Genomic DNA, 288,358 nt, shown 5'->3' with positions numbered 1-288,358 from the left:
GCATATAGCAGAGTATGATAAGATATGAGCTATGCACATTGCCCCATCATTCAAATAATGAAATGTCCTCCTATTCAATGCCAGGTAAGACATACGCCAACTGACTACACATACTGTTGTATTTAAGTCCCTGGGCACTGTAAGCTCACTCTCTATTGCAAGGATGGCCATCATACTGGCTCTACAAATCTGTCATGTCATGCCATCAACTTCAAGGATCAGATGCCTCATATAATAATGGTTTGTAATGAATACATGGTATTTGGTGTACGAGGTTGATACGTTTTACAGTAGGCAGGCAACATACGTTTCTTGGAGAGGTAAGCTGTTATGCTCTATGGCCTTGATATTTCTCAAAGGCTGTTCATGTCATTTTTTATGTCCATAGTGGAGAATGTTGCATTGTAAATCGCAACCCTGGGGGCCATGTTCTCTGCCTATGTTCTGACATACCTGTGAGCACATCAATCAATCTTTATAAAGCCTGATTATAGAGCTGGCATTGCACAAAGGAAGTACCACTTTACACAGTGGATTCGAATTTCCCCAGAGCTGTCTGAATCCATGGCAATGTGGTGTCTACTTAAAACGTATATAATACTGCTACATTTTAAATATAATTCGTATAGGTCAACATCTTGCCATTTTATGAGTACCTTAATCACATATACAGATACATGAAAAAACTAGATATTAACTAAATTAAAAATGAATTCCAACCTCTTGCACTCCAGTATCATGTAATTATTTTTAACAACTTTCCGGATTCATTTCAGCAGTAGCGTGAAACACGCCCACAATACTGTTTCAACGTCACTATTGGCCAAAGAGGAAGCTAATTTCTGTTTTATTGGTCGATATCGTATGGGTCCTATATACTAACCAATGACATTTGTGTATGGAAGACACGATTTTTACTGCGTTAGAGGGAGGGGTACACTTGTTGTTGTACGATTGAAAGTTGGGGGTGAAAGTGGCGCTATCGGGGTGCAAAGACGTCGGATCTCTCATTCAAAATAGGTATTCGAAGAAATCACCGGTAAGTGTAAGTGACCGGTCAACTTTTAAAAACCGTTTTGTGGCTAATAAAGAAACGATAGTGGCTGAAAATGGTAGCCAACGTTAGCGACGCAGAATCATTCACCGTGAAGCGAGTTCACATGGATTGAATAAGCCGCAGGTAGTGATATTGCTAATTTAGCTAGCCTACTCGTGTTAGCCCAAATCTGATTTCATGCATGGTGTTAGCTAGTTAGCTACCTTAGTCCATTATCTAACACTTGCCAAACTACAATTTCAATGTATCAAATAATAATAATGATACAACTTCCAAATACGGAGTTATTTTCTGCAATGAAATGGTTCTGGTCATGAGCCTGACATGAGTGCCGCTAACTCATTCATCGACAACTGAACCTGCTGTATCTGCGTTACGTATTAACGCCCCGAAAGCTCTGCAAGCTTTATAATGTCAAAATACTTTCGTTGATCACCAAATATGGAGTTTCGCTGTGCAACTAACTTAATTTACTCCCGTTATGGCCGGTATATACTTCCAAAAAAGGTCTATATACAAATGTACAACCAACCAACACCGGGGGTTACTAAGCTAACGTACGGAATTGTTTTACGTTGGTCGTACCATGGCTCATTTAGATATTTGATTTTGAATTTTAGGACCCCTTTTAGGTATCCCCCCCCAAAAAAATTGAATTTGAATAATTTGAATTTGGCCCTTACTACTATAACCCATAGAGAAGCATCGAAAAACAAATGCATTGATGGCAAATAATAAATCACAAGGAATAAGATATTGAAGTGTCCAATATCTAGGAGATGTAAGAAAGCTCAGGAAATATACCCATTTAACCTCATATTGTTGTTGGCACAACTTCCGCTATACTTCAATTCATTTGTGTGTGTTACCTTCAGACGAGTCCCGTGACACTTGGGGGGTCTCACGAACCCGGTCGTGTTCGTTAGTCTCCCATTTTCATAGAGTGGTTCATACGTTTGTAGGCCAAAACGTTCATACGCTACAGACATTTTGAAGGAAAAGTACTGGAGTATTGGTACAGCCAACTAAGCGCATAAATAGTATTGTGATATATTTTGAGTCCTCTACTAATGGCCTGTTGTTCAAACTAGGCTTAGGTGATGATATACTGTACACCGGGGTAGTTATGTCCAGCTCAGGGCTCAAGCTTTTAATTTGGTTTGTGAACTTTCTAGCTAAGTGGCTAGATGACAAGATCAAGCTTCTTGTCTCTGCTGTAACCAATCAATCCCTGCCTGGATCAAGATGCTGCCTAAATTGTTTTGTGCATAAAGAAATGTATAAAATAAATAATAGTGCCTCTTGTGTGTACTTCCAGGAATACTGTATATGGTATGGTACAGAAACGTTATGAAAATCTGGATACTGCCCAACCCTAGTTCACATGTATCTGCCCTCATTGGCTACCTGTTCTCGCCTCCTCCTGCTTGCCTTTCATTTTTGAAGACATTTATTTCCATTGTTAGAGGGGTCACTTGACTATCTTGTCAATTTTATAGACACTCCTTGCCGTGGGTGAAGCTAACCACTGAGAAAGGTTTTCGAAAGCTAAAGTGCTACTAGTGAGTGAGCCAGACAACTAGCTAGCTATTGTACTAACTAGTAGTTAGCGAGATAATTTGCTAATTGATATAGGTGCTAGCTAATGTTATTTAGCTGCCTGCTTAATCCGACCGTTGCATGTTCATAAACTCAGCAAAAAAATAAACGTCCTCACTGTCAACTGCGTTTTATTTTCAGCAAACTTAACATTTGTAAATGTTTGTATGAACAAAAGATTCAACAACTGAGACATAAACTGAACAAGTTCCACAGACATGTGACTAACAGAAATTGAATGTGTCCCTGAACAAAGGGGTGGGAGGGGGTCAAAATCAAAAATAACAGTCAGTATCTGGTGTGGCCACCAGCTGCATTAAGTGCATTCATCTTCTCCTCATGGACTACAACATGTTTGCCAGTTCTTGCTGTGAGCTATTACCCCACTCTTCCACCAAGGCACCTTCCCGGTCATTTCTGGGGGGAATGGCCCTAGCCCTCACCCTCCGATCCAACAGGTCCCAGACGTGCTACGTGGGATTGCGATCCGGGCTCTTCGCTGGCCATGGCAGAACACTGACATTCCTGTCTAGCAAGAAATCACTCACAGAACGAGCAGTATGGCTCATGGCATTGTCATGTCAGGATGAGCCTGCAGGAAGGTTACTATATGAGGGAGGAGGATGTCTTCCCTGTAACGCACAGCGTTGAGATTGCAGGCAATGACAACAAGCTCAGTCCGATGATGCTGTGACAGACCATGACGGACCCTCCAGCTCCAAATCGATCCCACTCCAAAGTACAGGCTTCGGTGTAACTCTCAATCCTTTGACGATAAACGCAAATCTGACCCCTGGTGAGACAAGACTGCGACTCGTCAGTGACGAGCACTTTTTGCCAGTCTTGTCTGGTCCATTGATGATGAGTTTGTGCCCATAGGCGATGTTGTTGCCGGTGATGTCTGGTGATGACCTGCCTTACAACAGGCCTACAAGCCCTCAATCCAGGCTCTCTCAGCCTATTGCGGACAGTCTGAGCACTGATGGAGGGATTGTGTATTCCTGGTGTAACTCGGGCAGTTGTTGTTGCCATCCTGTAACTGTCCCCCAGGTGTGATATTCAGATGTACCGATCCTGTGCAGGTGTTGTTACACGTAGTCTGCCACTGCAAGAACGATCAGCTGGGTCAGCCATAGTACAGTATCCCTGGTGCAAATTGGGATTAAATGCCTTTCTCATGGGCACATCGACAGATTTGTCAGCTCGAGTATTCAAACCAGCAACCTTTCGGTTACTGGCCCAACGCTCTAACCTCTGGGATACCTGCCACCCTATACATTACATTTACGGATAGCCAGGGGCACACTCCAACACTCAGACATCTTTACAAAAAGCATGTGTTTAGTGAGTCCACCAAATCAGAAGTAGTAGGGATGACCAGGGATAATCCCCTGATAAGTATGTGAATTGGACCATTTTACCGTCCTGCTAAGCATTCAAAATGTAACGAGTACTTTTGGGTGTCGGAGAAAATGTATGAAGTAAAATGTACATTATTTTCTTGAGGAATTTAGTGGAGTAAAAGTTGTCAGAAATATAAATAGTGAAGTACAAATGGGAACATAACTAGCTGACTGGACCACCTTTGATTTTTGTGTTGTGCCCAGACCAGACTGAGACATTCCTTCATCACCTGATCCATTACTCTCCCTGATCCATTACTCTCCCTGATCCATTACTGTCCCATCCATTGTGAAACGATGCCTGTTAGACATACGTGGACAGCTGAGCTGGGAGCGGGGCATTTTGATGTCTGCCTGTGTGCTTTGTTTCAGTTTGAACGCAAGGCATCTTGTTGCAGCATTTCTTCAGTCAGTGCTGTCACTGTTATGGCAGATGGGTTTTGGGAATATGGACCATTTGTACCTGGAAATGACTGAACCGAGTAGGCTAAACTTCCTCTTGACCCTTGTTTGGCCTCAGGCAGTTTGAAAAGCTGTAGAATCATACCTACAATTCTGTAGCCTAATTGGAGCAATGCATGATATTGTTTCCTGTAGAGGGGTTGCTGAACCATGACTAATCAATTACTGTTAGAACTTTGTTAAACATTCCATAGAAGCCATATATTATGCTGAGTAATGTTTGACCTTATTAACATGTAGCTTTAGGCTTTATGGACAGAGTGCAAAAGACAATTTGAAGTAAACTATTGTCTCATCACAAACAATATCGGCATAGTTTTCCCGCCCAAAATTCTCCCCTTGCCGCTCCTGCTGGCAGAGAAGGGACTGGGGTGGGGTGTGTAAAGTCTTAGCTAATCCACAAACGTCCTCCGCTCAGTTTTGTACTACATCTGACTAGGACTGGGCGATATATCAATAATTATCGAGGTAATTACTTCCCTCAATATTGATATGTTTAGATTAATTTTCGATAATGTCGATATAGAATAATTAGGTACAGCAGTCCATTTCACCTCTGTGACGCAGCAGGAACGTGCGGAGAAGTGACAATATGCACGTGTAGAGGTATACGCTCACTAAAAAACACTTAGCACCTCGAGTGATGGAGTAGCTATTATTAACCATGAAAAAATGAGTGATGTAGGTGAAAGCAGTGGTAGTGATAGACATGGAGAAGGAGCAGCTTCCAGCGAAGAAATTATTGATAAAAAGGGTTAAACTGTTTCAGTCATTTGGAAGCGGTTTGGCATTTTGAAGTCCGACAAAGAGCGGAGCAATGTTCGGTGCAAATTGTGCCGTAAACGGGTGGCCACGAAGTCTGGTAATTCTACAAACCTTTTTCAACATCTGAAGCAAAATCACTCTTTGGAACATGCAGGAAGTTTGAGATTGGCTGGTGCTTGAGGGGAGTTTATCAATACCAATCTAGGGATGTTTGCCTGAAGCAGTCAACACTGACAGCGTTTATGCCCTACAAGCAAACATTGAAAAGACAAAGACTTCACAAATGCTATTATGCATTGCTAAGGACATGCTACCAATTAGCATAGTCGAAAAGGAAGGTTTCAAGAGCCTTATCAATTTAATTGACCGCAGGTACGTGCTCCCTGGCCACAAACATGGAACAATTTTCCTTCAAGTATAATTTTAAAAAGTTACCTTTATTTAACTAGGCAAGTCAATTAACTTCTTATTTACAATGACGGCCTATTGGGGAACAGTGGGTTAACTGCCTTGTTCAGGGGTAGAACGACAAATCTTTTACCTTCGATCTAGCAGCCTTTCGGTTCCTGGCCCAACTCTCTAACCACGGTTTGATTCATATCGTGATAATTATCGTTATTGAATGAAAAAATATTGATATCGTGATAATTGATTTGCCATATCGCCCAGCCCTACATCTGACTGTGTCTGAAAAACAGGATGTGTTTGCTTGCCACTTCCATAACCAGTGAGAGGGTTGCTGTTTGTGTTATTGAGCCTCTGCTATAGGGTGAATTAACAATCAGCAGTAGCAAAAGTATACCTTACACATGGTCTGATTTTGATATTTTAGCACAGTGCTTTATGCTTTTTAGCTGCCCCAAAGCTTTGCCAGAATTATTGTATGATTTGTTGGTTCTTTTAGTCTTTATCATGTTGCGTTTTATTAAAACCCATTCTTTATAAAAAAGCTTTTTTTAAAGAGAGAGCCTACATTTGGCTTTGGTAGTCATTCGTTCAAGCCTAAATCGAGCTTTGCGTCACACGCTTCTTTGGGTCATAAAATTCATTATTCCACAGGATTTCCTCCGATAGCCTAAATAATATTTTATTTTGGTAATAGGCCTAACTAACAAAGTAGCCTAATTCCTCTGAGCTTTATTCAAGACATATGCCTAAGGGTTACAATCACAGTTGTGCTGTTCAGATGATCAGATCTTTCAACGCATAGAGAAGTGTTTAACATAACCATCTCAGTAACACATTAACACACCATTCAAGAAAGCGTACAGTATTATATAGAGCCATTATTGCATGGAACTCTGTTCCATCTCGTATTGCTCAAATAAACAGCAAACCTGGTTTAAAAAAAACAGATAAAGAAACACCTCGCGGCACAACGCCTCCCCCTATTTGACAAAGATAGTTTGTGGGTATGTATTGATATGTAGGCTACGTGTGCCTTTTTAAAAAACATATGTACTTCTGTCCTTGAGCTGTTCTTGTCTATTTAATGTTCTGTATTATGTCATGTTTTGTGTGGACCCCAGGAAGAGTAGCTGCTGCTTTTTTTTTTGTTTTTTTTGTTTTGATTCTCATGAAATACCAAATAAGGCCCTACCCTATGATATATTGGCCTAGCAAACGTATCATATAGCCTAGCAACTGTGGTCTGCTTTAGCCTAAAGCGTGACTTCCATAAGGACGGGCTAGCAACATCACCACGTTTTAAACCCCTTCAGATGTCCTCTACAGATGATCAGGCAGTTGCCATGGTGCAGCAACATGCTGAATCAGCCAAAGGGCCACCTGGAATCGCTTCAGACAGCAGCAGTACAGACCAGAGACTCATTGTTCAGACTGGGATGAGCAGCTTGGGTTGCCCTCTGGATAGGCCTAGATAGGTTGACTGAACACTTTAATCTGTGAAGCAGCCTTTAGGCTACCTCAGAACAACAGTATATAGATCTGTATAGCTCTATGGCTACCTTGTTCATAGACAACTAAACCCCATATCCACCATTCACGATGGAGTTGAGTGGTGACAATTTTTTTAATTCTATTTCAGCACCCAAAGAATAGCCTACAATTACACAGACCAATGCTGAAGTCAGTAGACCAATGTTGTGTGTGTAATTACGGACTGTTTATTTGGATGCTGAAATCAGTTGTTTTTGATAACTTAATTTTGTTACGTCGGCGCTCCTGTCCGCCCACTCGAGTCGCCGTTCAACTCCATCGGAAGTTGTGGAGTTGAATTTAATCAGCCACATTGTTCATTGTCAAACTGTTACATTACATGATGCATGTTGGTAACACTGGAAGTGTCCCTAAAGCATGTCAAACTGTGACATGAGGTGATGGATCCTGGGAAGTGTCCCTAAAGCATGTCAAACTGTGACATGAGGTGATGGATCCTGGGAAGTGTCCCTAAAGCATGTCAAACACTGACATGAGGTGATGGATCCTGGGAAGTGTCCCTAAAGCATGTCAAACTGTGACATGAGGTGATGGATCCTGGGAAGTGTCCCTAAAGCATGTCAAACTGTGACATGAGGTGAGGGATCCTGGGAAGTGTCCCTGAATCCTGGAAAGTGTCCCTAAAGCATGTCAAACTGGGACATTAGGTGATGAATCCTGGGAAGTGTCCCTAAAGCAGTCAACTAACCTTAGCCTACATGCTATAGTAGCCATTTTTCAGATTTTTATTTGTTTTCAAAATTGGCATTCCAAGATTTTATTTTTCCACTTAACTCATTTCCTGTCTGGGAGAAAAATGTTTGTTTATGACCTGTACTGCTGCTATGTAAATCATCATCTGGCAGTTCCTGTTGCACCCAACCTTTCTGTCTGGGAAACAAGTGTTTTGAACTGAACTGCCCCGGTTCTACGGCTGCTCTCTGTTAGCACACACACTTCCTGCTCCGGTTTTATTTTTCTTATTGATATCCGGAGAGTAGAAGACTGTAAGGCTTTGTGTTGAAATCTAAGAGGGAGGTTCCAGTGTGTTGTGTGGAAGGAAGGGGTCCTAGAAATGTGGAGAAATGGACAAACATTCAGCCTACTACTCACAATAGTAGCCTATTTTAAAATAAAATGACACATTCTGCAATGAAGTTGAAGCCAGAGCTGAGGCATGAATCATGTTGGGGAAAAGTAGGCCTATACTGAACTCATATCAATTTGTACATCTCTGTGGTTGAAAACGCCTCAAAACAGTCTTTGTCATAAGTATATTTATAGAGCCTATTTCTCTGTATGCCAGTTTCCTTATCCTAGGCTTGACTTCCAACCCATCTCACCTGCCGTATACTCAGGAACTGTTCAGTCGTTAGTCCCTAGTGTTTTAATTATGACATGTCAATGATGACCCAAAACCCTGGTTTATTCAGGCATTTCAGTTAGCCCTGCACTCTGCCAAATAATGTCAAACAGTTCACTCGTTAGCATCTGTATGATTTGAATAGACGGGTCTGTGATATAGCCTAGACATAATCCTGTTTTCCTCTGGCTGCCTGCATGGCTGCCTGCATGGCTGCCTGTCTGAGCTCCACAGCGTGCTCATTGATTTCAGCAGCTGCTGGAAAAGGAGGGAGATTTCTGCTGTTGTGGTCCATAAGAACAGTCTGGAATAGGAGGGAGATTTATGCTGTTTTGGTCCATGGGAACAGTCTGGAATAGGAGGGAGAGTTCTGCTGTTGTGGTCGATAAGAACAGTCTGGAATAGGAGGGAGAGTTCTGCTGTTGTGGTCCATAAGAACAGTCTGGAATAGGAGGGAGAGTTCTGCTGTTTTGGTCCATGGGAACAGTCTGTGAAAGCATTGGGGATATTATTTGGGCAGGGGTATAAAAGCTTTAGTAACAGAGTGGAGACAAAAAAGACAAGGGATCAGGAGCAGCATTCAGGAATTGATCTAGTGAGCGAGCGCGCTTTGACAGTAGTGTGAAAGAGGTCCTGAAACTAACTACAGCGTTAAGAAGAAATCAGAACATGACCACAGAGATCCTAATTCTAGGAACATGACACTCATTAAGTGTTATTGTTTGACTCTCTTCCTCTTTTGCAGATATCTTATGTTTTGATTTGACTCCTCCCTTATACTTTTTCTATGACTTCTATTATAAACTGGGTGATTCGAAGCCCTGAGTGTTGCTTGGCTGACAGCCGTGGTATATCAGACCGTATACCATGGGTATGATAAAACATGTATTTTTACTCTAATTATGTTGGTAACCAGTTTAGCAATAAGGCACCACAGGGATTTGTAATGTATGGCCAATATATCACGGCTGAAGGCTGTGTCCTAGCACTCCACGTTGTGCAGTGGTATATCAGACCATATACCCACATCTGTAAACACTATTTTGATGCAAAATGGTGCCGACAGAGATGGTCGCTTCCAGTCCTTAGGAAACAGTGTAGTATTTAGATGTATGTATGTATTATTTCTAACACTGTTACCCCAGGAAATCTTAAGTCTTATTACATACAGCCTGGAAGAACTATTGGCATAGTCAACTTACTAGAAGAAAATAAACGCACACCTATTTAGGCGAGGTGCTGGCTAGCGGAGTAAATTTGAAAATAAAAGAGAGCCGCACACTCTATAGTTAACTTACCAACATTACGACGAAAGAGCGATGTCAACTTACCAACATTATGACCAGGAATACGACTTTCCCGAAGCAGATCCTCTGTTTGTACCACCACCCAGAACATGGATCTATTCCCAGAAGCCGATCCTAAACAACGGCTCTGCAGACGGAGCGGCCTCCTGTTCAGGCTCTGTAGACGTGCACATCGCCCACCGCTCCCGAGTATACTTCTCGCTAATGTCCAGTCTCTTGACAACAAGGTAGATGAAATTTGAGCAAGGGTTGCCTTCCAGAGAGACATCAGAGATTGTAACATTCTCTGTTTCATGGAAACATGGCTCTGTCAGGATATGTTGTCGGAATCGGTTCAGCCACCGGGCTTCTCTATGCATCGCGTCGACAGAGATGAACACCTCTCTGGGAAGAGAAAGGGCGGGGGTGTATGCGTCATGATTAACGACTCATTGTGTAATCATAACAACATACAGGAACTCAAGTCCTTCTGCTCACCCGACCTAGAATTCTTTACAACCAAATGCCGGTCATATTACCTCCCAAGAGAATTCTCGCCAGTTATCGTCACCGCTGTGTACATTGCCCCACAATCAGACGCCACAACGGCCCTCGAGGAACTAAACTGGACTTGATGTAAACTGAAAACCATATATTCTGAGGCTGCATTTATTGTATCTGTGGATTTAAAAAAAGCAAATTTGAGAACAAGGCTACCTAAATTCTATCAGCATATTGACTGCAGTACTCGCGAGGGTAATACACTTGATCACTGCTACTCTAACTTTGACTATGCATACAAAGCCCTCCCCCGCCCTCACTTCAGCCAATCCGACCACGGCACATTCTTGCTCCTACCGTCTCAGGCAGAAACTCAAACAGGATGTACCATTAAATTGAACCATTCAACGCTGGTCTGACCAATCAGAAATCACGCATCAAGATTTTTATCACACGGACTGGGATATGTTCCGGTCAGCCTCAGAACAATATTGATCTATACGCTGACTCGGTGAGTGAGTTTATAAGGAAGTGTATTGGAGATGTGACTGTGACTTAAAACCTACCCTAACCAGAAACTGTGGATGGATGGCGGCATTCGCGCAAAACTGAAAGCGAGATCCACCGCATTTAACCATGGAAAGAGGTCTGGGAATATTGCTGAATATAAACAGTGTAGTTATTTCCTCCGCAAGGCAATCAAACAAGTGAAATGCCGGTACAGGGACAAAGTGGAGCCACAATTCAACAACCCAGACACGAGACGTATGTGGCAGGGTCTACAGGAAATCATGGACTACAAAAAGAAATCCAGCCCCCCTCCTGCCTTCTCTGTGGCTGACGTGAGTAAAACATTTACACGTGTTAACCCTCGCAAGGCTGCTGGCTCAGACGGCATTCCTAGCCGCGTCCTCAGAGCATGTGCTGACCAGCTGGCTGGTGTGTTTACTGACATATTGAATTGCTCCCTATCCCGGTCTGTTGTCCCCACATGCTTCAAGATGGGCACCATTGTTCCTGTAGTCAAGAAGGCAAAGATAACTGAACTAAATGACTACTTCCCGTAGCACTCACTTCTGTCATAATGAAGTGCTTTGAAAGACTAGTCAAGGATCATATCACCTCCACCTTACCGGCCACCCTAGACCCACTTCAGTGTGCATAGTGCCCAAACAGGCCCACAGACGATGCAATCACAAACCTTGACAGATGCACAATCGAGAGCATCCTGTAGAGCTGTATCATAGCCTGGTACTGCAACTGCACCGCCCTCAACCGCATGGCTCTCCAGAGGTGTCTTGCAGACTGCACCACCATCACCCGATGTCACAGGAAGGCCAAAAAGTTCATCAAGGACAACAACCACCGATCCACTGCCAGTTCACCCCGCTATCATCCAGAAGGCGAGGTCAGTACAGGTGCATCAAAGCTAGACTGAAAAACAGCTTCTCGGTCCCATCTCAAGGCCATCAGACTGTTAATTAAACAGCCAAACACTCAAATCTCTTGCCACTTTAATAAATGGATCACTAGTCACTTTAAACAATGCCACTTTAAATATTGCCACTTTAATAATGTTTACATATCTTAAGGGTTTTCAATTAGCCTTTTAAAATGATAAACTTGGATTAGCTAACTCAACGTGCCATTGGAACACAGGAGTGATGGTCGCTGATAATGGGCCTCTGTACGCCTATGTAAATATTTCATTAAAAAATCTGCCGTTTCCAGCTACAATAGTCATTTACAACATTAACAATGTCTACACTGTATTTCTAATCAATTTGATATTTTAATGGACCAACAAAAATGGCTTTTTCAGAAACGAGGACATTTCTAAGTGACCCCAAACCTTTGAACGGTAGGGTATATAACTGGCCAACAGGTTGCTGAGGACAACCTGCTGGCCAGCAGCCGCAGTGCAAAAACCAGGAATTCTGACCATTTTGAGGAGGAAGTAATGAGGTGAGGAGGCATAGATATGTTTGACAGCCTGATATGGACCACAGCCAAACGGCAGGTCCGTTACTTCTCCTCCATAACCATGTGTCTCTGAACCATAAGTAGACGGGCAGGAGTCGGGACCTGTGACATCAGACCTAGGCTATATCTCATTTAGACAACACCCTGTGTTGTCTAAATGTACTGGTAATATACAGTGATGCGAAGTAGTTTCAGTCGCTGTTGCTTACATTTTAGTAATTTAGCAGACGCTCTTATCCAGAGCGACTTACAGTAGTGAGTGCATACTGTTTCGTACTGCTAAAACCAGATTAGGTACAGTACTTTATTCATCCCTGATGGGAAATGTCATCACAAATCAGATTGGTCTGATTATTACATGGGCCACACATTATCTACTGGGAGTAGATCATGTTAAATCACCATGTTATGTCTAGGCCTCCTCACCTCATTACTTCCTTCATGTTATGTCTAGGCCTTCTCACCTCATTACTTCCTTCATGTTATGGCTTCACATCTAATCGAAAAGCTTACAATAAATAGGCCTAACATTTCTGTGCTTATGTTGGGCCTAGCTAGCATAGCCATAGTAGCCCCCACACAAGAAGATGCCTAATAGTGTAGATGCCCCCCCCCCCCCCCCTCACACACATACTGAGACATGGCTCCTTTGTATCGCAGTGTGTTTGACATTCAAACACCACCAGAACAGAGGTGCTATTGAGGTCGATGTTGGAGGAATTCTACGCCTGGAGTCCCACGCGGTAATAAACTGGTAGTAAGGGTGGATACGTCTGGGCAGGGCAGTGCACTCCTCTCTGTCCTATCTGGCTCTGAATACCACAGCAACCCTCAGTCTCTCTCACTGGCTGGGCTGACTGAGGAACTCTACTTCTTGTCCCTCCCCACACATGGCGTGCTTTCATTTTAAGGCTGGCACCATTTTGGTAAACAAAGTTCTTCAAAAAAATAGTGGGCCGATGTCTAAAATTAAAGGATTTGTTTCAAACTAATGGGCGATTCACAATATACACTGAGTATACTAATATTGAGTTGCACCCCCCTCCCCTTTTGCCCTCAGAGCAGCCACAATTTGTTGGGGTGTGGGCTCTACAAGGTGTCAAGGGATGCTTGCCCATGTTGACGCCAATGCTTCAAGTTGTCATGTTGGCTGCATATCCTTTGGGTGGTGGACCTTTCTTGATACACACGGAAACTGTTGAACGTGGAAAAACCCAGCAGCATTGCATTTCTTGACCCAAACTGGTGTGCCTAGCACCTACTACCATACCCCATTGAAAGGCACTTAAATATTTTGTCTTGCCCATTCACCCTTTGAATGGCACACATTCACAGTCCATGTCTCAAGGCTTACAAATCCTTCTTTCAACTGTCTCCTCCACTTCATCTACACTGGTTGAAGTGGATTTAACAGGATACATTTAAGGGATCATAGCTTTCACCTGGATTCATCTGGTCACTCTGTCATGGAAAGAGCAGTTCTTCTTAATGTTTTGTACTGTGTTCTCTCAATTACAATTAAAGGTCAAATACAGTGCATTTCAAACAGTCAGCAGTCGCACAAGCCCACGTGCCAATGAATAGCCAACTAATCTTTATATTTATCCACCTTGGATCTTTTTGCTAGACAACAAGGTAGAACAGTTGAGTTAGGAACACACCCTTCTGTCTGTCTCCCAGCTGTTTGAACAGCATGCTGGACAAAACCGCATGCTGGACAAAACCGCAACTCGTCAGTGAAGAGCACTTTTTTGCCAGTCCTGCCTGGTCCAGCGACGGTGGGTTTGTGCCCATAGGCAACGTCGTTGCCGGTGATGTCTGGTTGAGGACCTGCCATACAACGGGCCTACAAGCCCTCAGTCCAGTCTCTCAGCCTATTGCGGCCAGTCTGAGCACTGATGGAGGGATTGTGCATTTTTGGTGTAACTCGGGCAGTTATTGTTGCCATCCTGTACTTGCCCCGCAGGTGTGATGTTCGGATGTACCGATCCTGTGCAGGTGTTGTTACACGTGGTCTGCCACTGCAAGGATGATCAGCTGTCCGTCCTGTAGCGCTGTCTTAAGCGTCTCACAGTACGGACATTGCAATTTTTTCCCCTGGCCACATCTGCAGTCCTCATGCATCCTTGCAGCATGCCTAAGGCACTTTCACGCAGATGAGCAGGGACTCTGGGCATCTTTCTTTTGGTGTTTATCAGACCTGGTAGAAAGGCCTCTTTAGTGTCCTAAGTTTTCATAACTGTGACCTTAATTGCCTACCGTCTATAAGCCGTTAGTGTCTTAACAACCATTCCACAGGTGAATGTTCGTGAATTGTTTATGGTTAATTGTACAAGCATTGGAAACCGTGTTTAAACCCTTTACAATGAAGATCTGTGAAGTCTTTAAAATATATATATAAGTCTTTGGCAACAAAAAAATGCTGGTAGCGCAATGCCCCTTGTGACAACTTGAGCTTTGATTTTCAAGAGATTTCTAAAAACATGTTTTCACTTTGTCATTATGGGGTTGTGTGTGTGTGTGTGTGTGTGTTGGTGGGTGAAGAAAAATATATATGTATTTCATCCATTTTGAATTCAGGCTGTAACACAACAATGTCTATGAATACTTTCTGAAGGTGCTGTATATGTTCTACTAATAAGGAAGGCTTATGACTTATGTCCAGTAAAAGGTGATGAGACCACTGTTTTTAAAGGAAACCGTAATAGAGGATGAGTAGAATAGGCATTGTCGCACAGACCCCGAAACTCACTTGCCTTGCTACAGAATCAGATCCACAGTCTACAGCACTCCACTACTGTTGTGCTACAGTGAGTAGTATTTGTTGCTGTCCTCACGTAACATTCACCTCTGAGGTTAGACATGTAAACCAAGGCCAGATGTTAGGCCTACGTAGTTGCTATAAAAAGTCAGATTCAGAAGGACTGTTATGGTTCTTCTGTCATTATGAAGCTAAAACTCCATGAAATTTGACCCTGATTGGGTGTTTTGGCTTGAGGGTGGTTTACGTTTTGAGTTCTTAGAATGGGCCAAATGTGGAATTTAACTTACTGGGGATTCGGGTCATGAATTCCCCTCCAACATAGATCTACTCACTGTACGTGATGGTTGTCCAAAGACAAGATGTTTGAAAATGATCTGTAGTTGTTGCTCTTGTCAGTCCTTCTACGAAACTCTTCCTAACAGAAGTTAATTTTTAACTCGTGTTGATTTTATGTGCTCTTCCTTGGCCTTTATAACAGGTTTTGTAGCCTTGGTTTGAAAAACTGAAAAATACTTGATATTGTTGTTTATGTGTGTCTTGCTAGATGCTACTTCCATTTCTTCAGTAGTGGGGGAATATACAGTGTTTCATAACAGCAATTGAATACAGCCAAGGGACATTACACTGACCAAGTTATGTCATCTGAATACTGCTCTCCTGACCGCCACTTCCTCTTTCATCCATTTAAGACTGTCCATACTGAAATGCAAAATATCTTCTGTCTTTCTGTGTAGGGTGTTCATCCATAACATGATTCATTCAATAGAGAAATGCACGAGAAAAACAATTAGCCCAAGCCCTTTGTCTCTACCATTACATAGTTTAAAAGTTAGACGATTTACTCAGAATTGAGCATGATTAGAGTGAATAGAATGTCATTACAGCCATAGTCAAAGTGTTTGCTGCCTAATAGAGCGGTCTCTGCTCCGTCGGCAAACCGCCGATAACTCTGAACATCAACTGACAGTTAGCTAGTGGCTGCAGGTTTGTGTGATTAACAGGGTTTTTTCTAAATTCAATCTGCTGAATACAAATCGAAATGGTGTGTATGTAGATCTCGCTCTCTCAAAGCTAACGGACTAAAATGTATTGTTGAATACCTGATTCCCTAATAACGCACGGTTTATCCGCATGGTAGAATTCAATGGCAATAGTCTATTCTTACATGTTGTATGTTTTTGAGGTGCTTTTGAAAGAAAGTTGAATTGAAAACATTACTGACATTGTTGAATTAGTTTTTCATAATAGCAACCTTGGACTAATGGTTTGGTTAGCTAAACTAGCAAGTCTGTTTGGTTACCAAGGCAACTACTGTTACTATCTAGTAAATTTGCCAGCTACTTCAGTGGATGTTGAACACATTTCTACTGGCAAATGTGTTAAATTATAGCCATGGTATTAAAGGGAGAATCAGCTCGGGGCTCCATGCTTTCTCTGGAAAGTAATGCATCTCTGTGGAAGGTCATTTCCACCTCGCTAGCTCATCGTGGAACACACCTTCCACGTCATTCATTCTTTTCACAAATCTTCTATAGGATTGAGGTCAGGGATTTGTGATGGCCACTCCAATACCTTGACTTTGTTGTCTCTGAGCCATTTTGTCACAACTTTGGAAGTATGCTTGGGGTCATTGTCCATTTGGAAGACCCATCTGCAATCCAGCTTTAACATCTTGACTGATGTCTTGAGATGTTGCTTCAATATATCCACATAATCTTCCGTTCTCATGATGCCATCTATTTTGTGAAGTGCACCAGTCCCTCCTGCAGCAAAGCACCCCCACAACAACATGATGCTGCCACCCCGTGCTTCACGGTTGGGATGGTGTTCTTCGGCCTGCAAGCCTCCCCCTTTTCCTCCAAACATAACGATGGTCATTATGGCCAAACAGTTCTATTTTTGTTTCATCAGACCAGAGGACATTTCTCCAAAAAGTACGATCTTTGTCCCCATGTGCAGTTGCAAACTGTGGTTTGGCTTTTGTATAGCGGTTTTGGAGCAGTGGCTTCTTCTTTGCTGAGCGGCCTTTCAGGTTATGTCGATATAGGACTCGTTTTACTGTGGATATAGATACTTTTTTACCTATTTTCTCCAGCATCTTCACAAGGTCCTTTGCTGCTGTTCTGGGATTGATTTGCACTTTTGGCACCAAAGTACGTTTATCTCTAGGAGACAGAACGCGTCACCTTCCTGAGCGGTATGAATGCTGCATGGTCCCATGGTGTTTATACTTGTGTACTATTGTTTGTACAGATGAACGTGGTACCTTCAGACGTTTGAAAATTGCTCCCAAGGATGAACCAGACTTGTGGAGGTCTGCAAAAAATTGTTGAGGTCTTGGCTGATTTCTTTTGATTTTCCCATGATGTCAAGCAAAGAGGCACTGAGTTTGAAGGTAGGCCTTGAAATACATCCACAGGTACTCCTCCAAGACATGACATTTTCTGGAATTTTCCAAGCTGTTTAAAGGCACAGTCAACTTGGTGTATGTTAACTTCTGACCCACTGGAATTGTGATACAGTAAATTATAAGTTAAATAATCTGTCTGTAAACAATTGTTGGAAAAATGACTTGTCATGCACAAAGTAGATGTCCTAACCGACTTGCCAAAACTATAGTTTGTTAACAAGAAATTTGTGGAGTGGTTGAAAAACGAGTTTTAATGACTCCAACCTAAGTGTATGTAAACTTCCGATTTCAACTGTAGCTACCCTCCACAATAAACATCTGTTCCAGTTTTCACTGTGAGTTTCTGAGTCTTCCCCTTTTTTAAGTTGCCATAGAAACTGCCCCTCTCAACATTGATTGACCAGGGCTAGGGGAATAGAAAGCCACAGATCTGGAGATGAAAATAGCGAGAGCAAGTTGATTTTGATTGGTCCAAAGCACAGAAATGCCTCCTAATGTTACCACCTTCCCAACGCTGAAATATGGGAGAGATTCAACCAATCACTGCGCAGTCTAAACTAGCAACCGTCACAACAAACTAACGTTCTTATTTAATCAACACTGTTAAGTACAAGCAGTTTAAGGTTGTAATATTGTAGAGATCAATTGAATGATAAATTGTATGTGATTCAATGACATCGGCTAAATAACTAGGTGTGGACATTCATTTAGTAGCTCCCTCTTGAAATGAATCCTATTTCACTACTGGTCCCTTGTGGCTCAGTTGGTAAAGCATGGCGTTTTCCAACGCCAGGGTTGTGGGTTCAATTCACACGGGGGACCAGTATGAACATGTAAATAATCACTGCTGTAAGTCCTGCTAAATTACTATAATGTCTAATGTAGATTCTAGAGCTGTAAGTGAATGCCCTTCACGGTGTGCTTCAACTTTAAGGCCTGCACTGTTTGGTAAACAAAGGGGGGGGGGGGGGGGGGGGGGGGGCGAAGTCTAAAATTCTAATGTTTCCTTTGATGCCAATGCCATGACCCTTTAACTTCTAGTCAGTTTATCAGATATCTCCCACGGACTACAGAACCACATGTGGGGGCTACAGTCAGTAAAGGTGTATACGTTTAGCACCAGCCTAACATTTAAGTGCTAGTGGAGTGTGAGTAGCTGAGTGGCCTACAGAGGAGGCCTAGGCTATCCAGCCTAACATTTAAGTGCTAGTGGAGTGTGAGTAGCTGAGTGGCCTACAGAGGAGGCCTAGGCTATCCAGCCTAACATTTAAGTGCTAGTGGAGTGTGAGTAGCTGAGTGGCCTACAGAGGAGGCCTAGGCTATGTGGCAGTTGGTCAGTCGGTCAGAAGCAAGGCAACCATGGTGATTGGGTAGGCAGGTTCCCCTCCCCAAATCATGAATAAATACGATATTTTTCTAATCTGGACAACTCAATTGAAATTGAATTGACCCTGAACACCTACTAATCCCCAGCCTGCGAATGGCTCAGAATATGTTCTCTGTCAATGTGTCTGGTAAACCATTGGTCAGATAAAAAATAAATAAGGTTCCTGATGAACAATTGTGTGCTTTCACACTAAATCTAATCTACTGTTTCAGTGGACTGAGGATGAGGCGGGCTAGACTTCCATGCTGTTTCAATGCAGTTTTGAGATTTGCTAGATGGCCTGGCTGAGAGCTGATCACGCGACGCTATGGCAGATGTCGTCTCGCTCTTTCACTACACCACAGGGGAAACACTTTGCCCCCCCCCACACACACACATACATACATCTAGGAATCCTGAGGCAGCGGGGCGGTAGCATCACATGTGGCTTTCCTCCACTCTGAGAATCTCTCTTTCTTCTAATGAATTGGATTCCCAGGTCAAATCAGTTAGATCGTCAACAACAGACTGCCTGGCTGATATGCTATTCATTCAGGTCATTAGTATGGCCAATATTTAATGTGCATTTTCACATTTGTGATGACTATGATAATAAAGTCCTGCCATGTCAAGAAATAGTCTTCTTGACTCTGACAGAGCCTTTTAAGTACTTACTAGACCTAGATGACACAGATGTTTTCTCTCTCTGTCTCACATTCACTCTAGATCCTCACTGAAAGTGACAGAGAAAGATGTTCCTCAATTGTCTCTTCTGCTTCTGGGATGACTGAAATGAAGTTCCCCCTGGTCTGAATTAGAAGCAAGATAAGAGGGCTTCTGTCTGGCTGGCTTAGAACGCCTACAGTAGAATCAGAATTGAGTAGAATATCTGACTGAATGTCCTGCTTCCATTTCAATGAGTAGTGTGATCTTGGGTGTTTTCTTATGTAAATGTTGGATAGGAATCCATTGTTCTGTGAATGTCATCTCTCACAGAAGCGGGTGACTTGTCTTACAGGATGTCACCGACTCTTTGGTCTCTACAGAATTTCACAGCAGTCGTTGAAAATACTGTTAGCAGGAATCCTGGCCATAAGTGACAATTCACTTAACACCAATGAACCTTCCCTTTTTGCTAACAGTCACTGTGGCAGTGAGGAAGCCCTGAGGGGTTCCACTACAGAAGTACCATCTGCATGTGCTTCCCCCACTGTCCAACAACCCGTGGTATCCATGGCAACAGTTTACTGGCCAGACAGCAGGAGGCTGCAGGCGGTTAGCAAGTGGTGTGTTCAGAAGGACTGAGGAGACTAGATGGATCACGTTGTCCCTAATTCCTGACAGGATAGGAGATCTGAAAGTTAGAGGTCAAGGGCAACACCCATTCTTCACCGTGACACTACCACAGCTCCAGACTGACTGATCAATCAGCGTCGCATTATCACCAAACTCCCATACATACACGCTGGAAGTCTTTCTGCACGATGACACTCCATCACATGTATCTAGATAGAAGCCTTAGCCTACACCCTGCACAGCACTAGTCTGTATGTCTACGCAGTAAGCAGGCTTTTCCTGTAGACGCCACTTCATAATGCTATGAGCAACACCACATCACTGGCCATGATTCGGCCTCCATTGAATGACCATAGCCTTTCAGACCCTCTGATGGAGAGAGACACTATCCTATCTCTTCTGACGAGGTGCAACACTGGTGCTTGTGTTATTACTGTATTAGGGTCACTGGGCTGGAAAATTCCACTCTGCTGGAAAAACATGTTTATTTTCTAGAACTCTGCATGTGTCCCAAATGTCTCCCTATTTAGTGCAGTACTTTTTTTTTCTCCAGGGCTCTATGGACCTGGTCAAATGTAGTGCACTAAAAAGGGAATAGGATGCCGCCAATGTCTCTTGCCGATTCCAGTACCTTCTGTGTCTGTCAGCGGAAACGCAGACTGAATCTCTCCATTATCATTCCAGAAAGAGTGAGAGAGAGGAAGAGGCTGTTTGGTCAGGGAAGTGTGTATCACGTGCGGTGAGTAGAGGGGTGTGTAGCTTGGAGAAGACCACTTGTGTTAAACCATGGGGATCCTTGTGTGTATCATGATACCAGGTTTAGTTTTTAAAAAATACCACTCAGCGACGTCACTAGAGATTCATGGATAGGGGGGCTAAGCCTCTTTTAGGGGGGGTTGGACATACTACCCCAGGATATGAAAGCACCCAAAATGTATTTTCATCATGTATTTTTAGTCACAACAGGTGTAAAATCGATCAAAATAAGGTTATTTTTAAAAGTGTACCTGTCTCATAATTTGTTAGGCACTAATCTAATATGACTTACTTAAATTCTATCCAAATAAAGACATTAAAGTCCCCTCTGTCCCCATCCATCCAACAAAATGCACAAAAATGGCTGTACTATCGAGCCAAAATACTTTTAGAGGGAGAGAATTATACCATTCGCTAAAATCTTTATTTAAATTTAACCTTTTTGTTAATTGTTGCTCAAAATTAACCCAATAATTCAGATGCATAGAACATCTTAAACAGTATCATCCACAATGGGGCAAAACTAAATTCAACTAATGAGCTAAATAAAATGTAAAAAACTGAAGAATTAGGAGTCAGATCACAAACAAATTTTACAGAAATGCCCCTCCTGCTTCTCTCTTTTGATGCTTATTTTGTGGGTGGACGCATCAAAGTATACCTCCTATTTTTAATATCAATAATACTATTGTGGCTTAGTGGTCCAAGCACTTCACCCTCAATGGACATGGCTGCAAGACTTGCAAGCCTTTTCTGACCCATTTGTCTTATGCAACTAGGAGTGCGGCCGGCACAGTGCACTAAAGGACCTTTCACAGGAGCACCTGATCACAGGAATTGTGAGGACAACCTGAATGATTTCCTTCAGAGAAGGAATCACATCATCATCCAGGAGGTTATGCACAGCAAGCATATCTTTGGGAGAGACATCCAGCCTCTCTTTTCTGGCCACAAACATCTCTTCTGTTTTAACATGAATACCATAGTGCTTGGCAAACTCAGCTAAGCATGATGTTTCTAGGGAGTTTTTTGAGTTTGGCCTGCATGCCTGTATGCCTTCGAGCAGACCTGCATCTACAGTCGAATCGCTGGTCAAGCTCACAAACCATCCTGCCCAAGCAGGGGAGCAACAACTCTGTTTTCATTGTTTGGGAACATTAAAATTCTGTGCCTAAACCCAAGGAGGTCTCCACCACAATCTCCCATGTTTCCTTTGTTTGCTCTTTCTTGCTGCATCTGCCTCTGGAATATTGTGAACTTCAGTGATTTGGTTCAGTCATAAAGTTCTGTGGCAAATGCATCTGTGCGTTAGCCTATCAGTGTGTCGCATACAGCTTGTTTGCTGAAACAAGCTTCTGACAGGTCTACAGTCTCTTTCTGGAGGAACTTGTCGTCCCTCAGTTACAGAAAGGAGGGACTGAAACATCAGTAGCAAATACATGGTGGAGAACTGATGAAGCTTTGCTCTCAGACCTACAGCCATGGGGGATCCAATGACAGATAGACAATCAACAATAACAGTTAGTGTCCAGGACTGCATTCCTAGATCGCAGCTGGCATGCCCAGCGAGTGTTTGAAAGCTGTACAAGTTCAGTTGATGCTATTCTAAGTTTGGACTGAGCTTCTTTGAACTTGTGGTGGTTAACTTGGGCTGTACTGAAATACAAATGCACATTCTCTAAGAAACTGAAACTCAGCAGCCTCTGGAATAGCCCTGTAAGTATGACACAACACCAAATGAAGCTCATGAGCAAAGCAATGTACATAAATAGCCTCCAGATTCAGCACTCTGAAATGTGCTTGTACACCTCCTTTGGACCCACTCATGACAGTTGCACCATCATAGTGCAACGCACTTTAGGCCTGCTACCCCCATCATGGGTCTGTGCAACGCACTTTAGGCCTGCTACCCCCATCATGGGTCTGTGCAACGCACTTTAGGCCTGCTACCCCCATCATGGGTCTGTGCAACGCACTTTAGGCCTGCTACCTCTCTCATTTGGAGCTGCTGTTGCAACTCATTTGCTATCGATTGGGCATCAAATGACTTAATTTCTGCAAGTACTAGTAAACGCTCCTTGACTGTGCCCTCTGTTACATACCTAACACAAACTGTTCAGACTGCCCATCCCTGACCTCATCTGCCATAATGGAATACATTCCAGATTTTGACATCTGAGACCATGGTGTCCATAATCTCTTGAGCACAGCATTTGATCATGTCATTCTGAGATTCTGGAGAGAGAGATGTCCCATTTGATGGAGTATTGTACCTTTGCAGGAAAGGGTCAAACTCCTTCAAAAGCTCCATACATAAAAGAAAGTTCCCTCTATTTGTGCTTTCACTAGATTCATCATTGACACGTAAAGAGTCCCTGTCTTCCTAACATTGAGGTGACCGCAACAATTCTCCTCAGATACTCCCTTCTCTCTGCAATATCACTAGCATGGGCAGATGTTAAAATCTGAGCAATATTCCCATGACTGCTAGTTGCCGGTTAGCTTTGCCATGCCACAACACTGTCTCTGTGTGTTTATGCCATTTCATGTTAACTGAAGATAAGCAACGCTCCCCCCCCCCCCCCCCCCCCCCCCCATTTTTGCAGCAATTACTGACAAAAAAATCAAATGTAATGTTTTTGCCAAAAACTCCACATGGAAAGCAGAAAGCTGAGTCCTCTACCCAATTTGTATTTCTCAAACCAGCAGTGCTGAAATGCCCTTTTCGGTGTGGGTAGCTATTCAGCTTCACTTGTTTGGGTGCCCAGTGTCTGTCATCTAAATCGCTCTCATTTCTGGAAGGAGTTGCTGCAGCGGCTTGATTAGTTTCTCTCTCTGGATCTGGTTTGGTCTACCTCCCTCTCTGGATCTGGTTTGGTCTACCTCCCTCTCTGGATCTGGTTTGGTCTACCTCCCTCTCTGGATCTGGTTTGGTCTACCTCCCTCTCTGGATCTGGTTTGGTCTACCTCCCTCTCTGGATCTGGTTTGGTCTACCTCCCTCTCTGGATCTGGTTTGGTCTACCTCCCTCTCTGGATCTGGTTTGGTCTACCTCCCTCTCTGGATCTGGTTTGGTCTACCTCCCTCTCTGGATCTGGTTTGGTCTACCTCCCTCTCTGGATCTGGTTTGGTCTACCTCCCTCTCTGGATCTGGTTTGGTCTACCTCCCTCTCTGGATCTGGTTTGGTCTACCTCCCTCTCTGGATCTGGTTTGGTCTACCTCCCTCTCTGGATCTGGTTTGGTCTACCTCCCTCTCTGGATCTGGTTTGGTCTACCTCCCTCTCTGGATCTGGTTTGGTCTACCTCCCTCTCTGGATCTGGTTTGGTCTACCTCCCTCTCTGGATCTGGTTTGGTCTACCTCCCTCTCTGGATCTGGTTTGGTCTACCTCCCTCTCTGGATCTGGTTTGGTCTACCTCCCTCTCTGGATCTGGTTTGGTCTACCTCCCTCTCTGGATCTGGTTTGGTCTACCTCCCTCTCTGGATCTGGTTTGGTCTACCTCCCTCTCTGGATCTGGTTTGGTCTACCTCCCTCTCTGGATCTGGTTTGGTCTACCTCCCTCTCTGGATCTGGTTTGGTCTACCTCCCTCTCTGGATCTGGTTTGGTCTACCTCCCTCTCTGGATCTGGTTTGGTCTACCTCCCTCTCTGGATCTGGTTTGGTCTACCTCCCTCTCTGGATCTGGTTTGGTCTACCTCCCTCTCTGGATCTGGTTTGGTCTACCTCCCTCTCTGGATCTGGTTTGGTCTACCTCCCTCTCTGGATCTGGTTTGGTCTACCTCCCTCTCTGGATCTGGTTTGGTCTACCTCCCTCTCTGGATCTGGTTTGGTCTACCTCCCTCTCTGGATCTGGTTTGGTCTACCTCCCTCTCTGGATCTGGTTTGGTCTACCTCCCTCTCTGGATCTGGTTTGGTCTACCTCCCTCTCTGGATCTGGTTTGGTCTACCTCCTCTGTTCTAACTTACCACAAATTCACATCGTAGCTTATCTGCATGAATCCGTCCTGTCAGAGCATTTTCCTGTCAGTATACTGTTAGCTAGCAGTCTACTGCCACAGCAGAAGCTAACGTTAACCAAAATGTTAGCTACAAGTAGACCTAACTATCACTAGTGCGTGCAGCAGCCTCTGCAGCAGCACCCCCCAGGTCCTAGTGCCTGCCCGGTAAGAAGTTTAAGATGCGATGGAACTGTTGACGGGAATCGTAAGTGACTCGTTTCACTTTGTTTCATCATGTTCTTGATACCATGTCCTGTTTTGACTCATTTCATATCTATGCTAATATTGCAAAATATTTGCTAGCTAGCTAACCAGCATCTGTAACAATGTATTTGAGACAAGTGCTCATTTTGCAAATGCATTTGTTTTCAATAAATATTGAAGACAAATAATTTACATGTTGTCAACAATCTAAGCCAGCCCCATCTGTTTTGCCTCATAGTTGCGCACGGTTCGAGCCCTGAATGCTGATTGGTGGACAGCTGTGGTATATCAGACCGTATACCACAGGTATGACAAAACATTTTTTACTGGTCTAATTACGTTGGTAACCAGTTTATAATAGCAATACGGACCCTCAGGGTTTGGTATACTGTATGGCCAATATACCACAGCTAAGGGCGTTGCGTCGTGCCTAAGAACAACCCGTAGCCGTGGTATATTGGCCGTATACCACCACACCTCGGGCATTATTGCTTAAATAACCTTTGGGAGTGATGTGAGAGAGACCGATTTTTAAAAAAGTGTGTGTGTTTTTAAAGTGAACGAGTAACGTTTTGCTGGCAATTAGCTTTGAAATGGGCTTATTTTCTTTCTGGTTTCATACACGCTATAAGAGACACATCGGCTACGCTAATAGACAGAGTTGATCCGTGAGACATTTGACAGAAGTACCGTAAGGAACAAAAATACTAGTACCAAACTGTTTTTCTGAAGTGTTGGTATACTGTGCAACACTAGTGTTGTGTGTGTGAATAAAAGACCAGTCATGTTGAACCATGGGGATCCTCCTGCGCTCCACTAATGACCATATAAGGAGTGCTGCTCAGCTCCACCACTGCAACAATCCCCATGGGACCAGACCAGCCCTCCCCATCCATCCCTCCATTCATCCTCTCTTCCCTCGCTCCACAGCCAGGCAGGTTTGGTGGAAGGAGTGAGGAATATTTTCTGTGACAGATGGGAATCGACGTAGAAGGAGCAGATATGTCTCTTTCTGTCCACTCCAGAGTGATAAAGGTGTATTGTGACCCACCAGAGCATTGGAGGCTACGGGGCTGTCATTAGGACCAGAGGCCCTAAAGCAGAGCTATAATCTGGGGCCGCCTTAGGACAGGACCTGGTCTAAGGGAAACCCAGTAGACCGAGGTGTGTGTGCGCGTGCGTGCACGCACTTGAGTGAACAATGCAAGTCATCTCAGTGAAACCAGGTCAGCATGTCTCTCCTTGGCTGGGCTGTGTGGACAATCTTCAGGGTTGTCCAGTTGATTTGCACCTCCTCTTTTCTGATGACTTAATTTCCCTGCCTACACATTGGCACACAGTGGTGGGAGAAAATGGTTGCTTGTGTTTGACTGCTTTTGAGGATTTTTGACAAATGTCAGCTACATAACATGTAAATGGCCTTTGTGGGTATTGGGGATTTAAAAACAAAAAAAAAAACATTTTGTACTTCCACATTTAGCTACTCCTGCACATCTGTCTTTTTGTCTAGCCTGATTTCCATAACAATTCCTCAATATTACATTTGTCAGATCTGATGGTGAACAAGACAAACAGTCATGGATTTCAGAATGTTGATCTTTCCTGGCACATTACTGCTGTGTGTTACTAGTCTAGATGCCCAACACGGTCATAACACTAGGCCTGGGACAAGAGGAGTATCACGATGCCCGTTAGTATCGTGGCAAGGAAACAAAAACACAACACACAGCGGCTTTAACGTATTCAGGAAAACAGCCCTGATGTGGAAAGCAAACATCATGTTGTCATCCAGAGTCACGTTGGACTTATTTTCCAATCTATAGCACACTATTTTACATACAGAAGGTTTTTAAAGTACAATAGTGTCTGCTTCGTGTTTTTCCTTTATGCCATGTAAAAAATATTGCGATACTGGTATCATCACTGCCCTACGCAACACAGGACCTTTTGTTTTGAAGTGTCTTTTTACAGTAAGCCTATGCCATGCCTCTTTTTACAGTAAACCATACAGGCCTGCAGTATGTGGGACAAATACAGAGTGACATTGTTGCTCTACACATTTGAGTCATTGCTCTGTGGCAGTCCCTGTAGTCGTGATAGGCCTCATCGTGTGTGTGTGGGCACGTGTGCTCTTGCCCTGCGGTCTGGGTTTTCAGTAGGCTAGGACCAGGAAGATGTCACTGCTGGATATTTAATAGCCCAGTTAACATGGGACAGCCGAGAGATGCGTTGTTAATTATCGTGCCTCCGCCTGCCGCTTTGTTGTTTTAGAATGGCTTGACTTTCACTCCTGAATAATTTAGGTACGTGTTCAACCCAGGAGAAAGTTGATAAACGGAATCCTAGTACTGTTCGTTGTTGGGACACAGACGTACACACACAGTCAGAGGCACAACGAGAACAATATGGTCATACGTACCCTTCACTGTTGATCTAACGCTCATTGACAGTGCTTACTTTTGGATGTTCAGAACTCTGTGCAAGACATTGAGATGGTGACAGAAGTGTTCTGGATTGTTTTTCAGAAACCAAGAAGAAGTGGATGCTCTAGAAGGGAAGCAAAGTCCTCCTCCAGAAACGGTACAGTAACACATTTCTTCATCACGTTGTTTAGACGTGCCTGGATTCATAGTGTCAGAGTAGTAGGTATGCAGATCGAGGATCCGGTTTGCCTTTTAGATCAGAAAGATGTCATGGTATCCTAGATTAGCACTGCTACTCTGAGGCTTGGTGAAACCTGGCCCTAACCACACCACCGCACTTTACTCATTCAGTGATGCGTAACAACCCTGTAACAATGCCACTGTGGTTATCATGATAACATGGTACTTATCGCTAGTCTAAGATTAGCCTCGATTTGTTATTTAAAATACAGGACTTTCTCTTTGAGTCTGTTGCCATGTTGTCACAGCTTTAGGGTAATGAAGACCGAAACATGTTTATGAGGTGGTTGATCAGACCCAGGTGAAGCTTTACTCCTGCAGTAAAATCCACAAACCCAAGTCCATATCATGTTTAAGGCCAGGGTCAGATTCAGTAGAGCAGTTTTGCAACAGTAGAATATAAATGTACCTTCTTATTGCACAAGTTTACTGTTGCACATCCTCAGCTTTATAACAGAACATAGAAGTAGGACTGTTGGTCTGGGCAACCACCCGTCAGGGTTTAGTTAGTAACTTAAGACCGTTATGAAATATGTGCACCAAAATGACTTCCTGGTTTCAACCCAGAGCAGAATATGTTGTGGTTTGTGTTGTTTTCTCTGGACTCACTCTTTTCCCCAACGGAGGTTGTTTCAAATCTTAACGCAGCGAGAAAAGCAGTTTTAGCATGCTGCTCGTTTGGACTTTAATTGCACTGAGCGAGTTTAATTACAAAGCACAATGCGTGACGCATATCTCTCCGTTTCCACAACAGGAAAGTATTGTGGAACGTATTCAGCACCTCTTTACTGAGGAATACAACTCTGTCACAGCAGAGAGATGAAGTAAAACAGCCATTTAGACTTTACATTTAGACAGCAGTATTCATTTGTCTTTCTAAAAGACTTAACTTTAAAATATGGGTTATGATGTTACACAATGGCTCTTTTCATAAAGCTGGTGAAATAAGAGCTCTTTATGGAGGCATTGTGTTTGCAGGTTGACCCAGTCCAAGACAGGAATCCGAGAGAAATTCAATCATTGGTTTTCAGGTTAAAACATGCAGGTAAATAGTTATGAAAGTGGAATCAAGCCGTTCTGAATCCCCCTGCTCTACATATGTACCATTCTGTCAGAGGCTTCTTAGGGTTACGCTGGGAAGGTCTTCTGAAGACTTCCACAGACACATCCCGACCGCCAAGGAGTCGTCATTCATTATTACTGTCAGTTCACTGCAGAGGCAGGTCAAAAGGGGGAGGGAGAGTGTGTGTTTAAACATGTCATATTCCATGATTTTTCAAAGGAATTTTAATAGGAACATGTTTGTTTGTAGTCAGTGTTCCTGACGTTAGGCCTTCTATGCAGACCATTTCAGGTCATATTGAGGCCAATTACCATGGGTATTTATCATACTACCAGACACTTTTTACCCCTGTTTCCATGTACACCTTCCACCTCCACTCCGGTATCCCTGCACATTGGAGTAATGGTACAGCCACTGACCTGAATGTAACTTCATTGGATTCTCATTAGATAAGAATCTATTTTAACACTTTTATTCTGCATTGTTGGGAAAGAGCTTGCAAGTAAGCATTTCACTGTACTGTTTTCCACCTGCTGTATCCGGTTCACGTGACAAACGTTGAAACGTGAAACTAGGCACCCTAAAGGTGATTAATAGTACACTAATAATACAGCTAGTCAGCACATTGTTGTTACTATGGTGATACCCACTCCCCCCTCTCCTTCTCTGAATTTTTAGCTTGTGCTTGTTTAGACTGGCCCTGGGCCTGGACTTGTTGACTCTTCATTTCTCTGTGCGACACATGAGACTGAGACAGGAAACGCTAGTGAATATCCACCATCTAACTGATAACCGGCCAGCCAAGCAAGGCAGAAACCCCATTGTGTTCCACGTCCTCCTCTGCCTCTTTACCAGGCCTCGCTGGGATGACTGCAGGGCTCTCCAACTCTCGTCCCAGAGAGGAAACTGAGGGTACAGGCTTTTGTTCCAGCCTGGCACTAACACGACTGATTCGTCTAATCATGTTCTCAGGAATCTTTACAATTTGAGACCATGATTGGATTAAGGTATGGATGGTGGAGAGAAGCAAACCTAGTGGTATACTCTAGTATAGCCTGCCCTATTCACGGAAGGACTGGATTGTACTGGGAATAAGCACCATGATGCAACACCACCCTCTAGCAGCAAAAGTGGTGCTCTGTTTTTGAATTGTAGTATGATGGCTCTCGTGCAGATAGGTGCATTTAGTTTTTTATTTCCATATTTTCTGTGGATTACATTCCCAGGAATATGTGAGGGACTAAAGATGGCAAATGGAGTATTGACCGGTTGACTTACAGGGCCTTCAGAAAGTATCCAGACCCCTTGACTTATTCCACATTTTGTTGTTACAGCCTGAATGCACCCATCTACACACACTACCCTGTAATGACAAAGTGAAAACAACATGTTTTTAGAAATGTTTGCAAATATATTGAAAAAAATAAATACAGAAAACACTTTATATAAGTAGTCAAACTGCTTTGCTATGACTCCAAATTGAGCTCAGGTGCATCCAATATCCTTTCATCATCCTTTCATCATCCTTTTTTCTTCAATTGTTTGGACATGATTTAGAGAGAAACACACCATAAGGTCCCACAAATGAGTGTATTTCATAGCAGAAACTATAGTCCATAGATCTCCGAGATAGAATTGTGACTAGGGATATATCTGGGGAAGGGGAGGAATCCATTTCCAAAGTGATGAAAGTTTCCAAGAGCACAGTGGGAAATTGAAAAAATATGGAACGACCCAGACTCTGGGCGCCCGACCAAACTGAGCAACCAGGCAAGAAGGACCTTAGTCAGGGAGTTGACCAAGAACCCAATTACCACTCTGACAGAAATACAGAGTTCCTTGGCTGAGATGGGAGAACCTGCCAGAAGGACAAGGTTTTATACAGCACTTCACCAATCTGGGCTTAATGGGCGCGTGGCCAGACGGAAGCCACCCCTGAGAAAAAGTCACACGACAGCACACCCAAGTTTTAAAAAAAGTATGTGAAAGATTCTCTGGTCGGATGAGACAAACTTTGGCCTGAATGCGAAGCACTATTCTGGAGAAAACCAGGCACAGCTCATCATCCATCTAATACCATCCCTACCATGAAGCATGGCGTTGGCAGCATCATGGTATGGGGATGCTTTTCGGAGGTAGAGGCTGGTAAGGATAGAGGGAACAATGAATGAAGCCAAATCCTTGATGAGAACCTGCTTCAGAGTGCAAACAAAGATTTCCGTTCCAACAGGGCAATGACCCCAAGCATACATCCAAATCACTGCTGGAAAAGCTTCAAAACAAGAATGTGTAAGTCTGAGTGGCCAAGCCGAAACCCAGATTTGAATCCCATTGAAAAATCCCCAAATCCAGATGTTCATTAACTGATCCAGTCATACCCAAGATGACTCAAATCTTTAAGGTGCTTCTACAAAGTATTGACTCTCGAGGGTGTGAATACTTATGTAAACAACATATTTCTGTATTTCATTTTCCATACATTTGAAAAAAATTAAGAAACATGTTTTCAGTTTGTCAATATCCAATTTTGAATTTGGGCTGCAACACAACCAAATGTGAAATATGTCAAGGGGAGTGAGTACGTTCAGAAGGCAGTGTAGGGGTGCATTCTGTGTAAGTGTTAGCCTATCACTGTAAAGATCTAACCGTAAGCGATGAGGGAGACGTGTGCTGTGATGATCATATATATAGAAAATTATATATGTTTTACTGACACCCTTAGCTTATGGACCAATCAAAACACCGGCATAAGTAGACACACAGCCAATAGGCCAATTGTGATCATCTCCCTAAATCTGGCACTCATTTACTCTCCCAGTTCTGTTTGGTCCAGCAGGGACTGCATCAGATCACCCGCTCTTAAGGCAGTAATCATGTTCACTAGCCTCTGATGTAGCTAGGCCGCTGTGTAATTATGTGTTATAGTGACCACCCGCTAAGCATTGCTTAAGGTAGCCAATCCTCTGGAAATTACTACCGTCTTGTTGCCTCCAATGAAATGGTTTAAAGAGTAGTTCAACCGGCGTTTAAGACTTAACTAGCCCTTTCTGGGATCTTAAAGGACTTTATCTTCTAAAGACTTGATCAGAATGTTATTCTACCCTCTGTTTCATTTCCTTAGGCCTTTAAGTACACATGCACAGCCACACACACACTGTGAGACATGGAGGAGCCACTGTTGTTCCATTACACAGGCCTTGTACATGCATTCCATGAACACCTAACCACACAATTTAAACTAGCTAAATCACATCACTAGGCCTATATCTTGATGTTGTGTAGAGGACACCCTCGGTTAATACTGGAACGTTGCCACGCACACTGAGAGAACCTAATAGTGGAACGTTGCCACACGCTGGTGATAGCAGGGGTTCCCAAACTCTGTCCTTGGGACCCCAGGGCACGTCACAGCTCATGCAAACTATCAAAGCTTGATGATTAGTTGATTTATTTGAATCAGCTGTGTAGTGCTAGGGCAAAAACCAAAACCTGTCCCAAGTACAAAGTTTGGGCAACCCTGGGTTGGAGAATGCTAGTGGACTGAATGTTTGACAGCGGTCTTTAGAAGAGTGTCTCTGAGGGAACCAATATTACCAGTCCTGCCTCTGAGATGTAGTCACTTTACACAATTATTGTCACTGTGGTTATCCAAGTCCCTATAAAAGGGAGAAACAAGTTGAAATAACCTTTTTGTTGGTGTGCTATGTACTGTGAAATCTATTCAAAGGAGATTACAAATGAATGCATTCTCTTTTTAATCATTGAATGTTATTTCTACTCTTGAATCATTTGACACTTTGCATTTGTGAAATATATTTAAATGTGTCTAAAAGTATTTATTTTTGTTTTTATCATTTTTGATCAGGTTTGCTGGAATGGGTAATCTTCTAAAAGTCCTTACAAGGGAAATAGAGAACTATCCACATTTTTTCCTGGACTTTGAAAGTAAGTCTGAAGGAGGAGTGTGCAGGAGTTTGACTGGAGGTGTAAGCATGAAACGCTTCCCCCAGTCAGTCAGCAAGTGGTTTATATCTATGGGTCCCCTCTGGACATAAAGCTGTGTCTGCCTCTACCTGTACCTATCTCTAACACAACACACCTCTTTCTCTCTCTTTCTTCTCTGGCTTTCCTCTCTTTCAGAAACCAAATGGGGAATCTGTTAAAAGTGCTCACTTGCACTGAACTTGAGCAAGGACCAAACTTTTTCCTTGACTTTGAAAGTGAGCACAGCTATTGCCTGGCCTGTGTTCTTCCTTCTCTAGAGCTTTACTTCTGTAGAGCTCCTTTACTAACCAGGGTTTGGGAACAGTTCCATTTCAATACGCTTCCAATTGCACAACTGAGAAGTAACAGTTATTTTCAATTGGGATTATTTTTTCATTGGCTGAATTGAACTGGAATTAATTCTGACCCTGTTACTAAGCTACCTGCATGTTTTGTAGTCTGCTCCTAGAACAGCCCCTTGCTTGCCTATTGTCTCTCGTCTAATCAAGAGATCTGTTTTAAAGCAGTTTGTTTTTGTTGTTGCATGCACCTCATGTCTAATGGCAGTAAATTATGCATTATCAACAAACAAAAACAAAAACTGATGTTATCCTATTTGACGTTTAATATGTCCTGATGATGTCCTGACCTTTTCAGTGCTCTGCTTTTCCTGATTTAGTTGTCTTGGAGTAGAAAGCAGAACTAGGCCCAGATGTAGTTAGAGCTGACATAGTGATCGTAAACCATAGCTTCATGTTATTGTAAATCGTGTAACATATGGATGTGGCTCGGCTGGATGTCCATTGCCTTGCAACTCTTCCTACACGTGATATAGGCTAGAGACAGCAGCTGAACTGTTAACATAATAAAATATACTCTTGGCTTAAAAAATGACACAGAGATACATGGGGGAAGAACTCACACCAAGCATATTCCTTAGCAGTAGCCTATTCCACTCACACCAAGCATATTCCTTAGTAGTAGCCTATTCCACTCACACCAAGCATATTCCTTAGCAGTAGCCTATTCTACTCACGCCAAGCATATTCCTTAGCAGTAGCCTATTCCTTAGCAGTAGCCTATTCCACTCACGCCAAGCCTATTCCTTAGCAGTAGCCTATTCCACTCACGCCAAGCATATTCCTTAGTAGTAGCCTATTCCACTCACGCCAAGCATATTCCTTAGTAGTAGCCTATTCCACTCACACCAAGCATATTCCTTAGTAGTAGCCTATTCCACTCACGCCAAGCATATTCCTTAGTAGTAGCCTATTCCACTCACGCCAAGCATATTCCTTAGCAGTAGCCTATTCCACTCACACCAAGCATATTCCTTAGTAGTAGCCTATTCCACTCACGCCAAGCATATTCCTTAGTAGTAGCCTATTCCACTCACGCCAAGCATATTCCTTAGTAGTAGCCTATTCCACTCACACCAAGCATATTCCTTAGTAGTAGCCTATTCCACTCACGCCAAGCATATTCCTTAGTAGTAGCCTATTCCTTAGCAGTAGCCTATTCCACTCACACCAAGCATATTCCTTAGTAGTAGCCTATTCCACTCACACCAAGCATATTCCTTAGTAGTAGCCTATTCCACTCACGCCAAGCATATTCCTTAGTAGTAGCCTATTCCACTCACACCAAGCATATTCCTTAGTAGTAGCCTATTCCACTCACGCCAAGCATATTCCTTAGTAGTAGCCTATTCCACTCACGCCAAGCATATTCCTTAGTAGTAGCCTATTCCACTCACACCAAGCATATTCCTTAGTAGTAGCCTATTCCACTCACACCAAGCATATTCCTTAGTAGTAGCCTATTCCACTCACACCAAGCATATTCCTTAGCAGTAGCCTATTCCACTCACGCCAAGCATATTCCTTAGCAGTAGCCTATTCCACTCACACCAAGCATATTCCTTAGCAGTAGCCTATTCCACTCACACCAAGCATATTCCTTAGTAGTAGCCTATTCCACTCACGCCAAGCCTATTCCTTAGTAGTAGCCTATTCCACTCACGCCAAGCATATTCCTTAGCAGTAGCCTATTCCACTCACGCCAAGCATATTCCTTAGCAGTAGCCTATTCCACTCACACCAAGCATATTCCTTAGCAGTAGCCTATTCCACTCACACCAAGCATATTCCTTAGCAGTAGCCTATTCCACTCACACCAAGCATATTCCTTAGCAGTAGCCTATTCCACTCACGCCAAGCATATTCCTTAGTAGTAGCCTATTCCTTAGCAGTAGCCTATTCCACTCACGCCAAGCATATTCCTTAGTAGTAGCCTATTCCACTCACGCCAAGCATATTCCTTAGTAGTAGCCTATTCCTTAGCAGTAGCCTATTCCACTCACGCCAAGCATATTCCTTAGTAGTAGCCTATTCCTTAGCAGTAGCCTATTCTACTCACGCCAAGCATATTCCTTAGTAGTAGCCTATTCCTTAGTAGTAGCCTATTCCACTCACGCCAAGCATATTCCTTAGTAGTAGCCTATTCCACTCACGCCAAGCATATTCCTTAGTAGTAGCCTATTCCACTCACGCCAAGCATATTCCTTAGTAGTAGCCTATTCCTTAGCAGTAGCCTATTCCACTCACACCAAGCATATTCCTTAGTAGTAGCCTATTCCACTCACGCCAAGCATATTCCTTAGTAGTAGCCTATTCCTTAGCAGTAGCCTATTCCACTCACGCCAAGCATATTCCTTAGTAGTAGCCTATTCCTTAGCAGTAGCCTATTCTACTCACGCCAAGCATATTCCTTAGTAGTAGCCTATTCCTTAGTAGTAGCCTATTCCACTCACGCCAAGCATATTCCTTAGTAGTAGCCTATTCCTTAGTAGTAGCCTATTCCTTAGTAGTAGCCTATTCCACTCACACCAAGCATATTCCTTAGTAGTAGCCTATTCCACTCACGCCAAGCATATTCCTTAGCAGTAGCCTATTCCACTCACACCAAGCATATTCCTTAGTAGTAGCCTATTCCACTCACGCCAAGCATATTCCTTAGCAGTAGCCTATTCCACTCACGCCAAGCATATTCCTTAGTAGTAGCCTATTCCTTAGCAGTAGCCTATTCTACTCACACCAAGCATATTCCTTAGTAGTAGCCTATTCCACTCACGCCAAGCATATTCCTTAGTAGTAGCCTATTCCACTCACGCCAAGCATATTCCTTAGTAGTAGCCTATTCCTTAGCAGTAGCCTATTCCACTCACGCCAAGCATATTCCTTAGTAGTAGCCTATTCCACTCACGCCAAGCCTATTCCTTAGCAGTAGCCTATTCCACTCACGCCAAGCATATTCCTTAGTAGTAGCCTATTCCACTCACGCCAAGCATATTCCTTAGTAGTAGCCTATTCCACTCACGCCAAGCATATTCCTTAGTAGTAGCCTATTCCACTCACACCAAGCATATTCCTTAGTAGTAGCCTATTCCACTCACGCCAAGCATATTCCTTAGTAGTAGCCTATTCCTTAGCAGTAGCCTATTCTACTCACACCAAGCATATTCCTTAGTAGTAGCCTATTCCACTCACGCCAAGCATATTCCTTAGTAGTAGCCTATTCCACTCACGCCAAGCATATTCCTTAGTAGTAGCCTATTCCTTAGCAGTAGCCTATTCCACTCACGCCAAGCATATTCCTTAGTAGTAGCCTATTCCACTCACGCCAAGCCTATTCCTTAGCAGTAGCCTATTCCACTCACGCCAAGCATATTCCTTAGTAGTAGCCTATTCCACTCACGCCAAGCATATTCCTTAGTAGTAGCCTATTCCTTAGCAGTAGCCTATTCCACTCACGCCAAGCATATTCCTTAGAAGTAGCCTATTCCACTCACGCCAAGCCTATTCCTTAGCAGTAGCCTATTCCACTCACGCCAAGCATATTCCTTAGTAGTAGCCTATTCCACTCACGCCAAGCATATTCCTTAGTAGTAGCCTATTCCTTAGCAGTAGCCTATTCCACTCACGCCAAGCATATTCCTTAGCAGTAGCCTATTCTACTCACACCAAGCATATTCCTTAGCAGTAGCCTATTCCACTCACGCCAAGCATATTCCTTAGTAGTAGCCTATTCCACTCACACCAAGCATATTCCTTAGTAGTAGCCTATTCTACTCACGCCAAGCATATTCCTTAGCAGTAGCCTATTCTACTCACACCAAGCATATTCCTTAGCAGTAGCCTATTCCTTAGCAGTAGCCTATTCTACTCACACCAAGCATATTCCTTAGCAGTAGCCTATTCTACTCACACCAAGCATATTCCTTAGTAGTAGCCTATTCCTTAGCAGTAGCCTATTCCACTCACGCCAAGCATATTCCTTAGCAGTAGCCTATTCTACTCACACCAAGCATATTCCTTAGCAGTAGCCTATTCCACTCACACCAAGCATATTCCTTAGTAGTAGCCTATTCCTTAGCAGTAGCCTATTCTACTCACGCCAAGCATATTCCTTAGCAGTAGCCTAATTCCTACTCTTGTTGTCATAGCGCCATCTCTTGTTTATCTACCATAGAGAAAGAGAATGTTTTACAATGCATTTACTCTCCACAGTTTAGTCTGTTGGGAAATAATGTAGGTTACTGACTGACTGTATGTGTGTTTGCTGCAGCTTCTAATATGAAAATGCCTTGAGTATGATTAAGAGCTTGCCATCTAAAGGGCAGAGCTATAAGCCGCTGCCTTCTGTAGCCTTGTAGGGAGCAGCAGGTCGTGCTGTTATTGTACTGGCAGATCCCATGCTGCTCTTCTGTTTACCACAGAGTAGCCTTTCCCTGTCTCCTCGTTCTTAGATTATCTTTGAACCAGAGATATTCATGTTTGTCATGCTTGCTGAATGTTTTACAATTCCCTCACTAAAGTATATTGTATCAAATAAAATAACATTTATTTATATAGCCCTTCGTACATCAGCTGATATCTCAAAGTGCTGTACAGAAACTCAGCCTAAAAACCCAAACAGCAAGCAATGCAGGTGTAGAAGCACGTCTTTGTGTCATGCTATTCGTTGCTGAGATTCTATTCTAAGCATTATAAATGGTATTACTGTGTTAGAAAACGCCCTATGCATACATGCATGGTTGGTTTTTGACAATCAAATAAAGGCATACACATAGTTCCCAATTCCTGTTAAAGGACTGTTTGTATCACATAATCATTGAAAACCAAATTGTCAGAATGTGTATGAGTTTAATGTCCACTCCAGTACAGTGTTGTTGTGTTGTCTATATGCTGCCTGCTAGCTAGCCAGGCTAACTGTTGTGTTGTCTATATGCTGCCTGCTAGCTAGCCAGGCTAACTGTTGTGTTGTCTATATGCTGCCTGCTAGCTAGCCAGGCTAACTGTTGTGTTGTCTATATGCTGCCTGCTAGCTAGCCAGGCTAACTGTTGTGTTGTCTATATGCTGCCTGCTAGCTAGCCAGGCTAACTGTTGTTGTGGTGTGTGTCAGATGCACAGCCCACCGACTGTGAGAGAGATGTATGGAACCAGGTGAACGCGGTGCTCCAGGACTCTGAGAGCATCCTCTCTGGCCTACAGGCCTACAAGGGAGCCGGACAGGAGATACGAGAGGTATGCATATCTACTGGATATGCTTACACACATACACAGTCGTAGGCACAGGCAATGCATATTCACACCCACTCAAACAAACCTATAAATGTAAAGCTCAATTGATGATTTCATACCAGACATCTCAGAATGGTTTTCATTACTCAATTTTTTAAAATTCCATATAGATGATGTACATTTAACCATGGCGTCTGTCATTGTTTCCGCCCAGGCCATTCAGAACCCCAATGACATGATCCTACAGGAGAGAGCCTGGAACTCAGTCTGTCCCTTAGTCATACGACTCAAAAAGTTGTACAGCTTCTCGCTGAGACTAGGTAAGTCCAACCTTTATCCTTCCACGAAGAAGCACTTAGCGTGGCGGGGGATGACATTTTAATTGCTATCAAAAGCCAATCATGAAACATGTTTTTATTTTTTTACAACCTTACCATTTTCCTTCTTCAGGTGTTTGAAGAGGGCCCTCCATAGCCTGCTGGAGAGCCTGGCGTGTTTAAAACTTCATGTTTGTAATGTATTAACTGTGTTTCTTCTCCTGTAGAGAGGGCCCTTCAGAGCCTGCTGGAGTCCCTGACATGCCCCCCGTACACCCCCACCCAGCACCTAGAGAAGGAGCAGGCTCTGGCCAAACAGTTTGCTGAGATCCTTCACTTTACCCTGCGCTTTGACGAACTCAAGGTCAGTCACACACACACACACACGTAATTTCAAACGGTAAATTTCTGTTCACAAGTGCAAAGTTAGCACCTATTTTATTCCCTCTTGACAAATAACACTTCCCATGTTGTCTGTTGGAACGAAATGAATGTCCTCTTAACTTTCAGATGAGAATTCCTGCCATCCAGAATGACTTCAGTTATTACAGAAGGACCATCAGCCGAAACAGGATAAACAACATGAATGTGAGTCTGAGAGAACTGTTATGTCGGTCTAGGGTTGCAAAAAATCATGTAACTTTACCAATCTTCCAACAGGGATTTCTGAAAAACCTGGTCATTTTTGGAAAGTTACCCGAATTTTGTGACCGTAGTCATGTCTGTTTTAGTCTGAATGTGACAGAATAGCTTGTCTAAGGCCTGGTTAGCAGTCCTCTGTTGACATCCACTCTCCTCTGCCTTGAAGATGGATCAGATGTTGACCCTCTTCCTGTTTTGTCTTTAGTTGGATATAGAGAGAGAGGTCAACAATGAGATGGCCAACAGAATGTCACTGTTCTACGCCGAGGCAACGCCCATGCTGAAAACCTTAAGCACAGCTACGACAAACTTCGTAACAGAGGTAAGAGACTTCCTTCTTATTGTTAGCTGCTCTGTGAAAAGAGTTGATGGTTAGATTTGTGTTAAGTTAATAGCAGCAGTGTCTATTAGAGTTCAGTTGTGTTACTCCCTGTTCAGTCAGATTTTGAAGCAGGTGGGTGTTGTAAGTTAAGTCTGGTTCCCTCATTTCTTCAGTCTGATGATGGTTTGTGTTGTTACCTTGTTATATCTCCAGAACAAGACATTACCCCTGGAGAACACCACTGACGTTCTCAGTACAATGGCCAGTGTCTGTAAAGTCATGCTGGAGACACCGTGAGTTGACTTGATGTACTTTACCTGTAGACATTTAGCAGAGTGACTATATCCAGAGTGAGTCTGTTTATCAATGCCACGCTATAAACAACTGTTCAACGTGTACTGTGAACTGGTGTGTGTGTGTATCCCTCTCTCCCTCCAGAGACTACACGTGCCGGTTCAACAGTGAGGACACGCTGCTGTTCTGTATGAGAGTAATGGTTGGAGTCATCATCCTGTACGACCACGTCCATCCCAACGGAGCCTTCAACAAGTCCTCCAAGATAGACGTGAGAACCTCTTCTCTCACCTATACTGATAGTACCGGGCTGTTTACAGGGGAAGGTAACCTGGAGGTTACAGAAGGCTCCCAGTGCGGAGGAGTTGGTTAAAGCAGGAAACAAATTCCCATCCCGTATGGAATAATAATTCTTCTATAATACATCTTCTATACATAGAGTGGCTACTGAAAGCCTGACGTTAGCATCATGTGTATCCCACTGTTTTGTCTAAGTCATGCCAATGGAAAATGTGTGTGAATTTCTGTTTGAGTGTTTTACATGTGTATCCAGAGTAAAAGTGTATTTTGTTGTGTTTTTCATCAGATGAAGGGATGCATAAAGGTCCTCAAAGAACAGCCAGCAGATAATGTTGAAGGTCTCCTGAACGCCCTTAAGTAAGCCTCTATCCTCGCTTTAGTTTAGTACTTCTCTGATGTCTCACCTTATTCAGTTGAAATGCCAGATGATTTCTAAATGGTGTTGTGGTAGGAGTGCTCCTTAGCTTCCAATATTACTGAATGGTAGAGGGTACTCTCTGGATTGCTCCCACGGCAATTCAGCAAACAATCCCAAGGCACTTCTGTATATCTTTTAAAAACCTTCATTAAATTGGCTTATTTTGATAAAGGTTAAAAACAACCTAGGTGTTTCAGCCCTATGCCTTCATCCTACTTTGTCTTTCAGGTTCACCACCAAACACCTGCATGACGAGTCCACTCCAAAAAACATCCGCTCCATGCTTCAGTAACGTTTTAATATGAAGAGGATCAATGTACTGACCTCAACGAAAGATGTATATGTTTACATAATTTAAAAGACTGGATGTTAATACTTGTGTATTTACATAGTCATTCCCTGTTACTGAAACGTATAGAACGTGTACCTTTTTCTTCAAAAAATGAATTGCCTTTTACTGTTATTATGTTAACATACCTTTCAGCCTTACAAACTGAGCTTGGCAAGTAGTATTTGGAGAAACAAGCACTCTGGTTGGTTCCTGTGACTGAGCCAAGCACTCTGGTTGGTTCCTGTGAGTGAGCGGGCGAATGAAAGGAGCTTCATCTGTGGTTTGTGTCAACAAAAGATGAATTCCAAGTCAACTCCTAGCCTGGGGTGTATTAATTAGTCAGATTCCGTTTGCAAAGGAAACCGTTTACTGCAGCAACTAAACGGAAACAAACCGAGCAGACGGAACCAAACTTGGAGGGACCTACCTGCACGTGTCCAATAGAAACTCTTGTTTCTGTTGCAAAACGTTTTCCAATTGAAATAAACGTTTTCCGTTGTAAAACTTTTGCAAAGGAATCCGACATAATGAATACACCCCATGTTCCAGATCTGTTTGTCCTGTCTTCCCAACTCCTGTGGATGGCACGGTGAAGATTGTTCAACTCTACTCAATCCTCTCCTATCTACAAGAGTGCCTAGGAGGTAGGGGCTAGCTAGGGGCTGGTTTGGAATTTAGAAAGGGATACATTGAGGGGAAAAAGTGATGGCTTTCATATAACGTTTTTTCAGTAAGTTGGTGGACTTTGTGCCTTGTTGGCAAGAAAATGACAAAGGCAGTACGTGCCATAAGAAATAAACAGATCAACCAAATGTTTATTTTTTACCTGTATGACAGGAGGATTGGGACACAGTGTGATTTTAGGGGATTTTCTTGTCTGTATTTGGGACGCTGTATCTAACAGAAATCTATTGTTCAAAAAAGCAGCTTTTAAATCAAAACTGTCAGGTTATATTTAAGTGACACGGAGTGGCAAAAACAATTCCTTCCACTGCTTTTGTGATCTCTACTCCTGTAGTAGGATGGCGGTGATGATGATGAACCTTCTAGTCATTCTCCTTTATACTGTAAGACCAGTCACTGTTGTCCCATTCTCTACCCCTATAGACCACCACAGTATGAGTCATAATACCCATAAAACCTAGCGGTCAAATAAGGAAATGGTTCCAATTGTTTTTCTACCATTCATTTTTCCTATAGGGGATTTTTAGAAACACTTAAAATAAGGGCTGTCTTTTATATAGGCTAACCCTGGTGTGAGGTTTAGATAAATGTTACATTTCTCTAGGACACAGTGACTTATCAATATATTCGCCTCTATTTAATCCCCCCAAATGTAGTGCTAATCAGTTGCTCATAAAGAACTACAAATGCCATGATGAGCTGGACTAGACTGCCAAATTGAGGCAAAGGTAGTTAATCCAGAGATTCTTATCTGTTAGCTAAATTTATTTAATAAATAAAATTGGCTACATTTCTTTAAATTGACAATTCTGTGAACTCTCTTTTGAACGTTTTAAATTGACCGGTGGTGTACAAATACTTTAAAGTACTACTTAAGTAGTTTTTGGGGTATCTGTACTTTTACTTTTTATATTTTTGACAACTTTTAATTTGACTCCACTGCTTTTCTAAAGAAAATAATGTACTTTTTACTCCATACATTTTCCCTGACACCCAAAAGTACTCATTACACTTTGAATGCTTAGCAGGATAGAACATTTGTCCAATTCACACACTTATCAAGAAAACATCCCAGGTCATCCCTGCTGCCTCTGATCTGGCAGACTCACTAAACACGAATAGTTTGTTTGGAAATGATGTCTACGTTTGGAGAGTGCCCCTGGCTGTCCGTTAAAAACGATATATAGAATTGTGCCGTCTGGTTTACTTAATATAAGGAATTTGAAATGATTTGTACTTTGATACTTAAGTATATTTAAAACCGAATACTTTTAGACTTTTCCTTACGTATTTTACTGGGTGACTCACCTTTTTAATTTTCTATTAAGGTATCTATACTTTTACCCAAGTATGACTATTGGGTACTTTTTCCACAATACCTCTTAGCAAAGGTGTCAGCTAGAGATGACGTGCAGGAGTAGGTAGGGATTTGTGGTCTTGTATGTCGTCTATTTTGATGCTAATTAGCATTTTATAATCTGAGAGTAAATAGAGCTGACTATATTGATAAAAGTCACCTTGTCTGAGAGAGATTTTCACGGTTATCAAAATGCCACACCAGAGTAAGCCTTGACGAAAGACAGCTCTTATTTGAACTGTTTCTAATATCCCCTATGGGAAAAATGAATGGTGGGAAAACGATTGGAACCATTTCCTTGTTTAGCCTCTAGGTTCTATGGATGTTATGACACCTACGCTGTGGGACTCTATACCTGAAGTGTACACTCGTTTCCTCCCCCATTGTTTTGGTGTATTGAGTACAGGGAGTTCTCACACCTGTCCATTCCATGAAGGGGTGTGAATCTTTACACACTTTGAGAAGTAAGGTTGGGAATTGGACTGCGGTGAAAAATAAATCCCTGAAAATGTATCATTTCAGTATACAAAGTGCCATTCTGAAGAATAAAGCCTTGTCTCTATTTTTATTTTTTTACTTTCATCCAAAATACAAAGATATTTGTGTCACCTGATTTTGTTTGGATTGACTCTGATTTAAATCTGGAGTCTTGATTCGACATTAGATGAAATATATATCAGATTGTTGTTAAACCTGTGTAACTTCTGTTTTCTTTTGAGCTGTTCTTTGTGTAGACCATTGTTTCATGCTAATGAACGTTGACCAAAGGGGCATTATAGGACTATTCTCTAAACTCATTCAGCTTGTATACAATGGCGTATGTATGTATATTTGACATGGTTCAGTGGTCAATTGAATTAATATAATATTAACTGGAGAACAAGATTGGAAAGTTGTGTACAAAACGGCAGGATTGTGAGTTGAGTCTGTAATGAAAATACATGGTGTTCTATGAATTGGAGAAACCGTTGTTTGGTGATCTGACTTAACATATAGGTCAGACAATCGCATGTTAGGATTAATGACTTGTAGAAATCCTGTGGTGTGCTGCGGACTCGCTCCTGTCTGTCCAGACGAACGTGGAATTTAAGATGGCCTAGCTTTTTGGGTTACCGTACCACCGACTGCTCTGTCCGGACGACCACTAAAGTACTCCCTCATGTGCATTTACCAGTAAGCCTATGGTGTAATGGGTCTTCTCAAGTACCCCCATGGGTCCTAGTACCCCTGGTTGGGAACCAATAGGCCATTGTCATGTTGAGCAGCATCCAAACAATTAGCCTGCTCCTGCCAATTCCATTTCTGCGTTTACATAGGGAGCCCAATTCTGATCTTTTGCCCAAGTATTGTCAAAGGATCTGATCTGATTGATCAAAGATTCAATTAGTGAAAAAAAGATCAGAATAAGTCTGCCTGTCTGAACGCAGCCAATGAGTGACAGGGAGTTGGCATGATGTGACAAACAGACTGACTACTAGATACTAGCTAAGCTTCTACAAATGTATCCTGTTAACATTTTTCCTTATCAGAGAAAGACAACCCTAGGACCATTTTTAAAATGGGCTTTTTCACTAGACTAAAGTAGCTTGTGCCTTGACTTGTCGCTAAGTCAGCAATATAGACACCAACCTCAGATAATTATGAATTAAATATATTTAATTAGACAGTAAATAGGATTTACAGTGCTAATGTGAAATGAGATTTTGAAATCCATGCCAAATCAAAATACCTAGCTATATATTACGGTATCTATTTTGATACTTCATACACACTCTCCATCTGTGTACTCATCGTAATATAAAATACTAGAAACTAACATTTGTTAAACGACCATAAAATGTCCACAGTGGATTTTAACATTCATGTTAATTGTTTATTTTCTATAGTTTCTGGTAATACATAATACAGTGACAATTTAGACATACTTTTTGTGTGAAGGACAATTTGTATATGCAATGAATGAAAACTGTACATGGACAAGACATTCAGCTAAATGTACAGTATGATATTGATACAATTACTGAGGTTTAATTCCAAAACCAATTTCTGTCAAACCTCTGTCAGTATTGAACTCCAAAATGCCTTTTTCAGCCCAATATATGCTAGTCTGATTACTGTGTGTTGAATGCAGCTGTATTTAATATAAAGAAGGGGGGAAAGTTAACTGACAACTGTTTCATAGTTTGGAACACTGGTTCAATGTTTCTAAATGGCTTTAGCTTTATAATACATATTGAATGGGTGTGTGAACTGAAAATAAAACTGGTACATTTCCTGCACCTGCGTTTGTTCTAATGAATATTGTATTTACATTTTCCAGACGTAGCCATATGTTTATATATTATGTATTTCTGTCCTAATGAAACTTGGTGGAAATGAAGGTAAACATGATTTGATGTAAATCCCATGTCAAGAGGACATGTCCATCGTCCGTCCATCGTCCCAGTACTGTGTTGGTTGAACAGCTTCTTTTCTGACTCTCCCTCCTCCCCATTGCCTCTGTCCCTGCAGTCTGCAGTGCTGTTTGGCGTCTGAGTACTGCAGTACTTAAGTGCTCCACAGGGTGGCGATATGAGGATCCACCACTGGAAGCTGGTAGTTGTGGTGTTGCTAAAACCCCCAAAACATGTACGTGAATGATATGTGATACAGTAGATGCACAATAAGAAAGAAAGCTTTGATTGAGTAAGAATGTAATGTCACATGTTACCTTGGACAGAGAGACTTCAGCACAGAGACAAAGGATTCTTATTTGATGGAGAGCTCCATCATTCTGTTATAGTTCCACCAAGAATGTGCATTGAAGGAGTTGGTCTTACTAGGTGTGATCCTGTGACCTTTGTGATGAAAGGAAGGAGGGAAGGAAGGAGCAAAAGAAGGTGGAAGGGAGGAAGGAAAGATTAATTTTAAACATGCAGGTCATAGTGTTTCGTACTGGTGTGATCCTGTGACCTTTGATGAAAGGAAGGAGGGAAGGAAGGAGCAAAAGAAGGTGGAAGGGAGGAAGGAAAGATTAATTTTAAACATGCAGGTCATAGTGTTTTGTACTGGTGTGATCCTGTGTGTCCTCATTGATGCCCTCAGTCTTTCCTGTCGGAGTCTGGGCACCGCTGACCTCCCAGGACGTATCCCAGTGTTCCATTGGTTAGACCGAGACAAGATACTCCAGGCTCTGTGTGGCCCGCTGGGGGCGGAAACGATTCTGCTGCTCTGTTCCAGAACTTGGACTCAAGTCCAAAGACAGGAACATCTAAGAGGGACAACAGATGCAGACTCTATATTTTTGGTGTACTGTATGGTGTACTGTTCTGTATGGTGTACTGTACTGTATGGTGTACTGGACTGTATGGTGTATGGTGTACTGTAAGGCGTACTGTATGGTGTATGGTGTACTGTATGGCGTACTGTACTGTATGGCGTACTGTATGGTGTACTGTATGGTGTACTGTATGGTGTACTGCAAGCTGTACTGTATGGTGTACTGTTCTGTATGGTGTACTGTATGGTGTACTGGACTGGATGGTGTACTGTATGGTTTACTGCAAGCTGTACTGTATGGTGTACTGTTCTGTATGGTGTACTGTATGGTGTACTGGACTGGATGGTGTACTGTATGGTTTACTGCAAGCTGTACTGTATGGTGTACTGGACTGTATGGTGGACTGTACTGCATGGTGTACTGTATGGTGTACTGTTCTGTTTGGTGTACTGCAAGCTGTACTGTATGGTGTACTGTTCTGTATGGTGGACTGTATGGTGGACTGTATGGTGGACTGTATGGTGGACTGTTCCGTATGGTGGACTGTAAGATGTACTGGACTGTATGGTGTATGGTGTACTGTATGGCGTGGTGTACGGTGTACTGTATGGCGTACTGTACTGTATGGTGTACTGTTCTGTATGGTGTACTGGACTGGATGGTGTACTGTATGGTTTACTGCAAGCTGTACTGTAAGATGTACTGTATGGTGTACTGGACTGTACGGTGTACTGTACTGTATGGTGTATGGCGTACTGTATGGTGTATGGTGTACGGTGTACTGTATGGCGTACTGTACTGTATGGCGTACTGTATGGTGTATGGTGTACTGTATGGCGTATAGTGTACTGTATGGTGTATTGTGGTGTATGGTGTACTGTACGGTGTACTGTATGGTGTATGGTGTACTGTATGGTGTACTGTATGGTGTACGGTGTACTGTATGGTGTACGGTGTACTGTACTGTACTGTATTGTGTACGGTGTACTGTACGGTGTACTGTATGGTGTATTGTGGTGTATGGTGTACTGTACTGTACGGTGTATGGTGTACTGTACTGTACGGTGTATGGTGTACTGTATGGTGTACGGTGTATTGTACTGTATGGTGTATTGTGTGTACTGTATGGTGTATGGTGTACTGTACTGTATTGTGTATGGTGTACTGTACGGTGTACTGTATGGTGTATGGTGTACTGTACGGTGTACTGTATGGTGTACGGTGTACTGTATGGTGTATTGTGGTGTATGGTGTACTGTACTGTACGGTGTATGGTGTACTGTACTGTGTATGGTGTACTGTGTATGGTGTACTGTACTGTACGGTGTATGGTGTACTGTACTGTGTATGGTGTACTGTATGGTGTACGGTGTACTGTATGATGTACGGTGTACTGTACGGTGTACTGTATGGTGTATGGTGTACTGTATTGTGGTGTATTGTACTGTATTGTGGTGTATGGTGTACTGCAAGCTGTACTGTATGGTGTACTGTACCGTATGGTGTACTGTACTGTACGGTGTACTGTATGTCTACATGTTATAGTGTCTGTATTGTCCATGTCCGTGTCTAAGTTGTCAAATGAGAGAATTAGTCAACTACTTATTGTATTGTTTACAATATATTTAGGTGTTTTCTTAGATCTTTTAGTTTGGTATTTTTGTAGATGGAAACACTTAGAATTTTCCTCTGCCCCTCCCCTGAAGCAGCATCAGTGTTTTCGTCCTCACTGACACACACACACACACACACACACACACAGTCCCCTGGGTAGTGTATTAACATACATTTCCATATGAAGTCTGTTCCATATGCATGATGCCTCTTGGTGTATGGGTTGGTTCATCTATCCTTGTGGGGGACCTAAAATAACCTAAACAAGGATAGTAAAACAAGGAAAATTCTCTCTTGTGTGGTCATTTCCCATGCCATCATGAGGACAAAAGATATTTTAAGGTTAGGGTTTAGGGTTACGGTTAGAATCAGGGTTAGTGTTTTAGGGTTATGGGTTAGGGAAAAAAGGATTTTCAATGCAAATTAATTTTAGGTCCCCATGAGGATAGAAGAACAAAACTGTGTCACATTCTATTAAGAGGTGCTTACTAGTGAATGGCTGCAGACAGCTCTTCTTTGTGTTGATTGGCTTGGCCTTGTGTAGTTGATCAATGAGGTCGCTCTTGCTGCTGGTGAGTCTCTGATCCACCTCTACGCAGACGACACCATTCTGTATACTTCCGGCCCTTCTTTGGACACTGTGTTAACAACCCTCCAGGCAAGCTTCAATGCCATACAACTCTCCTTCCGTGGCCTCCAATTGTTCTTAAATACAAGTAAAACTAAATGCATGCTCTTCAACCGATCGCTACCTGCACCTACCCGCCTGTCCAACATCACTACTCTGGACGGCTCTGACTTAGAATACGTGGACAACTACAAATACTTAGGTGTCTGGTTAGACTGTAAACTCTCCTTCCAGACCCATATCAAACATCTCCAATCCAAAGTTAAATCTAGAATTGGCTTCCTATTTCGCAACAAAGCATCCTTCTCTCATGCTGCCAAACATACCCTTGTAAAACTGACCATCCTACCAATCCTCGACTTTGGCGATGTCATTTACAAAATAGCCTCCAATACCATACTCAACAAATTGGATGCAGTCTATCACAGTGCAATCCGTTTTGTCACCAAAGCCCCATATACTACCCACCATTGCGACCTGTACGCTCTCGTTGGCTGGCCCTCGCTTCATACTCGTCGCCAAACCCACTGGCTCCATGTCATCTACAAGACCCTGCTAGGTAAAGTCCCCCCTTATCTCAGCTCGCTGGTCACCATAGCATCTCCCACCTGTAGCACACGCTCCAGCAGGTATATCTCTCTAGTCACCCCCAAAACCAATTCTTTCTTTGGCCGCCTCTCTTTCCAGTTCTCTGCTGCCAATGACTGGAACGAACTACAAAAATCTCTGAAACTGGAAACACTTATCTCCCTCACTAGCTTTAAGCACCAACTGTCAGAGCAGCTCACATATTACTGCACCTGTACATAGCCCACCTATAATTTAGCCCAAACAACTACCTCTTTCCCAACTGTATTTAATTTATTTATTTATTTTGCTCCTTTGCACCCCATTATTTTTATTTCTACTTTGCACATTCTTCCATTGCAAATCTACCATTCCAGTGTTTTACTTGCTATATTGTATTTACCTTGCCACCATGGCCTTTTTTGCCTTTACCTCCCTTCTCACCTCATTTGCTCACATTGTATATAGACTTGTTTATACTGTATTATTGACTGTATGTTTGTTTTACTCCATGTGTAACTCTGTGTCGTTGTATCTGTCGAACTGCTTTGCTTTATCTTGGCCAGGTCGCAATTGTAAATGAGAACTTGTTCTCAACTTGCCTACCTGGTTAAATAAAGGTAAAATAAAGGTAAAATAAATAAAGTAGTTTAGAATTTGATGCAGACAGCTCTTCTTTGTGTTGATTGGCTTGGCCTTGTGTAGTTTAGAATTTGATGCAGACAGCTCTTCTTTGTGTTGATTGGCTTGGCCTTGTGTAGTTTAGAATTTGATGCAGACAGCTCTTCTTTGTGTTGATTGGCTTGGCCTTGTGTAGTTTAGAATTAGATTTCGACAGCTCTTCTTTGTGTTGATTGGCTTGTCCTTGTGTAGTTTAGAATTGGATTTGGACAGCTCTTTATTCGTTGTATTGTCTGGCTTGGCCTGGTTGGTGATGATCACCCCGCTGTTCTTTACTTAGATGATGTCACAGGAACACCAGGTCATGTTACATGGGAATTTTTAACCTAATTCATCCGATGTGCTGATTTGTTCAATTCGATACAACTGTATTTATCCCAGGCCACGGGTGCAGTGCATGATAGGTTGTGCTTTCATTTGGGAATGAATGCAATGGTATGGTAAATGCTTTGTATTTTAAGACTGATGTAAATGTCACTATACACACACACACAAACTACCAGAGGAAGTGTTCTTACGTCATGCTCTATGGGGTCCAGATTCTCCAGATAGTTCAATCTCAGTGTCAGTGGGGTGTATGTCTGTACCCCTCCAAGGGGGCAGCCCCTAAGGCTGGGACCCCCTTGTGGTGCTGCCATCGCCCATCTCTCACTGGACCAGGGGTGCAGAAAGCACCTCTCTGAGGATACTTTCTTATTGGTCTAAGGTCACAGCGGTTATGGACGTCACCTCTGGGATGATGAACTACTGCTTTGAGGGAGTCTGAACACACACACACACACAGGAACTGTGTCTGTTCCTTACAGGTTGTTTTAAACACTGTCCAGGCCCCCAGTCACTCATCTTAGGTTTGCCAATGTGGAGCTCCAGTACTGTCTCTATGTAGTGTCTCTTCCAGACTCCCTGTTCAAACGGTGTGGGGTAAAGTTGATACACCAGCCCAGTCTGAGACACTTGGGCATTCACAGCTGGTCCAACTCAACTATACCCTCCCAGTGCCAACTCACCTGCCAACTGAGGTATACAGTATACATGGGGTATGGCATAATACAGTATATTAAAGTGTGGTTTGGTATGTATTCGTCATAAATCTCCTGTGACGATCTGAAGAATCAGGTTACAGTGGGTCCATTCTACAGTGTGCTTTCTCTTGTAGAGCGGGAGAGCGGGAAGTCGGCTGTTTTATGGTCGGTCGTAAAATACGCTGCCCCTATGATCTGTTGTGTTTGAGATTGGAATGTAAACTGTGGAACACAGAGACACTTGGACATCAATAGTTTGAATAATTGAACAAATGTATATTTTTGAGAATGTGGGAGTGATCCGTGGACACTTAAGGGACAGTCATGTCGAGTGTGTTTCATTTGGTGATCTCATGAAGGTACAGGAAACACACATTACTGTGTTTCTCTGGTTGTGTACACTTCTCAGTTCTGGGGTTTACATCTAAATGTTATGAAACGTATTTAATTACATATGAAATTATTTGTGAAAAGATGAAATGTGATGTTAGCCTTCTAAATGAGAGTATGGATTTTCATATAAAGTTTACCTAGTTAGTGGCCACGCCCCCGTGAGTATGGACATTTACATCGTTGTCATAGAACCACCCCTTCTTCCACAGAGTATAAAACCACTTCCAACTAAGTTTACACCAGATCAGAAAACATGAAGCGGTAGGTGCAGTTGAAGTCGGAAGTTTACATACACAGTTGCAGTCATTAAAACTTGTTTTTCAACCACTCCACATATTTCTTGTTAATAAACTACAGTTTTGGCAAGTCTGTTAGGACATCTACTTCGTGCATGACACAAGTAATTTTTCCAACAATTGTTTACTAAAATAAATTATTCTTTCAATAAGAGGTGTTGATATGTCAATCCGCCTCAAACTGCCAGTAGCAAATTCAATTTTGTGGTGGCACCCAACCCATCCCCCCCAATCAGATGTCAGGGGTGTCCAGTGCCACCCCCTTACCTCGGGTCAGCGGCGCCGTATGGGGGGGAAAGTTAGAATCGTCCTAACGGCCTGTGACTGACAGGGGCCCTAAAAAATGATTTGAACATTAGGTACATTTTTTTTCAATATTAAATTATTAACCTATCATCATTAATAGAACATTTTAATTACAATGTACTAATAAAACTAACAGTTTATTTTTCTTTTCTTGTTTTTGGCAAAAAGTAAACATCCAAAGAACCTTTGTATAAAACATTTAATCAATGCAGGCGAACTTTTAGAAAGCTATTCATACTAAATCAGTTGTCCCTGCCCCTGCTTGGTGCCAGGGCCAACCGATGCAGCTTCAGGCTCAGCAGCCCTGCCTCCCCATCCCCATCCCCCTGAACCAGCCCTGCCTCCCCATCCCCATACCCCTGAACCAGCCCTGTCTCCCCATCCCCCTGAACCAGCCCTGTCTCCCCATCCCCCTGAACCAGCTCTGTCTCCCCATCCCCATATCCCTGAACCAGCCCTGTCTCCCCATTCCCATCCCCCTGAACCAGCCCTGCCTCCCCATCCCCATACCCCTGAACCAGCCCTGTCTCCCCATCCCCATCCCCCTGAACCAGCTCTGTCTCCCCATCCCCCTGAACCAGCTCTGTCTCCCCATCCCCATCCCCCTGAACCAGCCCTGCCTCCCCATCCCCATACCCCTGAACCAGCCCTGTCTCCCCATCCCCATACCCCTGAACCAGCCCTGTCTCCCCATCCCCCTGAACCAGCCCTGTCTCCCCATCCCCCTGAACCAGCTCTGTCTCCCCATCCCCATATCCCTGAACCAGCCCTGTCTCCCCATCCCCATCCCCCTGAACCAGACCTGTCTCCTCATCCCCATCCCGCTGAACCAGACCTGTCTCCTCATCCCCATCCCGCTGAACCAGACCTGTCTCCTCATCCCCATCCCCCTGAACCAGCCCTGCCTCCACATCCCCCTGAACCAGCCCTGCCTCCCCATACCCCTGAACCAGCCCTGTCTCCCCATCCCCCTGAACCAGCCCTGTCTCCCCATCCCCATACCCCTGAACCAGCCCTGTCTCCCCATCCCCATCCCCCTGAACCAGCCCTGTCTCCTCATCCCCATACCCCTGAACCAGCCCTGTCTCCCCATCCCCATATCCCTGAACCAGCCCTGTCTCCCCATTCCCATCCCCCTGAACCAGCCCTGTCTCCCCATCCCCCTGAACCAGCCCTGTCTCCCCATCCCCATCCCCCTGAACCAGCCCTGTCTCCCCATTCCCATCCCCCTGAACCAGCCCTGTCTCCCCATCCCCCTGAACCAGCCCTGTCTCCCCATTCCCATCCCCCTGAACCAGCCCTGTCTCCCCATCCCCATCCCCCTGAACCAGCCCTGCCTCCTCATCCCCATCCCCCTGAACCAGCCCTGTCTCCCCATCCCCCTGAACCAGCCCTGTCTCCCCATCCCCCTGAACCAGCCCTGTCTCCCCATACCCCTGAACCAGCCCTGTCGCCCCATTGCCATACCCCTGAACCAGCCCTGTCTCCCCATCCCCATATCCCTGAACCAGCCCTGTCTCCTCATCCCCATACCCCTGAACCAGCCCTGTCTCCCCATCCCCATACCCTGAACCAGCCCTGCCTCCCCATCCCCATACCCCTGAACCAGCCCTGTCTCCCCATCCCCATACCCCTGAACCAGCCCTGTCTCCTCATCCCCATACCCCTGAACCAGCCCTGTCTCCTCATCCCCATACCCCTGAACCAGCCCTGTCTCCCCATCCCCATACCCTGAACCAGCCCTGCCTCCCCATCCCCATACCCCTGAACCAGCCCTGTCTCCCCATCCCCATACCCCTGAACCAGCCCTGTCTCCCCATCCCCATACCCTGAACCAGCCCTGCCTCCCCATCCCCATACCCCTGAACCAGCCCTGTCTCCCCATCCCCATACCCCTGAACCAGCCCTGTCTCTTCAACCCCATACCTCTGAACCAGCCCTGTCTCCCCATACCCCTGAACCAGCCCTGTCTCCTCATCCCCATACCCCTGAAACAGCCCTGCCTCCCCATACCCCTGAACCAGCCCTGTCTCCCCATCCCCCTGAACCAGCCCTGTCTCCCCATCCCCCTGAACAAGCCCTGTCTCCCCATCCCCCTGAACCAGCCCTGTCTCCCCATCCCCATCCCCCTGAACCAGCCCTGTCTCCCCATCCCCATATCCCTGAACCAGCCCTGTCTCCCCATTCCCATCCCCCTGAACCAGCCCTGTCTCCCCATCCCCCTGAACCAGCCCTGTCTCCCCATTCCCATCCCCCTGAACCAGCCCTGTCTCCCCATCCCCATCCCCCTGAACCAGCCCTGCCTCCTCATCCCCATCCCCCTGAACCAGCCCTGTCTCCCCATCCCCCTGAACCAGCCCTGTCTCCCCATACCCCTGAACCAGCCCTGTCTCCCCATCCCCATACCCCTGAACCAGCCCTGCCTCCTCATCCCCATCCCCCTGAACCAGCCCTGTCTCCCCATCCCCCTGAACCAGCCCTGTCTCCCCATACCCCTGAACCAGCCCTGTCTCCCCATCCCCATACCCCTGAACCAGCCCTGTCTCCCCATCCCCATATCCCTGAACCAGCCCTGTCTCCTCATCCCCATACCCCTGAACCAGCCCTGTCTCCCCATCCCCATACCCTGAACCAGCCCTGCCTCCCCATCCCCATACCCCTGAACCAGCCCTGTCTCCCCATCCCCATACCCCTGAACCAGCCCTGTCTCCTCATCCCCATACCCCTGAACCAGCCCTGTCTCCTCATCCCCATACCCCTGAACCAGCCCTGTCTCCCCATCCCCATACCCTGAACCAGCCCTGCCTCCCCATCCCCATACCCCTGAACCAGCCCTGTCTCCCCATCCCCATACCCCTGAACCAGCCCTGTCTCCCCATCCCCCTGAACCAGCCCTGTCTCCCCATCCCCATACCCCTGAACCAGCCCTGTCTCTTCAACCCCATACTTCTGAACCAGCCCTGTCTCCCCATACCCCTGAACCAGCCCTGTCTCCTCATCCCCATACCCCTGAACCAGCCCTGCCTCCCCATCCCCCTGAACCAGCCCTGTCTCCCCATCCCCATACCCCTGAACCAGCCCTGTCTCCCCATCCCCATACCCCTGAACCAGCCCTGTCTCCCCATCCCCCTGAACCAGCCCTGCCTCCCCATACCCCTGAACCAGCCCTGTCTCCTCATCCCCATACCCCTGAACCAGCCCTGCCTCCCCATCCCCCTGAACCAGCCCTGTCTCCCCATCCCCATACCCCTGAACCAGCCCTGTCTCCTCATCCCCATACCCCTGAACCAGCCTTGTCTCCTCATCCCCATCCCCCTGAACCAGCCCTGTCTCCCCATCCCCCTGAACCAGCCCTGTCTCCCCATCCCCCTGAACCAGCCCTGTCTCCCCATCCCCATACCCCTGAACCAGCCCTGTCTTCCCATCCCCATACCCCTGAACCAGCCCTGTCTCCCCATCCCCATACCCCTGAACCAGCCCTGTCTCTTCAACCCCATACCTCTGAACCAGCCCTGTCTCCCCATACCCCTGAACCAGCCCTGTCTCCTCATCCCCATACCCCTGAACCAGCCCTGCCTCCCCATACCCCTGAACCAGCCCTGTCTCCCCATCCCCCTGAACCAGCCCTGTCTCCCCATCCCCATATCCCTGAACCAGCCCTGTCTCCCCATTCCCATCCCCCTGAACCAGCCCTGTCTCCCCATCCCCCTGAACCAGCCCTGTCTCCCCATCCCCCTGAACCAGCCCTGTCTCCCCATCCCCATATCCCTGAACCAGCCCTGTCTCCCCATTCCCATCCCCCTGAACCAGCCCTGTCTCCCCATCCCCCTGAACCAGCCCTGTCTCCCCATCCCCCTGAACCAGCCCTGTCTCCCCATCCCCATCCCCCTGAACCAGCCCTGTCTCCCCATCCCCCTGAACCAGCCCTGTCTCCCCATCCCCCTGAACCAGCCCTGTCTCCCCATACCCCTGAACCAGCCCTGTCTCCCCATCTCCATACCCCTGAACCAGCCCTGTCTCCCCATCCCCATATCCCTGAACCAGCCCTGTCTCCTCATCCCCATACCCCTGAACCAGCACTGTCTCCCCATCCCCATACCCTGAACCAGCCCTGCCTCCCCATCCCCATACCCCTGAACCAGCCCTGTCTCCCCATCCCCATACCCCTGAACCAGCCCTGTCTCCTCATCCCCATACCCCTGAACCAGCCCTGTCTCCTCATCCCCATACCCCTGAACCAGCCCTGTCTCCCCATCCCCATACCCTGAACCAGCCCTGCCTCCCCATCCCCATACCCCTGAACCAGCCCTGTCTCCCCATCCCCATACCCCTGAACCAGCCCTGTCTCCCCATCCCCCTGAACCAGCCCTGTCTCCCCATCCCCATACCCCTGAACCAGCCCTGTCTCTTCAACCCCATACCTCTGAACCAGCCCTGTCTCCCCATACCCCTGAACCAGCCCTGTCTCCTCATCCCCATACCCCTGAACCAGCCCTGCCTCCCCATCCCCCTGAACCAGCCCTGTCTCCCCATCCCCATACCCCTGAACCAGCCCTGTCTCCCCATCCCCATACCCCTGAACCAGCCCTGTCTCCCCATCCCCCTGAACCAGCCCTGCCTCCCCATACCCCTGAACCAGCCCTGTCTCCTCATCCCCATACCCCTGAACCAGCCCTGCCTCCCCATCCCCCTGAACCAGCCCTGTCTCCCCATCCCCATACCCCTGAACCAGCCCTGTCTCCTCATCCCCATACCCCTGAACCAGCCTTGTCTCCTCATCCCCATCCCCCTGAACCAGCCCTGTCTCCCCATCCCCCTGAACCAGCCCTGTCTCCCCATCCCCCTGAACCAGCCCTGTCTCCCCATCCCCATACCCCTGAACCAGCCCTGCCTCCCCATCCCCCTGAACCAGCCCTGTCTCCCCATCCCCATACCCCTGAACCAGCCCTGTCTCCCCATCCCCATACCCCTGAAACAGCCCTGTCTCCCCATCCCCATACCCATGAACCAGCCCTGTCTCTTCAACCCCATACCTCTGAACCAGCCCTGTCTCCCCATACCCCTGAACCAGCCCTGTCTCCTCATCCCCATACCCCTGAACCAGCCCTGCCTCCCCATACCCCTGAACCAGCCCTGTCTCCCCATCCCCCTGAACCAGCCCTGTCTCCCCATCCCCATATCCCTGAACCAGCCCTGACTCCCCATTCCCATCCCCCTGAACCAGCCCTGTCTCCCCATCCCCCTGAACCAGCCCTGTCTCCCCATCCCCCTGAACCAGCCCTGTCTCCTCATCCCCATACCCCTGAACCAGCCCTGTCTCCCCATCCCCATACCCTGAACCAGCCCTGCCTCCCCATCCCCATACCCCTGAACCAGCCCTGTCTCCCCATCCCCATACCCCTGAACCAGCCCTGTCTCCCCATCCCCCTGAACCAGCCCTGCCTCCCCATACCCCTGAACCAGCCCTGTCTCCTCATCCCCATACCCCTGAACCAGCCCTGCCTCCCCATCCCCCTGAACCAGCCCTGTCTCCCCATCCCCATACCCCTGAACCAGCCCTGTCTCCTCATCCCCATACCCCTGAACCAGCCTTGTCTCCTCATCCCCATCCCCCTGAACCAGCCCTGTCTCCCCATCCCCCTGAACCAGCCCTGTCTCCCCATCCCCCTGAACCAGCCCTGTCTCCCCATCCCCATACCCCTGAACCAGCCCTGCCTCCCCATCCCCCTGAACCAGCCCTGTCTCCCCATCCCCATACCCCTGAACCAGCCCTGTCTCCCCATCCCCATACCCCTGAAACAGCCCTGTCTCCCCATCCCCATACCCATGAACCAGCCCTGTCTCTTCAACCCCATACCTCTGAACCAGCCCTGTCTCCCCATACCCCTGAACCAGCCCTGTCTCCTCATCCCCATACCCCTGAACCAGCCCTGCCTCCCCATACCCCTGAACCAGCCCTGTCTCCCCATCCCCCTGAACCAGCCCTGTCTCCCCATCCCCATATCCCTGAACCAGCCCTGACTCCCCATTCCCATCCCCCTGAACCAGCCCTGTCTCCCCATCCCCCTGAACCAGCCCTGTCTCCCCATCCCCCTGAACCAGCCCTGTCTCCTCATCCCCATACCCCTGAACCAGCCCTGTCTCCCCATCCCCATACCCTGAACCAGCCCTGCCTCCCCATCCCCATACCCCTGAACCAGCCCTGTCTCCCCATCCCCATACCCCTGAACCAGCCCTGTCTCCCCATCCCCCTGAACCAGCCCTGTCTCCCCATCCCCATACCCCTGAACCAGCCCTGTCTCTTCAACCCCATACCTCTGAACCAGCCCTGTCTCCCCATACCCCTGAACCAGCCCTGTCTCCTCATCCCCATACCCCTGAAACAGCCCTGCCTCCCCATACCCCTGAACCAGCCCTGTCTCCCCATCCCCCTGAACCAGCCCTGTCTCCCCATCCCCCTGAACCAGCCCTGTCTCCCCATCCCCCTGAACCAGCCCTGTCTCCCCATCCCCCTGAACCAGCCCTGTCTCCCCATCCCCATCCCCCTGAACCAGCCCTGTCTCCCCATCCCCATATCCCTGAACCAGCCCTGTCTCCCCATTCCCATCCCCCTGAACCAGCCCTGTCTCCCCATCCCCCTGAACCAGCCCTGTCTCCCCATTCCCATCCCCCTGAACCAGCCCTGTCTCCCCATCCCCATCCCCCTGAACCAGCCCTGCCTCCTCATCCCCATCCCCCTGAACCAGCCCTGTCTCCCCATCCCCCTGAACCAGCCCTGTCTCCCCATCCCCCTGAACCAGCCCTGTCTCCCCATACCCCTGAACCAGCCCTGTCTCCCCATCCCCATACCCCTGAACCAGCCCTGTCTCCCCATCCCCATATCCCTGAACCAGCCCTGTCTCCTCATCCCCATACCCCTGAACCAGCCCTGTCTCCCCATCCCCATACCCTGAACCAGCCCTGCCTCCCCATCCCCATACCCCTGAACCAGCCCTGTCTCCCCATCCCCATACCCCTGAACCAGCCCTGTCTCCTCATCCCCATACCCCTGAACCAGCCCTGTCTCCTCATCCCCATACCCCTGAACCAGCCCTGTCTCCCCATCCCCATACCCTGAACCAGCCCTGCCTCCCCATCCCCATACCCCTGAACCAGCCCTGTCTCCCCATCCCCATACCCCTGAACCAGCCCTGTCTCCCCATCCCCCTGAACCAGCCCTGTCTCCCCATCCCCATACCCCTGAACCAGCCCTGTCTCTTCAACCCCATACCTCTGAACCAGCCCTGTCTCCCCATACCCCTGAACCAGCCCTGTCTCCTCATCCCCATACCCCTGAACCAGCCCTGCCTCCCCATCCCCCTGAACCAGCCCTGTCTCCCCATCCCCATACCCCTGAACCAGCCCTGTCTCCCCATCCCCATACCCCTGAACCAGCCCTGTCTCCCCATCCCCCTGAACCAGCCCTGCCTCCCCATACCCCTGAACCAGCCCTGTCTCCTCATCCCCATACCCCTGAACCAGCCCTGCCTCCCCATCCCCCTGAACCAGCCCTGTCTCCCCATCCCCATACCCCTGAACCAGCCCTGTCTCCTCATCCCCATACCCCTGAACCAGCCTTGTCTCCTCATCCCCATCCCCCTGAACCAGCCCTGTCTCCCCATCCCCATACCCCTGAACCAGCCCTGTCTCTTCAACCCCATACCTCTGAACCAGCCCTGTCTCCCCATACCCCTGAACCAGCCCTGTCTCCTCATCCCCATACCCCTGAACCAGCCCTGCCTCCCCATACCCCTGAACCAGCCCTGTCTCCCCATCCCCCTGAACCAGCCCTGTCTCCCCATCCCCATATCCCTGAACCAGCCCTGTCTCCCCATTCCCATCCCCCTGAACCAGCCCTGTCTCCCCATCCCCCTGAACCAGCCCTGTCTCCCCATCCCCCTGAACCAGCCCTGTCTCCCCATCCCCATATCCCTGAACCAGCCCTGTCTCCCCATTCCCATCCCCCTGAACCAGCCCTGTCTCCCCATCCCCCTGAACCAGCCCTGTCTCCCCATCCCCCTGAACCAGCCCTGTCTCCCCATCCCCATCCCCCTGAACCAGCCCTGTCTCCCCATCCCCCTGAACCAGCCCTGTCTCCCCATCCCCCTGAACCAGCCCTGTCTCCCCATACCCCTGAACCAGCCCTGTCTCCCCATCCCCATACCCCTGAACCAGCCCTGTCTCCCCATCCCCATATCCCTGAACCAGCCCTGTCTCCTCATCCCCATACCCCTGAACCAGCACTGTCTCCCCATCCCCATACCCTGAACCAGCCCTGCCTCCCCATCCCCATACCCCTGAACCAGCCCTGTCTCCCCATCCCCATACCCCTGAACCAGCCCTGTCTCCTCATCCCCATACCCCTGAACCAGCCCTGTCTCCTCATCCCCATACCCCTGAACCAGCCCTGTCTCCCCATCCCCATACCCTGAACCAGCCCTGCCTCCCCATCCCCATACCCCTGAACCAGCCCTGTCTCCCCATCCCCATACCCCTGAACCAGCCCTGTCTCCCCATCCCCCTGAACCAGCCCTGCCTCCCCATACCCCTGAACCAGCCCTGTCTCCTCATCACCATACCCCTGAACCAGCCTTGTCTCCTCATCCCCATCCCCCTGAACCAGCCCTGTCTCCCCATCCCCATACCCCTGAACCAGCCCTGTCTCTTCAACCCCATACCTCTGAACCAGCCCTGTCTCCCCATACCCCTGAACCAGCCCTGTCTCCTCATCCCCATACCCCTGAACCAGCCCTGCCTCCCCATCCCCCTGAACCAGCCCTGTCTCCCCATCCCCATACCCCTGAACCAGCCCTGTCTCCCCATCCCCATACCCCTGAACCAGCCCTGTCTCCCCATCCCCCTGAACCAGCCCTGCCTCCCCATACCCCTGAACCAGCCCTGTCTCCTCATCCCCATACCCCTGAACCAGCCTTGTCTCCTCATCCCCATCCCCCTGAACCAGCCCTGTCTCCCCATCCCCCTGAACCAGCCCTGTCTCCCCATCCCCCTGAACCAGCCCTGTCTCCCCATCCCCATACCCCTGAACCAGCCCTGCCTCCCCATCCCCCTGAACCAGCCCTGTCTCCCCATCCCCATACCCCTGAACCAGCCCTGTCTCCCCATCCCCATACCCCTGAACCAGCCCTGTCTCCCCATCCCCATACCCCTGAACCAGCCCTGTCTCTTCAACCCCATACCTCTGAACCAGCCCTGTCTCCCCATACCCCTGAACCAGCCCTGTCTCCTCATCCCCATACCCCTGAACCAGCCCTGCCTCCCCATACCCCTGAACCAGCCCTGTCTCCCCATCCCCCTGAACCAGCCCTGTCTCCCCATCCCCATATCCCTGAACCAGCCCTGTCTCCCCATTCCCATCCCCCTGAACCAGCCCTGTCTCCCCATCCCCCTGAACCAGCCCTGTCTCCCCATCCCCCTGAACCAGCCCTGTCTCCCCATCCCCATCCCCCTGAACCAGCCCTGTCTCCCCATCCCCATATCCCTGAACCAGCCCTGTCTCCCCATTCCCATCCCCCTGAACCAGCCCTGTCTCCCCATCCCCCTGAACCAGCCCTGTCTCCCCATTCCCATCCCCCTGAACCAGCCCTGTCTCCCCATCCCCATCCCCCTGAACCAGCCCTGCCTCCTCATCCCCATCCCCCTGAACCAGCCCTGTCTCCCCATCCCCCTGAACCAGCCCTGTCTCCCCATCCCCCTGAACCAGCCCTGTCTCCCCATACCCCTGAACCAGCCCTGTCTCCCCATCCCCATACCCCTGAACCAGCCCTGTCTCCCCATCCCCATATCCCTGAACCAGCCCTGTCTCCCCATCCCCATACCCCTGAACCAGCCCTGTCTCCCCATCCCCATATCCCTGAACCAGCCCTGTCTCCTCATCCCCATACCCCTGAACCAGCCCTGTCTCCCCATCCCCATACCCTGAACCAGCCCTGCCTCCCCATCCCCATACCCCTGAACCAGCCCTGTCTCCCCATCCCCATACCCCTGAACCAGCCCTGTCTCCTCATCCCCATACCCCTGAACCAGCCCTGTCTCCTCATCCCCATACCCCTGAACCAGCCCTGTCTCCCCATCCCCATACCCTGAACCAGCCCTGCCTCCCCATCCCCATACCCCTGAACCAGCCCTGTCTCCCCATCCCCATACCCCTGAACCAGCCCTGTCTCCCCATCCCCCTGAACCAGCCCTGTCTCCCCATCCCCATACCCCTGAACCAGCCCTGTCTCTTCAACCCCATACCTCTGAACCAGCCCTGTCTCCCCATACCCCTGAACCAGCCCTGTCTCCTCATCCCCATACCCCTGAACCAGCCCTGCCTCCCCATCCCCCTGAACCAGCCCTGTCTTCCCATCCCCATACCCCTGAACCAGCCCTGTCTCCCCATCCCCCTGAACCAGCCCTGCCTCCCCATACCCCTGAACCAGCCCTGTCTCCTCATCCCCATACCCCTGAACCAGCCCTGCCTCCCCATCCCCCTGAACCAGCCCTGTCTCCCCATCCCCATACCCCTGAACCAGCCCTGTCTCCTCATCCCCATACCCCTGAACCAGCCTTGTCTACTCATCCCCATCCCCCTGAACCAGCCCTGTCTCCCCATCCCCCTGAACCAGCCCTGTCTCCCCATCCCCCTGAACCAGCCCTGTCTCCCCATCCCCATACCCCTGAACCAGCCCTGCCTCCCCATCCCCCTGAACCAGCCCTGTCTCCCCATCCCCATACCCCTGAACCAGCCCTGTCTCCCCATCCCCATACCCCTGAACCAGCCCTGTCTCCCCATCCCCATACCCCTGAACCAGCCCTGTCTCCCCATCCCCATACCCCTGAACCAGCCCTGTCTCCCCATCCCCATCCCCCTGAACCAGCCCTGTCTCCCCATCCCCATCCCCCTGAACCAGCCCTGTCTCCCCATCCCCCTGAACCAGCCCTGTCTCCCCATCCCCATACCCCTGAACCAGCCCTGCCTCCCCATCCCCATATCCCTGAACCAGCCCTGTCTCCCCATCCCCCTGAACCAGCCCTGTCTCCCCATCCCCCTGAACCAGCCCTGTCTCCCCATCCCCCTGAACCAGCCCTGTCTTCCCATCCCCATAGCCCTTAACCAGCCCTACTCCCAACTGAAGGAGGAGGTGATCTGAGCAGCATTGTGTTGAATGACATGTCAGTGGCATAATTGCAGGTACTGCAATGCATTGAGGACAGGAATGTGATTCTCCAGTCAGGAAAAATTGCACTTGACACAGAGGCAGCCAACATCAGAGCCTTAAAGGTAGAGTGGTGACCTCTTGACCTTTCCTCTAGCGCCACCATCAGGCCTTTTCATTTTCCATTTCCACTTTTCCAGCTGCTTATTGTCTAGTTGGTATGTATACTTAGTTCACAAATCTGCTGCTGATTTTATTATTTTGTTTGTTATATCATTCTATAGATGATAATGTTCATTTATTTTAATTTAAGAGGTTAATGTATATTTAAGTTATATTTATTTTAAGTTATTCATTAATGTTAAGAGAATTTTCCATTTCAAGAATTTTACCATTAAAATGACATTTAGACTGTAAAAGATGGCTTTTAGCACATGTCTTATAGAGGGTATCAGTCTTGCATCAGATAGTGAATTCCACTGTATGCAGAATGCTGCATGCATGACTGCACAGTGTTATATTATCACAGCTCAGTGTCAGGAAATATCGTACAGTAAATATTGGACTACAAGAGAGTTGCAAGCCTGCAAAGGTAGAGTTATTTAAAGCTTTGAATGGGTCGATTGGGTTCTGGAGGTGTGTGGTTACAGCAATTGCGCAGGGTTGGTGTGGCCTGTGGTGGTGGGGGCCCAATGTGATATCTTTTCATAAGGCCCAAAATCCATGGCGAAGTCCCTGCCTAGGGTTCACCTCCCCTCTCTATAAATCCTCTCACTGTCGCTGCTTTGCGTCGTCAAGAGCAACGACATGAGCGGCACAAACACCGCTTGACACACAAGGGTGGCGCTGTTGCCACCGACCTACAATCCACACACACTCACACACAAGGAGCCGCATGCATGTGCTTCGTGTTGCAATATGAAGTAATATACTATTTACTAATATACTATTTACACGTGTGTGTGCCCCACTAAAGGCCTCTTCCTGGAATAAAATAAAAACGTAAAAAATAGAGAAATATGTTATCCACATAGTTGTTATTGTATTCCAGGTAGGCCTTCAGTGGGTCACACAAATGTGTAAAACGAATACAAAAAGTAAATTTGTAATTTCAAAACTGAAATTGTATTTTGTTGTCAGTAGGCTGAGGTAAATATTAGAACATATTCATAGGGCTACAGACAACTACTGCAAGATAGAAAAGGCTTTGGTTTCAATTGGCGCGTCCGCGTTTAATGCGCGCTCTCGCTCTTCGATAACATTATCACATTCGTAAACCGATAGGAGAGGAGGAGAGGAGTGGGCTATTCACTCATTGTTACCGGCTCCGTGAGTGGCGCAAACCCCTACACGTAGAGAAAAAACTGCCGACAGAAAGGTAAATCTTATTTGATTATGTTTTCTGTCACTCGCCTAAATATTGTATGTTTATTGAAAACACATTATTATTACTTATTGCCGCTGTCGGGATGGCACTAACAATTTACCATCGGAATACGTTTATGTAGACTAGCCTTCATATATTAAACATCAGTTGAGACTAAAAAGCTCAACCGTCATCTTTTTGTTCTGCTACATTTTATTTGTCGGAATGGATAACATTGGTTTGGCCATTACTGGTCGGTGGAGTGGCCAGCTGGATTGGACAAATAATAACTACTACACTTTTATGTCGTTACTGTTGTGTCTACCGGTAGTTTTGTAACATTGTTCTAAGCATGTTATGCACAAAAAGCCAGCCGAAGGCGTGAGTAAATGCTATTACGCACGGTAATTTGACTACACTACCGGTATATACATTTTTTTCATATCACATATTGTGTCAACATTTTGGTCATCTTCCTTACATATTTGAAAGTGCACGCTGTTCTTTAGTAATAATGGCATGGTAGCGGTAGTGAAGAATGCTGTGGAAAAGAGCTTTTGGGAAGAATTATCTTCCTACAGGGTGTGTGCATATTTACAGAGACAAGATATAATGCACATTTCTGTGCTATAACTGTGTTATTAGAAGTGCTGCTGTCTTTTTCGATGTCGGTCCATTAGACAATGTTCACTGAAGTTCACAAATTAAATTATGATAGAGACCTCTGATCATTCACTGTTAACGGTTCATACACATTTTCCATTACTTTTAACCAAATGTTCATGACTATCATTATAGCCTACACGAACACGTAAGCATTATTGACACTGGTAGGCTGCTGTGTATAATCCCATGTAGTTTTGTCTTTTGATCCAACCCTGAAACACCCACGTCTGCTTATCAAGGTCCTCCGCATCCATGTGAGGTCCTGTTGAGCGGTTGATGTTTGGGCTGCACACACATGAGCTATCCTGGAGGATGGTTGACACCCTTGATATACAACATTTCAACATTAGAACCAAATACTTTTGTCTTTATAAAATAATTCCCTCATTCAATGAATCAGGGATCAAATGGATAAGATAGGCTACTTCAAAGCAAGGTATCTAACTAGACATGTTTATATATAAGGCTCAAATATAAGTTTCAGGGGAGATCTATGCACAGCAAGTTATTTGTCAATTCGTGTATTAGAATATTTTGTACTTTTTCGTAATGACATGGCTACTGTTTAATAGAGGTGAATCATGGCTTTCCAATGGTGCAGTTATATTTAGTGCCAGTGGAAAGGCGACAACCACATGAATGCTTAGTTAGCTATGGTTAACTAGCGTGACAACGACTACAAGTTCTGTTTTGAATTGGCTATCTAGTTGTCTGTCATTATTTTATACGTGCTGCTGAAATGTCGCGCTCTCTCTCCTTGGGCAACGGCCCAGTCGCACTGACACACACACACACACACACAATCACTAAAGGGTCATTTCGATAATGGCTGATATGTAGATTTTTAAATGATTGATAATATTAAAATTCTATTCCTTCATGAATTTCATTAACAAAAATATTTTAAACACATTTCCATCATCTTTTCAGGACCTTACAACCCGTCATTTGACAGTTTGGAAAGCGAATCATGCGCATTCAAGTTAGCAAAGAGATTCACAGATTAGCTGCAAATAAACTTGAACAAAGCATAATCAGGAAATTAATGCCCACTCTCCATTGCTCTTTAATGCATATCCCGCCTTCATTCTGCTTTAATAAACCTCAGTCTGTAAATCTGGGCCGTCGATAATCTACTTTGTTTTATAGAGTAGCTGGTACACAATTCCCCAAAACTGTGAAGTGCTGGTATGGCGCTCCGGACAGCTCCTGCCCAAGTAAAGCACTGACTATGATGGTAGCCTACTGTTACTACATAGATATAATTAGTGTACAAATTTTACTAATTAATTTATTCCATATCCACATACCATATTCTAATTGTCATGAAAGGAAAATAATGGATAATTTTTTCTAAAGAGCCCCTTAAAATATTGAGCAAAGATGTCAAATTAATTTTAGTCAGATCGAGTGCAGTTATTGACATTTGCAATCAGGTATTATTCAGGCTACAATGTACTTAATCGTTTCTGCCTATTTTTGCCTCAGATCCCTTGACATCAACACCTATTGCAGGGATCCACTCTCTGACCTAAATCATTGTTTATAACCTGTGTATGTGGTGAGAAGGGGACTCCTGTGGTCAGACAACCCAAAGCCAGGCCTCATGCTCAGGTGATGAAGATCCTATGATTCAAGAGACAATCAGCCTCAGCCATGGCAGCCATCATTTTACACACACAGACTGGTACACTCTGAGACCAGGAACAGGGCCAGTCTCTCCCCTGATCGCCACTTACCTGTATCCCAACCCTTTGCTCTCCATCACAGACCTACTGCTTTGTGAATGAGGCTGATGATTCAGCCTGTCCCTGTCCGCAGCCTGGGTTCTTCCCTAACCCTGTCCCTGTCCGCAGCCTGGGTTCTTCCCTGACCCTGTCCCTGTCCGCAGCCTGGGTTCTTCCCTAACCCTGTCCCTGTCCCTGTCCGCAGCCTGGCTTCTTCCCTGACCCTGTCTCTGTCCGCAGCCTGGGTTCTTCCCTAACCCTGTCCCTGTCCGCAGCCTGGGTTCTTCCCTGAACCTGTCCCTGTCCGCAGCCTGGGTTCTTCCCTGACCCTGTCCCTGTCCGCAGCCTGGGTTCTTCCCTAACCCTGTCCCTGTCCCTGTCCGCAGCCTGGCTTCTTCCCTAACCCTGTCCCTGTCCGCAGCCTGGGTTCTTCCCTGAACCTGTCCCTGTCCGCAGCCTGGCTTCTTCCCTAACCCTGTCCCTGTCCGCAGCCTGGGTTCTTCCCTAACCCTGTCCCTGTCCGCAGCCTGGGTTCTTCCCTGAACCTGTCCCTGTCCGCAGCCTGGCTTCTTCCCTGACCCTGTCCCTGTCCGCAGCCTGGGTTCTTCCCTAACCCTGTCCCTGTCCGCAGCCTGGGTTCTTCCCTGAACCTGTCCCTGTCCGCAGCCTGGCTTCTTCCCTAACCCTGTCCCTGTCCGCAGCCTGGGTTCTTCCCTAACCCTGACCCTGTCCCTGTCCGCAGCCTGGGTTCTTCCCTAACCCTGTCCCTGTCCCTGTCCGCAGCCTGGCTTCTTCCCTGACCCTGTCTCTGTCCGCAGCCTGGGTTCTTCCCTAACCCTGTCCCTGTCCGCAGCCTGGGTTCTTCCCTGAACCTGTCCCTGTCCGCAGCCTGGGTTCTTCCCTGACCCTGTCCCTGTCCGCAGCCTGGGTTCTTCCCTAACCCTGTCCCTGTCCCTGTCCGCAGCCTGGCTTCTTCCCTAACCCTGTCCCTGTCCGCAGCCTGGGTTCTTCCCTGAACCTGTCCCTGTCCGCAGCCTGGCTTCTTCCCTAACCCTGTCCCTGTCCGCAGCCTGGGTTCTTCCCTAACCCTGTCCCTGTCCGCAGCCTGGGTTCTTCCCTGAACCTGTCCCTGTCCGCAGCCTGGCTTCTTCCCTGACCCTGTCCCTGTCCGCAGCCTGGGTTCTTCCCTAACCCTGTCCCTGTCCGCAGCCTGGGTTCTTCCCTGAACCTGTCCCTGTCCGCAGCCTGGCTTCTTCCCTAACCCTGTCCCTGTCCGCAGCCTGGGTTCTTCCCTAACCCTGTCCCTGTCCCTGTCCGCAGCCTGGCTTCTTCCCTAACCCTGACCCTGTCCCTGTCCGCAGCCTGGCTTCTTCCCTAACCCTAACCCTGTCCCTGTCCGCAGCCTGGGTTCTTCCCTAACCCTGTCCCTGTCCGCAGCCTGGGTTCTTCCCTAACCCTGTCCCTGTCCGCAGCCTGGGTTCTTCCCTGAACCTGTCCCTGTCCGCAGCCTGGGTTCTTCCCTAACCCTGTCCCTGTCCGCAGCCTGGGTTCTTCCCTGAACCTGTCCCTGTCCGCAGCCTGGCTTCTTCCCTAACCCTGTCCGCAGCCTGGGTTCTTCCCTGACCCTGTCCCTGTCCGCAGCCTGGCTTCTTCCCTAACCCTGTCCCTGTCCGCAGCCTGGGTTCTTCCCTGAACCTGTCCCTGTCCGTGCACCAGCCTGCGGGGACCATGGAGCTGCTGTGGGTGCTGTGTTTGTCCATGCTGATGCCTCCAGCGGTGGTGGTGGAGGCCATCCCCATGGAGTCTGCAGCCGGGAGCCACAGCATGTTCACCTGTGAACCTATCACCCTGCGTCTGTGTCAGGGGCTGCCCTATAACTCCACCTTCATGCCCAACCACCTCAACCACTACGACCAGCAGACCGCCGCGCTCGCTATGGAGGTAAACACTGACTCGCTGTTTTTCATCTCTCTGTCTCTGTCTCTCTCTCTCTCTCTCTCTCTCTCTCTCTCTCTCTCTCTCTCTCTCTCTCTCTCTCTCTCTCTCTCTCTCTCTCTGTCTCTCTCTCTCTCTCTCTCTCTCTGTCTCTCTCTCTCTCTCTCTCTCTCTCTCTCTCTCTCTCTCTCTCTGTCTCTGTCTCTGTCTCTGTCTCTGTCTCTCTCTCTCTAATTTCAGGCATTTAGTTGGGATAGTAAGATTATTGCTGCTGGGGTTTATCAAGTGCTTGAGGAGTACTGTGTGTCTGGCTGAAGAGACTGTAACTGTACTGTCCTTATCTGTGCCAGACTCAGTGGTCTGTCTGTCTGCCCCATGGACATGGTAACAGTAGCAGACAGTGCTGGCATGGGTAACCATTGTTGATAATGTCAAAGCGGTAGCCTACGTTCAGTCGACTCCTCTAACCCAGGGCACTGAGAACGTATTACCAAAACATTATGGGATGAATTCACTTTTAACATTTCTTTTGAGACCATTTTTAAAACCATCAACTATTAAGTGAGGCTGTGAAGTGAATTGCGTGCTGGTCTAGCAGTCTGCTGCAGATTTAAATGGTTCCTCTTAGCAACCTGCTGTTTCTGTTGTGACAGACAGGCCAACAGCAACCTGCTGTTTCTGTTGTGACAGACAGGCCAACAGCATCCTGCTGTTTCTGTTGTGACAGACAGGCCAACGGCATCCTGCTGTTTCTGTTGTGACAGACAGGCCAACGGCATCCTGCTGTTTCTGTTGTGACAGACAGGCCAACGGCATCCTGCTGTTTCTGTTGTGACAGACAGGCCAACGGCATCCTGCTGTTTCTGTTGTGACAGACAGGCCAACAGCATCCTGCTGTTTCTGTTGTGACAGACAGGCCAACAGCATCCTGCTGTTTCTGTTGTGACAGACAGGCCAACGGCATCCTGCTGTTTCTGTTGTGACAGACAGGCCAACGGCATCCTGCTGTTTCTGTTGTGACAGACAGGCCAACGGCATCCTGCTGTTTCTGTTGTGACAGACAGGCCAACGGCATCCTGCTGTTTCTGTTGTGACAGACAGGCCAACGGCATCCTGCTGTTTCTGTTGTGACAGACAGGCCAACGGCATCCTGCTGTTTCTGTTGTGACAGACAGACCAACAGCATCCTGCTGTTTCTGTTGTGACAGACAGGCCAACAGCATCCTGCTGTTTCTGTTGTGACAGACAGGCCAACAGCATCCTGCTGTTTCTGTTGTGACAGACAGGCCAACAGCAACCTGCTGTTTCTGTTGTGACAGACAGGCCAACGGCATCCTGCTGTTTCTGTTGTGACAGACAGGCCAACAGCAACCTGCTGTTTCTGTTGTGACAGACAGGCCAACAGCATCCTGCTGTTTCTGTTGTGACAGACAGGCCAACGGCATCCTGCTGTTTCTGTTGTGACAGACAGGCCAACAGCAACCTGCTGTTTCTGTTGTGACAGACAGGCCAACAGCAACCTGCTGTTTCTGTTGTGACAGACAGGCCAACAGCAACCTGCTGTTTCTGTTGTGACAGACAGGCCAACAGCATCCTGCTGTTTCTGTTGTGACAGACAGGCCAACAGCATCCTGCTGTTTCTGTTGTGACAGACAGGCCAACAGCATCCTGCTGTTTCTGTTGTGACAGACAGGCCAACAGCATCCTGCTGTTTCTGTTGTGACAGACAGGCCAACAGCATCCTGCTGTTTCTGTTGTGACAGACAGGCCAACAGCATCCTGCTGTTTCTGTTGTGACAGACAGGCCAACAGCATCCTGCTGTTTCTGTTGTGACAGACAGGCCAACAGCATCCTGCTGTTTCTGTTGTGACAGACAGGCCAACAGCATCCTGCTGTTTCTGTTGTGACAGACAGGCCAACGGCATCCTGCTGTTTCTGTTGTGACAGACAGGCCAACAGCATCCTGCTGTTTCTGTTGTGACAGACAGGCCAACAGCATCCTGCTGTTTCTGTTGTGACAGACAGGCCAACGGCATCCTGCTGTTTATGTTGTGACAGACAGGCCAACAGCATCCTGCTGTTTCTGTTGTGACAGACAGGCCAACAGCAACCTGCTGTTTCTGTTGTGACAGACAGGCCAACAGCAACCTGCTGTGTCTGTTGTGACAGACAGGCCAACAGCAACCTGCTGTTTCTGTTGTGACAGACAGGCCAACAGCAACCTGCTGTTTCTGTTGTGACAGACAGGCCAACAGCATCATGCTGTTTCTGTTGTGACAGACAGGCCAACAGCAACTAGAGACGATTTCAAGTCATATATGCTTTAAAGACTATAAACCGGCTTCCTTGCCTTACTATCCCCCCCATCCATCATCCATCCATCCATTCATCTGATCCATCTGATCCATCCATCCATTCCCCATCTAATCCATCCACCCATCTGATCCATCCATACACCCCCCCATCCATCAATCTATCCATCTGATCCATCTATCCACCCATACGTCCATCGATCTGATCCATCCATACATCCCCCCCCCCCCCCCCATCCATCAATCTATCCACCCATACGTCCATCGATCTGATCCATCCATCGGATACATCCACTTGATCCATCCACCCAATTCCCCATGCCCCCCAACCCAACTCTCCACCACTACCCATCTCTCCCTGCCCGCCCGTCTGTTCCTATTCGAGAGAGAGAGAGAGAGAGAGAGAGAGAGAGAGAGAGAGAGAGAGAGAGAGAGAGAGAGAGAGAGAGAGAGAGAGAGAGAGAGAGAGAGAGAGAGAGAGAGAGAGAGAGAGAGAGAGAGAGAGAGAGAGAGAGAGAGAGAGAGAGAGAGAGAGAGAGAGAGAGAGAGAGAGAGAGAGAGAGAGAGAGAGAGAGAGATTATGTAACTACCCTCTGCTCTAAATGTGCCCTAGTCTGGAAAGAAACCCCTCTGAAGTGGTATTTCCTTAAAAACCTTCATGGCTGGGACATTAGTACCATCACTTACTAGCACTTGTCTCTGGAGGAGAACACTCAGCGTCTACAGCCCCCAACCCTCATTTAATAAACCATCCTCAAGTATAGTGTCTTTCATTTTGCCTTTCGGTTTTTGGCTCTTCGGTAGCTGATCATTTTGGACCAAAAGGTATCTCTCAAAATAAACTGTCTGTCTGTCTCTCTGTCTGTCTGTCTGTGTCTGTGTCTGGTAGATAGATCTGACTGTCATGGGTAGAACAGAGAAAGGAGATAGATAACATACTGATGTAAACATGCATTCTAAAAAAATGTTGGGTTAAAAACAACCCAATTTGGGTTATTGGGTAACCCAGCGCTGGGTAAATATTGGCCAGAACACATGCGTAAATAACCCAACATGTTGTTTGGATTACTCAACATAGGTTACTTTAACCATCAGTTGTGTTTTTATTCACTTTCATGTGGGGCTGACCCAGCATCTGGGTCTTTTTAGATGTAATCCACAGGTTATTTCCAGGAGGCATGTTCTATTAGGGGCGAGGCTTTCAGATCACTTATTTTGGCAAAATGTCAGAGTTCATAATGTTATGTTTGTCCACTGCAAATTGACATCTTCCTTGATTATTTGTGCAAGTTACATATTTTAATATAAAATGAATATAATTATTATTTACATATTGTAACAAAGTGGTAACTATCCCAATATTGGGATATATATAGGCTCTTGGGGAAAGGGGGAGACCTAGTCAGTTGTCCTACTGAATGCCTTCAACTGAGATGTGTCTTCCGTATTTAACCCAGCCCCTCTGAATCAGAGAGGTGCAGGGGGTTGCCTTAATCGACATCCACGGTGTCCGGGGAACATTGGGTTAACTGCCTTGTTCAGGGGCAGAATTACAGATTTTTACCTTGTCAGCTCTGGGATTCGATCCAGCAACCTTTTGGTTACTGGCCCACCGCTCTAACCACTAGGCCCCAACTCATACACTTGTGTAAGACTCATTAAAGCTACAAAAGTTTCAGTGTTCAACCTTTACATGTGATATCAATACAACAGAACAGATGAACCGGAATGACATTTACTCTCACAGGTGGCCAAAACAAACTATATGAAAGCCATGCCTCTACTAAGCTGTTTCCAGTCTTCTGAGCTGACCTGCTGGGTCATAAGTCAATAACCCAGCATCAACAACCCAACTAAGTGAGCCAATGCCTGCAACCCAGCTGTTGGTGGTATAACCATCTAGTATGGGGGCCATAGGGATGGATGGTGGCTGATTCTAGTTTTCTGTTTGTCTTGTATTGGCTAGCTTTTACCATTAGATTATTGAATGTTTGGTGGAATATACAGTACAGGTGACTGAATATAATACTCTCTGTATTTATGAAACGGCCATGTAGCAATAATGAACAAAAAATGGTTTAATATAATTATTAATTATTTTCATTCCCATTTAATACCCTTATGCTCTTATTTGACATACATTTGTATCCTCTACAGATAAGGTTTACGGTCGTATATAAGAGGTACTCCACCCATTCGTTGTGAATCCATGGAAAAGGCTGACTGTGGTGTCTGATGACCATCAGACAGACATGCACAGTGTGCACATAGCTAGTAGGGCTTTATTGGCATGGGAAACATAGGTTAACATTAACAAAGCAAGTGAACTAGATAATAAACAAAAGTGAAATAAACAATACAAATGTACAGTAAACATTACAATTCCAAAAGAATAAAGACATTACAAATGTCATATTTGAACGTAGGCTACCGCCAAACAACAACTTGTGTGTGTGTGTTTTTTTAACAGTTATGTGAAGGACATGGCTGGCTATCTGAAGGAGGAGGTTGCCTATCCCTCTCTCTCCTCTTCCATATCTCAGTCTTTTGTCTGTCACTCCCTCCCCTTCCCCCATTTGAGATACACTGCATGGTTGCCTGGGAAACGGGTCCCAATTGTGTTTTTAACAAAGGAGCAGGCTTTCAGGAGGTGGTCCCCGCTCGCTGCCCTCTGACCTCTGCTGAATACACCATGGCCCATCCTTAAACTAGTCCCTCCATCCGTTGGTGCATCAGCCGTTGCCATGGCAGTTAGGGTAGTAATGTAGAGAATTGAGCAGAGACGGGAAAAGGAAGGAAGGAGCAGAGGAGGAGGAAGAGCGAGGGATGGAGAGAGAGGAGATAGGGAGAGAGGAGGAAGAGGGAGGGAAAGAGAAGGAAGAGGGAGGGCGAGAGAGATGAGAGGATGAAGAGGGAGGGAGAGAGAGTCTGTCTGTCTGTCTGTGTGTGTCCTTTATCTGTTCGTCCTGTCTGTCTCTGTATGTCTCTGTCTGTCCTGTCTCTGTATGTCCTGTCTGTCTGTCCTGTCTCTGTATGTCCTGTCTGTCTGCCTCTGTCCTGTCTCTGTTCTGTCTGTCTGTGTCCTGTCTGTCCTGTCTCTGTATGTGTTGTCTGTCCTGTCTGTCCTGTATCTGTCTGTCCTGCCTGTCTCTGTCTAGTCCTGCATCGGTCTGTCCTGCCTGTCTCTGTCTAGTCCTGCATCGGTCTGTCCTGTCTGTCTCTGTCTCTGTCCTGTCTCTGTATGTCTCTGTCAGTCTGTCCTGTCTCTGTCTGTCCTGTATCTGTATGTCCTGTCTGTCTGGTCTGTCTGTCTCTGTCCTGTCTCTGTCCTGTCTGTCTGTCTGTCTGTCTGTCCTGTCTGTCTGTGTGTGTCCTGTGTCTGTCTGTCTGTCTGTCTGTCTGTCTGTCTGTCTGTCTGTCTGTCTGTCTGTGTCTGTCCTGTCTCTGTCTCTTTCTGTCCTGTTTCTGTCCTGACTGTCTGTGTGTGTAACACACCATAACAGGACTGGGTTAATGCATGTCACCGGACTGGAGACTGGTACCCTGTTCTATTCTATACAGAGCAGATAAATGTGGATGATGTTTTTGCCTGCTGGCTTGATCTATAAGGTTTGATTAGGAAGAAGATGCCAGGTGTGTCATGTTGGTTTAATGAAAAGGAATGCTGCCGGGTTGGTGGAACAGACAGATTGGTCACTATAAAGGAACTTATTCCCATAGAGATCCTATAATACGCTCTAATGTTTGGATTCAACCCGTATTGCTGAAGTAACGGACTATAGTGCGATTGAAATTTAAAGGCAATGTTCACGCATTCGCAGAGAATGCATTCAGTACATACAGTACATACTGTATGTCTGCTAAATTGGAAATTACATTTTTTTTTTGCAGATTTTCCACGAAATCTGTTGTTCTTCCCCCTTTACAGTCAGACATGATTGATTTGAAAGGTTGATGGATATGTTGTTGACAGGTGTGTACGTGAACCAGTCTACTGAAAGACACAGAAACAACAGAATAAACCAGACTAGTACAGATACAGCAGAAAGTGATCAAGCCTACACAAAATAATGTCCTTTCCCTGGTGATGAGGGCGTATGGCATTTGATATTCCAATTTAATGCAGTAAAATATTTTTTTCCAGGCGAGTGCGACTTGCTGTGAAGCACACAAAACAACAGCATTTCTACACTCAAAAACTGTATGTGAGGGTTGAATTAATTCATTATTTTGTCCAGCCTCATGTTCCAACAGTCACTAAACCATAATAAAATGACACATCAACGTCACCACCTTTATGTCATGGTGGATAGAAAATCTGAAAGCAGAAATATTGCATTTGATATGTACAAGGCATTTACATAAGCTGTCTGGATGTAAATGTGATGTGGTTGCTTTGTGTGGGAATCGGCAAGCCAAACAGTGATCCTAATCCCTTTAAATAGAGCCAGGCGTCTGGGAGGCAGCCCAGACTGAACAGAAATGAGATCCTGTCTACTGGAGCTACATTTATACATCATGATGAATGTCTGGTGTAATACAGTATGTAGGCTAAGCTATGGTGATGATGAATGACTGGTGGATGTGCTTCCTATCTTAGTCATAGGAAGAGTAGGTTTGTGTGTGTGTGTGCAAGCATGAGTGTGTGCGTGTGTGTCTGTTAATATAGGTTAAGTTAATATAGGTTAAGTTAATATAGGTTACGGTAATATAGGTTATTGTCACGCCCTGACCATAGAGAGCTGTTTAGTTTATATAGGTGAAGTTTATAAAGGTTATGTTATTATAGGTTAAGTTAATTAAGGTTAAGTTAATAAAAATGATAGGTTAAGTTAATATAGGTTATTGTCACGCCCTGACCATAGAGAGCTGTTTAGTTTATATAGGTGAAGTTTATAAAGGTTATGTTATTATAGGTTAAGTTAATTAAGGTTAAGTTAATAAAAATGATAGGTTAAGTTAATATAGGTTATTGTCACGCCCTGACCATAGAGAGCTGTTTAGTTTATATAGGTGAAGTTTATAAAGGTTATGTTATTATAGGTTAAGTTAATTAAGGTTAAGTTAATAAAAATGATAGGTTAAGTTAATATAGGTTATTGTCACGCCCTGACCATAGAGAGCTGTTTAGTTTATATAGGTGAAGTTTATAAAGGTTATGTTATTATAGGTTAAGTTAATTAAGGTTAAGTTAATAAAAATGATAGGTTAAGTTAATATAGGTTATTGTCACGCCCTGACCATAGAGAGCTGTTTAGTTTATATAGGTGAAGTTTATAAAGGTTATGTTATTATAGGTTAAGTTAATTAAGGTTAAGTTAATAAAAATGATAGGTTAAGTTAATATAGGTTATTGGTTAAGTTGAAATAGGTTATGTTAATATAGTTTATGTTACTATAGGTGAAGTTAATATAGGTGAAGTTGAAATGCGTGTAGTTAAAAACTGAGTTTAAATGTATTTGGCTAAGGTGTATGTATACCTCCGACTTCAACTGTAGGTTAATTTAAAAAATGTTATAGGTTATGTTAATATAGGTTATGTTAATATAGGTTATGTTAATATAGGTTATGTTTAGTCACACAACTTCCCGTTGTTTAATAAATCACATTTCTCATGACCCAAAACAATTGTTGTGTCTTTGGCATCATTAAAGTGAAGACTGTTATTTTATTAAATCAATTCTCTGTAAATATAATTACATGATTAAACTAGGAAGTTGGGGCACCAAGGAAAATTACAAAGTTACAATTTTCAGATTACAAAGTTATAATTTTCCTAATATAACTCTTCAGATATTTTAATATCTGATCAATTAGTCTTCTAATTAATGAATTATTCTTTACCTCACATTATTCTCATTCCAAATGTCGTAAATTGTTGGTTATCTGCACGAACCCAGCCTTTACTATGAATCACCTGTACACCAATTGTCTTAATCATTTATTTCCTAACTAACTAAATAATCACAGAAATGCATAACAAACAGCAGTTATGGTTAAAGGAAATGACAGGGGAGGTTCCCTAGTGGGCTAAGCTGATATGATGGCTTGGTGGACAAATGGAAGTGGGTGTGGACTGAAGAGGGCGGGAAAGACAGGAGTCACTACACAGTTGATAATTACATGAATTGAAATGCTAATCCTTTGCACATGAACGCTCACTCTTTCGGGAATTAATTGCAATCAATATATATTTCCGCCCAGTGTGTCATCGTGATCTCTGTTGGAATCGTCTGTCTGTCTGTTGGAGAATTCGTCCGAGCGTCTCTCTCTCTCTGCTTCCCAGAAGATCAAAGTCTTTTGTGGTTAGAATGGGTACTTCAGAGTACCATTCAGAAATGTTCTCATAGATAGATGTTTCGGTGGTTGTCAGTCTTCGCATCCCAGGTTGACATCATTTCTAGCTGCAGACTAGTAATTAGTATCTAAGATTTGCTCTTATTCTGTAGGGATGGATAGTCTCAGAGTTGAACCATTCACAGCACACGCTGTGGGTTTGTTTAGTATGAAGAGGATTTCCTCAGGAGGGGGTTTTATTCGTGACAGTAGAAAAGGTGGTTCCATGACGCCAGATCATGTCTGTGCTCATGGGGGCGGGCCAATGACTTCGTTAAACTTTAAAGGAAATACAATTCTTTCACATTAAAGGTTTAACACCATTTTACACCATTTCACGAATAGTTTAATCTTTACTCATTTTATACAAGAATTAGATTCAAACCCCATAATTGAGAAATGTATATATTCAGAGATATAGTTATGTGTGTTTCCTGTCCTCTCTAAGGTCACCAAATGAAACACACTCGTCATACCCTCCTTTAAAGAGTTCGCCATGTGAAATTCTTTGTTCTCTCTGTGTCTCTTTCTGCATGACCAGGGAGAGAGAGTCTCCTCCAGGAATTCACGTCCTGAGATAACTAAACGTGACGTGACGAGAGAGAGAGAGAGAGAGAGAGAGAGAGAGAGAGAGAGAGAGAGAGAGAGAGAGAGAGAGAGAGAGAGAGAGAGAGAGAGAGAGAGAGAGAGAGAGAGAGAGCGAGAGAGAGAGAGAGAGAGAGAGAGAGAGAGAGAGAGAGAGAGAGAGAGAGAGAGAGAGAGAGAGAGAGAGAGAGAGAGAGAGAGAGAGAGAGAGAGAGAGAGAGAGAGAGAGAGAGAGAGAGAGAGAGAGAGAGAGAGAGAGAGAGAGAGAGATCCATCCATCCATCCATCCATGTCAAACGGTCTGTGGTTGTTGTGCTTAACATTTTAACGTTAGCGGTTGATAGCTAATTAACTATCAAATACAAGATGTGGCAGCCTGATCCTTACCATAATGAGTTGGTCTTTGTTATGGATTAATTAATGACGTCGTTGGAGGATGAAATTGAGAAATGTATGGCGGTCTTAGTCTTTTCCACAATCTATACCCACAGTCTCTTATACACCCGTTGTCCTTATACATTTAAGATATCCACTGAAAACGAAGCCTGTTCTGTTCTATCCTGTTCTGACCTTGCCTGTCCTGTTCTGTTCTGACCTATTCTGGCCTGTTCTTACCTGTTCTAATCTTACCTGTTCTGTTCTATCCTATTCTAATCTTACCTGTTGTGTTCTATCCTATTCTAATCTTACCTGTTCTGTTCTGTTCTATCCTATTCTAATCTTACCTGTTCTGTTCTGTTCTATCCTATTCTAATCTTACCTGTTCTGTTCTATCCTATTCTAATTTTACCTGTTCTGTTCTATCCTATTCTAATCTTACCTGTTCTGTTCTATCCTATTCTAATCTTACCTGTTCTATCCTATTCTAATCTTACCTGTTCTGTTCTATCCTGTTCTAATCTTACCTGTTCTGTTCTATCCTATTCTAATCTTACCTGTTCTGTTCTATCCTATTCTAATTTTACCTGTTCTGTTCTATCCTATTCTAATCTTACCTGTTCTGTTCTATCCTATTCTAATTTTACCTGTTCTGTTCTATCCTATTCTAATTTTACCTGTTCTGTTCTATCCTATTCTAATTTTACCTGTTCTGTTCTATCCTATTCTAATTTTACCTGTTCTGTTCTATCCTATTCTAATTTTACCTGTTCTGTTCTATCCTATTCTAATTTTACCTGTTCTGTTCTATCCTATTCTAATCTTACCTGTTCTGTTCTATCATATTCTAATTTTACCTGTTCTGTTCTATCCTATTCTAATTTTACCTGTTCTGTTCTATCCTATTCTAATCTTACCTGTTCTGTTCTGTTCTATCCTATTCTAATCTTACCTGTTCTGTTCTATCCTATTCTAATTTTACCTGTTCTGTTCTATCCTATCCTATTCTAATCTTACCTGTTCTGTTCTATCCTATTCTAATTTTACCTGTTCTGTTCTATCCTATTGTAATTTTACCTGTTCTGTTCTATCCTATTCTAATTTTACCTGTTCTGTTCTATCCTGTTCTAATCTTACCTGTTCTGTTCTATCCTATTCTAATCTTACCTGTTCTGTTCTATCCTATTCTAATCTTACCTGTTCTGTTCTATCCTATTCTAATTTTACCTGTTCTGTTCTATCCTATTCTGATCTTACCTGTTCTGTTCTATCCTATTCTGATCTTACCTGTTCTGTTCTATCCTATTCTGATCTTACCTGTTCTGTTCTATCCTATTCTAATTTTACCTGTTCTGTTCTATCCTATTGTAATTTTACCTGTTCTGTTCTATCCTATTCTAATTTTACCTGTTCTGTTCTATCCTGTTCTAATCTTACCTGTTCTGTTCTATCCTATTCTAATCTTACCTGTTCTGTTCTATCCTATTCTAATCTTACCTGTTCTGTTCTATCCTATTCTGATCTTACCTGTTCTGTTCTATCCTATTCTGATCCTACCTGTTCTGTTCTATCCTATTCTGATCCTACCTGTTCTGTTCTATCCTGTTCTGGCCTGTTCTGTTCTGGTACTGTATGTTCTGGCCTGTTCTGTTCTGGTATGTTTTGGGCTGTTCTGTTCTGGTATGTTCTGTTCTATCCTATTCTGATCCTACCTGTTCTGTTCTATCCTGTTCTGTTCTATCCTGTTCTGTTCTATCCTGTTCTGTTCTATCCTGTTCTGTTCTATCCTATTCTGATCCTACCTGTTCTGGTATGTTTTGGGCTGTTCTGTTCTGGTATGTTCTGTTCTATCCTATTCTGATCCTACCTGTTCTGTTCTATCCTGTTCTGGCCTCTTCTGTTCTGGTATGTTCTGTTCTATCCTATTCTGATCCTACCTGTTCTGTTCTATCCTGTTCTGTTCTATCCTATTCTGATCTTACCTGTTCTGTTCTATCCTATTCTGATCCTACCTGTTCTGTTCTATCCTATTCTGATCCTACCTGTTCTGTTCTATCCTGTTCTGGTATGTTCTGTTCTATCCTATTCTGATCCTACCTGTTCTGTTCTATCCTGTTCTGTTCTATCCTGTTCTGTTCTATCCTGTTCTGTTCTATCCTATTCTGATCTTACCTGTTCTGTTCTATCCTATTCTGATCCTACCTGTTCTGTTCTATCCTATTCTGATCCTACCTGTTCTGTTCTATCCTGTTCTGTTCTATCCTATTCTGATCTTACCTGTTCTGTTCTATCCTATTCTGATCCTACCTGTTCTGTTCTATCCTATTCTGATCCTACCTGTTCTGGTATGTTTTGGGCTGTTCTGTTCTGGTATGTTCTGTTCTATCCTATTCTGATCCTACCTGTTCTGTTCTATCCTGTTCTGGTATGTTCTGTTCTATCCTATTCTGATCCTACCTGTTCTGTTCTGGTATGTTCTGGCCTCTTCTGTTCTGGTATGTTCTGTTCTATCCTATTCTGATCCTACCTGTTCTGTTCTATCCTGTTCTGGCCTCTTCTGTTCTGGTATGTTCTGTCCTTTTCTGTTCTATCCTGTTCTGGCCTGTTCTGTTCTGGTACTGTATGTTCTGGCCTCTTCTGTTCTGGTATGTTTTGGGCTGTTCTGTTCTGGTATGTTCTGTTCTATCCTATTCTGATCCTACCTGTTCTGTTCTATCCTATTCTGATCCTACCTGTTCTGTTCTATCCTGTTCTGATCTTACCTGTTCTGTTCTATCCTATTCTAATTTTACCTGTTCTGTTCTATCCTATTCTGATCTTACCTGTTCTGTTCTATCCTATTCTGATCTTACCTGTTCTGTTCTATCCTATTCTGATCCTACCTGTTCTGTTCTATCCTATTCTGATCCTACCTGTTCTGTTCTATCCTGTTCTGTTCTATCCTATTCTGATCCTACCTGTTCTGTTCTATCCTGTTCTGTTCTATCCTATTCTGATCCTACCTGTTCTGTTCTATCCTGTTCTGGCCTGTTCTGTTCTGGTACTGTATGTTCTTGCCTGTTCTGTTCTGGTATGTTCTGGCCTGTTCTGTTCTATCATGTTCTGTTCTGTTCCAATACTCACCACTAGTATTCCCTCTGACTCTTTTAGTGAAATTCCATTTAGCGCACCTGTCTTGTCCCCGTCCTCCTCCCCTTCCTTGGGGGCTGGTGGGGGCCCTTTCTTCACTCCCCCTGGGGATTTGCATACTAAAGCCATACCCCACAGCAGCTGCCTAGCTACCGTTCTCTCCCAGAATGCATGGAGGGGGGGGGGGGGGGTTACCAAGCTTGTCCTACTCCTCCCTCTGTCTTATTGCGCCAGGCGTAGGGAGGACGGGGAGAGAAAGGGGGGAGGAGTATCATGAGGATAGGGGGTAGGGTTGTCAAACTATGTCCGACAAGATGTTCCTGTCTGTTTGAGCTCTTTTGGCTGCACATGTATATTACTCTGCTTTAGAAGACTGTTCTGCTGTTCTTCTAGAAGACTGTCTGTGTGTGGCTCTTTAAGGCTGAAAGGTTGTGTGTTTAACATGTTCTGTGGTAGATGCACAGTGTGTTTGACATACACACAGAGAAACTCACACACACTGTATGATTGTACACTGAGTGAACAAACTGCTCTTTCCATGACATAAACTGACCAGGTGAATCCAGGTGAAAGCTATGATGATCCCCTGTTATTGGTATGCTTGTCATTGGCAAGGACTAGGGAGTTTTTTTCAGATTCAAATAAATTGAATAGAGCTAAGAAAAGGCAAACCTGCTTCAGTCTGCTTTCCAACAGACACTAGAAAAGAAATTCATATACACTGGAGTTGCTTACCAAGATGACACTGAATGTTCCTGAGTGGCCAAGTTACAGTTTTGACTTAAATCAGCTTGAAAATCTATGGCAAGACTTGAAAATGGCTGTCTAGCAATGAGCAACAGCCAATTTGAGGATGGATCAAATTGCATCTTGCTTTAGAGGGCAAGAAGGCGAGTTTGATTAATCCATGAGTGCAACTCTGAATGCCCTCTTTTGCTATACTCACTACTTTCAAACTGTGTTCTAAAATATGCAACTTGAAGAATGTCAAATATTGTACAATCCAGTAGACTTCGGCGTTATCCAGATTTTCATACCGTCATACCGGATTTATGGTATTACCGGTATAGCACACACGGGAACGCTTAAAACACATAAAAAGCCCATTGGGCATCTATTAACAGAATGCTATCAAAAATATCACAAATAATAGCCAGATCAGCTAAATGCTAATGAGCGAAAAACCAACATAAGCTAATTGCAAAAACTGGCAAATCCAGCTCAAAGTTATACGAGCATAGCTAGTGGCTACCTACCATATGTCATTCTTGGTGAGTGTGGACATTTACAAGCGAAAGTGAATGAGAGAAATTGTGCAAATGAACAAAGTGCTTTTCTGAAGGAAGAGCAGAGGGGAGAAGAACTCATTACACCTCTTTGTTTATCAAACAGGATATAAGATGTCTGATGGCAAACATTTAGTAGTGAATTACATACAAGTGTAACGTCATCACCTCATGTTCACAGCAGAGATTCACTGATAGATATAGAACATGATGGATTCACCAGCTCCCGCTTTCTCCCATTGTGTTATTTACAAACAAACTGTCTCAACTGTTCTGGGGACTACGGTATGCTTCATAATGTCAAATAATGTGGCAGGTGAAATGATGAACACTGTCTCAACTGTTCTGGGAACTACGGTACACTTCATAATGTCAAATAATGTGGCTTGTGAAATGATGAACACTGTCTCAACTGTTCTGGGAACTACGGTACACTTCATAATGTCAAATAATGTGGCAGGTGAAATGATGAACACTGTCTCAACTGTTCTGGGAACTACGGTACACTTCATAATGTCAAATAATGTGGCAGGTGAAATGATGAACACTGTCTCAACTGTTCTGGGAACTACGGTACGCTTCATAATGTCAAATAGTGTGGCAGGTGAAATGAAAATACATCTCCTAACACACTGCACAAGTTGACTGCAAGTATTAACTTAACAAGTCACTACAAATATTACAATTTATTGAAACACTTCAAATAAATAGTTTTGATGTTACTGAAGGTATTGAAAAACCATCCCATGGCTTTCTCCAAATACCCCGGTATATGGTATATATGTTGTACTGCCTAAGTATTTGTTTGAGTTTGAGATTTACCCAGAAAGACTCACAGTTGTAATCGCTGCCAAAGGGGGTTGAATGCTTATCTAATCAAGATATATTATTTAAAAAATGCATTTTTATTTTTTACAAGTGTTAGAATCTTCCACTTTGACATTACAGAGTATTTTGTGTAAATCAATTTTAATCCCCCCCACACAAAACACTGCATTAATATACACTTCCTGACAGCTGTGTGTTTTCCCGTTCTTAGCCCTTCCACCCCATTGTGAACCTGCAGTGTTCCTCAGAGCTGAGGATGTTCCTGTGTGCCCTATATGCTCCGGTGTGTACTGAGTACGGACGCATGACACTGCCCTGCCGACGGCCTTGCCAGAGAGCCAAGGGAGACTGCTACAAACTCATGGACATGTTCGGAGTCACCTGGCCAGAAGAAATGGACTGTAACAGGTTAGTAGTCTACTGTACTCTAGGGCAGTGGTTCCCAAACTTTTTATAGTCCTGTACCCCTTCAAACATTCAACCTCCAGCTGCGTACCCCCTCTAGCACCAGGGTCAGCGCACTCTCAAATGTTGTTTTTCGCCATCATTGTAAGCCTGCCACACACACACTATACAATACATTTATTAAACATAAGAATGACTGTGAGTTTTTGTCACAACCCGGCTCGTGGGAAGTGACAAAGAGCTCTTATAGAACCAGGGCACAAATAATAGTATAATAATAATCAATAATATTTCTCTTTATTTAGCCATCTTACATATAAAACCTTATTTGTTCATCAAACATTGTGAATAACTCACCACAGGTTAATGAGAAGGGTGTGTTTGAAAGGATGCACATAACTGTGCAATGTTGGGTTGTATTGGAGTCTCAGTCTTAAATCATTTCCCACACACAGTCTGTGCCTGTATTTAGTTTTCGTTCTAGTGAGGGCCGAGGATCACCTCTTGCATAGATACGTGGTTGCAAAGGGCATCAGCAAAGGGCATCAGTGTCTTAACAGCACAATTTGCCAAGGCAAGAAACTGAGCGCAGAAATCTGGCAGTGGCTTCTGATTAACTTACATTTTCACAGAACCACTTGTTGCAACTTCGATGATGCTGTCTTGTTCAGATATCGGTGAGTGGACTGGAGGCAGGGCATGAAAGGGATAATGAATTTAGTTATTTGTGTTATCCGTTTTGGGAAAGTACCTGCGTAATTGCGCACCCAGCTCATCCAGGTGCTTCCATATATCACATTTGACATTGTCCATAAGCTTGACTTCATTTGCACACAAAAAATCATACAATGATGGACAGACCTGTGTGTTGGCCTTGTTATTGCAGACAGGAAAGAGCTTCAACTTCTTAATCATAGCCTCAATTTTGTCCCTCACATTGAGGAGTGTCCCTGTAATCCGAGGTTCATATCATTCAGGCGAGAAAAAACATCACCCAGATAGGCCAGTCCTGTGAGAAACTCATCAAGTGAAAATGATGGTCAGTAAAGAACTTTTAAGCTTGTCTCTCAATTCAAAAAAACGCGTCAATACTTTGCCCCTTGATAACCAGCGCACTTCTGTATGTTGTAAAAGCGTTACATGGTCGCTTCCCATATCATTGCATAATGCATAAAATACACAAGAGTTCAGGGGCCTTGCTTTAACAAAGTTAACCATCTTCACTGTAGTGTCCAAAAAGTATTTCAAGCTGTCAGGCATTCCCTTGGCAGCAAGAGCTTGCACGCGCGTTACCACTCCACTATGTCTCCCTGCCATAGCTTTTGCGCCATCAGTACAGATACCAACACATCTTTACCACCAAAGTCCATTTGATGTTATAAATCTGTCCAGTACTATAAAAATATCCTCTCATGTTGTCCTGGTTTCCAGAAGAGGATGTCTTCCTTAATTGACCCCCCATAAACGTAACAGACATATACCAGGAGCTGTGCCAGTCCCACCACGTCTGTTGACTCATCTAGCTGTAACCCATATAATTCACTGGCTTGTATATGAAGCAGTAATTGTTTCAAAACATCTCCTGCCATGTCACTGATGTGTCGTGAAACAGTGTTGTTTGATGAAGGATTGTCTGTATAGTTTTTGGGCCTTTTCCCCCAGGATTGTCCAAGCCATATCCGCTGCAGCAGGAAGAATGAAGTCCTCTACAATAGTATGGGGCTTGCCTGTCCTAGCCACTCGGTAGCTCACCAAATAATACTCTTCTAGCACCGTCTTATTAATGTTATTGTCACGACTTCCGCCGAAGTCGGCTCCTCTCGTTGTTCGGGCGGCGTTCGGCGGTCGACGTCACCGGTCTTCTAGCCATCGCCGCTCCATTTTTCATTGATCCATTTGTTTTGTCTTGTTCCATTACACACCTGGTTTTCATTTCCCAATCACACTGCATGTATTTATTCCTCTGTTCCCCCTCATGTCTTTGTGTGAAATTGTTTGTGTTACGTGTTAATTGTTGACGCGCCGGACTGGTTTGCTTATACCGTGTTGTTCACGAAGATGTTGATTGTTAAACATAAATTGTTGTGACTGTTTTGCGCGTTTTGCACCTTTGCCTATGGGCTGGAGGTTTTGACGCAGTTGCGTCCGTCTGTTGGTTTCTCCTGCCTCAATAACGTGTACACAACTCTCTGCTCTCCTGCACCTGACTTCGCTACCAGTACGCACACACCTGACAGTTATCTGTTGCTTTTATACGTCTTACTACTCGAAAGTCATCTTTATTCTCGTTTAAAAAGCTCCCTTGGCTTATTTTTAAATTGTCATGTTTCGTTTCTGAATGTCTGAGCAAGAGTGAAGGTTTCGCACGAGAGAGTAACGGTTAATGTGATTGGATGTTAATTATTTGACTAGGCTATCTGTATTTCTCATTGCGTTGTTATTTCGCTGAACACTAGATGGTTGACTTTTATTTTTGGCTACTCAGGATAGAAAAAACCCTCATCCAATTGTATAGCCCCGTTGGAAAATATAAATGTACTGTTTGAAAATGTGAAGCGTACACTTTTACACAGTGTAACTTTACACACCTGAGAGAAATACAATTTTTGTTTCATCCTTTTACCACACATTTTTCAGAAAATACTTGCTAATTTCTGTACCATAACCTCATGACATGGCAAAATGTTAATTGCACAATAGTAACATATAATTTCCTTGAAAATACAAGGTTGAATCTGAGGAAACTGTCCCGTAAAATAAAGGTTTACCTTTGTGTCTTTCTGTAAGGTAAATATAATGTGTCTACATAAGCTGTTTCCTCTCCGTTCACCAGGTTCCCAGACTGTGACGAATCATACCCCCGTCCTGGAGACCTGCTCTCCAGCGCAGACTCCACTGAGTCGCCCATCTCCGTCCAGCACGACTATGGCTTCTGGTGCCCCCGGGAGCTCAAGATCGACCCCAACCTGGGCTACTCCTTCCTGGGTGTGACGGACTGCTCGCCCCCCTGCCCCAACATGTATTTCCAGCGGGACGAGCTGGTGTTTGCCCGCTACTTCATCGGCGTGGTGTCCATTGTCTGTCTCTCGGCAACCCTCTTCACCTTCCTCACCTTCCTCATCGATGTGTCCAGGTTCCGCTACCCAGAGCGCCCAATCATCTTCTACGCCATGTGCTACATGATGGTGTCGCTGGTGTTCTTCCTGGGCTTCCTGCTGGAGGACCGGGTGGCGTGCCACGCGGCGAGCTCCGCCCTTTTCCGGGCGTCCACCGTCACCCAGGGCTCACACAACAAGGTGACCATTCATTGGCTTAGTGATTGATTCATTGATAACCGATTGATTGATTGATCGATTGATTGATTTCTATTTTCTCTTTGACATTCAGGTATATTGTAACAAAAAAACTAAAATTATATTTTTTATGTTCTTGGATTTTCTATTTCTTCAGTCTTCTCTAAACCTCGTTCTCTTCTCCTTCTCTCCTCTGCCTTCTGCCCTCTTCATCCCTTCTCCCCCTCATCCCCTCCCCCCCACTCTCCCTCCCTCCCTCCTCTACCCCCTCCTCCTCCCATCTCCCTCCTCCACTCCCACTCCCCATCCCCTTCATCTCCCCTCCTCCACTCCCTTCTCCCTCCTCTCTCCACACCCCTCCCTCTTCTCCACACCCCTCCCTCTTCTCTTCCTCTCTCCCCTCCTCCACTACCCTCACCCTCCTCTCCCCTCCCCCGCCTCTCCATCTCTCCACTCCCCTCCTCCTCTCCCTCTCTCCCCTCCCTCTCAACCTCCTCTCCCCTCTCAACCTCCTCTCACTCTCTCCCCTCCTCCACTCCCCTCTCCCTCCCCTCCACTCCCCTCTCCCTCCCCTCCTCTTCCTCTCTCCCCTCCTACACTCAACCCCCCCTTCTTCTCTCCTCCCCTCCCCTCCCTTCCCACTCCTCTCTCTCCAGGTGTGCACATTGTTCTTTATGATGCTCTACTTCTTCACTATGGCAGGCAGTGTGTGGTGGGTCATCCTCACCCTCACCTGGTTCCTGGCTGCCGTGCCTAAGTGGGGCAGTGAGGCCATAGAGAAGAAGGCCCTGATCTTCCATGCCTGTGCCTGGGGCCTACCCGGTTGTCTCACCGTCACTTTAACAGCTATGAACAAGATAGAAGGGGATAGTGTCAGCGGGGTGTGTTTCGTGGGGCTGTATGACCGCACAGCGCTGAGATGGTTTCTGCTGGCTCCACTGGGTCTGGATGTTTTGGTGAGTGGGCTGGAATGAGTCACAGAGGAAGTAGGTGTGAGTCACAATTGGCAGACTAGCCCCTATATGTAGGCATTAGGGTGGCATTTGGGACAAAACTTAGGTGATTCATGTTTACACAAAGTTCAGTAAACGTGTTGACACTGTTTGTGCCTGCTCCTTTGATTATACCACAGACATACACATCTCATCATTCATTAAAAAGTGGATCTGAATGGAACTGCTCGTTACTCAACAAATATACCATGTTTACTTCCTGGTCTTTCTTATGACATCTTTTGTCTACTCCTTCAATATCAACTCTGTCTGATTCTAGGTGGGCGTGGCATTACTGTTAGCGGGAATCCTTGCTTTGAACCGCGTGCGTATGGAGATCCCTCTGGAGAAGGAGAACCAGGACAAGCTGGTGAAGTTTATGATCCGTATCGGGGTGTTCTCTGTGCTCTACCTGGTCCCTCTGTTGACGGTCATAACCTGCTACCTTTATGAGAACAGCTATAGGACTGTCTGGGAGACTACCTGGGTACAGGAGCGCTGCAGAGAGTACCACATCCCCTGTCCATACCAGGTGAGATCCACACCACATCCCCTGTCTATACCAGGTGAGATCTATACTGGAACCACTACATCACATCCCCTGTCTATACCAAGTGAGATCCATACCACTACACCACATCCCCTGTCTATACCAGGTGAGATCTATACCACATCCCCTGTCTATACCAGGTGAGATCTATACTGGAACCACTACACCACATCCCCTTAGTGTTTCTCAATGTGCATACTACCTACCGTGCTCTGAGCACACAAATTGGAGCACGCATCAGTCAGAGCATGAGTCCAAATCAAAGTATGTGAAACGGAGGGCACTTCTCGGATGTGTACTCCGCTTGTAAACATTTTGAAGCACGCATTGATGAAAGCTTCAACAGAAATATGACGCAACCACATAAAAACAACACATTATTTATTGAAATCCATTATTTGGGCTGAAGCAAGAGAAAATAAACTCAGACATCAGAATGAAACATTGCCCGACTACAATACGTGAATAAATGCATACTGTATTAATGTTGGCATGTTTACCTGCCTACAATACGCACTGTAGTAGATTGCAACCCCATAGTAAGTCAATAGGACAACTGGCTAGCCAAGAAGTATTAGTAGCTAGCTAGTCACAAAGAATTAACAGCTACTGTAATCATCTACCTTGCAAAACATTTGTTTTCTGTCGTTTTTGCCAGTTAAACTAGCTGGCTAGCTAGATTATTACGATTCACATATAGCTAGCTGATCATTCTGAAGTTAAACTTTGTTTATGTAGTCTTGTGTCATCTGTATTGCCATTAGACTGGCTGGCTCGCAGCAGATTGAGTCTTACAGGCAGTAATGCTTTACAGGGCAAAGTTGTGCTGAGGTGACTGAGGCGTGCACTTCTCCCGAATCCCGCCCTTTTATTTAAAAAAATAAAATCCAGGGATATGTTCTTAGAGGATGTTTATTTATAGCGTAGGTAGTACCGGGCTATATTGGCATGTTTTCCCGGGGTTGACAGAGTACTTGCAGGCTGTGTAGTAGCCCATGTAGCCATGGATCGTGACGAGTGATAGCTAGCTTAGCTAGCCAGCTAACTTGGGCAGCTTGCTAAATAACCATGGATCATGATGAGGGATAACCTATAGCTACTGCACTAGCAAGTTAACCTTACCTTATGCTAGTAGACAAGTAGGGTCATTATCTATGCTGTTTTAGCTATGATAAAGTATGTTGCAAGCTAATGCATATAATGTAAACACGAGCCATCTCTAGCGAATGTTAGCTAGCTAGCTCCTTTGGTAACCAAATTTTTATGTAGCTAAAAGCTACACAACACAGATTAACAAACACAAATGCTTTAGTGATGCAATATGAAACAAAATCTACAAATTTGACATACAGCATTGGTTGTAGGAGGGCAGTGGTGGAAAACGTACCCAATTTTCATACTTGAGTAAAAGTAAAGATACCTTAAAAGAAAATGACACAAGTAAAAGTCACCTAGTAAAATACTACTTGAGTAAAAGTCTAAAAGTATTTGGTTTTCAATGTACTTAAGAATCAAAAGTAAAAGTATAAATCATTTATAATGTCTTATATTAAGCAAACCAGACGGCACAATATTCTTGTTAGGCCAGGGGCACAGTTCAACACTCAGACAAAAAATTTGTGTTTAGTGAGTCTGCCAGATCAGAGGCAGTAGGGATGACCAGGGATGTTCTCTTGATAAGTGCGTGAATTAGACCATTTTCATGTCCTGCTAAGCATTCAAAATAAAGTACTTTTGGGTGTCAGAGAAATTTTAAGGAGTAAAAAGTACATTATTTTCTTTAGGAATGTAGTGGAGTAAAAGTTGTCAAAAATATAAATAGTAAAGTCAAATCAAAATTATTTATATAGCCCTTCTTACATCAGCTGATATCTCAAAGTGCCTAAAACCCCAAACAGCAAGCAATGCAGGTATAGAAGTGTAACGGATGTGAAACGGCTAGCTTAGTTAGCGGTGGTTCCCGCTAAATAGCGTTTCAATCGGTGACGTCACTTGCTCTGAGACCTTGAAGTAGTAGTTCCCCTTGCTCTGCAAAGCCACGGCTTTTGTGGAGCGATGGGTAACGATGCTTCGTGGGTGTCAGTTGTTGATGTGTGCAGAGGGTCCCTGGTTCACACCCGGGAATGGGCGAGGGGACGGTCTAAAGTTATACTGTTACATTGGTGCCCTGACCCGGATCACTGGTTGCTGCGGAAAAGTAGGAGGTCAAAAGGGGGGTGAATGTAACGGATGTGAAACGGCTAGCTTAGTTAGCGGTGGTTCCCACTAAATAGCGTTTCAATCGGTGACGTCACTTACTCTGAGACCTTGAAGTAGTAGTTCCCCTTGCTCTGCAAGGGCCGTGGCTTTTGTGGAGTGATGGGTAACGATGCTTCGTGGGTGACTGTTGTTGATGTGTGCAGAGGGTCCCTGGGTCGCGCCCGGGTATGGGCGAGGGGAAGGTCTAAAGTTATACTGTTACAGAAGCACAATAGCTAGGAAAAACTCCCTCTCACATAAAGTAAATTACAGATACCCCAAAAAACTACTTAAGTAGTTTACACCACTGCAGGAATGTGTTCCTAATGTTTTGTACACTCCCCATACTTTAGCCACTATGAAACATTACACCTACACTGACCACTATACCATATTATATACCTACTGTCATCATTTATAGAAACTACAATCAACTGCACTCAAATATTATTTTAACTCCTACATCAGTAGTTCTTAACCTAGGACCCGAGGGACCTCATTTAGCTTTCATGGGGTCCCGCGAAAAAAACTGGAAATATCTATTTTGAATTTTGGTGCAAAATGTAATACAGGAAAGAAAAACAACAGAGAATACAGTATATATTGGTCTCACACAATAGTTGTATTCCGAACACACCTAGATCCAGTGCTCCAGATCAAACAGACACAGGAGACCTCTCAGATTGGTTGTTTCTAATAGATGAAGCACTTCAGAGAAGCTCCTCTCTGCCTGGAGCTGTGGAACACATCCCCACTCATCTGGTGAATAAGTTAATAATTCAAACACTTCCTCCTTGCTACTGTAGGTTTTTAGTGTGTGTACATTTGTAACAGTGTGTGTTGTTCTCACATGAGTGCACCTGCACTGCTCATAATTTTCTGTCCTCCGTAACAGGGTGTGTGTTAGTAGTTGTAGTTCGGATAGCAGGGTTTGTGTTAGTAGTTATTGTGATGGTTTAGATAACAGGGTTTGTGTTAGTAGTTATTGTTGTAGTTCAGATAACAGGGTTTGTGTTAGTAGTTATTGTTGTAGTTCAGATAACAGGGTTTGTGTTAGTAGTTATTGTTGTAGTTCAGATAACAGGGTTTGTGTTAGTAGTTGTAGTTCAGATAGCAGGGTTTGTGTTAGTAGTTGTGGTTCAGATAACAGGGTTTGTGTTAGTAGTTGTAGTTCAGATAACAGGGTTTGTGTTAGTAGTTATTGTTGTAGTTCAGATAACAGGGTTTGTGTTAGTAGTTGTTGTTGTGGTTCAGATAACAGGGTTTGTGTTAGTAGTTGTGGTTCAGATAACAGGGTTTGTGTTAGTAGTTATTGTTGTAGTTCAGATAACAGGGTTTGTGTTAGTAGTTGTAGTTCAGATAGCAGGGTTTGTGTTAGTAGTTATTGTTGTGGTTCAGATAACAGGGTTTGTGTTAGTAGTTATTGTTGTAGTTCAGATAACAGGGTTTGTGTTAGTAGTTGTAGTTCAGATAACAGGGTTTGTGTTAGTAGTTGTGGTTCAGATAACAGGGTTTGTGTTAGTAGTTGTGGTTCAGATAACAGGGTTTGTGTTAGTAGTTGTGGTTCAGATAACAGGGTTTGTGTTAGTAGTTGTAGTTCAGATAACAGGGTTTGTGTTTGTAGTTATTGTTGTGGTTCAGATAACAGGGTTTGTGTTAGTAGTTGTGGTTCAGATAACAGGGTTTGTGTTAGTAGTTGTAGTTCAGATAACAGGGTTTGTGTCTGTAGTTATTGTTGTAGTTCAGATAACAGGGTTTGTGTTAGTAGTTATTGTGATGGTTTGTGTTAGTAGTTGTGGTTCAGATAACAGGGTTTGTGTTAGTAGTTGTGGTTCAGATAACAGGGTTTGTGTTAGTAGTTATTGTTGTAGTTCAGATAGCAGGGTTTGTGTTAGTAGTTGTAGTTCAGATAACAGGGTTTGTGTTAGTAGTTGTGGTTCAGATAACAGGGTTTGTGTTAGTAGTTGTGGTTCAGATAACAGGGTTTGTGTTAGTACTTGTGGTTCAGATAACAGGGTTTGTGTTAGTAGTTGTAGTTCAGATAGCAGGGTTTGTGTTAGTAGTTGTAGTTCAGATAGCAGGGTTTGTTTTAGTAGTTATTGTTCTGGTTCAGATAACAGGGTTTGTGTTAGTAGTTGTTGTTCTGGTTCAGATAACAGGGTTTGTGTTAGTAGTTGTAGTTCAGTTAACAGGGTTTGTGTTAGTAGTTATTGTTGTGGTTCAGATAACAGGGTTTGTGTTAGTAGTTATTGTTCTGGTTCAGATAACAGGGTTTGTGTTAGTAGTTATTGTTGTGGTTCAGATAACAGGGTTTGTGTTAGTAGTTATTGTTGTGGTTCAGATAACAGGGTTTGTGTTAGTAGTTGTGGTTCAGATAACAGGGTTTGTGTTAGTAGCTGTGGTTCAGATAACAGGGTTTGTGTTAGTAGTTGTAGTTCAGATAACAGAGTTTGTGTTAGTAGTTGTAGTTCAGATAACAGGGTTTGTGTTAGTAGTAGTTGTTGTGGTTCAGATAACAGGGTTTGTGTTAGTAGTTGTAGTTCAGATAACAGGGTTTGTGTTAGTAGTATTAGTTCAGATAACAGGGTTTGTGTTAGTAGTTGTAGTTCAGATAACAGGGTTTGTGTTAGTAGTATTAGTTCAGATAACAGGGTTTGTGTTAGTAGTTGTAGTTCAGATATCAGGGTTTGTGTTAGTAGTTGTAGTTCAGATAACAGGGTTTGTGTTAGTAGTATTAGTTCAGATAACAGGGTTTGTGTTAGTAGTATTAGTTCAGATAACAGGGTTTGTGTTAGTAGTATTAGTTCAGATAACAGGGTTTGTGTTAGTAGTTGTGGTTCAGATAACAGGGTTTGTGTTAGTAGTTGTGGTTCAGATAACAGGGTTTGTGTTAGTAGTTGTGGTTCAGATAACAGGGTTTGTGTTAGTAGTTGTAGTTCAGATAACAGGGTTTGTGTTTGTAGTTATTGTTGTGGTTCAGATAACAGGGTTTGTGTTAGTAGTTGTGGTTCAGATAACAGGGTTTGTGTTAGTAGTTGTAGTTCAGATAACAGGGTTTGTGTCTGTAGTTATTGTTGTAGTTCAGATAGCAGGGTTTGTGTTAGTAGTTATTGTGATGGTTTGTGTTAGTAGTTGTGGTTCAGATAACAGGGTTTGTGTTAGTAGTTGTGGTTCAGATAACAGGGTTTGTGTTAGTAGTTATTGTTGTAGTTCAGATAGCAGGGTTTGTGTTAGTAGTTGTAGTTCAGATAACAGGGTTTGTGTTAGTAGTTGTGGTTCAGATAACAGGGTTTGTGTTAGTAGTTGTAGTTCAGATAGCAGGGTTTGTGTTAGTAGTTCAGATAGCAGGGTTTGTTTTAGTAGTTATTGTTCTGGTTCAGATAACAGGGTTTGTGTTAGTAGTTATTGTTCTGGTTCAGATAACAGGGTTTGTGTTAGTAGTTATTGTTGTAGTTCAGATAACAGGGTTTGTGTTAGTAGTTGTAGTTCAGATAACAGGGTTTGTGTTAGTAGTTGTAGTTCAGATAACAGGGTTTGTGTTAGTAGTTGTAGTTCAGATAACAGGGTTTGTGTTAGTAGTATTAGTTCAGATAACAGGGTTTGTGTTAGTAGTTGTGGTTCAGATAACAGGGTTTGTGTTAGTAGTTGTGGTTCAGATAACAGGGTTTGTGTTAGTAGTTGTAGTTCAGTTAACAGGGTTTGTGTTAGTAGTTGTAGTTCAGATAACAGGGTTTGTGTTAGTAGTTATTGTTGTAGTTCAGATAGCAGGGTTTGTGTTAGTAGTTATTGTTGTAGTTCAGATAACAGGGTTTGTGTTAGTAGTATTAGTTCAGATAACAGGGTTTGTGTTAGTAGTTGTGGTTCAGATAGCAGGGTTTGTGTTAGTAGTTGTTGTGGTTCAGATAACAGGGTTTGTGTTAGTAGTTGTGGTTCAGATAACAGGGTTTGTGTTAGTAGTTATTGTTGTAGTTCAGATAGCAGGGTTTGTGTCTGTAGTTATTGTTGTGGTTCAGATAACAGGGTTTGTGTTAGTAGTAGTAGTTCAGATAGCAGGGTTTGTGTTAGTAGTTGTGGTTCAGATAACAGGGTTTGTGTTAGTAGTTGTGGTTCAGATAACAGGGTTTGTGTTAGTAGTTGTGGTTCAGATAACAGGGTTTGTGTTAGTAGTTGTGGTTCAGATAGCAGGGTTTGTGTTAGTAGTTGTTGTTGTGGTTCAGATAGCAGGGTTTGTGTTAGTAGTTGTTGTTGTGGTTCAGATAACAGGGTTTGTGTTAGTAGTTGTGGTTCAGATAACAGGGTTTGTGTTAGTAGTTGTAGTTCAGATAACAGGGTTTGTGTTAGTAGTTGTGGTTCAGATAACAGGGTTTGTGTTAGTAGTTGTGGTTCAGATAACAGGGTTTGTGTTAGTAGTTGTGGTTCAGATAACAGGGTTTGTGTTAGTAGTTGTAGTTCAGATAACAGGGTTTGTGTTTGTAGTTGTAGTTCAGATAACAGGGTTTGTGTTAGTAGTTGTGGTTCAGATAACAGGGTTTGTGTTAGTAGTTGTGGTTCAGATAACAGGGTTTGTGTTAGTAGTTCAGATAACAGGGTTTGTGTTAGTAGTTGTAGTTCAGATATCAGGGTTTGTGTTAGTAGTTGTAGTTCAGATAACAGGGTTTGTGTTAGTAGTTGTAGTTCAGATAACAGGGTTTGTTATAGTCTGCTGCTCACCTCAGTCACGGGGACTCTGTCTTTCAGTGCTGTCAATTTGTCCTAACAGCTCCTATACCACATTGATTGTGTGTAATCTCTTGCCTTTTAATTAGTGGTAAACTGGAGATTTAGTGCTGAGACCATCCAATGACCTTGGTTTGGTTGGCACAGAGATCTGCCCACAGACTGACCTAGTGGAACAGCTGTGTGGTGTTTGTGTCTAGTTTCAAGTTTTAATGTCACATGCAGTGAAATGCGTTTCTTGCCAGATCTAACCCCAACAAGGCAGTAATAAATAACAATTAAATACTAAACATAACAAGGTAGAACAAAAATCCACAAGATATACAAATAGTAAATAGCATATTTACAATGTGCAGGGATACTGGAGTGATAGAGGTAGATACACTATTTTAGCCACACCCATTGCTGACAGGTGTATAAAATCGAGCACACCGCCATGAAATCTCCATAGACAAACATCGGCAGTACAATGGCCTTACTGACGAGCTCAGTGACTTTAAACGTGGCACCATCAAAGGATGCCACCTTTCCAACATGTCAGTTCGTCAAATTTCTGCTGCCCCGTCAACTGTAAGTGCTGTTATTGTGAAGTGGAAACGTATAGGAGCAACAGGCCACACAACGAAGTGATAGGCCACACAAGCTCACAGAATGGGACCGCTGAGTGCTGAAGCGCGTAGTGAAGGGAAATCTTAATGCTACAGCATACAATGACATTCTAGACGATTATGTGCTCTGAACTTTGTGGCAAAAGTTTGGAGAAGGCCTTTTCCTGTTCCAGGAATGCCCCCGTGCACAAAGTGAGGTGCATACAGAAATGGTTGGTGGAGCTCAGTGTGGAAGAACTTGACTGGCCTGCACATAGCCCTGACCTCAACCCCATCGAACACCTTTGTGATGAATTGGAACGCCGACTGCGAGCAAGGCCTAATCATCCAACATCAGTGCACGGCCTCACTAATGCGCTTGAATGGATGCAAGTCCCCACAAAAATCTTCCAACATCTAATGGAAAGCCTTCCCAGAAGAGTGGAGGCTGTCCCAGAAGAGTGGAGGCTGTATAGCACCAAAAGGGTGACCAACTCCATATTAATGCCCATGATTTTGGAATGAGATATTCGACAAGCAGGTGTCCGCATACTTTTGGTAATGTATGTATAAGGGTAAGGTAACTAGGCATCAGGATATATATGATAAACAGAGCAGAAGCAGCGTATATGATGATTGTATGTGCGTGGGTGTGTGTAGAGTCAGTAGACGTGTATGTGCATATTATGTGTGTGTGTAGTGTGTATGGCCATGTGAGTGTGCATAGAGACAGTCCAATATAAGAATAAAATACAAGGGTCAACTCAGATGGTCCGTTTAGCCATTTTATTGCTTGGAGATAGAAGCTGTTCAGAAGCCTGTTGGTGTCAGACTTGATGCACCGGTACCGCTTGCCGTGCAGAAGCAGAGAAAACAGTCAATGGCTTGGGTGGCTGGAGTCTTTAATGATTTTCCAGGCCTCTCTTTCACATCGTACTGGGCTGTCCCCACCACCCTCTGTAGCGCTGTGCGATCGAGGCTGGTGCCATAGCCATACCATACAGTGATGCAGCCAGTCAAGATGCTCTCAATAGTACAGCTGCATAACTTTTTGAGTATTTGAGGGCCCATGCCAAACCTTTTTAACCTTCTAACCCTCTTCACGACTGCGCGCGTGTTTTAAGTCCTTAGTGGACACCCTAGAAACATGATGATCTTTATACACTCCACTGCAGCCCCGTCGATGGGGGCGTGCTCCCCCCCCCCCCCCCCCGTTTCCTGTAGTCCATGATCTGCTTCTTCGTCTTACTGATGTTGAGGGAGAGGTTGTTGTTCCGGCACCACACTGCCAGGTCATTGACCTCCTCCCTGTAGGCTGTCTCACCGTGGCCTACCACCATCGTGTTGTACAGGAGGGGACTAAGCACAAACCTCTGAGGGGCTCCCGTGTTGAGGGTCAGTGTGGCGGAAGTGTTGTTGCCTACCCTCACCACCTGGGGTCGGCTCGTCAGGAAGTCCAGGATCCAGTTGCAGAGGAAGGTGTCCAGTAAGTCCTAGGGTCCTAAGCTTGGTGTCTAGCTTGGTGGGGACAATGGTGTTGATCGCTGTGCTGTAGTCAATTAACAGAATTTTCACATTGACATTCCTCTTATCTAGGTGGGTGAGGGCAGTGTGGAGTGCAATTGACATTGCGTTGTCTATATATCTGTTGGGGTGATATGCAAATTGGAGTGGGTCTAGGGCGTCTGGGATAATGGAGTTGATGTGTGCCATAACCAGCCTCTCAAAGCACTTCATGATTTCTACAGGGCGGTAGTCATTGTGGCATGAAGCCTTAGAGTTCTTGGGAACAGGAATGATGGTGATCATGTTAAAATGTGTAGAGTACAGACTGGGACAAGGAGAGGTTGAAAATTACAGTGAATATACCTGCCAGCTGTTCTGCATATGCTCTGAAATACCGTTGAGCCCTGTGTGTGTGTGTGTGTCCAACAGAGATGGCTTATGGCGGTATTAGAGGCCTTTTTGATGAGTTACAGCAGGGGGGGACACAGAGGGGGGAGATAGGGCAAACAGTGAGTTAATCTCCCTCTCCCAGAGGTTCTGTTGCTGAGAGAAAATGGGGCAGAGAGAGGGGCTATGCTATCTGTAGCTACAGGGCATTCAGAAAGTTTTCAGACATGAAGTGTATAGTGTTTTTTTTATTCTCGTAAAAGTTCCATCATTCCTTCAATTCTGACCAGTTTCCCAGTCCCTGCCGATGAAAAACATCCCCAGAAAAACATTTTTTGGCCGCTCCGTGGCGTGTACGGCTTATAGTGGTGCTATGGACAGATACTCCAATCTCCGCTGTGGAGCTTTGTTGCCTCTCTGATTAATTCCCTCCTTGCCTGGTCCTTGAGTTTTGGTGGGCTGCCCTCTCTTGGCAGGTTTGTTGTGGTGCCCTAATTTTTCAATTTTTTAATAATGGATTTAATGGTGATTCGGATGTTCAAAGTTTGGAATATTTTTTTATAACCCAACCCTGATCTGTACTTCTCCACAACTTTGTTCCTGACCTGTTTGGAGAGCTCTTTGGTCTTCATAGTATCGCTTGCTTGGTGGTGCCCCTTGCTTAGTGGTGTTGCAAACTCTGGGGCCTTTCAGAACAGGTATACTGGGGTCATGTGACACTTAGATTGCACACAGGTAGACTTTATTTAACTAATTATGTGACTTCTGAAAGTAATTGGTTGCACCAGATCTTATTTAGGGGCTTCATAGAAAAGGGGGTGAATACATAGCATGCACACTTTTACGTTTTTGATTTTTTTCATTACACTTCACCAATTTGGACTATGTCCATTACATGAAATCCAAATAAAAATCTGTTGAAATGCAACAAAATAGGAAAACGCTAAGGGGGTGAATACTTTTGCAAGGCGCTGTATAGGAAGATGAATGCACGACTGACTGTAAGATGCTTTTGGATAAAAGCGTCTGCTAAATGGCAAAGAGAAAGGACTCAGATATGACTAAACAGGGCTACAGTAGGGTTATTCCCAAATAATATAATTACTAGAACTGTACAATGCCAGGGGTCATTTTACTTCCTCCTGAGAGAGCCTTTCTGATTAGAACAATTGGCCAACAATGATGTGCCCATCTAGAGGAGTTTACAAGATAAAACATCTTAACTGAAGGGAGGGATGTATGGCTGCAGTGATTCAGTCTCTCTCCTCTTATCTCAGTCTGTTGTAATGAGTCTCTCTGAACCCCAGGTTGCTCTGCCTGCTCCACTCATAATGCCATCAGGCCTGCGGGGTGTGTTTCTGACCGGGAGAGGGGGAGATGGTGTGTTTCTGACCGGGAGAGGGGGAGATGGTGTGTTTCTGACCGGGAGAGGGGGAGATGGTGTGTTTCTGACCGGGAGAGGGGGAGATGGTGTGTTTCTGACCGGGAGAGGGGGAGATGGTGTGTTTCTGACCGGGAGATGGTGTGTTTCTGACCGGGAGATGGTGTGTTTCTGACCGGGAGATGGTGTGTTTCTGACCGGGAGAGGGGGAGATAGTGTGTGTGTGCTCTTACTAAGACTGTGTTCTGCTGAACTGTCAATTTTTTTGCAGTAGATCACTGTGTGTGGCCTGACTATCTACAGGGGAGCAGGGAAGAGGGAGATTGAGAGAGGGGGATGGAAGGAGGGAAAGAAAAAATGACAGAGGGGAGGTAGAAAGGGAACAAGTGAGGGGATGAAAGCAGGAGGAGGAGAGAAAATGAGACAGGGTGGAGGGAGGGAAAAGGAGAGGGGGAAAAAGAGAAGGGGGAGGAGAGAGGGAAAAAGAGAGGAGAGAGGGGGGAGGAGACATGACATTGTGCTGGCTGTTGATTTGTTTAAGCCTTAAGCTGCTCAGTCTGTTAGAAACGCGCGCACACACACACACACAGTAAGGTCATACTCACTGAGATCTACATTCCCACCCACGGACACATACAGTACCAGTCATAAGTTTGGACACACCTACTCATTCAAGGGTTTTATTTGTTATTTTTCTACATTGTAGAATAATAGTGAAGACATTGAAACTATGAAATAACACATGGAATCATGTAGTAACCAAACAAGTGTTAAACACATCAATATATATAGAGTGCTGCATCAGATGACCTGGCCTCCACAATCACCTGACAACAACCCAATTGAGATGGTTTGGGATAAGTTGGACTGCAAAGTGAAGGAAAAGCAGACAACAAGTGCTCAGCATATGTGGGAACTCCTTCAAGACTGTTGGAAAAGCATTCCAGGTGAAGCTGGTTGAGAGAATGGCAAGAGTGGGCAAAGCGTGGCTACTTTGAAGAATCTAAAATATATTTTGATTTGTTTAACACTTGTTTGGTTACTACATGATTCCATATGTTTTATTTCATAGTTTTGATGTCTCCACCATTATTCTATAATGTAGAAAATAGTTACAATAAAGAAAAAACCTTGAATGAGTAGGTGTCCACATTTTTGACTGGTACTGTACATGTACAATCACTCATACACACACTGCTTCAATCCAGCACTGATTGCTAGTAGAGTACTCCCGTATGGCAGACACTCACACCTCTCCTCTGTGTGTCCTAGATTGAGCAGACCAACAGACCAAACCTGTCTCTGTTCCTCATTAAGTACTTTATGATGTTGGTAGTCGGGATCCCTTCAGTGTTCTGGGTGGGCAGCAAGAAGACCTGCTTCGAATGGGCCAGCTTCTTACACGGACAGACACGCAAAGAGTAAGTTGCTAAAACATGTTCTCTCCCTAACATAAGTAGATTTGCACTATATAACTGTCATGAACATCAATGTTTTTCTAATGACTTGCATGATTACTGGTAGTATTCATTTGGCAAAGATGATTTCAATCAAATAGAGAGATGCTGTATATGGAATGAAGCCACTACACCTTTTCTTTAGTTTAAGACAAGTCAAAGGGCTCTATTCAATTCTGTGATAGAAATGTAAAGGGCCTGAATGTATTATAACTGCTGGCTTTATGTAAAGTGGAGATTTAAAATTCAAATGAACAACTGTGGGTGATGTGTGGTTGATGTTAGTGGTATGGGTGATGTGTAGTAGTGTGGGTGAGGTGTAGTGGTGTGGTTGATGGTAGTGGTGTGGGTGATATGTAGTGATGTGTAGTGGTGTGGGTGATGTGTAGTGGTGTGTAGTGGTATGAGTGATGTGTAGTGGTGCGGGTGATGTGTAGTGGTGCGGGTGATGTGTAGTGGTGCGGGTGATGTGTAGTGGTGTGGGTGATGTGTAGTGGTATGAGTGATGTGTAGTGGTGCGGGTGATATGTAGTGGTGCGGGTGATGTGTAGTGGTGCGGGTGATGTGTAGTGGTGCGGGTGATGTGTAGTGGTGCGGGTGTTGTGTAGTGGTGCGGTTGATGTGTAGTGGTGCGGGTGATATGTATGAGTGTGTAGTGGTATGAGTGATGTGTAGTGGTGCAGTTGATGTGTAGTGGTGCGGGTGATGTGTAGTGGTGCGGGTGATGTGTAGTGGTGCGGGTGATGTGTAGTGGTGCGGGTGTTGTGTAGTGGTGCGGGTGATATGTAGTGGTATGAGTGTGTAGTGGTGCGGGTGATGTGTAGTGGTGCGGGTGACGTGTAGTTGTGCAGTTGATGTGTAGTGGTGCGGGTGATGTGTAGTGGTACGGGTGATGTGTAGTGGTGCGGGTGACGTGTAGTTGTGCAGTTGATGTGTAGTGGTGCGGGTGATGTGTAGTGGTGTTGTGTAGTGGTGCGGGTGATGTGTAGTGGTGCGGGTGACGTGTAGTGGTGCGGGTGACGTGTAGGGGTGCGGGTGACGTGTAGGGGTGCGGGTGATGTGTAGTGTTAAGTTACTAAAACATGTTCTCTCCCTAACATAAGTAGATTTGCACTATATAACTGTCATGAACATCAATGTTTTTCTAATGACTTGCATGATTACTGGTAGTATTCATTTGGCAAAGATGATTTCAATCAAATAGAGAGATGCTGTATATGGAATGAAGCCACTACACCTTTTCTTTAGTTTAAGACAAGTCAAAGGGCTCTATTCAATTCTGTGATAGAAATGTAAAGGGCCTGAATGTATTATAACTGCTGGCTTTATGTAAAGTGGAGATTTAAAATTCAAATTAACAACTGTGGGTGATGTGTGGTTGATGTTAGTGGTATGGGTGATGTGTAGTAGTGTGGGTGAGGTGTAGTGGTGTGGTTGATGGTAGTGGTGTGGGTGATATGTAGTGATGTGTAGTGGTGTGGGTGATGTGTAGTGGTGTGTAGTGGTATGAGTGATGTGTAGTGGTGCGGGTGATGTGTAGTGGTGCGGGTGATGTGTAGTGGTGCGGGTGATGTGTAGTGGTGTGGGTGATGTGTAGTGGTATGAGTGATGTGTAGTGGTGCGGGTGATATGTAGTGGTGCGGGTGATGTGTAGTGGTGCGGGTGATGTGTAGTGGTGCGGGTGATGTGTAGTGGTGCGGGTGATGTGTAGTGGTGCGGGTGTTGTGTAGTGGTGCGGTTGATGTGTAGTGGTGCGGGTGATATGTATGAGTGTGTAGTGGTATGAGTGATGTGTAGTGGTGCAGTTGATGTGTAGTGGTGCGGGTGATGTGTAGTGGTGCGGGTGATGTGTAGTGGTGCGGGTGTTGTGTAGTGGTGCGGGTGATGTGTAGTGGTGCGGGTGACGTGTAGTTGTGCAGTTGATGTGTAGTGGTGCGGGTGATGTGTAGTGGTACGGGTGATGTGTAGTGGTGCGGGTGACGTGTAGTTGTGCAGTTGATGTGTAGTGGTGCGGGTGATGTGTAGTGGTGTTGTGTAGTGGTGCGGGTGATGTGTAGTGGTGCGGGTGACGTGTAGTGGTGCGGGTGACGTGTAGTGGTGCGGGTGACGTGTAGGGGTGCGGGTGACGTGTAGGGGTGCGGGTGATGTGTAGTGGTGTATAGTAGTGGTAGTGATAGGCCCCTTCTCTGCTCTCAACCCCCTCCCCTGTGATCAGAGCATTAACCCCCTCTCCCACCCCGTTCCACACACTCCTCCTTCCTCATCTACTGCACTGCCTTACCTTTCTCTCTCCCCTGCCTCCTCTGCATGGCCTCCCCTCCAACCCTCCCTTCCACTTCCCCCCCCGTCTCGTCCCTCTCTCCCTTCTCCAGTAGTGTGGTGAACGAGAGTAGACAGGTGCTCCAGGAGCCAGATTTTGCCCAGCTGCTCCTGCAGGATCCCAACACCCCCTTGGTGAGGAAGTCCAGAGGGACATCCACACAGGGCACCTCCACCCACGCGTCTTCCACCTACCTGGCCATGCTGGACGAGCCCCCCAGCAAGATGAGCAGCCTTTATAGATCCAGAGACGGCAGGTAGGGACGGACGGGGATAAGGGGAGTAAACACAACATGGGGCATCACTTATGTATAGTCCCAGATACCTGACCAACCGTCTCTCTCCTCTCCTGTCAGGTACACGGCGTGTAGTTTCCGCGGAGTCGAGAATCGCCTCCCCTACGACAGCATGCTCCACCTCAACGACCAATCAGGGTCCAGACACTGCAGCACCAACCGTCAGGACAGCATATCAAGGCACGGCTCCACCCAGCGCCTGGAGAGCAAATCGCAGCACAGCAGCATCAAGGACCTTAGCAACATCACCCAGGCCATTCAGAGCGCCCCCGGCAACGGAATCCAGAGTCCTAAAGGAGAATGGAGCCACTGCCTGAACTACCCCCTGAACTACCCTGTAGCTAAAACCCATGCCATCCTTTAAAATACACAAGTGTCTAGGCCTAGAGGTGGATGTTGATTTGGGACTGGGCATACTAGATCTTTGTGTGACAGTTTGAGAGTAAGGAGACTGTAGAAACAGGACATACTGCATGGTTGTTTGATAATCATACCTAAACATGTAGCCTCACTCAACAGCACTGATAAATGAAGATAGGACAGTGTAACATGGACCTACACCAATAACACGGAAGAAACAATATTCTTCAATACAGAGTAGTCTCTCCAATGCTGTTTGTTCTCTGTTCTGGTGTCAGCTCTAGGTAAAAGACGGAGCGCAGGGATCAGTTTCACGTGGAAGATATTTTTAAGAGCTTCTTATCTATCGGCACGTTCCACTACTCAGGGACAGATGAATCTAAGGATTTTAGAATCTAGATCGCTCCATTATCGGTCGCCAAAGCACTCTTTAAAAACCAAGACTTTATTCTTATAGACCACATTGTTTACCTGTACGAGAACTATTGTAGACTGGTTCTACTTTGACACGTCTATTGTTTTCATTGCACTTCTGTTAGAGGTACTGTAAGTGAGGAGTAGGGCCAGGAGTCTGTCCGGACAATGAATGAGCAGTTGTGAAGTGAGAGGCTGTATTGTATAACAGCGGACTTACAAACTCCAGTCTCATAGGTAGAATATGAGTGTTCTTTTCCCTCAGAATTAGAATCAGTTGTATTGTTCCTCCCCTTCTATGAATTGTATAGATACATGTAAACCAGAACTTCTTCTAGTAATGGCAATGTGAATAGATGTACATTTGTTCTTTTTTTTAATTGGGGAGGGAGGGTCATTTGTGACATTTTTAATAAAGTCTTCTCATGGGAAATCTGTGCCCTAGCCTGGAAGCCAAACAATGGTGAATCAGGCTATATGTCCCTTCCCAAGGAAATCAGGACACCAACATCAGTGAAGCCGTATTTGTAACAGCCCTCCGTTTTATTGAAATACATCGGAGTCAGGTTAATATAATGAGCTCTCTTAATGAGCCAGTTTCCATACATTATTTGTTTGACCTTACACCTTAAATATTTCTGTGCAAAAAGAATCTACATCACCTGTAGTGGGTATCCTCAGTAAAACTCCCAAACCAAAATTAAAAACTAATCCAAAACAAAAAAATGATTACATCTATAACATGCGAAACTGTACAAATTATTACAAAGCTATCCTAGAAAAAAAAGTGTAATGTGATATGAAAGAGCTAAATAATATGGAAGGAACTTAAGACCTCACTGAAATGCAAAGGCGTTTTCTTAAAAACAAATATGGTGGCACCTCAACCTCAAACTACTACCCTCCATCCGGCCTTTCACCCCTCTTCTCATCCTCGATTCAAAACACTTTGCTGAATTGTTCGACCCTTACACCTAGTCACAACTACACTGCGACTAAATTGAGCTCTTATTTCCCAAGTATAGACTGTTCTGTCACACTCATTTTAATTGTTAGGATGAAAATAATCATTGGTCGTGACATTCCTGAGTTTTTTTTTTTAAAGAAGTGGGATGTACAATTTAAAGCCCGGTCTAAAATACTCAGACTAAGATATTTCCTCTTTCTTAGCAAATACATTCTACAGATAAGGTCCAGCAGATATGAATAGGGAGACTTGGTAGCTTAAAAGGAAATATTAAGAGAGGGGAATAAGTTAAGTTGAGACGGTTGAGTAAAACCAGCTTAGCGAGACTGACTCTTCCAGAGAAATTCTTATTTTTCAACGTCAATATAAAATGGTTTTCAAAACCACGTGGCATGAGCAGGCTAGAGATACATGGCTGTGTTTGACAAGGGAACAGAACAGAACTGTGGTTTAGGGTTAAGATTTAGGACTCCAATGGCAGGAATTTGTGTGTCATCTTTTTATACACTTAATAGGATAGCTGAAGATAACCTGCCATGTATACTACTTGGTACACCACAACCCACCCAAACAGAAGGTCCATTTCAGCAGTAAGTAACAATTGTAATTCATTAAATGGTCTGTAACATAGAAACAATTCCTCATTAGAAAATATTTATTTTCCAGAATAAGAGTCCCCTCTCCCTTCCTCTTCAGAGATAAGAGGCAGTTGATCTAAGCCCATGACCAATGCTCAGAAACAATATCAAGTCAATTATTGTTTCCGTTCGACACATAAATACGATCGACACCATTGTGGTGTGCATTAGGATTGGGGTCAATTCCATTTCAATTCAGGTAAGTAAACAGAAATTCCATCTCCGAGAGGCATTGAGGAGAATTAGAATGGAACTTCAGTTGACCGAATTAAAATGTAATGGACCCCAGTTTTGGTCTACATGAAGGTGATTGCATTAGCAGACAGCAATACACAGATTACCAGTTGATAGTAAGAACGTAACAGAAATGACGCGTTGGCCTTGTAAAAGAATTCTACGGTGACATTTTTAAACCTCCATTTTAGCCCAGCGTTGTCTGTTAATTCTTTTTTCCCCTAATCTATTGAAACATTCTGAAAAATAATGAAGACTCAAGATTTAAGTCATTCTTTTTTGGTTATAACAAGCTTTCCAAAATCTCTCTTAGAAGTCAAAGGAACATATTTGAGGTTCACAGGTCAGTACCACAGGGAATCACTATCAGTTTGGAAATATACATCCCCCTCAACTGATCTAACTGTGGATCATAGTGGAAAGAGTGGAGGGGGAAACACCTGTGTGTCTAAGTGTGAATGCATCTGTGACTACTAGCTTAAAATAAATGCACATATTCACTCAACAGCACGGGTCCATGTGACCCATAATAAGTTTCCTCAAACCCAAATCAAAATAACACTCGGCGGTTTGTCTCATACATGAAATAAAAATAAGTTGTAAAAAAAAAATCTAAAAGCAATCATAAAAAGAACTGTGGTTTAAAATGGCTTTCGTGTGAATATAACCCCAAATCATTCTCAAAAAATAAAAAGGAATCCCAGATCTTCTCCCATCACGTATTTCTCTACTGTATTTCCCTTATATATTATTCTCTACTTTTAACTTATGTACATTGTTGTGATGGGAATCAGCTTTTTGTAATTGGTCGGTGGTTGGTCTATTACTGTACTTACGGTACAAGGTCTACACTACACAGATAATGGTCCCAGTTCAGTGGATGAGGTCAATGGCCATGTCATAAGGAAGTGGCAGAAGAAGCTGTGATGTCATCATAGAATGTTTGGTCTGCTTCTAAACGCTGCTGTCCCTAAGAATTCTAGAACATGAAACACGTGAGGTCAGGGGTCAACCTAGAGTTAAAATACCCCTCATCATAGTTGTATTTTTTGCACTGATTTACTGTAGCTTTTCACTGATGGTACAAACAAATGAAGTCACTGCACATATTTCACTTTCATGAGAAAAATAAACATCATTGCTTTTTTTGTGTGAGCCCTGTATTGTCAATGGAATGCCCCCTCTTCTTCTGATATTAACTACCGTTCCGGAAGAAAGCAACTGAAAGGAAGAGGAAACATCCTCTTTTTCTCCTCTGTGAAACATCCTGTTCTGATTAATAAATAAAAGGTGGTCCCCCCAAACCCAAAGGCTGCTATGTACACGTATCAAATGATCTGTTATTGTTCCATATTCATCCTCTTCTTCTTGTCGCTACTTGAGGTTTGTGTCTCTTTACAGGAGTTGTCAATTACATGGGGAGATACTCAACATGGGGCTAGTAGTGCTGTAATCAAAAGTACTTTCAATTAAACTTAGCGCTTCGCTTATTCTAGCTATCAGCTACAAAGCAGATGGAAGGATTTCAATTTTCATTCCTATTAAGTATGCCCCCTTCAAAAAAAACACACAGGCGTCCACACAAACACTACTCATACACGCATTAACATATCTTCTCCTAGTATTTCCTTCTTGGTCAAACACTTCCTTTCCCTGTGTTTGTTTGTAGATCTCAGTTCCAGTCAAAGGTGAAGTAAGTGGGAGGGGCCTGTGGCAGCAGGTGCAGTTCCGTGGGCAGGGGATAGGCGGAGCCAGGGGAGGGGGAGGGGGGGCAGTGAGGGTCAGGGATTGCAAGGGTGTGCTGTCTGTCACTCATGTGTCCCAGCCGGTCATGCGGTCTGTGCTCTCCAGAGAGAGGGACTTGGTCTTGTGGGGTGAGGCCGGGCTGGGGGGACTGCTGAATGTAGAACTGTTGGACGCCGTGGAGTGACGGGGTGAGTCAGAGTCCTGGAGAGAGAAAGGGAATAGGAGAAGAGGGAGAAAGACAGTAAGGGAGGAAGGGAAGAGAGAGAGGCACTTGGATGTCATACTCTTCTCACAGCTAACCACAGAACAGGCTAGGGTCACGTTCAGTAGGCATGCAATGCTGTGAAACACAGGATGGGATACTACCTGAACTTGTCTGAGAAAAAGAAGGCCAATAGTTTATCGTTTAAAAAATGTTTTCTCCCATTCATGCCTACTGAACACAACTGATCCCTCCAATGAGTTCCAGTAGATCGAGGCTGGTCAACAAGTCCTCAGGGACCTGTGTGTGTATGTGTGTGTGTCTGCTGATGTGGACATGGTGACATCACTTCATATCACATGGAGCGCTAGGCAACAAGGACTTAAAGCGCTAGAAACCTTCCACATCAACAGACAATGAGCAGCTGGATTGACCGGAAGTGACTGGTTGGAGCAAAGCGCCTACATGAGGTCCGGTCTGCTGTCTACTACTACAGTACTCAGCAGTCAGTGGCAGGCCCATTATGTTCCAGCCCAGCTCAAAACACACCTGGTTCAAATAATCAACACATACAGTGCCTTCAGAAAGTATTCAGACCCCTTGACTAACTACATTTTGTTACGTTAGTCTTATTCTAAAATGTATTCCATTGTTTTTCCCCTCATCAATCTACACACAATACCCCCAAATGTATTCCATTGTTTTTTCCCCTCATCAATCTACACACAATACCCCCAAATGACAAAGCAAAAACAAGTTTAGAATTTCTTGCTAATTTATAAAAAAAAAAAAACTGAAATATCACATTAACATAAGTATTCAGACCCTTTACTCAGTACTTTGTTGAAGCACCTTTGGCAGCGACTTGCCTAGTTAAATAAACTTTCAATAAAAACATGTTTTTTTGAAAGTTTATTTAACTAGGCAAGTCAGTTAAGAACGAATTCTTATTTTACAATGACGGCCTATCCTGGCCAAACCCTCCCCTAAACCGGATGACGCTGGGCCAATTGTGCGCCGCCCTATGAGACTCCTGATTACGGTCGGTTGGCACACAGCCCGGGATCAAACCAGGGTCTGTAGTGACGCCTCTAGCACTCAGATGCAGTGCCTTAGACCGCTGCGCCACTCGGGCGCCTTACAGCATCGAGTTTTCTTGGGAATGACTCTACAAGCTTGGCACATCTGTATTTGGGGAGTTTCTCTCATTCTTCTCTGCAGATCCTCTCAAGCTCTGTCAGGTTGGATGGGGACCGTTGCTGCACAGCTATTTTCAGGTCTCTCCAGAAATGTTCGATTGAGTTCAAGTCCGGCTCTGGCTGGGCCACTCGAGGACATTGAGACTTGTCCCGAAGCTACTCCTGCATTGTCTTGGCTGTGTGCTTAGCGTCATTGTCCTGTTGAAAGATGAAACTTTGCCCCCAGTCTGAGGTCCTGAGCGCTCTGGAGCAGGTTTTCGTCAAGGATCTTGCTGTACTTTGCTCCATTCATCTTTGCCTCGATCTTGACAGTCCCTGCCTCTGAAAAACATCCCCACAGCATGATGCTGTCACCACCATGCTTCACTGTAGGGATGGTGCCAGGTTTCTTCCAGATGTGACACTCGGCATTCAGGCCAAAAACTTTAATCTTGGTTTCATCAGCCCAGAGAATATTGTTTCTCATGGTCTGAGAGTCTTTAGGTTCCTTTTGGACAACTCCAAGCTGGCTGTCACGTGCCTTTTACTGAGGAGTGGCTTCCGTCTGGCCACTCTACCATAAAGGCCTGATTGGTGGAGTGCTGCAGAGAAGGTTGTCCTTCTCGAAGGCTCTGTCAGAGTGACCATCATGCTCTTGGTCACCTCCCTGACCAAGTCCTTTCTCCCCCGATTGCTCAGTTTGGCCGGGCTGCCAGCTCTAGGAAGAGTCTTGGTGGTTCCAAACTTCTTCCATTTAAGAATGATGGAGGCCAATTTGTTCTTGGGCACCTTCAATGCTGCAAACATTTTTTGGTACCCTTCCCAAGATCTGTGCCTCGACACAATCCTGTCTCGGAGCTCTACGGACAATTCCTTCGACCTCATGGCTTGGTTTTTGCTCTGACATGCACTGTCAACTGTTGGACCTTATGTAGGCAGGTGTGTGCCTTTCCAAATCACACCCATTCAATTTAATTTACCACAGGTGGACTCCAATCAAGTTGTAGAAACATCTCAAGGATGATCAATGGAAACAGGATGCACCTGAGTTCAATTTCGAGTCTCATAGCAAAGCGTCTGAATAGTTATGTAAATAAGGTATTTGTTTTTTAATTTGAATAATTTGCAAACATTTATAAAAAACCTTTGCTTTGTTATTATGGGGTATTGTGTGTAGATTGCTGAATTTTTATTTAATTGAATCCATTTTAGAATAAGGCTGTAATGTAACAAAGTCAAGGGATCTGAATGCTTTCCGAATGCACTGTACCATTGGTCTTGAAGCTATACCACAACTAGTTTATCACGATTGTGTGTGTGTGTGTGTGTTAGTGCTGGGGTGGAACAAAAGCCTGCATACATTGTTGGTCCTCCAAAATGATATGCCATGCCTACTATAGTACAGTGTAATGTCGTGGACAGCATTGAGACACTAGCTAGGGAAACCAGGTTTGAGAGCGTCTCCCTCCTTCACTGAAGGGAGGTAGTAGGGTTTCAATACTCCAGTAACTTTCCAAATCGCCAGGTTTTCCAGAAATGTCCTGCTCATTTCATCCTGATTCCGGGAATCTTCCAACTAGGATATCTGGAAAACCTGGCGATTTTAGGATAGTGAAGGGAATTTTTTCAACACTTTAAGGGAGGTAGAGTGAGGGAGTTGTTTCTCACAGAGAAAACAGTTGTTTCACAAACAGTGTTTCACTTCTATGGCTATTTCTACAGTAGGCTTCGGCTGTGGGCGCAACAACTGTCCACAGGTACCGTAATGGCCTATGAGAGAGGAGAGCCACAGTATCCATAGGATATTCCTGATAATCAGTCAGACACTAATGGTTATGATCAGATACATGGGTTGGGTTTCCACAGGGTTAGTGTAGGGAGTAGGCCACAGGGTTAGTATAGGAGGTAGGCCAAAGGGTTAGTGTAGGGGGTAGGCCACAGGGTTAGTGTAGGGGGTAGGCCACAGGGTTAGTGTAGGGAGTAGGCCACAGGGTTAGTATAGGAGGTAGGCCACAGGGTTAGTATAGGAGGTAGGCCAAAGGGTTAGTGTAGGGGGTAGGCCACAGGGTTAGTGTAGGGGGTAGGCCACAGGGTTAGTATAGGGGGTAGGCCACAGGGTTAGTATAGGGGGTAGGCCACAGGGTTAGTATAGGAGGTAGGCCACAGGGTTAGTGTAAGGGGTAGGCCACAGGGTTAGTATAGGGAGTAGGCCACAGGGTTAGTATAGGAGGTAGGCCACAGGGTTAGTATAGGAGGTAGGCCACAGGGTTAGTATAGGAGGTAGGCCACAGGGTTAGTATAGGGGGTAGGCCACAGGGTTAGTGTAGGGGGTAGGCCACAGGGTTAGTATAGGAGGTAGGCCACAGGGTTAGTGTAGGGGGTAGGCCACAGGGTTAGTGTAGGGGGTAGGCCACAGGGTTAGTGTAGGGGGTAGGCCACAGGGTTAGTATAGGAGGTAGGCCACAGGGTTAGTGTAGGGGGTAGGCCACAGGGTTAGTGTAGGGGGTAGGCCACAGGGTTAGTGTAGGGGGTAGGCCACAGGGTTAGTGTAGGGGGTAGGCCACAGGGTTAGTATAGGGAGTAGGCCACAGGGTTAGTATAGGAGGTAGGCCACAGGGTTAGTGTAGGGGGTAGGCCACAGGGTTAGTGTAGGGGGTAGGCCACAGGGTTAGTGTAGGGGGTAGGCCACAGGGTTAGTATAGGAGGTAGGCCACAGGGTTAGTGTAAGGGGTAGGCCACAGGGTTAGTATAGGAGGTAGGCCACAGGGTTAGTGTAGGGGGTAGGCCACAGGGTTAGTGTAGGGGGTAGGCCACAGGGTTAGTGTAGGGGGTAGGCCACAGGGTTAGTATAGGGGGTAGGCCACAGGGTTAGTATAGGAGGTAGGCCACAGGGTTAGTGTAGGGGGTAGGCCACAGGGTTAGTATAGGGGGTAGGCCACAGGGTTAGTATAGGGAGTAGGCCACAGGGTTAGTGTAGGGGGTAGGCCACAGGGTTAGTATAGGGAGTAGGCCACAGGGTTAGTATAGGGGGTAGGCCACAGGGTTAGTGTAAGGGGTAGGCCACAGGGTTAGTGTAGGGGGTAGGCCACAGGGTTAGTGTAGGGGGTAGGCCACAGGGTTAGTGTAGGGGGTAGGCCACAGGGTTAGTATAGGAGGTAGGCCACAGGGTTAGTGTAAGGGGTAGGCCACAGGGTTAGTATAGGAGGTAGGCCACAGGGTTAGTGTAGGGGGTAGGCCACAGGGTTAGTGTAGGGGGTAGGCCACAGGGTTAGTGTAGGGGGTAGGCCACAGGGTTAGTGTAGGGGGTAGGCCACAGGGTTAGTGTAGGGGGTAGGCCACAGGGTTAGTATAGGAGGTAGGCCACAGGGTTAGTGTAGGGGGTAGGCCACAGGGTTAGTATAGGAGGTAGGCCACAGGGTTAGTTTAGGGGGTAGGCCACAGGGTTAGTATAGGAGGTAGGCCACAGGGTTAGTGTAGGGGGTAGGCCACAGGGTTAGTGTAGGGGGTAGGCCACAGGGTTAGTGTAGGGGGTAGGCCACAGGGTTAGTGTAGGGGGTAGGCCACAGGGTTAGTGTAGGGGGTAGGCCACAGGGTTAGTGTAGGGGGTAGGCCACAGGGTTAGTGTAGGGGGTAGGCCACAGGGTTAGTGTAAGGGGTAGGCCACAGGGTTAGTGTAAGGGGTAGGCCACAGGGTTAGTGTAAGGGGTAGGCCACAGGGTTAGTGTAAGGGGTAGGCCACAGAGTTAGGGTTAGGGGAAGGCCACAGAGTTAGTATAAGGGGTAGGCCACAGGGTTAGTATAAGGGGTAGGCCACAGAGTTAGGGTTAGGGGAAGGCCACAGGGTTAGGGTCAGGGGAAGGCCACAGGGTTAGGGGCAGGCCACAGGGTTAGTATAAGGGGAAGAGTTAGGGTCAGGGGTAGGGGGGGTAGGCCACAGGGTTAGTATAAGGGGAAGGCCACAGGATTAGTATAAGGGGTAGGCCCCAGAGTTAGGGTCAGGGGAAGGCCACAGGGTTAGTGTAAGGGGTAGGCCACAGGGTTAAGGGCAGGCCACAGAGTTAGGGTCAGGGGAAGGCCACAGGGTTAGGGGCAGGCCACAGAGTTAGGGTTAGGGGAAGGCCACAGGGTTAGTATAAGGGGTAGGCCACAGAGTTAGGGGAAGGCCACAGAGTTAGGGTCAGGGGAAGGCCACAGGGTTAGGGGCAGGCCACAGAGTTAGGGTTAGGGGAAGGCCACAGGGTTAGTATAAGGGGTAGGCCACAGAGTTAGGGTCAGGGGAAGGCCACAGGGTTAGGGGCAGGCCACAGGGTTAGTATAATGGGTAGGCCACAGAGTTAGGGTCAGAGGAAGGCCACAGCGTTAGTGTAAGGGGTAGGCCACAGAGTTGGGGTCAGGGGAAGGCCACAGGGTTAGTGTAAGGGGAAGGCCACAGGGTAAGTGTAAGGGGAAGGCCACAGGGTTAGGTGCCAGGGTTAGGGTTAGGTGCCAGGGTTAGGGTTAGGTCCCAGGGTTAGGTCCCAGGGTTAGGGTTAGGTCCCAGGGTTAGGGTTAAGTCCCAGGGTTAGGCCACAGGGGGATAATATGGAAACAGACAAAACATGCAGGGTAGAGGATGGTGACACACTATTCTGAAAACCAATTCAGGAACCTAAGAGCCAGGGGAGAGGGGGACGAGCAACAACCCTCTAGCCAGAGACAAGGGGGGGCAGGGCATCTGTGACATGGCCATCAGATGCTGAAATGGTGCAGTGGACAGGAGGGGGACTGATGGTGGCTTTGGGGCAAAGCTTCACGACTGTGTGGTTGAGGATACAGCGTGTCTGGGTTGGTTGTATGTATGTGTGTGTGTGTGTGTGTGTGTGTGGTTGAGGATACAGTGTGTCTGGGTTGGTTGTATGTATGTGTGTGTGTGTGTGTGTGTGTGGTTGAGGATACAGTGTGTCTGGGTTGGTTGTATGTGTATGGGTGCTGACATTACCTTCATCTTACTAAGCAGGGTCCTTAAAGCCCTTTTCAGATCAGGGGTCTTCTCCGATGGTGAGACCGCCTGCCACTGGAGAGGTAAGAGTTACAGACTCAGCGGCCCAGCCCAGAGAACAACATGCTGGGGCTGGGGGAGCGTAGAGGAGAGGGCTGGGGGGGGAGTGAGATGGGGGCAGGCACAAATAACGATGGAGCCAGCCAGGTATGAGGAACAGTGGGGGTGGTACAGTAGACAGTCAGCCAGGTCTGAGGGTGGGTGGTACGGTAGACAGTCAGCCAGGTCTGAGGGTGGGTGGTATGGTATGGTAGACAGTCAGCCAGGTCTGAGGGTGGGTGGTATGGTAGACAGTCAGCAAGGTCTGAGGGAGGGTGGTACGGTAGACAGTCAGCCAGGTCTGAGGGTGGGTGGTACAGTAGACAGTCAGCCAGGTCTGAGGGAGGGTGATACGGTAGACAGTCAGCCAGGTCTGAGGGTGGGTGGTACAGTAGACAGTCAGCCAGGTCTGAGGGTGGTATGGTATGGTAGACAGTCAGCCAGGTCTGAGGGAGGGTGGTACGGTAGACAGTCAGCCAGGTCTGAGGGTGGGTGGTACAGTAGACAGTCAGCCAGGTCTGAGGGAGGGTGGTACGGTAGACAGTCAGCCAGGTCTGAGGGTGGGTGGTACAGTAGACAGTCAGCCAGGTCTGAGGGTGGTACGGTAGACAGTCAGCCAGGTCTGAGGGTGGGTGGTACAGTAGACAGTCAGCCAGGTCTGAGGGAGGGGGTTGGTATGGTAGACAGCCAGGCCAGAAGAGGGAGCCAAAGGCAGGATGGCTAGCTAAGGCTAGAATCACTGTTGGAGGGGATTGCTAGGGATTGCTAAAAAATACTTTTAATCACAGATCTAGGACCAGATTATTATACGCCAAATCTAACCTGAACCATTAGGGGGATGAAGAACTATCTGACCCTGAATCAGTAGTTAAGGGTGAATTGTAGATACATCTGGCTGGGTGGGTGGTTGAGGCTGCGGGTGGGAGAGGAGAGGCCATGTGCAGATAACCATAAGGGGTGGCTGGGGTCAGGATTGGGTAGGGTAGGGGGCCGATTGAGTTCCCTGTGAGGGACTGTGATGGGGATAGCATGCTGGTGCCAGGAACCAATCGGATTGAGGAAGGGATGGGATGAGGCGAAGGGCGAGAGGCACGAGAACCCAGAGGCTGGGTGGTGGATGTGGTGGTGGCAGAGTTATGGAGAACACTTTGATATGTATATGTTTGATATATTCTATATTATAAGTCTTCCACGTCATTGGTCACCAGCTAGAGTATTTTTACTCTCTGTGTATTGATATGGCACCATTTCTCACCTGAGTGATCTGTGTCATATTTAGAGCAACTGTGTTCAAATGATTCATTAAACGTTGTTTCAGACCCATCCATTTAACTATCACAACCAAAATACAACGAGATATGACTGATCAGAACAAGTTCAAGTCCTAATGGTATATCATATGAGACATTCAGCCGATTCAACACAATTCTACCCAATTGTTAGTAGTTTAGTTTTATTAGCCTTAATCAAGTGCACTTCACCCGGGCACCCTAGGGAGGGAGTACACTAGGCTGGTCACATACCTCTCTGTCGAATTGGGAGAGGGGTGCGTCGCTGCAGCCGTCCATACCCCCTCCGGAGGACAAGGAGCTCTCGGAGGGAGAGGTCATGGTTTGGCGCTTAGAGCTGTAGCTACCTCCAGAGAGCTCTCTCCTCAACGCACTGCCGTTCTGAGAGGACGAACCTGGAGAGAGAGAAAAATAAAAAGGGATGGGGAAGAGAGAGGGACAGAGAAGGGGAGAAGGGGAGGTAGGAATGGAAGATAATCATTTGTATCAGTCAATACAATACAAATGCATTTAAATCTACTTTCCATTTTTCATTAGTAACAAGCACACCATTTCACTACCCAGGCCTAGATTTATAACAATGCTTTTTAAATCCCCTTTTTATTATACAATATTTCTTTATCAAGCCTACTAGGCTAGTGTGTTTGGTAGTGTGGTACTTACGGATGCCCAGTCCACTGCTGGCGCTCATGGACCGTCCCGGCTCGGCTCTGTTCTTAGTGATGGAGGGGATGGACACGGAGCCACTGAAGCCTGCAGCACGACTCTCCTGAACACGCAAGTTCTGCATTAAGACAGGAGAGGACAGAGACCGACGGGGACGGATGAGGACAGAGACCGACGGGGACGGATGAGGACAGAGACCGACGGGGACGGATGAGGACAGAGACCGACGGGGACGGATGAGGACAGATGAGCACAGAGACAGATGAGCACAGAAGATATATAGATTATGGAGATGAAAACACAAAGACAGAAAAATGTGTGAATACACACATTCACAATGATACAAATATGAACACATATGCATACATACAACAATTTATATAAAGATGATGACACACATACTGACATTAAATCACAAACGACAACAAACATACAAACACAGATAAAAGAGGAACAAATACCGAGCAGAAATCTATGGACACACTGTAGTGGTCTGTCTTACCACGGGCAGGTCTTTACAAAGCAGACTGATATGGACTGTAGTGGTCTGTCTTACCACGGGCAGGTCTTTACAAAGCAGACTGATATGGACTGTAGTGGTCTGTCTTACCACGGGCAGGTCTTTACAAAGCAGACTGATATGGACTGTAGTGGTCTGTCTTACCACGGGCATGTCTTTACAAAGCAGACTGATATGGACTGTAGTGGTCTGTCTTACCACGGGCAGACTGATCTGGACTGTAGTGGTCTGTCTTACCACGGACAGGTCTTTACAAAGCAGACTGATATGGACTGTAGTGGTCTGTCTTACCACGGGCAGACTGATCTGGACTGTAGTGGTCTGTCTTACCACAGGCAGGTCTTTACAAAGCAGACTGATATGGACTGTAGTGGTCTGTCTTACCACGGGCATGTCTTTACAAAGCAGACTGATATGGACTGTAGTGGTCTGTCTTACCACAGGCAGGTCTTTACAAAGCAGACTGATATGGACTGTAGTGGTCTGTCTTACCACGGGCATGTCTTTACAAAGCAGACTGATATGGACTGTAGTGGTCTGTCTTACCACGGGCAGACTGATCTGGACTGTAGTGGTCTGTCTTACCACGGGCATGTCTTTACAAAGCAGACTGATATGGACTGTAGTGGTCTGTCTTACCACGGGCAGGTCTTTACAAAGCAGACTGATATGGACTGTAGTGGTCTGTCTTACCATGGGCAGACTGATATGGACTGTAGTGGTCTGTCTTACCACGGGCAGACCGATATGGACTGTAGTGGTCTATCTTACCACGGGCAGGTCTTTACAAAGCAGACTGATATGGACTGTAGTGGTCTGTCTTACCACGGGCAGGTCTTTACAAAGCAGACTGATATGGACTGTAGTGGTCTGTCTTACCATGGGCAGACTGATCTGGACTGTAGTGGTCTGTCTTACCACGGGCAGGTCTTTACAAAGCAGACTGATATGGACTGTAGTGGTCTGTCTTACCACGGGCATGTCTTTACAAAGCAGACTGATATGGACTGTAGTGGTCTGTCTTACCACGGGCAGGTCTTTACAAAGCAGACTGATATGGACTGTAGTGGTCTGTCTTACCATGGGCAGACTGATATGGACTGTAGTGGTCTGTCTTACCACGGGCAGACTGATATGGACTGTAGTGTTCTATCTTACCACGGGCAGGTCTTTACAAAGCAGACTGATATGGACTGTAGTGGTCTGTCTTACCACAGGCAGGTCTTTACAAAGCAGGCTAATATGGACTGTAGTGGTCTGTCTTACCACGGGCAGGTCTTTACTGAGGATCTGGTATAGACTAAAGCAGACTGATATGGACTGTAGTGGTCTGTCTTACCACGGGCAGGTCTTTACAAAGCAGGCTAATATGGACTGTAGTGGTCTGTCTTACCACGGGCAGGTCTTTACTGAGGTCTGGTATAGACTAAAGCAGACTGATATGGACTGTTGGGGTTCTTACCATGGGCAGGTCTTTGAGAATCTGGATGCCGTCTCCAGGTCCCATGTGGGCCACGTGGTTGAAGTTGGTGGGGTTGGAGATCAGCTTGTTCCTCATCTCTGGGTCTCTCAGCATCTCCCTACACAAGGGACACACACACAGATCAGGGTTTAATAGATCATCTGCTGCCGTCTCTCATTCTCTGGGTCTCTGAATAAGAAGCATCTATAGTGTGTACTATGCAGTGTCTACTATGTAGTGTGCAGTGTGTACTATGTAGTGTTTACTATAGTGCATTCAGAAAATATTCAGACCCATTGACTTTTTCCACATTTTGTTACGTTACAGTCTTATTCTAAAATGGATGAAATTGTTTTTCCCCCCTCTCATCAATCTACACACAATACCTCATAATGACAAAACAAAAACAGGTTTTTAGACACAAAAAAAAATTCAGATCCTTTACTCAGAACTTCGTTGAACAACCCTTGGCAGCGATTACAGCCTTGAGTCTTCTTGGGTATGGCTCACACCTGTATTTGGGGAGTTCCTCACATTCCTCTCTGCAGATCCTCTCAAGCTCTGTCATGTTGGATGGGGAGCATTGCTGCACAGCTATTTTCAGATCTCTCCAGAGATATTCGATCGGGTTCAGGCTCTGGCTGGGCCACTCAAGGACATTCCGAGACTTGTCACGAAGCCATTCCTGCATTGCCATGGCTGTGTGCTTAGGGTCGTTGTCCTGTTGGAAGGTGAACCTTCGCCCCAGTCTGAGGTCCCCAGCTCTGGAGCAGGTTTTCATCAAGGATCTCTCTGTACTTTGCTAAGTTCATCTTTCCCTCGATCCTGACTAGTCTCCCAGTCCCTGCCACTGAAAAACCACCCCACAGCATGATGCTGCCATCAACAAGCTTCACTGTAGGTGGCTAAAGTGGCTAGTAATACATCAATTTTTCCATTATTAAAGTGGCTGGAGATGAGTCAGTATGTTGGCAGCAGCCACTCAATGTTAGTGATAGCTGTTAAACAGTCTGATGGCCTTGAGACTGAAAAACATCTGTCTCTCGGTCCCTGCTTTGATGCACCTGTACTGACCTCGCCTTCTGGATGATAGCGGGGTGAACAGGCAGTGGCTCGGGTGGTTGTTGTCCTTGATGATCTTTTTGGCCTTCCTGTGACATCAGGTGGTGTAGGTGTCCTGGGGGGCAGGTAGTTTTCCCCCAGTGATGCGTCGTGCAGACCTCACTACCCTCTGGAGAGCCTTACAGTTATGGGCGGAGCAGGTGCCGTACCAGGCAGTGATACAGCCCGACAGGATGCTCTCGATTGTGCATCTGTAAAAGTTTGTGAGTGTTTTTGGTAACAAGCCAAATTTCTTCAGCCTCCTGAGGTTGAGGACCTATTGGGGCGGTAAGCACATTGCAGTGGGTCTAGGGTGTCAGGTAGGGTGGAGGTGATATGGTCCTTGACTAGTCTCTCAAAGCACTTCATGATGACGGAAGTGAGTGCTACGGGGCGGCAGTCATTTAGCTCAGTTACCTTAGCTTTCTTGGGAACAGGAGCAATGGTGGCCCTCTTGAAGCATGTGGGAACAGCAGACTGGGATAAGGATTGACTGAATATGTCCGTAAACACACCAGCCAGCTGTAGACCCTGTCACATACCTCTCGTGTCTGAGTCGTTGAATTGAGACTCTACTTTGTCTCTATAGTGACGCTTAGCTTGTTTGATTGCCATGCGAAGGGAATAGCTACACTGTTTGTATTCGGTCATGTTTCTGGTCACCTTGTCCTGATTAAAAGCAGTAGTTTGCGCTTTCAGTTTTGAGTGAATTGCTGCTATGAATCCACGGATTCTGGTTTGGGAATGTTTTAATAGACGCTGTGGGTACGAGCTAATAAACCCGCTCACCGAATCAGCGTATTCATCAATGTTGTTGTTCGCCGCAATGCGGAACATATCCCAGTCCTCGTGATTGAAGCAATCTTGAAGCGTGGAATCCGATTGGTGGGACCAGCGTTGAACAGACCTGAGCGCAGGAGCTTTCTGTTTTAGTTTCTGTCTATAGGCAGGAAGCAACAAAATGGAGTCGTGGTCAGCTTTTCCGAAAGGAGGGAGGGCACTATATGCTTCGCAGAAGTAAGAATAACAATGATCTAGGGTTTTGCCAGCCCTGGTTTCGCAATCGATATGCTGATAGAATTTAGGGAGCATTGTTTTCAGATTAGCCTTGATAAAATCCCCAGCTACAATAAATGCAGCCTCAGGATATGTGGTTTCCAGTTTACATCGAGTCAAATTAAGTTTGTTCAGGGCAATCGATGTGTCTGCTTGGGGGGGATATATGCAGCTGTGATTATAATCAAAGAGAATTCTCTAGGTAGGTAATGCGGTCAGCATTTGATTGTGAGGAATTCTAAGTCAGGTGAACAGAAGGACTTGAGTTCCTGTACGTTGTTATGATCACACCACGTCTCGTTAATCATAAGGCATACACCCCAGCCCTTCTTCTTAGCAGAAAGATGCTTGTTTCTGTCAGCGAGATGCGTGAAGAAATCAGCTGGCTGTATAGAGTCCAATAGCGTGTCTCGAGTCAGCCATGTTTCCGTGAAACAAAGAACGTTACAGTCTCTGATGTCTCTCTGGAAGGTTACCCTTGCACGGATTTCGTCTACCTTGTTGTCAAGAGACTGGACATTGGCGAGTAGTATGCTCGGGAGCGGTGCGCGATGTGCCCATCTATGGAGCCTGACCAGAAGACCGCTCCGTCTGCCCCTTCTACAGCGTCGTTGTCTGGGATCGCCGGCTGGGATCCGATCTATTGTCCTGAGTGGTGGGCAAAACAGAGGATCCGCTTCGGGAAAGTCGTATTCCTGGTCGTAATGTTAGTGAGTTGACGTTGATCTTATATCCAATAGTTCCTCCCGACTGTATGTAATAAAACCTAAGATTACCTGGGGTAACAATGTAAGAAATAACACATAAAAAAAAACGAAATACTGCATAGCTTCCTAGGAACGCGAAGCGAGGCGGCCATCTCTGTCTGCACCGGAACTGTTTGGTTCCTTTTGGCAATAAAGCAGAATGTTGTGCGTTTTACTGAGGAGTGGCTTCCATCTGGCCAGTCTACCATAAAGGCCTGAATGGTGGAGTGCTGCAGAGATGGTTGTCCTTCTGGAAGGGTCTCATCTCCACAGAGGAACTATTGAGCTCTGTCAGAGTGACCATCGGGTTCTTGGTCACTTCCCTGACTAAGGCCCTTCTCCCCGATTGCTCAGTTGGCCACGCGGCCAGCTCTAGGAAGAGTCTTGGTGGGTCCAAACTTCTTCCATTTAAGAATGATGGGGGCCACTGTGTTCTTGGGCACCTTCACTGCTGCAAAAATGTTTTGGTACCCTTCCCCAGATCTGTGCCTTGACACAATCCCGTCTTGTGGCTCTACGGACATTTCCTTCGACCTCATGGCTTGCTTTTTGCTCTGACACACACTGCCAACTGAGGGATCTTATATAAAGCAGGTGTGTGCCTTTCCAAATCATGTCCAATCAATTGAATTTACCACAGGTGGTCTCCATTCGAGTTGTAGAAACATCTCAAGGATGATCAATGGAAACAGGATGCACCTGAGCTCACTTTTGAGTCTCATATCAAAAGGGTCTGAATACTTACGTAAATAAGGTATTTCTGTTTTTTATTTCAGTAAATGTGCCAAAGTTTCTACTAACCTGTTTTTGCTTTGTCATTTTGGGGTATTGTGTGTAGAATGATGAGGAAAAATGTTTATTTAATCCAATTTAGAATAAGGCTATAACGTAACAAAATGTGGAAAAGGGGGTCTGAAATGTCTGAATACTTACCGAATGCACCGTACATAGTGTGTACTATGTAGTATGTACTATGTAGTGTACCTCCTCTGCTGCATCCTCTCCTCCTCAGGGACTCTGAAGGAGAAGTGTCTCTTGTTGTTCATGCTGCGAACCATCTGCTTCCTGCTGTTGTCTGACGTCTCAGGAACCACCAACTCGTCACCCTCTGGAATATTAACAAGATTGACCACGTCATCAACAACAGCAACAACAAAAAATCACGACAATCCTATTGTGGAATACGACCATTAGAATGAGAATTACACTCAGAATAAATCATTGAGATGTGTACCTCTCCTAACTGACCTGCAGTCTAGATGCCTTTCCTGTGTGTCACTGACCTGCAGTCTTGTTTCTGAAGTAGATGAGCCTCACAGTCTCAAGACCCAGGAGGTTCAGGGATCCATCCGGGTTCAGAGGTCGCACCTTCAGGAAGATACAACGGGGTCAAAGGTTAAACCTACCATGCACACACACCAATTCGACTAAAGGCCCTCCGCTACATCTGCAGTCCTATACTCTCACCTTCTTCAATGGTATGGTCTGAATCCACTCCATGGTGTTGACATCAAAAACATCCACAGCATTCTCACTGTACACTGACAGGTAGGGGGCGTTGTAACCTGGTGAGGAGAAAGAAGGCCAACGTCAGCTTCAGGCTTAAAGCTACACTACCGTTCAAAAGTTTGGGGTCACTTAGAAATGTCCTCGTTTTCCATGAAAAGATACATGAAATGAGTTGAAAAATGAATAGGAAATATAGTGAAGACTTTGACAAGGTCATAATTATTTTCATTGAAATAATATTTGTGTCCTTCAAACTTTGCTTTCGTCAAAGAATCCTCAATTTGCGGCAATTACAGCCTTGCCGACATTTGGCATTCTAGTTGTCAATTTCCCCCCATGCTTCCTGAAACACCTCCCACAAGTTGGATTGGCTCGATAGGCACTTCTTACGTACCATACGGTCAAGCTGCTCCCACAACAGCTCAATAGGGTTGAGATCCAGTGACTGTGCTGGCCACTCCATTACAGACAGAATACCAGCTGACTGCTTCTTCCTTAAATAGTTATTGCATATTTTGGAGCTGTGCTTTGGGTCATTTTGTAGGAGGAAATTGGCTCCAATTAAGCACCGTCCACAGGGTATGGCACGGCATTGCAAAATGGAGTGATAGCCTTCCTTCTTCAATATCTCTTTTACCCTGTAGAAATCCCCCACTTTGCCACCACCAAAGCACCCCCAGACCATCCCATTGCATCCACCATGCTTGACAGAGGGAGTTGAGCACCCCTCCAGCATCTTCTCATTTGTTCTGCGTCTCACCAATGTTCTTCTTTGTGATCTGAACACCTCAAACTTAAATGAATCTGTCCATAAAAAAAAATTCCAATCTTCCTCTGTCCAGTGTCTGTGTTCTTTTGCCCATCTTAATCTTTTATTTTTATTGGCCAGTCTGAGATATGGCTTTTTCTTTGTAACTCTGCCTAGAAGGCCAGCATCTCGGAGTCGCTGTTCCTGTTGTTTGTAAACAATGGAGAAATAAAACCTTATATAAAACACTTGGTTTATGAAAAGGTTAAAGGGCAACTCCACCACTTTTCAATCTCATATCGATTATCTCCAGCACAAACCCAGTATCAACATAGTTAAAGTTCTACCCGATTACATCATCAAAATTGAAACATTTTAAAAAGTGATTTTTAAACACTGAAGTGACGTGGTGAGCAAGACAATACCTTCCCTTGAGCTAGAAACTCACTGCAGGTTTTGAATATCAATGTTTTTTTTTATATTTTAATCCTACCCTGTGATGTCACAGAGAAGCAATTTTTTAGGACCTTTCTTCTTCTCTTTTTAACCACAGATCAGAAAAACGCTCCGTTTCACACATGAAGACACTGGTATGGTGCTGGATAGTGAATATGAGGTTGAAAAGTGGCAGAATTGGGCTTTAACACAGTTGTGCAGAACTCACAGGCAGAGTTGGGCACGGCAGGCCACATCAACTCCTGCTGGCGCGAGCGGCGGCCCTGCGAGTCCACGTAGACCCCTATGGCTGAGAAGCAGAGCAGTAGTTCCTTGGAGGAGATCTCCACGGCACAAAGAGCATCCAGGGCCTGCTGGGATATGAAGGCTAGGGTGTGGTCCTCGGGGTGCAACAGGCTGACCGGGGCACAGTCCCCGTGGATGCTGTAGCGCGTGAAGCCAGCCTGGTAGCCCACACACAGCCGTTCGCTCAGGAGACCCATCCACTGGACGGGACCTGGGGTTTGGAGCTCCTGCAATCGGCGGTGACGTGCCTTGCTCTTGTTCACCTGGGAGACATAGAACCATCATGTTGTTATTTTGGGAGTTAATTCTTTAATATTTTTAGGCTTAATCGACCCTTCATAATCCCATAAATAGAGCCTATATATTGGTTTAAAATATATTTTATGATCAAAGTTATATTACATAATTTGTAACACACGAAAGCGTAAAACGGCTTGTAAAAGTCCCACCAACCCCATCCTTCCTGCACACACCACCCACCTCGTAACAGATGACCTGTCTCTTCATGGCCACACACAGACAGGTGAAGGAGTTGTTTCGGACGGAGCCGGACACCAGCGCCGTGCAGCCCTTGGTCTCGGTCAGCTTGTAGGAGTCCATCTCCCGTCCGTCCAGCGCGGCCATGGGGAAGAGACGGACGTGGCGGTTACGGCCGGAGATGACTGCTAGGAGCTGCTCCTGGGGGACCAGGTCAATGTGATGGACCTTCTTATTGTCCCCAACACGGATGATCTCTGTTAGGTCAGGAGAGGTCAGAGGAGGGGAGAGAGGAGAGAAGGAGAAGAGGAAGTGAAAGAGGACGGGAAAAAAGGAGGGGGGAGAGAAGGGGAAAAGAGGAGGGTGGAGAGGAGAGGGAGACAGTCAGGAAGGGGGAGAGAAGGGGAAAGAGGGGGGAGAGGAGAGGGAGAGAGCAGGCAGAGAGAGTGGTCAAAAACTTCTCCACTGTGATAGCTAACGTGGTGAGAATTCAACTGCATAATGGGTGAAGTGCATCACCATCTCCAGGTGGGTCCTAAAACCTCCCCATCTCCAGGTAGGTCCTAACGCCTCACCATCTCCAGGTGGGTCCTAACGCCTCACCATCTCCAGGTGGGTCCTAACGCCTCACCATCTCCAGGTGGGTCCTAACGCCTCACCATCTCCAGGTGGGTCCTAACGCCTCACCATCTCCAGGTGGGTCCTAAAGTCTCCCCATCTCCAGGTGGGTCCTAAAGTCTCCCCATCTCCATGTGGGTCCTAAAGTCTCCCCATCTCCAGGTGGGTCCTAAAGTCTCCCCATCTCCAGGTGGGTCCTAAAGTCTCCCCATCTCCAGGTGGGTCCTAAAGTCTCCCCATCTCCAGGTGGGTCCTAAAGTCTTACCATCTCCAGGTGGGTCCTAAAGTCTCCCATCTCCAGGTGGGTCCTAAAGTCTCCCCATCTCCAGGTGGGTCCTAAAGTTTCCCCATCTCCAGGTGGGTCCTAAAGTCTTACCATCTCCAGGTGGGTCCTAAAGTCTTACCATCTCCAGGTGGGTCCTAAAGTCTTACCATCTCCAGGTGGGTACTAAAGTCTTACCATCTCCAGGTGGGTACTAAAGTCTTACCATCTTTGGTGACATGGATGACATAAAGGCCTTCCTCATTGCCCAGGGCAACACGCTCGTGATCTGAAGAGAAAACAACAAGAGGACATTTGATTCAGAGTCTACTGCACGGCCAAAGGTGCATCTGTACTGCAGTCATTAGGACCATGGTAATGACAGAGGGAGACTGCAGCTCAACATGTAATGGCTCTACACTACAAACTAGTCAGATAGAGTTTTGTTCATGTCCATATATTGACTTCAGTACTACATGGCCAAAATAAAGAGGCTGTGTGTGCGTCCTCCACCAACCTATAATAGCGGCGGACTGCGTGGTCTTGATGAGCGGCAGCGTGCTGTCGTAGGCCTCTTTGGGCACGTAGACGAAGCGCTCCTTCAGCTTGTTCTTCTTGAGGATGCGCTGCAGCTCGTTGAGAAGCCCCACCCACTTGTTCCTCTCGTGGTCGCTGTCGGCCAGGATCAGGATGGAAGGCTTGTGACTGGAGGAGGGGGAGAGCTGGGATGCCGTCACCTGGAGGGGTAAGAGGTCAGAGGTACTAAGATAGGAGACAGCTTTCAGAACGGCTGAAGACTGTGGAACAAGGTGGGGGAGTAATCACGGAGTAAACGTATGAATGTATAAATGCATGTATTCATGAATAAAAGGCTAACCCTGAATATACATGGGATGTCCTTGCGACTGGCATGAATGACGTCCGACGCCAGAACAGAGCTGACTGAAAACTCCTCATCCCTGGAAAACAAAAAAGGAGAGAGAGTGAACTAAAGAACTAAACCCAGAGGTAATACTAATAAGCAGCCATCTCTCTCCCATTAATGGGAGTTGTAGTTCAGACAGCGCTCAGGTTGTAGTCCTTACCTCATGTCTATGACCTGACTGACGACCACACTGGGCGTTGTGGTCTTGCCCTCTCCCAGCTCGTACAGGAAGAGCTTGAAATCACACACCACCGCCACCGCCCGCTGCCAACCCTTCTTCACCCCTGTGGGCTTGGGCACCTGGGAACACACACAGGGACAGACAAACACTTTAGTCTCCCACATAGACCCAACCCCTTTTTTTGGGGAGCTATTGGTTGTGCAGGGTTTTTTCCCATCCCAGTACTACAGACAGACATATTTTATTATACACACACACCGTTAACAGGCAAACCTCAAAAATACACACAGGTCAGCCCCTGATAGAGAGGCTATACATACAAGGTAAGATAGAAGTTTTTAAAGGTCCACTTTAATTCACATGTAGGGAGCTACTCCAGCAGGAAATTTCAACAAAAAGGTTTTGAAAGTGCATAAACAAATACAATATTCTGTGTGTTACGTACTCTGACGTGTCCTTCGTAGGCGGTGCCAATGCCCCTCTGGGGGTCGATGCCCAGCGGCCCCCTGGTCTGGTCGTGTGGCACGGGGCACACCGCTGGAGCCTTGTCAGCACACGTCACGTGGCACGAGAAGTTACACACTACAGGACCAGACAGGAGAGAAGGAGGGGTTTTATCCATGTGTAGCCACATCAAGCATTAAAAGAGAATGTACTGCCACCTCGGTCTAGTCCCACTTCACTCTTCCTGCTTCCATCCTAGCTTTTCCTTCACTCCCTTTTCTCAAATCCCAGTCTTCCTCCCTTTATTCCCCTCTCTCCTCATTCTCCCATCTGTCTTCCTCGCTCTCTTCTCCTCCTCCTCCCCACGTTTATCACTCCCCTTCTCCCCTGTTCTACCTTCACAGGTGCAGCCCTGGCGAATGAGTCCCACCATCAAAGAGGTGCACTGGTTACACTTGGTGGGAGCACTGAAGGACTTCACCACAAACTGGTGGGCTTTGGGCTGCAGGTGACAGAGGAGAACAGACGGCCGGTCAAAACACATAGGACAAATACAGAAAGGTTGTGCGCACACACACACACATTAAAGGGACATTTTATTTAAGTACAGAAAAGGTAAGCATATTAATCTTAGCTTGGTCTTTGTCAGGTCCATGGGATTGACATTACAATGTATTGACTGTGGTTAAAACAGTAGAACAAGGAGGATGTCAGGTCTTACCTTGGGTGATGAGCGGCCGATACTACCATAGCCTCCTGGTCGCATGGTGGGGGTCTGGACTGTTCGTGGGTCTATCAACTGGAGTGTGGGAGAAGAGAGAGAGATTTGAGTACAGCAAAATATATACCTACGCTATAAACCAGCGTAGTGGTCAAAATTCAGAGGTCAGCGTTCACCTCAATGGGCTCCACGTCGCTGGCCATGGAGGGCGACCGTGAGCGAGACGTTTTGGAGTCCTCGTCCCTGGATGGGGTGTTGGAGGGAGTGAAGTTATCCACAGAGTCCACCTGGAGAAAAGAGCGGTAGAAAGAAAGAATAAAAGGAGTTACAGGACATGGAAGACATGGGCTGCGTTTCAAACTCAGACACACCCTCCTTCACTTACCCTCTCGCCTTAAGCACCTTGGGGGAAATCCCCGCGGCCATATTTATCGTCGGTCCAAATGATTAGCCAAGCAAGGGAAGTTTGCAACATAAGCCACTCAGCCCTCATTTTTAATGGAGTTTGCAATAGAGGTCGACCGATTATTCGGAATGGCCGACTAATTAGGGCCGATTTCAAGTTTTCATAACAATCGTAAATCTGTATTTTTGGGTGCCTAGGAACAGTGGGTTAACTGCCTTGTTCAGGGGCAGAACGACAGATTTTCACCTTGTCAGCTCAGGGGATCCAATCTTGCAACCTTAACTAGCCCAACGCAATAACGACCTGCCTCTCTCTCGTTGCACTCCACAAGGAGTTACGCGAATGCAGTAAGTTGCTAGCTAGCATTAAACTTATCTTATAAAAAACAATCAATCATAATCACTAGTTAACTACACATGGTTGATGATATTACTAGATATTATCTAGCGTGTCCTGCATATAATCTGACTGAGCATACAAGTATCTGACGGAGCGGTGGTAGGCAGAAGCAGGCGCGTAAACATTCATTCAAACAGCACTTTCGTGCGTTTTGCCAGCAGCTCTTCGTTGTGCGTCAAGCATTGCGCTGTTTATGACTTCAAGCATATCAACTCCCGAGATGAGGCTCGTGTAACCGAAGTGAAATGGCTAGCTAGTTAGCGCGTGCTAATTGTCGGTGTGTTGCTGGTTCGAGCCCAGGGAGGAGCGAGGAGAGGGAAGGAAGCTATACTGTTACACTGGCAATACTAAAGTGCCTATAAGAACATCCAATAGTCAAAGGTTAATGAAATACAAATGGTATAGAGGGAAATAGTCCTATAATTCCTATAATAACTACAACCTAAAACTTCTTACCTGGGAATATTGAAGATTCATGTTAAAAGGAACCACCAGCTTTCATATGTTCTCATGTTCTGAGCAAGGAACTGAAACATTAGCTTTCTTACATGGCACATAGTGCACTTTTACTTTCTTCTCCAACACTTTGTTTTTGCATTATTTAAACCAAATTTAACATTTCATTATTTACTTGAGGCTAAATTGATTTTATTGATGTATTATATTAAGTTAAAATAAGTGTTAATTCAGTATTGTTGTAATTGTCATTATTACAAATAAATTTAAAAAAATACAAAATCGGCTTTTATGGTCCTCCAATAATCGGTATTGAAAAATCCTAATTGGTCGACCTCTAGTTTGCAAGTGTACAATTATGTTCACTTCGGGGCCCCATAATTCAATTTGAGACGATTGTACATCCGCTAAGAAAAGCCAAAACATAAAACCCCAACGTCAATATGGATTCAACATACAAGTGTAAGTAAAAACAAAGTTAGAAATTGTGCTACTATTGCAGAAACACTTCTCGTAAAAGTAATGATGTTTTTGTTTGGTTATCTTTTGGAAATGGTAGAAATAAAACATTTTCCTTCTGTTCCAGCTAGGCAGGCTAACGTTAGTTAGCTAATTAACGTGATAGCTATTGTACAGTAGGCGTATATTAATAATTACATATTTAATATAAGTAGACATGCACTCAATTGACTGTAGCGCATATAAAGCACCCACAAGCTACCGTCGGGGGACGAACGAGTGATGAATTTCCGGGCAAGGGTGGTCCATTTAAAATGAAATCCTTCCTCCCTGTAAACTCATCAGACGTCATGATACGTAATCAGAAGTGTCCACTTAATTTGAGGGCTGAGGGGAGAGGGTGTGTCTGTGAAGTGTTTGGAATGCAGCCATGGTGTTCGGGAGCTGGTAGAAAGTAAGGAAACCAAGAGGGACCAAAAAGCACCATCCATGCTTAGAGGGAAAAGCAAGAAATCCATTGAACCAGGTAGATGCACAGTATTAAAAAGGTAAATGGGGATTGTGGTCATAGTAGATATAGGACTGACCACCCCATTGGTCATTAGGAAGCCTAGAGGTTGGACCACAAACCCATGAACCATGCACATGACAGGAGCGCTACACATAACCTATTGACCATGCTGACCGTACCACGAGAGAACAGCACCACCATACACCATGCTTTTGGTTTGGGGAAATCTTGGAGGACAACAACATATAGGCTAGGCTAGTGTAGCTAATTGGAGGCCTACAGTGCAGGCCATTGCAGTAACAGGCTCCTTACTACAAGGAAGCATTTGATATAACTTATTTGAAAGTCCAAGGTTGCTTTTTCCCCAAGCATACAATCAACACAACACAGACAATGTATTCCCATTCATGCAAAAGACCGGATTGAGATTCAGAGGATGATTGGGCACAGACAAAATAACAAGCACAGAGCTGCTGCTTAGCTTACACGTCTGCCTTTGCTAGTTGGCCCAACTGATGGAGAGCGCTTCAGTGGGGGGGAGAGAGGGACAGAGAGAGGGATAGAGAAATGGAGAGATGTAAACATTAAATAGGCTACCATTCCTTTTTTGTGTCCTATCTATTTGTTGAAGATGTCCACATGGCACTGAAGGACTGGGTAGGGCAATCTCTGGCAACGTCCCAAAACGCCACCCTTTTGCCTACACAGTGCGCAATTTTTCACCAGAGCCCCAGTGCACTGTGGGGAATAGGGTGCTGTTTTGGGACGTAGACTCTAGGTCTAAATCTGGGAACTCGTGATGGTACTACCGTGTGAAAGGGAAGCTCACTACAGGGTATTAAACAGAGGTATGTTCTGTAGTGTCTGGACTCAAAGTCAAGTAGCCATGGATGACTTTAAAGAATGTCCGTAGAGTGAATGTCTACATGGAACTCTAGTAACATCAAGTAACTGACCAAAGCAGTAGAATCAGATATAAAAAAAATACAAAGAAAAATACACCTTATGGAACAGCGAGGACTGTGAAGAGTCACACACAAAGGTACAAACACACTATACACATGTACACCTGGAATGTGTGTTGTAGTAGAGTAGTGGCCGAAGGGCACACATTTAATGAATTGTGAAATCTGTTGTAAAATGTATTTTAATGAGAAAATGTTTTGTATTAGAAACTATATTACTGCCATCATTTCTGCTGGACCCCAGGAAGAGTAGCTGCTGTCTTAGCAGGAACTAATGGGGATCCTTAATAAATACAATACAAGGAATCCTCAGTCTACAAAATTATTTTAAAGTCGAATTGACAGCGTTTTAGCAACATGAAATCTTACTAAAAGCTGTTCATATACATTTCCTTCAGAAAGTATTCACACCCCATTACTTTTTACACATTTGGTTGAGTTATAGCTTGAATTCAAAATGTACACACAATTAGAGCTGTGGCGGTTATGCAAAAGGCAGGCGGTGTCACGGTAATTGACAGTTAAATATCATAAACATGTTTAGTATCTCCAGGCCTCCAAGCAAGCGGAGTACAAGCCGCTGATAACGCCTTTGGAACATCTACATGTAAAAAAAGTATAATCAATCAGTTAAATAAACACCATCACAATAAATCCATTATTTATTTCAGACAGGTCTAAAGAAACATTATGATATGAAGAAAATGTATTTCAGAAGAACAGAATGAGTTGGCCTACTGTATGTTATCTGGCTATGTTCCATGCCATAGGCTGTTGGCTTGTTCGTTTAGCTGACAAGAGATGCTTATAAGTACCATGCCATTATTTTATAGTAAGAGGAATATAATTGAACATCCACGATGACCATGTTTTACACTCAGTTTACACTCGCCCCCATTCTCATGGACGGAGCTGTAGTGGAGCAGGTTGAGAGCTTCAAGTTCCTTGGCATCCACATCACCAACAAACCAACATGGTCCAAGCACACTAACACAGTTGTGAAGGGGGCACGACAAAACCTATTCCCACACAGGAGACTGAAAAGATGTGGCATGGGTCCTCAGCTGCACCGTCGAGAGCATCCTGACGGGTTGCATCACTGCCTGGTATGGCAACTGCTCGGCCTCCGACCGCAAGGCACTACAGAGGGTAATGCGTACGGCCCAGTACATCACTGGGGCCAAGCTTCCTGCCATCCAGGACCTCTATACCAGGCGGTGTCAAAGGAAGGCCCTAAAAATTGTCAAAGACTCCAGCCACCCTAGTCACAGACTCTTCTCTCTGCTACCACACGGCAAGCGGTACTGGAGCACCAAGTCTAGGTCCAAGAGGCTTCTAAACAGCTTCTACCCCCAAGCCACAAAACTCCTGAACAGCTAATCAAATGGCTACCCAGACTATTTGTACCCCCCCCCCCTGCCCCCACACATTGACTCTGTACCGGTACCCCTTGTGTATAACCCTGCTATTGTTATTTACTGCTGCTCTTTAATTATTTGTTTTTCTTATATCTTACTTTTCTTTTTGGTATTTTCTTAAAACTGCATTGTTGGTTAAGGGCTTGTAAGTCAGCATTTCACTAAGGTTGTTACACCTGTTGTATTTGGCGCATGTGACATAGCAAGTTTGATTTGATGAGGTAAAAGGTTTCTGTTTCTGTCTCCATATGATATGGTAAATATATCCCCGTTAATTCCCACGGAAAGTTTCCACCTATATTCCCCAAAATGTGCAACCCTAATAGTGTTTAACATGCGTTTTGAATGAATTAATCTCTGTACACCACACATACAGTACAATTATCTCGAAGGTCCCTCAATCGAGTAGTGAATTTCAAGCACAGATTCAACCACAAAGCCTGCAATGCCTTGCAAAGTAGGTAGACATAAGGATACAATTGAAAAAAAGCAGACCCTGAATATCCCTTTGAGCATGGTGAAGTTAATTAATTAGGCTTTGGATGGTGTATCAACACACTCAGGGATTTTAACATGAGGCCAATGGTGATTTAAAACAGTTTAATGGTTGTGATATGAGAAAACTAAAGACGGATGAACAATGTTGTAGTTACTCCATAATACTAGCCTGTACATAATAAAACTATTCCAAAACATGCATCCTGTTTGCAACAAGGCACTGAAGTAATACTGCATAACAAATGTGGTAAAGAAATTAACTTCTTGTCCTGAATACAAAATGTTATGTCTGGGACAAATCCGACAACTCATCACTGAGTATCACTCTTCATGTTTTCAAGCTGGTGGTGGCCACATCATTCTATGGGTATGCCTGCCATTGGCAAGATTGTTTTTGGGGTGGATATATAGAAATGGAAAACAGCTATAAGCACAGGCAAAATCCTAGAGAAAACCTGTTTCAGTCTGCTTTCCAACAGACACTGAAAGACAAATTCACCTTTCAGCAGGACAATAACCTAAAACACAAGGCCAGATATACTTTTTATCCCTTTTTTCTACTGTATTATTGACTATATTTTGTTTATTCCATGTGTAACTCTGTGTTGTTGTGTGTGTCGAACTGCCATGCTTTATCTTGGCCAGGTCGCAGTTGCAAATGAGAACTTGTTCTCAACTAGCTTACCTGGTTAAATAAAGGTGAAATAAAATAAATAATTTAAAATATACACTGGAGTTGCTTACCAAGATGACATTCAATGTGGCTGAGTGGCTGAGTTACAGTTTTGACTTAAATCTTGAAAATCTAAGGCAAGACTTGAAAATGGCTGTCCTATCAATGATCAACAAACAACAGAGCTTGAAGAATAAACCAAATAATACATGTGCAAATACATACAATCCTGGTTTGCAAAGCTCTCAGAGACTTACCAATAAAGACTCAGAGCTGTAATCACGTCTACAAAGTACGGACTCAAGAGTGTGAATACTTATGTAAATAAAACATTTCTGTATTTAATTTTCAATACATTGTGGAATAAGTCAAGGGGTATGAATAATTTAATTAAAATGTTCGTTTCTGTTTTCTCTGACATGCGACAACTTGAAAATTACCATATCTAAGTGTTCATACCTTCATAGAATGTTTGGGAACGACAGAGTAAGGTATTTGTGAAAATTCTTTAGCAATATAGAGGGGGAAAGCAGCTGTGCTTTTTTGACAATCAATAGACACTGCTGTAAATAAAACCTAACAAACATCGGTCTAGCCCAGGACCGGAGTCTACACAGACCGGTGCGCAATAGACAATCAGAGCTACAGTAGGCCTATATGCAAATAAGCCATTTGTCACAAGGGCCTGCCATCATTCACTATGACTGTGTGTTTAAATGCTGTAGTAACAGCATGCCATTACATCTTTAGGCAGCATTTGCCAAAAGCCACAAAATACAACTGAATGGATTTCTGCAAATATAAAAATACCACAGGGGTTCTGTTACATTTGGGAACTTTACAGTCAAACAACCATGAAAAGGTTGGCTCGCTCTCCCTCAGTTGCCTATGCACATCAACAACAACAAGATCAACAACTAATGTTAGCCAGAACGAGATGAGCTCAAATCTAATGAGGGAATAGTGGATTAACCCTCTAACTTTTCCTCCAAAATTGCACTGATAAACGATGGGGAAAGAGTAGCTGGCTCGCCCTTCTGCAGCTTGCCTGCCAATGCATGCTAGTCCCAACCCACTTGTTATAATTGAATGGGAACTTGCCTGCCCATTCGATCGATGCCAAATACATTTGATTGACAACTAAGAGATATGCCAACTGTGGATAACAATCATTCAAGTTCATAATAGCTAGCTAGCAAAGTGATTCACATTTCTTACTAGCTAACCAAATGACACCTAGAAATCTAGCTGTAGCCAGAGACAAAGATATGAGGGGAAAAGTCGGTCACTCACCCAATGACACGTCATCCTCCCAGAAGCTAGCTAACGTTAAGGCTGCATGTTTTCAGCTTGCTAAATAAATTCCTGCATAAATAGCTAAGCTAGCCTATTAGCCACGTTATGACTGACTTGTGATCATTGCCCTTGTTACTTTCATTGTATTAACCTTCTCAGCCTTGGTTACACCCGTCCGTTTTTGTTAAAAATACTGTCATTCAAACTGAATCCCGAATGGCAGGAGGCAGCCAAATAATGTACCAGGCCAGCTGAGATTTACAACCTGATAGCAATATGTTGGACTACCAAGAAATGGATTGAATTACAGTACATTGATCATGCATTAAACTGTATCCATATATTATCCCAACTATGCCTTACTCTCCAGTTAAATAAATAAAATAAAAACTCTACGTCATGGAATGTTGAGTCAAATAGAACCTACTTTTAAAACCTCTTATAAAGTTGGTTTTGTAGCATAAACTGAGAATTTGATATTTTGGACTGATTTTAATATGATACATAACATGATATCTGTTTGTTTCATATATGACACGGTGTCAGTTCCACTTTAAGTCTTAGCTAAAAGCCAAGGAGCCCAAACCCTCACTCAATGGCTCCGTCACAATTATCCACCCTTTTCCTGAAGTGTGCACTTGCACACCTTCTCAAAACGATGCTCACAGACACGCACACAGATGGACACAGAAGGGTATGGGTCACGAACTCACACAAACACTGGATCAAATGACATCACCACTCTTTACGAGGCAGCTAGTTAGCTTATAGTCTATCTACAGTCTAAGGCTCCACACACACACACACACGTTGCCCACTGCCCAACAGAAACTTACGTCTTCCCAAAACTCAATTAAAGAGGATGAGGATGAGGAGAAAGAGTCCTGATATAGCAGAACATGGAAGCATGGAGAACCAAATAAAAACAAGATGTGAAATATTCATACAAATGAAAGAAACTAAATCAATAAAAGAAGATGAATGTTCTGAACAAAATCAATGTTGCCTTTTAAGTGAAGGAAGGAACAGCCACTCACAAAAAAATAAATAAAAATAAAGGTTGATTAAAGAATGAATCTAATATTTAAATGAATCAGAGACAATGGAATTCAGAACAGATGATTTAGGTTACTTACATCAAACTGGTCCAGGGCTGAGGTGGGGGCGTTGAGGAAGGCCAGGAAAGAGTTCTGGGAGTCCTGGTGTTTCACACCTACAGAAGACAACCATCACATCAGCATGCTGTACGGTGAAGTGGCTTTAGCACAGAGAAGATGTGGCGCTCTCCCGGCTCCCGCTCTCCCATTTCTTAGTTGGTCCAGTTATTCCATAGAAAAACTAAAAGGTTGTCACTCAAATAGAAAACATGGGGTGGAGAGGAGTAACACAGGTCAGAGGTGATGGTTCCAGTCTCACCCCTACGCAGGCGGAACTCCTCTGTATCCTTCTTCAGCCTCTCTATCTCAGCCAGCAGGTCCTGGTTCTTAGTCTCCGACTCCTGCAGTTTACTGAGGAGAGAGGAGGATGGAGGAACAAGAGAATGTCAACAAGGTCAGATCATGCAAATCAGATCATGCAAGTGTAACAGAGCAATGGTGGTTCAGACTTTGACAGATTGCAATGTACTGCACTTTATTGTGCCTGGCGTCCCATGTAAAGATTCAGTGTATTCTCAGTGTAGTTCTTAGACTAAGTAAGAGCTTAAAAGTAGAAGTAAGTAAGTAAGTAAGAGCAGCAGTGGACGTACCACTCAGTGGAGATGTTGGAGGCCTTGACTTTGTTCAGTTCGTCTTGGATGGTCTGTTTGGCTCTGATCTCAGCGTCCAGTGCAGACTGCAGCTCCAGACGGGCTGACATGTCCAGCTTAGCAAACCTCCGCACCTTCCACGGCATGTCCTGCTGTTGGGGGAAGGGAGAGTGCGAGACAGAGGTAAAGAAAGAAGGGAAAGTTCAATGCAGATGTGAGGTGTGTGTGTAGTGTGTGTGTGTGTGTGTGTGTGTGTGTGTGTGTGTAGTGTGTGTGTGTGTGTGTGTACAGTGCATTCGTAAAGTATTCAGACCCCTGGACTTTTTCCACGTTTCGTTACAGCCTTATTTACAAAAAAAAATCCTTATCAATCTACGTATTATGATACAGTTTGCAAATGTATTAAAAATAAAAAACAAATATCTTATTTACATAACTATTCAGACCCTTTGCTATGAGACTCGAAATTGAACTCAGGTGCATCCTGTTTCCATTGATCATCCTTGAGATGTTTCTACAACTTGATTGGAGTCCACCTGTGGTAAATTAAATTGAATGGGTGTGATTTGGAAAGGCACACACCTGTCTATATAAGGTCCAACAGTTGACAGTGCATGTCAGAGCAAAAACCAAGCCATGAGGTCGAAGGAATTGTCCGTAGAGCTCAAAGACAGGATCTGGGTAACGGTTGAAGGTCCCCAAAAACACAGTGGCCTCAATAATTCTTAAATGGAAGAAGTTTGGAACTACCAAGACTCTTCCGAGAGCCGCCCGAACAAACTGAGCAATCGGAGGAGAAGGGCCTTGTGACCAAGAAACCAAAGGTCACTCTGACAGAGCTCCAGAGTTACTCTGTAGAGATGGGAGAACCTTCCAGAAGGACAACCATCTTTGCAGCCCTCCACCAATCAGGCCTTTATGGTAGAATGGCCAGACGTAAGCCACTCCTCAGTAAAAGGCACATGGAGTTTGCCAAAAACGCACCTAAAGACACTCAGACCATGAGAAACAAGATTCTCTGGTCTGATGACACCAAGATTGAAATCTTTGGCCTGAATGCCAAGCGTCACATCTGTAGGAAACCAGGCACCATCCCATCGGTGAAGCATGGTGGGGGCAGCATCATGCTGTGGAGATGTTTTTCAGTGGCAGGGTCGAGGCAAAGATGAACGGAGCAAAGTACAGAGAGATTCTTGATGAAAACCTGCTCCGGTGGGCTCAGGACCTCAGACTGGGGCGAAGATTCACCTTCCAACAGGACAACGACCCTAAGCGCACAGCCAAGACAACGCAGGAGTGGCTTCATGACAAGTCTCTGAATGTCCTTGACTGGCTCAGCCAGAGCCTAGAGTTGAACCCGATCTAACATCTCTGAAGACGTGAAAAGAGCTGTCCAGCAACACTCCCCAACCAACTTGTCTGAGCGTGAGAGGATCTACAGAAAATAATGGGAGAAACTCCCCAAATACAGGTGTGCCAACCTGTTTGTCATTATGGGGTATTGTGTGTAGATTGAGGAGTTAATGTTTTTAGAATTAGGCTGTAACCTAACAAAATTTAGAAAGTACACGTCTCACCGTAGCCCTGGCTCCCAGGCTGGTGTTCCTCAGTCCCTCCAGTTCTTCAGTCATCTTACTGGCCAGAGCCTGGAGATAGCCTCGCGTATCCTTCTCATCGCTCACCCTGGAACACACACACACACACACTCCACATTACGCACAAACAAACCTTTCCATAACATACACTCACATCATTATGCAAACACTCACAATCCTGTTTGGCGCACACACACAGAAACACACACCCTATAGTTAGCCCTAGGCATCACACTAATCACTCCATGTACCAGACCTTATACATGAACTCAGGTTGACCCTGTCACACAGTCAATAAATACAGCTATCAGTATATGAACAGTATATGCCCTCACAACTATCTGCAGTATACATTACATATATCCTCATCAAACCTTTGACTTTAACTGGGCCTCCCTAACACAAACTACATGCCAGCTAAGGTCACATTAACTCACCATTACCCTAATGAGTATTATACTAAGGACGTGTACCAAATGGCACCCTATTCCCTATATGGTGCTCTGCGTTTGAACAGAGCCCTATGGGTTTGGGCTCTGGTCAAAAGTAGTGACCTGAATAGGCAATATGGTGCCATTTGATACAGCTTCTATGTGTAAATACATGCAGGGTTGTGAATAGGCTTCCTCCAGTCCCAGTCACATCCTCCCTGGTCTGTACATACACATTTCCCCCACTAGAGGTCCCTGTGGTCCGGCAGGTAGCCTTGCGGTTAGAAAGTTGGGCCAGTAACCGAATTCTTGCAAGTTCGAATCCTCGTGTCAACAAGGTGAAAAATCTGTTGTTCTGACCCTGGGCAGATTCAGACGGGATGAGTCCCTGTCCATGACCCCCACTCTCAGAGGGAGTGTCAGATCCCTGTCCATGACCCCCACTCTCAGAGGGTGTGTCAGATCCCTGTCCATGACCCCCACTCTCAGAGGCAGTGTCAGATCCCTGGGCCAGTCCATGACCCCCACTCTCAGAGGGAGTCTCAGATCCCTGTCCATGACCCCCACTCTCAGAGGGAGTGTCAGATCCCTGTCCATGACCCCACTCTCAGGGGGAGTCTCAGGGGGAGTCTCAGATCCCTGTCCATGACCCCACTCTCAGAGAGAGTCTCAGAGGGAGTGTCAGATCCCTGTCCATGACCCCCACTCTCAGAGAGAGTCTCAGAGGGAGTGTCAGATCCCTGTCCATGACCCCCACTCTCAGAGAGAGTCTCAGATGGATTGTCAGATCCCTGTCCATGACCCCCACTCTCAGAGAGAGTCTCAGAGGGAGTGTCAGATCCCTGTCCATGACCCCACTCTCAGAGAGTCTCAGATCCCTGTCCATGACCCCCACTCTCAGAGGGAGTCTCAGATCCCTGTCCATGACCCCACTCTCAGAGAGAGTCTCAGATCCCTGTCCATGACCCCCACTCTCAGACAGAGTCTCAGATCCCTGTCCATGACCCCACTCTCAGAGGGAGTGTCAGATCCCTGTCCATGACCCCCACTCTCAGAGAGAGTCTCAGAGAGAGTCTCAGATCCCTGTCCATGACCCCCACTCTCAGAGAGAGTCTCAGGGGGAGTGTCAGATCCCTGTCCATGACCCCACTCTCAGAGAGAGTCTCAGATCCCTGTCCATGACCCCCACTCTCAGAGGGAGTCTCAGATCCCTGTCCATGACCCCCACTCTCAGAGAGAGTCTCAGATCCCTGTCCATGACCCCACTCTCAGAGAGAGTCTCAGATCCCTGTCCATGACCCCCACTCTCAGAGAGAGTCTCAGATCCCTGTCCATGACCCCCACTCTCAGAGAGAGTCTCAGGGGGAGTCTCAGATCCCTGTCCATGACCCCCACTCTCAGAGAGAGTCTCAGATCCCTGTCCATGACCCCCACTCTCAGAGAGAGTCTCAGGGGGAGTGTCAGATCCCTGTCCATGACCCCACTCTCAGAGAGAGTCTCAGATCCCTGTCCATGACCCCCACTCTCAGAGGGAGTCTCAGATCCCTGTCCATGACCCCACTCTCAGAGAGAGTCTCAGATCCCTGTCCATGACCCCACTCTCAGAGAGAGTCTCAGATCCCTGTCCATGACCCCCACTCTCAGAGAGAGTCTCAGATCCCTGTCCATGACCCCCACTCTCAGACAGAGTCTCAGATCCCTGTCCATGACCCCCACTCTCAGAGAGAGTCTCAGGGGGAGTCTCAGATCCCTGTCCATGACCCCCACTCTCAGAGAGAGTCTCAGATCCCTGTCCATGACCCCCACTCTCAGAGAGAGTCTCAGATCCCTGTCCATGACCCCCACTCTCAGACAGAGTCTCAGGGGGAGTGCGTACATTTCCACTTCACACCTCTCACTCGTACTTGCAGTGAAACAGGTCAAATATAAGCGCCTCCTATTGGGCTGGCGGGTCGGAGCGTTGGCCCAGTCACCAAAAGGTTGCTGGATCAAATCCCTGAGCTGACACGGTAAAATCTGTTGTTCTGCCACTGAACAGATTCTGCCCCTGAACAGGTTGAGTTAAATGCGGAAGACACATTCCAGTTGAATGCATTCAGTTGTACTGACTAGGTCTCCTCCTATTGGTCCATAAAGGAGCTCTGAGACACACTCTTCCTGTTTCTCCTACTGCAGTGGCCTGGAGTGGCAGGGAGGGGGCACCACTCATCGCTGCTTCACTTCACTGGTACAGTGTGCATGTATGTGTGATATGTGCAAATTGCCTGTCAGGCAAGAGAGCCAAGCGGCAGTAGCTAGGTATTGCTCTCGGTCTCCTCTCTCTCTTTCTTTCTGTCGCTCTCTATCAGCTGTTGTAGACAGCTTCTCTGAATGGAGAAGAGATTGTAAAGACCAATAAATCATCTGTATGACCTTCGAAATATTTGGGGTCCTTTGTGAGTGAGTGAGTGAGTGAGTGAGTGAGTAAGTAGAGTACGTGTGTGTAAGCAAGCATGCGCGGACGTGTATTTGAGAGTGAATGTATGCCCTGTATACGTCTATGTCACTCACCACTGGATAATCTCAGTGATCTGGGCCTCCCAGTGAGCAGCACTCTCCTTCTTGTCAGCCAGTTCCCTCATCTCCTCCTCCAGTTGTCTGTTGCTAATGCTCAGCTTCTCAAACATAGGCGTCAGCTAGAGGGAGAGGAGAGGACAGAGGAGAGGACAGAGGAGAGGACAGAGGAGAGGACAGAGGAGAGGACAGAGGAGACAGAAGAGAGAGGACAGAGTCAAGAAGACAGAAGAGAGAGGACAGAAGAGAGAGGACAGAAGAGAGGACTATTTGAACATATTGAAGAACAATCTGTCCTAAATGGCCATGTACTCTTATAATCTCCACCTGGCACAGCCAGAAGAGGACTGGCCACCCCTCAGAGCCTGGTTCCTCAAGGATTCTTCCTAGGTTCCTGTCTTTCTAGGGAGTTTTCCCTAGCCACTGTGCTTCTGCCTCTGCATTGCTTGGTCTTTGGGGTTTGAGGCTGGGTATCTGAAAAGCACTTTGTGGCAGCTGCTGAAAGGGCTTTATGAAATACATTTGATAGATAGATTGATGACAAGGTAAGGAAAGGTAGGGCAGAGGAAGACTGGGGGAGGAGGGGAGGGCAAAGGGAGCGAGAGAGGGAGAGGGAGAGGAACGCTCCTTGACAGTTGCAGAGGGAGTGTGTTTTCCTGTAATGGTTTGACAGTAGAAAATTCATTCCGGTTCATATTGCTACTATCAGATAAGTGGCAAGATAGTTGTTGGTTGTAAAACAGTTTGAAGGATAATTTAAACAGGCTAAACATAATATTTGCAAGGAAAGATTCCATCTCTCCAAATGGAAACAGCTACCTTTAGAAGGATATACAACCACCAAAAATCATCTGATCCTTGTATCCTGGCTTTCAGTATGAAGGTACTGTATGTGAAACAACACAATCAAATGGTGTCCCAAATGGCACCCCATTCCCTATATAGTGCACTACTTTTGAACAGACCCTTATGGGCCCTGTTGAGAAGAAGTAAATAGGGTGCCAATTTGTCTGCATACCCTCTCTGGCAGGTTGTGTTCAGGAAGGCTTGGGGAATGTTGTTCTCACTACCCCTCCCTGGCAGGTTGTGTTCAGGAAGGCTTGGGGAATGTTGTTCTCACTACCCCTCCCTGGCAGGTTGTGTTCAGGAAGGCTTGGGGAATGTTGTTCTCACTACCACTCTCTGGCAGGTTGTGTTCAGGAAGGCTTGGGGAATGTTGTTCTCACTACCCCTCCCTGGCAGGTTGTGTTCAGGAAGGCTTGGGGAATGTTGTTCTCACTACCCCTCCCTGGCAGGTTGTGTTCAGGAAGGCTTGGGGAATGTTGTTCTCACTACCACTCTCTGGCAGGTTGTGTTCAGGAAGGCTTGGGGAATGTTGTTCTCACTACCCCTCCCTGGCAGGTTGTGTTCAGGAAGGCTTGGGGAATGTTGTTCTCACTACCCCTCCCTGGCAGGTTGTGTTCAGGAAGGCTTGGGGAATGTTGTTCTCACTACCCCTCTCTGGCAGGTTGTGTTCAGGAAGGCTTGGGGAATGTTGTTCCCACTACCCCTCCCTGGCAGGTTGTGTTCAGGAAGGCTTGGGGAATGTTGTTCTCACTACCACTCTCTGGCAGGTTGTGTTCAGGAAGGCTTGGGGAATGTTGTTCTCACTACCACTCCCTGGCAGGTTGTGTTCAGGAAGGCTTGGGGAATGTTGTTCTCACTACCCCTCTCTGGCAGGTTGTGTTCAGGAAGGCTTGGGGAATGTTGTTCTCACTACCACTCCCTGGCAGGTTGTGTTCAGGAAGGCTTGGGGAATGTTGTTCTCACTACCCCTCTCTGGCAGGTTGTGTTCAGGAAGGCTTGGGGAATGTTGTTCTCACTACCCCTCTCTGGCAGGTTGTGTTCAGGAAGGCTTGGGGAATGTTGTTCTCACTACCACTCTCTGGCAGGTTGTGTTCAGGAAGGCTTGGGGAATGTTGTTCTCACTACCACTCTCTGGCAGGTTGTGTTCAGGAAGGCTTGGGGAATGTTGTTCTCACTACCCCTCTCTGGCAGGTTGTGTTCAGGAAGGCTTGGGGAATGTTGTTCCCACTACCCCTCCCTGGCAGGTTGTGTTCAGGAAGGCTTGGGGAATGTTGTTCTCACTACCACTCTCTGGCAGGTTGTGTTCAGGAAGGCTTGGGGAATGTTGTTCTCACTACCACTCCCTGGCAGGTTGTGTTCAGGAAGGCTTGGGGAATGTTGTTCTCACTACCCCTCTCTGGCAGGTTGTGTTCAGGAAGGCTTGGGGAATGTTGTTCTCACTACCACTCTCTGGCAGGTTGTGTTCAGGAAAGGGAATGCTCCCTGTTTTCCATGGATGCTATCAACTTCAAGGCACTCAGTCTTTTCTTCATATTTAATAGGAAATACCACAAAAACAAACAGAACTTTTAGTCCAATATATCACAACTCCTACAAAAATATTTTGCTTGGGAAATTCCATTTCTCATTCCCATATTTCCCGCTTCCAAAGTCAATAGTTTGGGATCCAACGGGACGTTGCATTTGCCTGTTTAGGATACCGTGGTCTGTTTTGAAGGTGGATATTGAACGGTGATTATATTGGCTTTACCAGGAGAGAAGGTTGGTGGCGGCGGTTACCTCACCTCAGGGTGTGTGTGTGTGTGTGTGAGCGAGAGACGGGGTTACCTCACCTCAGGGTGTGTGTGTGTGTGTGTGTGTGTGTGTTTGTGAGCGAGAGAAGGGGTTACCTCAGGTCAGGGTGTGTGTGTGTATATATAACATCTCACCTTGTCCAGTTCGTTGGAGAGTTTCCTGTTCTCCTCGGTCAGAATGACTCTCTCCCGCTCATACTTCTGCTTGTACTCCATCTCAAACTCCTCCCGCTCGCTTTGGCTGTCTCACACACACAGATATGATCCATCATCACACACACACCAATAACACACTGAACCTGCTATTCAGAGAGAGTATCCAAATGTCTGTATGAACGAGGCTAGCCAGGGATGCTAAGCTAGAGGGTAGAAAAGCACATCCTGATAGCTTCCAGACTGTATGAGAGATCGTTAGAGCAATGTTGCTTCTTCGACCTGGACAGAGGCAGAGGGGGATAACACCAGTTCGATCTAAGGGACTAACACAGGAATGAGGGTCTTCTCGGGAGCTAGGTCAGGGGAGAGAAGGTAACTCAAGTTAAACCTCACTGAGTACAATACAGTAGAGGCCAGGGTGAAGTAACTATAACCATGTTTACCTCATATAACCCTCGCTGGGAAGAAGAGGAAGAGGACAGTTAGGTAGGCATCTCTATAATATTACAGGAAGAGAGAGTAACTGTCCTACTGAATATGACAACTCTATAGACCTGTTTCCCGGTACCAGATTTATTTAGTATATCTATTCCTGGACTAAAAATATATTTGAATGACAATATTCAAGTAAACAGACCAACAACGGCAGTTAGAGCTAAGGAACTCTAAGAGATGTCTAAGGGTCTTCTCAGGAGAACGGTTACAGTAGAAGGCAGGGTTGTCACCAGTACCATGATACTCAGAAGAACCTTGGCAAGGAACATGAAACAGACAGTTTCTTTAGGGAAACTCTTATTTTGTCACATGTCCACCTATAGATTGGGAAATAAACTATGTCTGACATCAGGAAGGATTTTAGAGGAGGAAAGAGTTTTGTTTGGGTTTTCCTTGTTTTCTGTGGAAAAATCAGCTATCGTAGTATCAGCAGTATAACCCTCGCTGGGAAGAGGACAAGCTCTATATAGCTACTACAGAGACCATAAGCACGTCTGAATGCCATGTCTACATCTCTGGATAAACTGTCCTATATGTCTTTATGAGTGCTTTCTAGTGTTGTGGACATCCAAACCTAGGAAGGCCCTACCGCACATAACCCATTACACACACAAAGACATAAACATGTAGACAGACACACACCTCTCCCTGCGTGTCTTCTCCAGTTTGTCTTTGAGGACCAGGATCTCTTTCTGCAGGGTGAGCTGCTGTCCCTCAGCGTCGCGGAGCTCCTTGCGGAGGACCTTGAGTTCGTTGGCGTGCTGCACCTCCCTCCTGCTCAGCTCCTCCTCGTAGAACCCCGTCTTCTTCTCCAGGTCGGCCCGCAGCTTCCCCACCTCCTGGCTCTGGTCCGAGCCCACCACAGAGGCTGATGGCCCCACCTGCTTCTGGTTCAGAGGAAGAGAGGAGTTGGCCACATTCACACAACCAGGAAAACAGAGAAATTACAGGAGTGTATTAAATTAGTGAACACCGTAGTAGAAATATTTTGCAATGGAAAGCGTTTTGTAACAAAAGCGCGCATTTCTTATTGGACAAGTTCAGAATAGTCCCTCCTCATTTCGTCCCGTTTGCCTCACGTTGGTTCCCAGGTGTGTGTGTAAGAGCATTGCTTCCGCCGCTGTCTCGGACTGGGTTCGAACCGGGGACCCTCTGAACACATCTACCGTGTCAGCCATGAAGTAGCATTATCAGTCAGGCCACAAAACACCTGGGCCGCAGAGCAAGTGACGTCACCGATCCAATAACTGGCACACCGCTAACTAGCTAGCCATTTCAAATGGCTAAAATAAGCATCTATGACTACAAGACGCTAAAATCCGAGTTTGTTTGTGTGTGAGAAGGAAATATAAAAAAAGTGTGTGTTAGTATGTGTGTTTATAAGTGTGTGTTACCTTGAGTCCATCCAGCTCCTCCTCTAGCAGTCTGCTGTACTGCTCAGAGCGTTCTCTCAGTTTCCTCTCCTTCTGAGCATCAGCTGTCTGCTCCTCAGACTGGGACTCCATCTGAGAGACAGCAAGGGGTTAATGCACGCACGCACGCACGCGCGCACACACACACACAGAGACACAAAGTAGAGACCCACACACACAAAGTAGAGACCCACACACACACACACACACACACAAAGTAGAGACCCACACACACACACACAAAGTAGAGACCCACACACACACACACACAAAGTAGAGACCCACACACACACACACACACAAAGTAGAGACCCACACACACACACAAAGTAGAGACCCACACGCACACCTCTAAGAACCACAGGAACCACGTGACTACTCTACCTCCTTCTTGGCCCTCTCGGCCTTGCGCACCTCCAGCCGTAGAGCCTCCACCTTCTGGGACCAACCCTCCATCTCCTCCTCCTTGTCCCGGAGCTGACGGACCAGGCGCTGCTTGGCTGATCTGAGGTCAGTCAGACGCTCGTTGAGCTCGGAGAACTCCTGCATGGCCAGCTTCCTCTGGCTGTGGGCCTCTTTCAACTCCTTAGACTGACTCTTCATCTTGCCGCTGGCCTCCATTAAGTCCTAAAGGGAGGGAAGACGTGTACAGATTGATTGGTCAGACTGGGTGGTCGTCGGTCCAACGGCACTCAGCTGGTAGAGAATGGTCACTTGCAACGCCAGGGTTGTCAAATCGATTCCTGCTGGGGCCACCCATACGAAAATGTATGCACTCACTGTCGTTTTGGTTAAATGCATCTGCTTAATGGTAGATATTACAGATAGACTCAGGGTCCGGGTAGTTTTATACCCTTTTCATACTGCAGAGCTGAGCTGAGCCGATATACCACCTTGACGCTTAATATGCATATAACACATTTGCTGGAGCAATGATGTGAAGGACCATGTGAAAATAAAATAGGTTGGGGGGTGGGGGGGGGGGGGGGGGGGGGGGGGGGGGGGTTGTGCTATATACAGAGAAACACACCCAGGTGGTGCTATATACAGAGAAACACACCCAGGTGGTGCTATATACAGAGAAACACGCCCAGGTGGTGCTATATACAGAGAAACACACCCAGGTGGTGCTATATACAGAGAAACACACCCAGGTGGTGCTATATACAGAGAAACACACCCAGGTGGTGCTGTATACAGAGAAACACACCCAGGTGGTGCTGTATACAGAGAAACACACCCAGGTGGTGCTATATACAGAGAAACACACCCAGGTGGTGCTATATACAGACAAACACACCCAGGTGGTGCTATATACAGACAAACACACCCAGGTGGTGCTATATACAGACAAACACACCCAGGTGGTGCTATATACAGAGAAACACACCCAGGTGGTGCTATATACAGAGAACACACCCAGGTGGTGCTATATACAGAGAAACACACCCAGGTGGTGCTGTATACAGAGAAACACACCCAGGTGGTGCTATACAGAGAGAAACACACCCAGGTGGTGCTGTATACAGAGAAACACACCCAGGTGGTGCTATATACAGAGAAACACACCCAGGTGGTGCTATATACAGAGAAACACACCCAGGTGGTGCTATATACAGAGAAACACACCCAGGTGGTGCTATACAGAGAGAAACACACCCAGGTGGTGCTATACAAAGAAAAACACACCCAGGTGGTGCTATACAAAGATAAACACACCCAGGTGGTGCTATACAGAGAGAAACACACCCAGGTGGTGCTATATACAGAGAAACATACCCAGGTGGCGCTGTATAGAGGGACACACACCCAGGTGGTGCTGTATACAGAGAAACACAACTAGGTGGTGCTATATACAGAGAAACACACCCAGGTGGTGCTGTATAGAGGGAAACACACCCAGGTGGCGCTATACAGAGAGAAACATACCCAGGTGGCGCTGTATAGAGGGACACACATCCAGGTGGTGCTGTATACAGAGAAACACACCCAGGTGGTGCTGTATAGAGGGAAACACACCCAGGTGGTGCTGTATAGAGGGAAACACACCCAGGTGGTGCTATATACAGAGAAACACACCCAGGTGGTGCTATACAGAGAGAAACACACCCAGGTGGTGCTATACAAAGATAAACACACCCAGGTGGTGCTATACAAAGAGAAACACACCCAGGTGGTGCTATACAAAGAGAAACACACCCAGGTGGTGCTATATACAGAGAAACACACCCAGGTGGTGCTATACAGAGAGAAACACACCCAGGTGGTGCTATACAGAGAGAAACACACCCAGGTGGTGCTATACAGAGAGAAACACACCCAGGTGGTGGTATACAGAGAGAAACACACCCAGGTGGCGCTATACAGAGAGAAACACACCAAGGTGGCGCTATACAGAGAGAAACACACCCAGGTGGCGCTATACAGAGAGAAACACACCCAGGTGGTGCTATACAGAGAGAAACACACCCAGGTGGTGCTATATACAGAGAAACACACCCAGGTGGCGCTATACAGAGAGAAACACACCCAGGTGGTGCTATATACAGACAAACACACCCAGGTGGTGCTATATACAGAGAAACACACCTAGGTGGTGCTATATACAGAGAAACACACCCAGGTGGCGCTATATACAGAGAAACACACCCAGGTGGTGCTATATACAGAGAAACACACCCAGGTGGTGCTATACAGAGAGAAACACACCCAGGTGGTGCTATATACAGAGAGAAACACACCCAGGTGGTGCTATACAGAGAGAAACACACCCAGGTGGTGCTATACAGAGAGAAACACACCCAGGTGGTGCTGTATAGAGGGAAACACACCCAGGTGGTGCTATATACAGAGAAACACACCCAGGTGGTGCTATATACAGAGAAACACACCCAGGTGGTGCTATACAGAGAGAAACACACCCAGGTGGTGCTATATACAGAGAGAAACACACCCAGGTGGTGCTATACAGAGAGAAACACACCCAGGTGGTGCTATACAGAGAGAAACACACCCAGGTGGTGCTGTATAGAGGGAAACACACCCAGGTGGTGCTATATACAGAGAAACACACCCAGGTGGTGCTATACAGAGAGAAACACACCCAGGTGGTGCTATACAGAGAGAAACACACCCAGGTGGTGCTATATACAGAGAAACACACCCAGGTGGTGCTATATACAGAGAAACACACCCAGGTGGTGCTATATACAGAGAAACACACCTAGGTGGTGCTATACAGAGAGAAACACACCCAGGTGGTGCTATACAAAGAGAAACACACCCAGGTGGTGCTATACAGAGAGAAACACACCCAGGTGGTGCTATACAGAGAGAAACACACCCAGGTGGTGCTATACAGAGAGAAACACACCCAGGTGGTGCTATACAGAGAGAAACACACCCAGGTGGTGCTATACAGAGAGAAACACACCCAGGTGGCGCTATATAGAGAGAAACACACCCAGGTGGTGCTATACAGAGAGAAACACACCCAGGTGGCGCTATACAGAGAGAAACACACCCAGGTGGTGCTATATACAGAGAAACACACCCAGGTGGCGCTATACAGAGAGAAACACACCCAGGTGGTGCTATATACAGAGAAACACACCCAGGTGGCGCTATACAGAGAGAAACACACCCAGGTGGTGCTATATACAGACAAACACACCCAGGTGGTGCTATATACAGAGAAACACACCCAGGTGGCGCTATACAGAGAGAAACACACCCAGGTGGTGCTATATACAGAGAAACACACCCAGGTGGCGCTATACAGAGAGAAACACACCTTGTGCAGGTCGTCCTTCTCCAGGTTGAGACTCTTCATCTGTTTCTCCAGGTTCCTGATGTGTTTAGATGAATCCTCCATCTCTCTACGGACTGATGAAGCTTCTTCTAACTCATGTTCTTGTTGACCTGAGTCTAACACACATTACAGAAGGCCAACATGAATTACATTTCACTATGATGCATGTTCCTTTATAGTGTACATTTCAAATTGTAGTCATTTAGCAGACGCTAAATGTACGCTCTGGATAAGAACATACATGTTCATGCTTTTGTACTGGTCTCCCGTGGGAATCCAAACCATAACCCTGGTACAGATCACCGTGTGGACTATGAATAGCATCTCTGTTTATCTCTCAATGTATTTCAGTCCTACTCTATCATACACTTGGCTATGCATGTAAATGCTGACCTGGCTGGTTTGTGTTCTACTATACAGCAGTAAACCTTTACAGTAGAAGGTTTGTGTTCTACTACACAGCAGTAAACCTTTACAGTAGAAGGTTTGTGTTCTACTACACAGCAGTAAACCTTTACAGTAGAAGGTTTGTGTTCTACTACACAGCAGTAAACCTTTACAGTAGAACGTTTGTGTTCTACTACACAGCAGTAAACCTTTACAGTAGAACGTTTGTGTTCTACTACACAGCAGTAAACCTTTACAGTAGAAGGTTTGTGTTCTACTACACAGCAGTAAACCTTTACAGTAGAACGTTTGTGTTCTACTATACAGCAGTAAACCTTTACAGTAGAAGGTTTGTGTTCTACTACACAGCAGTAAACCTTTACAGTAGAACGTTTGTGTTCTACTACACAGCAGTAAACCTTTACAGTAGAACGTTTGTGTTCTACTACACAGCAGTAAACCTTTACAGTAGAACGTTTGTGTTCTACTACACAGCAGTAAACCTTTACAGTAGAAGGTTTGTGTTCTACTACACAGCAGTAAACCTTTACAGTAGAAGGTTTGTGTTCTACTACACAGCAGTAAACCTTTACAGTAGAAGGTTTGTGTTCTACTACACAGCAGTAAACCTTTACAGTAGAAGGTTTGTGTTCTACTACACAGCAGTAAACCTTTACAGTAGAAGGTTTGTGTTCTACTATACAGCAGTAAACCTTTACAGTAGAACGTTTGTGTTCTACTACACAGCAGTAAACCTTTACATTAGAACGTTTGTGTTCTACTATACAGCAGTAAACCTTTACATTAGAACGTTTGTGTTCTACTATACAGCAGTAAACCTTTACAGTAGAACGTTTGTGTTCTACTACACAGCAGTAAACCTTTACAGTAGAACGTTTGTGTTCTACTACACAGCAGTAAACCTTTACAGTAGAACGTTTGTGTTCTACTACACAGCAGTAAACCTTTACAGTAGAACGTTTGTCTTCTACTACACAGCAGTAAACCTTTACAGTAAAATGTTGAATGTTCACCTGCAATCTTTTTCTTGAGGATGTCAATCTCAGTCTTCAGACTCCTGATCTCCACCTCCTTGTTAGAGGGGACGGGTGCTGGTCCTTCTCCTGACGCGTGCTGCAGGGCCTGGACTGTCTGGGTGGACTCTGGAACACAACATACAGGGAGAGGATGAGAAGGAGAGGAGAGGAAAGGAGAAGGGGAGGAGAGGAAAGGGGGAGGAGAGGAAAGGGTAGGAGAGGAGAGGGGAGGAGGAGGAGAGGTGTGAGTGTGTGTACCTTGCAGCTTGCGGCTGAGCTCAGTCTTCTCCTGCTCCAGGCGTCGTATCCTCCTCTCGTACGCCTCGGTGGCCAGACTCTCCTCCAGACTGCGCTGGACACATACATCCATCTGTGTCTGACTGCTACCACCTGCCTCCCTCAGACAGCCCCGGTCAGACAGGGTACTGGAGGGGAGAGATAGGGAAGAGGGGGGGGGGGGGGGGGGGGGGGGGAGATAGGGAAGAGGGGGGGGAAGAGAGGGAAGAGGGGGGAGAGATAGGGAAGAGGGGGAGAGATATGAAAGAGGGGGGAGAGATAGGGAAGAGGGCGAGAGATATGAAAGAGGGGGGAGAGATATGGAAGAGGGGGGAGAGATATGGAAGAGGTGGGAGAGATATGGAAGAGGGGGGAGAGATATGGAAGAGGGGGGAGAGATATGGAAGAGGGGGAGAGATATGGAAGAGGGGGAGAGATATGGAAGAGAGGGGGAGAGATATGGAAGAGGGGGAGAGATAGGGAAGAGAAAGAGATGCATTCCATATTAGAGACACATATTTACCTCAGAATAGACAGACCCCCAAAGAATTAGAAAACAAATCCAATTTTGAAAAACTCCCATTTCTATTGGCAGCAAGATTTGTGGCCTGTTGCCACAAGAAAAGGGCAACCAGGCAACTTTTGTTTATTATCTATTTCACTTGCTTTGGCAATGTTTATCTTGGCCAGGTCACAGTTGTACGTGAGAACTTGTTCTCAACTGGCCTACCTGGTTAAATAAAGGTGAAATAAATAAATACAAATAAACATGTTTCCCATGCCAAAAAAAGCCCCTTATATTGACATTGAACTTAAAGAGAGAGAGGGGAGGGGGAGAGAGAGAGAGAGGAGAGAGAGGAGAGGGAGAGGGGAGAGAGAGGGGAGAGAGAGGAGAGAGAGAGGGGAGAGAGAGAGAGGAGAGAGAGAGGGGAGAGAGAGAGGGGAGAGAGAGAGGGGAGAGGGAGAGAGAGAGGGGAGAGGGAGAGAGAGGAGAGGAGAGAGGAGAGGGGAGAGGGGAGAGGAGAGAGAGGAGAGAGAGGGGGGAGAGGGGAGAGGGGAGAGAGGAGAGGGGAGAGAGGAGAGAGGAGAGGGGAGAGAGGAGAGAGGAGAGAGGAGAGAGGAGAGAGCGCAACCACCATTAGCCTTCAGGCTAAGATAAACAATTAGACCATTCAATGCTTTCTCAACGGTGGAAACTGAGTGCTAGTGGAAGTGTGGCTGAGGTTAGATCAGATGATAGAGAAGTAGGAGTGAAGTAGACTGGTCCCAGATCTGATTGTGTTGTATAGCCTATCCTCATTGTTATGCCAAACATGACAATGACCATAGGAGTTGGCAAGACAGCACAAACAGATCTGGGACCAGGTTAAGATGTATTTTTCTGTATGCTGTATGTATTGACGAAGATGTGGAAGTTAATTTGGAAACTAAACGGGGGTTGTTGCTTAGCGACCCCTCACCATTTACTGGTGTAGGTGAAACCTACGAAGGGCAGGTGGTGTCCAGAGAAGGCCGTGTGTGAGGGAGGGGGCATCGTCTCCTGAAACAACACAACACTTATTTTAGAACACGGCGACCTTGACAACATTACAAACAGATGAAACAGATGGACAGATAAAAGATGGAAACAGAGAGAGGCTGAAAGATGAGAGTCTTGATGTAGTCCCATAGAGAAAGAGACTTACTGAGTTCTTGAGACAGTCGTCGTCCACGTCAAAGTTAGAGGTGTCTGTGGGGCTGCTGACCTCTGGGATGTAGGGGGCCTCGCACGTACGGATGTTGTCCCAGTCAATGCCTGAAAGGAATGACATCAAACATGATATGACTGGCAAACTGTGATCATGGTTTGTTATTGTAGCGATTCTCATACCATCGTCACTGTCCAGCCTAACTTCAACACCAATCAACAAGATAACCTCTTATCTATAATCAACTCCTGGTAATAACACCAGAGAATAATGGACAGACAAACCCTAGCACGCACACAGTTTTAAAACATCAGGCCCTACCAGAGAAGAAGGGGTGAGATTTGAAGTCGTCGATGCCGTTCTGGCCCAGGCGGTGCTCCCGGCTGCAGACGAGGCGTCGGATCAGGTCCTTGGCGTCTTCGGACACGTCGGTCATCTGCAGGGGGAACTGGAAACGCTCCTGGGCACCCGGCGGAGGGTAAGAGGAGAGGGAAAGGAATAATGAAGATACCCTACGTCCCAAATGGTTCCCTATTCCTTATTTACGGCACTACTTTTGACCATTTGGGATGCAGCCTAGATATACTGTTTAATATTTGTATTTCAAATTTATTTTTACTCATAACACAACGTTCCCCTGTTGCAGTCGACAGCGGAATAGTTCCATACTGTTGGCAGAATAATCTTCGTACACATTGTTTCACATTTCATGTATTTATTTGTGTACATGGCCCCTGACAAAGAAATGTACAAAGAAATAAAAATGGTATATGGCCCATGCATGTTTATCCTGTTGCAGTAGAAAGCAGTACAGTTCTAGACAACATTTAATGGTTTAATGTGCACACAGGGCATTTGTTCAGCCAATATGGCTGGGTGAACTAGATGGCATAGTTGAAAGGTGATGGGAAGGGAGAGAGTTATGAAGGTAGAACGGTGTGGTTTGGAGTCAGGATGAGCTGAAGTATGAACAGACCTGGGGTTGTACAGATCATTCGGAAAGTATTCAGACCCCTCGACCTTTTCCACATTTTGTTACGTTACAGCCTAATTCTAAAATTGATTAAATTGTTCTCTCAATCTACACACCCTATAATGACAAAGCAAAAATAGTTTTTTTTTGCCATTTTTGCTCCGCGCATCTTTGCCGCGATCCTGAATAGTCTCCTAGTCTCTGCCGCTGAAAAACATCCCCACAGCATGATGCCACCACCACCATGCTTCACCATAGGGATGTTGCCAGGTTTCCTCCAGATATGACGCTTGGCATTCAGGCCAGAGAGTTCAATCTTGGTTTCATCAGACCAGAGAATCCTGTTTCTCATGGTCTGAGAGTCATTTAGCTGCCTTTCGGCAAACTCCAAGCAGGCTGTCATGTGCCTTTTACTGAGGAGTGGCTTCCGTCTGGCCACCCTACCATAAAGGCCTGATTGGTGGAGTGCTGCAGAGATGGGTGTCCTTCTGGAAGGTTCTCCCATCTCTACCTAGGAACTCTGTAGCTCTGTCAGTGACCATCGGCTTCTTGGTCACCTCCCTGAACAAGGTCCTTCTCCCCTGATTGTTAAGATTGGCCGGGCGGTTCCAAACTTCTTTCATTTAAAATGATGGAGTCCACTGTGTTCTTAAGGACTTTCAATGCAGCAGACATTTTTTGGTACCCTTCCCCAGATCTGAGGTCAATTTTGAGTCTCAAAGCAAGGGTCTGAATACGTATGTAAATAAGGTATTTCTGTTTGTTATTTTTAATAAAAACTGCTCAAATTAAAAAATATGTCATTATGAGGTATTTTGTGTAGATTGACATTTTTTACTTAACATATTTCATAATATAGCAGTAACGTAATAAAATGTGGAAAAAGTCAAGGGGTATGAATACTTTCCGAAAGCACTGTATGTATCAATTCTCTCAGAGTGCAGATCTAGGATCAGGCCCATTTAATCTAATTTATATGATCTAAAAAGCTTAACTGATCCTAGAGCAGCACTCCTACTCTAAAAAGCTTGATACATTCAGCCCTTGAATAGAACATACTCAAACTTTAACAACTAACACTCAGACCCAGTCCCAAATCAACCTAGCCCCTACTTCCTATGCACTTGTGGAGATCTAAGAGGAATCTACAAGTGCATAGGTGGTAGGGAATAGGGGTCCATTTGGGACTGGGCAATCAGACTCCAAAAAGAAACACTCACAGCAGCCCCTAACTCCTCCTGTCGGTCGATGGAAAGGAACAAGAAGAAAAAAGGTAGAGGAGGAGTCAGAAAGAAACTATGTATAGAAAGTACTTCAGCCTAACACCAAAGAGCCCAACAACACCTAAACAATCACGCTCGTCTTGAACCATTGAATAAAGATAGTCAAGACGTGTTTTAGTACAGTAGGTACAATGTCACTACCGGTAAACCTTAACCTGCCTGACAGCCTCAAAAAAAGAGGACCACAATGGAAATAGGCTGTACAACTTTTTGGGTGGATTTTCAAAGCATTGTATAGGCTACATGTGTGGTAGAGCTGTGCTTTTGAATGATCAAATCAATCAAATGATACACCCCAGGGTAGCTACAGTCAGCCTCCTCTGTCTAGTCTTACCCCCCCCCCCCCTCTCACCTTGTGGTTCATGATCTTGCCGTAGGTCTCCACTAGTGACTCGGCGTAGAAGGGGGTTTCCCCGTACAGCATCTCGTACATGCAGACCCCCAGGGACCACCAGTCACACTCTGGACCGTACTTCCCCTTCCCATCCTCCATCGCCTGCAGGATCTCCGGAGAGATGTAGTCCGGGGTCCCCACGGCAACTGACGACTGGACCTGAGGGAGACCAGGCACAGGAGATGAATGGATTAGTGAGTGGATGGATAGAGGCATAGACGCATCGGTGGTTCGATGGATGGCTTGGGGGACAAACCATAGAAATAATATCATACTTTATTAAAGGGATACTGTGTGATTCTGGCAGTTAGGCCTAAGCCAATTTTCCACTCGCCCAGAGTCAGACGTTAGAATGTTAGAGAAATAATCTGTAATCTGGTGTTGTTAATTGCGCGTCTACAGTGTGTTAGGAGTCAAATATGTCCACCAAACCTAAACAAGGCCATGCCATAGAGTACATACTAAATAAATCAAACTTCCCTGAGACTAGGCCAAAGAAGCGCCAGTCACCGCAGCTTTAGAGAGGCGGATCCTCTAAGGTCTCAACTTATTCATCAAAGCCACATAGCCAACCACCTCGGAGCAGCTTAATTAGCGGAAGAGTCTTAACCACAGGCACAGCCATGAAATCAGACACAGAGAAGGCCTAAAGCGGCTTCAGCCAAACGGGAGGCCTAGAGGGGCCCAGGGTTTGATGGGGTGGCGGTTTTTGGAGGTGTTTGGGTTGTGTGCAAAGAAAATATAAACAAGATGGATAGAGAGAAAGAGAGAGTGTTTGGATACAACTACTCATTCCAGAGTTTTTCTTTCTTTTTCTTCTTCTTTATCTGGACTATTTTCTACATTGTAGAATAATAGTGAAGACATCAAAACTATGAAACAACACATATGGAATCATGTAGTAACCAAAGAAGTGTTTAAACAAATAAAAACATAATTTTTTATTTGAGATTCTTCAAAGTTGCTACCCATTGCCTTGATGACAGCTTTGCACACTCTTGGCATTCTCTCAACCAGCTTCATGGGGTAGTCACCTGGAATGCATTTCAATTAAAAAGGTGTGCCTTGTTAAAAGTTAATTTGAGGAATTTCTTTCTGAATGCATTTGAGCCAATCAGCTGTCTTGCGACAAGGTAGGTGAGGTATACAGAAGATAACCCTATTTAGTAAAATACCAAGTCCATATTATGGCAAGAACAGCTCAAATAAGCAAAGAGAAATGACGGTCCATCATTACTTTAAGATATGAAGGTCAGTCAATCTGGAAAATTTCAAGAACTTTGAAAGTTTCTTCAAATGCAGTCACAAAAACCATCGAGTGCTATGATGAAACTGGCTCTCATGAGGACCGCCACAGGAAAGAAAGACCCAGAGTTACCTCTGCTGTATGAATCAGGCCTTCATGGTCGAATTGCTGTAAAGAAACCACTACAAAAGGACACCAATAAGAAGAAGAGACTTGATTGGGCCAAGAAACACGAGCAATGGACATTAGACCGGTGGAAATCTGTCCTTTGGTCTGATGATTCTAAATGTAAGATTTTTGGTTCCAAAAATGTCTTTGTGAGACACGGAGTAGCTGAACGACAGACATCTCAACATCACCTGAAAAACAGATTCTATCTCAAGGCCATCAGACTGTTAAATAACCATCACTAGCACCTTAGAGGCTGTTGCCCTATATACATAGACTTAAAATCACTGGCAACTTTAATAATGTTTACATATTTTGCATTACTCATCTCATACAGTTGAAGTCGGAAGTTTACATACACTTAGGTTGGAGTCATTAAAACTCATTTTTCAACCACTCCACAAATTTCTTGTTAGCAAACTATATTTTTGGCAAGTCGGTTAGGATACCTACTTTGTGCACGACAAGTAATTTTTCCAACAATTGTTAACAGATAGATTATTTCACTTAACTTCTCTTGGGAAGGGGGCAGCATTTTTGGATGAATTTTGGATGAAAAGAGTGCCCAAATTAAACTGCCTGCTACTCAGCCATAAAAGCTAGAATATTTATATAATTTGTAGATTTGGATAGAAAACACAGAAGTTTCTAAAACTGTTTGAATGATGTCTGTGAGTATAACAGAACTCATATGGCCGGCAAAAACCTGAGAAAAAATCCAACCAGGAAGTGGGAAATCTGAGGTTTGTAGTTTTCAACTCTTGGCCTATCAAATACACAGTGTCTAAGAGGTCATATTGTACTTCCTAAGGCTTCTACTAGATGTCAACAGTCTTTAGAACGTTGCTTGATGCTTCTACTGTGAAGTGGGGGCGAATGAGAGGGGAATGAGTCAGAGGTCTGCCAGAGAGCCACGAGCTCAGTCTTGCGCGTTCAAGTGATAGTTAGCTCTGTTTCCATTGCAATTCTACAGACAAAGGAATTGTCCGGTTGAAACATTATTGAAGATTTATGTTAAAAACATTCTAAAGATCGATTCTATACATCGTTTGACATGTTTCTACGGACTGTAATGGAACTTTTTGACTTTGTCTGCTGCTAGTGACCGCGCGTCATGAGTTTGGATTGTGTACTGAACGCGCTTTCAAAATGGAAGTATTTGGAAAGAAATTATGGAGATTATCGATCAAAACAAACATTTATTGTGGAACTGGGATTCCTGGGAGTGCATTCTGATGAAGATCAAAGGTAAGTGAATATTTATAATGCTATTAATGACTTCTGTTGACTACACAACATGGCGGATATCTGTTTGGGTTGTTTTGGTCTCTGAGCGCCGTACTCAAATTATTGCATGGTGTGCTTTTTCCGTAAAGTTTTTTTGAAATCTGACACAGCGGTTGCATTAAGGAGAAGTGTATCTAAAATTCCATGCATAACACTTGTATCTTTTAGCAATGTTTATTATGAGTATTTCTGTAAATTGATACTGAACATAACGCGCCAATGTAAAACTCAGATTTTTGTGGATAAATATGAACTTTACCGAACAAAACATACACGTATTGTGTAACATGAAGTCCTATGAGTGTCATCTGATGAATATCATCAAAGGTTAGTGATTAATTTTATCTATATTTCTGCGCTTTGTGACTCCTCTCTTTGGCTGGAAAAATCCTCTCTTTGACTGTGTTTTTCTGTGACTTGGCTCTGACCTAACATAATAGTTCGGTTTGCTTTCGTCGTAAAGCCTTTTTGAAATCGGACAGTGTGGCTGGATTTACAACAGGTGTATCTTTAAAATGGTGTAAAATACATGCATTTTTGAGGAATTTTAATTATGGGATTTCTGTTGTTTTGAATTTGGCGCCCTGCAGTTTCACTGGCTGTTGACGAGGTGGAGCGCTACCATGCCACGTACCCTAGAGAGGTTAAAATTCACTGTATCACAATTCTAGTGGGTCAGACATTTACATACACTAAGTTGATTGTGCCTTTAAACAGCTTGGACAATTCCAGAAAATTATGTAATGGCGTTAGAAGCTTCTGATAGGCTAATTGACATCATTTGTGTCAACTGGAGGTGTACCTGTGGATGTATTGCAAAGCCTACCTTCAAACTCAGTGCCTCTTTGCTTGACATCATGGGAAAATCAATAAATCAGCAAAGAAAATTGTAGACCTCCACAAGTCTGGTTCATCCTTTGGAGCAATTTCCAAACGCCTGATGGTACCACGTTCATCTGTACAAACAATAGTACGCAAGTATAAACACCATGGGACCACACAGCCATAAAACCGCTCAGGAAGAAGGCGCGTTCTGTCTCCTAGAGATGAACATACTTTGGTGCGAAAAGTGCAAATCAATCCCAGAACAACAGCAAAAGACCTTGTGAAGATGCTGGAGGAAACAGGTAAAAAAAGTATCTATATCCACAGTAAAACAAGTCCTATAACAACATAACCTGAAAGGCTGCTCAGCAAGGAAGAAACCACTGCTCCAAAACCGCCATAAAAAAGCCAGACTACGGTTTGCAACTGCACATGGGGACAAAGATCATACTTTTTTGAGAAATGTCCTCTGGTCTGATGAAACAAAAATATAATTGTTTGGCCATAATGACCATCAATATGTTTGGAGGAAAAAGGGGGAGACTTGCAAACCAAAGAACACCATCCCAACCGTGAAGCACGGGGGTGGCAGCATCATGTTGTGGGAGTGCTTTGCTGCAGGAGGGACTGGTGCACTACACAAAATAGATGGCATCATGGCGGAGAAAAATTATGTGGATATATTGAAGCAACTTCTCAAGACATCAGTTAAAGCTTGGTTGCAAATGGGTCTTCCAAATGGACAATGACCCCAAGCATACTTCCAAAGTTGTGGCAAAATGGCTTAAGGACAACAAAGTCAAGGTATTGGAGTGGCCATCACAAAGCCCTGACCTCAATCCTATAGAAAATGTGTGGGCAGAACTGGAAAAGCATGTGTGAGCAAGGAGGCCTACAAACCTGACTCAGTTACACTAGCTCGGTCAGGAGGAATGGGGCCAAAATTCCCCCAACTTAGTAAATTGGGCGAAGCTTGTGGAAGGCTACACAAAACATTTGACCCAAGTTAAGCAATTTAAAAGGCAATGCTACCAAATACTAATTGAGTGCGTATAAACTTCTGACCCACTGGGAAAATGGTGAAAGAAATAAAGCCGGAAATAAATAATTCTCTACTATTATTCTGACATTTCACATTCTTAAAATAAAGTGGTGATCCTAACTGACCTAAGACCAAGAATTTACACTACGATTAAATGTCAGGAATTGTGAAAAACTGTTTAAATGTATTTGGCAAAGATGTATGTAAACTTCCGACTTCAACTGTATGTATATACTGTATTCTACTGTATTTTAGTCTATGCCACTCCAACATTGCTCATCAAATATTTATATGTTCTTAATTCCATTCCTTTACTTTAGATGTGTGTATTTTTGTGAAATTGTTAGATATTACTTGTTAGATATTACTGCACTGTTGGAAGTAGAAACACACGCATTTCGCTACACCCGCAATAACATCTGCTAAATATGTGCATGTGACCAATACAATTTTATTTGATGTGTGGTTCCTACAGTGAAGCATGGAGGAGGTGTGATGGTGCTGTGCTGGTGACACGGTTGGTGATTTATTTACAATTCAAGGCACACTTAACCAGCATAGCTACCACATCATTCTGTAGGGTTACACCATCCCCTCTGGTTTGCTCTTAGTGGGACTATCATTTGTTTTTCAAGAGGACAGTGACCCAACAAACCTCCAGGCTGTGTAAGGGCTTTTTGACCAAGAAGGAGAGTGATGGAGTGCTGCATCAGATAACCTGGCCTCCACAATCACCCAATTGAGATGGTTTGGGATGAGTTGGATAGCAGAGTGAAGGAAAAGCAGCCAACAAGTGCTCAGCATATGTGGGAACTCCAAGACTGTTGAAAAAGCATTACAGGTGATGACCTCATGAAGCTGGTTGAGAAAATGCCAAGAGTGTACAAAGCTGTAATCAAGGCAAAGGGTGGCTACTTTGAAGAATCTAAAATATTAAATATATTTGTTTAACACTTTTTTGGTTACTACATGATTCCATGTGTGTCATTTCATAGTTTTGATGTCGTCACTATTATTATACAATGTAGAAAATAGTAAAAATAAAGAAAAACCCTTGAATGAGTAGGTGTCCAAACTTTTGACTGGTACATGTCGGCCTACTCACCGTGCCGTCCTCCATGAGTTTGAGGCAGGAACCAAAGTCAGCCAGGCGAATGTGACCGTTCATGTCCATCAAGATGTTGTCTGGCTTGATGTCCCTGAAGGTGACAGAAGACAGAGAGACCAAAGTAAATATACAGATGACTGAGAAAGAGAACTAGGAATGGAGGAAGAGAGGGGGAGTGCAATAAAATGAAAAACACAAATATCTCTGGAGGGGGAGACAGGGAGGGAGGGAGAGAGAGAGAGAACGCAAGAGCAAAAACCACTAACGCAACACTAGTGAGTGTTTGGTGAGAGAGAGTGAAAAGTAGATTTTGCTTCTGTAGAGAGAGAGAGAAAGTTTGTTTGCTCCTGGATGCCTTTAGTCTCCCATCATTAAGTCTTGTGTTTATTTGGGCTGTTCGTTGCCCTTGCAGCCTCTACTGCCAATAGGGCAGACCCCTCACAAGGCAGACAGAGGCTTGGTTATCCTGTCCCAACCAGAACACCCTGTCCCAACCAGAACACCCTGTCCCAACCACTATTCTGATATTACATCCCACTTAATGCAGACAATGTCAAGCCCTTGTCTTCACTAGTCTCCTTACCTATACACCATTGATACACAGTACAGTATAGCAACAATATACTAGACAGTACAGTAACACATCAATACACTAACAGTACACCTCCCGGGTGGCGCAGTTGTTAAGGGCGCTGTACTGTGCCATCAGAGTCCCTGGGTTCGCGCCCAGGCTCTGTCGTAACCGGCCGCGACCGGGAGGTCCGTGGGGCGACGCACAATTGGCTTAGCGAGGGCTTAGGGAGGGCTTGGTCGGTAGGGGTGTCCTTGTCTCATCGCGCACCAGCGACTCCTGTGGCGGGCTGGGCGCAGTGTGCGCTAACCAAAGGTGGCCAGGTGCACGGTGTTTTCCTCCGGCGCATTGGTGCGGCTGGCTTCCGGGTTGGATGCGTGCTGTGTTAAGAAGCAGTGCGGCTTGGTTGGGTTGTGTATCGGAGGACGCATGACACATCAAATGCTGCGTCGTCTCATAGCGGAGTAGTTTTGGTGACAGGATTTTACACACCACTGTACTATGTGTTGTTGTGATTCAAAGGCACTGCCAAATCAAATCGAGTAAGTACACACACACACACACACACACTAACCCTGACTGTGTTGTCATGTGTTGCTGCCTTGCTATGTTGTCTCTCTTTATGTAGTGTTGTCTCTTGTCGTGATGAGTGTTTTTTAATATATTTATATTTTATTTATTTTTTAATTTTTAATTCCAGCTCCCGTTCCCGCAGGAGGCCTTTTGCCTTTTGGTAGGCCGTCATTGTAAATAAGAATTTGTTCTTAACTGACTTGCCTAGTTAAATAAAGGTTAAATAAATTAAATGAAATCTCCTAACTCCAATTGTAACCCTAAACCTAACCCTTAATTCTAACCCTAAACACTATGCCTAAAAAAATCATTTCCCCTTGTTTTACTATCCTTGTGAGGTCTTCTGGATAGTTAAACCAAATACACACACACACACACCTTTTCGTGTGTGTATGTGAACCCTTTGGAAATACCTCTATTTCTGCATAAATTGGTCATAAAATCTGATCTGATCTTCATCTAAGTCACAACAATATACAAACACAGTTTGCTTAAACTAATAACACAAACAATGATACGTTTTCATGTCTTTATTGAACACACCGTGTAAACATTCACAGTGCAGGGTGGGAAAAGTATGTGAACCCTTGGTTTTAACAAGTGGTTGGCCCTCCTTTGGCAGCCATAACCTCAAACAAATGTTTTCTGTAGTTGCGGATAAGACCTGCACAACGGTCAGGAGGAATTTTGGACCATTCCTCTTTACAAAACTGTTTCAGTTCAGCAATATTCTTGGGATGTCTGGTGTGAACTGCTCTCTTGAGGTCAGGACTCTGACTGGGCCACTCCAGAAGGCATATTTTCTTCTGTTGAAGCCATTCTGTTGATTTACTTCTGTGTTTTGGGTCGTTGTCCTGTTGCATCACCCAACTTCTGTTGAGCTTCAATTGACGGACAGATAGCCTAACATTCTCCTGCAAAATGTCTTGATAAACTTAGGAATTCATTTTTCCGTCACTGATCACAAGCTGTCCAGGCCCTGAGGCAGCCGCAAACCATGATGCTCCCTCCACCATACTTTACAGTTGGGATGAGGTGTTGATGTTGGTGTGCTGTGCCTTTTTTTCTCCACACTTGTGTGTTCCTTCCAAACAACTCAACTGTAGTTTAATCTGTTGACAGAATATTCTGCCAGTAGCGCTGTGGAACATCCAGATGCACTTTTGAAACCTCAGACGTGGACAGCAGTGGTTTCTTCCGTGGTGTCCTCCCATGAACACCATTCTTGTTTAGTGTTTTACATATTGTAGACTCGTCAACAGAGATGCTAGCATGTTCCAGAGATTTCTGTAAGTCTTTAGCTGACACTCTAGGATTCTTCTTTACCTCATTGAGCATTATGCGCTGTGCTCTTGCAGTCATCTTTGCAGGACGGCCACTCCTAGGGAGAGTAGCAACAGTGCTGAACTTTCTCCATTTATAGACAATTTGTCTTAACGTGGACTGATGAACATCAAGGCTTTTAGAGATACTTTTGTAACCCTTTCCAGCTTTATGCAAGTCAACAACTCTTTATCTTAGGTCTTCTGAGATCTCTTGTTCGAGGCATGGTTCACATCAGGCAATGCTTCTTGTGAATAGCAAACTCAAATGTTGTGAGTTTTTTATAGGGCAAGGCAGCTCTAACCAACATCTCCAATCTCGTCTCATTGGTTGGAATCCAGGTTAGCTGACTCCTGACTCCAATTAGCATTTGAAGAAGTCATTAGCCTAGGGCTTCACATACTTTTTCCAACCTACACTGTGAATGTTTAAATGATGTATTCAATATAGTTTAAGCACACTGTTTGTCTATTATTGTGACTTAGATGAAGATCAGATCAAATTTGATGACCAATTTATGAAAAATCCAGGTAATTCCAAAGGGTTCACATTTTTTTCTTGCCACTGTATATATATATATATTTACCCTTATTTAACTAGGCAAGTCAGTTATAAAACAAATTCTTATTTACAATGACGGCCTACAGGGGGAACAGTGGGTTAACTTGTCAGCTCGGGGATTCGATCCAGCAACCTCTCAGTTACTGGCCCAACGCTCTAATCACTAGGCTACCTGCCGCCCAAGACCATACACACAAACAGACATTCTCTGATACCCAGCATCTCTAACAAACTGAAATGACTCCAAGTGTTCTATGAATGTTAATCTTCAGTACAGAGCAGCACATAAAAGCACTGTAGAAGCTACTGACAGGTCCTTCCTCAACTGTTAACAGTCAACATCACATGAAGGGCCTGCTCCTACTTTATAGCAGCGTCTAACTGAATCAGCTTCCTATTAAAGTTACACATTTAGACAGTGCCTGATGATCATATTTACCACTGAATCAGCTTCCTATTAAAGTTAGATTTTTAGACTGCCCATCTTTCCCATTTATAAGGGTTTGGTTTAGAAGCATGGGTGAGTCAGAGCAGTGCCTGATGGGAGTGGTGAGGGGACTCTAGTTGGGAGGTAGTGGTGTAGGGGGGAGTATGGGGGTACATCCTGCCTGGGGAGGGAGTGGTGTAGGGGGGAGTATGGGGGTACATCCTGCCTGGGGAGGGAGTGGTGTAGGGGGGAGTATGGGGGGGTACATCCTGCCTGGGGAGGGAGTGGTGTAGGGGGGAGTATGAGGGGTACATCCTGCCTGGGGAGGGAGTGGTGTAGCGGGGAGTATGGGGGGTACATCCTGCCTGGGGAGGGAGTGGTGTAGGGGGGAGTATGGGGGGTACATCCTGCCTGGGGAGGGAGTGGTGTAGCGGGGAGTATGGGGGGTACATCCTGCCTGGGGAGGGATGGGGTATAGGGGGGAGTATGGGGGTACATCCTGCCTGGGGAGGGAGTGGTGTAGCGGGGAGTATGGGGGTACATCCTGCCTGGGGAGGGATGGGGTATAGGGGGGAGTATGGGGGTACATTCTGCCTGGGGAGGGATTGGGTGTACGGGGAGTATGGGGGTACATCCTGCCTGGGGAGGGATGGGGTGTATGGGGAGTATGGGGGTACATCCTGCCTGGGGAGGGAAAGGGTGTACATCCTGTACCCCCATACATCCTGCCTGGGGAGGGATGGGGTGTAGGGGGGTACATCCTGCCTGGGGAGGGAGTGGTGTAGGGGGGAGTATGGGGGTACATCCTGCCTGGGTAGGATGGGGTGTAGGGGGAGTATGGGGGTACATCCTGCCTGGGGAGTGATGGGGTGTAGGGGGAGTATGGGGGTACATCCTGCCTGGGGAGTGATGGGGTGTAGGGGGAGTATGGGGGTACATCCTGCCTGGGGAGGGATGGGGTGTAGGGGGAGTATGGGGGTACATCCTGCCTGGGGAGGGATGGGGTGTAGGGGGAGTATGGGGGTACATCCTGCCTGGGGAGGGATGGGGTGCGGGGGTGTACCTCCTGCTGATAAGCAGCCACAGTTAAACAGAAGCTCTGGCTGCATGAGGATTTGGAGGGGAGAAGGGAGAGAGGGGAGGTTCCCTGAACCCAAAGAACAAAGGCTTCTCTCTGGACAGCAGGATAATGAGGTAATGGCCCAAATGACACACTATTCCCTACATACTGCTCTACTTTTGACCAGAGCCCAATAGGGCCTGGTTAAAAGTAGTGCACTAAATAGAGAATAACGCCTGGTGGCATTTGGGACTTGACCCGAGAGACAAAGAGAGAAGGAGATTTTCTTTTCATGTTGAATCAAGTCAATGGGATAAAAGGTAGACCAACGGGACACCCCCCCTACAAAGTAGACCTAGTAACAGTCGGCTCAAGTCTAGCTAAAATGATACAATGAAGTAATTTCTGTTTGTTCCTTCTCCACCAACCATGTGAGTGTTCCCACTGTGACTATTAACACCTACCCAAACCAGAAACCATGGATAGACGGCAGCATTTGCACAAAACTTCAAGCGCGAAACGCTGTATTTAACCATGGCAAGGTGACTAGGAATATGGTTGAATAACAAGCATTTCGCTACACCCGCAATAATACCTGCTAAATATGTGTATGTGACCAATAACATTTGATTTGACTCAATACTGACATGCATTCTCTTCAGAACAAACTCTTTTCCCAGTGTGCACCTGCGCTAACCTCTACTTAACACCTCCGTGGGTGTCTTTTAACCTCTCACTTTCCTGATAGGCTCAGACCTGGCCCTAGTCTGTGTATGTACTGTGTGTGTGTGTGTGTGTGTGTGTGTGTCTCCTGTCATCCAGCATGCCGTCATGAGTTCCTCCTCCAGATAAACCAATTAAAACCCAGTGAAACCCTGAGCAGAGATCAAACAAAGAACATGGCTACCACCCCTCTTCCCCCTCCCGCTCTCTCTTGCCTCATCTCTACCTCCCTGTCACCCGTGTCTTTATCCACCCCCCCTTTTCAATTCAAAGGACTTTATTGGGAAACAGTTGTTTACACTGCCAAAACAAGTGAAATAGATAAACCAAAGTGACATAAATAAGACAAAATGAACAGTAAACATACTCACCAAAGTTCAAACGGAATAGAGACATTTAAAATGTCATATTATGGCTAATAAAGTGGTGTAACAAGGTGCAAATAGTTAAAGTACAAAAGGTAAAATAAATAAACATAAATATGGGATGTATTTACAATGGTGTTTGTTCTTCACTGGTTGCCCTTTTCTTGTGACAACATGTCACATCTTACTGCTGTGATGGATATGCCCTTCCTCTCCTACCCTCCCTGTCTCTCCCATCCTCTCTCTCCCTCTCTCTCTTCCTCCCTCCCTCCCTTCCAGTAGGGCTGCGGTGACATGACTGTTGGGGGCGTGCCTAATTGGTCTGCTCGGTCCCAGGCAGGACAGGGCTCCTGAAGTCTTAAGGCTGAGAATAGAGGGAGGTAATCTCCTTTAAGACCTCACCAGCATCCATCTGTAAGGGCCATCTGGCCGCCAAGACAACACACACACACACTGTGTCTCCTCACAGAGACAGGGACCAAGATAAGGACACACACAGAGCTCTATGGGACCTCATCACCACTGTTTGGAAGCACGCTCATACAGATACTGTGTATACTCACCATTGGCTGTTGCTAATTCATGTACCATTCATGACCATTTCTACAACAGGGCTGCAGGGTCTATGATAGATGACATTAAAAGGTAATGAGATGTCTGTGGCCAGTGGTCGGTCTGATGAAAGAGATTGGGTTCTTAGATCAGGAAGTGGAAACAGGGCTGTGGAGCCCACATGGTTCTGATTAGTAATAACACACACACACATATGGCCTTGATCAATAGATGTCAACACGCACACACAATGAGACACACACACACACACACACAATGAGAGACACACACACACAATGAGAGACACACACACACAATGAGACACACACACAGACACACAATGAGACACACACACAGACACACAATGAGAGACACACACACACAAAATGAGACACACACACACACACACACACAATGAGAGACACACACACATACACACAATGAGAGACACACACACAATGAGAGACACACACACACAATGAGAGACACACACACAATGAGACACACACACACAATGAGACACACACACACACACACACACACAATGAGAGACACACACACACACACACTGAGAGACACACACACACACACACTGAGAGACACACACACACACACACACACAATGAGAGACACACACACACAATGAGACACACACACAATGAGACACACACACACACACACAATGAGAGAGACACACACACACACAATGAGAGACACACACACACACAATGAGAGACACACACACACACAATGAGAGACACACACACACAATGAGACACACACACAGACACACAATGAGACACACACACAGACACACAATGAGAGACACACACACACAAAATGAGACACACACACACACACACACACAATGAGAGACACACACACATACACACAATGAGACACACACACACAATGAGAGACACACACACACAATGAGAGACACACACACAATGAGACACACACACACAATGAGACACACACACACACACACACACACAATGAGAGACACACACACACACACACTGAGAGACACACACACACACACACTGAGAGACACACACACACACACACACACAATGAGAGACACACACACACAATGAGACACACACACAATGAGACACACACACACACACACAATGAGAGAGACACACACACACACAATGAGAGACACACACACACACAATGAGAGACACACACACACACAATGAGAGACACACACACACACAATGAGAGACACACACACAATGAGAGACACACACACACACACAATGAGAGACACACACACACACACAATGAGAGACACACACACACACACACACACTGAGAGACACACACACACACACACACACAATGAGAGACACACACACACACACAATGAGAGACACACACACACACACAATGAGAGACACACACACACACACAATGAGAGACACACACACACACACACAATGAGAGACACACACACACACAATGAGAGACACACACACACAATGAGAGACACACACACACAATGAGAGACACACACACACACACACACACAATGAGAGACACACACACACACACACTGAGAGACACACACACACACACACACTGAGAGACACACACACACACACACACTGAGAGACACACACACACACAATGAGACACACACACAATGAGACAAACACACACACACACAATGAGAGACACACACACACACTGAGAGACACACACACTGACACACACACACACAATGAGAGACACACATACACACACACACAATGAGAGACACACACACACACACACACACACACAATGACACACACACACACACACACACACAATGAGACACACACACACACAATGAGACACACACACACACACACACAATGAGACACACACACACAATGAGACACACACACACACACACACAATGAGACACACACACACACACACAATGAGACACACACACACACACACACACACAATGAGAGACACACACACACACACAATGAGACACACACACACACACACACAATGAGAGACACACACACACAATGAGAGACACACAATGAGAGACACACACACACACAATGAGAGACACACACAATGAGAGACACACACACACAATGAGAGACACACACACACAATGAGAGACACACACACACACAATGAGACACACAATGAGACACAGACACACACACAATGAGAGACACACACACACAATGAGAGACACACACACACAATGAGAGACACACACACACAATGAGAGACACACACACACACACACACACAATGAGAGACACACACACACAATGAGAGACACACACACACACACACAATGAGACACACACACACACACACACACAATGAGACACACACACACACAATGAGAGACACACACACACAATGAGAGACACACACACACACACAATGAGAGACACACACACACACACAATGAGACACACACACACACACAATGAGACACACACACACACACACAATGAGACACACACACACACACACAATGAGACACACACACACACACACAATGAGACACACACACACAATGAGACACACACACACACACACAATGAGACACACACACACACACACACACAATGAGACACACACACACACACACACAATGAGACACACACACACACACACACAATGAGACACAGACACACACACACAATGAGACACACACACACACACAATGAGACACACACACACAATGAGACACACACACACACAATGAGACACACACACACACAATGAGACACACACACACACAATGAGACACACACACACACAATGAGACATACACACACACAATGAGACACACACAATGAGACACACAATGAGACACACACACAATGAGACACACACAATGAGACACACACACACACACACACACACACACACAATGAGACACACACACACACACACACAATGAGACACACACACACACACACACACACAATGAGACACACACACACACACACACACACACAATGAGACACACACACACACACACACAATGAGACACACACACACAATGAGACACACACACACACACACAATGAGACACACACACACACACACAATGAGACACACACACACACACACAATGAGACACACACACACACAATGAGACACACACACACACACACAATGAGACACACACACACACAATGAGACACACACACACACACACAATGAGACACACACACACACACACAATGAGACACACACACACACACACAATGAGACACACACACACACACACAATGAGACACACACACACACACACAATGAGACACACACACACACACACAATGAGACACACACACACACACACAATGAGACACACACACACAATGAGACACACACACACACACACAATGAGACACACACACACACACACACACAATGAGACACACACACACACACACACAATGAGACACAGACACACACACACAATGAGACACACACACACACACAATGAGACACACACACACAATGAGACACACACACACACAATGAGACACACACACACACAATGAGACACACACACACACAATGAGACACACACACACACAATGAGACATACACACACACAATGAGACACACACAATGAGACACACAATGAGACACACACACAATGAGACACACACAATGAGACACACACACACACACACACACACACACACAATGAGACACACACACACACACACACACAATGAGACACACACACACACACACACACACAATGAGACACACACACACACACACAATGAGACACACACACACACACACACAATGAGACACACACACACACACACACACACACAATGAGACACACACACACAATGAGACACACACACACACACACAATGAGACACACACACACACACACAATGAGACACACACACACACACACACAATGAGACACACACACACACAATGAGACACACACACACACACACAATGAGACACACACACACACAATGAGACACACACACACACACACAATGAGACACACACACACACACACAATGAGACACACACACACACACACAATGAGACACACACACACACACACAATGAGACACACACACACACACACAATGAGACACACACACACAATGAGACACACACACACACACACAATGAGACACACACACACACAATGAGACACACACACACACACACAATGAGACACACACACACACACAATGAGACACACACACACACAATGAGACACACACACACACAATGAGACACACACACACACACACAATGAGACACACACACACACACACAATGAGACACACACACACACAATGAGACACACACACACACACACACAATGAGACACACACACACACAATGAGACACACACACACACACACACAATGAGACACACACACACACAATGAGACACACACACACACACAATGAGACACACACACACACACACAATGAGACACACACACACACACAATGAGACACACACACACACAATGAGACACACACACACACAATGACACACACACACACACAATGAGACACACACACACACACACAATGAGACACACACACACAATGAGACACACACACACACACACAATGAGACACACACACACACACACAATGAGACACACACACACACAATGAGACACACACACACACACAATGAGACACACACACACACACACACACAATGAGACACACACACACACACAATGAGACACACACACACACACAATGAGACACACACACACACACAATGAGACACACACACACACACAATGAGACACACACACACACACAATGAGACACACACACACACACAGGCCAGATGAGGGCCCTGCTAACAGAGAGCTGGGCCCTGCTGAGTTGGTCTGTTAGTCTCTGGGTTAGGCCATGCAGATCACTGACCATGCTCAGCTTCACACACAGCCCTCCACACACACACTAATGAGGGGGCCGCCACTACACTATTTTCTTAGTTCATTTTTAACCTTTAATTCTTCTTGGCAGGGTATTGTCTTCAACATAAAACAGTGAGCTATGTTTGTGGTACTGACAAGGCATTATGCTTACAGTGGCACAAGCATGTCACTGACCGAACCTCTTGACTGAGACCATTTCTATAACTAGGCCATCCTTACTTCACAAATGTGGCCTATATGCACTGATTCAAGTTATTCTAATTGGCCTTATATTGGAGAAATTACAGGGTTAATGCATTGTCCTTTCAGTCACACCCACACAGAGAACACACCCTCCTCAGGGGACCTTCTGTTAATGTCTCCACCCTCCACAAACCAAGCGCGCCAATCTCTCCCGAGAGGGGGAACCCACCACAACCCCCATACATACACCCTGTCATTACCAGCCCAAAATGTCTCAGAGGACCTCAAAGGGAACGAGACGACCACCGCCGCCCCGACTCCACGTAAAACACCATACAATTAGTGGGTCCCCATTTCGACACTGAGTCTATACTGCTGCTGTGCTATGGGACAATCAATGTTACTATAGGGCCAGCACGGCACACCCTAGCCCCTGGGCTCTTTCTCTCTCAAATCGTTTATCTGAGGCTTCTTCAGCGTCAACACTGTCATTATGTAGATGAGGCCTGGTGACCACTTCCTGTGTGTCAGAGAGAAGAGTGGTTCCTACCACACAGCCTTAGAGGCAGAGGGCTTCTCCTATTGGCTGTCGCGTCACTTATGACAAAACTCCCTCACAGCCAGGGCGTAGGTCAGGGGACCACCACAAAACATATATTTTTAGAGTTATTTTCTTTCATACAACCCAGTAAATGTGACCTTACATATACACTAAATGTTTTAGAACATCTACTCATTCAAGGGTTTTTATTTTTCAACATTGTAGAATAATAGTGAAGACATCAACATTATGAAATAACACATATGGAATCATGTAGTAAACAAACAAAGTGTTCAACAAATCAAAATATATTTTAGATTTTAGATTCTTCAAACTAGCCACCCTTTGCCTTGATGACAGCTTTGCACACTCTTGGCATTTTCTCAACCAGCTTCATGAGGTAGTCACCTGGAATGCATTTCAATTAACAGGTGTGCCTTCTTAAAAGTTAATTTGTAGAATTTCTTCCCTTCTTAATGCATTTGAGCCAATCAGTTGTGTTGTGACAAGGTAGGGGTGGTATACAGAAGATAGCCTTATTTGGTAAAAGACCAAGTCCATATAATGGCAAGAACAGCTCAAATAAGCAAAGAGAAATGACAGTCCATCATTACTTTAAGACATCAAGGTCAGTCAATCCAGAAAATTGAAATTGTCTTCATGTGTAATCGCAAACACCATCAAGTGCTATGATGAAACTGGGTCTCATGAGGACCACCATAGGAAAGGAAGACCCAGAGTTACCTCTGCTGCAGAGGATAAGTTCATTTGAGTTACCAGCCTCCAAAATTGCAGCCCAAATAGATACTTCACAGGGTTCAGGTAACATACACATCTCAACATCAACTGTTTAGAGGAGAGTGTGTGAATCAGGCCTTCATTTTGTAAATAATGTTTCTCCAACCGTATCTTACGGCAGAAAAGAGCTTCTGAATATCAGGACAGCGATCACTCACCTCGGATTAGACAAAGAATTCTTCAACAATAACAGCACCAAGCAGGACTCACAAGATATTCTCCAAACAACCCACAGTGCAGACACCCCAATTATTCGCAAGAGGAAGCGACGTAGAGGACGAAGAGCCGGATGCCACGTCTGGACACGCAGAAGACAACTAGGAAAGCTGCCGTTACCGTCAATATTACTCGCCAACGAGCAATCATTGGAAAATAAACTAGACGAGGTAAGATCACGAATATCCTACCAACGGGACATCAAAAAAACGGTAATATCCTATGCTTCACGGAATCGTGGCTGAATGACGACATGGATATTCAGCTAGCGGGATACACACTAAGTAAGTAAGGGGGGTAAGTCGAGGGGGGGGGGGGGGGGTCCTGTGCATATTTGTAAACAGCAGCTGGTGCACGAAATCTAAGGAAGTCTCTAGATTTTGCTCGCCTGAAGTTGAGTATATTGTGAAACTGCAGGTCATACTACTTGCCTAAAGAGTTCTCAGCTATACTTTTCGTGGCTGTTTATTTACCACCACAGACAGATGCTGGCACTAAGACCACACTCAGTCAGCTGTATAAGGAAATAAGCAAACAGGAAACCACTCACCCAGAGGCGGCGCTACTAGTGGCCGGAGACTTTAATGCAGGGAAACTTAAATCAGTTCTACCAAATCTCTATCAACATGTTAAATGTGCAACCAGAGGAAAAACAATTCTAGATCACCTGTACTCTACACACAGACACGTACAAAGCTCTCCCTCGCCCTCCATTTGGTATATCCAACCACAACTCTATCCTCCTGATTCCTGCTTACAAGCTAAAATTAAAGCAGGAAGCACCAGTGACTCGGTCTATAAAAAAAATGGTCAGATGAAGCAGATGCTAAACTACAGGACTGTTTTTCTATCACAGACTGGAACATGTTCCGGGATTCTTCCGATGACATTAAGGAATACACCACATCAGTCACTGGCTTTATCAATAAGTGTACATACTAGAGGTCGACCGATTAATCGGAATGGCCGATTAATTAGGGCCGATTTCAAGTTTTCATAACAATCGTAAATCGGTATTTTTGGGCGCCGATTTGCCCCCCCAAATTTTTACACCTTTATTTAATCTTTATTTAACTAGGTAAGTCAGTTAAGAACACATTAACATGGGTTAACTGCCTTGTTCAGGGGCAGAACGAAAGATTTTCACAGTGTCGGCACAGGGGATCCAATCTTGCAACCTTAACTAGTCCAATGCAATAACGACCTGCCTCTCTCTCGTTGCACTCCACAAGGAGGCTGCCTGTTACGCGAATGCAATAAGCCAAGGTAAGTTGCTAGCTAGCATTAAACTTATCTTATAAAAAACAATCAATCATAATCACTAGTTAACTACACATGGTTGATGATATTACTAGATATTATCTAGCATGTCCTGCGTTGCATATAATCTGACTGAGCATACAAGTATTTTTTTTATTTATTTTTTTTTATTTCACCTTTATTTAACCAGGTAGGCTAGTTGAGAACAAGTTCTCATTTGCAACTGCGACCTGGCCAAGATAAAGCATAGCAGTATGAGCAGACAACACAGAGTTACACATGGAGTAAACAATTAACAAGTCAATAACACAGTAGAAAACAAAGGGGGGGTCTATATACAATGTGTGCAAAAGGCATGAGGTAGGCGAATAATTACAATTTTGCAGATTAACACTGGAGTGATAAATGATCAGATGGTCATGTACAGGTAGAGATATTGGTGTGCAAAAGAGCAGAAAAATAAATAAATAAAAACAGTATGGGATGAGGTAGGTGAAAATGGGTGGGCTATTTACCAATAGACTATGTACAGCTGCAGCGATCGGTTAGCTGCTCAGATAGCTGATGTTTGAAGTTGGTGAGGGAGATAAAAGTCTCCAACTTCAGCGATTTTTGCAATTCGTTCCAGTCACAGGCAGCAGAGTACTGGAACGAAAGGCGGCCAAATGAGGTGTTGGCTTTAGGGATGATCAGTGAGATACACCTGCTGGAGCGCGTGCTACGGGTATCTGACTGAGCGGTGGTAGGCAGAAGCAGGCGCGTAAACATTCATTCAAACAGCACTTTCGTGCGTTTTTCCAGCAGCTCTTCGTTGTGCGTCAAGCATTGCGCTGTTTATGACTTCAAGCCTATCAACTGCCAAGATGAGGCTCGTGTAACCGAAGTGAAATGGCTAGCTAGTTAGCGCTCGCTAATTGTCGTTGTGTTGCTGGTTCGAGCCCAGGGAGGAGCGAGGAGAGGGACAGAAGCTATACTGTTACACTGGCAATACTAAAGTGCCTATAAGAACATCCAATAGTCAAAGGTTAATGAAATACAAATGGTATAGAGGGAAATAGTCCTAAAATTCCTATAATAACTACAACCTAAATCTTCTTACCTGGGAATATTGAAGACTCATGTTAAAAGGAACCACCAGCTTTCATATGTTCTCATTTTCTGAGCAAGGAACTACAAATAAAATAAAATACAAATTAAAATCGTCCGATTAATCGGTATCGGCTTTTATGGTCCTCCAATAAATCGGTATCGGCGTTGAAAAATCGTAAATCGGTCGACCTCTAGTACATACCCCAACCAGAAGCCATGGATTACAGGCAACATTCGCACTGAGCTAAAGGGTAGAGCTGCCGCTTTCAAGGTGCGGGACTTTAACCCAGAAGCTAACAAGAAATCCCTCTATGCCCTGCGACGAACCATCAAACAGGCAAAGCATCAATACAGGGCTAAGATTGAATCATACTACACCGGCTCCGACGCTCGTCGAATGTGGCAGGGCTTGCAAACTATTACAGACTACAAAGGGAAGCACAGCCGCGAGCTGCCCAGTGACACGATCCTACCAGACGAGCTAAATCACTTCTATGCTCGCTTCGAGGCAAGCAACACTGAGGCATGCATGAGAGCATCAGCTGTTCCGGACGACTGTGTGATCACCCTCTCCGTAGCCGAAGTGAGTAAGACCTTTAAACAGGTCAACATACACAAGGCTGCGGGGCCAGACGGATTACTAGGTTATATGTGCTCCGGGCATGTGCTGACCAACTGGCAGGTGTCTTCACTGACATTTTCAACATGTCCCTGATTGAGTCTGTAATACCAACATGCTTCAAGCAGACCACCATAGTCCCTGTGCCCAAGAACCCAAAGGCAACCTGCCTAAATGACTACAGAGCCGTAGCACTCACATCCGTAACCATGAAGTGATTTGAAAGGCTGGTAATGGCTCACATCTACACCATTATCCCAGAAACCCTAGACCCACTCCAATTTGCATACTGCCTAAACAGATCCACAGATGACGCAATCTCTATTGTACTCCACACTGCCCTTTCCCACCTGAACAAAAGAAACACCTATGTGAGAATGCTGTTCATTGACTACAGCTCAGCGTTCAACACCATAGTACCCTCAAAGCTCATCACCAAGCTAAGGATCCTGGGACTAAACGCCTCCCTCTGCAACTGGATCCTGGACTTCCTGACAGGCCACCCCCAGGTGGTGAGGGTAGGTAGCAACACATCTGCCATCTGATCCTCAACACTGGAGCTCCCCAGGGGTGTGTGCTCAGTCCCCTCCTGTACTCTCTGTTCACCCACGACTGCATGGCCAGGCATGACTCCAACACCATCATCAAGTCTGCTGACGACACAACAGTGGTAGGCCTGATCACTGACAACGATGAGACAGCCTATAGGGAGGAGGTCAGAGACCTAGGCGGGTGGTGCCAGAATAACAACCTATCCCTCAACGTAACCAAGACTAAGGAGATGATTGTGGACTACAGGAAAAGGAGGACCGAGCACACCCCCATTCTCATCGACAGGGCTGTAATGGAGCAGGTTCCTTGGTGTCCACATCAACAACAACAAACTAGATTGGTCCAAACACACCAAGACAGTCATGAAGAGGGTACAACAAAGCCTATTCCCCCTCAGGAAACTAAAAAGATTTGGCATGGGTCCTGAGATCCTCAAAAGGTTCTACAGCATCGAGAGCATCCTGACCGGTTGCATCACTGCCTGGTACGGCAATTGCTCAGCCTCTGACCGCAAGGCACTTCAGAGGGTAGTCCGTACGGCCCAGTACATCACTGGAGCAAAGCTGCCTGCCATCCAGGACCTCGACACCAGGCGGTGTCAGAGGAAGGCCCTAAAAATTGTCAAAGACCCCAGCCACCCCCGTCATAGACTTTGTTCTCTCTACTACCGCATGGCAAGAGGTACCGGAGTGCCAAGTCTAGGACAAAAAGGCTTCTCAACAGTTTTACCCCCAAGCCATAAGACTCCTGAACAGGTAATCAATGGTCCCGCAGACAATTTGCACTGTGTGCCCCCTCCCAACCCCTCTTTTACGCTTCTGCTACTCTCTGTTCATCATATATGCACAGTCACTTTAACGATACCTACGTGTACATACTACCTCAATAAGCCTGACTACCAGGTGTCTGTATATAGCCTTGCTACTCTTTTTTCAAATGTCTTTCTACTGTTGTTTTATTTCTTTACTTACCCACACACACACACACACACACACACACACATACCTTTTTTGGGCACCATTGGTTAGAGCCTGTAAGTCAGCATTTCACTGTAAGGTTTACACCTGTTGTATTCGGCGCATGTGACAAATAAACTTTGATTTGAATTGCTGCAAAGAACCCACTACTAAAGGACACCAATAAGAAGAAGAGACTTGTGTAAGCCAAGAAACACAAGCAATGGATATTAGACCGGTGGAAATTTGTCCTTTAGTCTGGAGTCCAAATTGGAGATTTTTGGTTCCAACCTCTGTCTTTGTGAGACGCGTGTGGGTGAATGGATCATCTCCGCACGTGTGGTTCCCACCGTGAAGCATGGAGGAGGTGGTGTTGTGGTGTGGGGGTGCTTGCTGGTGACACTGTCAGCGATTTATTTAGAATTCAAGGCACACTTAACCAGCATAGCTACCACAGCATTCTGCTGCAATACACCATCCCATCTGGTTTGGGCTTAGTGGGACTATCATATGTTTTTCAACAGGACAATTACCCAAATCACACCTCCAAGCTGTGTAAGGGCTATTTGACTAAGAAGGAGAGTGATGGAGCGCTGCATTAGATGACCTGGTCTCCACAATCACCTGACTACAACCCAATTGAGGTGGTTTGCGATGAGTCGGATAGCAGAATGAAGGAAAAGCAGACTGAAGTGCTCAGCATGTGGGAACTCCTTCAAGACAGTGGGAAAAGCATTCCAGGTGAAGCTGTTTGAGAGAATGCCAAGAGTGTGCAAAGCTGTCATCAAGGCAAAGGGTGGCTTGAAGAATCTCAAATATAAGATATATTTTGATTTGTTTAACACTTTTTCGGTTACTACATGATTCCATGTGTGTTATTTCATAGTTTTGATGTCTTCACTATAATTCTACAATGTACAAAACAGTAAAAATAAAGAAAAACCCTTGAATGAGTAGGTGTTCTAACCTTTAACCAGTAGTGTATGTAAGGTTCTGGGCTTCCGAGTGGTTGCAGCCGTCTAAGGCAATGCATCTCAGTGCTAGAGGCGTCACTATAGTCCCTTGTTTGATTCCAGACTGTTTCACAACCGGCCGTGATTTGGAGTCCCACAGGGCGGCGCACAATTGGCCCAGCGTCATCCGGGTTTGACCGGGGTAGGCTGTCATGGTAAATAAGAATTTGTTCTTAACTGACTGGCCTAGCTAAATAATAGGTAAAAAAATAATCTGCTTCATTAAGGAGGGACATTTCCCTCTGCTTCATTGAGGGAATATTGGGAGTACTTTTATTTAGAGCCACAAAGGAACCAACTATTTCAGTGGTCATACAGGTGACTTGGACTAATGAGTCATTAATTAATAAATACACTGACTGACTGACTGACTGTGTGTGTGACTCACCTGTGGACGTAATGCAGTTGGTGCACTGAGTCGATGGCCAGCACCATCTCAGCCAGGTAGAATCTTGCCATGTCCTCCGGCAACCTGTCTTCAAACTTACTAAGCAGGGTGAGAAGGTCCCCACCCACATAATAATCCATCACCAGGTACTGCCGAGAGAGGAGGGGAGGAGAGAATAAATCTCTCTGACATAGTAGTAGTAGTAATACTGTATAATAGTGTACAAGTAACATTCTTTGTATTCCTCTAGTGTCCTCCCACTTTACTTTCTTCAGGCCTCCCTCTTTCTCCTTAGTCTTTTTGGTCACCCATCCCTCCCCCCTTTACCGTCAACCACCCCTCCCTCCCTCCTTTACCGTCAACCACCCCTCCCTCCCTCCTTTACCGTCAACCACCCCTCCCTCCCTCCTTTACCGTCAACCACCCATCCCTCCCTCCTTTACCGTCAACCATCCCTCCCTCCCTCCCTCCTTTACCGTCAACCATCCCTCCCTCCTTTACCGTCAACCATCCCTCCCTCCTTTACCGTCAACCATCCCTCCCTCCCTCCTTTACCGTCAACCATCCCTCCCTCCCTCCTTTACCGTCAACCACCCATCCCTCCCTCCTTTACCGTCAACCATCCCTCCCTCCCTCCCTCCCTCCTTTCTTTACCGTCAACCATCCCTCCCTCCCTCCTTTACCGTCAACCATCCCTCCCTCCCTCCCTTACCGTCAACCACCCATCCCTCCTTTACCGTCAACCATCCCTCCCTCCCTCCTTTACTGTCAACCATCCCTCCCTCCTTTACCGTCAACCATCCCTCCCTCCTTTACCGTCAACCATCCCTCCCTCCCTCCTTCACCGTCAACCATCCCTCCCTCCCTCCCCCTTTACCGTCAACCATCCCTCCCTCCCTCCCTCCTTTACCGTCAACCATCCCTCCCTCCCTCCCTCCTTCCTTTACCGTCAACCATCCCTCCCTCCCTCCTTTACCGTCAACCATCCCTCCCTCCCTCCTTTACCGTCAACCATCCCTCCCTCCCTCCCTCCTTTACCGTCAACCATCCCTCCCTCCCTCCCTCCTTTACCGTCAACCATCCCTCCCTCCCTCCCTCCTTTACCGTCAACCATCCCTCCCTCCCTCCTTTACCGTCAACCATCGTCATACTATTCATTTCATTCCGGCCTCTTCCCAGCTTGTGTTCATCCCAAATGGAACCCTCTTCCCTATATATTGCACTACTTTTGACCAGTACCCTATGCCATTTGGACGCAACCCTTTACACCCCTTAAAATCAGTGGTACTTTTGACCAGAGTCCTATTGGCAATAGGTTACGATTTGGGATGCAGACATACCATATATTGAAACCCATATGAATAGAGGGGAAGTTAGTGGAGATCTTACCAGGAAGTTGTCATCCTGGAAGGCGTAGTGCAGGGTGGTGATCCACTGGCTGTCCCCGTTCACCAGCACGTCCCGCTCCTCCCGGAAACACGCCGTCTGAGGGAGAGGTCAAAAGGGTAATCATTATATAAACAGAATGAATGGAATGTACTGTAGCTACTCTCATTGGCACACACTTCGGTCCATCACACTTCGGTCCAACCTGTGTGTGTACTGAATTCCTGTGTCTGCTAGTGATGGACAACCATAGAATTAATAGATTGTATTTCTATCTTTATGTGGGAAACACCGTTTCAGATCCTTTAGGGGTCAATTAAGTATTTTCAATTCAATTACACTTTCTAACAAACTTATAAAATAGTCAAATTCATCTATTTCCATCTGTATGAACAACCTGTAGCTAGACTATGTCATGGGGTACATTAATGAGGACGTGTTTGAGAGTAGCGTTTATATTGCAGACAGTTTCCCATGTCCAGAGACAGCCATACACAGTGGGGAGTTCGGTTCTATGAGCCTGAGGTATGAAAACTGCAAGCCCGGGGGACCACTGGGAACGGCTACACGGACACACACAGACCACTGTGAACAGCTGCTAATTAAAAGAAAAGCACAGCAGCAACAGATATACTGAGTTCACTGGTTCGAATCCCCAAGCCAACTAGGTGACAAATCTGTTGATGTGCCCTTGAGCAAGGCACTTAACCCTAATTGCTGCTGTCTCTCTGGATAAGAGCATCTGCTAAGTGACTAAAATGTAAATACACTGAACACACACCACATGATCGCTCTCTCATACTGAAAATAGGTTCTAAAGTTTAATTAAGTTATGTACTCAAATTCACATTTAATATTCTAAACTTGAGACATGCACATGTAACTGACAATTATATGAACATTTTGCATTGAATGTTTAATGCAATGTTTATGGAAAAGCCAAGGAGTTACATAATGCTAACTCAACTTAGTATCCAGCCCTGAGTAGTGCTGTAATGCTATGGCTGTTAGTATTTAAGCCCAGAGTAGAAAATGCTATAATACTATTGCTGTTGTTAGCATTTAGCCCTGCTCTAATGTTATCGCGATTGTTAGCATTTAGAGCTGCTGTAACATTATGGCAGTTGTTAGCATTTAGCCCTGCTGTAATGCTACGGCGGTTGTTAGCATTACACCGTTACAGCAGCGCTAAATGCTATGGCGGTTGTTAGCATTTAACACTGCTGTAATGCTATGGTGATTGTTGTTACTAGCCAGAACTCACCTCAGCTCTCTTCAGCATCTCCCACTTATTGAGGATCTTCATGGCGAACACCTTGTCTGCATTCTTCACCTTAACTACAGCAACCTACAGGAAGCATGGGAGAGAAGGAGTTTGAGGAGAGAAAGTTTCCATCCACCAAATTAATTACATCTTTCCTGTCATGTTCAATAGGGCAAACCATGGGAAATAAATCTGCTCAGTTCCAAAACGTTTTCTCCCTACTGAACATGACCCACTCCTGTTAGATCAGGAAAGGGGAGTGAACGAGGGCAGAAGGGAAGTGAGCATCTTTGTGGAATGAAACACGGCCATAGAGTTAGAGGAGGAGAAGTGGAGGAGGGGAAGAGAAAGGAAGGCGGACAGGAAGTGACCTAGGACATGAAGGTAGTGACCCCTGAGACACACACAGCTGGGATCTTTCAGCTCAAGGGCCTCAACGTGCCATAGCCACACGGCAGCACAGATAACACTCATTACAATGGGTTTGCAGCAAGGATAGGAAAGCTAGCTGGCTAAACTACTGTTAAGTGATAACGTCTCTAACACAGCCCGTCAGCCCCCATTGTTAGACATGAGTGTAGTAAAGAGCATTCCTAAAACGAGTTGAGTTGCAACTGTAGTGAGGCCAGAGGACTTCAGCTAGCAGGATTCTTCCCTCCTGCCTGCCTGTCTGCCAGCCAGAGGACTTCAGCTAGCAGGATTCTTCCCTCCTGCCTGCCTGTCTGCCAGCCAGAGGACTTCAGCTAGCAGGATTCTTCCCTCCTGCCTGCCTGTCTGCCAGCCAGAGAGCTTCAGCTAGCAGGATTCTTCCCTCCTGCCTGCCTGTCTGCCAGCCAGAGGACTTCAGCTAGCAGGATTTTTCCCTCCCGCCTGCCTGTCTGCCAGCCAGAGGACACCTGAGAAAGCCTTCTTCACTTCAGCTTCCCCACAACGGAAGGAATTTAAACCACCAATCATCCCCACAGTCACACACACCGCACACACACACACACACACGAGAGTACCCGCAACACTCACAATAAAAAAACACACTCGGCCTTATTGGAGTCTGAGATGAAGAAAAATAAGGAGAATGCTAAATTCAACACAATGACAACATTCCTCCGCTGTTTGGGTTTCTCCTGCTGGTCTGATGTGGGAGGAGGAGGAGAGGGGGGAAGTTTCTTGGCAGTGTCCCTGTGTATAGCGTGTGTAATCCCCCCCACCCTGTTTTCTTAGCTTTCTCCACTCAGACATGTGTCGGAGCTTGACATGTACGACAGCTGTAGTGTTATAAAAGCAATTAAAATCAGGAGAGCCGAAACATCACGCACAGACACCTAAATCTCTCTCCCAACGAACAGACAGACGCGGTCTCTCTCCCAGCTGACTATGAGAAGACCCTGCTCATAAAGGTCCTCTTTCACCTCCGTTTTCAGTTCACATAGCTTCCCACTTCTTACTCTTCTGTAGAGTTGACCATTTTTCCTGAACCTTTCCCAAATATCCCAGCTTTTTCAGTAATCCCATTTTGAGAATTCCCTCCCTGCTTAACTGGTATTAACTCCAACTGGTATGTCTGAGAGAAAAAAAACTGGGAACTTTGGGAACATTTTTCATAAATACCAGTAGAAGGATTCCTTAAACAGAAGAGAATGAACAGGAGAATGAACAGCCTCAAAATGGGATTTCTGAAAAACCTGAGACATTTTCTGGAATTCTACTAAACTCCTCCCTGGGAAAGGCGGTCATCAGTAGATGTGAATGGTCTCACTCCCCCCTATCTGAGAGATCCACTGCAGCCCTCATCCTCCACATACAACACCCGTTCTGCCAGTCACATTCTGTTAATTAACGTCTTGGTGTTAGGGGGCAGTATTTTCATTTTTTGGGAAAAAAACGTTCCCGTTTTAACGGGATATTTTGTTAGGAAAAGATGCTAGAATATGAAGATAATTGACAGATTTTGAAAGAAAACACTAACGTTTCCAAAACTGTAAAGATATTGTCTGTGAGTATAACAGGACTGATGTTGCAGGCAAAAACCTGAGAAAAATCCAATCTGGAAGTGCCCCAGGTTTTGAAAGCGCTGCGTTCCAATGACTCCCTATATGGCTGTGAACGTACCATCAACGAGCTTACGCTTTCTACGTATTCCCCAAGGTGTCTACAGCATTGTGACGTAGTTTTACGCATTTCTGTTGAAGAATAGCCGTATGGGGGCACATTGCGTAAGTGGTCACATGGTGGCTCCGAGAGAGATTCTCGCGTAAAGTGCAGAGGTAGCCATTACTCCAATCGGTCCTAGAGAAAAATAAATTGTCCCGACGGATATATTATCAAATAGATATTAGAAAAACTCCTTGAGGATGGATTCTAAACAACGTTTGCCATGTTTCTGTCGATATTATGGAGCTAATTTGGAATATTTTTCGGCGTTGTGGTGCCCGCAATTTCCGGGCGATTTCTCAGCCAAACGTGAAGAACAAACGGAGCTATTTTGCCTACAAAAATAATATTTTGGGAAAAATGTACTTTAGCTGTCTACCTGGGAGTCTCGTGAGTGAAAACATCCGAAGTTCATCAAAGGTAAACAATTTAATTTGATTGCTTTTCTGATTTCCGTGACAAGTTTGCCTGCTGCTAGCAAGGCATAATGCTATGCTAGGCTATGATAAACTTACACAAATGCTTGTCTAGCGTTGGCTGTAAAGCATATTTGAAAATCTGAGATGACAGGGTGATTAACAAAAGGCTAAGCTGTGTTCCAATATATTTCACTTGTGATTTTCATGAATAGGAAGATTTTCTAGGAAGATTTATGTCCGTTGCGTTATGCTAATTAGTGTCAGATGATGATAACGGTCCCGTTCACGGGCTGGGCGTCACTACAGGTCCCCAAAGCCCACACATCCCTGGGTCACTCCTCTTTTCAGTTCGCTGCTGCTAGCGACTGGAACGAGCTGCAACAAACACTCAAACTGGACAGTTTTATCTCAATCTCTTCATTCAAAGACTCAATCATGGACACTCTTACTGACAGTTGTAGTTGCTTTGTATGATGTATTGTTGTCTCTACCTTCTTGACCTTTGTGCTGTTGACTTTGCCCAATAATGTTTGTACCATGATTTTGTGCTGCTACCATGTTGTTATGTTGTGTTTCTACCATGCTGTGTTGTCATGTTTTGCTGTTATGTTGTCGTCTTAGGTCTCTTTATGTAGTGTTGTGCCTTGTTGTGATGTGTGTTGGTCCTATATGGTCCTATATTTATACTGTATTTTATTTATTTTTAATCCCAGCCCCCGTCCCCGTTGGAGGCCTTTTGGTAGGCCGTCCATGTAAATAAGAATTTGTTCTTAACTGCCTTGCCTAGTTAAATAAAGGTTAAATACAAAATAAAATGGTAGATAACCTTTCAGTTACCCTATGATTCCACTGGAATGACATAAGAGGGGCCTCTGGCCAAAGACCTTTCAAATCATAATGACCTCATTATCATTAAGTAGATCTAATCATACAGTCTTTGCCTGCCGACCACTGGAAACTGTTGTTGTGAATGTAAATACTTTTAAATTGAACTAATTAATTACACAAATCCAGCCACTTTTTCTAGTTCAAACGCTTTGATTAGCATGTAGACTACAGATACTAGGCTTTATGAAATAAACTGGCAGATCTGGGCCTGTTGACACAGCACAGAAGGCACAGAGACTTAGGCCTCTTCAACACAAGCTGCTAGAGGAGACACAGTAAACACAGGGCCTATATCATAAATACAATAAGTAGAGGCAATCAACCGTGAGACTGTAGTCTGGTACTGGGCTAGGGACCAGGGCTGGGGCACAACCATGTTGTTCTTCCACTCACCGTGAAATAAAACCCCAATAAAAAGGGTCTGAAAGAGGCCATAGTGAACTCAGCACTGGGCATAGCGCCAACCAACCTGCTCCACCACACCTGGGTTCAAACAATATTCCAAGTCTTTCTAATACTTTGAGCTTTTGCTCTAGCCTGCCTGGAGGGCCAGATGGGTAGAGTTTGCCGGTTTGGAACTATTCCATTGGTGTATGAAGCCAGGCAAGCTCAATCAACCACAGATAAAGTATTTGAAATCATTTCAAATAATATTTGATCCCAGGTCACTCAGCAGCACAGCAGCTAACCTAACAAACTATAATATACAACAACCATGTGTCACAGATCATGAAACCTTACATAGCTGAGTTTCTGCTGCCATCGCTAGCTACCTGCCTAGCTCACCAACATTCCCCAGGGTTGAGATCACACACAATAGAAGACGTAATAAAAACGATATTTCAACTCAGCTGTGAATAAGAAAAATAAAGGGTTGGTTTCAGTTCCATTTTTTTAATACGTATTCTCTTCTTCCTCAATGATGGTGAAGAAGAGAACAAAGCATTCTCTTACATGTTGAGTCATGCAGATAGCATGTAGCCTAGTGGCCAGCCTTGCTGCTGAAATCACAGGTCAGGGGTAAATAACTAATTCATAACTCACTCTAATCATTTGTTCGCCCTGCAAATTGAAACAAAAAAATTGATTGTATTTGAAGAAAACAATCATTTCATACCATCACATATATTTTATTTGTGTGAAAACTTGGGAACAGATTTCCTAAATTAAAAAAATGTTTAGACTGAATTCCTTGACTATATTGTATTTGCGTGCATTGTTTGGTTGTCGTATTTGTTTCTAAGCCCTATGGAGGCTACACTTAAAATGCTTTGGTCTTTGCTGATGACTTGCAAGATTATTTATATTAAAAGAAACTTCCTGGTGATTTTTTAAAATGTATTTTTAAACGTACAATAAAAAGTCACAAAATAGGCTTACCTCTCCAAAGGCTCCTCGTCCAATCACCTTGAGGATCTCAAAGTCCTCCTTGTGTAGGCGCAGCTGTTTGACCATGGAGGTGAAGGGTTTGGCTGCAGGAGAGAAAGAGAGGTTAGCATTCTGGGGACTAGAAATAGTGCGTAGTGTAGGTAAATATTGTAGGCTATGCCGGTTTTCATACAAAATGTTACTTGACCTGAGAATACGCAAAGTCGAACAATTGTGCATAATCAAGATTCAATTCATAAAACTGAGAATAAAAAAAATGCTGTATATTTAAAATGTGACAAAGCAAGTGTCACTACTAGTGATATCAGGTGTCTCTTCCAGGCTGTCAGCCCTGTATGCTGAGGGGTTAATATTATATATAATATTATTTTTATTTCTACTTTGCACATTCTTCCACTGCAAATCTACCATTCCAGTGTTTTACTTGCTATATTGTATTTACTTTGCCACCATGGCCTTTTTTTTACCTTTACCTCCCTTCTCACCGCATTTGCTCACATTGTATATAGACTTGTTTCTACTGTATTATTGACTGTATGTTTGTTTTACTCCATGTGTAACTCTGTGTCGTTGTATGTGTCGAACTGCTTTGCTTTATCTTGGCCAGGTCGCAATTGTAAATGAGAACTTGTTCTCAACTTGCCTACCTGGTTAAATAAAGGTGAAATAAATCAAAAATAAAACAAATATAGGGTTAACCTATTGAGATATGGTTGATATAGGGTCAATCTATTATTTTGACTGTAGTAAATGACAGTGGTCCGGATGTACAGAGGGCAGTGATAAAATTGTCTATTGTTACCCTCACGTTTACCCTAGCCTAGCACTCCGGGTGGAAATGGACCAATGTGGGTCACCGATGTGAGTCACAAAGGTAAGCTGGAGCCAAAACACAAGCAGCATTTCCCTACTTTGTGGAGAAAGACCATTCATCCACTTCCTAGTTTACTGGATCGATCCTCCAATAACCCTGAGGTAGACTGCCAGTTGGTTGGCTCACCAGGGTAGGAATACTGTAGGAGTTTGTAAAGTTATATTTAACATAATAAAGATCTATTTAATGCCTATAGGTCTAGTTGTTAGGATTTGACCTAGGCCTACAGATCTGTGAGCACTTTGCTTAGGTCAACCCTTTTGCACTTGTAAGCAGAACACCTGGTTCACATCAAATTGGAATTCATTCATTCCATCCATCCATCCATCCATCTGTTAGTCTTCCAGCCTGGTCCAGTTATCAAAATGCAGGCTGATCCAGAGGTCCCTGGCTCCCCTGTCAGAGGCCCTACAAAGGTCACAGCCAGCCAGGGGAAGTCCCTTGATCTTTTCACTATCCACAGAGAACAGACCAGACCAAAACACCACCCCACAACAACCTTTACTGATAGGCTACTACTTCATTACTAGAACACACAGACAGGCTACTACTTCATTACTGCAACACACAGACAGGCTACTACTTCATTACTGCAACACACAGACAGGCTACTACTTCATTACTGCAACACACAGACAGGCTACTACTTCATTACTGCAACACACAGACAGGCTACTACTTCATTACTGCAACACACAGACAGGCTACTACTTCATTACTGCAACACACAGACAGGCTACTACTTCATTACTGCAACACACAGACAGGCTACTACTTCATTACTGCAACACACAGATGGGCTACTACTTCATTACTGCAACACACAGACAGGCTACTACTTCATTACTGCAACACACAGACGGGCTACTACTTCATTACTGCAACACACAGACAGGCTACTACTTCATTACTGCAACACACAGACGGGCTACTACTTCATTACTGCAACACACAGACAGGCTACTACTTCATTACTGCAACACACAGACAGGCTACTACTTCATTACTGCAACACACAGACAGGCTACTACTTCATTACTGCAACACACAGACAGGCTACTACTTCATTACTGCAACACACAGACAGGCTACTACTTCATTACTACAACACACAAACGGGCTACTACTTCATTACTACAACACACAGACAGGCTACTACAACACACAGACAGGCTACTACTTCATTACTGCAACACACAGACAGGCTATTACTTCATTACTACAACACACAGACAGGCTACTACTTCATTACTGCAACACACAGACAGGCTACTACTTCATTACTGCAACACACAGACAGGCTACTACTTCATTACTACAACACACAAACGGGCTACTACTTCATTACTACAACACACAGACAGACTACTACTTCATTACTGCAACACACAGACAGGCTACTACTTCATTACTGCAACACACAGACAGGCTACTACTTCATTACTGCAACACACAGATGGGCTACTACAACACACAGACAGGCTACTACTTCATTACTGCAACACACAGACGGGCTACTACTTCATTACTGCAACACACAGACAGGCTACTACTTCATTACTGCAACACACAGACAGGCTACTACTTCATTACTGCAACACACAGATGGGCTACTACTTCATTACTACAACACACAGACAGGCTACTACTTCATTACTACAACACACAGACAGGCTACTACTTCATTACTGCAACACACAGACAGGCTACTACTTCATTACTACAACACACAGACAGGCTACTACTTCATTACTGCAACACACAGACGGGCTACTACTTCATTACTGCAACACACAGACAGGCTACTACTTCATTACTACAACACACAGACAGGCTACTACTTCATTACTGCAACACACAGACAGGCTACTACTTCATTACTACAACACACAAACGGGCTACTACTTCATTACTACAACACACAGACAGGCTACTACAACACACAGACAGGCTACTACTTCATTACTGCAACACACAGACAGGCTATTACTTCATTACTACAACACACAGACAGGCTACTACTTCATTACTGCAACACACAGACAGGCTACTACTTCATTACTGCAACACACAGACAGGCTACTACTTCATTACTGCAACACACAGACAGGCTACTACTTCATTACTACAACACACAGACGGGCTACTACTTCATTACTGCAACACACAGATGGGCTACTACAACACACAGACAGGCTACTACTTCATTACTGCAACACTGAGACAGGCTACAACTTCATTACTACAACACACATACAGGCTACTACTTCATTACTACAACACACAGACAGGCTACTACTTCATTACTGCAACACACAGATGGGCTACTACAACACACAGATGGGCTACTACTTCATTACTGCAACATACAGATGGGCTACTACAACACACAGATGGGCTACTACTTCATTACTGCAACACACAGATGGGCTACTACAACACAGACAGGCTACTACTTCATTACTGCAACACACAGACGGGCTACTACAACACACAGACAGGCTACTACTTCATTACTGAAACACACAGACATGCTACTACAACACAGACAGGCTACTACTTCATTACTGCAACACACAGACAGGCTACTACTTCATTACTACAACACACAGACAGGCTACTACTTCATTACTACAACACACAGACAGGCTACTACTTCGTTACTGCAACACACAGACGGGCTACTACTTCATTTTGCTGTGTGGTATGACAAATACCGATGTCCCTTCCGTGTTTATTTGTATTGTAAGAGTGCGTGTTTTTCAACAAATTAAAGTAATTTGGGAAATGGCATTAGCAATTACTGGGTTTTCAACAAATATTTCACAAGAGTCTGACATTTTCCTTATGTCCGGTGTCCACATTGTTGGAAGTAGAACGAGCCGACGCTTAGCTTGGCACACACTTCTCACTTTACTTGTTGCCATGACTTCACACACATTCAACCTGGCTCGGTTCGGGAAAAATATTCTCCAAACAGAGGCCCCTGTGAAAAAGGGAAATGCCTGCTGAAATAAAACAAACATCCAGAGAGCTCAACCTCTCCCTTATTCCCCCACTCTTCTCCCAGCCAGCCAGTTAGGCCTAGTTGGCATGGCAGGGAGACAGCCAGTCTGCCCTACCTGGCACACAGCTCTGCTATCACACTCCAATCACTGGCCGGTACAAACCCCTGGCCGGTACAAACCACTGGTATACAGTGCCTTTCATTAAGTATTCAGACCCCTGGACTTTTCCCCACAATGTTCGGTTACACCCTTATTCTAAAAAATGTTTTTTTATTATTCTCAATTTACACACCATACCCCATAATGACAAGGCAAGATTTTTACATTTTTGCTAATTTATTGAAAAATAAAAATATGAAGTATTCAGACCCTTTACTCAGTACTTTGTTGAAGCACCTTTGGCAGCGATTACAGCCTCAAGTCTTCATGGGTATGATGCTACAAGCTTAGCACACTTGTATTTGGGGAGTTTCTCACATTCTTCTCTGCAGATCCTCTCAAGTTCTGTCAGGTTAGATGAGGAGCGTCTCTGCACAGCTATTTTCAGGTCTCTCCAGAGATGTTAGATCGGGTTCAAGTCCAGACTCTGGCTGGGCCAGTCAAGGACATTCAAAGACTTGTCCCGGAGACTTGTCCACTCCTGCATTGTCCTGGCTGTGTGCTTAGGTTTGTTGTCCTGTTGGAAGGTGAACCTTCACCCCAGTCTGAGGTCCTCAGCTCTCTGGAGCAGGTTTTCATCAAGGATCTCTCTGTACTTTGCTCCGTTCATCTTTGCCTTCATCCTAACTAGTCTCCCAGTTCCTGCTGCTGAAAAACAACCCCACAGCATGATGCTGCCACTACCATTCTTCACCATAGGGATGGTGCCAGGGTTCCTAGCCTAGACGTGATGCTCGGCATTCAGGCCAAAGAGTTCAATCTTGGTTTTGTCAGACCAGAGATTCTTGTTTCTCATCGTCTGAGAGTCTTTAGGTGCCTTTGGGAAAATTCCAAGCGGCCTGTCATGTGCGTTTTACTGAGCAGAGGCTTCCGTCTGGTCAGTCTACCATAAAGGCCTAATTGGTGGAGTGCTGCATAGATGGTTGTCCTTCTGGAAGGTTCTCCCACCTCCACAGAGCTCTGTCAGAGTGATCGGGTTCTTGGTCACCTCCCTGACCAAGACCCTTCTCCCCTGATTGCTCAGTTTGGCTGGGTGGCTAGCTCTAGGAAGAGTATTGGTTGTTCCAAACTTCTTCCATTTAAGAATGATGGAGGCCACTGTGTTCTTGGGAACCTTCAATGCTGTATAATTGTTTTGGTACCCTTCCCCAGATCTGTGCCTCAACACAATCCTGTCTCGGAGCTCTACGGACAATTCCTTCGACCTCATGACTTCGATTTTGCCCTGACATGCACTGCCAACTGTGGGACCTTATATAGAGGGCTGTGTGCCTTTCCAAATCATGTCCAATCAATTGAATTTACCACAGATGGACTCCAACCAAGTCGTAGAAACATCTCAAGGATGATCAATGGAAACAGGATGCACCTGAGCTCAACTTCGAGTCTCATAGCAAAGGGTCTGAATACTTATTTAAATAAGGTATTTTTGTTTTTAATACATTTATAAAAACCTGTTTTTGCTTTGTAATTATGGGGTACTGTGTGTAGATTGCTGAGGAAATTGTTTTATGTATTCAATTTTAGAATAAGGCTGTAACATAACAAAATATGGAAAAAAGTCAAGAGGTCTGAATACTTTCTGAAGGCCCTGTATATAAACACTGTACCTGATAAAGTCATGAAATTAAAGACAACTGCCCATAGATCAGCTTCTAATATGTAGGTCATCAGACTTGCTTCAACTGACCCCAGTCTGCTACCATGTGTAGGGGCTACTAAGAGAGAGGGGTAGGGGAGAGTACCGGAGTAGAGTAGGGGAGACACTTACTGCAGTTCACTGATGAGTGGGTAAGTGAGGCAAACATTGGCAAAACCACCAAGATGATGAGAAAGTCTATCGGAAAGCCCAGAAAACTAGCCAGGCCACTACCACTACAAAGGGCCTGAAGAGAGACTGTAGCCCAACTCCCTTTCCTTAAAGCTGACATGCACAGTTGTGCTCGTAGTTAAAGGGTGTCTCACTAGGAGTGTACAGAGCAAATGCCAGCCCAGGACTGACGATATCAGTTACTGCCTAAGAAATAAATAACAGCAGTCAATTTCCACAGAAGGAGCCTAGCATACATTCTGGTGCAGAGAGGTTTATTACAAAGGCAAGCCCACAGCCGCCTTGCGAGAGTGTTAATCAGTCTGATTTATAAATGGAAACCATTTGTGTGGATGTAGTGAACTTGAACACAAGATTAGTTACTAGGCCTAGACACGTGGTCTCATACACAGAAACGCACAGAAACACACACACACACACAAACACAAACAAACACACAGCCCCAGTCTCGCTCAGATTTACCCAACGATCATGTGCCGATTTGTCCTAGAGTGAAGAAATGTACATCACACCCTTTTTACTCCGAGCTTCAGACAAAGGTCTTCCAGTTCTACATCTTTATCTTCACTATCAAAATATACAGGTCGGCCAAACATAGCAACAGTTGCTATGTCAAGGTGTGGCACACGTCATTTTGTAGTGCTTTAAAAACATGACTATCCAACCAAACCGTGACTTGATGGTTTTGCGAGAGCTTTGCAACGGAGTTCACTGTTACTAGAGCGAGACTGACAACGTCACTAATATGAGTGTTCCGGTGGTCAGAAACACATGATTTGTGAGTGACTGTATGCAGAACAACTGGAAAAACATGAGTGGGTCCTACTAATCCACAGACGGACTGGTTTAGCCCAGATGCCCAGATGCTGCTCCTCAGACAGATCCAGGTCCATTAGAATAAGTTTATTATCCAGACACTACGATTCAGCGGAATGAAAATATTGTACTTCTGTAGAGCGTAAGACAAGTGTGTTCATTCACCTAATGTCATGGTCAATATGGTAACCGGGCGTCACCGTAGCGTTCTGTGCTTTCAATATTGTGTGTTTAGGCCTAGGCCTGCGTGCGTAAGCAGGTGTGTGTGTTCTTTTGAACAAGTCCCTCTCCATGTGTGCTGGCCTGCATACATGTGCCAATGTAAATTTGCTCTACCCTCTCTGTACTTGAAACAGAAACAAGTACAGGAGAGAGAGAAGATCCTACATCCATTACAGAGAGGGGGAACATCTGGAAGCCATGAGAGGGATTATTTATGGCCAGTGAGGTAACAACAAAAAAATGCTGTCTCCAGGAGAGAGACACAGACACCTTGTATTGTTACACTAGGTCAGGCCTGGGAATGGGTTTTCACAGCACTATTGGAAGTATATTTCTCAAGTTAGACCATTTCCCTGCATGGCCAGGTGACCAGAGTTGTTTAGCAATGATATTATTTAGGACCAAGAGTTTTTCCTGACTACATGGGAAAGAATGGCCTTCTGCTTCCCTCCTCCTCCATTGTATACAAAATCTATTGGGTGATAGATGTAGCCTTTCACTAGTCACCTAATAAGGGATCTATGTCCAGACTGCTACCTTTCCCCTCAAACTCAAAATGGCTGTATGACCTCAGGACTTGAAGGCATCAGCAGTATCTAACATTTATACTAAAGCTGCCTTCTCAGTCTCTATTGAATAGGAGACTCTCCATTTCAACTGTACTTCTTCGTTAAATAAATGATCAAATTAGGCTACAAATTTAGCAAGGGAAACCGCTGCCCAGTCTGTGGTGCCGTTGTCCGGGGAAACCGCGGCACAGTCAGTGGTGCCGTTGTCCGGGGAAACCGCTGCACAGTCTGTGGTGCCGTTGTCCGGGGAAACCGCGGCACAGTCAGTGGTGCCGTCGTCCGGGGAAACCGCTGCACAGTCAGTGGTGCCGTCGTCCGGGGAAACCGCTGCACAGTCAGTGGTGCCGTCGTCCGGGGAAACCGCTGCACAGTCAGTGGTGCCGTCGTCCGGGGAAACCGCTGCACAGTCAGTGGTGCCGTCGTCCGGGGAAACCGCTGCACAGTCAGTGGTGCCGTCGTCCGGGGAAACCGCTGCACAGTCTGTGGTAACGTGTACTTTCCAATAGGCTACTACCCAAGCAGCTTCTAACGAGAGGGACCCAAGCAGCTTCTAACGAGAGGGACCCAAGCAGCTTCTAACGAGAGGGACCCAAGCAGCTTCTAACGAGAGGGACCCAAGCAGCTTCTAACGAGAGGGACCCAAGCAGCTTCTAACGAGAGGGACCCAAGCAGCTTCTAACGAGAGGGACCCAAGCAGCTTCTAACGAGAGGGACCCAAGCAGCTTCTAACGAGAGGGACCCAAGCATCTTCTAACGAGAGGGACCCAAGCAGCTTCTAATGAGAGGGACCCAAGCGTCAACCATGAAACATTAAGGAAAACGCTGCACACTGCTGTTCATGCTCCCAGGTGATTTTCTACAGCGTTTCAACCCTCAGGTCTTCATCAGGCATCCATATCCCAGATGGGGATGGAAGATCCTATATATAGGGGCAGTGCTCAGTGACATCACTTCCTGAAACAGTAGGTAAAAATATATACGGTTGTCAACCATCCAGGTAACTTTTTAGCCATTACGTCGCAAATAGCTGTAAAACATCCTGTAAATGACCCAAATTACAGGTGAAAATGTACCCCTTCAAGTCTCAGTCTCCATGTCTCCACTGATGTGAATAAGCCAAGGGGACTTCAATAGAATCCAAAGCATGTATTTTGTCATGTTTGGTATACATGCCATATGTCAGCCCATCATCGAAAGGAGGGTGCAGCCATTAAATCATTAACAAGTACCTAAATACATAAACAAGTCTGGAATCCTGGGAATCACTTACATAGTATGTAAACATGCATCGGAGCAATAAATTGACTTTATTGCTGCACTGCACACCAGTGACACCAGAGTTCCAAGAGCTATGTCGTCCCCCGTCCCCCCAAGCCCTCCAAAGTACTAGGAGACCAGGGCATGAAATGAGCAGTGTCCCAAATGGTACCCTTTAAAGTGCACTACTTTTGACCACACATTTACGCAAAAACTCCAATAAGTCAATTTTCTCATATTGTTCACATTGTCCGGTGTGTAGCGGGGACGAAGGCGTAGTCCGAGCCGTTTTGGAAAGGGAACAGGCTGTGCCTCACTTTCGCTGTGGTTAACATACAAACAGGATACTTCAAATATGAAGAAAGCTGAGGAGAGGCGGGTGGGGACGAGACAAACTGATTAGATCGGCGTTGGGTCATGACTACTGTAAGGCTACGCATCAAGCAAAATGCCAGGATGATGAGAACATCGAATTACTGGAGTTTCTGTTTTGGCGTAATGTGAAACACATGACACCTCAGCTCAACATGAACTGTCTGGCAGAGTTCAGCCTAGATTGACAGATACACTGTTTAGTTACACAATTGTATCATTTGGAGGCTACACAAACCCTTTGGGCATAATAATTTTATGTAGACTAAGCACTAAACATGGTCAGGAATGCCTCCCTGCTGGTGTCAGAAGTGGGATTCTACCTACTGCCACACCAATGCATAGTCACTTTAATAACTACCTATATGGACATATTACCTCAACTAACCTGTGCCCCCACACATCGACTCTGTACCGGTACCCCATGTATAGTCTCACGATTGTTATTTTACTGCTGCTCTTTAATGACTTATTACCGACTTAACCGCCTAGGGGGACTTCTTGAGACATGTGGACCATGCAGGAGGGTGGGAGAGAGATACAGCTGTGAGGGAATCTGCTGGTTTTACTGATAGTAGAACACAAGTGCCCATTTCTCAAATGAAGGAACACATGAGTTTACACATGGTCTCTATGAGTCCTCCAAGGCCAGAACCGGGGCCTACATATCAGATTGCTCTGGGAGGTGATGAAGGGGGTTCCTCAGTCCCAGTCCTTATAACATGCCCCATGATGGAATTAATTGGATAGGACAATAAGGCCAACAGCTGACCTTCAAAGACATGTCAGTGTCAAAAAATATTGTCAGTTGATTGCGCTGCCAAAACACATGTAGGCTATATTGACTTTTATATGGAGTACCTAACATAGCTTTCAAGGTGTGAATCAACTACTGTAACCTTGAGAAGTAGGCGAGATGACTCTCCCTCCCCAATTAATTACCTAAATGACCTGAAACACAAAGGAAGGCTAGCCTAGCGCACCCTGCCCGCTGCCTACTGTAGCCCTGCCCGCTGCACCCTGCCCGCTGCCTACTACACCCTGCCCACTACACCCCTGCCCGCTGCACCCTGCCCGCTGCCTACTACACCCTGCCCGCTGCACCCTGCCCGCTGCCTACTACACCCTGCCCACTACACCCCTGCCCGCTGCACCCTGCCCGCTGCCTACTACACCCTGCCCACTGCACCTTGCCCGCTGCCTACTACACCCTGCCCGCTGCCTACTGCACCCTGCCCACTGCACCCTGCCCGCTGCCTACTACACCCTGCCTACTGCCCCCTGCCTACTACACCCTGCCTACTGCCCCCTGCCTACTGCCCCCTGCCTACTACACCCTGCCCCCTGCCTACTGCCCCCTGCCTACTACACCCTGCCCCTGCCTACTACACCCTGCCTACTACACCCTGCCCGCTGCCTACTGCACCCTGCCCACTGCACCCTGCCCGCTGCCTACTGCACCCTGCCCGCTGCCTACTGCACCCTGCCCACTGCACCCTGCCCGCTGCCTACTACACCCTGCCCCCTGCACCCTCCCTACTGCACCCTGCCTACTACACCCTGCCCGCTGCCTACTACACCCTGCCTACTACACCCTGCCCGCTGCCTACTGTAGCCCTGCCCGCTGCCTACTACACCCTGCCTACTACACCCTGCCCACTGCACCCTGCCCGCTGCCTACTGCACCCTGCCTACTACACCCTGCCCGCTGCCTACTACATCCTGCCTACTACACCCTGCCCGCTGCACCCTACCTACTACACCCTGCCCACTGCACCCTACCTACTACACCCTGCCCGCTGCCTACTGTAGCCCTGCCCGCTGCACCCTGCCCCCTGCCTACTACACCCTGCCCGCTGCCTACTGCACCCTGCCCACTGCACCCTACCTACTACACCCTGCCCACTGCACCCTACCTACTACACCCTGCCCGCTGCCTACTGTAGCCCTGCCCGCTGCACCCTGCCCCCTGCCTACTACACCCTGCCCGCTGCCTACTGTAGCCCTGCCTACTGCACCCTGCCTACTGCACCCTGCCCGCTGCCTACTACACCCTGCCTACTACACCCTGCCCCCTGCCTACTACACCCTGCCTACTACACCCTGCCTACTACACCCGGCCGATGCCTACTACACCCTGCCTACTACACCCTGCCCCCTGCCTACTACACCCTGCCCACTACACCCTGCCCACTACACCCTGCCCACTGCCTACTACACCCTGCCCACTACACCCTGCCCGCTGCCTACTACACCCTGCCCGCTGCCTACTACACCCTGCCTACTACACCCTGCCTACTACACCCTGCCCACTGCCTACTACACCCTGCCCGCTGCCTACTACACCCTGCCCGCTGCCTACTACACCCTGCCCGCTGCCTACTACACCCTGCCAGCTGCCTACTACACCCTGCCCACTGCCTACTACACCCTGCCTACTACACCCTGCCTACTACACCCTGCCCCCTGCCCACTACACCCTGCCCGCTGCCTACTACACCCTGCCCACTACATCCTGCCCGCTGCCTACTACACCTTGCCCACTACACCCTGCCCACTACACCATGCCCACTACACCCTGCCCACTACACCCTGCCCGCTGCCTACTACACCCTGCCTACTACACCCTGCCCGCTGCCTACTAGACCCTGCCCGCTGCCTACTACACCCTGCCTACAACACCCTGCCCGCTGCCTACTACACCCTGCCAGCTGCCTACTACACCCTGCCTACTACACCCTGCCCGCTGCCTACTACACCCTGCCCACTGCCTACTACACCCTGCCTACTACACCCTGCCCGCTGCCCACTACACCCTGCCCACTACACCCTGCCCGCTGCCTACTACACCCTGCCCACTACATCCTGCCCGCTGCCTACTATACCCTGCCCACTACACCCTGCCCACTACACCCTGCCCGCTGCCTACTACAACCTGCCTACTACACCCTGCCCGCTGCCTACTACACCCTGCCTACTACACCCTGCCCGCTGCCTACAACACCCTGCCTACTACACCCTGCCTACTACACCCTGCCCACTACAGCCCTAGAGAAGTGTGCAGGTTATCCACCTCGGCTTAAAGGGGGTCTGCTGAACTTCTTACTTTGGCCTCGTTTTTCCGGTTATTAAGAAACGCAGCGGCCCTGACTGAAGCCAACGGGGGGGTAATGTGGGGGGTTTCTTGTGTTCGCACGTGGCAAGCGTTTGTATATTCACTCTGCCAAAACAGTACACAGTTACAGTCACTCACCCTCCTAGATAACTTGAAACAGTCTAATCAGGTCTTGTGTCTTGAAGTCAGCTATACTAGCTAGTGCTAGTCAACTTCTTTCGCCAATTCGATTCTGCCAGCTGGTTTGCGAACGTGGCAAAGTTGGTTTCACATTGGAAAGCCTTTCTCAGGGTTTAGTTAGGGACCATCAAGAAATGACAATGTAAATGGGACAATATTTATGTTGCACATCTTTCCCCCATTCATAGAATCTTATTCATTTAAGACCCTAAAGGCCAAACTGACCCTAGATCACTGCCTGGGGATAGTGGAGGACAGCGTAAGGGCTCAGACACAGCAATAGCATTTGGTGGCCGAGAGTACTTAGCACCTCTGAATGTAACTTGTGAAACTAGTGCGCACCGATTTTACATGTAGAACCGTGTGAAATGCGATGTGCGAGTGCTTCAACACTGAGCTAACCGCTATACTGACTACATCCTCACATCAGAACACCAAGCACTACACTACAGGCTAATAAAAGGATGTGCTGGTTCCACAATCATGACCTAACCCAGGGAGTATTGGAAGGAAGTATTACATAGTACTGACCTGCAAGCTGTCTTCTGTTACTGATAGGAAGAAAGGGTTTTAGACCAGACAGTGTTTAAGGACAGTGACATGACAGATGTAGGCTATGCCTTTCTCTTGGGCCAAGTGTGCATTTTCAGTTATCCATGGCAGGTGCCTTAGGTTCCGAACAAGGGTACAATGTGTACAAGAGGTGCCGCGCAGTTGAAACTCTGAAGAATCCTACAACATTACCACGTTCTGCCCACAAGAATAAACGAGGGGGACAAAAACCTATATATACACTCCTCTGCAGTCCTTCGGTTCACAGCATAGCAGACACTTTCTAGGCCACAACCAATCCCTATGGCAGAGAACACTACTAATTATATCTCTCTGAGGGAACTACGGTGTCAATTATGAAACTTGTAACCATAAGCAGCAAGCATCCCCGAAAATATGCATCTGGCTACAGCTCGTACGGGTCTCAACGTGCACCTCGCTCAGAAGGAAGACAAAAGACAAATGTAACTACTCATAAATGAATTCTATTTCAAAGAGAATATATAATTGCTTGTATTAGATGAGTGCCCGAGGTAAAGAAGTCTTTTGACTGCAGTCAGTGGTTGTAACCAGGTTGGTTTGAAGGTCAGGGGTTGTTCGGTTCTTGTTTCTGACATAATAACATAATCAAATGACTGAGTAACAAGCCAATCTGTGATGTACGCCAACAGTATGTGAGCCGTCCACAACAACACCCTGCCCATTCCTCCTATTCTCCTGAGGACAGGACAGACATGTTTATGTAGATGTGGTCCTAACAGGAGGACAAAATCAGATTGTCATAAATAGGCAAATCTTTTTTCACAGCACAGTGACTGACATCACAAAGGAAATGGTTTGTCAGGGTATAACTTACCATACTATAACTTATTAGCATACTATAGCCAGGATATAACCTATTACCATACTATAGCCAGGTTATAACCTATTACCATACTTTACCTATTACCATACTGTAGCCAGGATATAACATATTACCATACTATAGCCAGGATAACATATTACCATACTATAGCCAGGATATAACTTATTACCATACTATAACCAGGTTATAACCTATTACCATACTATAACCAGGTTATAACTTATTACCATACTATAACCAGGTTATAACCTATTACCATACTATAACCAGGTTATAACTTATTACCATACTATAACCAGGTTATAACTTATTACCATACTATAGCAAGGATATAACGTATTACCATACTATAGCCAGGCTATAACCTATTACCATACTATAACCTATTACCATACTATAACCTATTACCATACTATAACCAGGATATAACCTATTACCATACTATAACTTATTACCATACTATAACCAGGATATAACTTATTACCATACTATAACCAGGCTATAACCTATTACCATACTATAACCAGGATATAACCTATTACCATACTATAACTTATTACCATACTATAACCAGGATATAACCTATTACCACACTATAACTTATTACCATACTATAACCAGGATATAACCTATTACCATACTATACCTTATTACCATACTATAACCAGGATATAACCTATTACCATACTATAACCAGGATATAACTTATTACCATACTATAACCTGGTTATAACCTATTACCATACTATAACCAGGTTATAACTTATTACCATACTATAACTTATTACCATACTATAACCAGGTTATAACTTATTGCCATACTATAACCAGGATATAAACTATTACCATACTATAACCAGGTTATAACTTATTACCATACTATAACCTATTACCATACTGTAACCAGGTTATAACTTATTGCCATACTATAACCAGGATATAACCTATTACCATACTATAACCAGGTTATAACTTATTACCATACTATAGCCAGGTTATAACTTATTACCATACTATAACCAGGATATAAACTATTACCATACTATAACCAGGATATTGGAGGTGTTATTGTTGCCACTTTAGTCTGAGCTTTAATGGCAAAATGCTACCAACAGTTCTCTGTACTGTTAGTCAATTTATTGCCCGGCTAAATTGTACCGCTTTTTTAATAGCATTACAGGCCCCATACTTGGCTCACTATATCAGACAGGCTTATCGAGGACCACTTAGGAGGCACAAATTTACACACACCTGGACCACGTATTTATTTTACACACATCTGGACCACGTATTTATTTTATACATTATTTTTTTAAATATTTTTTTATATATATTGACTTTCAATGTCTTGACTTTCAATATTTCACCAATCGAGCTGGAGGGTCTAAATTAAAAACAGGCATACGGACGGTAATTATCATTAAGATACCTAAGCATTTAACAGGAATTCAACAATACCATTTTTTAAGTGTGAAATGATTTTCTAATCTGTAGCCAGAAGGAACACGGGACTATTTTTATTTAACTAAGCAAGTCAGTTGAGAACAAATTCTTATTATAAATGACGGCCTACCAAAAGGCCCCTTGCAGGGACGGGTCTGGGATGAAAAACAAAAATATAGAGAGACACACACACAACATAGAGAGAGACTTAAAATGTGTGAGACTATAAATGGGGTGTGTGTATGCGCATGTTATGGGAGTATTAAAGAGCAACTTCCCCTAAAACTAGGGATGAGAAATGGAGGGAAAAAAACGTAATGTTTACACTGCAGTTTTTTTTCTCGTATTTCCGCTAAAACAATATTTCAATACGAATCCACAATGCAGCTGCACAGCTGCCAGCAATGATGTTGGTCTCATGGCGCGTCCCTTTCAGATGGTCAAGCATTGCACCTGTACTACCATTACTGTACCTCATTTCCAAGTTGCAAAGTTAGCATTTTTTATTAATTTACAGTGCATTCAGAAAGTATTCAGACCCCTTGCCTTTTTCCACATTTTGTTACATTACAGCCTTATTCTAAAATTGATTTAATTTTCCTTCTCATCAATCTACACACAAAACAGGTTTAGAAGTTTTTGCAAATGTATTAAATATAAATAAATAAAAATATCACATTTACACAATTATTCAGACCCTTTACTTTGTTGAAGCACCTTTGGCAGCGATTACAGCATTGAGTCTTCTTGGGTATGAAGCTACAAGCTTGGCACACCTGTATTTGGGGAGTTTCTCCCATTCTTCTCTGCAGATTCTCAAACTCTGTCAGGTTGGATGGGGAGTGTTGCTGCAAAGCTATTTTCACGTCTCTCCAGAGTTGTTTGATCTGATTCAAGAACGGACTCTGGCTGGGTCACTCTCAGACATTGAGACTTGTCCCAAAGCCACTCCTGCATTGTCAAGGCTGTGTGCTTAGGGTCGTCCTGTTGGAAGGTAAACCTTCGCTCCAGTCTGAGGTCCCGAGCGAGCTCTGTGGAGCAGGTTTTCACCATTCATGGTTCTCAATGTAGTCTCCCAGTCCCTGCCGCTGAAAAACATCCCTACAGCATGATGCTGCCACCGCCATGCTTCCCCGAAGGGATGGTGCCAGGTTTCCTACAGACATGAAGTTTGGCATTCAGGCCAAAGAGCTCAATCTTGGTTTCATCAAACCAGAGAATCTTGTTTCTCAAGGTCTGAGAGTTCTTTAGGTACCTTTTGGCAAACTCCAAACGGGCTGTCATGTGCCTTTTACTGAGGAGTGACTTCCGTCTGGCCACTCTACCATAAAGGCCTGATTGGTGGAGGGCTGCAGATGATTGTCCTTCTGAAAGGTTCTCTAATCTCCACAGAAGGCCTCAGGAGCTCTGTCAGAGTGACCATCGGGTTCTTGGTCACCTCCCTGACCAAGGACCTTCTACCCCAATTGCTCAATTTGGCCGGGCGGCCAGCTCTAGGAAGAGTCTTTGTGGTTCCAATGGAGGCCACTATGTTCTTGGGGACCTTCAATGCTGCAGACATTTTTTGGTACCCTATCCCAGATCTGTGCCTCGACACACTGCTGTCTTAACGCTCTACGGACATTTCCTTCGACCTCATGGCTTTGTTTTTGCTCTGACATGCACTGCCAACTGTGGGGCCTTACATAGACAGGAGTGTGAATTTCCAAATCATATCCAATCAATTGAATTTACCACAGATGGACTCCAATCAAGTCGTAGAAACATCAAGGATGATCAATGGAAACAGGACGCATCGGAGCTCAATTTTAAGTCTAATAGCAAAGGGTCTGAATACTTAAATAAATTGTGTTTTTTATTTTTAATACATTTGCAAAAAATGTCTAAAAACCTTTTTTATTATGGGGTGTTGTGTGTAGATTGATGAGTAAAAACATTGATTTAATACATTTTAGAATAAGGCTCCAATCTAACAAATGTTTGAAAAAGTTGAGTGGTCTGAATACTTTCGCTTTGCGTGGCTGCTGCCCCGGGCGGGCAGAGACCTCTCCTTAGGAGGACCAATGGAATGGTCAAAAATGAGTAAACCCCTCCCACCCAGGGCACCGGGTTGCACAAAATGAACTCGCCCACTGGGACAGCTTCCCCAAAGAGTATTTGAGGTAGATTTGTACATAAAGGAACAGCTTCCCCAAAGAGTATTTGAGGTAGATTTGTACATAAAGGAACAGCTTCCCCAAAGAGTATTTGAGGTAGATTTGTACATAAAGGAACAGCTTCCCCAAAGAGTATTTGAGGTAGATTTGTACATAAAGGAACAGCTTCCCCAAAGAGTATTTGAGGTAGATTTGTACATAAAGGAACAGCTTCCCCAAAGAGTATTTGAGGTAGATTTGTACATAAAGGTAAAGTGACTAAGCATCAGGATAGACAAGAATAACAGTAATAATAAAGAACAGAGCAGCAGCATATGATGAGTGTGAAAGTGTGTGTGTGTGTGTGTGTGTGTGTGTGTGTGTGTGTGTCGTCTCGGCATGCGTGCGCATGTGTACAGTACCTTCAGAAAGTATTCATACCTCTTGGCATTTTCCACATTTTGTTGTGATACAGCCGGAATTTAAAATGGATTAAATAAAGATTTTTTTTGTAAATGGCCTACACACAATACCCTATAATGTCAAAGAGAAATTCTGTTGTAGAATGTTTACAAATTAATAAAAAATGAAAAGCTGAAATGTCTTGGGTCAATAAGTATTCAACTCCTTTGTTATGGCAATGTTATGGCAAAAAAATCTATGGCAAGACCTAGCAATGATCAACAACCAATTTGACAGACCTTGAAGAATTTTGAAAATATTCACTTTTTTGGGAGAGGGGGCAGCATAGAAGCTGTCTCGTAGCTGGTTGGGTTGGTCCGAGAGCCGATGCTATGATACTGTGATGTAAGTAGCTAAATACATAGCCCCTCCCTAACAAGTAATGTGAGAGGAAGACATAGCTAACGTTGCACCTGAAGACAGGTTTGATCCCTGCTAGCTAATGCATAATCAAAAACTTTTAGTTATTTTTTAACCCCTTTTCTCCCCCAATTTCGTGGTATCCAATTGGTAGTTACAGTCTTGTCTCATCGCTGCAACTCCCGTACGAACTCGGTGCCTTAGACTGCTGTGCAACTCGGGAGGCCCGTGAGTTTCTGTGTGTGTTTGTGTCTTGTATGTAGTAAGGAGGTGCCCCTCATCCATGGTGTCGCAATGGACTACTCCTGGGCCAGGGTGAGTAGAGGGCTTCAACTGTTACACTTGAAAGTAAATATATGTACACTGAACAAAAACATCAATGCAACATGTAAAGTGTTGGTCCCATGTTTCATGAGCTGACAAAAGATGTCAGAAATGTTCCACAAAAAGTTTATTTCTCTAAAATGTTGGGCACATTTTTTGACATTCCTGGTAGTGAGCATTTCTCCTTTGGCAAAATAATCTATGCACCTGACAGGTGTGGCATATCACGAAGCTGATAAAAACAGCATGATAATTACACAGGTGCAGCTTGTGCTGGGGACAATAAAGGCCCCTCTAAAATGTGCAGTTGTGTCACATAACACAATACTACAGATGTCTCAAGTTGAGGGAGCGTGTAATTGTCATGCTGACTGCAGGAATGTCCACTAGTGCCGTTGCCAGAGAATTTAATGTTCATTTTAGAGAATTTGGCAGTACGTCCACCCGGCCTCACAACCGCAGACCATGTGTATGGCATTGTGTGGGCGAGTGGTTTGCTGATATAAATGTTGTGAACAGAGTTCCCCATGGTGGCGGTGGGGTTATGGTATGGGTAGGCATAAGCTATGGACAACAAACACAATTGCATTTTAACGATGGAAACTTGAATGCACAGATCTACTGTGATGAGACCCTGTGGCCCATTGTCATGCCATTCATCCTCTCCTATCACCTCATGTTTCAGCATGATAAAGCACAGCCCCATGTTGCAAGGATCTGTACACAATTTCTGGAAGCTGAAAATGTCCCAATTCTTCCATGGCCTGTACACTCACCAGACATGTCACCCACTGAGCATGTTTGGGATGCTCTGGATCAACGTGTACGACAGCGTGTTACGGCTCCCTCCAATACTTTGCACTGTCATTGAAGAGGAGTGGGACAATATTCCACAGGCCACAATCAACAGCTTGATCAACTATGTAAAGGAGATGTGTCGCCCTGCATAATAAGGCAAATGGTGGTCACACACCAGATACTGACTGAATTTCTGAAACACGCCCATACTATTTATTTTAATTTTTTTAATTTTAAGGTATCTGTGACCAACATATGCATGTCTGTATTCCCAGTCATGTGAAATACATAGATTAGGACCTAATGAATTTATTTCAATTGGACTGATTTACTTATATGAACTGTAACTCCTTGAAATTGTTGAATCTTTGAAATTGTTGCATTCATATTTTTGTTCAGTACAGATAATGTAAACACTTTGTTTAGAATATCTATATAAGTTTACATATTGCATTCTTCTCATATTATTCTGTAGGCTACTTAGTATGAGAAGAGTGCAATCCTCCTGCATCTCACATCTGCCTGTAGATATTGAACTCCGCCTGCTGAACCCGTGGGTTGAGTAAAACTCAGTCATTTCCAGGATGGAGTGTCATGTACTCCACCACTCCTGCCACCTGACTGCACATGTCTATAACCTGTAATATATTACTGGAAGGGACTTCATCACCCACTGTAGACTTGACCCACCGTAGACGGATGCTAAGCTACAGGACTGTTTCGCTACATACTGGAATGTGTTCCTGGATTCATCCGATGGCATTGAGGAGTTTACCACATCAGCCACCAGCCTCATTAATAAGTGCATTGTCGATGTAATACCCACAGTGAGAGTACGGCAACATCCGTACTGAGCTAACGGCTAGGAGCAGTACACTAATCCGGAAGAAATCCCGCAAAGCGGCAATACAGTACTGAGGTTGAATCCTACTAAACCGGCTCGGACACTCGTCGGATGTGGCAGGGTTTACAAATTATCACAGATTACAAAGGGAAACCCAGCCGAGAGGTGCCCCAGTGACACAAGCCTACCAAACCAGCTAAATGCCTTCTATGCTTGCTTCGAGGTAAGAAACACTGAACCGTGCGTGAGCGCACCTGATATTCCGAATGACTGTGTGATCACGCTCTCCATAGCCGATGTAAGACCTGTAAACAGGTTAACATTCACAAGGATTACCAGGACGTGTACTCAGAGCATGCGCTGAGTGTCTTCACTGACATTTTCTACCTCTCCCTAACCCAGTCTGTAGTACCTACAAGCAGACCACCATAGTCCGTGCCCTCACATCTGTAGCTATGAAATGCTGGTCATGGTTCACATCGACACCATTATCCCAGAAACCTTGGACCCACTCCAAGTCGCATTCCGCCCAAACAGATCCACAGATGACACAATCTCTATTGCACTCCACACTGCCCTTTCCCACCTTGACAAAAGGAACACCTACATGAGAATGCTGTTCATCGACTTCAGATCATGGACTACAGGAAAATGAGGGCAGAACACTCCTCCATTCACAACAACGGGGCTGTAGTGGAGCAGATCGAGAGCTTCAAGTTCCTCAATGTCCACATGTTAAGGCCCGATTACAGCTGTAAGTCGCTTGGGGTATGTCTCTATCAGTTTTGCACATCGAGAGACTGAAATTTTTTCCCATTCCTCCTTGCAAAACAGCTCGAGCTCAGTGAGGTTGGATGGAGAGCATTTGTGAACAGCAGTTTTCAGTTCTTTCCACAGATTCTCGATTGGATTCAGGTCTGGACTTTGACTTGGCCATTCTAACACCTGGATATGTTTATTTTTGAACCATTCCATTATAGATTTTGCTTTATGTTTTGGATCATTGTCTTGTTGGAAGACAAATCTCCGTCCCAGTCTCAGGTCTTTTGCAGACTCCATCAGGTTTTCTTCCAGAATGGTCCTGTATTTGGCTCCATCCATCTTCCCATCAATTTTAACCATCTTCCCTGTCCCTGCTGAAGAAAAGCAGGCCCAAACCATGATGCTGCCACCACCATGTTTGACAGTGGGGATGGTGTGTTCAGCTGTGTTGCTTTTACGCCAAACATAACGTTTTGCATTGTTGACCTCTGAGACTATCACAGTGCAGGTGCATTTATACGGAGACTTGATTACACACAGTTGGATTATATTTATCATCATTAGTCATTTATGTCAACATTGGATCATTCAGAGATCCTCACTGAACTTCTGGAGAGAGTTTGCTGCACTGAAAGTAAAGGGGCTGAATAATTTTGCACGCCCAATTTTTCAGTTTTTGATTTGTTAAAAAAGTTTGAAATATCCAATAAATGTCGTTCCACTTCATGATTGTGTCCCACTTGTTGTTGATTCTTCACAAAAAAATACAGTTTTATATCTTTATGTTTGAAGCCTGAAATGTGGCAAAAGGTCGCAAAGTTCAAGGGGGCCGAATACTTTCGCAAGGCACTGTATATTTAACTTTAACCTAGTTAAATAAAAGGTTAAATAAAATATAGCCAAGCTATCATTGCTCATTGTATATTTATTGTATTTGTATATTTATTTATTGTATTTGTGTGTATATATATAATATATATATTTTTTCTATTATTATAATTTGACTGTATTCTGCATTGTAGGGAAGGGCCTGTGAGTACATCTACATCTGTTTACAAGGCATGTGACAATTACATTTTGAAGACAGAACTTCAGAGAGAGAGAGCTGTGCATGTGTATTAAACAGTCAAATCCTTAGATTTGGGCAAATAGACAAATAGAATGTCATTCTAGTTCTGGTTAGACAGCTGAAGTTGTTCTCTACACACAACTGATTGAGATGTGTTAGTTAAAGTGTAGGCACACGGTCTTTAGAAGAACATCAATATGATTTTTACAGCAGAAAATGTTTAGTCTTTTTTCTGATTTGTCAAGCTGGGAGATGTTTGTGATATGCCCACATGTAACCTACACCTGTATGGATATTACTTCTAGGATCGGTCTCCAAGAAAGACGAGACAAAACTATCCAGTTATAGAATATTGTGTTGTAGGACAGCGGAGCAGTGGAAACATTTGTTTGCCTTCAGTCATGGCCGCTAGCATGTCTAAATGAACGCTGATGAAAAACGAGGCCAAATCAGGAAGTGCAGTGTCTCTCTAAATCATGTCATCCAGCAAGCCTTCTGGGGATAAAGAGGAAAACACACAACAAAGTAGCAGATGAGCAGAGCTGTCGGGCATACAGTCCTGAGGCCCTTCCACTCACCCTGACAGATCCACAGAGAACCAGAGACAGAACCTGACGGATCCACAGACAGCCCTAAGAGGCAAGTTCATGTCAAATAAATCTCCCACCCTGACACAGGACCTGACCGATCCACAGACAAAACCTGACCGATCCACAGACAGAACCTGACGGATCCACAGACAGAACCTGACGGATCCACAGACAGCCTAAGAGGCATGTCCTTTGTCCCTACAGCACTCTCAGCTCTTCCACTAGGGGGAAAGCAGATATGAGGTATTGGTCTATATATAGGGGCAGCAGCAGAGACGTCCCTTCCCAGAGACAATTGAGATGACAATCTGAGCGACCACAGGATTTCCCGATGATATGATGGCATGCAAGGGAAGGCAGCGTCACTGGACTGCTCATCTAGCTACAGCTTCCTGTGACTACGCAAGGAGGATGAGGTCAGAGAACACTCCACCATAACAACAGGATCAGCATGCACACACACACCCCGAGAAAGAGAGGAACCCCCAAAAACCTTCAATACACCACATTAACTCACACACTGACTGTGTAGAAAGGAAGGCACAGACAAAGAGATCTGATTAGTCTGCTAAGGAGAGAAGCCTCATTTTATGAGTGAAATCTAGTTGACAACATTGAGGGAGGTTAGTCACCACCAGATCCATTTCATCATATGAGGCCTCCGATACATATTGTGAATGACAGGCCTTTACAGTTTTACAGATAGAGGTAGTCCGGCCTGTTTATTATTAGTCATTCTAAAGTACCAGTAAAAAGGCCTTAACATCCACCGCTGTACACAGCCCAGTGTACACCTGAAAATAGAGAAGGTCATCCTCAAAATCATAACACACCAAAAGCCAAGGCCACTCTACCCTCTACCAGAGAAACGCTAGGTGGTAATATAGAATCAGGAGAAGAACCACAGACATTCCAAACTCAAAGCAATATAGCAAACACACTGATCATACCGGAACACAGGGCCTGAGAGAGGAGGAAAAGGGGGGATGGAGGAGTAGAGAGGAGGAAAAGGGGGGATGGATGGAGGAGCAGAGAGGAGGAAAAGGGGGGATGGAGGAGTAGAGAGGAGGAAAAGGGGGGATGGATGGAGGAGTAGAGAGGAGGAAGGGGTGTGGGGGATGGAGGAGTAGAGAGGAGGAAAAGGGGGGATGGATGGAGGAGTAGAGAGGAGGAAAAGGGGGGATGGATGGAGGAGTAGAGAGGAGGAAAAGGGGGGATGGATGGAGGAGTAGAGAGGAGGAAAAGGGGGGATGGATGGAGGAGTAGAGAGGAGGAAAAGGGGGATGGAGGAGTAGAGAGGAGGAAAAGGGGGGATGGATGGAGGAGTAGAGAGGAGGAAAAGGGGGGATGGATGGAGGAGTAGAGAGGAGGAAAAGGGGGGATGGATGGAGGAGTAGAGAGGAGGAAGGGGTGTGGGGGATGGAGGAGTAGAGAGGAGGAAAAGGGGGATGGAGGAGTAGAGAGGAGGAAAAGGGGGGATGGAGGAGTAGAGAGGAGGAAAAGGGGGGATGGAGGAGTAGAGAGGAGGAAAAGTGGGGATGGAGGAGTAGAGAGGAGGAAAAGTGGGGATGGAGGAGTAGAGAGGAGGAAAAGGGGGGATGGAGGAGTAGAGAGGAGGAAAAGTGGGGATGGAGGAGTAGAGAGGAGGAAAAGTGGGGATGGAGGAGTAGAGAGGAGGAAAAGGGGGGATGGAGGAGTAGAGAGGAGGAAAAGGGGGGATGGATGGAGGAGTAGAGAGGAGGAAAGGGTGTGGGGGATGGATGGAGGAGTAGAGAGGAGGAAAAGGGGGGATGGAGGAGTAGAGAGGAGGAAAAGGGGGGATGGATGGAGGAGTAGAGAGGAGGAAAGGGTGTGGGGGATGGGGATGGAGGAGTAGAGAGGAGGAAAAGGGGGGATGAATGGAGGAGTAGACAGGAGGAAAGGGTGTGGGGGATGGATGGAGGAGTAGAGAGGAGGAAAAGGGGGGATGGAGGAGTAGAGAGGAGGAAAAGGGGGGATGGAGGAGTAGAGAGGAGGAAAAGGGGGGATGGAGGAGTAGAGAGGAGGAAAAGGGGGGATGGAGGAGTAGAGAGGAGGAAAAGGGGGGATGGAGGAGTAGAGAGGAGGAAAAGGGGGGATGGAGGAGTAGAGAGGAGGAAAAGGGGGGATGGAGGAGTAGAGAGGAGGAAAAGGGGGGATGGAGGAGTAGAGAGGAGGAAAAGGGGGGATGGAGGAGTAGAGGAGGAAAAGGGGGGATGGATGGAGGAGTAGAGAGGAGGAAAAGGGGGGATGGAGGAGTAGAGAGGAGGAAAAGGGGGGATGGAGGAGTAGAGAGGAGGAAAAGGGGGGATGGATGGAGTTATGGAGAGAAAAGGGGAGGGGCAAGACTGGAATAGAGATCGAGTGACGGGGCGAGGGAGGGGCAAGAAAGAGATGGAAAGAGAAAGATGATATGGAGAGAAAGAGAATGACAGAAAGCATGGCGAAGAGAGAGAGATGAGAGAGAGTCTAAAACACTACCTCTGAATAAGGACCATTACTCTACTCATAAATTACTTCTAAATTAGTCAAACCCAGAGGGTTTGTGTGGGGGGTACAAAGAGTAGGCTATTCACCCCCATCAACAACAAAAAGACTGATATGGTTGTCTCACCTAGCCATCTTAAGATGAATGCACTAAGTGTAAGTAACTCTGATAAGAGCGTCTGCTAATTTACAAAAACATTTAAGTGGACAAAAAGCTATCCCCTAAACAGCTTTTGTATTCCAAAATGTGCGACTGCACTCCAAATTCCACAGCTGAGCTGTGAAGGGCTGGGGCCTGGCTTAGTCAGCGTTTTTACAGAGCTGAGCCTCCACAAAATACAGGGATGCTCTGGCTACGGAACACACACAGGGTCACAAAGCACTCACTCCCTTCTCCTTCACTATCTAGCTACCACAGGCTTTCACTGGCCACCTATTTAACCCATCATCACAAGACATTTGACGCTCAACATCACCACAAAATACATTGTTTATTGCTATCTAATAGCATAATTTGGGGGACTTAGTATGTGGCAATGTTTCTTTTCTTGGTCCTGTTGTGTTGAAAGAATGACTGCAATGCTTCCTATATTTTTGAGTGTGTATATGTCTGTCTGTAGGCCTATTTCCCAGCCACACCCAGTAAGGCATACATGCATACAGAGGGCACAAGGAGTGAGGGAGAAGGAGAGAGAGAAAACCTGGCCTGGAAGTGAGGGAGAAGGAGAGAGAGAAAACCTGGCCTGGGTGCAAGCAGAGGTAAATGATTTGGCATATAACTCTACTATTACAGCTGCCCCATGCCAAGCCCTCTGTGTGGGTCAACATCCTGTGGTAGAGAGGGGGAACAAACTAAAGGCAGAGATTTCCTGGTTTTTCTGCATGTTATTTATTAACTTGGACCCAGCTTCTCAGCCATGAAGGAGTACTGATCTGGGATCAGATTCCCAACTGGTCAGCGAAGGACCAGAAAATTGTCAAAGACACCTGTCACCCAAGTCATAGACTTATCTCTGCTACCGCACAGCAAGCAGTACCGGAGTGCTAAGTCTAGGTCCAAAAGGCTCCTTAACAGCTTCTACCCCCAAGCCATAACACTGCTAAACAATTAATCAAATGGCCACCCGGACTATTTACATTGACCCCCCCCCTGACATTGTTTTTACACTGCTGCTACTCGCTGCTAATTATCTATGCACAGTCACTTTACCCCTACCTACAAATGACCTTGACTAACCTGTACCCCCACACATTGACTCGGTACCGGTACCCCCTGTATATAGCCTGACTAACCTGTACCCCCACACATTGACTCGGTACCTGTACCCCCTGTATATAGCCTGACTAACCTGTACCCCCACACATTGACTCGGTACCTGTACCCCCTGTATATAGCCTGACTAACCTGTACCCCCACACATTGACTCGGTACCGGTACCCCCTGTATATAGCCTGACTAACCTGTACCCCCACACATTGACTCGGTACTGGTACCCCCTGTATATAGCCTGACTAACCTGTACCCCCACACATTGACTCGGTACCGGTACCCCCTGTATATAGCCTGACTAACCTGTACCCCCACACACTGACTCGGTACCGGTACCCCCTGTATATAGCCTGACTAACCTGTACCCCCACACATTGACTCGGTACCGGTACCTCCTGTATATAGCCTGACTAACCTGTACCCCCACACATTGACTCGGTACCAGTACCCCCTGTATATAGCCTGACTAACCTGTACCCCCCACACAAACCCTCTGGGTTTGACTAATTTAGAAGTAATTTATGAGTAGAGTAATGGTCCTTATTCAGTGTGCGTGTGTGTCCTGCATGTGTGTGTGTGTTCATATTCACACCAAACTGTTCTGTAAATACTGCCTGGCCTGCTGGATCCACAGCCAGGAGACAGGCGTCATCCCAGCGGCAGATGACGGACATTTACAAACCTCTTGGTCATCAGAGCTTGCTAATAAACCGAGTTGTAGGTTACCCTCTGGGAGAGAGTGGTGAGAAAACCAGGGCCAGTCATTCATATATAGGAGGTTCAGCTTCCTGCAGCTAGAAAATAGGATTCATTCTCAGCTTCACCTTCTATTGGTTAGGTGGTTTGTTTGGTTGAGCTGGGAAACTGTTAGAAGTGGGTATGTATGCTATGTAAGGATTTGGGGGAGGGCATGAAAACGTAACCGACTGTTGGTCTGCTATGTTTAGGCCACTTCAATGGTCTGATATGGAGTGAGGGTTCAGGGAAGACATCCACTGTGACGTGACATGGCCGCCCTCTGACTCAATAGTACCCCTCCATGATGGTGATCCCTCTCGGGAGAATGGAAAAGGAACCTTCACCAACGAAATGTGTGTGTGTACACGTGTATTAATAAATGAAGAGTGTGAGTGAGTGACCTGACCACTGCCAGCTGTCTTTATAGTCACAGGCTGCAGGACAGCAGTGACCAACACAATACACAGCAGAGCCACTTCCTGGTATGACATCATGTGCCCAAAGAGCCCAGCATCCAGTCGCTGTGTTTCCTGTTAGCTGCCCCTGTGGAATCATCACAGGAAAAAGTAGAACATCCAGCATTGTGATAAGGATGTGTTTAAAATATCCTCACCACCACAATCAATGTATGAAAAGAAGCAGGGGTATGAGAGGACAGGCTGCTGATATAACCAACCAGAGGCCCAGTGGGGTGGATGTCTTCTACTGGAGTTCAACAGTTAGCCACACCAGAACCACACCATACCAGAACCACACCACACCAGAACCACACCATACCAGAACCACATCACAACCACACCATACCAGAACCACATCACAACCACACCACACCAGAACCATACCAGAACCACACCACACCAGAACCACATCATACCCACACCATACCAGAACCACACCATAACAGAACCACACCATACCAGAACCACAACATCATCATCATCATCACACCAAACACCAGCACATCATACCCACACCACATCATACCAGAACCACACCACATCATCATCACACCATACCAGAACCACATCAGAACCTCACCACACCCACACAATACCAGAACCACACCAAACTGGTGATGATTTAACAAGTGCATTCGCAGAATGCACCAATGTGTACCTAACCATAAACATCAATGCCTTTCTTAAAATCAATACACAAGTATATATTTTTAAACCTGCATATTTAGTTAATATTGCCTACTAACATGAATTTCTTTTAGCTAGGGAAATTGTGTCACTTCTCTTGCGTTTTGTGCAAGCGGAGTCAGGAAATATGCAGCAGTTTGGGCCACCTGGCTCGTTGCGAACGGTGTGAAGACCATTTATTCCAAACAAAGACCGTAATTAATTTGCCAGAATTGTAGATAATTATGACATAACATTGAAGGTTGTGCAATGTAACCGCAATATTTAGACTTAGGGATGCTACCCGCTAGATAAAATACGGAACGGTTCCGTATTTCACTGAAAGAATAAACGTCTTGTTTTCGAAATGATAGTTTCCGGATTTGACCATATTAATGACCTAAGGCTCGTATTTCTCTGTGTTATAAAATTATAATTAAGTCTATGATTTGATATTTGATAGAGCAGTCTGACTGAGCGGTGGTAGGCAGTAGCAGGCTCATAAGCATTCATTCAAACAGCACTTTCCTGCATTTGCCAGCAGCTCTTCGCTGTGCTTCAAGCATTGCACTATTTATGACTTCAAGCCTATCAACTCCCGAGATCAGGCTGGCAATAAGATAGTGCCTATGAGAAGATCCAATAGTCAAAGGTATATGAAATACAAATGGTATAGAGAGAAATAGTCCTATAATTCCTATAATAATGACAAGGTCTTACCTGGGAATATTGAAGACTCATGTTAAAAGGAACCACCAGCTTTCATATGTTCCCACGTTCTGAGCAAGGAACTTAAATGTTAGCTTTTTTACATGGCACATATTGCACTTTTACTTTCTTCTCCAACACTTTGTTTTTGCATTATTTAAACCAAATTTAACATGTTTCATGATTTATTTGAGACTAAATAGATTTTATTGATGTATTACATTAAGTTCAAATATAAGTGTTCATTCAGTATTGTTGTAATTGTCATTATTACAAATATATACTGCTCAAAAAAATAAAGGGAACACAAACACAATGGAACTCCAAGTCAATCACACTTCTGTGAAATCAAACTGTCCACTTAGGAAGCAACACTGATTGACAATACATTTCACATGCTGTTGTGCAAATGGAATAGACAACAGGTGGAAACAATAGGCAATTAGCAAAACACCCCCAATAAAGGAGTGGTTCTGCAGGTGGTGACCAGACCACTTCTCAGTTCCTATGCTTCCTGGCTGATGTTTTGGTCACTTTTGAATGCTGGCGGTGCTTACACTCTAGTGGTAGCATGAGACGGAGTCTACAACCCACGCAAGTTGCTCAGGTAGTGCAGCTCATCCAGGATGGCACATCAATGCGAGCTGTGGCAAGAAGGTTTGCTGTGTCTGTCAGGGTAGTGTCCAGAGCATGGAGGCGCTACCAGGAGACAGGCCAGTACATCAGGAGACGTGGAGGAGGCCGTAGGATGGCAACAACCCAGCAGCAGGACCACTACCTCCGCCTTTGTGCAAGGAGGAGCAGGAGGAGCACTGCCAGAGCCCTGCAAAATGACCTCCAGCAGGCCACAAATGTGCATGTGTCTGCTCAAACGGTCAGAAACAGACTCCATGAGGGTGGTATGAGGGCCCGACGTCCACAGGTGGGGGTTGTGCTTACAGCCCAACACCATGCAGGACGTTTGGCAATTGCCAGACAACATCAAGATTGGCAAATTTGCCACTGGCGCCCTGTGCTCTTCACAGATGAAAGCAGGTTCACACTGAGCACGTGACAGACGTGACAGAGTCTGAGACACCGTTGAGAACGTTCTGCTGCCTGCAACATCCTCCAGCATGACCGGTTTGGCGGTGGGTCAGTCATGGTGTGGGGTGGCATTTCTTTGGGGGGCCGCACAGCCCTCCATGTGCTCGCCAGAGGTAGCCTGACTGCCATTAGGTACCGAGATGAGATCCTCAGACCCCTTGTGAGACCATATGCTGGTGCGGTTGGCCCTGGGTTCCTCCTAATGCAAGACAATGCTAGACCTCATGTGGCTGGAGTGTGTCAGCAGTTCCTGCAAGAGGAAGGCATTGACGCTATGGACTGGCCCACCCGTTCCCCAGACCCGAATCCAATTGAGCACATCTGGGACATCATGTCTCGCTCCATCCACCAACGCCACGTTGCACCACAGACTGTCCAGGAGTTGGCGGATGCTTTAGTCCAGGTCTGGGAGGAGATCCCTCAGGAGACCATCCGCCACCTCATCAGGAGCATGCCCAGGCATTGTAGGGAGGTCATACAGGCACGTGGAGGCCACACACAATACTGAGTCTCATTTTGACTTGTTTTAAGGACATTACATCAAAGTTGGATCAGTCTGTAGTGTGGTTTTCCACTTTAATTTTGAGTGTGACTCCAAATCCAGACCTCCGTGGGTTGATAAATTTGATTTCCATTGATAATTTGTGTGTGATTTTGTTGTCAGCACATTCAACTATGTAAAGAAACAAGTATTTAATAAGAATATTTCATTCATTCAGATCTAGGATGTGTTATTTTAGTGTTCGCTTTATTTTCTTGAGCAGTGTATATATACTTATTATTTTTTTTAATTCAAAATTAGCCAATTAATCGGTATCGGCTTTCTTGGGTCCTCCAATAATCAGTATCGCCGTTGAAAAATCATAATCGGTCGACCTCTAATCACACCACATCATACCCACACCACAACATCACACCACAACATCACACCACATCATACCCACACCACAACATCACACCACATCATACCCACACCAGAACCACATCACATCATACCCACACCACACCAGAACCACACCACAACATCACACCACATTATACCCACACCACAACATCACACCACATCATACCCACACCATACCAGAACCACACCACACCATACCAGAACCACACCACACCATACCAGAACCACACCTCACCATACCAGAACCACACCTCACCATACCAGAACCACACCTCACCATACCAGAACCACACCTCACCATACCAGAACCACACCTCACCAAAACCACACCACACCTCACCAGAACCACAACAACAGTTCATTCTCAAACAGATTGTTGTTTATTCTGATCCTCCTCATATCTGGACTTCAACTTCTCAGGCTACATAGATAGTAGGCCTATAGTATAGTATCATAAAGTATAGTATAGTGTTTTAGGCCTATAACATTGTTATTAGTGTATAATATAGGCTAGTGTTGTAGCATTGTGCTGGACAGTATTTAGAATGAACATAGTTCCATTAATAGCAAATAAACAATGCAGATAAAACAATTGTTACATATTTCATAATTGAGCCTTAAAAATAGTGTAATTCAGGTCAACGCCTCTTCCAATCTTCTGCTTACTACTAGGTAGTCAGTGTTATAAGGTCATAACTGAAGGATATGGTGAACTAGGCCTGGTCCATTCACCGATGGCTGCAGGTTAAACATGGGTCTGTTGCCATATCAACCAAAATGAGGTCACCAAGCTAAGTGATGAAAAGCAAACCTTATAGTAATGTTTGTCTACTGTTGTGGGCTGAGCATGAAGGGAATATCAGGGATGACATAAGTCATAGCTAGTCTTATACTTTATAACATGATGGTGTTTTATAATGGCAATGTTTTGAGAATTATGTTTTGTGAACATTAAAGTTAAAGTGAAAGGTGTATTTTGAATTTAAGTGTCTCATCCATCTTTGGGGAATGGTGTTTCATGTGACAGGCCTGGGTATAAGCACTATTCATTACGTTATGGAGAATTTGTCAAATCATGTCATCAAACCTTGTGGTAAGCTCAGAGGTCAAAAGGAGGACACCACCAAAGGTGTTGAAATATGCTTAATTTTAGTAGGCTACATGTACTCGCAATACATTACAACCCCTTAGCCTAAATGAAGCATACACTTATTTTGATAGTGTTTCTATGGTGTTTGTAAAGGTGAAATGATTTCCATTGTTTGCAGCTACTGTCAGTGAAATGGCTGAGTCCTGAATAAAAGCACCTAATTGCAGTACATATTGCAGTGTTTCCCCTAGCCTCTGGCTGGCTCCGTGTGTTAACACGGGGTAAATGTCCAAATTAAATCCCACTTGGCACTTGGGCATCTCGGTAAGGCATACCCATACAGAGTTACCACTGGACCTGTCAGATAAAAGCTCGTTCGCATTCCATTAGTGCTCGAACCAAACCACCAATGTCGTTACACACACAGTTCGCTTTTTCAACAAATGATTAAGTTGTGTGTGGTCCTGTGTGCTTTGCTTTTCAATGACCGTGAGTGGGGGAGAGGTTACACTATTGCAAACGTTCCATGACATTTGGGGCTCGTGCTAGGCCACTGCCTGGCTACTGCCACTACAACAATGGTAACATTTGCTGTTGGTGTGTAAAGTCAATTTGTTATGGGACACGACTCAAGTTGGATATAAAGTACCCCAAAACAGTCATACACTAGAAAAGCACAATTGCCTTGAAGTTAAAAACGGGGGTGTGGAGGTGGCCTAGGCTAAGAGGACAGCAGCTCCTTCATGACCAGGCCTTGTGTTGAGGTCTCTACTACTATTAAAAGGTATGTGGTAAAAGGGGGGGCATATTGCACCACCATTACCATTACATCAAAAGAAAGGGGGGGAACTTACCCCAATCCAGAAACTCCAAGATGTTTTTCTCCCTTCTGAGGGGTGAGTTGTTGCACTCATCATAAAGGCAGATAAGGATATCCAATAGCGTTTCCACGCTAAGGCATTGGCCATTTGACTGAGCTGGGCCGTCCAGGATCAGCTTTTCCAGTTTCTTCAAACGGACCTCTCCCGACATGATTCAAACTGTAGTCAGGTGATGCTGGTAGAGGAAATTATATTAACTCAAATAGTTAGCTAAACCTTATATTCCGGCTGACCAGGGACGAACAGAAGAAGTTCGCTTAGCTTGTCTCGGTCTCACCTTGTAGCAAAATGAATAAAAACGTTGAGGCAAGCAAGCTAATAGCGAGCTAAAATAGAACTATCATGATCCACCTCTCACCAAGGTATATATAGAGTATCTCGGAGGTGAGTGAGCCATGTAATATTTCCTCATTTTATTTATCCTATTCCCCCAAAACACAAAGGAGAACTCACAATTGCAGACCCTGCCCTGGCCAGCAGATTTTGACGTAGGCTAATGAAAGCCGCTTGTAGTATTTCCTTACGTATTTTTTCCAGTCTTCTCCTGTCAAAAATACCCCCGGTGAAAATATTACCCGTGAGAATGCAGTTATAACAATCCCCTGAGATGTTGATATGTGGTTATCCAAACTGCAGCGGAAAAAAATGCATCAACACTAGATCTGCAATGCTACAAAGCCTCAATGCAATGCCCCTCCTCTGTTGAGTCTGAGAATAGAAGGGCGCAAGGCTTAACTAGCTCGTTTTTTCGTTTAAATTCAATTATTTTAAAATCAACTGCCTGGCCCTCTTCACAGTTTAAAACTATGGTTCGAATATATGTCCATTGCTGTATCCGTCGAAAATGCGGTTTCTCTGAGGGGTTGAGCTTTTTCCCGTCAAGAAAAAAGCTGCATTCTTGCTCATACCAATCCAGTACACTGCCTTCCCCCTTGCTTCCCACGTCGGTCGCTTGCCGTTCTCGAACTACAGCTTGCTGCAGGCAAAACCCCAGCTCATCATGGCGACCGTCACACACTGCCGTCACAGCATCTGCTGTCCTGTGGGACGCGAGAGTATATTGGAAGGATAGCGGACAATATTGTGAATGGAAACTGCGGTCGTTGTAGCTAGGTGGCGAAACTGAAAGAAATAGGCACTATCGTGCGTATTGTGATAAAAGCACAAAATCTGGCACAGAGGTAGATTGATGTACCCTGAAAATATTTAGTTATGGAGCCGCCCCTAAGGGGGCGTGGCAAACATTTTTCAAAATGGCCACTGATGGTAACATTATTATGGAATTCAGAAGGGGTGGGTATTTGCGGAACGTTCCAACAGTAATCTGTTCAAAAAACTTTGTAAAGTACAAGGTTGCCAACAAACAACGCATACAAAGTAGCATGATTAATTCACCTAGCTAACTAGCTTCCAAACAGGCATCAACTCAACACAAAGCTTATTCTTAATGTTTGTCCATAGGCTACCAGAGTGAGGACAGACATTGGTGATTGAAAAAAGTTATTAAATAGCCAACTCCCTACCCAGTATCTTATTCTGCCGCTATACGACTTTGTACGCGCTGTTTGTTGACAACCTTGTTATTTACAACGTTTTTGGAACATATTCCTGTTGGAGCGTTCCACAAATCATACCCACCCTTCAGAAGGACTGTTTTAAAGATGCATTATGTAGAAATCGCTCTGCCATTTCCTGGTTACTAAAATTCAAATAGTTAGCCTAATTTCAGTCTATGTGACTAAACAAGCAAGTATAGTGTACATAATTATTGTTGCATCTAAACCACTGTGAAATATATTTTCCATCATGAAAAATATTGAATTTTCGGCTGTTTGAAGCTGGTGTACAAAACCAAAAGTAAAAGACACAAAAACACAACGTAAGAAAGAGAAGCATAGAAGTAGCACACATAGAACTGATCTAATGCTTCTTAGACTTGCTTTCAATAAGAATGACAGCAAATGGAATTGATCCCCAACCCTGCATAACAGACACATGCATCCTACTGGAAGCGCTCTGGATCCTGTCCCCCTGCCCTGCTACCATAGAAACACCAGCTGAACAGGCCTAAGTGAAGAAAATGGAATGGCATCAAACACATCAAAACCATGTGTTTGCTGTATTTGATACCGTTCCTCCTGTTCCACTCCATCCTCCCTAATTAATGTTCCACCAACCCCCTGTGAAATGACAGATCTATAACTCACATTTCTATGTGAATTTGGTCAGTCACCCAAAAAATGTATTACATATTGCAGCTTTAAGATAAAGGCTCCAGATTTAGATTTATCGACCCTAAAAATATTTAGATATGGAGCCACCCCAAAATGGCTGCATAGGATAACACTATTGTACAATTCAGAAAGACTATTTAGAGATAAACACACAACATTTGTCACAGAGGTAGATTCATGTTGCCTCAAAAGATTTAGATATGAAGCCACCACAGAGTTTGCCCCTGGGGGCCATGACAGTCAATTTATGAAATGGACAGAGATTTTATTTGGAGATTTGCAGATTAAATTTGGCTCAGATGTAGACTGAGGTACCCTGAAAAGATTCAAATATGGAGCCACCACAGATATGGCCCTGGGGGCCATGGCAGCCATTTTACTAAAAGGCTGCAGACTGTACAACTATTTTACAACCCTTAAATCTATAGAAAGTAACCTCCTATACTTCTTTGGTTTTTTTAAATCACATATTTTGGCCTGGAACTCCTGAAAACCAAAAGGTTTAACAGTAACACACAGTATATTACAAGGAGTACGAAAGGCCTTTAGAATTGTAACATTGTATAACCGACAGTGGCCATTTTGGAAGATGGCGGCCACGGCCCCCAAGGGCCAAACCTGTGGTGGCTCCATATCTTAATCTTTTCAGGCTACATAAATCTACTGCTGTACCAAATATGGTGTGTTTACCTCAAAATAGTCCTTTTAAATTGTAAAATAGTGTTACCCTATGTGGCTATTTAAAGAAATTGCTGCCACACCCCCCAGGGGCCAAATCTGTGTTGGCTCCATAATCTAAATGTTTTCAGGGTCCATAAATCTAACTGTTAGCCAATTTGTAGCCTTCATCTTAAAACAATCCTTCTGAATTTCAAAATAGTGACACCATTAGGTAGCCATTTAGAAAAATGGCTGCCGTGCCCCCAGGGACCAAATCTGGGGTGGCTCCATATCTAAATATTTTAAGGGTACATGGCTAGAAGGGATCCAGCTTTTGTCAAATTTACATAAAAAGATTTTGGGGTGTTTTTTTTTGCATTTTAGCTAACCCTAACCCTTTTCCTAACCTTAACCTAATTATCCTAACCTACTAAGTTAATTCTCTTAACCTGCTACGAAAAGTAAAATCTGACAAAAGCTGGATCCCTTCTAGCCGGGACCCATGAATCTACCTCTGTGCCAAATGTGGTGCTTTTATCACAAAATACATGATGGTTTTGCTTCGCTGCCCCACTGCCATTCCCCCCACTGCCATCCCCGACATTTAATTTTATTGTGTGTAGTTTTTATAGATGTTTTTACTTAGTTTATTTAAGGGCTCATAAATAAGCATTTCACGGTAAGGTCTACCTGTTGTATTCAGCGTGTATTCAGCATTTCATTTGATTGGTATAGAATGGAATGACACATTTAAGAATGAGAACAGGCCCTTTAATTGCTTAACACAATTTATTTTTGTATCTGCACATTGCATTGAGTAATGCTGCATTCATAACCAAGTGGGAAGGTAGTAATTAACATTTGTGAAATAGTAAATACGAGTTGGGTGCATCACGTTTTGAACTGGACAATACAATCAAACATGGAGGTCATTAAAATGTATATCCAGAGCTGCTTTCACTTTTTTTTTAAATGAAATTACAAGATGTTGTGAACACAGCATTAGCAAGCAACAAACACTAAATCATTTTGGGATAGATCACAAAGTAGTTTACATGGCTAGCTTTTTTCTTTAGTTACCAGTCAGGAAAATTAGAATAATCTAATACATTTTCATTTTTCAATGGACCTCACCAGATGTCAAATATGTGAACTATTGACTTCATTGATTGACAATAATATTAATTATCACCACATTATCTTCCAGCGTATCAGCCAATGTTTGTATTCTTGCAGCTTATTATCAGAAATAAAAGTACTGCTAGCATAATATGGTGTTGCCGAGCTATCAACACGAAAGGCATTTACATTTCAAAGACAATAGTTCAAACATGTTATGTGTTTAACAGTTGGAAATAGTGTTCAAAAACGATATTTTATTTTGTAAAAAAATCTTCTACCACCCCTATGATGATCGAGAAGGTATAAAACCATTGCGTTATATTCTGTGCCAATTAATATGCTTATCGGTGTTGAAATAATAAAGCAAACATGTTTATTATTATATTTTCAACACAGGCTAGTACTAGGCCAAGGAAGTGGCAAATTGGATCTGATGACATATCTTGGAACAACCGCGCCCCCTGGCGAATCTTCACAGCCATCAATTCTGTATAATTATTGGATGGGGATGGTTGCCTTGTACCGGTAGGTTTGATTCAAGGATATTACTTACGTTCGTTCATTCGTTTACCGCAGGGCTCTCGAACTCTGTTCCCGGAGATCTACCGTCCTGTAGGTTTTCGCTCCAACCCTAATCTAGCCCACCTGATTCTAATACATAGCTGGTTGATAAACTGAACCAGGTTAGTTAGTTTACAACTGGGATTGGATTGAAAACCTATAGGATGATAGCTCTCCAGGAACTGGATTGGAGAGCCCTGGAACTTTATCGACTCCTTTTACTGATGTTTTGAATCGAAACTAGTTGCAAACAGATACCGATTGTATTGACAATCATCCAGAAGGTAATTAAAAGTTACTTTAGTTGATTTACATCATGTTTGTCAATCATTTCGTAACAATGTCAAATATGAAATCTCACCCGTCAATTAAGCATCTACAGTAGATAGATGTATACTGTTGTAGCCTAGGTAGGGCATAGAGGCAATTTGATACAATATTCCTTTTCAAGATAGTAAGTCTCCAATAGTCTCTGAACAGACAGAAATAAACTACTATGATAAAACCAAGTAGTCATTTTCCTTTGGAGACCCTATTAACTGTGATAAAATATAATTAGGCTATAGCCTTGTCAATTAAATTAGCCCATACAACTGACTGTCCAGCCTGGTCTGTTGGTCCCTGCACAGGATTATTGGCCAACATTGGCCACTTGAACACTGGGCAATTAGCCTACAAGTAGAGCAATTCACGTGCAAACATTGCATTTCTTCAATATTTGATGTTGAGATCAGGCAGGATATAGCATAATTAGGAAGTTAGTGACAATAGTGTAATGTCATTTAAATCATGTGGGCTACAACTTCAATATTGACTTTTACACACAGCTTCATTCTCTCATTTGAGATGCTCAAAATAATAGGCCTGGCCTGCTGATTTTGTGCTGAAGTGAAGTCCATGCAAATGTACAGAAACTCATACACTTTACATTTTGATAAATGTCATTTTAAGCTCTTTCTCTATAATCAATTCAAACCATGGAAGGAGAACGGATGTTTGATTTTACAGTCATGTGCATCATTATACCATTTTGTAATGTTTAGATGCATGGGGGGGGGGGGGGGGGGGGGGGGGGTGATTTTATGTTTCACAAAAGGAAGCGGATCACAGATAAATTGGACAGCTTTTCTAATGCAGATGTGAGATGTTAACTAACACTTCTGTTGTTGATTGTAGGAGCTGGCAGGCCTCTGATTGAAGAGGAATGGCACATTGGGAGAATCAGATGCATCTGTGCTTTGAACCAGCGCCCTGTCTTGTCTGTGATTGAGAAGGGAAGGGGAAAAGACTGACAAATATCACACAAGGTATTTTAATTTACTAAATTAGGGGTCCAAATGGAAGGGAAAGTTTTGTGCTTTCAAGAGATCACTGAGATCCATAGGCTATGTATAGGCTGACCCAATCAATGCATCTGGTCTGAATTCACATGTCTCCTGTGGTGTGTTTAATCATCAGACAATCTTATTGCATATGCAAACTTTACATTACAAACTACTTTGTTAGTGAAAGGATCACATGTTCACTGGTGTGGAAATTATTGTAGCCTATAATGTATATAAGTAGTATTGATTTGAATATTTCTTAAAATGCAAATAATGGTTTCACATGTTTAAGTAGACTTTAGGATGTAGTGATTGATGTATGCAGATTTGGGTCAAATTGATGTCATATAATTTGGTGCACATAGGCAGTGTACCAGGTAAAATGAATCCTGCATAGTTTAGGTACTTGACAAGTCTATTTGACCCAGGTCTGGATGTATGTAGCCATACATTTCAGCCACTTTAACTAATAAATGGGAAACAAGTTTCAAGCTTTTATTAGTCATATATACTGTACAGGATACACATGGTATACATTATCCAATGAAATGTTTACTTGCAGGTTCCTTCTCGACAATGCAACAACAATAATAAAATATAAGAATATGAACATAAGGTAAATGGCTCACTAGAATAAACATTTTGTAACAGCCTTGAAAACAGTAGTTCCAGAGAAGGGCATTGAGTGTGGTCTTCAGATGCGGCTAACAATGTCCCCCTGACAGTCATCTGTCATTTACTCTTCCTGTGTCCTCCTTTAGTCTGTCTGACATCTCCGAACAAATAAGCCCCAATACACAAACACAGACTAGGGCCCACTCTAGGAAAACCAGCCCCTCTTCTTATGTTTGTGTGACAAAATAGGCAAGGCAAATCCTGCAGTGGAATAAGATAATCATCAACATGTGAAGAGCCTCCCAATCCACATCCTCACTCCGGCCCTTGGATTAACTGTCTGTTTGGCTAATCATTTTAATCTGTCCGAGGGGCAGAAGGGGTGATGGGTTTGGAATAAACATCTAATCCCCTTGGCCCCTCCTCCCCAACACAAGTGATGGGCCATACATGGTGCCCCTGATCAACTAAAATGGCTGCTAGACAGACAGAAATAAACACTGACAGACAGTTGCCAGACTGGGCTTGCTTTATATTGTCCAGTGGAATGTACACATCAGGGTGTGTAGGCTGTGTAGGTGTGTAGGGTACAGCACAGGTTCACATGGGCAGGGGCTGTCTGGAACACCTGTGCAGATGTAGACAACAAGAAGAAGAGTCAATGGGAAGGCATTTGTTATAAATAAATATATATTATATATTAAATGTACTTAAGTATTGATCAAAATATTTGATCAATCAAGTGTCCATCCTTTGGGATGATTTTAACATATAGGAACATTTAATACCAACCAATTTGTAATCATCTCATCCTGCAAACTAACATTACTTAGAACTATACTACAAATAGGCTACTACATGTATGCCTCTGGATCAATTCAATATTCTCAACCCATAACAATCCAATAACTATGCTGTTTAGGAGTTCTCTTACTGCAACTTCTTCTTTTTTTTGCCACAAACATCACTAGACTTCTCAATGCTTTGTATAAAATTGAAGGATATAAATTGTATAAAATCCCTTTACGATTTTAGAGGAATGGTGTTTAAATGAATCTATAAAATATACTGATACAATATAATCTGGTGAAATTAGTTGCCGTTTAAAGTATGGCACTTCTGATGTCCTGATGTGGACGTTGTTTTTAATGTCACACTTTTGTTGAGATAGTCTATCGTTCCCCCTGCCCAACCCCCTCATTCTCAATATGCGAATGACTGACTGGGAGGGCCAGGTGTTTATAAGGGCCCCCTGATGTCAGGGGACCACTTTCTCGCTCTGAGCTTCTCTGCTACTGTAGTTGTCTTCTCCTTGCTGGACAAGACACCAGTTGGGAAGATTTATGATGGATTTTCTCCGTGCCTGCGTTTTGTGTGCTGCGGCTTTATTCACTGTGTCCAAAGCTTTCACGCACAAGGACATGAAGGATACCCTGCTTCAAAAACTAGGACTGGATGAAGTTCCGAAAATTCACAAAAGGGATTTGGAGAATCTTGTAATGCCTGCGCACATTAAGAATAAATACCTGTCAATGCTGAAGCTGCACCACGAAAGGCGGCGCAGGTCTCTGCCAAGCTTGGCGGGGATTCTGAGGGGAATCCCAGGAAATGCAGGTAAGATCATTTTCTAGTAGGCCTGCTTGAGACGTAAATATATCTCATTATTTATATATATATATATAAAAATAGCAATATATTGCTTGGATGTTATACATACTTGTCGCAGACCGAGTTTGGCACAGGTGCACAAATGACTGTTTTGTGTACTCGCATTTTGTGTGCACTCATAGTTTCAACCCATGCATGTTAGTGAGAATTTTAGACTCAATACTTAATACTTTCTATGTTCTGTTCTATTAGACATCTATGGGGAGTTTGTGTACTCAGACACCACTCGGCAACGGATGGTCTTTGACATGGACACCCGCATCCCCCATAATAGCGAGGTGACCATGGCCGAACTGAAACTGTACAAGAAAGCCCCTCCTCACAAGCGCTCCATGCCCGAGAGGAGGAACCACCGTCCGGTTAACAACGCCAGAGTCTCCATCTACTGGGTAGAGATGCTGGAGAACGGCTCCAACACAACATCTCTGGTGGACTCACGGTAAGATTTTACGCAAAGCCATTTCATGTCCAGATAATTTCCTTTAGGCAATGTGTTGTTCTTTGTTCTTATAATGTAGAACCTATGTGCAAGGTTTTTAATCAACCATTTATTTCCTGTAGGTTGATCCCCATCCATGAGACTGGCTGGATAAGCTTTGATGTCACACAGGGTGTGCACTATTGGTCAAAGACGCAGCAGAAAACACCTATGAACCTAGAGGTGTGGATCGAGGGCGAGAGACCTGGCAGCTACGCGGCAGAAATGGCCAAGAGTGTCCACTTTACCACCCAGGACCAGACGGAAAACACATTGGGGAAACCTGAGCTGATCCTCTACACACTCAACCTCGAAGAGTTTGGGTAAGGCGCGCTGTTATACAAATTCAAAATATATATTTTTAAATTGTTACGTTGGTCCAGTAACAATTACCCTACCTTTACACATCAATTAGTGCAAGTTAACTAACGACTCCCTATTCATTTTCTGTTTAGGTCTCGAGGTGACTGTGAAATCAATCCAGATAAGGACACGTGCTGCAGAGAAAAATACTTCATCAATTTCCGCGCGCTCACGTGGACCCAGTATTGGATAATCGAACCAGCGGGCTACCAGGCCTACCGATGCGCTGGAGGGTGCAAGCAGCCCAAGCGAAACTACGGCTACGGGGAGCGGAAGTGTACCATCGCGGAGAGCGCCCCGCTGCCCATGATGTACCTGGTCAAGAAGGGTGACTACACGGAGATAGAAGTGGCCGAGTTCCCCAACATGATCGTGGAGTCGTGTGCCTGCACCATGGACAACATCTCCATAGTTTGAAGTCAAGCGTTGTAGACTGGGCAGGGCACCTCCAAATTAACTCCAAGTACTTTTCTATTGAAAGTGGGAATATAATAAGAGGGAGCATGACAGATCTCTTGAGACAAATTCTATTCACAAGCACTTTGTATTATTTTTTGTAAATAATTCATTCATAATTTAGACTTCATGAGTTGTATACTGTATTACTCAGAAAAAACGGTCTGATTTAGTCTCAAATGTTATATTTTTAAGCTGTAAATACTATGGATGATTTCAGAATTAAATATACTTTTTTTTTTTATTAAGAAGTCTGATTTTGTTATTTTCCACAAGGCATGATTGGGAAAATCACACTCAGGCTACAGACCTCAAGGCATCCTTACACCCATCACACTATGTCAGGCTATAGACCTCAAGGCATCCTTACACCCATCACACTATGTCAGGCTATAGCCATCAAGGCATCCTTACACCCACCACACTATGTCAGGCTATAGCCATCAAGGCATTCTTACACTCATCACACTATGTCAGGCTATAGCCATCAAGACATCCTTACACCCACCACACTATGTCAGGCTATAGCCATCAAGAAATTCTTACACCCATCACACAAACAGTACACTTGTCTCCAGCTAAGCCTACACCTTATCTCCCTATTTGGCACTGTATTTAGTTGGTACTAAGTCAATAACAGATCTAATGACTAATAACTTATTTCAGTGAAGGAGCATTAGGTATGCGCTGGCATGGTTAAACAGATTTGTCGAGCATCGGCTTCCTGACTGAGTGTGCTGGCTGTTTGCTTCCAATAGGGAGCAGACACTGTCACAAAATCTCAGAGCGCATATTTACAGCTCCATGTTTACATCTGGTTTAGCAGATAAATAGGCCTCAGACATAGTCCTGTGAAGAGAACTCTATAGACAATATCAAGGCTCAATTTGCAGCCTGCGAGGGGGGTCTTGTCATTTTAATGGGGTACATAAGGCTTTAGAGCTGAGGGCAGTCTGGGTACACATATCAAAGTCAATACCAGGAGACAATCCCAGGCACCCTGTTGTGTGCTCCTGGTTTGGAAAAGCAGCTGGTGTCATCCAGACTTCTGAAATGTTAGATTCAGCAGCAATAGACAGCTAGGTTTCCTTTTACATCACGTTCAGATATAACCTTAAGGGCAGGTTTCTCAGAAACAGATTAAGCCTGATCTTGGACTAAAAAGTACTTTTAATGGAGATTCTAAATGAATATTTTTAGTCCTGTACTAGGATTAACTGTGTCCAGGAAACCTCCCCTTGGAGATTGATGGAGAAGCTCTATTTTGTATAATAAAAAAAAAATCAATTTCATCAGTGTCATTCACTTTATTGACAAAAATACTTGAAAAACATAACTGAAACACAAAATATCAAAACATTTTTTCAATAAAAAGAGAGATCTCAGCAGGGAGATAAGCCAAAAGTTACCTACAACTTAATGAGTATATTAAATTGAATAGTACTCAGTTAAAGTAATACACATTGCTGAAACAAATGACTTTAATGAAAAATGTATCTGTTTGGTTGTTATTTTTCACTTGCTTTATCACGAAGCATAACGGAAATCAGTTCATGGTCATCCATACAATTTGGAATGATAGAGAAGAAAAACGGTGGTCAACTATATACAGTACACCATGTTCATAAAATGTTAAATAAGCTAATGAAACAATCACAAAATGGACTCACAATACAATGGTTTTCAGTGATCTAGAAACAATGTTATAGCGGAACACACATCACTTTAACACTGCTGGTAGGCTACTCGGCCTGAGCTGCATGAGGTTAAATGTAAGAGCTGCCATTGTCCAGCTACACCGCCACCAATTCATTTGATCAGAGGGTTCACACAACTTAACCATATGACTCTGACTTGGTTTGAACCTGGATCGTCTGTGTGACAAGACTGTTAGCCCACTGATCTTAAGCCAACGCTGTAGCATTCGGGAGTTAACGCAAGTCTTCAGGTCTCTGGAACCTCCATTACACACACACACACTACAGAAGGAGAGTTTTTGAATGTTTCAATGTCACTCACATCTAGTATCAGTGAGGGTATTGGTGGGTATACACTGACATGACGTAGCCCTTTATTTGCTGGTGTAAATGCAAACTGCTGTAGTTTTTACCACCACCCATTTTCAATATAGCATACAACTGAGTGTTGAACATGTGCTAAACCAGCCACATAATTGATATACTCTTCCATTAAAACAGTGGTTTAAATTAGCCTGGTCCCAGATGTTTGTGCTCTTGCCATCTCCCATTGACAATGAGTGACAAGGAGTTGGCATGATAGCACAGACTGGCAATCAGGCTAGGTTCAAATAGCACAGAACATTAAACGTAAACAATGGGGAAATGTTTTGTTTGGTCATGTAGGACTAGCCTAATGTGTAGTCTTATTTACAAACGCAGCAATCAAAGCTTAACCAGGTTATAAAAATGCCACAACACCAAATAAACATATGGAAAAATTAAAAGTACACTTCAATCTACACCCGAGAAGCAAGCCTCGTCAGGTTCCACAATCAGTAATGTGCCCTAAATATCAAGACATATACAATTCACAAAATGACAATATCAAAGGCATAATGTAGTGCTAAAATGGCTTCCAATATCCTACGGAAACTGTCCTATAGAAATGACTTTGCTCAAAAAGTTATTTAAAGTACAATGCATCCAGATGAACAGGGGTGTCATCAAAAACTGAAAACATTTGCAACGAAAAACTAGTTTCTATTGGAGGAACTCCGGTTTCAAAAGCTCCCTCCCCGTTTAACTTGCTCCCTAGGGAATACACCCCTAGTCGCTCTTAGTTTATTCTTATTGGGAATCTTTTGCATCATTGAAGATGGAAAGAAAAGCTAGTTGTGCATCAATGATGGATGAATTACATCAATAGGTAGCATAATGTGAAGCGCCAACTGTGGTGAGATGAGGGCGGATGTCCTTGTTGTTTGAAGTAGCAAACCAGGCCATTGCCCATTCAAAAGGTACTTTAGGTAACCTTTGAACTCAATTAAAAGTCATAAGCCATAGAAGTTTGTAAAAAAGCAAATATGTTGTTTATTGTAGATCTATGGAGTTTAGATTACATGCTTGACGTTATAATGAAAAATAACAATAGACAAATCTAATAATGGCGTTTGACGCAAAATAACTGTTTGTTGCTTACGGACTACATATACAATCACTAACAATAATATTGCTACCATGCCTCAAAAGATGGTTCCTTTCAGTTAGTAAGTGTTCTCACTCCTTATACAACAAACAATATTTACATTTAGTAAAAAAAAGAAAAAGAAAAGCACAACCATGAAAATCTTTCAAACATTTCACTGAAGCAGAGCAAAAATGTTGTGGTATATTTCTCAAACATGGGATTTTTTAAAAGCATGGGATTTCTTTAAAATTTGGAAAAATATCATAAAATGTACAAAATCAAATGAAAAAACCCATAAAGCTTCAAAGAGACTCCTTTCCTCATGTGGAATGTTGCTCCATAGTCTTGTCGTATTTTTTGTTTTTAATTTAAAAGTTGGTTCTAGAAAAAAAACAGGTGGTGGGAGAGACGGACGTCTGTGGCTCGTGGTGAGTTTCCATTATTTTCCACCAGTCCTTTTGATCAGAAAGTCTTTAATAGTATCCTGGCTGATACTGCTGTCTCCATGGCTTCTGGTTCCATAACTGGGGACAGAGATACAGGGAGTTAGACGCAGACAGAAATAAATAAAATAGAAACAAATATATATATACAGACAAAAGTATGTGGACACCCTTCAAATGAGTGGATTTGGCTATTTCAGCCACACCCATTGATGACAGGTGTATTAAATCGAGCATACCTTACTCAGTGACTGTCAATGTGGCACAGTCATAGGAGGCCACCTTTCCAACTAGTCAGTTCGGCAAATTTCTGCCCTGCTAGAGCCGCCCCAGTCAACTGAGTGCTGTTATTGTGAAGCGGAAACATCTAGGAGCAACAACGGCTCAGCAGCGAAGTGGTAGGCCAAACATGCTCCTCGATTGAAACACTCATCACCAAGTTCCAAAACTGCCTCCGGAAGCAACGTCAGCACAAGAACTGTTTGTCAGGAGCTTCATGAAATGGGTTTCCATGGCCGAGGTGCCGCACACAAGCCTAAGTGCATGTGCAATGCCAAGCGTCAGCTGGAGTGGTGTAAAGCCATTAGACTCTGGAGCAGTATAAAAGCATTCTCTGGAGTGATGAATCACGCGTCACCATCTAGCAGTCTGGGTTTGGCGGATGCTAGGAATACACTACCTGCCTGAAAGTATAGTGCCAACTGTAAAGTTTGGTGGATGAGGAATGGTCTGGGGACGTTTTTCATGGTTTGGGTTAGGCCCCTGAGTTTGTGGCAATAGTTTGGGTAAGAACCTTTCCTGCTTCAGCATGACAATGCCTCCATGCACAAAGCGAGGTCCATACAGAAATGGTTTGTCAAGATCAGTGTAGAAGAACTTGAGGGCCTGCGCAGAGCCCAGACCTCAATCCTCTCGGAAACCTTTAGGATTAATTGGAATGCCGACTGCGAGCTAGGCCTAATCGTCCAACATTAGTTCACTAACGCTCGTGGCTGAATGGAAGCAAGGACCCGCAGCAATGTTCCAACATCTAGTGGAAAGCCTTCCCAGAAGAGGGGATGCTGTTATAGCGGCAAAGGGGGGACCAGCTCAATATTACTGCCCATGAATTTGGAATGAGATGTTCAACAAGCACATGTCCACATACTTTTTTAGTGTAACTAGGTCAGAACCACATGTACATTTTCCCTCAAAGCAGTTACCAACAAAGTCAGTGGTATCAATTAGTAGTACAAGGCTAACAAGTTAGGATTTGCCCTTTGACATCAAACAGAAACTCACCCCTTGCTGCCAGCTCTGGTTGAAGGCCTGAGCCTTGTCCATGCCGAAACCAAAGCCTCCACGTCCTCCAGCATTCCTGCTGTCCACAAATCCCCTGCCACGTCCTCCAGCGTTCCTGTTGTCCCCAAATCCCCCGCCACGTCCTCCAGAGTTTCTACTGTCCCCAAATCCGCCACCACGACCTCCAGCATTCCTGCCATCACCAAATCCGCTGCTCTTATTGCCAAAGTTTCCACGGCTGCTGCCTCCTCTGGGCTGGAACCCCTGGGAGGGAACACACTTATTAACATCTCCCTATTCAATTCACTATGGTAACATTAACCTTTTCTAACACTATTTGGATAGTCTCCTAAAGATGGTTCAGAAATGTTCAACTATCCACCAACCCTAATCCTAGCAAGTTGCTAATATCAACAAGTTGCAGTCGATCGTTTGAGCATCTGCACACCCTCTATAGGGGAATATTCAAATAAAGCAGGACCAATGTGTATTTCTCCATTGCATCAACCCAACCCACCTGGTTAAAGTTGACCCTGTTTCCTCCGCCGCCCCGGCTCATGTTGGCTCCACCCCCCCGGCTCATGTTGGCTCCACCCCCCCGGCTCATGTTGGCTCCACCCCCCCGGCTCATGTTGGCTCCACCTCCCCGGCTCATGTTGGCTCCACCTCCCCGGCTCATGTTGGCTCCACCTCCCCGGCTCATGTTGGCTCCACCTCTGTTCATTGGTGGACCGCCCCTGTTCATGGCTCCACCTCTGTAGCCCATGTTGCCCCTAATTGGTCCCCCTCTTGGGGCCCCACGCTGGGGGGCCATGAGGCCGCCGCCCCTGTTGAAGTTGCCCCGGTTGGCGAATCCACCCCTGAAGGCTGGAGGGGGCATGAAGCCTCGAGGGGGGCGAGTGAACCCACCACGAGGACCTGGAGCTGGGTGGGGGCAGACATGTTGGACACACACATCTTTAATGATTAGGAAGCCATTTCTCTACTACTCAATAATTAAAGGAGAAATTCAAGTGTAAGGGCAGAGGCCTTTGATTGGAAAAAGTGGTTTGATTGGACTTCACCTGTCCAGTTCTATCAGATAAGTGCACACAAAACAAGGAACATTTTAGCAATTGGTTGCTAGGCTAAAACTGACCAATATGGCCAACAACCCACCTCCTCTGAAGTTGCCCCTCTGCTGGAAGCCTCCTCGTACAACTCCTCTCTGGCCGGGTCCTCCTCCACGGTTGAACTGGTTCTTGCCTCTGCCTCCACCCCGGACAACACCTCCTCTATTGGGGGTCAAGGCCCCCTGGTTGGGCTTCTTCTCAGCCGGCAGGGCCGCTTTGCTCTCCTCCTTGTATTGCTCCACTAGCTTGGAGGACTCCTCCTTCTGCAGCTCAGCGTAGCTCACCTCAGCGAAGCTGTCGCCCTCCTCTGGCAGGGTGAAGAATCCTACACGAGAAGAGCCATTAAACGATGGTCAAGTAACAGCCCCAATGAAAGACTAGTGAATGAATAATAGCTTATGATGTTCACCATAACAAAAACAAATAGATTTGAAGTGATGAAGGATCATGGAAAGGGCTGTGTTCTTCCCACCAGGTCCAGAGGCAGGGGTAGTGCCCCCGACAGAGTTTAGGAGAGGGTCGCTCTGCCCCCCCTGATGTGGCCACTTGTGACACTGACAGCCACGACTGGGCAAAGCGTCGAGGGGTTAGCCATCCTTATATGAAAACGAGTCCGTTTTTTTGGAGGTTAAAATCAGTGTACGTGTCCTTACCGTATTACTACAACTTCCTGAAGGCTTCTGGATTAGTGATAACAATAGCTAGCTTTTTAGCACAGGAGGCCAGTCTACTTTTAACAATTAGTATAGTAGCTCACGTTGTTACCTTTCATTTTGAGGAGAGCGTGCTCGGGCACGTCTTTGCCGTCGCTCTCTGCTTTCTTCTGGGCCCTCTCCTTGTAGTCGTCGTCTGAGGGGCAGACCACCACAGCCTTCCGCTGGTACCCAGCAAACAGACACATCTTCCTCTTCTGGCCTGGGGCAGACAGGTTGGTCTGGGGAGAGGAAGGATGGGGGAAATGACTAATAATGTTGACTGATTGTGGGAGTAGAAATAAAAAGGATTTGGGCTGCTTTGTTGGCACTTTATATAGGCCAGTGCTAGACTGTCTCTCATACAAGCCTTTCTACCCTATATCATGACGTACGCATCAGTATTTACTTACAGTATACCGTTTGTTCCATGTATATTCAAAGATTAATACTTTATTCACAATACGACAGACTAAAAGGTCAGTTTAAAGTGTATGAAATCATTGGCTGTGATTGTATAGAATATGAAGACATACATGGTCCAGGATATAGTTCCTCTTCTTGCGAGCAGCGATCTCAATGAACTTGCCCAGGAAGAGAGGAGCACGCTGGGAAATGGCCGTGAGCTTAGTTGTGTCCTTCGCCTGACGCTTCAAGCTGCCAATCTACACAGAGAAAAATGAATAGCTGTGCCACAAGATACCACATATACATAAGACAGGTTATTACCGTGCCAAATGACCAGGGACTGCTTATACAACCATTAGGATCGGACCAATGTTCCCTCTAAGCTGCGCACAGCTCCCCCAGGACTGCGACGCAGAATAAATATCAGCCCGCACAGAGAAGCACGAGATTAGAAATTTGAGTGACGTTCAGAGTTCTCCCCCTTAGTTAAAACTATCAACCTATCCCCTTACTTTGGGAATTGTGTTCAAATCAATGCAAGAGTCACTTTCAAAGCAACATACCGAAACAAAATTAACTTTGCAAGACTTGGTATGCAGAAACTATGCAAGAGACTGTTGTAGGCAGAACGCATCGGAGTAGGATTCTATTGTATTGACATGCACGAATCAAACCGTACTCTACACAAACCAGTGCAGCATAACCAATCAGAGCTGCAGTAGGCCTATATGCAAATAGACCATTGCCATATGTGGATCTGTGCCACTCACTTTGAGCTGGAATGCGTTTACAGCATGAGTGGTCGTGAGTCGATGCAGTTGTTTTGAGAGCGAAGTGAGAGCTGCATGTAGTCACGTATGAACATTTTGTTCACATCCATAGCTAGTTAGTGAGTTATTAGCCCAGTTATAGATCATTTGTAGTCAGCAATGGTGGAGGGATTGCGCCCTACACCTGCATTGCTCGCTGTTTGGGGTTTTAGGCTGGGTTTCTGTACAGCACTTTGATATATCAGCTGATGTAAGAAGAGCTTTATAAATACATTTGATTTGAAGAGAACAAAACATGTACAGGTCTTTGTCTTAAAGGGCAGGGTTGTATTTTGAGACAGGTTTGAATAATCTATGTAGCCAATAGGAAGAGGGTAGCATAATGTGTCTGATTCTGTAATAATGGTATGGGATTAATAATGCATTTTATTTGGAAAGTGGTTTCTTGCATCAAACAACATTGTCACCTCCTTGTCCGATATACAAGTGGATAAACAGGTTAATGTAGGCTGAATGATTGTACAGCTATTTCCGTGTTAAAATGTTATGGATGCATTTTCTCCATTGTTTTTGATGGTTGGCCACTCTGGTCTACATTATAATGAAATAGCTATAGTAGCCTACTTGACCACTGTCTAAAACTAACTTAAAGCAGGTACAGCCTCTGATCACAGTAAACGTGTGCTGGAAGTTGCAAAGAATTTTCACAACATTCAAGTTTGCGCTCAGACCTGAAATTTGTTCAGTGCCTACATGTTTTTTTTAGGGAACATTGTGAAATTAACTTCCAGTCCTATCCAAACTAAATTGACAGACAACTAGAACCCCATTCTCAGAACAGTACAGAGAGAACACATTCTAAAATACTGGAGGCTCCAAACACCATGAGTCAAAACACTGACCATCATCTTCTCCACGATGGTGTCGCTGCCCAGGATGTAATATTTCCCAGGGTTCTCCTGGATGTGCTTGTTCACCCAGGTGGTCTTTCCTGAGCCGGGCAGGCCTACCATAGCAATCACCTAAAATAACACACACATACACAACAGATCAGTAACGATGGTAGGAGTTATGCACATACATGTGAGAAAAAGGCATGTTTTATTTTTTGTATCTGTTACATTTTGCTAGACGTTTATTCTGAAATATTGGTTGAACCCAAGGATAGATCCCATTGCTAGGGAGGCCTTCGTGTCAAACAAGTCACTGCCAGTGACGTTATGGGTTCCCATAGTTACCTCACACTCCTTCTTGGTGTTGGGTCCCTTGGGTCCGCGTACACGGTCGTCCATGGCGACCTGCTGCAGGAAGGTGTAGCCCTCTGGCTGGGGGAAGTAGGGTGTTTCCATCTGGCCAAAGTTGAACTCCACAGAACAGTTGTGGCAGATGACATGTGGGAAGAGAGCTCTCCCTGCCAGGGACTCCTTACTGACCTGGAAGGCCACAACTGGCTCCTTACCATTCTTAGAAAAGGAAATCTCCACCTCCTCGCCCTCAAAGTTCTGCAATAGAAAATAATTATATACATATACATACATATACATATATACACATATACACACACATATATACACACACATCTATATCACACACACACTGCTCAAAAAAAGGGAACACAAACACAATGGAACTCCAAGTCAATCACACTTCTGTGAAATCAAACTGTCCACTTAGGAAGCAACACTGATTGACAATACATTTCACATGCTGTTGTGCAAATGGAATAGACAACAGGTGGAAATTATAGGCAATTAGCAAGACACCCCCAATAAAGGAATGGTTCTGCAGGTGGTGACCACAGACCATTTCTCAGTTCCTATGCTTCCTGGCTGATGTTTTGGTCACTTTTGAATGCTGGCGGTGCTTTCACTCTAGCGTGAGACAGAGTCTACAACCCACACAAGTGGCTCAGGTAGTGCAGCTCATCCAGGATGGCACATCAATGCGAGCTGTGGCAAGAAGGTTTGCTGTGTGTCAGCGTAGTGTCCAGAGCATGGAGGCGCTACCAGGAGACAGGCCAGTACATCAGGAGACGTGGAGGAGACCGTAGGAGGGCAACAACCCAGCAGCAGGACCGCTACCTCCGCCTTTGTGCAAGGAGGAGCACTGCCAGAGCCCTGCAAAATGACCTCCAGCAGGCCACAAATGTGCATGTGTCTGCTCAAACGGTCAGAAACAGACTCCATGAGGGTGGTATGAGGGCCCGACGTCCACAGGTGGGGGTTGTGCTTACAGCCCAACACCGTGCAGGACGTTTGGCATTTGCCAGAGAACATCAAGATTGGCAAATTCGCCACTGGCGCCCTGTGCCCTTCACAGATGAAAGCAGGTTCACACTGAGCACGTGACAGACGTGACAGTCTGGAGACGCCGTGGAGAACGTTCTGCTGCCTGCAACATCATCCAGCATGACCGGTTTGGCGGTGGGTCAGTCATGGTGTGGGGTGGCCGCACAGCCCTCCATGTGCTTCGCCAGAGGTAGCCTGACTGCCATTAGGTACCGAGATGAGATCCTCAGACCCCTTGTGAGACCATATGCTGGTGCGGTTGGCCCCGGGTTCCTCCTAATGCAAGACAATGCTAGACATGTGGCTGGAGTGTGTCAGCAGTTCCTGCAAGAGGAAGGCATTGATGCTATGGACTGGCCCACCCGTTCCCCAGACCTGAATCCAATTGAGCACATCTGGGACATCATGTCTCTCTCCACCCACCAATACCACAGACTGTCCAGGAGTTGGCGGATGCTTTAGTCCAGGTCTGGGAGGAGATCCCTCAGGAGACCATCCGCCACCTCATCAGGAGCATGCCCAGGCGTTGTAGGGAGGTTATACAGGCACGTGGAGGCCACACACACTACTGAGCCTCATTGACTTGTTAAGGACATTACATCAAAGTTGGATCAGCCTGTAGTGTGGTTTTCCACTTTAATTTTGAGTGTGACTCCAAATCCAGACCTCCATGGGTTGATACATTTGATTTCCTTTGATCATTTTTGTGTGATTTTGTTGTCAGCACATTCAACTATGTAATGAAAAAAGTATTTAATAAGAATTTCATTCATTCAGATCTAGGATGTGTTATTTTAGTGTTCCCCTTAGTTTTTTGAGCAGTGTGTGTGTGTGTGTAATATATATATATATATATATCAAAATACATATATATTTAAGCTTGTAGTTTCAATGGAACATTGACAGGTCAAAATGTTTGGTACCAACAAGGAAGTCGTCAAACCGGTTTAGGTGGAAATGTTTTACTTTATGAACAGAGGGTGTGGCAGACCAATCATGTTTTCATATAAATAAATACTTTGTGTGCGTTTGCCTCATTGATGAGGAATTCTTGACATAAAATTAATTTTAAAATCGGCCTGTCCATTTACATTATGGCAACTATTACAAATAAATGGAGGCCGGCTACTTACGATGAGGCAGCAGATGACGTCGTTCTCATCGTAAGTCTCTCCAAAATCTTCAGTCACGCAGTTGGTAGTCTTCTTGCCTTTGCCAGAGTAGGCATAAGAATGCTCCTCCTCACCTGCAATGACACAATACAACTCACATCAGACATGATACACAGTTGACTGGTTCAGGGAACTAAAAGTAGAGAATTAGAAATGTATCATGAAATTATTTCTGGATTTCAGTGTTTCTGCACTCATTTCATAGTCACCTTGCAAACTACAACTGAAACAGGCTATATCATTTCAAGTTACATGTCATGCTTCCTAACAGCCTTTAGAGAGCGCCAACACCCCATAAGAACCATTCTATTTTTGGAGAAAAAACCCTATAGAATGATAATACTGACCGAGGAGCAGACTGCCAGTGGCCATGGACCATCCAACCTGGACCTCATGGACCTCCATGTTCTTACTGAAGATGTGCTTCACTGGAATCTTCTCAGTTAACTAGAACCACAATAATACATTGGTAATGTTAGTACGATGGCTTACAAATAAATTGTTAACACTAAATAGTGATTATTTTGCCTTTATGGCCTATTTATTTTCTTACCTCCCTACATTTGCACACACTGTACATTGATTTTTCTATTGTGTTATTGACTGTGTTTGTTTATGTGTAAGTGCTGTTTTTGTCGCACTGCTTTGCTTTATCTTGGCCAGGTTACAGTTGGAAATGACAACTTGTCGTCAAATGGCCTATCTGGTTAAATAAAGCTGAAATAAATAAATAGCAATTTGAGGGCACAACTAGGTGATAAAATCTGATGGCGCATTTATATTATAAAATAGAGAAAAATGATTATGGGTTTCTGAGGTCAAAACATTACGAATTCATAATTACTAATGAAATGACAACTGGGCTAGACAAGAGAAGCAGTGTTTCTCCTTACCTTCATCTCGTAACAGGCCTTGCCCTGGGTCAGGCCGTACGAGGCCCTGCCCCCAGACCAAAGGTAGGCAAAGCTCTCCATGGTGAGAGAGGACGCGCTGTACCGGTCCCGGGACACCTTGAAGTGCAGGTCGCAGTTATCTGATGACAAAAAAAACGCATCAATTATTCAGTTATCTTCTCAGTTCCCTGACATGCCATATAGTGTGTCCCATCACATTTGTCTTTAAGCCGTATTCCTATACACTAGAAGAGACGTGAGAATATTGAACGACATGGCAAACAGACAGCGAGGTGGAGCTATGGCTTCTGAGCAGGCGTTTGTAGAGTCATTAAATAAACCCAGCACTGTCGGCCACGCTATACACCAAACATCACTCACAGTTGTCCAGGCAGACTGTTGTATCGTCAAACTCTTCATCTTCCTCTTCCAGGGGTGGCAGTGGAGACTTGAGACTAGACCTGAAAGAGAACAAAGCCAGTCAGTAACAATGTCAGAGAATTAGAACCTGTCGCACGGAACCAGAATGCCCTACCAGGGTGGCCATCCGGTTGGGATGACCTCTCTGAAGAAGAGGGCATCGATGGAAATAGTCCAGAAGAATATGGGCGGAAATAGAACTCCAACATTTAAGCTTCTGGGGTCCGGTGTATTTTAAAGAAATCACGACAAGACAAATACATACCTGCAGTGGTCCACTGATGCCTCAAAGAGATGGATAATTATTATTAATAAATAAATAGTCCTAGGGGCTATATTTCTTATTATAAAAAGCCTTAATAGCCAATAGGCCTTCTTGTGTGCAGAAACTGTGTTTATGGCTGTGGATATTCCTGGTAGGGTCAAGAAGGATAAAAAGATGCTGGATGTATTTAACTGTGTGGAGCTTCTCTCACTAAAGGTGAAATCTGCAGCCCCATGGTCATGGAACAGAGAGGCTCTAGGGACAACAAGCTGAATATTGTGCTACACTGACTTAAAACTTGAAGGAATTCAGAAACAGAATCAAGCCGTTTCCCAGGGGGAAGAGTTGTTTATAAAACTAGCCTACAAATATTTACACTGGCGAGGATTACAACATGAGGATAAATGTCTGTCCACAGGATGTAGACGGAAGCCTTTGCAGGATTAAACACTGCCCCGGGATTAAACACTGCCCCGGGCACAGGAAGAGAAACACCATAATGTAGCATTGATAGAAAATGTGAGTCTCTGCACCAATTAGAACAAGAGATAAGTCACGTGGGGGGGGGGGGGGGGGTTAATTCACATTTGTACCAACACTGCTTGGGTTGGTAATTTTACTCTGTCCTCAAATGCACTGTGCTTAGATTAAAATGTAAATGAAGTGGTCATTTGTATTTTAATCATTTAGCTGACACTCTTACCCAGAGCGACTGACAGTAGTGAGTGGGTAAATTTGTTTGCACGTTTTTCTCTCCACACTACACCTGACTATATATGTAGTCGGGGAACCACTAATTGCACCATCTTTGGCTTATCCACACATTAGTCAGACTGCACTCAGACCAAGGATCATATAGTCTTGCCAGAGGTTATCCAGGGTGGTGCGATGGCGATTCCATGATTGATTTAGCCAAAAGCTACTAAGGCCTCTGCTGCACAGTCAATGGTTTCTTAGTTTACACCAGTCAGAGCAGGTTTTTTCAACCCTGTTCCTGGAGAGCTACTGTCCTGTAAATTCAGTACAACCCTCATCTACCGCACCTGATTCAAATAATTTGCTGGTTGATAAACTGAACCAGGTTAGTTACAACTGGGGTTAAAATGAAAACCTACAGGAGGATAGCTCTCCAGGAACAGGGTTGAAGAAACCTGGGCTAGAGTGACATCTTGATGACAAGATAACAGTCCACTTGGTCAATGAAAAAAACAAATATAGTTCCAGATAAACATGGAGGCGGTTTCCCAGACAGATCAAGTCTTGGACTAAAAAGCTCAATGGAATCTCCATTTGAAGTACTTTGAAGTACCCTGGAAACCAGCTCATGATGCACAGTGTGACTGTACGGCGAGAAAGCATTCCTGTAAAAAAAAACATCAACCACACTGAATAAAATGACAAAGTGGAGAGAGACAATCAGAAAAGACAAATACTATGCGAGCAGGAACAATGAGCAGTCCGTGGAGAGTACCAATCTGCAACTCGAGCGTCCAGGAAAAAGTTCTACATCCTTGTACCCTTACGCAACCCCCCACTACTCTCTCATGCATTTATTTTTTTAGCAGTGTTGCGTCACCTTGTCAGTGTACACAGTAAACCTTCCTGCACAATGAGACCGAATGGGGAACAATAGAACATTACTGTTCATTCCTCTTGCTATATTATGCAGTCCATTTAGGGGTGCATGTGGTCACTGCATGGGTTAAATGGTAAGGTTCATTTAAAAGCCAGGGATGACCCTCAATTCAAACATGTATGAATCTTAAGTAATGTTGACAAAAGTAAGTTAAGTGAGGGTTTTGTCGCTAGTTAATGCATTGGCGCTTAAAGCCAATACAGTTCACATAGCTGTGATGGCGCTTCAGACATACCAAAGGCCATTTTGTCTCCCATCCTTACCAGCTGTATTTGTTCTCTTCAATAAATTCAAAGTAGCCCCTTCCATGTTCCTCCCGGCGTCTCTTAACACCCTTCTTATTCTTCTGATCAGCATTCGTGTCTTTGTCCGCATCCCCTTTGGAAATAAAAGAAAAATATAATGAGGTGCTCCTTTATTGAAAGGATAGGTCGCACTGTGACTGTGGTAGGGTTAGCCCACACAGATGACTAACTACTAGTCCATTAGGACCTCATTACTTTCATTGAATGTGATGGAAGACAGTAGAAGGCTAAGGCTGCTTTGACCAGGGAGTAAGGTTGGTTACATTGTAGCCGGCCAACAATTGGAGGACATATGTGAGGAGATGTAACGTTAAACACAGTAAAATGGGTACAATAACCCAGCTACGGTTAGAGTTACTATTAATTAAAAAAGGTCAGGGAAATAGACCATTGTCCACCCGTCTCAGATGTTGCGGTCAATACAATAGCATACTGCGACAAGTCAGACAAAAAAAAAACAACTGCAGACTATTTTTGATTGACCCCCTTCCCCCACAATAGCATTCGCGACTAACTAGCTAGTTAGCTTAAAAGCTAGTTAGCCACTTCTTGCTCGTTCATTCAAAATATCTTAGCCAGCTAGTGTTATCTAAATCAGATAACTAGCCAACTACTGTTTTCAAATACTTGCCTTTAGCTACGTTTCTAGAACCAGTTTGAGAACCCGTTTGTATAGGAATTTAGGATACTCCGAGTCATATAGTTAACCATTTAGAACCACGAGCCCACCAGCGCCTGCAGAATATTGTTCACCGTCCGCTAGAATCGCGAGCTAGCTATTCTAGTTAGCAACTACACAAAAGAATGCTAACTATGTTAGCTATGCTAACCACCCATTCAGCGAAAATTACATCAAGCGTGAGTCCAATGGTAGTCTCCATGCAGTACGTTAGGACCAAGTTAAACAATATTACCCCAATTTGCTAGCTACACTAGCCTATCTAATCAATATACATCAATCCGGCTTCACGAAAACACCCCGTATAGCAAAAAACGTGACAACCAGTCCAGGGATTTTCAAATGGAACCAGCGACTCACCCTCTGCTGGCTGATCTCCAGGCTCACCATCCTCTGCGTCTAACGTTATTTTCTCCATGTCGTCCACACCTTCCTTCAACATTGGATCCATGTCTTCATCTTCCACCTCGCCCATTTCGTCGTCCTCCTGAGCCGCGTTCTCCTCGCATTCTACGGCGGGGTCTCCCTCTCCGTTTCCATTCTCCTCCTCCTCGTTGGCCTCCATGCTTTCTTCGACCGGATCCTCGTCGTCTTCTTCGTCTTCCCCCATGTCCTCTTGATCATCAGCGGCCCCAGAGCTGCCTCCCTCCGCGGCCTCCAGCCCAATGGGATCATCTCCAGCCAGGGCCTCTTCGTCAAGCGCGGCCTGCAGCCGGTCCATCAACTCGGCCTTCAGCCCCTTGTCCGACAGCTGACGCTTTTTCAGCTCGTCCTTCAACTCGTTAACTTTCAGTTTTTTTACGTTAATTGAACTCATTTTTATATCTGTATAAAAATACTAAACTGAAACACGATTTAAAATGACAAATATGGGAAATTCTGTAAGGACGCCACGCTATGCAAATTGATGTAGCTGCTAGCTGTATTTAACTGCGCCAAATGGCAGTAGCGTTACTAGCACTTTTCAATGGCAGAAGGGCTTGTCGGCGCAAATGGTGGTACCAGACCCCTCCCGTATTCAAGTGTTGGGGAAGGACATGGGCGTGGATTACCGTAATAACTGATAGAGCAGCTCAAAGGACTAAGAAATATAAAATCCAATTTGATTTGTCACATGCGCCGAATACAACAGGTGTAGAGACTTTACAGTGAAAACCAACAATGCAGTTTTAAGAAAAATACACAAAAAAAGAAATAAAGTAACAAATTATTAAAGAGCAGCAGTAAAATAACAATAGTGAGGCTATATACAGGGTACCGGTACATAGTCAATGTGTGGGGGCACCGGTTAATCTAGGTAATTGAGGTAATATGTACATGTAGGTATACTAATTAAAGTGACTATGCATAGATAATAACAGAGTAGCAGCAGCGTAAAAAAAGGGGGGGGGGGGGCAATGCAAATAGTCTGGGTAGCCATTTGATTAGATGTTCAGGGGTCTTATGGCTTGGGGGTAGAAAGGGAAAGAGGGATACCGAGACAGTTGTACAACTGAATGCCTTCAGCTGAAATGTGTCTTCCACATTTAACCCTACGACTAGGGTGGCTGGAGTCTTTGACAATTTTTAGGGCCTTCCTCTGACACCAGCTGGTACAGAGGTCTTGGATGGCAGGAAGCTTGGCCCCAGTTTTATTTATCTGTTATTTTACCAGGTAAGTTGAGTGAGAACACATTCTCATTTGCAGCAACGACCTGGGGAATAGTTACAGGGGAGAGGAGGGGAATGAATGAGCCAATTGTAAACTGGGGATTATTAGGTGACCATGATGGTTTGAGGGCCAGATTGGGAATTTAGCCAGGACACCGAGGTTAACACCCCTACAATAAGTGCCATGAGATCTTTAATGACCTCAGAGAGTCAGGACACCCGTTTAACATCCCACCCGAAAGATGACACCCTACACAGGGCAGTGTCCCCAATCACTTCCCTGGGGCATTGTGATATTTTTTAGACCAGAGGAAAGAGTGTCTCCTACTGGCCCTCCAACACCACTTCCAGCAGCATCTGGTCTCCCATCCAGGAACTGACCAGGACCAACCCTGCTTAGCTTCAGAAGCAAGCCAGCAGTGGTGTGCAGGGTGGTACGATACTGACATACGGCACAGTGATGTACTGGGCCGTATGCACTATCCTCTGTAGTGCCTTGCAGTCAGAGGCCGAGCAGTTGCCATACCAGGCAGTGATGCAACCCGTCAGGATGCTCTCGATGGTGCAGCTGTAGAAACTTTTGAGGATCTGAGGACCCATACGAAATATTTTCAGTCTCCAGAGGGGGAATAGGTTTTGTCGTGCCCTCTTCATGACTGTCTTGGTGTGCTTGGACCATGTTAGTTTGCTGGTGATGTGGACGCCAAGGAACTTGAAGCTCTCAACCTGCTCCACTACAGCCCCGTCGATGAGAACAGGGAAGTGTTTGCTCCTCCTTTTCCTGTAGTCCACAATCATCTCCTTTGTCTTGATCACGTTGAGGGAGAGGTTGTTGTCCTTGCACCACACGGTGAGGTCTCTGACCTCCCTATAGGCTGTCTTGTCGTTGTCTGTGATCAGGCCTACAATTGTTTTGTCTTCGGCAAACTTAATGATCCAAGCTGTCTATGTGCATTTTGGAGATTCCAAGCACAGCAGGCTACATTTTTAGCCATGAAAATAAACAAGTACATTAAAAATGACCCCAAGGACACACACACGTATTCAATTATCTGTCCATAAAGACCTATTCTGAACAGTGGAGGCTGGTGGGAGGAGCTATAGGAGGACGGGCTCATTGTAATGGTTTACATATGTTTGTTGTTTGATACAGTTCCATTAATTCCATTCCCATAGGGTGGCGCACAATTGGCTCAGCGTTGTCTGGGTTTGGCTGGGCTAGGCTGTCATTGTAAATAAGAATTTGTTCCTAACTGACTTGCCTAGTTAAATAAAGGTTAAATAAAAAAACTAAAATTATCATTTACAATGACCGCCTTCCCACCATTCTAAGAATAGATCCTCTTCCTGCCGACCTCTCACTTACTCATCCAATGGGTTTTGAGAAGGAGGTGAGGAGAGAGGACACGAGGAGAATGCAATTGAGATTCTCCCAGACTCCTCCTTAAAAGATCACAGAGAATCACTCCAACTCCTTCCCAGACACTCCAACCATAAAACCCACAACATGACTTTGTGGCAGCTTGGGGAGAGTTCAGTTCACTTGAACGTTTACTACTTTGTGGAACGATTTACTGAATGGCACATTTTCCCCAAATGTTCTTGTACATTCTTGAACATACTTTGAGGTACATTTGCTCCATTTGGTGTGTGTCCCGGGGTGTGGCTTGAAGCAATGACTGACATATTTTGGTTAACTCTCGACCCCAATTTCAGTCGTTGCCCAATCCCCTCAAATCTTCAAAAAATGCATTCAGGTTAGAAGTTGTGGTTGGGTGAATTGCTCATAAATATTCCTTTTGGGGTTGTGTAAATGATCCACAACATTTTGGGGGATCAGGTACAAGACCACTGCCACGCTCTAATAATAAATGTATGTGAAGCACAAATAAATACAGCTCTGAACTGTGAGTTAGCTCACTGTGATAAGGTGCCTAAATCCTGACATTTATTGCCACTTATGGTGTAAATTTGAATCCACAACAGGCCGCAAAATAAATTATTCGCAATGTCACATTTATTGCGGTATTGTGTTGGGAGAAAAAGTGATTATCGTCTTGAAGATCAAATCCCAGAGTTGATAAGGTTAAAATCTGTCGTTCTGCCCCTGAACAAGGCAGTTAACCCACTCTTCCTAGGCCGCCATTGAAAATAAGAATTTGTTCTTATCTGACTTTCCTAGTTAAATAAAGTTTAAAAAACAACGCGTTAGGTTTTTATACAGTACCCAAAACCAATAAACCAAAGTGTACAGTCGTGGCCAAAAGTTGAGAATGGCACAAATATAAATTTTCAAAGTTTGCTGCTTCAGTGTCTTTAGATATTTTTGTCAGATGTTGCTATGGAATACTGAAGTATATTTACAAGCATTTCATAAGTGTCAAAGGCTTTCATTGACAATTACATAAAGTTGATGCAAAAAGTCAATATTTGCAGTGTTGACCCTTATTTTTCAAGACCTCTGCAATTCGCCCTGGCCTGCTGTCAATTAACTTCTGGGCCACATCCTGACTGATGACAGCCCATTCTTGCATAATCAATGCTTGGAGTTTGTCAGAATTTGTGAGTTTTTGTTTGTCCACTAACCTCTTGAGGATCTGACCACAAGTTCTCAATGGGATTAAGGTCTGAGGAGTTTCCTGGCCATGGACCCAAAATATCGATGTTTTGTTTCCCGAGCAACTTAGTTATCACTTTTGCCTTATGGCAAGGTGCTCCATCATGCTGGAAAAGGCATTGTTCGTCACCAAACTGTTCCTGGATGGTTGGGAGAAGTTGCTCTCGGAGGATGTGTTCGTACCATTCTTTATTCATGGCTGTGCTCTTAGGCAAAATTGTGAGTGAGCCCACTCCCTTGGCTGAGAAGCAACCCCACACATGAATGGTCTCAGGATGCTTTACTGTTGGCATGACACAGGACTGATGGTAGCGCTCACATTGTCTTCTCTGGACAAGCTTTATACCGGATGCCCCAAACAATCGGAAAGGGGATTCATCCGAGAAAAATACTTTACCCCAGTCCTCAGCAGTCCAATCCCTGTACCTTTTGCAGAATATCAGTCTGTCCCTGATGTTTTTCCTGGAGAGAAGTGGCTTCTTTACTGCCCTTCTTGACACCAGGCCAACCTCCAACAGTCTTCTTCTCACTGTGCGTGCAGATACACTCACACCTGCCTGCTGCCATTCCTGAGCAAGCTCTGTACTGGTGGTGCCCCGATCCTGCAGCTGAACCAACTTTAGGAGACGGTCCTGGCGCTTGCTGGACTTTCTTGGGGGCCCTGAAGCCTTCTTCACAACAATTGAACCGCTCTCCTTGAAGTTCTTGATGATCCGATAAATGGTTGATTCAGGTGCAATCTTACTGGCAGCAATATCCTTGCCTGTGAAGCCCTTGTTGTGCAAAGCAATGATGATGGCACGTGTTCCCTTGCAGGTAACCATCGTTGACAGAGGAAGAACAATGATTCCAAGCACCACCCTCCTTTTGAAGCTTCCAGTCTGTTATTCGAACTCAATCAGCATGACAGAGTGATCTCCAGCCTTGTCCTCGTCAACACTCACACCTGTGTTAACGAGAGAATCACAGACATGATGTCAGCTGGTCCTTTTGTGGCAGGGCTGAAATGCAGTGGAAATGTTTTTTTTTTGGGATTCAGTTCATTTGCATGGCAAAGAGGGACTTTGCAATTAATTGCAATTCATCTGATCACTCTTCATTACATTCTGGAGTATATTCAAATTCCCATCATACAAACTGAGGCAGCAGAATTTGTGAAAATTAATATTTGTGTCATTCTCAAAACTTTTGACCACGACTGTACTACCAAGGCATCCCCTCTCACAGGTATGCTTTCACGTTTCATAATTAGAAGTGTGTGGGTATAAGGACGTCGCACTGCTTGCTTAAAGGCTCTGGTCAATCTGCTGTCTGCATTGGCCGTGCAGCATTTACGGACTTCTGCAGAAGTCAGGGCTTTCATACTTCTTGCGCTTCACATAGCGGCGCAGAGCTGTTGTGGTGGAAGTTGTCAAGCAAGTGAGTTTGTGTTTATAAAGGACCCTCACCTACAGTCAACCAATCTTGTCGATGTGGAGCTATACAACGCTATATGGAGCCCTCTGCATCCTTACAACATTTGGGAAGCGCATGGCGATGCGGCACCGTGCTCGATTTGGCCTTTGCAATAAATTTGGGGCGGCAGGGTAGCCTAGTGGTTAGAGCGTTGGACTAGTAACCGGAAGGTTGCCAGTTCAAACCCCCAAGCTGACAAGGTACAAATCTGTTGTTCTGCCCCTGAACAGGCAGTTAACCCACTGTTCCCAGGCCGTCATTGAAAATAAGAATTTGTTCTTAACTGACTTGCCTAGTAAAATAAAAAACATGTGTGAATTTAGACATTAATAAATTAATTTCTATAGCTTCCAAAATCTATTTTACAAAGGTATTAGTAATCTAGTTTATATATAAATCATTGGGCGTTACCACACAGCACAGCACAGGAGTGTATTTCATACTGAACAACTCCACATCACGATTTCAATGGTAGATTTGACCTGCTAGGGGCAAAAGGAGCGAGATTTACTACTAAACTACCAAAATATATCACTTTTGCAACAAACTGGCAAAAATGATGACCAGAATTGATGTCTTTCACTATAACTAAGTCTAAAACATCTGGTTTCATTAAAGTTACTCTTTAAAGGGAAGAGGTGTGTTTTGAAGCTACAACCCAACCCCTCCCTGTGTTTCAACTGGTCATTCAGTACAGCACCGTTTCCGTGAACATTCTATTACATTTTTATCAGAGGAGGCTGGGAAATAACCTCAAACTCAATGTAAACAAAACAAAGGAGATGATCGTGGACTTCAGGAAACAGCAGAGGGAGCAGCCCCCTATCCACATCGACGGGACACTAGTGGGGAAGGTGGAAAGTTTCAAGTTCCTCGGCGTACACATCACGGACAAACTGAAATGGTCCACCCACACAGACAGCGTGGTGAAGAAGGCGCAGCAGCGCCTCTTCAACCTCAGGAGGCTGAAGAAATTTGGCTTGTCACCAAAAGCACTCACAAACCTTTACAGTTGCACAATTGAGAGCATCCTGTCGGGCTGTATCTCCGCCTGGTACGGTAACTGCTCCGCCCACAACCGTAAGGCTCTCCAGAGGGTGGTGAGGTCTGCACAACGCATCACCGGGGGCAAACTACCTGCCCTCCAGGACACCTCCAGGACACCTGTCACAGGAAGGTCAAAAAGATCATCAAGGACATCAACCACCCGAGCTACTGCCTGTTCACCCCCACTATCATCCAGAAGGCGAGGTCAGTACAGGTGCATCAAAGCAGGGACCGAGAGACTGAAAAACTGCTTCTATCTCAAGGCCATCAGACTGTTAAACAGCCATCACTAACATTGAGTGGCTGCTGCCAACACACTGACTCAACTTCAGCCACTTTAATAATAAAAAATGTATGTAATACATGTATCACGAGCCTCTTTAAACAATGCCACTTTATATGTTTACATACCCTACATTACTCATCTCATATGTATATACTGTACTCTATACCATCTACTGCATCTTGCCTATGCCGTTCTGTACCATCACTCATTCATTTATTTTTATGTCCATATTCTTATTCATTCCTTTACACTTGTGTGTATAAGGTAGTTGTTGTGAAATTGTTAGATTACTTGTTCGATATTACTGCATGGTCGGAACTAGAAGCACAAGCATTTTGACAAACACTCGCATTAACATCTGCTAACCATGTGTATGTGACAAATAAAATGTGATTTGATGGTGGGTGGAGCTAAAGGAGGGCGGGCCCATTGTAATGGCTGGAATGGTGTAACTGGAAAGGTATCAAACACATCAAACGTATGGAAACCACTCCGTTCTATTCTACCACCAGCCTCCTCGTGTTTTTATGTACTGAACACAGCCCTGGTTCATGGAATGTCCTCTAGACACACTTACAATAACTTATCTTCTAATTTGAAAACATGTCCTATAATATCTAAACAAGCATTATGTTAGGCACGAACCGTTCGACATGAATACGGATGATTTCATATACAGACCGCAAACTCGGGTGCCACGTTTATAGCAAAGATGTTTTATAACTAACCCAGAGCCTGTCGTTTCCAATGGGAGCAAATTCATCATAGCGGTCAGACCACGCAAGGAGGTGGGCAGAGCCAATCGCAAGCTAGTGCGAACCTAATGGCATTTATTTAGCATATTTTCGTTAAGGAACACCTACTCTGCAAAGTGCGCGTGTGCAATAACTCAGTTTGACCTTGCACTCCTAAACAACGCATTTAAAATAAAAAAAAACGTTGGCAAAGGGTAAAGTCTACAAAGCGTAGTCCACTCTCTTTTTTTCAGATTCTAGTTTTGGAAACAGAAAACTATCGAAATCAATTGTTTCATCGATAAGAAAATTAGCAGAATATTGGCCAAAGAACATCTCGCTCAATCTTCTCCCACGACCGGCCAGTGATATCCCTCTCATCACCATATTTGGTAAGGAGTGGAAACTCCAACCGGATGCTTCACATTTTTACATCTGGTGAAATATCTGGCTTATCGTTCTAGCTGTGTTTATAGTTTGCACTTCACTGCCTCCATGTGGACAACGAGGGGAATGCACAAAGAAAAGCAATAAGTAGTTGTGGTGGGAGCGCTCTCCCTCTTGATGCGCTTTGACATTACACGCACCTTCATTCACACCGCCACCACTAGCTCAACATGACAAGACGTGCAAGTTGGAATACTGGGTTAAATAACATAATTGCTTAATATCTTTCCTTTATTTTATTTTTTTACCCATGTACAAAAAACCCGAACACTGACTAAAGTAGACAGCATATCCTTTATCCTTGTTTTTGCCTTTGTTACATTTTCCATCATAGTTTTCCGTTATGTAACCTTTTGCTATGGCATCTCTCACTTGGAGCGAGAAGGAGAGATGTCCCACAGCAGGGAACGGAAGGTATTGGGTAAAGGACACTTGATTTAATATTACTTAAAACAATTTTAAAAAATCAGTATTTATCTTAAGTTGTTTAGATAGAACTGTGCAACCCACAGCCTAAGTATATACTTATTATTGTATGACTAATATGCTTTGAAAACATTAGGTTGAAATGATGTTATGATGATATCACGGGACACAGAAAAAAAGATGCTATCTAGAACCTAAAAGGTACTCCTGCTGTCACCATAGGATAAACCTTTGAGGAAACTTTTTGGGTTCCAGGTAGAGTCATTTGGGATTTAATGTAGAACCTTCTCCACAGAGGATTCTACATGGAACCCAAAAGGGTTCTATCTGGAAGCAAAAAGGGTTCCCATATGGGGACAGCCGAAACACCCCTTTTCAACTCTTTTTTTCTAAGAGTGTAGTCATGTTTGTTTTCTTGCCTGCCGTTTATTAAGGTGGTATTTGTGTATATTTCACAGACAACAGATGCTCCTCAATGTAAATCAACCAGATTCTACTCTGAGACTCAGACTGTGAGCGGTACAGTATTGCAGGAGGACTGGAAATCAACAGACCGCCCCTCATGGAGCTCTGTGTCCGAGGACAGATGTCCTATCCAGGACGTCTCTGGCGGGACCTTGCATCGGATCCAGAGGTCCTGTAAGTGCCAGTGGACTTGGCACTGTTGGACCCACCGTGCTGGGAAGTTGGAGTGTTCGGAAAAACTGATGGAAAAGTTATTTGTGAGCATTGCACCGTGACTGTGGCTGCACTGAAGAGACAGGCACTGAGCCTTGTCATTCCTCAATATATCTCATGCAAGGTAAGATGATCACTGCATCACTTTCTCTGGAAATGTCTTCTATGTAGTAAGCAGGAGCATACATTGTAGTGATACATTATACAGTACCAGTCAAAAGTTTGGACACACCTACTCATTCAAGGGTTTTTCTTTATTTTAACTATTTTCTACATTGTAGAATAATAGTGAAGATGTCAAACCTATGAACTAACACATGGAATCATGTAGTAACCAAGACAAGTGTTAAACAAATCAAAATATATTTTATACTTGAGATTCTTCAAAGTTGCCACCCTTTGCCTTGATGACAGCTTTGCACACTTTTGACATTCTCTCAACCAGCTTCATGAGGTAGTTATCTGGAATGCATTTCAATTAACATGTGTGCCTTGTTAAAAGTTAATTTGTGGAATTTCTTTCCTTCTTAATGTGTTTGAGCCAGTCAGTTGTCTTTTGACAAGTTAGGGGTGGTATACAGAAGATAGCCCTATTTGGTAAAAGTCCATGTTCATATTATGGCAAGAACAGCTCAAATAAGCAAAAACAAACGTCAGTCTATCATTACTTTAAGAAATGAAGGTCAGGAAATATGGAACATTTCAAGAAAGTTTCTTCAAGTGCAGTCGCAAAAACCAAGTGTTATGATGAAACTGGCTCTCATGAGGACTGCCACAGGAAATGAAGACTGAGAGTTACCTCTGCTGCAGAGGATAAGTTTATCAGGGTTACCAGCCTCAGAAATTGCAGCCCAAATAACTCTGCTTCACAGAGTTCAACTAACAGACACATCTCAACATCAACTGTTCAGAGGAGACGGCGTGAATCAGACCTTCATGGTCGAATTGCTGCAAAGAAACCACTACTTAAGGACAAGTGTTTCTTGGGCCAATAAACATGAGCAATGGACATTAGACGGGTGAAATGTGAGATTTTTGGTTCCAATCGCCGTGTCTTTGTGAGAAACAGAGTAGGTGAACGGATGATCTCTGCATGTGTGGTTCCCATTGTGAAGCATGGAGCAGGATGTGTGATGGTATAGGGGTGCTTTGCTGGTGACACTGTCAGTGATTTATTTAGAATTAAAGGTACACTTAACCAGCATGGCTACCACAGCACTCTGCAGGGATACGCCATCCCATCTTGTTTGCTATTAGTGGGACTCTCATTTGTTTTTCAACACGACAATGACCCAACACACCTCCAGGCTGTTTAAGGGTTATTTGACCAAGAAGGAGAGTGATGGAGTGCTGCATCAGATGACCTGTCCTCCACAGTCACCCGAACTCAACCCAATTGAGATGTTTGGGATGAGTTGGACCACAGAGTGAAGGAAAAGCCAACAAGTGCTCAGCATATGTGGGAACTCCTTCAAGACTGTTGGAAAAGCATTCCTCATGACGCTGGTTGAGATAATGCCAAGAGTGTGTAAAGCTGTAATCAAGACAAAGGTTGCCTACTTTGAAGCATCTAAAATCTAAAATATATTTTGATTTGTTTATCAATTTTTTGGTTACTACATGATTCCATATGTGTTATTTGAAAGTTTTGATGTCTTCACTATTTTTCTACAATGTAGAAAATAGTGAAAATAAAGAAAAACCCTTGAATGAGTAGGTATGTCCAAACTTTTGGCTGGTACTGTACTTTATAACCAATTCCATGTGGGAATAATTTAAGAGGTTTTGAACTGAAATGGTCATAAAATGTGGCTTAGAGGATTTCCATAGATTTTAGGATTTGTCAGACATTTCAATAAGCCTAATCAAAATTAATTTTCATGTACTTAGACATTTTTTTCTGATTTAGATTTTTTTATTTGTAGCAGACAACAATTCTAGTCATTGAGCAGACTCATAGAGGATATCCCTAGAGTGAGCTGATACACTCTATAGCCCCTCTAACCTCATCACCAGAGGCAAAATAAAACACACTTGATCTGTCCCAGATCTGTTTGTGCTGTTTAGCCAACTCCTATGGTCGTTGTTTTGCATGGTCCCAGATCTGTTTGTGCTGTTTAGCCAACTCCTATGGTCGTTGTTTTGCATGGTCCCAGATCTGTTTGTGCTGTTTAGCCAACTCCTATGGTCGTTGTTTTGCATGGTCCCAGATCTGTTTGTGCTGTTTAGCCAACTCCTATGGTCGTTGTTTTGCATGGTCCCAGATCTGTTTGTGCTGTTTAGCCAACTCCTATGGTCGTTGTTTTGCATGGTCCCAGATCTGTTTGTGCTGTTTAGCCAACTCCTATGGTCGTTGTTTTGCATGGTCCCAGATCTGTTTGTGCTGTTTAGCCAACTCCTATGGTCGTTGTTTTGCATGGTCCCAGATCTGTTTGTGCTGTTTAGCCAACTCCTATGGTCGTTGTTTTGCATGGTCCCAGAACTGTTTGTCTTTTTGCGATGAGAAACGAAACACCAGAGCTTGTCTATACAGCCCAAACAGATCTGGGACCAGGCTAGGTCTCTGATGGCTCAGCTTTTGGGTTGAAGTTTGTTTGGGCATTTTTCTAGTTGACTTTGTTTTATGCAATAGTACAGTAGTCTGGGACACAGAACGTGGTTCATTGATGTTAGCAGCTTGTGGGAGAGAAGTCTTGGAAAGGAAGTAAAGTACAAGGACACAGAAGGAAAACATGTTTGAAAAGGGTATTTTGTTTTTAAATTATATTGTAAATTAGAATTGTAGAGTTATGTCTCAGAATTGTATGGAAGGTCTGCTCAATCCAAGATTACAACCACCATTACCCCAAAAATGGAGGAGGCAGGTGGCAGCGGGAGGAGGTAGGGAACTGGTCTGTATGCCTAATATAAAAGATCAAAACAGAATAAAAATAGCATAAATAAGAAAGTATAGCAGCTTACCAGCTTCATTTGAGGACCAGGATGTTGACTGCTGTGCCATACTGATTGCAAAATAGTTGGGTAGATATTTTTGATGTACCGATTCCATGGTACAGGGTGTATGAGTTATATATAAAATGACGCAAGATTCAAGACTTCGTGCTTTCAGCTAAAATTATTGGTGGGTCACTGGTTCGGGTCCCCGTTTTTGATCTTGTGGGAGATCTGTCGATGTGGCCTTGAGCAGGGCGTTGACCCTGGTTTCTTCTGTGGGTCGCTCAGGATGGGAGTCTGTTAGATGACTAATGTGATGTAGATGTTGAGCGGCTTCACTGCAAGTAGATTGCATGTTTTATATGTTCAATAAATGTCAAATATATATTTTTTCTAAAAAGGACAAAGTGAAGGTATGCCCTACCACCATCTCTGTCCTATGACAGAGGCCATTATAATGATTGATTCTGGAAATCAGTGTAATGACGATCAATTATCAAAGTTACCCACTTTTGTAATTCATTTTGTGATGTTGTTTTTGCTATTTAATTAGACTCAATGCATAGAACCATATTATACATCCCTTTTACACTCACTCTATAGTACTCAACCTTGTCAGCCGATCTCCACGGCAACCTCCAAGCCCACAGCACTACCATAGGTGTCTGGGCAGTGGAAGAAGGGCAGAGTGGCTGTGACGTCTGCGGTGCCCACCTGATCCAGCTGAAGCAGGAGGCCATCCACCTGATCCTAGCCAGGGAGGAGAGTGCCAAGTGGGCCATTCCACCTATCGCCAAGCCCCTTCCTGGATCTGTCTAGCCCCCACCTCTCAGCCTCTTCCAGGAGCCAGAGCTCCCCTGCCAAGCCCCTTCCTGGATCTGTCTAGCCCCCACCTCTCAGCCTCTTCCAGGAGCCAGAGCTCCCCTGCCAAGCCCCTTCCTGGATCTGTCTAGCCCCCACCTCTCAGCCTCTTCCAGGAGCCAGAGCTCCCCTGCCAAGCCCCTTCCTGGATCTGTCTAGCCCCCACCTCTCAGCCTCTTCCAGGAGCCAGAGCTCCCCTGCCAAGCCCCTTCCTGGATCTGTCTAGCCCCCACCTCTCAGCTTCTTCCAGGAGCCAGAGCTCCCCTGCCAAGCCCCTTCCTGGATCTGTCTAGCCCCCACCTCTCAGCCTCTTCCAGGAGCCAGAGCTCCCCTGCCAAACCCCTTCCTGGATCTGTCTAGCCCCCACCTCTCAGCCTCTTCCAGGAGCCAGAGGTCCCCTGCCAAGCCCCTTCCTGGATCTGTCTAGCCCCCACCTCTCAGCCTCTTCCAGGAGCCAGAGGTCCCCTGCCAAGCCCCTTCCTGGATCTGTCTAGCCCCCACCTCTCAGCCTCTTCCAGGAGCCAGAGCTCCCCTGCCAAACCCCTTCCTGGATCTGTCTAGCCCCCACCTCTCAGCCTCTTCCAGGAGCCAGAGCTCCCCTGCCAAGCCCCTTCCTGGATCTGTCTAGCCCCCACCTCTCAGCCTCTTCCAGGAGCCAGAGCTCCCCTGCCAAGCCCCTTCCTGGATCTGGATTCACCAACTTCAACACAGTAGCACCAAACCCCCACCTCTCAGCCTCCTCCATATCAATGTCAAGCAATAATGGAGTCACCATCTTCCTTTACCAGGTACTGTACAGTCCACATCTAAAGCCTATAAGCTGCATATCGTGACATTGCTCTGATATGGTGGTAGCTTTCATTATTACGTATGCTAATGGAGACCCTATCAAGACAATGTCGTGACGCATCCCCCTCCAGGTAGAGGGACTGTACTTCTAAAAGATGTATATCAAGACATTGCGCCGAAAACTGAAGTAGCCGCCATAATTATGACTTACAGTGCTTTTGTGAAAGTATTCAGACCCCTTGATTTTTCCACATTTTGTTACGTTACAGCCTTATTCTAAAATTTTCTAAATTGTTTTCCTCATCAATCCACACACAATACCACATAATGACAAAGAAAAAAACAGTTGTATTTAACATTTCTGCTAATGTATTAAAAATAAAAACTGAAATATATATTATGTGTAGATTGATGAGGAAAACAAATATTTTCATCCATTTTAGAATAAGGCTGTAACGTAACAAAATGTGGAAAAAGTCAAGGGGTCTGAATACACTGTATTATAGATCCTAATGGAGGATACGGCTATAACGAAGTAAATCATTGTCACACCCTGACCATAGTTTGCTTTGTATGTTTCTATGTTTTGGTTGGTCAGGGTGTGATCTGAGTGGGCATTCTATGTTGGATGTCTTGTTTGTCTATTTCTATGTCTGGCGTGATACGGTTCTCAATCAGAGGCAGGTGTTAGTCATTGTCTCTGATTGGGAACCATATTTAGGTAGCCTGGGTTTCACTGTGTGTTTGTGGGTGATTGTTCCTGTCTCTGTGTTTTGCACCAGATAGGGCTGTTTTTGGTTTTTCCACGTTTATTGTTTTGTAGTGTTCGTGTTTATCTTTTTGTTATTAAACATGAATCAAAGAAACCACGCTGCATTTTGGTCCGCCTCTACTTCACAACAAGAGAACCGTTACAATCATGAAATACAGTATCCCCTACTTGCACATCTTTTTATGGGCGTAGGGCCTTATCTGTAAGGCCTGAGGAGATAATGCCCTTATAGAAAGTGTTGTCACTGTCAGCCTGTGATGAGGAGAGCGCAGAAGAGGAGAAGAGCGCAGAAGAGGAGAAGAGGAGGAGGAGGGAAGAAAGAAGAGAGAAGAAACGAGAGGAGAAGAGGTGGAGGGAGGGGAGGGAAGAGGAGAAGAGGGGAGAGAAGAGGGGAGGGAAGAGGAGAAGAGGAGAAGAGGGGAGAGAAGAGGAGAAGAGGAGGAGGGGAGAGAAGAGGAGAAGAGGAGGAGGGAAGAGGAGAAGAGGAGGAGGGAAGAGGAGAAGAGGGGGAGGGAAGAGGAGAAGAGGGGGAGGGAAGAGGAGAAGAGGGGAGGGAAAAGGAGAAGAGGGAGGAAAAGTAGAAGAGGGGAGGGAAGAGGAGAAGAGGGAGGAAAAGAGAGGAGGGAAGAGGAGAAGAGGAGGGAAGAGAAGGAGAAATGAGAGGAGGAGAAACAAGAGGAGAGAAGAGGAGAAGAGAGGAGGGAAGAGGAGAAGAGAGGAGGGAAGAGGAGAAGAGAAGAGAGAAGAGGAGGGAAGAGAGAAAGTGGGAGAGACAGGTGGAGAGGAGGAAAGAGGTGGAAGAGGAGAGGAAAGGGGGGAGAGGAAAGGGGGGGAGAGGAGAGGAAAGGGGGGAGAGGAGAGGAAAGGGGGGGAGAGGAGAGGAAAGGGGGGGAGAGGAGAGGAAAGGGGGGGAGAGGAAAGGAAAGGGGGGAGAGAAGGGATGAGGAGAGCAGAGGAAAAGGGGGAAGAGTAGTGCAGCGTAGAGGGGGGAAGAGAAGAGGAGAGCAGGGATGAGGAGAGCAGAGGAAAGGGGGAAGAGTAGCGCAGCGTAGAGGGGGGAAGAGAAGAGGAGAGCAGGGATGAGGAGAGCAGAGGAAAGGGGGAAGAGTAGCGCAGCGTAGAGGGGGGAAGAGAAGAGGAGAGCAGGGATGAGGAGAGCAGAGGAAAGGGGGAAGAGTAGCGCAGCGTAGAGGGGGGAAGAGAAGAGGAGAGCAGGGATGAGGAGAGCAGAGGAAAGGGGGAAGAGGAGATAACTAAATAATAAATAACTAAACAATACTAATAAATAAACAAACAAATAAATACATTGTTATCCCACAACCATTTGCTTAGAAGTGTTTCCAGAGTCATAAAGTGAAGAAGATCCCATGTCAGCACTCATAATGCTACCTCCATCTTTATCATATAACATGGTGCTAACTCCCTTTCAGTTTCTGCCCTCCCCCCCTGGGGTATAGCTTACTGTAGAGGAAATCAATATGGTAACCTCGCATTTCACAGACGGTCTGCTGCGGCTGGTCTAGAGTTACAGATAACAGGCTGTCACGGTCGTCAGAAGGAGGAGACCAAGGAGCAGCGTGATAAGAGTACATTGTATTTTACTAATAGAATGCAACACTGAACAAAACTATACAAAATAACAAAACAAACCGTGACTAGTGCGAACAGGCAACTAAAGATAGAATAATAACCCACAAACCCAAAATGGAAAAGGGCAACCTAAATAGGATCCCCAATCAGAGACAACGATAAACAGCTGCCTCTGAATTGGGAACCAATTCAGGCCACCATAGACCTACATATACCTAGACATACTAAAATCCCATAGATATACAAAAACCCTAGACAGGACAAAAACACCTAGAAATACAAAAACTAAACCTACCACCCTATTCACACCCTGACCTAACCAAAACAATAAGATAATAACAAGATAACTAAGGTCAGGGCGTGACACAGGCCTGGGTCCCACCTCATCTCTTCTCCTCCCATCTCATCTCATCACATCCCATCACATCTCATCCCATCCCACCTGCAAATCAAATCACATGTTATTGGTCACATACACATATTTAGATATTATTGCAGGTGTAGCAAAAATCTTGTGTTCCTAGTTCCAACAGTGCAGTAATATCTAGCAATACACAACTATACACTCAAATCTAAAAAGTAAAACTATGGAATTAAGAAATATTAGGACGAGCTATGTCGGAGAATAAATATATACAGTGCCTTGCGAAAGTATTCGGCCCCCTTGAACTTTGCGACCTTTTGCCACATTTCAGGCTTCAAACATAAAGATCTAAAACTGTATTTTTTTGTGAAGAATCAACAACAAGTGGGACACAATCATGAAGTGGAACGACATTTATTGGATATTTCAAACTTTTTTAACAAATCAAAAACTGAAAAATGGGGCGTGCAAAATTATTAAGCCCCTTAAGTTAATACTTTGTAGCGCCACCTTTTGCTGCGATTACAGCTGTAAGTCGCTTGGGGTATGTCTCTATCAGTTTTGCACATCGAGAGACTGACATTTTTTCCCATTCCTCCTTGCAAAACAGCTCGAGCTCAGTGAGGTTGGATGGAGAGCATTTGTGAACAGCAGTTTTCAGTTCTTTCCACAGATTCTCGATTGGATTCAGGTCTGGACTTTGACTTGGCCATTCTAACACCTGGATATGTTTATTTTTGAACCATTCCATTGTAGATTTTGCTTTATGTTTTGGATCATTGTCTTGTTGGAAGACAAATCTCCGTCCCAGTCTCAGGTCTTTTGCAGACTCCATCAGGTTTTCTTCCAGAATGGTCCTGTATTTGGCTCCATCCATCTTCCCATCAATTTTAACCATCTTCCCTGTCCCTGCTGAAGAAAAGCAGGCCCGAACCATGATGCTGCCACCACCATGTTTGACAGTGGGGATGGTGTTCAGCTGTGTTGCTTTTACGCCAAACATAACGTTTTGCATTGTTGCCAAAAAGTTCAATTTTGGTTTCATCTGACCAGAGCACCTTCTTCCACATGTTTGGTGTGTCTCCCAGGTGGCTTGTGGCAAACTTTAAACAACACTTTTTATGGATATCTTTAAGAAATGGCTTTCTTCTTGCCACTCTTCCATAAAGGCCAGATTTGTGCAATATACGACTGATTGTTGTCCTATGGACAGAGTCTCCCACCTCAGCTGTAGATCTCTGCAGTTCATCCAGAGTGATCATGGGCCTCTTGGCTGCATCTCTGATCAGTCTTCTCCTTGTATGAGCTGAAAGTTTAGAGGGACGGCCAGGTCTTAGTAGATTTGCAGTCGTCTGATACTCCTTCCATTTCAATATTATCACTTGCACAGTGCTCCTTGGGATGTTTAAAGCTTGGGAAATCTTTTTGTATCCAAATCCGGCTTTAAACTTCTTCACAACAGTATCTCGGACCTGCCTGGTGTGTTCCTTGTTCTTCATGATGCTCTCTGCGCTTTTAACGGACCTCTGAGACTATCACAGTGCAGGTGCATTTATACGGAGACTTGATTACACACAGGTGGATTGTATTTATCATCATTAGTCATTTAGGTCAACATTGGATCATTCAGATATCCTCACTGAACTTCTGGAGAGAGTTTGCTGCACTGAAAGTAAAGGGGCTGAATAATTTTGCACGCCCCATTTTTCAATTTTTGATTTGTTAAAAAAGTTTGAAATATCCAATAAATGTCGTTCCACTTCATGATTGTGTCCCACTTGTTGTTGATTCTTCACAAAAAAATACAGTTTTATATCTTTATGTTTGAAGCCTGAAATGTGGCAAAAGGTCGCAAAGTTCAAGGGGGCCGAATACTTTCGCAAGGCACTGTATGTATATTATGGGATGTATAGACATTATGTACAGTATATAAATATAATATGTAGTACATATGTAGGATATGTAGGTGCAACGACTCTCGTCGAAAGGAGTGGACCAAAGTGGAAAGTGTTCATGATTTTTATTTTCAAAAAACACTCGAACAAAATAACAAAAGAGAAAAGGAAAGTGCACAGTTCTGTCAGGTACAGACACTAAACAGAAAACAAGATCCCACAAAAACCCAAACGGAAAATGACAACTTATATGTGATCCCCAATCAGAGACAACGATAGACAGCTGCCTCTGATTGGGAACCACACACACACACACACACACACACACACACACACGGCCAAAAACAAAGAAATAGAAAACATAGACTTTCCCACCCGAGTCACACCCTGACCTAACCAAACATAGAGAATAATAAGGATCTCTAAGGTCAGGGCGTGACAGTAGGACATAGTTGTATATGTACAGCAATAGCTAAATGGTATAGGCCTTGACTAGAATACAGTATATACATAAAAGTGGGTAGAAAAGTATGTAAATATTATTAAAGTGACCAGTGTTCCATGACTATGTACATAGGGCAGCAGTCTCTAAGGTGCCGGGTGGTAGCCGGCTAGTAACAGAGACTAATTTCAGGGCAAGAATACTGGGCGGAGGCCGGCTAGTGGTGACTATTTAACAGTCTGATGGCCTTTAACTAGAAGCTTGTTTTCAGTCTCTCGGTCCCAGCTTTGATGCACCTGTACGTACCTCCCCTCCCGCGGGGTGAACAGTCCGTGGCTCAAGTGCCTAAGATGAATTTCTTCAGCCTCCTGAGGTTGAAGGCGTTAATGCGCCTTCTTCACCACACTGTCTGTGTGGATGGACCATTTCAGATTGTCAGTAATGTATACACCGAAGAACTTGAAGCTTTTCATTTTCTCCACTGCTGCCCCATTGATGTGGATGGGGGCGTGCTCCCTCTGCTGTTTCCTGAAGTCCATGATCAGGTCCTTCGTTTTGTTGACATTGAGAAAGAGGTTAATTTTGCACTCAGCCCAGAACAACAGGGAGAATCTCTCTCTGTCTCTGTCTCTGTCTCTCTCTCTCTCTCTCTCTCTCTCTCTCTCTCTCTCTCTCTCTCTCTCTCTCTCTCTCTCTCTCTCTCTCTCTCTCTCTCTCTCTCTCTCTCTCTCTCTCTCTCTCTCTCTCTCTCTCTCTCTCTCTCTCTCTCTCTCTCTCTCTCTCTCTCTCTCTCTCTCTCTCTCTCTCTCTCTCTCTCTCTCTCTCTCTCTCTCTCTCTCTCTCTCTCTCTCTCTCTCTCTCTCTCTCTCTCTGTTTTCCCCCCCTCTCTCAGTAAATGGCTTCTGGAATGATTCAGCCCCCATAATTAGAACGCGACACAAGGTCAATAGAATAGAGTTAGGGACGACTCCTGTATCTGTTCTGCAGGGAAGGAGTTACAGAGCAAGCCTCCATCCAACAGATAGCAGACTGACTAGCTCCCATCACTGGCTTTTATTACGATTCATCATAATCAATGCTCAGATATTACATCATGCAGCCCTAAAGTGCTGCTTTGTGATATCAAGTAAATCACACTTGACAGCTTTTATAAGAGCGCGATAGAGAGAGAGGTTTTATAAGTTCAGTTCAGTTCATTTAGCAATATTATGTGGTTCATTGACTTCATGTAGTGATTCTGTGAGGTTCTGTTCCTTCCCATGTGCAGAGTCAGAGGGATCTTAGTGAGGTGGCTGTTGGCTTCTTAGCTAACTGAACATAAAACCTCCTAGAGCCTTTAAATCCACAGTGTTCCTGAGTTCATCTCTGGACCTGTGGAAATCAGTTAACATAGAATTCTTACTCAGGATGTATAGGATGTAATGAATTCATAATAATTGATCATTAATTGGAGGTATGTAGTGCTTTTACAGATGCTCAAAGGCATTTTTCACACTTTACCTCATACAATTACACATAGAATCATGTCACGGAATTATAGGATCTCAATGCTTTATAGTACATAGACATCCACCACCAATGTGTAGCTTATTAACTGTTAATACAGGTTCTGCTCGACATACTTCTCTTTTAACCAAGTTAATGTAAAAGAGACACCGTCTCGTGAACAGCAGGGGTCCAGCACTGTAGAAATATGCTGCCTACCCATTTCACCAGAGTAACGTTTGAAATCTCTCCTCGGATGCCTAGCCGTGCGAAATCTCTTTTCCGTTTAGCTTAACGTCTTCTTACACCTATTTCAAAGGGAACACATAAATAGCAGTGGATAGAAGCGAATAGAATCAGGAAAGCTGGGAGACTGGCAGGGTTTAACGCAACTGACGTGGCTGTCATTTCCAACCTGCTTTAATAGGGATCCTGCCTGTGACCCATATCGACAGCTACTTTGACTCTTCTACAATCCTATCTGATGCTTTAGGTGTTATTGTCTAGGATTTAGATAGTTTAATAATGCATGGGTTTTTATGCCTTTTTGGTTCTATGGGATTTCTCGTTTGAAGAATAGGTTTTTGCTGGTGTTTTTCCCAAATGGAATATTTAAATCAGCAGTTGAAACCATAACAAAGCGTCCTCCCCAACACTGTTTCAGTACAACGTTGAGGGATGTGGTTGGATGCAAGGACTGACCACCCATGATATAAAATGATTGTTTTAACCATGTTTTTAGGCTATTCAGTGTTTGTTTATGTTTACTTTGTTTACAAACATTGGAGTTAAACAAGCTTATATTTTGATGGGGTATGACAGTTGAACTAAGCTCATGAGACATGTATAAGTTACAGTATAATCTTCAAGAATCAATGGGTACATATCATGAATTTACAAATGTCCAAAAATGGATGTAACAACTGCTGCTTGCCTCTTTAAGTACTCTTAGTTTTTACTAAAGCAGCCTATTTAGAAAATAGTCTCAACATAGTTACCTGTAGCTCTTGACTTTGAGCTTGACCTGTTATGATAAAAACTAAATTATTCAAGTTGAATATCCATCATTCAAGTTGGCTAATGGAGTCTCAAGTTATCACTTTACATGACAGAGAGAAACTTCATGCTGTATATCTATCATTTCCCTCCTCTGTCCAACATCAATTCATCCCAGCTCCCAATAGTCCTCCTGAAAAATAATTTTAATCTCTCCCTACAGGTCAAAGTGGTGCGGTGAGTTTGCACCTCTCCTCCCCTACCCCCTTCCCAGCCCCAGCCACCCATTCTCAGAGTGGACCCAGGTAAAAGAAGGGTCACCATGATGGACCCAGCTACCACCCACAATCAACAGCTTCATTTCAACTCTAAACCGACACACTCTGGAGCAGCCACCGGTCCCTCTAAGGCATATGTCTAAGTAATGAATAAGTAATGACTGTATGTGGCCAGGATGACCAACTCTCATATAGAGGTTCACCCATCTATTTCCTATGAGTGATGGCATGGGAGGTGCTTCATCCATCTATTTCCTATGAGTGGTGGCATGGGAGGTGCTTCATCCATCTATTTCCTATGAGTAGTGGCATGGGAGGTACTTCATCCATCTATTTCCTATGAGTGGTGGCATGGGAGGTACTTCATCCATCTATTTCCTATGAGTGGTGGCATGGGAGGTGCTTCATCCATCTATTTCCTATGAGAGGTGGCATGGGAGGTGCTTCATCCATCTATTTCCTATGAGTGGTGGCATGGGAGGTGCTTCACCCATCTATTTCCTATGAGTGGTTGCATGGGAGGTGCTTCATCCATCTATTTCCTATGAGAGGTGGCATGGGAGGTGCTTCATCCATCTATTGCCTATGAGTGGTGGCATGGGAGGATCTTCATATGTTTTTGCCGAAGAGATCTTAGTCTAACTACATAGATGTTTAGTGCAGTATTTTTCAGTGAAAAAAATGTGCATGAAAACGAGTTCTCTCTCATTCAATGACAACAAAGAATTTATTGAAGAATCCCTACTGTCGACCAATCACAGACGACGGGGCGTAGACTTCGGCTCCGAACTTTGGCTTGCCTCCAGAAATAAATGTGTGTCCCCAAACAGCCAAAAAAAACCTCAGCAAAGTCCAAAACGAACAAAAATGTCACAAAATGTTGTCATAGTATTTGCACAAACTCTACCGAACTGGGAAGCATGTGGACGCCTTTAACCTCATTCAATTAGAGTGAGTAAACCTAAGGTCCCTCCCTCCCTCCCAACTGGATCACTTAGGTGGTTTCTACTCTTGTTTTAATCCACATCCTCATTCCAGGCATAGGCCTAATGGCTCAGTTCTAGGCAATCTTGTATCTCTTCCAATTCAAGCCAACCCCATGGTATTTTCTAATAAATAGGGGGTTACCGGCTGAACATGGCATGTTCGAATTAGAGACTCCGTCTGATCTGAATTCACGCAGCTGCGACCTTGGAGTAACTCATGTAAATGTTTGATTTCAAAAATGGATTTTATTGTAAATCTGGCGGGCAGTCTGGTTATAACTGAATCTTGATTAAAGAAGTCTATACTGGACTCTGATTTGTCTCTGACTGGATATGTTTTTAGAGAACAACTTGACTGTTTCTGTATCCATCTCCACCCCTGTCACTAAGCAATTTGAATGTCTAGTCCTAAATGTGGGCCTAGGTAATAATGCCCATTTGACAGTAATGGGAATTTATTGCCCTTCCTCGGTCTCCTTATGTGCTCTTAACAAATTGTCTGACCTGCGGTCCAACTATGCTAAATTCAATTTAAAAAACCCTGAAAAACCTACTCTTAGATATTATTCTAACAAATACCCCTCAAAAGTTTACAGCAAATGTGATATTCGCCATTGAGTTCAGTGACCATTGTCCAGTTGCCTGCATAAGAGATGTTAAGATACATAAATCTCGCTTATGCATTATTATAAAAATATGTTTTAGGGATTTTTATGAGCAACATTTTTTGTCTGAGCTGAGGCTGAGTGACTGTTGGGTTGTGTTAACTATCACTTACTCGGATCAGGCTCTTAATTGTTTTATTTCCCTGTTTAACTCTGTTGCAGATAAACATGCACCGCACAAAATACTAAGGGTGAAAGACAGATCTAATCCTTGGTTCACACATGAGTTGTCTGGGAAATTACAGGAAAGAAATGTAGCTTGGGCTAAGGCAAGACTGACTGAGTAAGTTTACATGCACACTAATCATTTTATATTATCCTGATTATGGCAGAAGGCCGAGTATGGTATTAGTCATGTAAACCCCTTACTCTGTTTATCTTAATCGGCTTTAGGCCTTACTTGAAGCATACGCCGATTAAAACACCTGGTTGTGAGGGTTTTCCTGTGGTGAAGGAGAAGCGGACCAAAATGCAGCGTGGTGGTTATTCATGTTCTTTAATAAAGGAACTAGACATGAAATAACTAACAAAACAATAAATGTGCGAAAACCTAAACAGTCCTATCTGGTGCAAACACAGAGACAGGAACAATCACCCACAAACACACAGTGAAACCCAGGCTACCTAAGTATTATTCTCAATCAGAAACAACTAATGACACCTGCCTCTGATTGAGAACCATACTAGGCCGAAACATAGAAATACCCAAAACCTAGAAAAACAAACATAGACTGCCCACCCAACTCACGCCCTGACCATACTAAATAATGACAAAACAAAGGAAATAAAGGTCAGAACGTGACACTGCTTTTCTGAGCAATGTTTCTAAATATTATGACGTGTAAACAGCTTAATCAGCGTTCCAGTGGTGTATTTGATCTGCACATGTACCAGCACCGGGTAGCGCGAGCTTCCCTCTTATCCATGAGAGAAGTGAGTTCAGAAAAACTGAACGTATGCACCTTGTAAATAGTTTTCACATACACACTTTATATGTCAAAACTCAAAATCAAATAGTCTTCGAAAAATAGCATAGTCACTGTGGTATAACATTTATTTTGATTGCCAATTTTCTGCATTTATAAAAAGTCCCATCAGTAGCCTGATTTCAGATGTGTCCATGTAAACAGAATAATTAAGGAAACTGTTCTTCCTGCAAAGCATGTAAACATTTGAAACAAACTATTATATTAATTTGACTCTCCACAATGATCCCATTATTACGTGCATGTAACCATGCTCACTGATTCCACGTCTTATTGGTCCTTCAGACATTTTAGAAATATATGTCTATCTCTGGTTACAAAAGCAAAATCAACATATTTCTTGAATTGTGTCAGATAGTGGTGGTAATCCAGCTAACTTTTGGAAAGTGGTCAAATTTTTGGAGCAAAACTCCACCCTCTCTTTGCCCCAGCAGCTTTTAACAGCCTCTTGTCCCATACTAGACAAAATTTACATTTGTGGGGCTTTTAATTACCATTTTGCTTCAGCTGGCCACCTGTTTGTAAGGATAGTCTAATGAATCTCATTTAGGGTGTTAACCTAGGAGCTGAGGACTGTAACTGTTTTTCATAAATGTTGTGCTGTGTTTTGTATTGATTTCTGTTTTGTTTTACATTGTATTGGTTGTTGTACTGTTGTGATCAGGGCAGCACTGGGAATGAGACCATGGTCTCAGTGGGTTTTGACTGAATAAGTAAGGGTGCCTTGTGGGCATCAGGGAAGAACCCTTTGTGATTTAAGTGACATCTTTTTTCAAAGAGTGTAATGGAGGAGGATACGTGTCTGATAATAAGTGACAGTGACATACAAAGTAAAGTGCTGTTCGTAAATCCAATCTGTTATTATTAATACATTTTCTTCTTAAAATCAGGGAAATATGTTCTGTAAATACTGTCATTTCAGAGGACTGTATTTTGACTGTTTTGGGTAAGGACAATTGACATTGCTTAGTTAGAACCTTCATTTGGGGGAAATCTGTCCTTTCCATCCCCTCTGTCTTTCAATTTAACCCTACAATGGGGACATAACATGATGCTGGATGGCAGTGCAGTTGAGTGTCTCTAGGTACTGTAAATACTGCTAGTTCCAATGAGCCTGTTGTGGTTTGTGTAATTAGATCACGTTCATCTTAAGAAGCTTGGCATTAAGCCCCCCCCACAAGCTGTTTCCCAAGATGCCCTCACTCGCTTTCTCTCTCTCAAGCACACACATGCGTGCCACACACACACACACACACACACACACACACACACACACACACACACGCACACACACACACACACACACACACACACACACACACACACACACACACACACACACACACACACACACACACACACACACACACACACACACACACACACACACAGACAGAACGAGAACCCAAACTGATTGTGTTGTGTGCCTTATTGCTGTATTTAACAGATAAGTCCCACACCATGATGGGTAGTGATAGCAGTAGCCAGAGTCTAGGGGTCATCCCGTGTGCCATCTCCTGGTTCTACAGTCACATGGAGAGGAGGAGGGAGAGGACTGGGGCCAGCCTGGCTGTGTCTGTCTCTGCTATGGATGTCTGTGGGGAGGACGGCCCACCAGCAGACCTATATCTCTATGAGGACCCCATCTATGGAAGGCAGGTAAATTATGATCGATGGTGTTATTGTTGTGGACGTTTCAGATCAGATAGAAATGCTGATAGAAACGCTTATAGAACAGACTTGAATCTTTGTTACGCTAAACATGGAATCGTCAGTTCTGCATTTTATTTTTTTTCATTCGTGTGAAATCTGTGCATAAGTACATTTTCTTAATGAAGCCCCAGGTCTTAAGAACACAGAAAAACATGTGCTGCTGTAGTTGCACTGTTATCACTACATACGGTGGTGTAAAGTAGTTAAAGTACTACTTAAGTAGTTTTGGGGGGTATCTGTACTTTACTAAAACAATATTGTACTTTTTACAACATACATTTTCCCTGACATGCAAAAGTATGAATGCTTAGCAGCACAGGGAAATGGTCCTATTCACACATTTATCAAGAGAACATCCCTGGTCATGCCTACTGCCTCTTATCTGGCAGACCCACTAAACAGAAATCATTTATTTGTAAATTATGTCTGAGTGTTGAAGATAGCCTCTGGCTATCCATACATTTAAAAAACAAGAAAATGGTGCCATCTGGTTTGCTTAATATAAGGAATTAGGAATTATTTATATTATATGTATATTTCAAACCAAATACTTTTAGACTTTAAGTCAAGTAGTATTTCACTGGATAACTTTCACCTTTACTTGAGTCATTTTCTATTAGGTATCTTTACTTTTACTCAAGTATGACAATTGGGTACTTTTTCCACCACTGACTATATACAGTATGCCGCTAAGGTGTCATGTCACATTAAGGGTATCTTGTATAATGACTGTGTTTTGTTTGTTAATTTGAAGGCCCCATTCTTTTGACAATACATCCCTTATTGAAGGCCCCCTTTTTTGACAAGACATCCCTTATTCAGATGTATTGTCAAAAAAGCCAGGTAGTGGGAGTTAACGTATTTACGCTACATAGTCCCAGTTACATAATGACTTCGGCATTGTCACATTGAACAACATTTAATATTATAAGTTTTGCTGTGCAGGTCCGGAGTGCTAGAGTCCCTCTATCCCCCTCTCTCCCTCTCTACATACAGGGCCAGGAAGTATTCATACACCTTTACTTATTCCACATGTTGTTGTTGTTGTTTTCTCTCCCTCTCTACATACAGGGCCAGGAAGTATTCATACCTCTTTACTTATTCCACATGTTGTTGTTGTTGTTTTCTCTCCCTCTCTACATACAGGGCCAGGAAGTATTCATACCTCTTTACTTATTCCACATGTTGTTGTTGTTTTCTCTCCCTCTCTACATACAGGGCCAGGAAGTATTCATACCTCTTTACTTATTCCACATGTTGTTGTTGTTTTCTCTCCCTCTCTACATACAGGGCCTTCAGAAAGTATTCATACCCCTTTACTTATTTCACATGTTGTTGTTGTTTTCTCCCCCTCTCTACATACAGGGCCTTCAGAAAGTATTCATACCCCTTTACTTATTCCACATGTTGTTGTTGTTTTCTCTCCCTCTCTACATACAGGGCCTTCAGAAAGTATTCATACCCCTTTACTTATTTCACATGTTGTTGTTGTTTTCTCTCCCTCTCTACATACAGGGCCTTCAGAAAGTATTCATACCCCTTTAATGATTCCACATGTTGTTGTTGTTTTCTCTCCCTCTCTACATACAGGGCCTTCAGAAAGTATTCATACCCCTTTACTTATTCCACATGTTGTTGTTGTTTTCTCTCCCTCTCTACATACAGGGCCTTCAGAAAGTATTCATACCCCTTTACTTATTTCACATGTTGTTGTTGTTTTCTCTCCCTCTCTACATACAGGGCCTTCAGAAAGTATTCATACCCCTTTACTTATTCCACATGTTGTTGTTGTTTTCTCTCCCTCTCTACATACAGGGCCTTCAGAAAGTATTCATACCCCTTTACTTATTTCACATGTTGTTGTTGTTTTCTCTCCCTCTCTACATACAGGGCCTTCAGAAAGTATTCATACCCCTTTACTTATTCCACATGTTGTTGTTGTTTTCTCTCCCTCTCTACATACAGGGCCTTCAGAAAGTATTCATACCCCTTTACTTATTCCACATGTTGTTGTTGTTTTCTCTCCCTCTCTACATACAGGGCCTTCAGAAAGTATTCATACCCCTGTACTTATTCCACATGTTGTTGTTGTTGTTTTCTCTCCCTCTCTACATACAGGGCCTTCAGAAAGTATTCATACCCCTTTAATGATTCCACATGTTGTTGTTGTTTTCTCTCCCTCTCTACATACAGGGCCTTCAGAAAGTATTCATACCCCTTTACTTATTCCACATGTTGTTGTTGTTGTTTTCTCTCCCTCTCTACATACAGGGCCTTCAGAAAGTATTCATACCCCTTTACTTATTCCACATGTTGTTGTTGTTTTCTCTCCCTCTCTACATACAGGGCCTTCAGAAAGTATTCATACCCCTTTACTTATTTCACATGTTGTTGTTGTTTTCTCTCCCTCTCTACATACAGGGCCTTCAGAAAGTATTCATACCCCTTTAATGATTCCACATGTTGTTGTTGTTTTCTCTCCCTCTCTACATACAGGGCCTTCAGAAAGTATTCATACCCCTTTACTTATTCCACATGTTGTTGTTGTTTTCTCTCCCTCTCTACATACAGGGCCTTCAGAAAGTATTCATACCCCTTTACTTATTTCACATGTTGTTGTTGTTTTCTCTCCCTCTCTACATACAGGGCCTTCAGAAAGTATTCATACCCCTTTACTTATTCCACATGTTGTTGTTGTTTTCTCTCCCTCTCTACATACAGGGCCTTCAGAAAGTATTCATACCCCTTTACTTATTCCACATGTTGTTGTTGTTTTCTCTCCCTCTCTACATACAGGGCCTTCAGAAAGTATTCATACCCCTGTACTTATTCCACATGTTGTTGTTGTTGTTTTCTCTCCCTCTCTACATACAGGGCCTTCAGAAAGTATTCATACCCCTTTAATGATTCCACATGTTGTTGTTGTTTTCTCTCCCTCTCTACATACAGGGCCTTCAGAAAGTATTCATACCCCTTTACTTATTCCACATGTTGTTGTTGTTGTTTTCTCTCCCTCTCTACATACAGGGCCTTCAGAAAGTATTCATACCCCTTTACTTATTCCACATGTTGTTGTGTTACAGCCTGAATTCAAAATTGAATAAAGATATTTTTTCTCACCCATCTACAAACAATACCCCATAATGACAAAGTGAAAACATGTTTTTAGGAGTATTTGCAAATTTACAAAAAATGAAATGCAGAAATATCACACCCCTGAGTCACCTTTGTCAGCGATAACAGCTGCAAGTCTTTCTGGGTAAGCCTCTAAGAGCTTTGCACACCTATATTGTAAGTATCATGCATATTATAATTTTTTTAAATTCTATGTCAAGTTGGTTGTTAATCATTGCTAGACAGCCACTTTCAAGTCTTGCCATAGAATATCAAGCTGATTAAGGTGTTTTAGGTTGTGTTTTAGGTTGTCCTAATTAAATATTAATTTGTCTACCAGTGTCTGTTGGAAAACAGACTGAACCAGGTTTCCTCAAAGATTTTGCCTGCGCTTGGCTCTGTTCCCTAGTCCTTGCGGATGATAAGCATAGCTATAACATGATGCAGCCACCACCATGCTTGAAAATATGAAGAGTGGTACACAGGGATGGGTTGTGTTGGATTTGCCCCAAACATAACAGTTTGGGACAGCCAGTTGAGGACTTGTGAGGCGTCTGTTTCTCAAACTAGACACTCTAATGTACTTGTCCTCTTGTTCTGTTGTGCACCGGGGCCTCCCATTCCTCTTTCTATTCTGGTTAGAGCCAGTTTGCGCTGTCTGTGACAGCGTTGTACGAGCTCTTCAGTTTCTTGGCAATTTCTGACAGAAAATAGCCTTAATTTCTCAGAACAAGAATAGACTGTTTCAGAAGAAAGTTTCTGGCCATTTTGAGCCTGTTATCATACCCACAAATGCTGATGCTCCAGATACTCAACTAGTCTAAAGGACAGTTTTATTGCTTCTTTAATCAGCACAACAGTTTTCAGCTCTGCTAACATAATTGCGAAAGGGTTTTCTAATGATCAATTAGCCTATTTAAAATAAACATGGATCAGCTAACACATTGTGCCTTTGGAACACAGGAGTGATGTTTGCTGATAATGGGCCTCTGTACGCCTATGGAGATATTCCATAAAAAATCTGCCATTTACAGCTACAATAGTCATTTACAACATTAACAATGTCTACACTGTATTTCTGATCAGTTTGATGTTATTTTAATGGACAAAAAAATGGCTTTTTGTTCAAAAACAAGGACATTTCTAAGTGACCCCAAACTTTTGAACAGCAGTGTATATAATTTTACATCTAAATAATTAAATAAAACATGTTGTCTTCCTTCCTTGCAGCTTAAGCACCTCAGTATAGTTTCTGCCCCCAACGCTGAGAAAGCTGCTTTTCTCCTGGATGTAGCCATCGCATCACACCACCGTGCCAATGGCCCGACGAGCAGAACTCGCAGTGACATCACCTCACCATCGTCCTCCTGCAGCGGCTCCCATATGTTCTTTACTCTGCACGTCCAACAGCAGCTCTCAGAGGGCGGTGCCAAAGGTTTCAATTTCTGTACATTGTAGATCGAAGAACTCCTGCACAATCTATGGTTGCACCCTACTCCCTATACAGTGCACTGCTTTTGACCAGAGGCCATAGGGCTCTGGTTGAAAGTAGTGCACTACATAGTGAATAGGGTTCCATTTGGGATGCAACCCATTAATAACTTTGCATGTTGCTTCATGTGAAGGGTAGGAGTTTTTACTCACCCATGTAACAACACAGTGTGGTCAAAGACTTAGTAACTTAGTTGCAGTCACGATCTGGTTACCTATAAGTACAAACATAGTTATGTTTTTGGGTTATTACATACTTATTAACTTATTTCCGGATATCTTCTAAAATTCTCAATGCCATATGGAGGATCTACTCTGTGCTACCAAATTCGTATGCTAGCTCAGTAGCTAGTTCAAGCTGGCTAACGTTAGCCACTAGCCATGCTAGTATGTAACTACATTCCAGACTAAGTGTTGGAGGTTGTGAGGTAGAATCCACCAATCATGAGGAAGTGTGATGTAAACAAGGAGCAGATGGAGACTTTGTGGATGTGTTATCTAGTTAAAATGGCGTCGAAGAGAAATGGCTGACGTTTTATATGCCATAACCAATTGTGCTATTTTTTATTTTTTTTGCGTGGTTTGTAACTTATTTTGTACATAATGTTGCTGTTAACGTCTCCTATGACCGAAAATAACTTCTGGACATCAGAACTGGGATGACTCACCATGAACTGGAAGAAGCTTTTTTCTTTAACGGGACGAGAAATATATAGTGCTCTCCCGTGAACAGGCCCAAATCCCTGTCATTTGTGTGAAGAAAAGACGGAGGAAAAGAGGACACAGAGTAAACTCCCACTGCCATCAATTCTACTTGCTAACAGGAAATCATTGGAAAAGAAAATTGATGACCTATGATTATCCTACCAACGGGAGATTAGGAACTGTAATATCTTATGTTTCACAGAGTCATGGCTGAACGACGACACGGATAATATAGAGCTGGAGGGATTTTCAATGCACCGGAAGAACAGAGAAGCTACGTCGGGTAAGACGAGGGGTGGGGGTGTGTGTCATTTTGTCAGGAACAACTGGTGCAAGATGTGTAAATAAGTTTCGAGGTATTGCTCGCCTGAGGTAGAGTACCTTGTGATAAGGTGTAGACCACACTATCTACCAAGAGAGTTCTCATCTATGTTATTCGTAGCTGTCTATTTACCACCACAGACCGATGCTTGCATTAAGACCGCACTCAACCAACTCTATAAGGCCATAAGCAAACAAGAAAATGCTCACCCAGAAGCGGCGCTCCTAGTGGCCGGGGACTTTAATGCAGTCAAACTTAAATCAGTTTTACCAAATATTTACCAGCATCTCACATGTGCAACCAGAGAAAAAAAACTCTAGACCACCTTTACTCCACACACAGAGACGCATACTCTCCCCCACCCTCCACTCAGCAAATCTGACCCTAGTTATATCCTCCTGATTCCTGCTTACAAGAAAAAACTAAAGCAGGAAGTACCGGTGATTCGCTCAATACGGAAGTGGACAGTTGACGCGGATGCTATGCTACAGGACTGTTTTGCTAGCACAGACTGGAATATGTTCTGGGATTCATCCAATGGCATTGAGGTGTATACCACCTCAGTCATCGGCTTCATCAATAAGTGCATCGACAACGTCATCCCCACAGTGACCGTACGTACATATCCCAACCAGAATCCATGGGTTACAGGCAGCATCCATATCGAGCTACATGCTAGAGCTGCCGCTTTCAAGAAGCAGAACACTAATCCGGACGCCTACAAGAAATGCTATGCCCTCAGGTGAACCATCAAACAAACTTAGCATCAATACAGGATTAAGATTGAATCCCACTACACCGGCTCTGACTCTCGTAGGATGTGGCAGGGCTTGAAAACTATCACCGACTACAAAGGCAAACCCAGACGCGAGCTGCCCAGTGACACAAGCCTACTAGACGAGCTAAATGCCTTTCATGCTTGCTTCGAGGCAAGCAACACTGAGGAATGCATGAGAGCACCAGTTGTTCTGGATGACTGTGTGATAATGCTCTTGGTAGCAGATGTGAGCAAAACCTTTTAAACAGGTCAACATTCAGAAAGCCACTGGGCCAGATGGATTACCAGGATGTGTACTCAAAGCATGTGTGGACCAACTGGCAAGTGTCTTCACTGAACTTCTCCCTGACAGAGTCTGTAATAACTACATGTTTCAAGCAGACCGCCATAGTCCCTGTGCCCAAGGAAGCGAAGGTAACCTGCCTAAATGATTACCGCCCCGTAGCACTTACATCGGTAGCCATGAAGTGCTTTGAAAGGCTGGTCATGGCTCACATCAACAGCATCCTTCCGGATACACTAGACACACTCCTATTTGCATACCGTCCCAACAGATCCACAGATGACACATTCTCAATCGCATTCCACACTGCCCTTTCACACCTGGACAAAGGGAACACCTACATGAGAATGCTGTTCATTGACTACAGCTCAGCGTTCAAAACCATAGCGCCCACAAAGCTCATCACTAAGCTAAGGACCCTGGGACTAAACATCTCCCTCTGCAACTGGATCCTGGACTTCCTGACGGGCCGCCCCCAGGTGGTAAGGGTAGGCAACGCTGATCCTCAACACCGCGGCCCCTCAGGGGTGTGTACTTAGTCCCCTCCTGTACTCCCTGTTCACCCACGACTGCATGGCCAAACACGACTCCAACACCATCATCAAGTTTGCTGACCACAATGATAAGAACCTCTCCCTCAATGTGAGCAAGACAAAGGAGCTTATCGTGGACTACAGGAAAAGCCGGGATGAACAAGCCCCCATTAACATGAACGAGGCTGTAGTGCAGCGGGTTGAAAGTTTCAAGTTCCTTGGTGTCCACATCACCGACGATCTATCAATGTCCAAACACACCAATACAGTCATGAAGAGGGCAGAACAAAACATTTTCCCCCTCAGGAGACTGAAAAGATTTGTCATGGGTCCCCAGATCCTCAAAAAGTTCTACAGCTGCACCATCGAGAGCATCCTGAGAGAGCATCCTGACCGGTTGCATTACCCCGCTGTTTATTATCTATGCATAGTCACTTCACCCCTACCTACATGTACAAAAGACCTCTAACCTGAACCCCATCACACTGACTCGGTACCGGTACCCCTGTATATAGCCTCGTTATTGTTATGTTATTGTGTTACTTTTATATTTTTTTACTGTATTTTATTTTGTAAATATTTTCTTAACTCTTCTTGAACTGCACTGTTGGTTAAGGGCTTGTAAGTAAGTATTTCACGGTAAGGTCTACACTTGTTGTATTCAGTGCATGTGACAAATAAAGTTTGATTTGATTAGTAGGAACCCGTTAGCATGGCAGGCTCTCTCTAATTGTGTAGAACCTTGGCGGTTCTCCTTTTTGTTTTGTCAACTATTTGGTATGTTCTCTGTGATGTAGGCAATGGGAGTTTTGTAACTTTTTCTACCTTGGCTTAGTGGTAGTTTATGGACATCTGTAATCTATTTTTGATTTCTCTGATTCCCGGTGAAGCCGAGAATCAGCTAACGGAGCCAGATGGCCCCCAGCTGTCAATCTGTACATCTCTTTTTTATTTGATTTTTTCTCTCTTTGCTTTTAATCTGTGGTTATGTTTTAGTTGTGTTGGGTTAATTGTGTTCTACCTGGTCTCCAGTATTTGGGCTCTAGCGCGTCGACCATAACCATGGTGATTGGCTAGGCTGGCTAGGCGTTAGGTGGCTGGCTAGCTTGCTGGCTAAGATAACTGCATATAGCTAACATTCTTTGATAACTGGTTAGATGGTGTTATGTAATTACTAAATGTTGGTTTAATGTAGCTGTAAGCTAGGTGTTGATAGCAAATGTCTGACTCATGCGGTAGGTCTAATGTTAGCAGGCTAGTAGGGCTAACATTAGCTGGCTAGTTGGCTAACTCTGAGTTGATTTGGAGCAATAAATTCATAAAGTATTTGCTTGTAAGTTGGCTGAAAATGACATTTAAACCAATTTGATTTAATTTGAAGTTATAGATTGAAAGTTATTTCTGTTGGAGTTTACATTATAGGGAATAGGCTGGCTTGCCGGGTCCTCCATATGGCATCATACCCCGGAAAAATATTTACCGACTTGACTGATCGGTTTTATGTAATAACAAAGAAAATTGAAAAGAGATGTGTAACTTTGCATTGGAACATTTCATGCGTATACTAATGCAAATCCATATGTTACACATGGCTAAGTTTATGATACCTCCCTTTAATGTGTACACATTTAGTTCAGAGACCTTTTCCAAGACAGTAACAAAATCTTAGTTATTTATTTGTGTGCTCTTTGGTCAGTGACCTGTGCGTAACTTGTACTCTGTGTCCCCCTGCAGACTTGTGAGTAAGCTATCCAACTAGTAAGCATCTGGTGATTTCATCTTCTGACTTAATAAACTGTACCTAATTTGTTTTCCAAGAATACTTTGAATACTTTGTTCAGTTCTCAAATATTCTTTCCTGTATTTAATTTCCTCTCCACCCTCAGTACCAGGCGGTCATAGCAGGTTGATTATGATAGACCTGGCTGACAGTATAAAGGGATCCAGTAGAACCCCTGACAGCAGAACTGAACGTCCTGAGTCAGAGCTGGGCAGTGTTATCCTGGCCTTACTCGACAATGGAAACAAAAACATCCCTAACAGGTTAGATACGGGAGACTCTAACATTGATTGTATTACATTGCAATGAAACAGGAAATTATTCATTCATGCAGTAGATAATGAAATTGTATGTATAATACTGGTGTATACTAGAATTGTATTCTTTATGTATAATGTATGACGTTGATGAGGATGTTGGTGATGACGTGGATGGTTTTATTTTGTGCTCGCCACAGGGACAATGAAGTGACCATGCTGCTACAGGAGTCTCTGGGTAATATTAACTGTCGTACGACCGTGCTGGCCCATGTGACTGACTTACCAGAACACTGCTCAGAGACACTGTCAACTGTCCAGATCGCCTCACACATTCGTAGGACACAGAAGAAGGCTAAAGTATGTAAATTACTGAATTAGAGATTTATTACCATGGTGCCAATAATGGTGACAAAAGTATTATTCAATTAACCTTGGGTGGCCTAACTCTTAGTAGACAGTAACACAATATATATATATCAATGATGTCGCTCTTGCTGCGGGTGATTCCTTGATCTACCTCTACGCAGACGATACCATTCTGTATACATCTGGCCCTTCTTTGGACACTGTGTTAACAAACCTCCAAACGAGCTTCAATGTCATACAACTCTCCTTCCGTGGCCTCCAACTGCTCTTAAATGCAAGTAAAACTAAATGCATGCTCTTCGCTGCCCGCACCCGCCCACCCGACTAGCATCACTACGCTGGACGGTTCCGACTTGATTGTAGTTGTCCACATATTCTGGTTGTCTGGCTGGACTGTAAACTCTCCTTCCAGACTCATATTAAACATCTCCAATCAAAAATTAAATCTAGAATCTGCTTCATATTTCGCAACAAAGCCTCCTTCACTCACGCTGCCAAACATACCCTCATAAAACTGACTATCCTACGGATCCTCGACTTCGGCAAACTTCCCTCACTAACTTTAAACATCAGCTATCTGAGCAGCTAACTGATCGCTGCAGCTGTACATAGTCCATCTGTAAATAGCCCATCCAATCTACCTACCTCATCCCCATATTGTTTTTATTTACTTTCCTGCTCTTTTGCACACCAGTATATCTACTTGCACATCCTCATCTGCACATCTATCACTCCAGTGTTATTTGCTAAACTGTATTTTACTTCGCTACCATGGCCTATTTATTGCCTTACCTCCTCACGCCATTTGCACACACTGTATATAGACTTTCTTTTTTTCTATTGTACTGTACGGTTGTTTATGTTGTTTATGTGTAACTCTGTGTTGTTGTTTGTGTCGCACTGCTTTGCTTTATCTTGGCCATGTCGCAGTTGTAAATGAGAATTGGTTCTCAACTAGCCTACCTGGTTAAATAAAGGTGAAATAAAATAAAATAAAATAAGATACATTTTTTTTGTTGTTGAATTTTTACCCCTTTCTCTCCCCAATTTCGTGGTATCCAATTGTTTTAAGTAGCTACTATCTTGTCTCATCGCTACAACTCCCGTACGGACTCCGGAGAGATGAAGGTTGAAAGTCATGCGTCCTTCCGATACACAACCCAACCGAGCCGCACTGGTTCTTAACACAGCGCATCCAACGCCGGAAGCCAGCCGCACCAATGTGTTGGAGGAAACACTGTGCACCTGGCAACCTTGGTTAGCGCGCACTGCAGGAGTCACTGGTGCGCGATGGAAGGAGAATGAGAGCATCATCCAAGAACAACTTTTCAGAATACAGCAGAAGAAGTGGGCCAGTGTGAGAGGGACTTGAGTCTTAAGTGTGACACGTTCGCCAAGCTGCAGGAGCGACTCGGGTGCATCAACTGGAGCGAGACGGTTACCAAGTCATTCTTAAAAGAACCTTCTGCCACAGTCCCTTCCAGTCCCCCAAGATGGCTCAGGCCGACCTGAGACTGGGGAGAATACCTCTTTCTTTAAACCACTGAATATGGATTTGAAGTGTAGTGAGTTTTCCATTGTGGCTGAGAAAGAGAGCTTGGTGACAGATGGCAGTCTTCCGGTTGACAGTTTTCAGAGAGAGGACTCTGGTCTGTATGACTGTGAGGGTGGCAGTGCAGCCAGCTCCAACAAGGACCAACCATAATACCCCTGTGGCTCTATCAGTTTACATTCAGTCTGCCAGAGCCTGAGCCAGGGCAACACCTCTGAGTACAGCTACCTACCACAGCACCGTGAAATCTACTCTCAGATCAACCCTGTGCCAAACTCACATCCTCCTCTTCCACTGTCTCTGGAGCCAGCTGGATACCCAGAGATGTCTGACTGGCTGCAACCCAAGACCAGGACCTCTCAGGCGGTCAAGAGCTCCCTGATACCCCCCCCCCCCTCTCTCTATCCCTCTTCTCCCCCAAGTCCTCCACCTCCTCCTTGGCTACCAGTGTTCCCCTAGGAGAGATGATCCTTCCCCATCTTCCCCAGCTGTCCACCACAGAGTTAGACCTAAAGGATATGAAGGCTACCATCACAGTGACGGTCCAGCAGCCGTTGGGCCAGACGGGTCAGGACGAGCTGGTGTTCAATACGGCGGAGGAGGTGACCATCAGTGGGGCTCTGGAGAGTAGAGTTCGGGCGAGGAACATCATCAAAATCAGGGATGCACACTCCTCCTCTGGCCAGGCTTCAGTGTCTGTACTGGGTTCCCTCCCGAACAGGATGATCAGTAACTTCAGTAAAGATCCAGCTTCTACTACAGGCTCCACTATCAAGTCCATGGACCATGCTAATACCACTAAGACCATGGCTGTTGAAGTCAACACCAAACCCAAGGCCATGTCTTCTCTTTACAGGGTGGAGAACAGGTTCTTGCCCTCCTTTATAAACCCCTTGCTCACTGATGTTAATAGGGGTAGTGATGTGGAGGGGTCTCATCCCAGAGGGGTGTCTAACACTCTCGCCATGCCAGTGGATACTTCAGCTGAACCTGAGAAGGACGATCATCTAAAAGGTTCAGGAAATGAAAGGAATTACGAGAGGAAGACCAACGAGAGCGTGTTGATGTCTTTCCTTGGTCAAACTAGTGGTACAACATCATGTGACACACATGCCTGGAAGGAGGCCGATTGCTATGAGACGATGTCATCAGAGAAGAGGGCCAGTGGGAGGGATGGTAACCAAGCAAATAGGTGCTATCCCAGAAGAGGGGACGTTACCACCTGTTCCCTCACCTGTCATGACAGAGTCCTACCTGTTCCCTCTTCCTTAATTACTGCAAAGCTGTCTGGGGACTGTAGTGAAAGCAGCCGGAATACACCAGAGAACTGTAACCCTGGTTACCCTGCAGCTAACCAACACAGAATAGCCAGTCTACCAAGAGGCAGGCATAATATCAACAAGCAGGAGAGCTATAGTCTGATGAGAGAGGAGTATATAAATATGAAACCAGATGTTACATCATCCACCCCTGGTAGTCCCAGGGTGACCCTGGAGAGAAGGCCATCCTCAGCCAGGCAGGGGATCTTCTCCTGGGCCAGGGAGAGCCTCCCTCTCCCCTTCTCGCCAGCTCGGAAGTACAGCCTGGAGCAGCATACCCAGAGACAGAGAACTAGTAACAGTTCTCTCAGCACAGCCAGTAGTTCACCGTTGGAGCCCATGCCATCCACTCTGAGTGTTAGACATGATAGCGGGAAGCTGAAACTCCCTGTAGAGGAAAGCAGTAGGCTGTTCAGTGCTAAACTAGAGCAGTTGGCTAACAGGACCAACTCTTTAGGTAGAATACCTCTGGAGTTCCACACTCTGGACCAAGGCAGTAGCATGTCCTCTGTGAGCTCCAAGGAGTCCAAAAGTTTTGAATGGGAGTCAAACCATCCCACCCTATCCTGGGCCAGCAGGAGCCCAAGGAGGGCCCCTAGGCCCATTCCCTTGACGCATAACAACACCCCCAACACAGCCCATTCTCCCAAAACCAGCAGGTCAACCTTTATAACTGACCCCAACACAGCCCTACAGTCTCCAAGATCCGGCCGGTCTAAACTCCCTGCGGCAGGGAAACTGATGATGGCCAGCCCTAATGCCCGCCGGATCTCCATCCCTAGTACCAAGAACCTCAGCTTTTCTCTCAAGGATCTCCATCAGTCCATCAACAGGAGCACCGGTCTTTCCCCTGATGGGAAGAGTCCTGAGCAAAGTCCACCCTGGTCCACCCAGTCTCTAAGCCGTAACCAGACCCGGTCGCCTCAGACCCCACCACCACGCCTTGCACCAAAGTCCCCCGTCCGGGTCATCAATGGGCACATCTTAGAGCTGCTTAGAGGGGCCTCCGGAGGACTATCCCCGGCAGCGGCCAGAGTTACCTGTGGATCGATGGGAGAGGCTCACCCTGATCACCCTGTACCCTCGCCCTATGCCTGGTTGACCGCCCCTCGCAGGCCCAACCACCTCAGCGGGCATGCCAGTGATGTCACTAGCGTGTTGAGCGGGGAGCTGCCCCCGGCCATGGGGAAGACAGCGTTATTGACCAATAGGGACAGCATGGTGAGCAGTGGCTATGAGAGCATGGTAAGAGAAAGCGAAGCCACAAGGAGCAACACACCCAACAGAGACTCTATCAGCGATAAGAGCTGATCTATTATCAGTGTGACCCAGATTGGGTGGAACCCTAATAGGAGGAGCAACAATGGTAAGATCTGATCTGAGTAATTCCTTAGTTGAATGTACACCCTGGACAACTGGACAAAAGTGGTTGAAATGACGTGATAATGATGTAATTTCAACCAGTTTTGCCAAATGGTCATATTGTAAGTTGTTGTAGATACAAGTGCCTGATTCATGTTTTCCGTTTTGCGCTGTGTTAAAATATCAGGTGTGAGCTGTACACAGGTGAAGATATGGTAAACAATGTCCTCTGTGTTAACAGCAATAAAAACACTGACATGTGTGTGACATGCGTTTTCAGAGTTCAGAAAAAGTAGCTTTTTATGTCATTCATTGCAGTTACACAGATTACTATTTCCTGTCCTCTTATTTGGCATCATTTTAAACGAGCCTAATGAAAAGTGTTTGAATCGTCAAGTGAAAGTACTACTCTTAGATATTAGTGGGCTTATTGGGGTATTTGTCTCCTGCCTCTGGCTCTAAAGTATTCTACTCTACTCTACTCATATAGGATCTTAATTTGATCACTCTTGTTGCTGAGAATATTCCTGCATCACAGGAAATGCAGATGAGCTTTGTGATTTCCGTACTGTAAATTCACTGAAAACCTGCACAAACACACAATTATATTTTAAGGGCTTGTTAGTAAGCATTTCACTGTAAGGTGTTGTATTTGGCACATGTGACAAGTACAATTTGATTTGATTTGTTCTAGACTAGAGCTCCTCCTGCTGGCATCTCAACATTACTGCAGCCTCCTGTCTCTCTTCCTACGTCCCAATCATGTCCTCATCCATTTGGATCAATAACAAAATAGCACACTGGCAATAAGCTTACTGAGGCCTCTCTACACCCTTTCCCAAGTTCTCACTTCCCGACATGGATTTAAAAGTATGGGATTGGTGTGAACATTGGAGTTTCCCTTTTTGTTTAGCTGAATTCCATGAGAAAGTATTTATTTATATTTAACCAGGCAAGACAGTTAAGAACAAACTCTTATTTACAATTACTTCCTACCTGGCCAAACCCTAACCCGGACGACGCTTTGGCAATTGTGTGCTGCCCTAGCAGACTCCCAATTACGGCTGGTTGTGATACAGCCTGGAATCGAACTCTATCACTGAGATACAGTGCCTTAGACCACCGTGCCACTCGGGAGCCCAAGTATGCAAGTGCACACTTTGGGAAGGGTGGAGAATCGGGACCCAGACAGAAAGGGCTGGGGCCAGGGTCCAGGGGCAGAGAGAAACAGGCAAAGCTGAAGCCTCTTTCCTATATGCGGCCTATGTTTTTTCTAGGGGCCAGGTAAGCTGGAAAGGGATTCACGTTTTCCTAAAACAACTTTCATCAATGTCGCTTTTTTCCTTAACAGCATTCCACTTTTCATGTAGCCTCATTTTGTCCAGCTAATAGCCTAACCACTGACAAACAACACTATGGACTAAACGTTCAAATCCTGTTGCTGCATGATTATTTTTCTGTGACAATACAGGTCCAATTTAGATCTTACATCTGTACTCCATTCTATTCCATTCTACTTGAATAGGCTCCCACTCTCGGCGTCTCTTCCATGACACGTCCCTCTCTCTCAGGAGGTCAGCCAGTGCCCCCAGGTCTCGCTGGATAGAGAGTGACATCCCAGAGGCCTACGAGATCAAGGTGTATGAGATAGATGACGTGGAGAGGCTTCAGAGGAGAGGAGGAGGAGCAGACAAACTGGTGAGGGGACGAGATGTTGGTGTTTAAAGATAGGCTTGGATACATGTTTAGTTTATCAGGGGAAATCAGGGCTTTTCTTGAGTTTGTGTACAAAAAAAAGAAATAGCCAAGCACAATAGCAAACTTACCATGCATTACATGATACTAGCATGTACATAATCTCCATGTGCACTACATACAGTGCCTTCAGAAAGTATTCACACTCTTTGACAGTGACAACAATACAACAGATATACACAACATGAAATATTGAGATCGGTTGCAATCTTAAAATCAATCAAAAGGAGCGGCCATAGTGCATAAGTGCAGCAAAAGAGATACATTGAATTTCACATGCAGATTCCAAAAGTGTATGGCCTGTGGGATAAAAGAGTTCTTGTATCTGTTGCTATTGAGTTTGGGAAGTCTAAAACAACAACTTGAGGGGAGAAGCGCAAAATCGTTGAGGGGGTGATCAGGCCAGTCTAGGAGGAGAGCTGCTGTTAGCTCCCCTCACCACTTACTTTCTGAATGTCACTGAGAGATGTGCCTATTGCACCCCGATGACCTTGCTGTCTACCTTAACCCCCCTGTCCAACCTATTTCTGTTGCAAACATTAAGATTGCCAAAACCGGCCACCATTGAGAACATCAGTACGGAGTCAATAAAACTCCTGTAAAACAGTGTTATTGGCTGTCTTGCTGATATTAAACAGGTTCATCTTTCTCAGGAAAGAAAAAACTTTTGCTGTCCCTTTTCACAGATGGCATCTGTGTTCTCCTCAAACATCAACTTGTTGTCCAGCACTGTTCCCAGGTACTTGAAGGTACTGACCAGCTCCATGTCCAGCAATAATCAACAACCAATTTGACTGAGCTTGAAGAATTCTTTCAAGAATAATGGGCAGATGTTGCACAATCCAGGTGTGAAAACGCTTAGAAAC

General features: G+C 44.9%; 6 protein-coding genes and 2 pseudogenes across 31 annotated transcripts; 5 read left to right on the top strand and 3 right to left on the bottom strand.

The window, feature by feature from the left end:
* Positions 1–895: 895 nt before the first annotated feature.
* LOC110522500 (CYFIP-related Rac1 interactor A) lies at positions 896–45,388 on the top strand. 11 transcript variants are annotated; one of them, XM_021600929.2, is made up of 13 exons: positions 896–1,039; positions 27,677–27,731; positions 32,743–32,822; positions 33,018–33,097; positions 38,326–38,447; positions 38,659–38,764; positions 38,989–39,125; positions 39,272–39,349; positions 39,609–39,725; positions 39,939–40,018; positions 40,164–40,290; positions 40,606–40,676; positions 40,966–45,388. In XM_021600929.2, exons 4-13 carry the CDS (start codon positions 33,025–33,027, stop codon positions 41,027–41,029), a joined length of 975 nt encoding a protein of 324 aa, XP_021456604.1. In that variant the 5' UTR covers positions 896–1,039; positions 27,677–27,731; positions 32,743–32,822; positions 33,018–33,024; the 3' UTR covers positions 41,030–45,388. The 11 variants fall into 11 exon arrangements, with proteins under 11 accessions (XP_021456604.1, XP_021456605.1, XP_021456608.1 ...); XM_021600931.2 differs by having other exon boundaries at positions 911–1,045; positions 40,966–41,180; XM_036976117.1 differs by lacking the exon at positions 896–1,039 and adding an exon at positions 1,098–1,180 and having other exon boundaries at positions 40,966–41,180.
* An 866-nt stretch (positions 45,389–46,254) lies between these two features.
* On the bottom strand, positions 46,255–50,892 carry LOC118964494 (annotated as a pseudogene).
* Positions 50,893–64,323: 13,431 nt separating this feature from the next.
* On the top strand, positions 64,324–107,673 carry LOC110521079 (frizzled-3). 4 transcript variants are annotated; one of them, XM_036976109.1, is made up of 9 exons: positions 64,324–64,451; positions 68,509–68,773; positions 83,835–84,031; positions 86,862–87,324; positions 87,978–88,277; positions 88,594–88,845; positions 100,951–101,099; positions 103,508–103,711; positions 103,811–107,673. In XM_036976109.1, the coding sequence occupies exons 2-9, from the start codon at positions 68,561–68,563 to the stop codon at positions 104,112–104,114; spliced, it is 2,082 nt and encodes a 693-aa protein (XP_036832004.1). In that variant the 5' UTR covers positions 64,324–64,451; positions 68,509–68,560; the 3' UTR covers positions 104,115–107,673. The 4 variants fall into 4 exon arrangements, with proteins under 4 accessions (XP_036832004.1, XP_036832006.1, XP_036832005.1 ...); XM_036976111.1 differs by lacking the exon at positions 68,509–68,773 and having other exon boundaries at positions 64,332–64,451; XM_036976110.1 differs by lacking the exon at positions 64,324–64,451 and having other exon boundaries at positions 68,217–68,773.
* Positions 105,035–221,970, bottom strand: LOC110521078 (serine/threonine-protein kinase MRCK alpha). 10 transcript variants are annotated; one of them, XM_036976098.1, is made up of 43 exons: positions 221,237–221,970; positions 220,757–220,958; positions 187,862–187,953; positions 183,027–183,110; positions 181,766–181,861; positions 180,377–180,525; positions 161,664–161,757; positions 155,949–156,149; positions 155,534–155,551; positions 153,662–153,800; positions 153,338–153,447; positions 153,113–153,192; positions 151,635–151,801; positions 151,374–151,502; positions 149,935–150,068; positions 146,526–146,768; positions 146,124–146,234; positions 145,372–145,616; positions 144,214–144,319; positions 141,437–141,561; positions 138,438–138,543; positions 136,861–137,012; positions 136,530–136,621; positions 136,250–136,326; positions 130,750–130,788; positions 128,209–128,319; positions 128,033–128,110; positions 127,708–127,813; positions 127,313–127,449; positions 126,847–126,986; positions 126,639–126,720; positions 126,279–126,498; positions 125,988–126,050; positions 124,885–125,138; positions 124,328–124,667; positions 122,874–122,971; positions 122,690–122,774; positions 122,391–122,514; positions 118,504–118,621; positions 116,519–116,639; positions 116,090–116,250; positions 114,468–114,542; positions 105,035–108,310 (listed from the first exon to the last, which is right to left on the bottom strand). In XM_036976098.1, the coding sequence occupies exons 2-43, from the start codon at positions 220,932–220,934 to the stop codon at positions 108,176–108,178; spliced, it is 5,415 nt and encodes a 1,804-aa protein (XP_036831993.1). In that variant the 5' UTR covers positions 220,935–220,958; positions 221,237–221,970; the 3' UTR covers positions 105,035–108,175. The 10 variants fall into 10 exon arrangements, with proteins under 10 accessions (XP_036831993.1, XP_036831996.1, XP_036831995.1 ...); XM_036976101.1 differs by having other exon boundaries at positions 116,519–116,624; positions 220,757–221,970; XM_036976100.1 differs by having other exon boundaries at positions 136,861–137,009; positions 220,757–221,970.
* On the top strand, positions 117,020–118,373 carry LOC118964466. Of its 2 annotated transcripts, XM_036976114.1 has the most exons (3): positions 117,020–117,140; positions 117,288–117,909; positions 117,949–118,373. In XM_036976114.1, exons 1-3 carry the CDS (start codon positions 117,054–117,056, stop codon positions 118,338–118,340), a joined length of 1,101 nt encoding a protein of 366 aa, XP_036832009.1. In that variant the 5' UTR covers positions 117,020–117,053; the 3' UTR covers positions 118,341–118,373. The 2 variants fall into 2 exon arrangements, with proteins under 2 accessions (XP_036832009.1, XP_036832008.1); XM_036976113.1 differs by having other exon boundaries at positions 117,020–117,909.
* LOC110520984 (left-right determination factor 2-like) lies at positions 220,435–230,549 on the top strand. 3 transcript variants are annotated; one of them, XM_036976115.1, is made up of 7 exons: positions 220,435–220,686; positions 225,196–225,324; positions 226,537–226,667; positions 228,705–228,914; positions 229,161–229,407; positions 229,530–229,769; positions 229,902–230,549. In XM_036976115.1, the coding sequence occupies exons 4-7, from the start codon at positions 228,722–228,724 to the stop codon at positions 230,224–230,226; spliced, it is 1,005 nt and encodes a 334-aa protein (XP_036832010.1). In that variant the 5' UTR covers positions 220,435–220,686; positions 225,196–225,324; positions 226,537–226,667; positions 228,705–228,721; the 3' UTR covers positions 230,227–230,549. The 3 variants fall into 3 exon arrangements, with proteins under 3 accessions (XP_036832010.1, XP_036832011.1, XP_021454105.2); XM_036976116.1 differs by lacking the exons at positions 220,435–220,686; positions 225,196–225,324 and adding an exon at positions 225,513–225,644; XM_021598430.2 differs by lacking the exons at positions 220,435–220,686; positions 225,196–225,324; positions 226,537–226,667 and having other exon boundaries at positions 228,647–228,914.
* A 1,008-nt stretch (positions 230,550–231,557) lies between these two features.
* LOC110521077 (heterogeneous nuclear ribonucleoprotein U) lies at positions 231,558–246,773 on the bottom strand. The gene is made up of 14 exons (XM_036976097.1): positions 246,137–246,773; positions 245,056–245,170; positions 242,853–242,932; positions 242,472–242,611; positions 241,926–242,025; positions 241,540–241,652; positions 239,357–239,620; positions 239,021–239,140; positions 237,477–237,605; positions 237,014–237,182; positions 236,295–236,573; positions 235,654–236,060; positions 235,137–235,400; positions 231,558–233,936 (listed from the first exon to the last, which is right to left on the bottom strand). Exons 1-14 carry the CDS (start codon positions 246,591–246,593, stop codon positions 233,886–233,888), a joined length of 2,688 nt encoding a protein of 895 aa, XP_036831992.1. The 5' UTR covers positions 246,594–246,773; the 3' UTR covers positions 231,558–233,885.
* A 36,041-nt stretch (positions 246,774–282,814) lies between these two features.
* LOC110521076 overlaps positions 282,815–288,358 on the top strand; it is an 8,430-nt pseudogene continuing 2,886 nt past the window's right edge.

The sequence above is a fragment of the Oncorhynchus mykiss genome, chromosome 4, assembly GCF_013265735.2.
Source record: "Oncorhynchus mykiss isolate Arlee chromosome 4, USDA_OmykA_1.1, whole genome shotgun sequence".
Lineage (NCBI taxonomy): Eukaryota > Metazoa > Chordata > Actinopteri > Salmoniformes > Salmonidae > Oncorhynchus > Oncorhynchus mykiss.
The sequence above is the reverse complement of the archived record's forward strand: the minus strand, read 5'-3'. Positions and strand labels throughout refer to the sequence as shown.

Excerpts from the sequence above, each read along its gene's own strand:
- LOC110522500 (XM_021600929.2), top strand. The coding sequence starts at position 33,025 with ATGGGGAATCTGTTAAAAGTGCTCACTTGCACTGAACTTGAGCAAGGA. Across the intron at positions 38,448-38,658 it reads CCGGACAGGAGATACGAGAG|GCCATTCAGAACCCCAATGA; the intron begins GTATGCATATCT and ends GTTTCCGCCCAG. Across the intron at positions 40,291-40,605 it reads ACAAGTCCTCCAAGATAGAC|ATGAAGGGATGCATAAAGGT; the intron begins GTGAGAACCTCT and ends GTTTTTCATCAG.
- LOC110521077 (XM_036976097.1), bottom strand. The coding sequence starts at position 246,593 with ATGAGTTCAATTAACGTAAAAAAACTGAAAGTTAACGAGTTGAAGGAC. Across the intron at positions 237,183-237,476 it reads GGAACTATATCCTGGACCAT|ACCAACCTGTCTGCCCCAGG; the intron begins GTATGTCTTCAT and ends TCCTCTCCCCAG. Across the intron at positions 233,937-235,136 it reads ACCAGAGCTGGCAGCAAGGG|TTATGGAACCAGAAGCCATG; the intron begins GTGAGTTTCTGT and ends CTCTGTCCCCAG.
- LOC110520984 (XM_021598430.2), top strand. The coding sequence starts at position 228,647 with ATGGATTTTCTCCGTGCCTGCGTTTTGTGTGCTGCGGCTTTATTCACT. Across the intron at positions 228,915-229,160 it reads GGGAATCCCAGGAAATGCAG|ACATCTATGGGGAGTTTGTG; the intron begins GTAAGATCATTT and ends CTGTTCTATTAG. Across the intron at positions 229,408-229,529 it reads ACATCTCTGGTGGACTCACG|GTTGATCCCCATCCATGAGA; the intron begins GTAAGATTTTAC and ends TATTTCCTGTAG.
- LOC110521078 (XM_036976098.1), bottom strand. The coding sequence starts at position 220,934 with ATGTCGGGAGAGGTCCGTTTGAAGAAACTGGAAAAGCTGATCCTGGAC. Across the intron at positions 153,448-153,661 it reads ATCTCACCCCTTCTTCTCTG|GCATTGACTGGGACAACATC; the intron begins GTAGGGCCTGAT and ends CATTCCTTTCAG. Across the intron at positions 153,193-153,337 it reads ACGACTGTCTCAAGAACTCA|GAGACGATGCCCCCTCCCTC; the intron begins GTAAGTCTCTTT and ends GTGTTGTTTCAG.
- LOC110521079 (XM_036976109.1), top strand. The coding sequence starts at position 68,561 with ATGGAGCTGCTGTGGGTGCTGTGTTTGTCCATGCTGATGCCTCCAGCG. Across the intron at positions 87,325-87,977 it reads CCCAGGGCTCACACAACAAG|GTGTGCACATTGTTCTTTAT; the intron begins GTGACCATTCAT and ends CTCTCTCTCCAG. Across the intron at positions 101,100-103,507 it reads CACGGACAGACACGCAAAGA|TAGTGTGGTGAACGAGAGTA; the intron begins GTAAGTTGCTAA and ends TCCCTTCTCCAG.
- LOC118964466 (XM_036976113.1), top strand. The coding sequence starts at position 117,054 with ATGGACTGTAGTGGTCTGTCTTACCACGGGCAGGTCTTTACAAAGCAG. Across the intron at positions 117,910-117,948 it reads GACTGATATGGACTGTAGTG|GTCTGTCTTACCACGGGCAG; the intron begins GTCTGTCTTACC and ends TGGACTGTAGTG.